The following is a 288,358-nucleotide window of genomic DNA, read 5'->3' on the forward strand; positions in this document are numbered from 1 at the left end:
AGGTTACACAGTAGTTACAGTCACCAGAAATTGAAGCTTACAACAGAATGACATTCATCAACCTCATTACATCTTGTTTTTTAGTATATATAGAATTTGTTTACAAAACTTGCTCTACTAGGCTATGTGTGGAGGTGTATTAATTGACTACTGACCACATTTACAGTTAGATATGTGTCCTCTGCTACAAATCTGAATGTTTTAAAGGATAGAATGACATTTACTAGTACTTGGTGTCCTTCCTGAATGGATGAAGTATGATTTGCATGCATTTCAATAACTGCTACAGTCATTTATCTGCTCAAGGTGGTCCTTCTTATCCTTTAGAGGTACATTGTGTTGAATGCAGTAGCTGAGGGTTTAATGCTCGGGTCGCTGGATCGTCTCTTGCTTCTTCACGCGCATAAAATAGGCCAAAAAAAAAGCAAAATACATCAAAATGGATGAAGAGCTGAGGAAGAACGTTGGCTGTTGGATGGGGAAAATGGACGACCTATATCTAATGGTGGGAGGTGATGGAAGACATAGAGGCATAGGGATCAATAACAACTGTCGTATCGCATAAACGAACGGTGTAGATTGGGTTGGAGGGCACTATCGGGGAAGACAGGCGAAGAAAAATATGGGCTGTTAGATCGCAGCGGGAAAGATCGGACGACTATCGGGAGCGGGAGCTACGCACAGTTTAACGGGCGGGGAGCTGGGTACGGTGGCGGGAAGCGGTCTCCCCGCATCGCTTATGGGCAATGGCGGTAAATGTACAGGGAGGGTACGATACGAGTCAGCAAGCGCTGCGTGTCTGATTTTACAAGCGCGAAACCCCTTTCCTCGCGAGTTATCGCATGCGCAGGTTCATGGAGCGGGTGAAGCGTCTATTGTTGGATCCTGGCGAGGTGAGATCAGACGGCGCTGAATGAATGCACAATTTTATTGTTTGATATGACAGGGGAGGGCCCCACCAAGAACAATTTTTATTGTATGCACGCGTTATAGAAGGTTAGGGATTTAACGCCGGGGTCAAAAATAAAAATAGGTTAACATAGTTTTATAAAGGTCATTGGGGGTTTATAAAGGTTTTAAACAAAAAGAATCCTGGGAGCCAAGGGAAATAGAATCATAACGGGGTTTATAAGGATAATAGAGGAAAGTGGAGATAACAGGGTTAAGGGAAAGTAGGGAAAATGATAGAGAAGGAGGAAAGATCAAATAAACTACCACTTGCATGAAACAACACTGCCACAGTAGTAATTTGGTTCTTCAAATGCATAATTTCATAGCAGATCTAATAGGAACCAAGGTAATTACCCATGGTATTGTATGTATGAGGCCTATATAGAGGCTAGAGACTCCCCATTAATATATGTCAAGGAATATTGTATGAACAGGCATATGGTTTGTGGTGTGTTCTCCTTCCTTAAGGAGTGAATGTATGGTGTTGCCCTACCTTAAGGGTTTGATATTAATAAAGAAACATTTCTATCTATTCAAACCTTGTTATTTCTTGGGTTTATTTCTATTTCTCATATATTTTCAAGTCAGATCATAACAAGTGGTATCAAAGCACTTTCTTGGGAAAAAGTGGAGAATTTTTTTTTTAATTTTTTGCAAGAACTTTCTGGGGCGGCGAGTTTGCAGATCATATATGTATGTTTTGGGGAAAAATATAAAAAAATTAATTATAGATCTGGATTCTTTGTGAAAAAATACCCAATTTAAAAAAAAAATCAACCAAATCGGAGTTCGGATGAAGGAGATATCACTGATCTAAAAATCAGTGGTGTTGCAGACATTTTTCGAGAAACGAATTTTTAGATCAGATCTGTATGATTTGGGGAAAAATCTACAAAATATAATTGCATATTTGGATTCTTTAGGAAAAAATACCCAATTTCGCAAAAAAAATCGGCCGAATTGGAGTCCGAATGAGGGAGATATTGAGGATTTAAAACTCAGTTGGCTTCAAACATTTTTTCGGGTCGGCGGGTTTGTGGTGCAGATCTATACGTTCTGGTGCAAAATCTACAAAATATAATTGTAGATCTGGATTTCTTGTGAAAAAATACCCAAATTCAAAAAAAATTAGTCGAATCGGAGTCCAGATGAGGGAGATATCGCTGATTCAAAATCAGCTCTTTTTTCAGAATTTTTGGTCACAGCGGCAGAGTTGCAGCGCAGATCTAAAATTCCAGTGCCTAGATCGGGATTTCTACCACATGAGAAGATGCAGAATGGTTGTTCCATTTCTGAAAACATGTCATAATATGGATTCTGTGGTGGCCATTTCAAATTTTCACCAAGTAAGTGATTTTTTTTTCAAAACACTCTTCATGGCGGATCTTAATTTTACAGGGAAAGATGATAGCCCTACTATTTGAATTCATACAGAAACAGAAGTTCACATATGGGACACTTTGGAATGGTTTAGTGTCGCTTAGTATGAAATATGAGGCTTCCAAATGGTGGTTCTCACTTGACCACCAGCAGTTGTCCAAACTTTTAGGTGAAGAATTTGAAAGAGTCCTTTTAGACAAATGGTCTCATACTAAAAAACAGGAGAATGGGACATATAAGGGGTTATTTTCTATTGGTATTTCCTTATTGCAGGTTCATGGATTCATTCAGAAGGTGAAAATCGTTGTGTCTATAAATCCTAGTTGTCAGAATAATTTTATCAATGTTAATTTGGAAAAAAATTTGCAGGTTCCAGCAAAACAGATTGAAAACCTACAAGTTGATAATGAGGATGTTCAAGTTTATAAAGATTTGAATATTTCCATGGACAAGTATGTATTGCATTCTGATTTTTATGTTTCAGATATGGCTAATGAGGATGTTGTTTTGGGATACCCTTGGATGGAATCGGTGGGTACGATAAATATTAATGTGCAGAAGAAATTCATAAAGCTCTGGTATAAAAAGAAGAAAATTATATTACAAGATATTTCCATCAATAAACAGGTTCCAAGGAGGCAAAAGTAGAAGATCTTCCAGGGACTGACATATCAGATGATGAGCCATTGATGGTCAACAACCAAACACAGACATCAAACCAGGTACCAAAAAAATAGGTAGAGTCCAAGGAGGCTGAAGCAGAAAATGTTACATCGAATGAGGACTCAGTGGTGGAAGTAATATTAGAAGATAAGAAACAACAATAGGCACCACAACATGTACCAGATACCAATCAGGCTCCATTAGGTGGTGAACTAAAGAAAGATACACTGTTGGTTAAAACTTCAGCATATCACCACCTACATCACCCCGCAAGAAAACAACCAACAAGATGGCAACGAATTAGCCACAAGGACAACAACCCCCGCATGATAGATAGAGAGGAGCGACGATCCACCTACTACACATCAACATAGAAGAGCAGCTAAGGTCGACTTTCATCTCAAGCGAGCAAGGCACCAGCTAGATCGAGGGTTCACCTATCTCTGGGATGGCTAGATGGACGTGCATGGTACTAGTGGACTACTGTATTGAGTAGATCTTATTATTTTTGTTCTTCCCATGTTTCGGAGATGAAACATGTTAAGAGGGGTGGAATGTAGTATACCTAGGGGGGATAATATGGGGTACAAAGGGAGGTACCCAAGGGAATAATGTAATAATGGAATGGGCCATAGTAATAAATAAGGTGGTTAACCTGTATCATGTAAGGGACCACAAGTAGTTAGCAATAATGTAATAAGCCCATGGTATTAGAGAGATGGTATTAAGGGAACCATAGTAATGACCCATGGTATTGTATGTATGAGACCTATTTAGAGTCTAGAGACTCCCCATTGAGAGATGTCAAGGAATATTGTATGAACAGGCATATGGCTTGTGGAGTGTTATCCTTCCTTAAGGAGTGAATGTAAGGTGTTGCCCTACCTTAAGGGTTTGATATTAATAAAGAAACATTTTTACATATTCAAATCTTGTTATTTCTTGGGTTTATTTCTATTTCTCATATATTTTAGGTCATATCATAACAGTCTCATCAAGCTTCCCATCAATCGATCCAATCAATGGTCAAACTATTTGACCCAACACAGATCAAACGTCTAATCCAAGTATGCTGCCCAATCACTGTGGAAATTGTCACTTGTTTAGGGCATCTGACCATCAGGTTTTCCCCTCCTCTTTGACTTCCATAGGCTACCCTATAAAAATCCAATATTGATCCTCAAACTAGGATCCAACTTATGCAAACATTCACTAAAATACATACCTATGTCCACTGTTTGAAGGTTGCTCCGTCATTGAAAACTAGGACATCATGACAGTCCATTTTCCAACCCTTATTCCTGCCCATAATTTCCCCTAAGGACTATGGATGTCCTTTAGTGAAAGTATCTCCCTCCACGCTGCAATGTATGGGCAAATTTTATCCCTTAACAAGGACTGTCTTCCCTGTTATGACAGCAGTTATCCTTCACTCCTTCAAATAGTCTACGGCAGCCTATTTTGAGGATTGTCACACCTCAAACCAACCCTCGAATAGAACCCTCCTCTTGTGGCACTCCAGCATGGCATTGTGGCCTTCACTTTAGCATCTTAGTGCACCTGAAATGGCATCAAAATACCCCTCTAACCCATGCTAGTCTAGTCCTCCTTATTGTAGCCTAGAACAAAAATACCTCTCTCCACCAATCTCTTGTGAGGAAAGTGTTGCACACATGGATGAGTCTAAAGTGACTCCATCACCTCTCTTTTATACATAAAATAAATGGCTCCATGAATTAGTGAAGAGACACATCTATTGGCCAAATTTTACTTCACGCCTACATGACTTGAAAACGAACAATTACTTGTTAGCTTCAAAAATTCATTTCTCCACTTCTACAACTCGGAATTCAATGATTTTCAAAGTTTTGGATTCTCCTTTCCACCCTCTATCGTCTCATGCCATCACATGTAGAAATGTGCTTCTGTAATTACCCCAAACACGATTAGGTACAAAACCCCAGGCTCGGGTTCCAAGCCCATAAGCCTACTTGTGGCGCTTTGACCTCCAAGCTTCAAACACTAGGGCTTGGAGTACCTCCCAAGCTACACAAAAATCAACATACATATGGTATTGTGTAGACGTTGTACAGGTGGCGCAATGTACATGTGGAATTGTGTACACATTGTGCAGGTGGTTTCATGTACATGTGATGTTGTGCACATGTTTTTCATGTGGTGTTGTGTACAAGTGGTACTATGTACATGTTCTACATATGGTATTGGTGTACATGTGGTATTGTGTGCATGTTGTACATGTTGTGTTGCGGGCATGCGGTATTATGTATGTGCATTTTGTAGTTGTCATATCAAGACATGTGTACTCGTTATGTTGTACTCTATGTAGTACATGTATTCTGTGGTGTTGTACATAAGGTATATATGTATTATTTTTTGTTGCACGCCAGGTGTAGGTACATGTATTGTGTGGTGTTTTACACCATGTGTGGATTGAAGAGAAGCAAAGGAACTGGGTTCTTGCTAGGTGTGGCAATTGATCCAGTGTGTGTAAAAAAGGAAAAAAGGCAGAAACAAGGACCAATTAAAGGATAAGTATCAATATTTTATTTCATTTTTATTTTATTTGAACTATGATTCTAGTTTATGATGATTACATGTGATCTATGACTCTGATTTATGATAGTTACTTGTGGTCTATTATTTTGATAATGATGGTTGTTTTTTGAGCTAACCAAATGTGATATGTGTATACATGATGATTTGGTCAAGAGTTGGTTTGGCTTGTTATGACGAGAAGTGAAAAAAATTGCAAGTGTACCTTATTGATGGGCCACCAATGAGGTACGATTTGAATTTATTTCAATTCATTTTTTGTAACAACCTTGGTGAAAATTCCATGTAACGAAAGTTAAAAACAATAACCACGGTTGATGGGACACTTATCCCAAGTTGAATGTTGAGCAAGACATCCTAGGGGGTGTTCATTTGGTTGTTTACGACTAAGGAAATTAGCAAAGGCAATGGTTAAGTCTTTGGAAAGGAAAAATGGAATTTTTGGCACATTTATTTATGAAAATAATGGAAATTAGGAGAAAAGGGAGGTGAAATGTCACATGTTGCATGTGAGGAGGAAAATGAAGGAAAATAATGGAAAATGAAGAAAATAGAAGCCTTGATCGTAAAAAGGCTTATGGTGATCAGTTGGTAACCTTTTGTCAGTTTCATTTTCAAGCTCTCTAATTATTCTTTCTCTCTCTCACTCTTGGAAACTTATAGTTTCTTGGAGAACTTTGGCATTGGAGTAAGAAAGAAAAAAAAGGCAAGAGGAAGTAAAGATCAAGCAAGGAAAGGCAAGATCAAGTAGCTACAACATGCTTTATTGAAGGTATCAGCTTCCATGTGTATTTTCCTTGTTAGATTTGGCATGCATGGGATTGCATGTGGTTCTTTTCTAACATGGCATTGTTTTTTCTAGGTGTGACATTATTTTTAGCCTAGCCTTGCCATTTCCTGATAGCTTTGATGAGATGGGTTCTCTCATATGGTTTATGTGGGATGGACAGATTAGATTCGAAGCGGATTGGGGTGGATCTCTGAATTGACAAACACATGGTCTAAGTGGTTCCTGAACCAGACTGAGGATCACGAATCCATTGGTGTAGTAGCCCTGAACTAGACTATGGGTTATAGTAAAAGCATATTGTTTGCCTTGGTGGGCCTAGGAATCATTGACAGTGAATGACAGGATATACGGTAAAGCCAAGGGGTGGATCTTCTCTAAGTTGGGCCTAGTGGTCTTGGGATGGGATGCACAGTAAAGCCTGGAGAGTATGTTTTGGTGTAGGGCCTACTGATACCTAGATTGGACTGTGGATGCATGGTAAAGCTTGAGAGACTAGGAGGCACTCAAATTCCTCACGATGTAGGTGGAGAACTTCAGTGGCACCCATGTTGATTAGTTTTTTTGATGTGTTCTATGAGACTCGCATTCATGCTTGGAATATGGCACGAGGGTGATTGGCTGAAGAGAGACTTGGTTCAACCAATCTATGGTCGGGTGGAACATAGTAGTCCCATCTCCAATTGGTTCATTGCATTCATTAATGAGAAATTCATTCCCTTGATTTTCATGTGTAAATTCATTGATGTATATATGGATTTTGATGGCTGATATGTTTATGGTATTTTTGTCCCTATTTTTCTGGTTATATGTACATTTTATGACATCAACTATGTATGGATCTGAACATGTTTTTACTTTTATATGAATGGATAATGTGTCTACTACCTAATAGAGAATAATGTAAAAAATGACATCGGGGAACAATGGTTCATAGTGATTCTCATATAAGTGGTGAGTACCAGTGTTGCAGAAATAATGTTGCAACTCCTGGGCTTCCTACTATACTTTTATCAACCCTGTAGTTCGTAACAGACTTGGAAGTGACAGTGTTGTATGCACAAGTACTAGTTCTTACCACATGCTAACACTTGGTCAGTTGGCACAAGATCTCTAGGAGCTCGAGCCAACTTCAATGGATTCCAGAAGAAGCTCTATATGTGATGAAAGAAAGGAAAGCTTGCTCTACAGAGGCTACTCTACTTGCAGAAATGAAAAGAAGACTGAAATGTGAAGTAACCTAGCAAACCCTAATTAACCAATTAATCTTACTTTTGCAGAAAGAGAGATGAAAAACCATAAAATGAATGCCATTACCTACTTAGGAAGTAAACGAAATCTACACAAGCTATTTCTAGAAGGAAATGAGAAAAAAACATCTTTCTGGATTTTTATGTATTTTCAGGTGAAATTGTCATGCATGTAATTTATTTGTTTGTGAATGTGGCAGTGATTAGGTGGCGATGGAGGGTGACTTTGGAGTTTTCAGAGGTGTAGGATAGGTCCTAGGAGGTCCCAAGTGGCCTTCTGGAGGCTTTTCCTACAATCAGACTTCAAAAAGACACCTACAGGAAAATAAACAAGAAGTTGCAGGAGGTTTACAGGAGCTGTACAAGAGGATGCCAAAAGCAGTTTTGGAGGTTTTGAAGGTGGGAAAGCAGGTGGAAAGGGTAGCTGAAGGCTAGGGTGATGTGTTAAGGTGTCTAGGGTTCGTCAAGAAGGATCAAGAAAGAGAAAGGTGGTTAGACTTGTTCAAGGAAAGAGAGGAAAGTTTATGAGAAAAGTGCAAAAAGCTAAGGCAGATTTGTGAGGGACTTTGGGTGACCTGTGGAACATAGATCAAAGAGAAATGGTGATGGATGGTTGGCTGACTTGTTGTGAGAAGAGGATTAATGCAAGAGAACTGAAACTCACATCATGAGATTAGGCAAGCAAGGAAACTAGCTACATCAAAAAACAGAACTTTTCATCAAGATAGTCTAAATTCTGATCTAGGAAAGTAAACGCTGAAAAATGTTATATGGAAAGAAAGAATGGAGGGAAATTTATTGCAAAGACAGAAATGAGCATGGTGAAATAGATCTACTGTTGGGTTGTGTTATATTCTTTACACATAGTTAACAGGGGGTTTGAGGGGCACCCGTAACCCCACTTTATGGGGTCCGGGGCAGCGCCCCAGAAAATTTTGGTTTTGGACCCTATGTTAGGTTGGGCAGACCCACCTATGGTTTTGTGCATGATTTTCGTACATGTTTTTTTGGACGCGATGGTTTTTCAGTCCATGGTATTGGATGCGATGGTTTTCGGTCCATGGTATTAGACGCGATGGTTTCCGGTCCATGGTATTGGATGCTTCGACATGTATAAATATGTATTGTAACATTGAAAGGAACATAATGAAAAATCAAGTTGGTAGTCCCGATTTTGGGATCCAGGGGAAAATATCTGTGTATATGTGTTATGCTCTCACATTGTTTATTTTCTGTGTTTTAGAATTCGTATGCAGGTAATTTATGTGCAGGGTTAAAACCTACATTTGGTATCAGAGCAGATTTGGCTTCAAGGGGACGCCTTTGTTGCTGAGGGGTTTCGCTCGGGCCTGTGGTAGACCCTATTCAGAAGGGAGATCTGCAAGATCGATTCTGGTGGTGGAAGAAGATGGGGAGCAGTGGAAAGATAGAGATCAAGAAATTTAATGGTTAGAGTTTTGAGCTATGGAAACTCAAGATGGAGGATCTATTTCTGGATAAAGATCAATGGATCGTGGTAGATCCGGGTACTAAACCAATGGGAGTGTCCAATGAAGAATGGAAGAAGTTGGATCGGAAGGCAAAGAGCACAATACGATTTTGTGTCTCAAATTTAGTATTGTTGAATGTATCAGGGGTAGCTACAACAAAGACTTTGTGGGACAAGTTAGGGACTTTGTACCAATCTAAGTCTCTAGTGAATAAATTGTTCCTACGGAAAAAGCTACATAACCTGAGGATGAAAGATGGAGACTCAGTGACAGAGCATCTGAACACATTTAATAATGTGGTAAGTCAGTTAGCATCTATTGATATTAAAATTTCAGATGAAGATAAGTGCATCAGTTTGTTGTGTTCCCTACCAGATTCGTGGGATAGTCTAGTTATTACAATAGGTAGCAATGCAACTGCCTTGCAGTTTGATGAAATAGTCTCAGCCTTGTTGACGGAGGAGATGAGACGGAAAAAATGGAGAGCCAAAATGGTGATGCATTGTCTATACGAGGACGGTCCCAGAACAGAAACAAAAATAAGTCATTGAATGGGAGATCTAAATCTATAGGGAGATCTAAATCTCCAGGAAAACCTGTAAAGGTGGTGTGCTGGAAATGCAGAAAGGAAGGCCACTTTAAAAGGGACTGTAAATCTAAAGCTCCTAACAAAGGAAAGGGATCTGATGAGGCTCCTTCTATAGAGGCTAAAACCACCTCAGATGAAGCTGAGGATGTGTACTTGGCTTCTTCAAGTACACATGTAGATCATGAGGCATGTTTGATTGACTCAGGTGCATCCTTTCACTTCACTCCCCATAGAGAGTGGTTCTGTGAATATGAGAAATATGATGGTGGTGATGTCTTCTTAGGGGATGATAGGAAGGCTAAAATCATTGGTCATGGAAATGTAAAGTTGAAGCTGCAAGGTGGAAGAGTTAGAACACTTCCGGGTGTTTTGCATATTACTCTATTAGCCAGAAATCTAATTTCTGTTAGTAAGCTGGATGATGCAGGTGTAAAAATAGTGTTCAAGAAGGATACCTGCAAGATGGTTCGGGGAGCAGTGGTATTGATGCAGGGAGTTCGGATTGGAACTCTATACAAGATGCAAGGTAGCACTGTTGTTGATAGGTGCAACAGTTTCATGGTTCCTGAAAGTGGAGCAGAAAATCTAGTGGTCTCTGGAGAAAAGACCATGTTGTGGCATCAAAGGCTTGGACATATTGGAGAGAAGGGCCTTCGAATACTTCATGGTAAAGGTATGGTAGAAGGTATGAGTAATAGCTCTCTGGATTTTGATTTCTGTGAAAATTGTGTATACGGGAAGCGGAATCGGGTGAGTTTCCCCTCTGGTAGTAAGAGGACGAAACATATATTAGAGCTTGTGCACAGTGATGTGTTTGTACCTGTGAAGGTTCCATCACTGGGTAAGTCTGTGTACTATGTATCATTTATATATGACTTCTCAAGGAATACATGGATATATTTCCTTAAGAAGAAATCTGGAGTCTTTGATAGGTTTAAAGAATTTAAAGCTCTAGTGGAAAACCAGACAGAGAAGAAGATAAAGGTGTTGAGGACAGATAATGGTGGAGAGTTTTGCAGTAAGGAATTTGAAGAATTCTACAAGAAGTGTGGTATAGTATGGCAAAAGACTACTCCATATACACCTCAGCAAAATGGAGCTGGAGAAAGAATGAACAAGACGTTGATGGAAATGGCAAGAAGTATGCTCAGTGGTGCCAGGTTAGGACAGGAATTTTGGGCAGAGGCGATGGATACTGCATGTTACCTGGTCAACAGGTCACCTTCATCATCGTTGGAGGATAAGACTCCACAAGAGGTATGGACTAGTAAGAAACCCTCTCTTTCACATATGAGGGTATTTGGATGTGATGCATATGTACATGTTCCAAAGGAGAAACGAACCAAGTTGGATAGAAAATCTAAAAAATGAATCTTTATTGGGTATAAGGATGGTTTAAAGGGTTATAAGCTTTGGAACCCAGTAACAAGGAAGGTTGTGTACAGCCGAGATGTGGTGTTAAGAGAGGTGAAAGATGTTATTAAACATGAAGTCCAATGAAAGGAACCTGAGAAGATAGAGTTTGAGCTAAAGGAGGAAGAATAAGACTCTACAGCAGAGGACGAATCAGAAGATGAAGAGCCACAAACTCCGGCTGTGGGAAGATCAGTTCAAGAAAGAAAGCAGCCTGAAAGGTATAGTCCATCTGCTTTCTGTTCAAATTTTTCTTTATCTATTACTGATGATGATCCCAAAACTGTTAAGGAAGCAGTAGATTCAGAGGATGGAAAACTCTGGAAAGAGCCCATGGTTGATGAAATGGCATCGTTGAACAAACATGAGGCTTGGGTTCTGGTGGAGTTGCCCACTGGAAGGAAACCCATTGGCAGCAAATGGGTGTTCAAAAACCAGACAAATGCAGAAGGAAAAGTGGAGAAATACAAAGCTCGGTTGGTAGCAAAAGGTTATTCCCAGGTGTTGGGAATTGATTTGGTGATATTTTTTCTCCTGTTGCCAAGGTAACTTCTATTAGATTACTTTTATCTGTTGTTGCTGCTTTTGATTTTGAGATAGAACAGATGGATGTGAAGACATCATTTCTTCACGGGGATCTGGAAGAGGAAATATACATGAAGCAACCTGCAGGCTTTGCGGTGAAGGGTAAGAAAGAATTGGTATGCAAGTTAAAGAAGTCTCTGTATGGCTTAAAACAATCACCAAGGATGTGGTATCAGAAATTTGATACATTTATACGGGGACTTGGCTTCACCAGAAGCAAAGCAGATCATTGTGTGTATTTTAAACTAATTGGTGACCGTGTTATTTATTTGGTCTTGTATGTGGATGATATGTTACTGGTTGGAAATGACAAAGAAATTATCCAAGATTTGAAGACCCAATTGTCCTCCAAATTCGACATGAAAGATCTTGGTGCTACATACTATATTTTTGGCATGGAAATCAAAAGAGATCGGGAAAAGAGGAAGCTATGGTTAAACCAGAGGAAGTATGTCAAGACAATACTGCAGAGGTTTAATATGCAGGATAGTAAACCGGTGAAGGTTCCTATTCCTGTAGGTGTAAAGTTATCTACTGAACAGTGTCCCAAGACACAAGAAGAGGAAGAGGATATGTCCCGTGTTCCATATGCAAGTGCAGTTAGTAGCCTGATGTATGCAATGGTCTGTACTAGACCAAACATTGCACATGCAGTGGGAGTATTGAGCAGGTTTATGTCAAAACCAGGAAAGGAGCATTGGACAGCAGTGAAGTGGGTTTTCAGGTATTTGCGTAGCACTAGTGATTATGGTTTGTGCTATCAAGGAAGACTAGGATTGGACAGGGTGTTGGATATTTGTGGCTTTGTTGATGCAGACTGGGCTGGAGATCTGGATCAAAGAAGATCTACAAGTAGGTATGTGTTTAAACTATTTGGAGGTGTAGTCAGTTGGATGAGTAAGAAACAATATGTAGTGGCACTATCAACTACAGAGGTACAATACATGGCATCCACTCATGCAAGCAAGGAAGTAGTTTGGTTGCAAAGATTGTGTTCAAGTATGGGGTTAGTACAGGGAGCTATAAGGATATACTGTGACAGCCAAAGTGTAATTGTCTTGGCAAAGAACCTCGCATATCATTCAAAGACAAAGCACATTGATGTTCATTATCACTTTGTGAGGGATATGATAGAAGACAAAAAGGTGTTGCTAGTAAAGGTGGACACTTTGAAGAATATTGCAGATGCATTGACAAAATTTGTGAGCTCTGAGAAGTTCTCTTGGTGTAGAGAGACAATGGGAATTTCAGGGCTTAAAAATGAATAAGCTCTCCTATGGCCCCCTGTGGAAAGAAAAACAACAAGTGGGAGAATTTTGGGTTGTGTTATATTCTTTCCACGTAGTTAACAGGGGATTTGAGGGGCACTCGTAACCCCACTTTATATGTTAGGTTGGGCGGACCCACCTATGGTTTTGTGCATGATTTTCTCACATGTTTTTTTGGACGCGATGGTTTTCAGTCCATGGTATTGGACACGATGGTTTTCAGTCCATGGTATTGGATGCTTCAGCATGTATAAATATGTATTGTAACATTAAAAGGAACATAATGAAAAATCAAGCTGGTAGTCTCGATTTTGGGATCCAGGGGAAAATATCTGTGTATATGTTTTTTATGTGCTATGCTCTCCCATTGTTTATTTTCTATGTTTTAGAATTCGTATGCAGGTAATTTCTATACAGGGTTAAAACCTACATCTACAACAAAGCATTAACCTTCTAACAAACTGCAACACCAGAAATCCTATGGAAAAGGAAAATCTGTGTTTTCGTGGAAGCGAGGGTCTTGGCCTCAATTCATGGTCCCAGAGGGAGGAAAGGAGGACAAAGATCTATTGATGGCCTTTTTGTATCTTTTTCCTATCACTTTTTAACCTGCTACAGCAAACTGAAATGGAATCATCATTCTAAATCACCAAAAGCAACCTATTCTTAACCAAGAAATAAATCTATCTAACTGCAACTAATTCATAAACTGAAACAAATCATATAAATACAAAACAAGAGGAGCTTGGCTACTTGGATTGGGCCCTACCCTAAGAGCTTCAGCCCTCTGATGTAACTCAGTGCTAGCTCAAACAAGATCTCATCTTCATTATCAAAATAATAATAAGATTACATGAAACTATCAACAAAAGTAAGCTCGAAGTTGAGTAGAGAAAAGCTACACCAAAAATTCAAAAATTTGACTAACTTCCAACAACCTAATGAGGCCCTAGGCCTCTCTACTTATAAAACTAAAGTTCCCAACAGCTTCCTTAAAATCAGGGAGGCTTGGCTCCCAAAACTTGAGATAAATAGAAGTTATCCTCCACTTGCTTGGCTGCCTCTTTGGTGCATTGATGTGGCTGCTTGTGCTTCGAGCTACATGATGGAGAATTCGAAGTGGGGAGTCATAAATGAGGGGGATACCCTCCTATAAATCCTCTCCCTTGTCTACTTCGAATTATTGATGCCAATTGTCCATTAAATATTTGACTTTATCTCCAAAATTGACCAAAAATCTGCATTAAATACACATTAGACTCCATGGCATAATGACCAACCCAACTCACTCTATTAGCATAAATATAATCGAAAAACATGCAATAAACTAATGAGAATGGTGGATTACACTAAGTTAGGAGGAAAAATGAGCCCATATAATTACCCATTTATGGTGCTCATCATCACCCCCTACTGAAGGTGTTACTCATCCTCTGAGCAACTCAATCCATCTCCTCATTTTTGATGGCCCTAATGGCCTCCCTGACATCCCATGCTTCTGATGTGAGGTCCTCTTATTTTTCATGGAATCCTGCCTTTCTGTCCACCTCTTCCCACTGTTGTTGTTCTTCTTCCTCTTTTCTACCTTCCAGCAAGCCTAGCAGCAGTGGGGGACTCAATTTGAGGCCAATCCAATTGACCTTCAAATTCTTCATAGAGTGCTTGTACAATGGCACTCTCCTTAATGCTTCTTTCATCCTTGTTGGGGAGTGATACTCCCTGATTTGTAGACTGTGTGGTAGAGTGTTCCACCTCCTCATACAAGCATGAATACAGTCTTCCCCAAGTAATCTTTCCATATCCTCAAAATGTGCAATGGCCTGACCCTGATCATTGATATAATTAGGGGCACTTTGGGGATTATTTGCAAGTAGCTGATGTGTGTTGATGAGAGCCATGGGGTCTGATGGCTCAGCTCTGATCATTAAGGGTTCATTTTTCTCTTTTTCCATCAACTTTTTTATTTCTGTTGCCCTTTTCTCCTCATGATTCATCCATGAGGCCATGGACATTAGCTGCAGGTCCCCTAGCCTGGCATTGGGGTCCCACACGTTCATGTCTATGAGGGTCATGTTATGCAAATAGAACTCTACTATTTTTGCCTTGTCTTCTGAAGAGCTTTGGCCACATAGGTCCATGAACTGTTTGTAATCCTAGAAAGGCATTGTGCCTCTCTATGCCAAAGTCTTGATCTGAAACTACAGCCACTGGTCCTTGGTGTATAATCCATATGATTTTTCTAGTGTTCTGCACTGTAGTGCCTCCATAGACCAGCTGGCCATGCATGCCAATTGTGTCTCCTTTTCCTGCAACTGTCTTCTTAGCAACTCATTTTCTGTTTCCAAGTGAGATCTTATGATTGCCTCTCTATGTCTTACAGCACTTAACTCTCTGCCCATTTCTCTAAGCTTGTTCTCCATGTGGCCAATATCCTCTACCCCCTTGGATTTGGAAATTTTCATCCATCTATGGCTCCTTATCCTTTCTTTCTCTAACTCAAATAAAACTGGGACTGCAAATTTTTGTGGAATGATTTTTCTCCCTCAAGAAGATTGTAGTAAGAGCCCAAACTAGGTTGGGGGTCAGGTTCTTGTGCCTCTGCTGTTTCTTCCTTCCCCTTTGGCTGTTCTTTAGCCCTTTTCTCAAGTTTTTCGGTCTCTTGTAGCTTATTTAGGGTCTCCTGTAGAACAGTCTATGCTTTCTGTAGAGCTATTTTTGAGTCCTATAGTTGCACTCTTTCCTTCCAGGTGGAAGATCTGGGACTTCCTCTTTCATATGTGATGGGGGTTTTAGAGGGATATTCTTCCCCTTTGACAGTGGGTGAATATTCAATTATAATAGGCACTGTTGAAGATGGTTATGGTTTTCCTGTTTTTATCCTTGTGCTTTTCCGAGCCCTAAAATACATTGATGTCTACCTCTTCCTCTTTTGTTTTGGTTTAATTGGGGTGCTGAGGGTAGTGAGGGTAGCTGCTATCTCTCTTTTTAGGGTCTCAGGAGACACTTCTGTCATTTCTGCCCCTTTTTCCTCTCCTTTTGTCTTCTCTATCTCTACTGGTTTTGTTTCCTCTTACTCTGTTTTGGTTTTTTCCTCCTCTAGTTTAGTTTCCTCCTTCTCCGTTTTGGTGTCTTCCTCCTCTGTTTGTTCCTCAGTTTCCTCCCCTTCTTCCCCTTGCTGCTCTTCCCCCTCACTATCAGAAGAAATATAATCATATGTGAAGGCTTTTATATCATCTTCTTCTATCATGTTTTTGAAGATTTCCCATGCTATGGGGATTGTGAAGGTATGGAAGGCTTCTTCCACTAATAGTTTAATCAACCCTTGGTGAGCCAACTGATCTGGACCTCTTGCCTTCAAATTAATGCTGGAATCTATGAGGGACTACAGGAGAAAATAGGGGATGCTGAGTTTCTGGGGTGTTGGAGTGTCCATGCCATATCTCAGCTCATGGAGAAGTCTAAAATGGTAGCCATAAACTATGTTATACCTCCCTTCATAGGAAATATACTTGATAATCTAGTAAGTGACCTCATCCCAAGGGTAAGGTATGCTTGTTCTTCTAATGCCATTTTTTTCTTCTACAGGATGTTCATTGGGTTGGAAGAAGTTTTTCTTGGCAGATTGTCCAATTGGCTTTTCATCTTTTCTCCAAGGTAATCCAAGGGGAAGGCTGGTAACCCTACTGATAAATTTTTGGTTTATTTCCATGGAGAGACCCCTCAAAGTAACAGTGGCATGGGTCCTTGAGTGAGGGACTAAAGAAAGGGCAAACTCCTGAGCCACTTCTTCATCAAACCCTCGGAATTTTTCAAAGAATGGCATCCAATTTGCTTTGGTAAAAATGGCTACTACTTCGGGATGTTCATGGATCCTAGCTGAATTTGTGGGCTCCTTCCTCATGAATCCCCCTGTCATTTTGCTTATACCCCCTTTGAACACCCAAAATAGAGATGGAGACAAGAATTTTGAAGGAACAGGAAAACAAAGGAAAAACTGTGTTTTTTAAGGAAAACAGACAGAAAATTCTTATGTAATTTCTCTCCTTCTATGGACTCGATTTCTCATTAAAATTATATCATTACTTGCACATATTGATAATCAAGGTGGGTATGCATAGAACCTACCTCCTCAAGCCATCTGTCGAGCAAAAATCTCGTGTTTTCTCCTTAAAAACTGCTTATTGCCCCTCCTGTAGAACTGGTTGTAGGTGCTCCTGTAGAACCTGTTACTGCTCCTGTAGAATGCCAATAGTAGAAGGATGGCTGAAAATGATAGAGAATGATGGTTTCGAGGCTATGGAGGTGGTATAGAGCTTGTTGCAGCTAAGTGGATGAGGATGAAATGGAAGAAAAGGTGGTGAAGGAGTTTCAAGGAGGAGTACTTATGTCTTCTTTGAGATATTTCCGGTGATGGAGTGAGCTGGAAAAAATGTACATTGCCAGATTTGGACCATTGGTCCCCACTACACTGTCATCATGGCTCTTTCCCGCAATCACTTCCCATCATTGCATCAGAATTTGCAGGCGCTCCACTACCTGTCCTTTAGATTTTTCTGTCAAGGGTGGCCAGTTAACTAACCACCTTTTCTCATTCAACCCTAACCATATCATTTTCTCATGCATATTTTCCAATTACATAGATGCAACAAAGGAGAGGTTTATACACTTACCTGCAAGTCGAATGTTCGTGTTGTGGTGCATTTTGGTTCCTTTGTTGCTGCATGCTCGTATTTCAGTTGCCGCATGCTTGTATCTTCTCTGTTATATGCTTTATGCTCCCTGATGTGTGGTTTGTGTGCTTTGTGCAGGTATCCTCTGGCTGGATCTGGCTTCAAGTGTCCCCTTCAATCCTATGGCTGCACCTATTTTGTTGTTGTGGCTTGATTTTAATGGGATCAACTGCTATAGGAATTCCTACAGGAGCTCCTATAGCTGCTTCTCCCTTTAAAAATTTTAGCTGATTTTGGTGCTGGGAGCTAGAAGGATGATGCTGGAGATGCTAATGAAGATGGAGAGGTACTTGGTAAGCTGCAGGTGAGATTTGGAGGTGTTGCTCCCTTTATTTTTGTTTTTTTCTAAAAAACTGGTTTCTGTGTTTTTTTTTACAGGAAGGAAAGAAATCGATGATGATGAGGTGGTGCAAGTGTGGGATGGATGGCCAGGAGGGTGGATAGCTATAGGAAGGCCTACATGCTCTTCATGGAACTTCCCAGCCCCTCAAACTATTTTTAAAATCCATTTCTGGCTCTATGTGATTTCTACAGGAGCCTCCTATAGAACACATAGGGCCTCCTGTAGGATACACAGTCTTTGGAAAAAACACAATGAGGTGGAAGAAAGGTCAGAAATGATGGAGAAGAGTGTGGAGGAGGTGAAATAGGTTTTGTGGCATCTTCTCTTGCTTCCTGTGGCCCACCTGTAACCTGAAATGCACATTCAAAGTTAATTTTCTCTTCCTTCTTTTCTTTGTTTTTTCTCTTCTTCTTTTTTTGAAGACAACTAGGGTGCCTCAAGAAGGTTTTCACCCTAATTGCCTACCCTGGGAACCTCCAAGGGAGGTTTTCACCCAGGGATCTTATTCTCTCTATTTTTTTTGTTTTTTTCATCACTAGGCTACCTCAAAAGAGGTTTTCAACCCAATGATGGGACTCAAGCGCCTCATGGAGGTTTTCACTTGAGTCCTTATTATTTTTTTCTTTTTCCTGCTTCTTCAGTGAGTGGGTGAAGTGGAGGCTAAGACCTGCTCCACTACCATCACTGTCTTATTCAAATCTTCAATGAACTCTCGCTTTGAGAGGGTCTTCTTGTAAATTTTCAACCTATGTCCATTGACAAGCATGGGGATGGCTTCCTCATCAATGGTTTTGATCAAAACTGAACCATTGTCATTACATTTTTCCACAGTGTAGGGTCATAGCCATCTTGTCTTTAGCTTGAATTTGAAGCATTTAAACCTTGAATCATATAGCAGTGCCCAATCTCCTTCTTAAAATTGCTTCTCCTTGATATTTTGGTCATGCCATATCTTCCTCTAAAGTTGAACTACCTCTTTGTGGAGAAGTGCCTGCAATATTTGTTCATCCAATCCAATGAGCTGGAGTAGTCTTTCCTTCTGTGCATGGCTAAGGTCTAGGTCCAACTGAGCTGCCATTCTTAGTGTATTGTATTCAAATTCTATTGACAACAAGGCCTTCTTCCCATAGACCAGTTCATAGGGTGTGAACCCTCTGGTGGTCTTCCATGTTGTGTTGTAGGCCCAGGTGGCCTCAACTAGTCTATCCGTCCAATAATTTCTGTTGTTGCTCACTACCTTGGTCAAAATTCCTTTAAAAGCTCTGTTAGTGACTTCCACCTGCCCATTGGCTTGTGGATGGTAAGGGATGGAAGTCCTCTGCTTGATTTTATGATGTGTGACCAAGTCTTCAATCAAATTGGAAGTGAACTGACTGCCTTGATCTATGACTAGTTCTCTTGGATACCCGAACTTATAGAATATGTTTTCTCTTAAAAACTCAGCTACTTTTTCCTTTGTTGTTGCCTTGATTGCTTTTGTCTCTACCCATTTTGTCAAATAATCAGTGCACAAAATGATGTATTGCCTCTGCTTTGGAGGATTGATAGGACCCACAAAGTCCATGCCCCACTTCTCAAATGGCTCAAAGGTCACTTGAGGTTGCATGGGCATTTCATCCTTTGGAGTAGCTTTCCCCATCCTTTGACACCGATCGCACTGGTTGGTATATCTCCTCACATCTTGATGAAGAGTGGGCCTATAGTAACCTGCCTGCAATATTTTGAAGGCAGACATATTTGCTGCAAAATGACTGTTATGAAACCAGCTCACAAAAAGATAGAAAAGAGAGATCCACGCCTTAGAATTCAGCCTCTTCGAGGGGGCAACCTCCTTTACATTACATAAATGAACAATTCTTGGATGATACAAATGAAAATACCTCCTTTCTATATATAGGAGTCTAAGTGGTCCCAATACAATCAAAGCCTACATAACAATAATATTGTAGGGCACAACAATAACAATGGTGGGTTTCTATGTGGCATAATAGTAACAATATGGGCACTACATGGGTACATCAATATAATAAGTCAGTTATACTAATAACAATAAGGGGTTACACTAGTAGTATAGGGGCCTAACATGCCCCTCTCCTTCAAAAAGCGTTGTCCTCAACGCTTGAGTAGTTCTTGATGCTTCTATATAAAATTCTTGTCCTCCCATGTGGAATATTTAGCGGGTAAGTTCTTCCACTTGATGAGATACTCTGAAATTGATCGATTTCGTAGCTGTCGGGTTCTTGTTTCTGTGACTGCTCCAGGTTCCAATATGATTTTTCCTTCCTCTTCAATTTCTGGCAATATTGCTTGAATTGGGATCTTTTGCAACTTTTGAATAAGTGGCCATACTTCTTCGTTATTCTTCCATTCATCCGTTGCTTCGTTTATCCAATTTGGTTGGATAATATAAATAGCACAAAACAATGCTTCCACATCCTCATCCTTGAAGCGTCTTCCCATTCGGTAAGGTCGCCATTTTTTAAGTGCATGTAGTATTGCCAACATTTCTTTCTCATAAATAGATTGCTTGAGATGTAGCAGTAAAAATACCCAATCACTCACATCAAAACATTTTTCACTACGATGTTGATCTACCTGTTGTTTCATTTGATTTTTCACCGAAGTGGCGTTATCCTTTAAAAGTTGGAGAACTTGCTGTTGATGCTCGATATGATCTTTCTCTACTTGAACCTTTTTCTTCTTGATATGTCCTTCTATCTTTTGAGGAGTGGTAATTTCTTCCAGTCCTTTACAAGATATGGTCGGATTCATTTCTTGATGCTTGATGTGATCTTTCACTTCTTGAACATTTTTCTTCTTGATGTGTCCTTCTATCTTGATAGTTTGAGGAGTGGTAATTTCATCCATTGAATTACAAGATATGGTTGGATTTATTTCTTCTTTCTCGGTGTGATCTTTCACTTCTTGCACCTTTTTCTTCTTGATATGTCCTTCTATCTTGAGAGTTTGAGGAGTGGTAATTCTTGCCAATGCTTTACAAGATATGGTCTGATTCATTTCTTCTTTCTCTAGGGTGGTGTCCTGACGTATATCCTCTTCTTTTGATGTTTCTTGTTCCTTTTCTTCCTCCTCTTCATATTCTATGTAAAATAATTTCTTCTCAGCACACCTATGACCTTTAGTGCATTTGCTATCACAATTGTAACAAAGCCCTTTCTCTCTTTTTTCTTCCAATTGTTGTGGTGTAACCCTTGTAGGTTGTGGAAGGCTGGGAGAAACAACACTTCCATCTTTATAGTTGTGAGGGGTATGCTTCCTGGTTTCCATAATTTTTCTTTCCATTATGTCACAAAGCCCTTCTACTCTTTCCAATTGCTGTGGTGTTGCTCTTTATTTCCTCATAATGTGCTATCATTTCCTCCGTGAAAATTGACCACGTAACAAGTTTTTTACGAGAACAAAGCCCTTTGTACCATAAAAATTGATCTGGTTCTAAATATGAAGATGCAATACATACCTTTTGTAACAGTTGTACACCATGTATATCAAAATATTGCTCCATCTGAAGTATCCAATTTACCGGATCCTTGCCATCAAACTTCCTCATCTTGCTTTTTCTTGATTTTAGGAGCTCTACCTTGAAACGACTGTAACTCTGTACTTTCGGATCTTTAAGTTCTAAACTTGTGACCTGTAGTAGCCCTCTGTGTCCTCTTTCCAATGCCACAAGTCTGATCCAAATTGGATTCTCCAAGAAAAAGTTATGCACAATCTCCCGCAGTGACCTGATTATAGACTAGTTCAGTAGAGCGAACTTGTATAAAGTGCCACGTGTCACTGTTTCAACCTTTGACTCTGAAAAATATATAACCAGATACTACAGTCCGTCCTCTTTCTGTACCTTGTTACGAAATTTCAATCCGATGCTCAGAAAGAAAGTTATGACGATTTTCCCCAGGTCACCTGTTTTGCGTGTAATTCAGGAGTCTGCAAAAAGACCAACTTCCGCAGATCATATCTCCGAAAATATCACGCAACAAGATCTGAAATTCAGACCCAAGGTTCAGCGCCAATTCTTCTCAAATGGGTTTTTTTTGCGACTTCTGAAACATCACAGAAAAAAAGTTATAGCGAAAAGTCCACAATGACCTGTTTGGAGCAGTGAAACCCTAGAATCCAAAGCTCTGATACCAAATGTTATGAAACCAGCTCACAAAAAGATAGAAAAGAGAGATCCACGCCTTAGAATTCAGCCTCTTGGAGGGGGAAACCTCCTTTACATTACATAAATGAACAATTCTTGGATGATACAAATGAAAATACCTCCTTTCTATACATAGGAGTCTAAGTGGTCCCAATACAATCAAAGCCTACATAACAATAATATTGTAGGGCACAACAATAACAATGGTGGGTTTCTATGTGGCATAATAGTAACAATATGGGCACTACATGGGTACATCAATATAATAAGTGGGTTATACTAATAACAATAAGGGGTTACACTAGTAGTATAGGGGCCTAACAATGACCTCCATAAGGCCCGCCATGACAGGTCAGGAGAATGTCAAAAACTTCCTCCTCCCTGACACATCTTCTCAAGATCTAATGTGGGCCAAGTTTGAAGAGATTTCCCCCAATCCAGGTGAAAGAAGCACTTTTCCTCACGATCTTGCTCTTCTCTTTTGAGGATATGTGTGGTGGGAACTATGTTGAAACCAAGTAATTTGCTATATCAAAAAACCATGGAGAGAGTACTGAGATAGCAAATAGGTGTTCATCTCGCATTTGATCATCCACCATTCCTTCTTCACCTGTAGGAAAATTTACTCTAGACAAAAAGTCAACAACAACATTTTCTTTACCAGGCTTATTAACAATGGTTGAATCAAACTGCTGCAGTAAAAGAAACCATCTAATAATGTGATCATTTACATCTGGTTTATTCATGAAATACCTCATTGCATCATGATCAGTGTGTACAAAGGCTTGATAGCCTGTGATGCAATGTCTGAATTTATTTAAGGAATGCACTACAGCTAGGAGTTCCTTCTCGGTTACCGTGTAGTTTAACTTTGCCTTTAACAAATTTTTACTTATAAAGTATATGGCATAAGGTAGCTTTTCATCAATTTGTCCCAAGGCTGCTCCTATTTCTTTTTTCAAGGCATCTGTGTGAATGTGGAAAGGTAGGGCCCAGTTTGGGCCTCTCAAAATTGGAGCAGTCACAAGTTTTCTTTTCAAGGTATGTAGGGCTTCTTGACAATTTTCAGTCCATATGAACTCAACATCTTTTCCAAAAATACAAAACAACGGAGAGGCTAACTTACTGAAATCTTTAATGAATCTTCTATAATATACAGCTAAGCCTAAGAAACTTCATACATCTCTCACCTTTTGAGGAGGTGGGACCCTTTGGATGATGGCAACTTTGTTGGGGTCGACCTGCAATCCTTGTTGAGATATTGCATGACCTAGCACAGTCCCTTCAGTCATAAAAAATTCACATTTTTCCAGACTGAGGGACAGGTTCATTTCAATACACTTGTCCAAAACTTTTCCTAGGTTAGATAAATCTTCCTAAAGTTAGAACCATAAGGATTAAAATCATCAATTTATATTTCCACTGCATCATGAACCATTTCAGAAAATATACTCAATACTGCTCTCTGGAAAGTGGCTGTAGAGTTGCACAAACCAAAAGGAAGGACCCGATATGCAAAGGTACGCCAAGGATAAGTGAAAGTGGTCTTATTTTGGTCTTCGAGGCTTATTTGAATCTGATTGTACCCGCTAAACCCATCTAGGAAGGAGAAAAAAAATTTCCCCGCTAGACCATCTAACACTTGATCTATGAAAGGCAAAGGAAAATGATGCTTTTTAGTGGCCTTGTTCAATTCCTGATAATCAACACAAATTCTCCACTTACCATTTTTCTTTGGCATTAGCACCAAAGGAGAGACCCATTCACTGTCAAAGATGGGGTAGATGAATCCTGCATCAAGTAATATTTGCAATTATTCCTTAACAATGTTTTTAAGGGCTGGATTCATCCTCCTTTGAGGCTTTCTGACTGGTTTGCAATCTTCCTTAATATATATATATGATGAGTAAATACTGAAGGATGCACTCCCTTCATCTCCTTATAACTCCAAGTGAAGGCATCTAAATGTTTTCTCAATAAGCTGCACAGTTCCTTCTCCTGGGAAGTGGATAGGGATGAGTTGATTTTCAAGGTTCTTTCTGGGCCAAACTCTATATTCTTAACACGAAGAGAGGTCAGGTCAGCCACACAGAGATCAGTTAAGGGATTGTCTTGGGTTTCTTTCACTAGATATTCTAATGGAAAAATACTGGGGGGTGGATTCTGAATTAAATTTTCAATGATATCATCCTCATTTTGCGGTTTCCCCCCATGACAGTTTCTACTACACACAGTGGTGCAGAATAGACTTCATCCTCATCCTCCTCCTCCAACCAGAGAGGTAGATCATGTTCTAGCAAGGGTTGGGCAGGAGGGTATAGGATTAGCTGCTTGGACATATGCCCGTTCTTGATGGTCATGTTCCCAGCCCAACAACTAATGCAAGCAATGGCAGTGGCCAACCAGGGTCTTCTTAAGATGAGAGGATACCCAGTGAGTTTTGTCTACATCTGGAGAACTAATAAATAAGTAGGGTACTCCCAAGAATCAATGGAGACCATCACATCCTCCACAATCCCTTCAGGGGTCACGGTGGAGCGGTCTGCTAGCTGCAGTACTGTCGTGGTCTTCCTCAAGGAGCCCGGGAGGTTGATTCTGAGCATGGTGTCCCTTTTCATCACATTAATGGTAGCTCCTAGATCAATCAAGGTATGTGGGATCATGGTGCCATTGATGTGGACATCAACTATTGGGCTTCTAGGGTCTAGATATTTAGGACAGATTACTTGCCCCAACATCAGGTCAGACAGTTGTCCTATGACATTGATGGTTGGGGCATCTCTCTTGTGCCTACCTAGATGCCTGAAGCTCTTCTCTTTGATCATCTTATTGTATATGGGCACATCCTTTATGGCTTGGAGAAATGTTATCTTTACACATAATTGTTTCAATTCTCCCAGAAGTTCAGTTTCTTCTGGCGTGGGCTATGTTGTCTCGGATAATCTCTCAGGAAAGGGTGGAATTGCTTTCGGTTCACTTTCCTCTTTATCTTCTCAACCTCCTGAGGGGGAGGCTAGCTATCTAGGAGAACCTTCCTAGATCATAGGTTAATCTCCAGAATCTCCACAACATAAGTTGGGCATGATGGTCCCCCACTATATACTTGTTGGGCCTGTCTGTTGTGCGGGTTCGGGTTCGGCTGGGCAGGCATTTAGGGTTGCCTTGGTGGAGTAGGGGGCAATGGTTGTGGTTGAGCAGGTGGTGGAGGCAAAATAGTGGGAGGTGAGTTGTACTAGGGCCTCCACCATTGATGAGATGCATTCCACTGAGGTTGGGGCTAAGCATAGGATTGAAATGCATGAGCAGCTAGTTGGGCATGATATTGAGGTGGATAGGACCAAGGACGAGGTGTGAACTAGGAAGGATGAGCAAGAGGGCCCCAAGGAGGTATGGAAGTGGCTTGGTTGGGGTTGTAGTATGCCTAATATGTCCCTTGCATCCCCTACTGGTATGGTCTAGGTCGATGCGCTCTCCATTGGTTCATGAAATAGAGTGTTTCAGTGGCTCCTTCGGCCCCTTGGTATACAGATTTAAGTCCGGGAAAGGAAGGGCACTTATCTGTAGAATGATCTTCTTCACAGGCTAAACAAACCTCTATAGAGTTCAATGGACATTCGTTCCTAGGATGCCTCCTAGTGCACCTAGGACAAAAAATGGCCAAAGCCCTCTTTGCTTCCTCATGTTTCCTTTTGATATGCAAGGTATCCATTTGCATGGCAAGAGTCTGCAGCATCTCACTCTTGGAGTCTTCCAGCATGTTTCCAAGTTCACCTTTGATGGATGAACTGGATGAGGAGGTACTGTTATGGGTTGACTCCCCCTACCTCTCTTTCTAGCTGCCCTAGAATGGTTTCTAAAAACAGTCTTTATGTCTTCATAAGGTAGTTGGTAGATGTCTCCCCTAGCCAGTAGATGGAGGGTGTCTAATAGGTCTTCTAGAATTCCCCTAAGCAGGACCAACTTCAGAGATTTGGGGTCAAGTGTGCACCTGGCCCTTTTATAACTGAGCTGGAACCTCTCTTCATAATCTTCCAAAGATTCATCACTTCCCATGGTCATTCGGAAGATTTCTTCCTTGGTGTCTTTTGACCTACAGTAGTCTCGATATTTTTTATTAAAGGCCTATTGCATCTAAGCCCAAGTTGTGATGTTATTTCCAGGTAACCCCATGAACCAACGCAATGCTGCATCCTTGGGAGTAGAAGGAAATAGTTTCAACTTTTGCTCATCTTTTGCATAATCATAGGTTCAACAGATAACAGCAAACTCAAACAAAAAGGTGTCAAGATCTTCTGTAGTCAATCCACGGAAGTGGGGTAGGGCTGAAGGGCTTATGTTCTTCATTTTAGTGTCTCCATTGGTCTTTTAGATGGGAAAGGTACCCTCTACTCTTTCTCCATTCCCCCTTACATTTATGTTTTCAGCCATTTTCTCAGGAGGAATGTTTTCTTCTTCTTCTTCCCGTATAGGTTCTTCAAATATCTTTGGTTGTTCACCTAAAGGTTCTTCCTAATCACTGCCACCGAAGAAGAGAGAAGGGTGGCTATGTGATGTGGTGGGGGTGTTGGGTAAGAATTTTCCTGAATTATATATGTTCCCACGAGGCATGAAAAGATATATTTTGGTTGATTTTTGCTTTTTTTTCTTGTACTTGCAAAACTGAAACTGGTTGAACAAACAAATTGCAACTAACTGAAATGAACTTGCTGAAATGAAATTGCAGAACTGAAAAGAAAAGAAAATGAGATGCAGAAAGAAAAGTAAGGAAATGACTAATCTACTTCTGCTAAAATGGAAATTGCATAATTGAAAGGAAAGCAGGGAAATGACTAATCTACTTTTGCTGAAATGGAAATTGCAGAAATTGAAAAGGAAATGCCGAAACGGAAAGGAACAACTACTCTACTTATGCGAAAATAAACTACTTAGCAGAATGTTGCAGTAGAAAATAGAAGAAAAGTATTAATCACAAAATAATCTGAAACTTCCCCGGCAACGGTGCCAAAAAGTGGTGAGCACCAGTATTGCAGCAATAATGCTACAACTCATGGGCTTCCTACTTTACTTTTATCAACCTGGTAGTTCGTAACAAACTTGGAAGCAACGGTGTTGTATGCACAAGTACTAGTTCTTACTACAGGCTATCACTTGGTCAGCTAGTGCAAGATCGCTAGGAGCTCGAGCCAACTTCTATGGAATCCAGAAGAAGCTCTATATGTAATGAAAGAAAGGAAAGCTTACTCTACATAGGCTACTCTACTTGTAGAAATGAAAAGAAGACTGAAATGTGAAGTAAACCTAGCAAACCCTAGTTAACAAACTAATCTTACTTTTGCAGAAAGAGAAATGAAAAACCATAAAATGAATTCCATTACCTACTTAGGAATTAAACAACATCTACTCAAGTTATTTCTAGAAGGAAATGAGAAAAAAAACATCTTTTTGGATTTTTATGTATTTTCAGGTGAAATTGTCATGCATGTAATTTATTTGTTTGTGAATGTGGCAGTGATTAGGTGGCGATGGAGAGCGACTTTGGAGTTTGCGGAGGTGTAGGAAGGTGAGGATGGGTCCTAGGAGGTCCCAGGTGACTTTCTGGAGGCTTTTCATGCAATCGGACTTCAAAAAGACACCTATAGGAAAATCTATAAGAGGTTGTAGGGGATCTATAGGAGGTCTACAAGAAGTCTACAGGAGGATGCCAAGAGCAGTTTTGGAGTTTCTGAAGGTGGGAAAGTGGGTGGAAATGGTAGCTGAAGGCTAGGGTGATGTGTTAAGGTGTCTAGGGTTCATCAAGAAGGATCAGGAAAGAGAAAGTTGGTTGGACTTGTTCAAGGAAAGAGAGGAAATTTTATGAGAAAAGTGCAGAAAGCTAACGTAGATTTGTGAGGGACTTTGGGTGACCTGTGGAACATAGATCAAAGAGAAATGGTGATGGCTAGTTGGATGACTTATTGTGAGAAGAGGATTGCTGCAAGAGAACTGAAACTCACATCATGAGATTAAGCAAGCAAGGAAACTAGCTACATCAAAAAATAGAACTTTGCATCAAGCTAGTCTAAATTCTAATCTAGGAAAGTAAATGTTGAAAAATGTTATATGGAAAGAAAGCATGGAAGGAAATTTATTGCAAAGACAAAAATGAGTATGGTGAAATAGATCTACAACAAATCATTAACCTTCTAACAAACTGCAACACCAGAAATCCTATGGAAAAGGAAAATCTGTGTTTTTGTGGCAACAAGAGGGTCTTGGCCTCAGTTCATGGTCCCAGAGGGAGGAAAGGAGTCCAAGGATCTATTGATGGCCTCTTTGTATCTTTTTCCTATCACTGTTTAACTTGCTACAACAAACTGAAATGGAAACATCCTTCTAAATCACCAAAAGCAACCTATTCTTAACCAAGAAAGAAATCTATCTAACTACAACTAATTTATAAACTGAAACAAAGCATATAAATACAAAACAAGAGGATCTTGACTACTTGGATTTGGCCCTAACCCAAGAGATTCAACCCTCTGAGGTAACTCACTGATAGCTCGAACAAGATCTCATCTTCATTATCAAAATAATAATAAGATTACATGAAACTGTCAACAAAAGTAAGCTCGAAGTTGAGTAGAGCAAAGCTGTAACAAAAATTCAAAAATTTGACTAACTTCCATCAACCTAATGAGGCCCTAGGCCTCTCTACTTATACAACTAAATCTCCCAACAGCTTCCTTAAAATCAGGGAGGCTTGGCTCCCAAAACTTGAGATAAACAGAAGTTGTCCTCCACTTGCTCGACTGCCTCTTTTGTGCATTGATGTGGTTGCTTGTGATCTGAGCTACTTGATGGAGAATTCGAAGTGGGGAGTCATAAATGAGGGGGATACCCTCCTATAAATCCTCTCCCTTGTCTACTTCGAATTATTGCTGCCAATTGTCCATTAAATCTTTGACTTTATCTCCAAAATTGACCAAAAATTTGCATTAAACACACATTAGACTCCATGGCATAATGACCAACCCAACTCACTCTATTAGCATAAATATAATTGAAATACATGCAATAAACTAATGATAATGGTGGATTAAGCTAAGTTAGGAGGAAAAATAAGCCCATATAATTACCCATTTATGGGGCTCATCAATAAGTATGAAACCCCTATGTTTCTAGGAAAACTAGTGTCTTTTCGAGTGACTAGCCCTCTAGGTCTGGTAGCTACCCTAAAAACAGCAGTTTAAAGCAATTTGTGATTTATTCTATGTATAATAGATAAGAGAAAGACAAAGGAACCAACCTGGATCTTCCGCTTAACTCCTTGCTTGATCTCTTTCCCCCTTGACAGAACTTGCAACTCCTCTCCGTACTTATCCTGCTTGGAAAGTACCTGTAGAAACACAGTAACAAAGAACCGTCAAAGCATATTGATCTATTATATCATAATCATTACGGAATCATAAATATAATGAACATACAATGGCATTCACAAATCATAACATTCACCATTGCACATTTATATGGAAGAAAACTCGAAGAACTTTATTAAATAGAAGGGAGAATTACAACCCGGTTGTCTGATCCAGCATCATCCTCCCAGAATCAATTGCTCTTCACCTCATGAGATAGCAAGATCACACCTCTTTTCTCAAACTATCAGCACTTACTTGCAATTCTCCTTTGGATCTCTTAGATGGGGGTTCCATTTATAGATGTGTGCAAGGGTGTGGGTCATCTCTGGGGTTTGATTAGTGTCATTCCACTTGTTACATTTGGTTCCACAAGAGGGGAGATAACTGAAGTTTAGATCTCTTACTCATCCTTGGGTGAATTCATAGAGGCAAGTGTCAAAAGGGAAGTTCTTAGAAGATTCTATGAGCATCCACTTAGCAAACTATCCTGAACATTTGTCCATCCTCACTCATCACACCCTATAGAAGGCCCAAACAGTATGCATCACACCTAAGCAGTGTATCACTCAGTATGCATCGCACCTGGCCAGTGTAGCAATCAGTATGGTTCAGTTTAGGCCATTTCTGGATGGTTTTTTAGGTGGAACTTCTGGGGAATGATGTAATCAGTTGACCATGATCTTTTAGGGTATGAAACAACTCTTTTAGAGGTTAAATAGACCTAGTTTATTGACATATAAGACTGGGGTTGAAGTGCCCAAATATGTCTATAACAATTGCCCCCTAAAGCATGAAGTCCTAAATCTTTGATGTCAGGTGAAATGCTTTGTCATGAGGATCTGAGGTTTTGAAACTGGAAGGTGACCTGTATAAGATACAATACAATGCATCACCAAAATATAATTTTCATGATCTAGCTAAGGCGGGCATTCCCATGCTCAGCTTTATAAATTCATTTCATGTACATAGAACAGATAATCATCTGCAGTTGTAGACTGGTGATTCCTCATATGTAAAGTCATCCTCCCTGGCTTGGATGACCATCTGTGCAGCTTCTATGTACATTTGATGTCTTTATATCCCTGAATATATTGCAGCCCGAATGGATGAAACTGGATCCAGGGTCTTCAAACTCATTCAATCTTCACCCGATGTACAAGTTGATCCATGTGAAAAGATGTTCTGAATTCGAACATGGAAATACATCGCCTGATTACTAGCCAATAATGTGAGATGTTAATAGATGTGAGAGGAATCACCGATAATGATGATGACCCTCACGGTACTATAGTACAATTCACATGGTGTGAATATATGATCCGATGTCGAACACCACGCAAAATCTTTCGGTCGAAGGCCATTGATGTCAACCTGTCGCCGAAAGTGAGAAACTTGCCATTGAGGCATGCAAGCTTCAAAGCACTGAAAGGGTTGTTTCTAAGTCAACTTCTTGGATAATGAGCTGATGTCGAAAAGAAGTGACTCATCATAGGAGGGTCTTGATGTATCCCACATCTACGACACGAAACGAAGAAAATTATTTTCTCGAGGTGAAAACAATATGAGGACACAAGGTTCAGGAATGGCAATCATGAAAAATGGAGGTTGAAGCTATTGTAGTGGATGAGGCATTAACTGGATGGTGAATTCTCAACTAAATGACTTCTCTTGAACATATTAGCAACACTGAGATGGATTGGTAGCGTTAACCCCAAAATGGATGGTGTGAAAGACCAATGGTGAAGTGATCGGTGAATGGAATAACCCAACCTGACTCAATCATGGTAATGGAGTGAAAGTGTCATGTTCAAGAGCAACCTGCTACCATAAAGTTTTCAAATTTTCTTCCCTTTTTCCCCAGTCATTGCTGACCAGTACCTCTTTATTTTTTTCAAGCTTGAGGAGGATAACATATGCTTGTTCTATAATTTTCCCTTCAAGCAAACCTGTCACTATGTTTTAACGAGTCTAGCGATAGTGAAACTAGTTCTTGTCTAGGTGGACAAGTTTGTCGCTATTGTTTTAACGAGTTTAACGACAAAGATAACTCAGTCCTTTTCATGTTTAGAGAGTTTGAAAAGGGATGAAAATGAAACTCTGTCTCGTCTGGATGAGTTTTTCGCTATTCTTTTAACGAGTTTAACGACAAGGATAATTCGTCTTTTCATGTTTAGAGAGTTTGAAAAGGGACGAAAAGGAAACTCCAACAGTTCTTTTTTGTAGGATAATCCCTTAAGTCCAAAAAAGATTAAAATAATACAAAAGGGATGACTTTTCAATCACTTTAACGAGCCAAAGAAGACAAGCGCTCGAACTTTTTCGTGAGATAATCCCTCAGGTCCGAAAAAAAGATTAAAATATACAGGAGGGATGTCACTTCCAATCACTTTAACGAGCTAGAAAGGCCCATTTCTCGACAATCTTTTCATATTTAACGAGTCTGAACAGGGTTTAAAGAAGGCTCATTTTTTAGGAATGAGTGGTTTTTAGGGTAGCAACTAGTTCCAAGTAAGCTTGGAACTTCTCAAAAATGGTGATTTCTACTTGGAACTTCTCAAAAATGGTGATTTCTGGGAAGAGGTTGGCTAACAAGACCACTTGTCACAGCTGTTCCTCAAAATGGTAAACAACCAAGTGGAAGCGTATGATCTGCCAAAAGAATGGAGGTGATGGGAGGTACAAAACCAAGGCTCAAAAGGCTGATAGCATGTGCAAACACAAAGTTATTTACTCCAAGATTCATTTTTTAACGAGCTTGAATCCTGGGGGAACTATGCTTGGTGTGGGTTTCATTGTTTTACAAGCTTGAAACGAACAAACATATGCTTGGTTAAGTTGGTCAAAGATGTTCAATTCACTGTTTAGCACATGAGTTTCTTTCGACAGTCATTTAACCTACTCAATCACTCCATCAAATTGATTAGAAATACACATATATGTAGGAAAAATGAACTAAAACTAACATTTTACTTGAAGTATGTGAATAGTAAATACAAAAAGTAGTTTCACCTTTCATTTTCATCATTTCATTTCAAATTTGGGATTTTAGAGCTCTAGAGTGGTTTTCCCCCTCAAATTTCACCAGTTGATTTCGGGAAATCTAGTGGACTATTCTCCGTGCCGTCAAGACCTGGTAGGAGCTAACCCTGAGCTCTTCATTTTCATTCCATCTTTTCTTGATTCTGAGCTAGTTTTTCCACATTTTTGGGCCCCTGGGGTTCAAAGATCTCGTTCCCAAACCATCGCACCTAGCCTGTATCAAAAGGTGTCATTCATACTAAGCTGCCAATAGGCCAGTCAGTATGCATCCCACCTTGCTCAAAGGCAGGGTGCGATGGGCACAAAAAGGCAACTTTGCACAGGATTTTTCATCAAAGTTTTGCCTGTTTTTGCTCAAATTTGGATCCTAACTCATCTTTTGGCTTCATTTTAGACATTTTTTGGATCAAGATGGTCATGACTCGTCACATGGCGTGAAAGAGAACATGAAGATGAGGACATGATTGCTTTACACGACCAGGGCACAGTTGCTGCATTACAAAACTGTGGTTTTCTTAAGTTCTTGCTCATATCTAGCATGAGGCAATAGATCAGTTTGTTGCAGTATTTTCTCAATGCTTGGGATCCGATTAACCAGGTATTCCAGATCAGAGGTAAATCTATTCCATTGACAGTCAAGGACATTTACTTTTTGACGGGTTTTTCGAGGCATGGTGACCCTCTTTCACTATCAGGATTCGCCCGTGGAGGTGAATCCGTGAAAGACTATGTTCGTCAGTTCTGCAGAGATGGATCTCAGCCCAGCAAAGATGGAAAGATCAATATCTAGGATTTCAATGATCAGCCCTTGAAGACCATTTTATTTACCTTTGCTAGATTGGCTGGTAGCGCGGCTTTACACTTGGCAAATAGATCTTACATGCAATATGCCCTAGAATGCCTGGAACTGAAGATGGTGTTCAACTGGTGTGAGGCGATACTTCTTGTCATAAAAGAGAAACTCTCCAAAGTAAAGAATGGAAGAACAAATAATTTTGGCTATGGTTCCATATTGACTAATTTTTCTTTGGAGAGGATTCCACTGATGTAGCATCAAAACATTTCACTAGGATTGCCAGCACCGAGGGAACCACGGATGCAGAGATGGGTTGACCTTATGTCCAGACATGCCGGTCAATCATATATTTCCTTATCTGATGCCTTTTTTGAGTGGTTTGACCATCAAGAGATGGTATTTGCTGAGTATCCATATGTTGGGATGGATTTTCGAGGCGACTCGAATTTGGCATTACCAGCTGGCGAGCAGTGGGGTGCTATAGGTAAAATGACTCAAACACATCTTTGTTTATCAGTTTTATAATGTTTTTGTGTTTTTTTAATGTTATCAAGACTAATCAAACTCATATGTGTGTGCAGATATTGGACTAGTGCGACTAGTGGCACACCCATGGGTGGCAGATGATGCTCCAGCAGGAGAGGCTATAGGGAGGGTCATCCTTCAGGATCTAGACATATCTGAGACCCTACTAGTGTTGTAGGATCAGATCAAGGGCCTCACTCTCACTATTCAGGATGACAGGAATGATGAGTTACCTTTGAGGTTACAACACCATACTACTGGTGTGCCGAGTTGATGGACCAGGCTCTTGCGCATGATCGCACAGGCGCTAACATGTCATCACCATCATCATTAGTCTAGAATGCTTTTCTGCATTCATTTTAGAGTTTCTTGGTCAGATGACTGATTTTGTCTTGGACACAAAACATTTTGTAAAAACTATAAATAGTTATATATTTTCGATTTTTGGAGTTTTATTTTGGTTAAGTTATGCAATCCTGATGCAAATGTTGATGTAAAATGATTTCTTTACAAATGCTGCAAATGTCTATCTAACACATAGTTTTCTAATGAATCAGTCAATGTGTTTAAGTTTATGGAAATGTGTTGATATTGAATGGAATCAAAACTTCTTTCCAAAATCCTAACTCTTAAGAACATGCGATAAATAGCTGGGTTTCGAACGGAATAAACTCCAGTGAGTTGTAGAATGACGAGTTGTGAATCTAGCATGACAACAAGTCGGCGTATGCCATGTGAAATGGCATCAGATAGAAGTTCAATCAACGCGCTATACTCAGCGATGTTATTTGTCGATCGGCCAATAGATATCCCCTTGAAACTCACTAACTCACCGCTTGGAGCGAAATGGCCCAGGCTGCAGAAGATAGGTTCTACGTACTACAACTAGCTCCATCAACGTACCCAACAAATGGTTCCAAAACGTTTTACATCTGCAACAAAATGCGAAATGGATTACCTAACCAAAATGACAACTCTAAAAGAAAACACAAAAAATGCAATAAAAGCATATGTACAATGAGTTTACTACACTTAATCAAGCATAGTAACGTTTAAGATACAACCCGTTTCAGGGCTGCGACAGTGGAATCCCATCATAATCGACCAGCTCGTAGGCTCCTTTTGTCAATACCCATTTAACAATGTAGGGGCACATCCATAATGGTTTGAATTTACCCACTCCTAATTTGTCAGATTCATGATCGTAAAGAAAGACCAAGTCACATCATGATCGTAAAGAAAGACCAAGTCACATTCTGAGAATACACGAGGCTTGACATTTTTGTCAAATTGTGCCTTGACATGTTTCTTATGTGCTTCGTTAGCCAACGCGGCATCATGACGCATTTCATCCAAGTTGATTAGTTCCAAGAAACGAGCCTCTTCTTCAGAAGTTTCGGGGAGCATATCAATTGCAAGCTTGAGGGGCGAGATCGCACTAAATTGGTAAGATAGCTTCCAGACCATACACCAACTGAAAAGGTGTAAATCCGGTTGCATTTCTCACCGAAGTCCTATATGCCCACAGAGCTAAGTACAGGATTAAATTCCAATTTCGTTTGTGGAATCCAATCATTCTCTGCAACATGCGCTTAAGGACTTTGTTGATTACCTCAACTTGTCCGTTAGCCTGCGGATAATATGGAGTAGAATTGTCATGGGACAATCCTAATTTTGCAGTCAATTCAATCATCATGTGATTGCGAAAATGCGACCCATGATCTATGACTATAGCCTGTGGAACACCAAATCTAGAAACTACATGATTAAAAAAGAAAAGAGTAGTTATTTCGTCGTTGTTGTTTAATGTAGGCATCGCCTTGGCCCATTTTGTAAAATAGATGACAGCGACTATAATATACCCATGCCCCCTGGCTGAGGTGGGGTTACATGTCATGAAATCAATTCCCCATTTAGCGAATGGCCCAAAAGAAACTACTGGATATAGTGGTGCCAGTGGTAATTTGGTTTTGCAATCAAAAATCTAACAAGCATGGGAATTTCTGACTGCAGTTATGCAATATTTGAATATGGTGGGCTAGAAGTAACCTGCTCATAAGATCCTTTGTGTGATAGCGTAACCAGATAGATTCCCCCCACAAGCACATGAATGACAATCATTCAAAACTTTTTGGGCCTCCTCATGTGTGAGGCACCTTCTTAGAAATGTATCGACACCACGATGGTAAAGCGTATCGCCAATGATCAGGTAGTATTTGGCTTGGTATCAAGTACATCGCTATTCAAAGTGAGATGTGTTAGGCCTAAAAGTTTGGGTTTGGATGTAGACCAGTATATCCCCATACCACGGATCGCTTGATGATATCACAAACAAAGTCTCATCCACGATTGATGCTTTGGATGTTAAATCGTTGGATGATGAGGGAAGGTCACAAAGTAACTCCGCAAAGGTGAGAGATTTCTTTGATTTGGATTTAGTGAATTCCATATCAAACTCTTGCAAAATGGCTATCCATTTGGAATATTTTCCCCCAGCAATTGATGCGACAGAATGTAGGTCATAGGGTTTCAATCTGACACAATGGTAGCTTTTCGAAAGAGAACGTAGTGTCAAAATCTCTGTACTGCTTGAACAGCTGCTAAAGCCAATTTTTCAACATAAGAGTATTTGCTTTCTGTATCATTAATATTGTGACTTAAATAATATATTGGATTTTCAATTCCACTATCTTCTTGCACTAAAACCATGGCGATGGTCGTATCTGCAGCGTGAGATACAGGTTAAAGTCTTTTTGATAGTCAGGAGCATACATTAATGATGCTTTTATCAGGGAATCTTTTAAAGCATCAAAGGAAGCTTGCGCAACCTGATCCCAGTGGAAGGGTACTCCTTTTTTCAAAAGACGAAAATAACCTTTAGCGAGTTAACCATAATGTGGAATGAACCTCCTCAGAAAGTTAGCTTTGCCTTGGAGTCTCTGAAGATGAAGTAAATTTGAAGGTGGAGGCATGTCAAGGATTTCCTGAACCTTATATGAGTCGAGTCAAATTCCGTCCTTAGGAACTACGAAACCAAGTAATTGACCAGAACCAATGCAAAACACACACTTGTGCGGATTGAGTCGTATCTTGTAGTGTCGGCAACGTAGAAATATGGCTCTCAAATGCTGCAGATGATCAGTCCGCTTTCGCAAATGAGCCAGTAGATCATCGAGATATGGTTGAATGATGTGTTTGATGTCATGGAAGGCATAATTCATTGCCCTTTGAAAAGTTGCCCCTACGTTCTTCAAATTGAAAGGTAATTTACGATACGTGAATGTTCCCCATAGACATATATATGCAGTCTTCGACTATTCCTGTGGGCAGATATTGATTTGATTGTATCTGGAAAATCCATCCATGAATGAAAAGATTTCGCATCTGGCACATTCATCAATTATCTGGTCGATGAAGGGTATAGGATAGTTGTCCTTCGGACACGCTTGATTTACATCCCTATAATCGATGCACACTCTAATTGTTCCTTGTTTTTTCATTACAGGAACAATATTCGATACCCAATCAGTGAGAGGAATAGGGTAAATGAAACCAGCATGCAAAAGTTTTTCAACTTCTGCTTTAATGGCAATGGCTTTCTTCGAATGGACAGGTCGAAGTTGTTTTTGTACTAGTTTGACATCTGGATACATCTTAATTTCATATTCAACAATTCTTGAGTCAATGCCTGGCATTTCTTCATATGACCATGCAAAGACATCTCTGAATTCATGAAAGAGAGTGCAGAAAATTTCCAGTTCTGATGGAGAACAAGATTTGCCAATGTGAATATTCTCTACAACATTAGGTTTGGTCGAGATATTAATGGCGATAGTTTCTTCAATATTGGACATATTTCACTCGGAATCTACTGTATTTATAGTATTTGATAAAAAATCAAAAACTAAAGGATGATTAAGGTCGCTTGAATAATCTTCATTGTTATCTTGAAGGTGGGAACGATGGTGGTAATCTTCCCATGGCATCTCTCCTATCATCATTGAATGGATGATTCCTTCGTCTATAGAATGTATACGAGACCAAGGATCGGAAGAGCTACCATACTCTAAAGACCTATCTACCCAAACACTCGTTGAGTGCTGATTTGGGTTTGTCGTCTAGGCCCAGAAAATTTATTGCTACAAACATTCTATGGGGCTTGGAGGCAACACCTCGTTGTGATCCACACTATCAAAATTGTCAGAGTTCTTTCTAATTTCAGGGGATGTAGAAGATATCATATGACAGGTTTCCACTGTGGCCACTTCCGCAAGTCTAGGTGGAGGCGGGAGGGAAAAAGTACCCATTAAGGAAGGGTCTTTTAGGAGACCTACTCTGACATTTTGAAGTGATTGATGACTTCCATGGATCAATGGAATGCTTCCAGTAGCTTGTGAACTGTTGGGAAAAAAGGCTAGTTGGTCGACGATTGTAATTCCACCTTGGAAGGGAAATACAATATTTCTAAAGTATGTAGACACAACAATAGCCATAGCATAAATCCAGGGCCTTCCCTGTAGAATATTGTAATCAAGGTTTCCATCAATGACCTCAACTTCAATCTCTACTATCTTGCCCCCCAATTCAATTTGCAAGTTACTTAAAATCCCATACGGCGTGTATGTTCTTCCATCGAATGCTTTTAATGTCATTGATGATCGCGACAAGGGTGGTGAACCTAAATTTTTCTAGCAACTCATTGACATAATACAGGCAAATGCCCCCTAATCAATGATTGTTTGATGAACAGTTTTATTGAGGGCTTTTACCTGTATAAGTAAAGCGAGTTGTGCTGGTAACTGAGGTGTATATCCTTTATGATTAAAGGCCACAAGATTGGAATCCACTGGATCAATCCCACCTATTTCTGATAACAAAACCTGCTTTTGGGAGGGGAAATTCTACAGTACCTCAAGTGTTGACATAGCGGATGGCAATTGAGCCAGATCCTCCACTATATTATAATTCTGTGCAGCTTGAGCACGAGGATTAAATGTCGATTTATGTATGACTCCCTTTGGTGGCTTTATAGTTAGTTCAGGAATAATGGGTGGAACAACTTTTGGCGAAGTTGTTGTCGAACTACTAGGTTGATCTATAGCCTAGTTGTTTGACGACGATGGATTCCCATAGTATTTAATCCTTGTCGATATCAAAGCATCATTTTGTTGTTTTGAGACGCATAGCATAAGAACTTGGGATGGGGAAGCATTATCGATAGCAACCAGATTAGTTTCTGGGTTTGGAAATGGATCCATCAACACTACTGAGATATTTGAAGTCTTTAAAAATTTTGTAACCTCAGCTCGATGTGGACAATCTCTTGTCCAATGCTTGTCATTGCATATGTAACATGGATCACAAGGTTTCTTTTGCCAAGTAGGGTTCTTAGAAGAGTTTTAAGGAGTTGAATTCTCCTGTTTCTTCTTATTATTTTTCCCTTTCTTCTTGCCCCCTGGTTTCTTTGGATTCTTGGCCTTGTCAGATGACATGGCATTAATCTCCAAGGCAAGAGATTGTCATTAGCATTCTGACTATAAACTGCAAGAGCTTTACACAATGGAGCCTTTTCGATTTGTGTGCTTGAGGCACCAATCACGCTATCACCAGTGTGAGAGTCCCTATTTGATTTGGGGGGGTGGAACGGAAAATTTTGGTCTAGGAGCATCAAGAATTTTGTCGTAGAGTGTGCCAGACTAAGTATAGATCAAGTCTAAATATTGGGCACGAGCAATGACTTGCTCTTCAGTGACAACTCCTCCTTTTGCCACATCCTCAGTTATAGAAAGCAATAAGGACTTAATAAACCACTCAGCTAAACGTTGGTCAAGAACATACGTCTTTACCATTCGATGACGACATCTCCACTCATGAATATGATCAGTTATGTGAGTTTCCGTGGTCTGTTTAAAGTTTGTAAGAAGTTTTGTTCATGTTCCATACCTTATGGGTAACTGAAAGTGGGTTAGAAAAGTGGTGGCAAGGGCGTTGAAGTTATCGAACGAAGCTCTAGGCAATTCAATGTACCATTTCACTGCTGGACCAGTGAGAGTTCTCTAAGAAAGGTGAAACCTAATTGAATCATCGTTCAGGGTATAAGATGAGCACCATAAATGAAAAGTCATTACGTGATTCAATGGATCTTCACCTGGATTTCCATTGAATTTAGGAATATCGGAGGGAAGTTTATGAGGAATTGCTAGCCACCAAGGGGCGTATGCAATTGGATCATTTTTCAACTGGTTCAAATCTGGTAATTCTAGAGCTGCTACAAAAGGAAACTGTTGATTCAGGTTAGGTGAAGCATACCCAGGATAAGATGGAATCGCCTGAGAAGTAGGTCTTTGCATACTAGCATAATGTATCTAATGCTAGTAACATTGATAAGGTTGTTGGACATAACCAACATAGTTTGGTTGTTGATAATTGTTTTGAAAATGTGGTTGTCCATTACCTACAAAGCCTTGTTGCTCAGGTCCTCGCTACGTTTGATATTGACCAAGCCCGAACTGAGGTTGGGTTTGCTGGAATTGCGGTTGTTGGTATTGTACCAGCCATGGTTGTTGGACCATATTATGTTGCTCAATACTGGAAGATTGACCAAGATTCAAAGTGATAATACTCGTTTGAGCCTGAGTCATTCCAGGTAAAGAAACACTAACCTGAGGTTGCGATTGAGCCGTAGAGACAAGAGGTTGTTGTATTGCAACCTGAGAGAGAGGTTGAGATACAACAGGCAGTGTTTATACTTGCGACACAATCACAATAGCAGGTGTAGTGGAAATATTCGACATAGGTTAGATCAGTTGCATTGAATATACAACCCTTGGTTGTTGTGGCAGTATTGGTACCCAACCACTAGATGTAATTCTAGTTTGGCCTGAATTTTGTTGTGAACTCTCATATGGTTGTTCTCCTGGAGGGAACAATGAAAAAGCATATTGCCCTCCATATGGAGGCAGCCCAGTGTTCAAAGGATATATTTTTCTTTGAAGACTAGTCTGCCCAAATTGATACTGGCATGCAGGATCAATTTGCTGAGTTTCAACATAAGAAATATTAGATGGGACTCTGGATGAACAAATAGGAACAGACCATGTCGTCGAAACAACCCCTGAGTGGACTCCAACTAGTGATTGATAACTAGCCGGGACAGATGGTATACCAGCAAACATTGTAGGAATGGCAGCAAGAAGTTCTGTTGTAGATGTATCAGATGACATAGTCCTAGATGTTCATGGCTGCTCATACATGTTTAGTCTATCCAAAAGATTTCCTAGCGATTCGCAGGAACTTGCGATGAAAGATGCTTAGAAGAACCAAACTCAGGAGTAGAAGGATACAAATGAATTCCAGTTCCAGAATGTATCAGGGTACTGGATGGAGGATCCTCTACTATCTCCTCTATATCAATCAGACCAAGTGGAAGAGGCAGGCCGTCAGGTCCGTAAAATATTTCTGGAGCCGAAGAATGTATCAATTCTACAGCGACAGATACTGGAGGGGTAACACCTTCTGAATTCTGAAACTTGACTTCCAGATGTTTAGGTAAATGAACTTCAGTCTCTGGATCAACTCTAGATGGAGTTGTTTCAAGTATAGAAGTGTCTACCTTTACACTAGGATCAGTTCTAGTGTCCTTGTGTAATTGCAGAACTTCTTCTCTAAAGGCAGATGTACTAGAAATAATTGGAGTAACTGTAGTCTCTAACATTGTTGAAACAAAAGTTTCAAATAAACCAGATGAATTAGACTCAGTTAAATGAGACCGTTTTTCCAGAATGGCTTCGTTTCCAGAGTCAAAGACGGTTGACTCGCTAGTCTCCATGAACGACGGGGTTTTGATTGACTTTATTCTACGATTGCAGATTACTTGATCAACTCAAAATTAAGGGGAAAATAATGTTATTCCAAATTAATAATTTTTAATGATCCTTTGACACAACTTTTCTTTTTCAATTTTTAAGAGTCGAGAAAAAGCTAAAGATGACTCTAGTCCCCTTTGATTTTTAATGAGCCTAAAGTGACAAGTGCTCAGATGGACCTTTTCTTTTAAAGAGTCAAAAAGGAATGAAAGTGACTACTCTGGAAATCTAGACAGAGGGATTACCAAACCAATTACAAAACTGCAAAATACACCTTGGTGATAAATTAAAGAGAAATTACCAAGGACTTATGTACGGCAGTCAATCTTCTCGAATGCTATGTTTAGTGCATTGCGATCGATAGGGCGGCAGACTCGGCTTCCTATGGATAAAGGATATAAGCCTATTGTGGTCTCCCAATATATACTCGACGGTACGGGGAGCACAATTCCATGCTAGCACTTGTCGTATCAAGGAGGAGGAATCACCCAACCTTCAATGAAAACGATAGTTACTAGATTTTACGACGCTAGAACACGTCTCTAGCGTATACCTCTAGATGTGTTGCATTAAGTTCCAAAGTGTTGTTAAGTTCATTGAAATTTATTTTAGAGTTGATCTTGTTTAAAGTTTTCCTTTCAATGTTCACCGTGTGATGTTGATTGGAAATTCCTAAAAATGCAATCTACAATGATAAACAATTGTTGTTTGTTTTGAGCAATGAAAATCCTAGCTACTAGGGAAAGAAGATTACAATTTCTTTCAAACTGAGAGCAAAGAGCACACACTAGTGCATTTTCCCAAATCATATTTCACACACAAACTAAATGCAAATGAAAATTCCTGTATTTGTTTTCATTCTCTTTAATGTGAAAAATTCCAAAAAAGAAAACTAAATGCAACAAAGAACTGAAATACTTTTTTCAAAGTGACATTTTCGACAATTTGTTCTTCAAAAGAGAAAGGAAGCCTAAACGACACTTTTCAATTTTGAATAGAAAATTATTTAGAAACTTCAAATATCAACAAATCAAATCAAGTACATGACAAAAAAATTCAAATGACTATCTAGGGAAGGAAGACTTAATGGCACTTCTCTTTTTGACACAAAACGACATTTACGACACTTTTTGTGCCAAAACAACAGATCGATTTAAGCAACTTTTCTACAAAGGATTGTAAATGATTAACAAATACAAAAAATATTCACTAATCCTAATCAATGGAGGCTGATCTATGTGATGCAATGAGGCTTTAGTAAGGAGGCATTGTTCATAAGCAGCAAATCAACTAAACAGAACTGAAAACAAGGACAAAAACCCCAAATTTCAAGAATGGAAATAGGTTCAGTCAGTCATCGCACCTAGGCTTCACAGAAACAGGGATGCATCACAATTTACAGACTCGGGAGGTGTGATTCATACTGGTTCACAGTGACAGACAGTGCGATGGGCTAGGGGGCACAATTGAAATGGGTTTTGGCTCAAATTTGTAGCTGATTTTAGTTAGTTAAGTTGAGCTATGATGGAGAGTAAAGAGAAAAGTACAGAGGAAATATCTTGAGAGGTTAATGAGCTACCAAAAGGGAATCTAGAATTCTTGTAAGTCAAATGTTTAATTCATAAACTAAACTAGATATTGACTGAAGCAGCATTCATCTACTATGCAATTTCAAAGCAAGAGCAGTTCGAAGGCTACCTGGATGACTTCAGGCTCCATAATATAGTTTACAAAACAAACAATAACAACAAACAAGCATCTATTCGATCCCCAGCGGGGTCGCTAATTTGTTTCTGGAAAAACTAGTGTCTTTTCGAGTGACTAGCCCTTTAGGTCTGGCAGCTACCCTAGAAACAACAGTGTAAAGAAATTCATGATTTCTTCTATGTATAATAGATAAGAGAAAGACAAAGGAACCAACTTGGATCTTCCTCTTAACTCCTTGCTTGATCTCTCTCCCCCTTGACAGAACTTGCAACTCCTCTCTGTACTTATCCCACTTGGAGAGTACTTGTAGAAACACAGTAACAAAGAACCATCAAAGCATCTTGATCTATTATATCATAATCGTTACAGAATCAGAAATATAATGAACATACAATGGCATTCACAAATAATAACATTCACAATTGCACAATTATATGGAAGAAAACTCGAAGAACTTTATTAAATAAAGGGGAGAATTACAACCCAGTTGTCTGATCTAGCATCATCCTCCCAGCATCAAGCCCTCTTCACCTCATGAAATAGCAAGATCACACCAACAATACAATGCTCTTTCCTCAAACTATCAGCACTTACTTGCAATTCACAATATTCCAGCCTTTGGATCTCTTAGATGGAGGATCCATTTATAGAGGGGTGCAAGGGTGTGAGTCATCTCTGGGGTTTGATTAGTGTCATTCCACTTGTTACATTTGGTTCCACAAGAGGGGAGATAAATGAAGTTTAGATATCTTACTCATCCTTGGGCGAATTTAGAGAGCCAAGTGTCAGAAGGGAAGTTTCTAGAAGATTCTATGAGCATCCACTTAGCAAACTATCCTGGACATTTGTCCATCCTCACTCATCGCACCCTATAGAAGGTGCAAACATTATGCATCACACCTGAGTAGTGTATCACTCATTATGCATCGCACCTGAGTAGTGTATCACTCAGTATGCATCGCACCTCGCTAGTGTAGCAGTCAGTATGGTTCAGTTTAGGCCATTTCTGGATGGTTTTTCATGTGGAACTTTTGGGGGATGATGTAATCAGTTGACCATGATCTTTTAGGGTATGAAACAACTCTTTTAAGGGTTAAAGAGCCCTAGTTTATCAACAGATAAGATTAGGGTTGAAGTGCCCAAATATGTCTATAAAACCCTATAGTTAATTATGTTGTTCACACCTATAGGTTACATGTTGATGATATGTTTGACGAAATGCCTGTCATGGCTAGTAGGGTTTTGGTTATGGTCTTGTTCAGCTTATTTCTTTTGCATCATTTTTTCCCTATCTTTTTACTAATTATAAGTTATCACTCCATTCTGGGTAGTGGCTTGGGCTCTAGGCCTGAAAATTTGGCTTAAATCTTGGGTCGTTGGCACAAAACTAGAAATTTTGATCTCTGGTCATTGAAAGGAAAGCCTATTAGAGTGAATTTAAGTTTTTGGTTGTTACCTTTCCCATAGCATGAGAGTGACTATGGCCTAAGAGATCCAAAACAACAGTGGGACCCAGGGATAGGTTGTCTGAATGGATGACTTGTCTGTTGAGGGTTATGTTGATGATGTTGTATGACTGTGTGTGATCTTTTGTCAATTCCACTTCATTAAGGTCACATAGGAGGTTGAATCCAATCATAGTAGCCTCTCGTCTCATGTTTACTCTGGTTGGCATGGTTACTTGGGTGGATGTGGGAGGAGTGTGTTATAGAGTGGTATCAGAGCATGGTTCAACTCTTGGACTGATGGGCAGTGTGTGTTGGTCATGCATGCATGTCAATTGCATGTGTGCCTCTTACACTTGCATTTCGTGTGCTTGTTACATTTCCTTGATGATTGATTATGGTTGTAGTAATGTTGCCATGGAGAGTTTGATATTTATTTTTTGAAATGTATTTTCCATGAGTACATGATTGGTTGCATATTGATTATATGTTGCTTACATGTTGATTTTGTGTCACCTACTTACATCCTTGTATGTTAGGTTACATTCTTGAATATTTGATTACATGTATCAGTCTTGTAGGTTGACTACAAGAATTAATCACTAATGTTCGACTACATGCATTTATGTGTATGTGTAATTGATTAGGCATTTCTTATGCATGTTGTTGGTTGCATGTGGCAATGTGTATAATGGAGTAATGTTTTTTTTCATGCATGATGTCATAACATGCATTGTTGATATGGCCTTGCATTGATGACTAGACCCTAGCTAGAATTATGTTTATGCGTTGATGCACTTGTTGTATATATATATGCTATCATGTCTATGTTATACATGTATCACGCTAATTTGGTGATCTTGCAGATAAGGTATCCTCCCTGGCCTATACTGAGGTACGTTGATTTATTATGATTTGGTTTATCTGACATATTATGCATTGCAGGAAGAAAGACCAAATGGATAGCAAGATGGTTGACTACAAAGACTCTCCCTATGAATCCGAAGAGCATTACGATGTTGGAAATCCCCCTGATTTGGCAGTTACACTAAGGAGCTTAAAGGAAGAGATAAGGAGTTGTAAGGCGAATAATGATTGGGTCATACAGGCACAAGAGAAGCAAGTAGAGGTTAATGCTATACTTCTTCAAATTTTGTCATAATTTCGCGACAAGGGTTGCTTTGAATCAATCATGGACACGAGGATGGAACTAATGGGGCATATGGTAGTAGGTATCCTCATAAGCACAGGTCAGATAGATATGATACAATTAGAGATGGAAGGTTGTTGGATAGTCAGGATAGGAGGGGCAATGAGTACATGTACTATTCTATTTCTAGTTCTGATAGACATCATGATCGTCATTTCTATCATCCTTGTAGGAGGAATTGTTATAGACAATTTTGTGCCTTACAGCAACAAGCATGAATTTTCAATAATCCAAGGGATCCAAAGTTCCCTAAACATGATGTTCCTACCCCTAGAGGAACAAGGTCAACAAACCAACAGCTCTCAGATCAGTTCTCCACCTGAAAACACTCAAAAACAAGCAATCCTGAAATCAAAGCAGGTGCTCCACTAGGTTTCTGCGCTGAAACTCAGTTGCTCCATGGTGTACCTGCGTTGCAAAGCAAGTGGGACAAAGGCCACCTGCGCTGAGCGAGAAGGGACAAGTGGCACAGTGAGTCATTGCTGTGGAATCTTCCAAAAATGACACTTGGATCAGGTATTTCGCCTTGTGATGAGTCAGAGGCTCTGTTTCTCCAAGTGGAAGCAAAGTTCTCCAAGTGGACTCAAGAACTGAAGATCAACTAAAGATTAACTGAAGAGAGAGAGGACACAAGGCAGCTACACATCAGTTGCAAGCTGACTCATCCTTTCTCAATTCATCTATATATTGAGCTCTCTCCTATGAGCTCAAGGAGGCTGGAATTTTGTGCAAAGTAATGATATGCTGTTGGTTTCACTATTGAGTTATTGGGTGATTGTTTGAGAGAGGTGAAGAAGAGCAATTCTTTCTGCTGGGAGGTGTTGCTGGGTTGGAGCCTTCAATGGTTGTAATACTCTCAGAACCTTTATTTCTTCATTAATAAAAGCTATTGAGGTTCTTCTATGTGCTCTTGTTTCAATAATATATTGTGATGATTGCATGTTTGGTTTACACTAATCCATGAACCAGTTATGATTGCATGCCTCTTGTAGTTTCCTTCTTTGTTATTTTGCAGGATCTCATTGTAGTTGGGCGAGCAGAAGAACAAAGAGCTAGGAGCAAGTGGCCAAAGAGAAGAGTTTGGATTCGACATTAAGCGCAAGGCAACGGTTAGTGATTTCTCCATTCTCTTTTGCTTTCATAAAGAAGTAAACCTTAAGTAGTTTGTTTTACAGTTGTTGCTAAGGAACTGTCACCCTTAGAGGGGGATAGGGTCATCCGAGTCGGATACTTTTCCCTACAACAAACTGGCGACTCCGCTGGGGATTGTATCCGTTTGATTGTGTTTGTAGTATTTTGCTATTCATTTCCTGAACAAAAGAGTACCAAATCGAAAAGCTTTTGACTATATCAAAAGCGAAGTAGAGGGCAGCTACTCTTGCTCATTTTCTGAGCAAATTCATGATTTGAAGAGCTGATCTACAAGGATCCTTGTAAGCTCTTAGTGATAGCTTTGCACCTTCTTAATCATCCCTTTGAGTGTGCTTGACTGATTGCTTCTGATTTCAGCAAAAACCGTGCATTTTTGAGAAAATTATGACCCGGAAACTGTGAAAACGCAATTCTCGTTTTCCAAAGCAGGTAGTACACAGGCTACCTGCTTTGCAACGCAGGTCCCGAAAGGGCTACCTGCGCTGAGAGCCAGTTTGGCTGTGCAGAGCCTGCGTTGGCCCAAATTTGCCTAGTGCATTTGGGGTTTCCTCCTTTCTCTTGCCTGTTTTCACTTAGTTTTGCTGCTAGGTGTCAGTCTTGTGCCTGTTTTGAAACCAATATTACTTGCCATCATTCTGCCTCTGTTATATAACGAAATTGTGCTTGTTCTTTGTATTTCTTACTCATTTACAATTTCCCATAACAAAGAGTAAACTAGTCTTGCTTTTGGCCTCTTAGATCTAAACCTGTGTTAGGCATTTTGCTGGTCTAAAGAGTTAGCTTGTTTGCTGTCCATAGCTGATTAGTCATTTTACTTTCGTTAGTATGGTTTGATTTCATGCATTTCCAGTGATTAAACAAGTAAATCTTAAGGTGTCTTTTGATTTTGGACAAACTTGTTTGTTTTCGCTCTAAATCGAAATCAAAGTTATATAACCACTTTCTTTTTGTAATCCATCCACATTAAGAAAGGGAAAAGAAAATACATGCATTGTGCATTTTGCATTTGACTGTGTGCTTGACGATTTAGGAAAAATTTGCATTTTAGTGTGTGCTCTATGATTTGTGTGAAAAGATTTGCCTTTCTTTTCCCTCAGTAGTTAAGGTTTTCAAAGTTGAAAGATTGAAAAGTTTGCTTCTCATCTTAGACTGCATTCAGGAATTTGTTATATACATCTCATGGTGATCCTTAAAGGCAAACTGATAAGCAAGATCAACATTAAAATAAATCCAATTTACATAACAACGCTTTGTAACATAACGCAAACACATAGAGGTCTAGGTAGAGACGTGTTCCGGCGTCGTTAAACATAGTGACTGTCGATCTCTACGAAGGTGGGTGATTCCTCCTGAGAGTCGGTGGCACTAATACGGACTTGTGCTCCCACGTACCGTCGAGTATATATTGGGAGACCCCTATAGGCAATTATCCTTTATCCATAGGAAGCCGTGTCGACCGCCCTACTGATCGCGATGCAGTGAACACAGCATTCACGAAGATCGACCACCCGTACCGTAAAACGTATTCTGTGGTTTCGCGAAAAGTTTGGCACACCCTCTGCCTAGAACTCCAGAGAAGTTTCTTTTGGCCTTTTTCAAACTCTATAACTAAAAAAGTCCACCCGAGCATTTGTCACTTCGGGCTCGTTAAAACATCGAAGGTGACTAGAGTCATCTTTAGCTTTTTCTCGACTCTTAAAACATGAAAAAGCAAGTTTGTGTCTAAAAGCGTCGTTAATAAAATTTATTTTAAGCGGAACATAATGACCTGTTATTCCCACGTTGATCTTTCAGTTGAAAAAGTATGGAGCCCACCAACCAAGGAAGTAACCTTGGCGGAAGTCCAAATCCCTTCTCCTCTTGGGGAGATGTTGGTGCGCCTCATATGGCCACATTGTCACTTCCAGGATTGACAATTGGCCTACCTGTATGGCTCTTTTCAACTAATGTAGTCCAGATCGCCACTAATCCTGAGCAGTCGAATCAACAGTCAGAACAGTCTAGAGCTACCCACCAGCCTTCCACTTCTTACAATTCTTCCTCTGATCCTTCATCTTCACAAGGAAGAGCCGGCAAAAGTCAGCCTCCCATGGAGAAGAAGGAAAAGAAGAAGAGAGAAAAGAAGCAGAAGGGGCCTATGGCGAAGGCGACTGGGGGCAAGCAAAAGACAGCTGACAAAAACCCACACACTGCACCAACCGGGCCTAAATCGCCATGTGTCATTTGCAAAGGGGCCCACTTCCATCGTGATTGTCCCTGTATTCCCCGGATACTAAGGGACTGGTCCCCAAGGTTGCACAATCCGGTAGCATCAACCTCTGGTAGTCATGTTGATTGCAGTCCGTCAACTAGCGAGAGTGAAGGACGAAGAGGGAGACCAAGATCACCCTGTATATTGTGTGAAGGCGATCACGCCATCCACAAATGTCCATTCTTAGATGAGGCAAAGAGAGTTTTGGAAGATCGTCCGGTTTCACCGTTACAACTACCTCCTGGATACCAAAAACTCGCGCCTAATCCCTCGGTAGTTGAAAATCCAGCTGACCCGCTCAAGTGGTCAGCTGAAGTGTCGGTCATTGAAAATGAACCTACTGAATCCAGAACAGATGCAAGTCTAAAGGTCGAAACGGCAGTCGACCCCGTTCTTCCTTCGGAGGTTTCATCCTCCAATGACCCCGTCATTGAAGACCCATCTTCAAATGACACCCTCACTGAAGAGGATAAGGATGACACCGTCCATATTCTTTTCATCAACACAGACTCTGATGAGCATCAGGGCAATGCGCCCATTCCTTTATCGCAGGAAGGAACATCGTCAGGGTCGTATCCGGCCGTATATTCGGTCCCACCACCAAGCAACCTAGTTGTATTCTTTGATTGGAATCAACTAGGCAGACCCCGGTTACTACCCAGTATCCCATTCAGAATCATAGTCCAAATCTACAGAATGGTGATGGCTGGAACTATCATTGATGAAGGGGCATCTGTGAGTATCCTTTCCTCTGTTGCTTGGAAAGCACTGGGTTGCCCGGCGCTTTTACCTGAGATGAGAAATCTATCAGGTTTTGATAAAGGAACCAGTCACCCGTTAGGGATTCTCCCCAATGTTCCAGTTACATTGAAAGGGAAGACAGTTCATATGAACATCATGGTCGTCCAGGGACCCTTGGCATATAACTTACTCCTTGGACGAGACTATATATATTGCATGGAGGAAATAGTGTCCTCGCTCTTTAGAGTCATGTGTTTTCCGCACGAAGGAAGAATGGTCAAGCTCGTAGACCAACTTTCATTTCCAGGATCACGCATTGCAAATAGTCAAATACCATCCCTTAACGGTCTATTCACTCAAGGAATGCCACCGCCCCCGGTTCTACTTCCCGATGATTGCGAGTAATTTGGAAAGAAAAGAACTGGGACCCAGGGGGCATGCACCCTGGCCTGCCTCGGGCAGAGAAAACCTTAGGTATAAAGTTAATTTCCGCAGAAGAATGGACTAGTCCGTACCCCGTCCAAAAAAGGAAGAGAGGGTTGTTCTAGGATAAAATTCTTTTGTCAAAGTTATGTTGAAGCGGAAGAATCGCTCCCTTTGTCTAAAGAAGTGGGCTCTCCTAAGGAGGGGGTCTATTTGTGGCAGCAAGAAGGCACCATCTTTGAATGTCAAGCCTTACCCATTAAAACAATATGTTTTAAAAGAGAAGTAGGGGCAGTCTTCAAAGAAAGAGAGGAAATTGCTGCAACAAGTAGTCACCATCCTTAGCAACCTAATGATAGACATCGCCGAAAAAAGAGTTTAGTTTGCGGCAGCGAACAAAACCATTTTTCGGATAATAAGTAAGAGGACAGAATCTCGAAATTATACTTTATACCTGGGGGCATGCAAACCTTTTGGAGTGCAAGCACGGGACGACTATTTATTTTTTAAATTTTTAGGTCCTCCCTTTAAACCTGTAGGTCTAACCCGTTAAACTCGTAGGATTAGCCGTTTCCAGCTTGCATAAAGAAAGGATGAAGGGCAAAAGTTAAAACCTGCCAAATTGGAGTAATTAGTGAGGTATCGCTCCTTAAATAAGATTACCTCACCTAAAGCATTCCTTGTATTAAGACTGGTATAAATCAAGCAGTTTTAGCAATGTTCATGCTCGTTAAAAAATAAACGCAAGAATCGAGCAGTTTTGTACAGAGTTCATGCTCGTTAAAAAATAAACACAAGTTGTGAGCAATCTTTCCCTACTGTTCAAGCTCATCCAAAAAAAATGAACCGGTAAACAACCTCGAGAAATGTAACCTTTGAAAGCCATATTAAAAGGCCCTTGGTCGTGTTTATATGCCATCACCTCCATCCGTTCATTTGGCCAATCGTTCACCTCCATATGTTTGTTTACCCATTTTGAGGAACAGCTGCGAAGAGTGATTTCACTTAGCCATCCTTGTGACATTGCCGTGATTGGAGAATTCCAACCTGTACCTGGAATCTGCTGCTATCCCTGTTCATCACTCGTTCCTCAAAAGACGAGTCTTCTTTGAGCTCTTTTCACTGACTCGTAAAATATGAAAAGTTTGCCGAGTTTTGGCCTTCCAGCTCGTTAAAGGACAAGAAGAGCTATCCCTCCTCTAGATTTTAATCTTTTTGGACCTGAGGGATTATTACACAAAAAGATCGAGCGCTTGTTTTGTTCGACTCGTTAAAGAAATCGAAAATTCATCCCTTCTGTATTATTTTATACTTTTTCGGACTTAAGGGATTAGAAGACGAAAAAGGAATTTTGGAGTTAACTTTTCGTACCTTTTCAGACTCTCTAAAAATGAAAAGGACCGAGTTTTCTTTGTCGTTAGACTCGTTAAAATGATTAAATAGCGACAAACTTGTCTTTAAACGAGAACGAGTTTCCCTATCGCTAGGCTCGTTAAAACATAGCGATGGGCTTGCCCGAAGGGCAGGTTATAGAACAAGCATATGTTATCCTCCTCAAGCTTGACAAAAATAAAGAGGTACTGGTCAGCAATGACTGGGGAAAAATTGGAAGAACCTCACAGCATTAATGGTAGCAAGTCGCTCTTGAACATGACACTTTGTCCTCCGTATCACATCGGGTTGGGTTGCTTCATTCACCGGTCTCATAACCATGGTCCTCGCCACACCATCCACAATTGGGGTAATGCTACCAATCCATCACATCAGTGTCGTTATATGTTCAAGAGATGTGGTTCTGTAAAGAGTCAACCGTGTTCCACCCACTGCCATACATTATCCTTCATCCACTTCATGACCGCCACCCTGAATCATACATCACAGTTTGTTTTCACCTCATCACAATCACTAGCTCTGTTCCGTGTCACTGATGTGGGATTCATTAAGGCCCTCCTTTGACGGATCGCTCCTTGTCGACATCAGCTCATTATCCAAGGAGTTGATCTAGGAACACCCCCCTCAGTACTTTGAAGCTTGCATGCCTCAATGGCAAGTTTCTCACTTCCGGCGACAGGTATACATCAATGACCTTCGACCAGAAGATTTTGCATGGTGGTCGATGCCAAGTCCTTTATTCCCACCATGTGGATTGTACTGCCGTACCTTGAGGGTCATCATCCTTATCGGTGACTCCTCTCGCGCTTGTTAACGGTTTACATCATTGACCAGTAATCAAGCGATGTCTTTCCATGTTCGACTTCAAGAAATTCTCACATGGATCGACTTGTACATCGAGTGAAGATCGGAAGAGATTGAAGACCCCGGATCTAGTTTCATCCATCCGGGCTGCGATATATATTCAGGACATAAAGACATTTGATATGTACATCATTACAGCAGATGATCATCCTTCTCAAAGGATGATAATTTCAGCAGAGAATTATCAGTCTACAATCAGACGATCGTCTGTTCTATGTACCAAAATGTATTTATAAAGCTGAGCATGGGAATGCCCGCCTCAGCTAGATCATGAAAAATGTATGAAAAATAATGTATTGTATTGTATCTTATTACAGGACACTTCTCAGCAGATTGAATGAACTTCGGATCCTCTCAATAAAGCATTTCACCCGATAAACGACCTCATACTTTAGGGGGCATCTGTTATAGACAATTTTGTGCCTTACAGCAACAAGCATGAATTGTCAATAATCCAAGGGATCCAAAGTTCCCTAAACATGATGTTCCTACCCCTAGAGGAACAAGGTCAGCAAACCAACAGCTCTTAGATCAGTTCTCCACCTGAAAACACTCAAAAACAAGCAATCCTGAAATCAAAGCAGGTGCTCCACTAGGTTTCTGCGCTGAAACTCAGTTGCTCCATGGTGTACCTGCGTTGCAAAGCAAGTGGGACAAAGGCCACCTGCGTTGAGCGAGAAGGGACAAGTGGCACAGTGAGTCATTACTGTGGAATCTTCCAAAAATGACACTTGGATCAGGTATTTCGCCTTGTGATGAGTCGGAGGCTCTGTTTCTCCAAGTGGAAGCAAAGTTCTCCAAGTGGACTCAAGAACTGAAGATCAACTAAAGATTAACTGAAGAGAGAGAGGACACAAGGCAGCTACACATCAGTTGCAAGCTGACTCATCCTTTCTCAATTCATCTATATATTGAGCTCTCTCCTATGAGCTCAAGGAGGCTGGAATTTTGTGCAAAGTAATGATATGCTGTTGGTTTCACTATTGAGTTATTGGGTGATTGTTTGAGAGAGGTGAAGAAGAGCAATTCTTTCTGCTGGGAGGTGTTGCTGGGTTGGAGCCTTCAATGGTTTTAATACTCTCAGAACCTTTATTTCTTCATTAATAAAAGCTATTGAGGTTCTTCTATGTGCTCTTGTTTCAATAATATATTGTGATGATTGCATGTTTGGTTTACACTAATCCATGAACCAGTTATGATTGCATGCCTCTTGTAGTTTCCTTCTTTGTTATTTTGCAGGATCTCATTGTAGCTGGGTGAGCAGAAGAACAAAGAGCTAGGAGCAAGCGGCCAAAGAGAAGAGTTTGGATTCGACATTAAGCGCAAGGCAACGGTTAGTGCTTTCTCCATTCTCTTTTGCTTTCATAAAGAAGTAAACCTTAAGTAGTTTGTTTTACAGTTGTTGCTAAGGAACTGTCACCCTTAGAGTGGGATAGGGTCATCCGAGTCGGATACTTTTCCCTACAACAAACTGGCGACTCCGCTGGGGATCGTATCCATTTGATTGTGTTTGTAGTATTTTGCTATTCATTTCCTGAACAAAAGAGTACCAAATCGAAAAGCTTTTGACTATATCAAAAGCGAAGTAGAGGGCAGCTACTCTTGCTCATTTTCTGAGCAAATTCATGATTTGAAGAGCTGATCTACAAGGATCCTTGTAAGTTCTTAGTGATAGCTTTGCACCTTCTTAATCATCCCTTTGAGTGTGCTTGACTGATTGCTTCTGATTTGAGCAAAAACCGTGCATTTTTGAGAAAATTATGACCCGGAAACTGTGAAAACGCAATTCTCGTTTTCCAAAGCAGGTAGTACACAGGCTACCTGCTTTGCAACGCAGGTCCCGAAAGGGCTACCTGCGCTGAGAGCCAGTTTGGCTGTGCAGAGCCTGCGTTGGCCCAAATTTTCCTAGTGCATTTGGGGTTTCCTCCTTTCTCTTGCCTGTTTTCACTTAGTTTTGCTGCTAGGTGTCAGTCTTGTGCCTGTTTTGAAACCAATATTACTTGCCATCATTCTGCCTCTGTTATATAACGAAATTGTGCTTGTTCTTTGTATTTCTTACTCATTTACAATTTCCCATAACGAAGAGTAAACTAGTCTTGCTTTTGGCCTCTTAGATCTAAACCTGTGTATAGGCATTTTGCTGGTCTAAAGAGTTAGCTTGTTTGCTGTCCATAGCTGATTAGTCATTTTACTTTCGTTAGTATGGTTTGATTTCATGCATTTCCAGTGATTAAACAAGTAAATCTTAAGGTGTCTTTTGATTTTGGACAAACTTGTTTGTTTTCGCTCTAAATCGAAATCAAAGTTATATAACCACTTTCTTTTTGTAATCCATCCACATTAAGAAAGGGAAAAGAAAATACATGCATTGTGCATTTTGCATTTGACTGTGTGCTTGAAGATTTAGGAAAAATTTGCATTTTAGTGTGTGCTCTATGATCTGTGTGAAAAGATTTGCCTTTCTTTTCCCTCAGTAGTTAAGGTTTTCAAAGTTGAAAGATTGAAAAGTTTGCTTCTCATCTTAGACTGCATTCAGGAATTTGTTATATACATCTCGTGGTGATCCTTAAAGGCAAACTGATAAGCAAGATCAACATTAAAATAAATCCAATTTACATAACAACTCTTTGTAACATAACGCAAACACATAGAGGTCTAGGTAGAGACGTGTTCCGGCGTCGTTAAACATAGTGACTGTCGATCTCTACGAAGGTGGGTGATTCCTCCTGAGAGTCGGTGGCACTAATACGGACTTGTGCTCCCACGTACCATCGAGTATATATTGGGAGACCCCTATAGGCAATTATCCTTTATCCATAGGAAGCCGTGTCGGCCGCCCTACTGATCGCGATGCAGTGAACACAGCATTCACGAAGATCGACCACCCGTACCGTAAAACGTATTCTGTGGTTTCGCGAAAAGTTTGGCACACCCTCTGCCTAGAACTCCAGAGAAGTTTCTTTTGGCCTTTTTCAAACTCTATAACTGAAAAAGTCCACCCGAGCATTTGTCACTTCGGGCTCGTTAAAACATCGAAGGCGACTAGAGTCATCTTTAGCTTTTTCTCGACTCTTAAAACATGAAAAAGCAAGTTTGTGTCTAAAAGCGTCGTTAATAAAATTTATTTTAAGCGGAACATAATGACCTGTTATTCCCACGTTGATCTTTCAGTTGAAAAAGTATGGAGCCCATCAACCAAGGAAGTAACCTTGGCGGAAGTCCAAATCCCTTCTCCTCTTGGGGAGATGTTGGTGCGCCTCATATGGCCACATTGTCACTTCCAGGATTGACAATTGGCCTACCTGTATGGCTCTTTTCAACTAATGTAGTCCAGATCGCCACTAATCCTGAGCAGTCGAATCAACAGTCAGAACAGTCTAGAGCTACCCACCAGCCTTCCACTTCTTACAATTCTTCCTCTGATCCTTCATCTTCACAAGGAAGAGCCGGCAAAAGTCAGCCTCCCATGGAGAAGAAGGAAAAGAAGAAGAGAGAAAAGAAGCAGAAGGGGCCTATGGCGAAGGCGACTGGGGGCAAGCAAAAGACAGCTGACAAAAACCCACACACTGCACCAACCGGGCCTAAATCGCCATGTGTCATTTGAGTAAGGAATTGCATGCAGAGTCTTTGTTTGTACAGTTGGCCACATGTACAAAGAAGTGAGTTCATAATTGGGTAAGAGATTGTGCATCTGATTTGAATGGTATGCCTACTGCAACACATCTAAATTTGTTATCGTTGGATCATACTGTATGATATTGGGCATGGATTGGTTGTATCTACATTAAACCAAGGTAGAATTTTATGACAATTCATCAAGTGTGTTGATGAAAATGGGGAACCAAGAGTCTTGTAGGGTAAGAACAAAGCCACATCAGTTAGGATGATGACAACTATGCAAGCAAAGCATAGTCGCAGGAAAGGGTGCATTAAGTTATTTGTAGTATACATTTCTAGTTATAAGGTAAGGAGGTTGAGGATGCAGATGTGTTGAACATGTATCCATTTTTGCAACAGTTTAAAGATGTATTTCCTGAGGACGTTACTGATTTTCCACATCATAGAGAGGTATACTTTTCTATTGAGTTAGTGCCAAGGGCAGCTCCAACATGAAAATCACCTTACAGGATGAGCACACCTGAGTTGGTTGAGCTAAAGTTGCAGTTGAAGGAAATGTTGGACAAGGGATACATTAGGCCAAGTGTGTCACCTTGGGGTGCACCAGTCTTGTTTGTGAAAAAGAAATATGGTACTCTAAGATTATGGATTGACTACAGGTAGTTGAATAAAGTGACTATCAAGAATAGGTACCCTTTGCCGAGGATTGATGACTTGTTCGATCAACTTAAGGGAGCATTAGTGTTCTCAAATATTGACTTGAGATCTAGATACCATCAGGTACACATCAAAGAGGAGGACATTTACAAGACTGCATTTATAACAAGGTATGGGAATTATGAGTTTGTTGTTCTTCCATTTGGCTTAACTAATGCTCCAACTACATTAATGTTCTTGATGAATAGTGTGTTGCATCCATATCTGGATAAGTTTGTTATTGTGTTCATTGATGATGTATTGGTATATTCTAAAAATGAGGAAGAGCATGTCGAGCACTTAGTAGCATTGTTGAGGTTGTTGAGAGAGCATCAATTGTATGCTAAGCTCAACAAGTGTAGTTTTTTTAGAGTGAGGTACAGTACTTGGGGCACGTTGTCTCCAAGGAGGGCATTGCAGTAGATCTAGAAAATATAAGGGCCATCACGGAGTGGGTATCTCCTAAGAGTGTGGATGAGTTGACATATTTCATGGGTTTGAAAAGCTATTATAGGAGGTTCATCGGTAACTTCTCACAAATTACTTATCCCATTACATCATTGCAGAGGAAAGGTAAGAAGTTTGAATTGACAGAGGAGTGTGAGGCTAGCTTTGAGCAACTTAAGTAGTTGTTGACACATGCACTAGTGTTACAGATTGTATATTTGGACAAAGAGTTTGTAGTGTGCACAGATGCTTGCAAGAGAGGACTTGGTGGAGTACTTACGCAGGATGGATAGGTGGTATTCTATGAGTTGCGAAAATTGAATGAGCATAAGAAGAAATAACTGACACATGATTTGGATTTATTAGGGATCATACATGCATTGAAGATGTGGAGACACTATCTTCTTGGAAGGAGGTTTGTACTTATGAGTGATCACATTGGGTTGAGATATTTGTTTGACCAATTGAATCTGAATGCCAAGCAAGCTAGATGGTTGGTCATAATTAGCGAGTTTGATTTCGAGATCAGGTACATAAAAGGAAAAGAGAAGAGGGTGAAAGATGCTCTTAGCAGACGGGTATAGGTACATTACTTGGAAACTATGAGCTCCTATGGGACAGACTTACAAGATAGGATCTTGCAGGCAGGTTAGCAAGATGTTAGGTATATGGAGATTGTGCACAAGTTACAGCAGGATGCTGGTACATGTGCAGGTATAGGTGCAGGTACACAGTGTATTGATTATCATCTTATAGCAGATGGATTGGTCAGGTTCCGAGACAGGATATACGTACCAGATAGAAGCGAGCTCAAGAATGTGATCTTGAGGGAGTTTTATGCGAAACCTTATTTAGGTCACCTAGGTTATCAGAAGACACTAACAATGGTGCAGAGATTCAACTATTGGCTGAATTGAAATAAGGATGTAGAAAAAATTTTGGCTAGGTGATTTACTGTCAGCGAGTGAAATCAGAGTGTAAATATCCAGCTGGATTTCTATAGTTGATCACAATTCCAGAGTGGAAATGGGAGGTTATTTCCATGGATTTCATCGCAGGGTTACCAAAGACATTGAATCAACATGATTCCATTATGGTCATTGTGGACAGGTTAACAAAGGTTGCACATTTCATTCTGGTGTATTTTATGTTCTTAGCTAGTGATGTGGCACAAGTATTCCAAAGAAGATTGTGTCAAACAAGGATGCGAAGTTCACTTCCAAGTTTTGGAAGGAGTTATTTGCAGTATTAGGCACAGATTTGGCCTTCAACACAACTTATCATCCACATACAGATGGATAGATAGAGAGGGTGAACAAGATATTAGAGGACATGTTGAATATGTATGTGATGCATCCGCAGAGGAAGTGGGAAGAGTATCTCCCTTTGGTAGAGTTCACATACAACAACGGTTATCAGGAGTCATTGAGGATGAGTCCTTTTGAGGCATTGTATGGGTGGAGTTGTAACACTCCCATCAGTTGGAGTGATCCGGTTAGCAGGGTGTTGATTTGACTAGATATGTTGGAGGACATGGAATAAGAAATGTAGGTGATCAAAAAGAATCTAAAGGCAGCACAAGATAAGAAAAAGAGTTATGCAAATAGGAATAGGTTGTTTAAGGAGTTCCAAGTTGGGGAACAGGTGTACTTACGCATCAAACCGAATAAGATATCCTTACGGATTGAATCATGTGCTAAGATGGCACCATGGTTTTGTGGAACCTTTAGTATCATTGAGAGGAATGGGCCAATAGCCTATCGACTTGCACTACCTCCAAAAGTGAAAGTCCATGATATTTTCCATATATATTTGCTTAAGAAGTATGTTAAGGATGTTGATCATGTGATTGATTGGTCTATATTATAGTTGGAACTAGATGAAGAATTCCAACCAGAGCCTCAATGTATATTGCAGAAAAAGGTGCTCCTGCTCCAGAACCAAGCAATCAAGTAAGTTAAAGTGCAGTGGAAGCACTTTGGGCCCGATGAAGCTACAGGGGAGATGGCAGATTAGATGTGGGTTATGTACCCTTCCTTGTTTACCGGTTGAGGTAAATAAATGTTGATATGGTGGTTTGGTATAGGTTTTATGGGGGTTTGGTATATGATTTATGATGGTTTGGTATTTTTGATGGTGTTGGACCTACCAACATTCAGGGGATCTCCCTTATATGAAGCCCCAACTAGACCTCACAACGTTTGGTGTGGGAGTCCCGTCCAGTATGATGGCCTGGTTGCCATTATCTTAAAGATATACCTTAGCTCTTTCTTGTCAGCATAGGAGAGTGGTATACTTAGTCTTCAAACAGTGAGGTTCGTGTGCTTGGTGTGTGATTAGTGTAACTTGTGCCTAAGTTCTTTCACTGCAGAGGAAGAGGGTGAGAGTGAGCCTTAAGTCGAAAGGGAATAGTCCCAATTAGAGACACACAACATTGTAGGATTTTCACAGATTTCGGCGAACTATTCCACATGGATGCAGCAGTTAAAAACGCAAAGTGAACATATAGCATGTACAACACCTAGTAGAGTAGTCCACATGAGTGTGACGGTCGTTATAAAAATTTTACAAGAATGAGTATGTCTAGTCTTCGAAGGAGTAGTCCACATGGGTGAGATAGATATAACAACTGATACAACACATTTCCAACATCATATGCACTAAAACAATCAAAATCGTTCAACTATATTAGTACAAGTTAAAGCAACATGCATTACAAGCATCCAAATAATAGTCTTACAAACGAACACAATACATGCTTCGAAATGTGTTGGCTTGTTAACAGGCTTCTGAATTAAGAGAAATTTACAGGATGCATTCGTACACCGTACATCACTAACCCTGATAGTAGGGTGTTGGAGCCACTGCTTGCTCCTCAAAGAAAAGACTACAGACTCTCAAGGCTATGCGGGAGGAGCCAAGGTGTAAAAGTATTTTGCATGTACAAATGAGGGTTATATATAGCCAAGGGTGGACTTGACCTTTATGGCTCTTCGACTTCCCTCATGACTATTTGACTTACATGACTCTTCAACTTCATGTGTGGATCTCTTGGACTTCCATGTTACATTACATTGATTACAGCAGTATGGCCCATAGTAGCGATGTGGCCGAGACGACTCATGACATGACTCAACATGACACTGCTGGTATGTTCATGTTGATGGTGGTGTCCATGTTGAGTTGTTGTGCTGCTGAGTGATGAGTGTGATATTGGTGTATCATAGCTTTACCTCCGCATAACAAGCTGTGCAGAGTCTTCGATGGTCTTGGTGTTTGACTGATGTTTCATGTGCATGTATCCCCTTTTTGGTACTTGGCATGCTTCATGTGTTCATCCATTCACGAACAAGTCTCCTAGCATGCACTCCTTGTTCATCCCATTTGTTGTCGCGCCATGTCTCATCCATGTGCCTGTCTCTACAATCACTAATGACGAGATGATATAAAATCTAGAAATCACCTAGTCTACCGTGATGCATCATCTTTTGTTCATGGGTGTAGGTGACCAAGAGAGAGGATAAGGCTCTAAAACTGCACAAAGCACATTTTAGGCCAGGATGCAAGGCTTTGGGGCACTGTCAGGAAAACTGCGCAGAGGTCACAGAGAGGCTGGGTTGAGCAGTCTGAGATAATAGTGACACCTGTGGGATCTGGCTCAACTGGGAGGCATAACTACACAATTTTTTTGGGGAAGGAAATGCGGGCAACAAGAGGCACTGGCATTGAAAACTGGGAAAATTGCCATAGAAGGTCAGGATCAAGCTGCTGGAGCTTGTTGACTAGAATTATGCAAATATGGGAGGCAGTCATGCAGGACATGTCTTTGCAGTTTCCAGGCTGAGCACGGTGTCGGGCAGCAAGTGGATTGTCCATGAAAACTGCCCAATTTTAATGAGGAATGGCAAGGAGGTGAGTAGGGGGACTGACTCACAAAACTACGCAATTTTCAGAGATAGTGTAGTGATAGGCAGCATGTTCCTGTCCCTCATGTTTGTGAAATTTCTTCAGTCAGTGCAGGCAGGAAGGCTAACAAATTTACGCAATTTTGAAGATGAGTGTAGCCCTAGTCACTACCCAATTCAAATTCTTTAGTTTACCAACGAGGGGCTTGATGGATAGGCTTGTGGGAATCGCAGACTAAGATAGCTTCTTGGGAAACTTCTACGTTGTTCTGGGTAACAGTCAACCATGCTGATTCCAGAATTACACAGTACAAATTGCCTGGAAGGCAGCCTCAAGCTCTGCCCAATTCTGGGAAACAATGCTTTGTCACCGAGGGCTAAGACTGTGCAGTGCAACTTAGTAGAGATCCGGCTGATGGAGGGTGGTCCAGTCGAAAAATATTCAGAAAAATGGTTAAGTGTGTGAGCGAGTGTTAGGTCCCTATACTACTAGCGTAACCCCTTATTGTTATTAGTGAAACCCCTTTATTGTATTATTGTGCCCATATAGTCCCCATGTTTTTATTATTATGCCCCATAGAAGCACACTATTGTTATTGTTGTGCCCCTACAATATTATTGTTATGTAGGCTCTAAATGTATTGGGACCCCTTAGAGTCCTATATATAGAAAGGAGGTCTTGTCATTTGTATCATGCAAGAATTGTTCATTTTTGTAATGTAAAGGAGGTTTCCCCCTTGAAGAGTTTGATTTTGAAGTTGTTGATCTATCTTTTCTATCTTTTTGTGAGTTTGTTTCCTAACATTTGGTATGAGAGCTTTGGATTCTAGGGTTTCACTACTCCAAATAGGCCATCATGGAATTTTCACTATAATGTTTTCTCTACAAAGTTTCAAAAGCTAACAAGAAACCCCATTTGAACCAAAATCGTTTTGAACCTCAAGTCTGAATTTCAAATCTTGTCTCACTATATTTTCGGAGAGATGATCTGAGGAAGTTAGGGTTTTTGCAAGCTCCATAATTCCATCTCAAATAGGTCATCATGGAATTTTCGCTATAATTTTATTTCTACGAAGTTTCAGACTCAGAAATTAAAACCCATTTGAGTGTAAACCGTGTTGAAGCTCAAGCCCTAATTTTAGATCTTGTTTCAATATATTTGCAGAGATATGGTCCAAGACATTTAGGATTTTTGTAGGCTCCCTAATTACATCCCAAATAGGTGACCTTGGGGAAATTGTCATAACTTTTTCTATGAGCATCAGATTGAAATTTCATAAGAAGTTACAAAAAGAGGATTGATTGCAATTTTGTTTGTATCATTTTTAGGCCCGAAGGTCGAAACAGTGACATGTGGAACTTTGTACAAGTTCTATCTAGTGAAAAAGTATATAATCAAGTCATCTTGGGAGATTGGGCATAACTTTTTCTTGCAGAATCCAATTTCGATTTAATGGGTGGCATTGGAAAGGGGATGCAGAGGGCTACTGCAAGTTGCAATTTCAGACCTTCGAGATCCAAAATTTCATAGATACAACAGATTCAAGACCGAGCTCCTAAAGGAAAGAAAAAGAATGACTCAAATAAAGAAAATAGAAACACCTAGTAAGAAAAATTGCAAGGATGATTTGAAGAATGTGATCGAAGATATGATCAATAATATAAATGGTATAGAAGAAAAAATGAATGGAAACATGGAAGATTTGAAGAAATATATGGAAGGTTTGAAGGAAGGTGGGACAAAATCACTACAAGAAAGGCTTCCTAATGACGGAAAGGTAGTAGAGGAAACTCATGATGAGAACAAAAGAAATGTTAATCATGATTTCATAGGTTCTAACATTGGATTGAAGACCCGCCATATTCCAAATATAGATATGAGGAAATTTGATGGCAAGGATCTGGTAACTTGGATACTATAGATGGAGAAATATTTTGATCTACATGATGTGAACTGACACAAAAGGTACGTATTGCATATTTATATTTAGAACCGAATCAGTTTGTATGGTATAGAGGGATTTCTTCTCGTAAACAACTTATCACCTGGTCAATTTTCATGGAGGAAATGATAGCACATTATGAGGATACAAAGAGCAACACCAGTTCTTTATCCAATTCATAAATCTCAAACAAAAGGGTTCAATGGCAAAGCATATTGAGGACTTGCAAAAATTGAATATAAGGGTAAATGATATTCCAGAGAAGAATACGATTGAAATCTTCATAGGGACTTTAAATCATAACATCCAACATGAGGTTCGCCTTTGGGAACCTGATTCATTGGAGAAGGCATACATGTTGGCAAGAAAAATTGAAAGAAAAATTATGGCAACAAGGAAGCCTACCACTCATAACTATAAAGATGGAAGTGTTGTTGCTCCTAGCCTTTCACCACCTACAAGGTTCACACCACAACAATTGGAAGAAAAAGGAGCAAAATGGATTTTTTACAATTGTGATATAAAATACACTAAAGGTCATAAGTGTTCTAAAAAGAAATTAATTTACATAGATGGGGAAGAGGAGCAAGAAAAGGAACAAAAAACTGTCGAAAGAAGAGGACATACACCAGGAACTAATCCCAGAGAAAGAAGAAATGAATCTGACCATATCTTGTAATGCATTAACAGGAATTACCTATCCTCAAACCCTCAAGATAGAAGGGCATATCAAGAATAAAAAGGTAATAGTGTTGATTGATTCAGGTAGTACCCATAATTTTATTTATTGTAAGATAGCCAATGAATTGAATTGCTTCCTATATCTAGCACCAGAGTGTCAAGTAATGGTTGCAAATGGAGGAACCATGAATTTCTCTAGAAAGTGCCATAATATCAAGCTATCCATGGGAGAATATGTCTTGAATAGTCCAATGCTTTCCATTCCAACAGGTGGTGCAGATGTTTTACTAGGAGTCTAATGGCTACAATCTTTGGGTACAATAGCTTTTAATTTTCAAGAAATTTTCTTGAAATTTTTTTGGGAAGGAAAGGAAATTGAATTAAGGTGTATCGCAGGGAAACTGGGAAATATAATCAGCTTTAACAGCATGACAAAGCTTCTAAAGAAATAAAAACAGGGCATAATTTCACAATTATGTTCACTAGAGGTTCCCACGTCAAAATAATCTATTTCTCCATATCTCGAAAACATTTTGGACAATCATTCCAAGGTATTTGAGACTCCCAAAGGCCTCCCACCTATTCGTGATCATGATCATGCTATTCATTTGATTCTAGGAATTTCCCCCCCAAACATCAGGCCTTACAGATATCCATATGCCAAAAAGAGTAAAATTGAACATATGGTTGCAAAAATGCTAGAGATTGGTATAACTCAACCTAGTCAAAGTTCTTTCTCTATTCTAGTGGTATTGGTACACAACAAGGATGGATCAGGGCGAATGTGTCCAATTATATTGAGCTCAACAAGCTTAATATTAAAGATAAATTTCTCGTTCCTATCATTGATGAATTATTGGATGAATTACATGGAGCAATTTACTTTAACAAGTTGGATCTTCATTCAGGATGTCATCAAATCAGAATGAAGACTGAAGACATACCAAAAACAACATTTAGAACTCATGAGGGTCATTATGAATTTTTGGTCATGCCTTTTGGTCTTACCAATGCACTAATACAGGTGGATATTTGTGGCCACCCACCAATTCCACTTGGACCCCGACCATTATTTCTTTCATTTTTTCAACTTCCTTAATTGTAGCATAGATTACTATTTTTAGCAATTTTTCGACTCCTGAACTTCTGGAGCCGTTCTGAGGCCCTAACCGATGTTTTTTGGAAAACCTAGGAGCAACATGGGTTCATGGATCGATGTTAATCTTCCCAAAGTTATACTCCTCTGATAGATCTTTCTAACGAGCTATTGTCCGCATCAAATGGAGATCGTATGCCAAAGTTACGACACCGGGAAGTTGATGTACCTATTTACCCAAACGGGGCCCACAGTTTGGTGTTTCATCTCCTAGGGTTAGGTTTTTGGATGTTTAGGGTTTTCCATTGTTTCTCAATAATAAATAGGCCTTTGATCCTTATTGTAACATAGTTTAGAGGCATGTAGCTGCCACATCTCTTCTCAGAGATAAGCTACCATCGCCCTAGCTAGTTTATTTTCATTTCTATTTGTAAGCATATTTCAATATTTTACAGTAATGAAATGAAGTATTATTTCTTCTGCATATCTATATGTATGGTTATATCTGTAATTTGTTGCATTTCTATTTAAATATGGATCAGTGGTATCAGAGTGATCTGCTCTTTCTCTATCTTTCTTTGCATGTCCCCCACGAGGTCGGGATATAAAGAGTTAGAGCTTGAACTGATCGAACCTTTGCAATACCAGCCTCGCAAATCCCGATGGCCTCCCATGATGGATGAGAATAAAGACGAGGAGGCAGGAGATCCTATCAAAATCTTGCTCGAAGAGGCCCTTGAGTGACAAAGGAACGCAATGATGGACAACTTTGCCCAGATCCTTCGGTGACTACCCAGAGCAACACATCTACTTCCAGCAGCTACTCTGGAAATGCCACACCCTTTAAGGTACAAGTTAACTTTGAAATTCCCATATTTTAGGGTCATATAGATGCAGATGCCATAGATAAATGGTTAAATCTGCTATAAGGGTATTTTTTTGTTCATTATTTTTCCAGTCGGGAAAAGATTACTTTTGCTCTTCTCAAAGCCACCCCCCATGTCAAGGAATGGTGGGAAACCTACTACGAGTAGAAGGATGAAAGTATGGCCTCACTATTTTCAGCCGCACCCACTTGGAATTCATTCTGGGCTGCCATCAAGGAGCAGTACTACCCTTTCGGAAGCTATGAGGATCAATACATAAAGTGGACCACGCTGCAGCAAGGAAGGGACCAAGATGTGCCGGAGTTTACAAATATTTTCCATACCCTTCACACAAAGTTGGGTATCAAGGATTCAGAGCAACATTTGGTACTCAAATACCGCAATTTCCTGCATAGGTACATCTAAGACGAAATAAAATTCCTAAACATCTCCTCGCTCAGCACGACCTACCGATATGCCATCAAGATCGAGAAAAATTTTAAACAGAAGAAGTGAGACTTTGGATCTGCGAACCCGAAGCAAGGGAAAGGTTCCCTAAAACTGTAGAACAAAGGATAAATCCAAGGTGGGGTGGCCCAAGACATCCCGCCAAAGCTGCAAGCAAAGAACAACGCCACGAAGCCAAAAAGGGACACAGGAAAGTGGTGTGAGTCCCATAAGAGCTCCACTCACAACACAAGTGAGTGTCAGGCCAAGCAGTCACTGGTGGCCGAGCTAAAGGTTTCAGAATCAAATGCATGTTCCAACTCTGAGTCAGAACGCAACAAGGGGAATGACAAAGGGAAGCAGATTATCAATGTCCATAATAGGTACCTGATCCCATGGATTAATGACCTCCTGGACCAACTGAAGGGGGAAAAATATTTTAGCAAGATCGATTTGAAGTCAGGATATCACCAGGTACCAATCGAACTCTTCGATGTGTGGAAGACTGCCTTCAAAGCCAAGGAGGGCCTTTTTGAATGGTTGGTTATGCCTTTTTCATTGATGAATGCTCGTGCAACCTTCATGAGGCTAATGGATGACATCTTGCGGCCATTCACCAACTCATTTGTAGTGGTATACTTGGATGACAACCTAATATTCAGCCAGAGTTGGGAAGAGCACCTCCACCACATCTAATAGGTTCTCCAAACATTGTGGCAACACAAGTTATGTGCCAATTTGGAGAAATGCACTTTTGGCATGACCTAGGTTCCATATTTGGGATACATTATTGATGAACGGGGGGTGCATGTGGATCCAGCCAAGATCAAAGTCATTCAGGATTGGCCATCTCCAACCACTCTGACAGAGCTCTGCAGCTTTTTTGGTCTTGCCAACTTCTATCGTAGGTTCATGTTGGGATTTTCTAATATCACTTGGACCTTAAGTTAAGTCACCAAGGGAGGAGCAAAAGAAAAATTCTTTTGGTCTGAATCTCCATATAAGGTATTCATACAGTTGAAACATCGCCTCTGCTCAGCACTAGTGCTCGCATTACCAGACTTGCAAAAACCATTTGAAGTCGAGATGGATGCCTCTGACTATGCTATTGGGGAAGTCCTTACTCAAAACGGGCATCCAATGGCATATCACAGTGAGACACTTTCAGACACAGTCCAGAAGTATCCCACTTATGACAAAGAGATGTATTCCATTGTGCAGGCCTGCTGACAATGGAAGCATTACATTTTGGGGAAGGAAACGATCATCCACACAGACCATCAACCCCTGCAGTTCATACAGACCCAAGGGAAATTGCAGAATGATCGCCATCAAAAGTGGTCCACATACCTGCAAAAATTCCATTTGAATATCAAGTATAAGAAGGGCAACACCAATAATGTTACATATTGCCTTAGTCAACCATCGATCATGGCATTAACCACCGTGCTCAACTCTTGTGGGAATGAGACTTCTGATTGGCCACTTCTCTACAAAAGTCACCTAAAATTCAGCCACACATACCAGACACTCTTGGAGGGTCAGCATGTTCCAGATTTTCACCTCCAAGATGTGTTGTTATACCACCTAGGTCACCTTTGTGTTCCTTCAAGCAAGCGTGCCAAGATGATTTGGGAAGCACACTACAATCGGGTTGTTGGGCATTTCAGGGTCAAGAAAATGATGGCAATACTACAGAATTATTTCTATTGGTTGAATCTTCGATAGGATGTCGGGAAGTACATCTGATCATGCAATGCCTGCGCCATTACCAAACCCACCATCAAGAAGCAAGGCCTCTATACTCTGCCTACCCCTAGTCGACCGTGGTAATCCATCTCCGTGGATTACATGTCGGGCCTTCCTTCTACTAAGCATGGAAATGACTATGTTTTTGTGGTCATCGACGAGTTCTCGAAGATGGCCATTATGGTGGTCTGCAAGAAGAATATCACAATAGAATCCATTGCTAAACTCTTCTTTGAACAAGTGTAGGTACAATTTGGGATCCCACAGTCTATCATCTCAGATCGGGATAGCAGGTTCCTCAGTACATTTTGGTCTAGTCTTTGGTAGATGCTAGACACCAAACTCACTAAGTCCATAGCCTTTCATCCCCAAAGTGATGGCTGGATAGAGGTTGTCAACAGGATGATTGTACACATTTTGTGCCTGTACAACTCAAAGCATCCACGGACATGGGATGAGAGCCTCCCCCATGTTTAGCACAGCTATAACTGACCTCTCCACAGATAGACTAGCCATAGCCCTTTTAAGGTGGGCTTGGGATTCCAGCCACTATGTCCCATTGATGTGGCCATGCCATTTGCAACTACTCAGGAAGATTCGGCTCATGTCCAGTCTTAAATAGATAATGCAAATAACATCATTGAGCACATCCAACCTATTTTCTAGTAGGTCCACAACATTCTAGAGAAATCAAATGCCAAGTACAAGCAGCGACATGATCAACATCGGGTGCCACACAAATTTTAGGTGGGCAACAAATTCTAGTTGCATTTGCAAAAGGAACGCCTTACCGTAGCCTATCGAAAACTCATACCACTCCGATATGGTCCTTACACCATTACCAAGGCTATGGGGGACAATTCATTTGAGCTCAGCATTCCCCCATTCCTTGGCCTGCACCCACTGTTCAATGTGGACCGCCTTCAGCCATACTTTCCACCATTACTAGACACATCAGACATTGCAGAAAAGCTCACACCCACAGAGTTAAATCCAGATTGCATGGAACAAGCTGCAACTAATCGAATGATGGACACACAGATAAAGCACACTCACCAGTAGAATATCCAACTGTATCGAGTTGTCAAAGTAGGCCAACTTCTTCACCAGGGCAAGTGGTTCACCAGGGACCAAGTTCAGCAGAAGTTTCCTCATCTCATGGAGGAACTCAACACAATGGGGACCATTGCTTCCTAAGGGGGGAGGAATGATCCAAGTGAATATTGGTGGCCACTCACCAATTCCACTTGGACCCCTACCATTGTTTCTTTAATTTTTTCATTTTCCTTAATTCTAGCACAGTTTACTATTTTTAGCATTTTTTTGGGTCCTGAACTTCTGGAGCCGTTTTGAGGCCCTAAACGATGTTTTTTGGGAAACCTGGGAGCAAAATCTGGTGACCAATGTTTCTCTACCCAAATTGTACTCAAATAGATCTTTCTAATGAGCTATTGTGCACGTCAAACGGAGATTGTATGCCAAAGTTACGACCCCAGGAAGTTGATGTACCAATTTACCCAAACGGGGCCCACAGTTTGGTGCTTCATCTCCTAGGGTTAGGCTTTTGGATGTTTAGGGTTTTCCATTGTTTCTCAACAATAAATAGGCCTTTGAGCCTCATTGTAACATAGTTCAAAGGCATGTAGCTACCATCACCCTAGCTAGTTTATTTTCATTTCTGTTTGTAAGCATATTTCATTATTTTACAGTAATGAAGTGAAGTATTATTTTTGCTGCATCTCTATATGTATGGTTATATCTGTAATTTGTTACATTCCTATTTAAATCCAGATCGTGCACCTTCTACATTTCAAGGTTTGATGAATTCCATTTTCAAACCCTTCCTTAGAAAATTTGTGTTAGTATTTTTAGATGATATACTAATCTACAGCAAGTATTGGAAGGATCATGTTCAACATGTTGACAGGGTGCTCAAACTATTAGAGGAGAAACCATTATATGCAAAAAGCTCCAAATTTTTCTTTGGAGTACAAGAGGTGGAATATTTGGGTACTCACTTACTTCATAGCTCAGCTTATCATCCTTGATTTGATGGGAAAACTGAGATAGTGAACAAATGTTTGGAAGGATATATTCGTTGCTTTGTATCTTATAAACAGACACAGTGGGTCAAGTGGTTTCCTCTAGTTGAATGGTGGTATAACACTTCCTTCCATACTGCAGCAAAAATGACCCCATTTATGGCACTTTATGGATATCATCCACCATCCATCACATCATCTTTAAAAGAAAATTCTAAGTTTCAAGCAGTCGAAGATCACATCGAGCTTCAAAAACAAGTTCTCAAACTCTTAAAGGATAACCTCACTTTGGCGCAAAATAGAAGGAAACGATAGGCATATCAACATCGCAGCGAAAGAAATTTGATATAGGTGACTGGGTATTTCTACGACTGCATCCATACAAACAAATGTCCCTCAAGAAAGCTAGTAAGAAGGATAATAAATTATCACCAAAGTATTATGGTTTGTGCAAGGTGTTACAAAATATTGGTACTATGGCATACAAATTGGAGCTTCCTGCATCTTCCCGCGTGCACCCAATTTTCCATGTTTCAAACAATATTGCCAAAACTCGATGAGAAAAGAAAAATCATATTGGAACCGAAAACAATCACAGAAACAAGAAATTGACAGCTACGAAATCAATCAATTTTAGAGTATCTCATCAAGTGGAAGAACTTACCCACTGAAGATTCCACATGGGAGGATGAGAATTTTATACAGAAGCATCCATAACTACTCAAGAGTTGAGGACAACACTTTTTGAAGGAGAGGGTCATGTTAGGTACCTATACTACTAGTGTACCCCTTATTGTATTATTGTGCCCATATAGTCCCCATGTTGTTATTATTACGCCCAACAGAAGCCCACTATTGTTATTATTGTGCCCCTACAATATTATTGTTATGTAGGCTCTGATTGATTGGGACCCCTTAGAATCCTATATATAGAAAGGAGGCCTTGTCATTTGTATCATGCAAGAATTGTTCATTTGTGTAATGTAAAGGAGGTTTCCCCCTCGAAGAGGTTGCTTTTGAAGTCCTTGATATATCTTTTCTATCTTTTTGTGAGTTGGTTTCCTAACAGCGAGTGAACTTGTGTATGCATGACCTTGTGAATACACACTCAACATGGTTTGATGACAAGATACCTCAAACCAACAAGACAACATATGCTCACTGTGACTGACTAAAGAGTGAGAGTGACAAGTGTGACACTTGAGATAGATCGTTGAACGACCGTGACGACACTTGTGCAACATTTCATACAACTTCATGTGTGAGTGTGAAAGATTCTTACATAGTGAACACAACTTGTACACACAAAGATATACCTTTAACATAGCCAGAACAGGACCGCAAGCATGACAGTGCAACCAATATGCTAAACGACGACCGATAAACAGTCAAGAACAGAGGTTATAAATACTCAACACAATCTCATGGGATGAGCTCAAGTGTTTGCAATCGTTAAGGAAAAATCAAGGAAGGCTCTGAAATTAGATGCAGGCCAAACTTTTGGAGGGTGTTGCAGCCACTACAATACTTGATGACACACTGGTTGAATACCATATTCTTTGTTTCGGTTCATTGGCAGCACAGGGCCTTGGTCTATCAGGGCGTATTGAATTGTTGTGTGGGTTACTTTGGTTTCTCAACTTACCCCATGGACAAACATGGTTCACCTTTTGAAAACTCAGTCAAACACAACAACAAGATTCATCTTGATCACAGTGTTTCAAAATTGAGAAGGGTAGGTTTTCTCACGAGTTTAAAATTTTCAAAGTATAATTTTTCATCTCTGGTGTTTCTCTGCTACCAACAGACTTGGACAGTACCCGGACGGAGTCACGTAGGAATACACACATTGCTCCGCTACCAGTGAACCTGGTTAGTACCCTGGTGGAGTTGCATGATTCACCTCTTTATGTAGGAATCCTTTCTCTTCTTTTGCCTTTGTATTTTTTTGAAAGAGGACTATGCATAGGCACTTATTTATTTTTGGGTTGGAAGAGGAATCCCAATGTATTGAGAGTAGAAGAGGTTGTTCCTTTAGAGAAGAATGTAAGACCTCTTATTTACGTTTTCTCGTTTAGATTTTCCCCTTCTCCGTTTCTACTAGTTGGATGAGCTTGAACACATAGAGTAGAACAATGAGTATAGGCATGGGGTTTTCCAGTGTGGACACAGATTCATGGTTGGACCAAAGCTTCCCTTACAAACAGCTCATATTTTCCGTCAAGACTTCATCGGCTGAAGGTTATAACCAAGCACAGAGAAGATGGACACATGGCTGGCCAAGTGCTATAGTGTCACAAGACTCTTTAGATCTCATCCACATACTCATTCAAAAGCCGGAAATCAATAGAGGACATCACTTATTGGAAAAATAAAAAATAGCATGATATTAAGCAAACAAAACAAAGTGAAGAAAAAATAGAAAAGCAAAACGAAAAGACAGGCAGTAAAAATACTATGTACATAGTGCGAGGCGTGGCCCCAAATTACTAAAAATAATGCTTCAATTCTTGGCTAGTGACAGGAAGGTTGTCAATCTTCTCAGCAAGTGATTGATGATGATATGTGTGTGCACCAAGTTTTTCTTGAATAGTGTATGGACCAATCCACAGGGATTGGAACTTCATATGTTTTCCTTTGTCTTCATGGGGCTTTTCCCATTTAAGACTAAGTCACCCACATCAAAGTCATCATTCCCCGCTAGTTTTTCTTGAATAGTGTATGGACCAATCCACAAGGACTGGAACTTCATATGTTTTCCTTTGTCTTCATGGGGCTTGTCCCATTTCAATACTAAGTCGCCCACATCGAAGTTAGCATTCCCTACAAACTTCTTGTCGAACCATCTCTTGATATGGTTTTGGTGGTGTAAATTTTTCTTTTTCTTTCATTCTTTCTTCCTGCAACTTATGAAGTGTATCCATCCTACACTAAGCTAGAAGACAAAGCTTACCTTGGGATTCTTGGGACAATTGGAGAGAAAGAAAGTAGATGTTTGGCGAGAAGATGGCTTCTTTCCCATAAACCAAGAAGTATGGTGAATTGTTCAAAGAGGGTTTGGGTGTTACATGGTCAGCCCATAAATCATTCGTCAAAGAAGAGTGCCATTTACAATGTTCATAGTAAATGGTGTTCTTAATAATGCAGAAAAGGTTTTTATTTGTAGATTCAGCGAGACCATTTCTCTGCAGGTAGTAGTTAGCTAAGTGATTAAGCATGATACCATATTGCAATGTAAAATCATAAAGCTTTAAAGATGAAAAGTAAGTTGCATTGTCAAAAACAAGTGATACCAAAATTCCAAATCATGATATGATGTTTTGTTGAAGGAAGTTGATGAATTCTTGGTCATTTACTTGCTTAATCAGAACTTCTTATGTCCACCGCATGAAGTAATTTGTCATTGTCAATATGTAGTGGTGTTTTTTTGACAAATGTGAGAATATTTCCCCAATGATGTCTAAGCCCCACCATTGAAATGGTTCACTCACTGTAACAAGGTACAGCAGGGTTGTTGACCTTCATGTTCTATCGGTGCATTGATGATAGACCAGACACTTGTGGGTGTAAGAATTTGCATCCTTGAATAATGTGGGCTAGTAGAAACTGACTCGCATGATTTTGTGCGCAGTGGTGTTTTTGCCATGAAGTGGCCCTCGACTGGTCCATCATGCAGATCATGCAAGACCTTCTCTGAATCATGTGCCTCTAAGCACCTGAGCAAGACTTCGTTTTTGTGCTTTCTGTAAAGCACTCCGTGCATCAACTGAAATGGTAATGATTTGAGGTGAATGGTTATCTTTTGTCACATGGAGAAGTGAGAGTGAATGGTGCCATGCTCAAGGTATTGGTGCACATCTTCGTACTAAGAGTTTCCGTGTGAAGTGCGTGGTGCTCGCTCTACATCATACATCTCAATTTATTGCTCCCAATCAGTGAGCTCTTCTTCTTCCTCCTTTGTGTGGACTGCTTCGGCTACAAGTCTGCAAAGACCATGACCTTTGATAGTGTGAATTGGATTGATGCCAAGATCATATTATTGCAAGCCTGTCATCTAGTTCACATTTCTTTCAGCCAGCTCTTGATGTAAAAGCAGTGATCTGACTGTTGGGTGTGGCACAAAGACTATGCAATGGTTCTTCAGCAAGTAGGGTATGAATTATTTTCCCACCTTGTATACTGTGTATGCTTGTTTATTGATGGTGGGGTAGTTGATTTTGGGTCCCTGCATGGTTACACTCATGAAGGAGATGGGGCATTCTTCGTTCAGTTCATCCTTCTAAGTGAGTACTGCAGCAAGTGAATTTTCAAAGGCAAAGGTGTATAACAAGAAACCCTTGTTAAATTCTGGGTTGTAAAGTGCAGGCACACCTATTATAGCCTACTGGATATGGGTGAATGCATTATTTTCCTTATATCCCAGTTGTAGACTGCATCCTTCTTGATCATGTCTTGCATAGGTTTCACTATTTGTGCATAATTCGAGATGAACTTCTGGAGGAAGTTTATCTTTCCCAAGAGGATTGCATGGCTTTCTTGTTGGCTGGGTAAGGAATCTGTGTAATAGTCCGAACTCGGTCTGGATTGTTAGAAAATTATATATTACGAAGCAATGGAACACATAAAACATTGCAGAAATATAAACACAGAAAACGCATAAAACAAGAGCGACACAGATATACGTGGTTCACCCAGTTTGGGCTACGTCCACCCCAAACAGCTAGTCCTTCCTTTCTATTATCCAGCAAAATGAAGAGACACAACCTACAGTAGATCCGTTGTAATATCCTCTGTTTTCTCTCACAGTCTCACCTCTCTATTTCTCGCTCACCGAATACACATCTATTACACAGCCTCAAATACAATGCCCTCATACAAAGAGAGGGGTTGCCTTCTAGGGAAAAAACCCCTAAACTAAACGTAAGTTCTACCATCAGATCATCCGCCTAATGAACGGCCCAGATTGACTAGAAATTACTATACTTTTACAAGGCAATTTTACATCTATTTTTAGCTTTGGGGGCACTACCCCCGAGCCCCTGCCGGGGGACCGTTGGCCCCCGGACCCCCTAGCCGGGGGGATCACCCCCCCCCCCCCCCCGACCCCCACGGGGGGGACAAGTCCCCCTCGCACCCCCCCCCGCGTGGAGGGGTGTGCAAACTTCCTGGGGTATACATCCGGCTGAAACAAAGACCTCTGAACAATCATGCTCCACACACAACATGGATCAACCTTGATCCCACTTTTGGTAATGATGTGCCTGAAGCAGTTCCCCTCATACACTGCAAATATGTTTTCCTTGCGATTTAAAGATATCATGTAGTTTCAACATCGCTCAAATATCTTCTTTAGATGGAATATGTGATCTGACCATTTTATGGAAAAGACAGTCATGTCATCAAGGTAAACCACTACGCTATGTTCGATAAGACCACAGAAGGTGATGTCCATGGTGTTCTGAAAAGTTGTGCCTTTGTTCACAAGCCCAAATGGAATTCTTTTGTAAGAAAACATACCCCACTTGGTACGGAATGTAGTTTTCAACCTATCAAATTATGTTACCACAACCTAGTTGTATCCCAAAAACCATTGAGCAGAGAAAACATTTCTGCTCTAGATACTATTTGTAAAATATGTTCCATCGACGGCATGGGGAAGTTGTCTTTATCCAAGGTGCGATTCAAATTTTAGAAATCAACACATAAGCGGATCCCCCTGGACTTCTTACATACAAGAACTAAGTTAGAAACCCACGTAGAATGACAAACTCTGTAAATGATCTGAGCATCCAATAGCTTAGTCAATTCCTTCTATATGTGGGGTTCAAGTGACAGATGTACTTTTATCAGCTTCAGCCGAAATGGCTTAACCCCTTATTTGATAAGAATCACATGTTGGATTATTCACATGTCATATGTTTTCAGATCATCATATGTCCACACGAATACATCCTAGTACTATTTGAACAAGCGGACAAAGGCTTGTCGCTCCTGCGGTGTGCAACATGTACCGAGATTGACGAACTTCAGATCTTGTTCTATTCCCAAGTTGATATGTTCGTGCATCATGGTGGAACTATGGGTTTTGTTGTTCCTTGGCCCTTGAAAATGGTTCTGCAAGTCATAGAGATTTTCGAGAGATACCACACCCTTGGGGATGAGGTTTCCTTTCTTTTCATCAGTTGCGGCTTGCAGAGACTGCTCATGCTCATCTTCATCAATCGCTACATCCTTGAAGACATCAGTGTTGGCCATGAAGTGTAGTATATGTTGATCATCATCAAAAATGTGTAAATTAGTTATGTTATTAGGGATAGAAGGCTTGTACAAAATTTCAACATTAAACCTATCTGTAAGTAGTGTCATCCTAGTAGCTGTGTTAGCTAAGGCATTGGTAGCTACATTATGCATTCTTGGCACAACAATGATATTGAAATATTGGAAGTTAGAGATCAGTCTCCATACCTCTTGTTGATAACTTTTGAGATGACGTGAAAAACAGCGCATGGTGTTGCGTACCTTCCATACCACGATTTCTGAATCACCTACCACTTTGAACGTAGTAACATTGAGGCTAATGGCTTTGTGCAAGCCCAATATGCATGATTCATATTCAGTAGTGTTGTTCGTGCACTCAAACTCCAAGCGACTTGAGTTCAAGTGTTTCCTGTGATTTGGGTCTATCAAGACACACCTGGCTCCAGAGCCATCCTATGTCTTTGATCCATCAAAATACATGATCCACAACTCGTATGTACATGGACCGCTTAAGGCGCTACTACTACTACTTTTACTGCTACTTCTACTAATGTTACAATGTACTGTACATGTTTCATTTCCATCAGTTTGAAAATGAAGCAGACCCAACTGCATGTCTGGTGGGGTTGGAGTTGGCTGTGTGAGATAACACCCCAACTATGTTTCCAAGAGGCAGTTGTCAAACATGAGTTCTGCAAAATCCAGTGATTCATTCTCACCATTGATGGAAATGAAATTATGTTTCATGTATCTCTCGGATAGCACCTAGATATGATTTGTGTTTTCCTCATATGGAAGCCATAAGTGTGATCAGTGCATGGCAAAGTACCCATTCAACTTGTTGGACTAGTCTCTACTATGCAGTAAGCCATATGCTTCTGGTATGCCCACAATAACAATGTTGATGCATTGGTGAACAAAACCATCATGAGATAACTAGATGATCACATCTCATAGTTTACCAATGGATGGTACACATGTTCGATCTAGTTAGATGATCTATGTAGATGTCTTGCTCCATTACGCATTGATCCTCTTGGAAATGGAGAGTGGCATGATGTTCGCTGATGCACAAGAGTCAACCAAATAGTTGTGAACATTGCAGTTAAATATTTCAAATGAGAGAAAGAATGGAGGGAAAACAGAGTTTTCTTCTTCCATCTAAAGTGTGTTGAGCACAGTTTTAAGTGAACCAGGAGATGTGCTTGCTCCCATGTTGGTAGAGGTTCTGTCGTTTGCATATGTTTTCCCCAATGTGTGCAACAGAATATCCCACTGACCCTTCAGCTTAGCTAATTCAAACAAAGAGATGTTTTCATGAGTCTTCTTCATATATTCAACAATATTGTAGTCAAGAGAGGGTAAACTCACCGAGGTGTCTGAGGTTAGACACATTTTTGTACTTTCCAATGGAGTGTTCTAAAGTTTACTGCTCGTGGACATACTCTTGTTTGTAGTTGTCTTCTTGAGCTTTCTTTGTGCTTTCTACTTTGGGACGGCTAGTAGATCAACCTTCCTCATCAATTCAATCTTTTCTTTCACCTCCCCAATAGTAAGGGGAGCCCCTTGACTTCTGAGATTGTGTCGACCATTTTTCTTTGGGGCTTTCTTCTCGGTGTTCATTTTCTATGTTACGCGCATGCATTGATACATATTGATCACTTGCCCAGTATTTGGTGCCTCATCAAATGCATCATCTTATTCATAATATTTGTCTTCCAGTTGAAACTACGCATTGTTTGCCACATTTCTCATACCGTTGAATACCAAGCCCGCAATTTGGTTCCATTCCGGACTTGGACTCCAATCGTGCGCAGGTCCTTTTCCACATCGATCACCTGTTTGCAATTTTCTTGTAACATTGGTTTTTCAACTTGCTTGACTTGACGAACTGCACAATATTGGTTGGAAGTGCAGACATGTAATAGTCGATAATGATGGAGTCATGAGGTTTTGTGTCTACTACAAACTTGTTCAAGATGTGGGAGGAGCCAAGGTGAAAAATCATTTTGCCTGTACAAATGAGGGGTATATATAGCCAAGGGTGGAATTGACCCTTGTAACTCTTTAACTTCCCTTATGACCGCTTGACTTACATGACTCTTCAACTTCATATGTGGGTCTCTTGGACTTCCACGTCACATTACATTAATTACAGCAGTATGGCCCACAGTAGCGATGTGGTCGAGATGACTCATGACATGACTTGACATGACACTGCTAGTATGTTCATGTTGATGGTGGTGTCCATGTTAAGCTGAGGTGTTGTTGAGTGATGAGAGTGATCTTGGTGTATCATAGCTTCATCTCCACATGGAAAGGTGTGCAGAGTATTCGATGGTTTTGGTGTTCGCTTGATGTTTCATGTACATGTATCCCCTTCACTGGTACTTGGCATGCTTCATGTGTTCATCCGTTCGTGAACAAGTCTCCTAGAATGTGCTCCTTTTTCATCTCGTTCATTGTCAAACCATGTCTCATCCATGTACCTATCTCTGCAATCACTCATGTTGAAAACATCAAATGCAAAAATACCCTAGTCTACCATGATGCATCATCTTTATTTCTTGGGTGTAGGTGATTGGGAGAGAGGACAAGGCTCTGAAACTGCACAAAGCACACTTCAGGACGGGATGCAAGCTTCAAGGGAATTATCAGGAAAAACTACGAAGAGGTCACTGAAAGGTTGGGTTGAGTATTCTAGGATAGCAGTGACACTAGCAGGATCTGGCTCAGTTGGGACACAGAACTACATAATTTTTCTAAGGAAGGAAGTGCGGGCAGCAAGAGGTATTGGCAGTGAAAATTCCGCAGATTTCTAAAGGAGGCCGGGATTGGCCTGCAAAAGCTTGCTAGCCAGAACTGCACATATCTAGGAGGAATTCATGTAGGACATGTCTATGCAGTTTCTAGGCTAAGTGAGGTGTCGAGAAGCAAGTGGATTGTCCATAAAGACTGCACAATTTTTAGGGGGAGTGGCAAGCAGGCCAGCAGGGGGACTGACTGAAAAAAACTGCACAATTTCCAGAGATAGTGCAGTGACGAGAAGCAGGTGCCTGTCCCTCATGTCTCTGCAATTTCTTTAGTTAGTGCAAGTAGGAAGGCTGACAACTTCTACATAATTTTGGGGATGCTTGTAGCCCTATTCACTACCCAAGTCAAATGCTTCGGTTGACCAGCGAGAGGCTTGATGGATAGGCTTGTAGGAAGCGCAGACTGAAATAGCTTCTTGGGAAACATTTGCATTGTTCTGGGTAACAATCAGATAGGTTGATTCTAGGATTTCCCAATGTCGACTACCTAGAAGGCATCCTCAAGCTCTACGCAATTCTGGGCAACAGTGCTTGGTCAATGAGGGCTGAGACTGTGCAGTGTGGCTCAATAGAGGCCTAGCTGATGGAGGGTGGTCCAGTCAACAGATATTCGGTAAAATTGTTAAGTGTGTGAGTGAGTGAACATTATGTATACATGACCTTGCGAACACACACTCAACATGGTTTGATGACAAGACACCTCAAACCAAAAAGACAACATATGCTCAGTGTGACTAACTAAAGGGTGAGAGCGATAAGTGCGACACTTGATATAAATCATTGAGCGACCATGATGACACTTGTGCGACATTGCATACAACTTCGTGTGTGAGAGAGCGACAAATGCTTACATAGAGAACACAAATTGTACACACAAAAACATACCCTGAACATAGCCAGAACAAAGCCCCAAGCATGACATTGCAACGAACATGCTAAAAGATGATCGGTAAACGATCAAGAAAAGAAGGTGTAAAGACTCGACACGGCCTCATGGGATTAGCTTGAGTGTTTTCAATCATCAAGGAAAAACCAAGGAACGCTTTGAAATTGGATGCAGACCAAATTTTTTGAGGGCGTTGTAGCCGCTACAACAGGTATATTTTATATGATGTTTTGATATATACGTAGATATGGTGTTTAGTATATGTTTTAACATATGTTTGGGTATATGATTTGATATATGTTTTGGTATATAATTGTGGTAATGTTTCTATGTGTACAGATGTATATGGATGTAAATATCGTCATAAGCTATTTTATAAAGCTCCACTATGCGGTATGGGTGTCATGTTACTATGCTATCACGTGGTTATGCTATCATATTGTTATGATGTCATGTGGGTTGGAACTTAGAAGGAAAATCATTGTAAATATGTAATGAGTTGTGTTATAAAGCTCCACTGTGCGGTATGTTATCATGTTGTCATGATGTTTTATTTTGAGCAGATATTTCATTGTAAATATTGCAGTGACCTATGTTATAAAGATCCATGAGCAGTATTCCTTTTTTCTTAGCAGGTTGTTGAGGTATATGTGCGATTGAACACCGATGATAGTGTCCCCCAAGGGGGAGGGTTCTATAATAGCCCTGGTGAAAATTCCATGTAATGAAAGTTAAAAACAATAACCACAATACATCCTAGGGGATGTTTATTTGGTTGTTTATGGCTAGGGAAATTGGCAAAGGCAATGGCTAAGGATTTGGAAAGGAAAAATGGAATTTTTGGCACATTTATTTATGAAAATAATGGAAATTAAGATAAAAGGGAGGGGAAAGGTCACAGGTTGTATGTGATGAGGAAAATGAAGGAAAATAATGGAAAATAGAAGAAAATAGGAGCCTCATTCATAAAAGGGCTTCTGAGGATCAGTTGGTAACCTTTTGTCAGTTGAGTTTTGGATCTTTCTCAGTATTCACTCCCTCTCTCACTCTTGGACACTCAAAGTTTCTTGGAGCACTTTTACATTAGAGCAAGAAAGGAAAAGAAGGCAAGAGGAAGTAAATATCAAGCAGGGAAAGGCAGGATCAAGTAGATACAACAGGATTCATTGCAAGTATCAACTTCCATGTGTATTTTCCTTTCTAGATTTGACACACATGGTATTGCATGTGGTTATTTTCTACCATGGAATGGGTTTTTCCAAGTGTGATAATATTTTCAGCCTAACCTTTCCATTTCCTAATAGCTTTGATGAAATGGGTTCTGTCATATGGTTTATGTGGGATGGTCGGATTGGATTCGAAATTAAGTGGGGAGGATCTCTGAATTGACAAACACATGGTTTGAGTGGTCCCTAAACTAGACTAAGGATCACGAAGCACTGGCATAGTAGCCCCTGAACCAGACTGTGGGTTGCAGTAAAGAAATATTGTGTGCCTTGGTGGTCCTAGGAATTCTTACCGGTGAATGGCAAGATATACAGTAAAGCCAAGAAGTGGATTTTCTCTTCGTTGAGCCTAGAGGTCTCGGCATGGGATGCATGGTAAAGCCTGCAGAGTACGTCTCCGTGTAGGGCCTATTAATCCCTGGATTATACTGTGGATGCATGATAAAGCTTGAGAGACTAGGAGGCACTCAAATTCCTCACGGTGTAGGTGGAGAACTCCAATGGAATCCATGTTGACTGGTGTTTTTGATGTGTTCTATGAGTCCCACATTCATGCCCCGAATATGGCACAGGGGTGATTGGTTGAAGAGAGACTTGGCTTAACCAATCTATGGTCGGCTGGAATATAGTAGTCCCATCTCGAGTTGGTTCATTGCATTCATTAATGATAAATTAATTCCCTTGATTTTCATGTGCAAATGCACTGATGTATATATGGATTTTTATGGCTAATATGTTTATGGTATTTTTGTCCCTATTATGTTGGTTATATGTACATTTTATAACAATAAGTATGTATGGATCTCAGCATTGTTTTACTTGTATATGAATGGATAATGTGTCTATGACCTAATAGAGGAGAATGCAACAAATGACATGAGGGAAAAATGGTTCATAGCGATTCTCAGATAAGCATGAGATCCCTACACTTAATTATGTTGTTTACACCTGTAGGTTACATGTTGATGATATGTTTGACGAAATGCATGTCATGGCTAGTAGGGGTCTGGTTATGGTCTTGTTCATTTTATTTCTTTTGCATCATTGTTTCCATGTATTTTTACTGATTATAAGTTATCACTCCATTCTGGGCAGTGGCTTGGACCCTAGGCTTGAAAATGTGGCTTAAAACCAGAGGTCACTAACACAAAACTAGAAATTTTGGTCTCTGGTTGCTGGCAAGAAAGCTTGTTAGAGTGAATTTAGGTTGTTGGTTGTTCCCTTGCCCATAGCATGAGAGCGACTATGGCCTAATAGATCCAAAACAACAGCAAGACCCGGGGACAGGCTATCTAAGTGGTGGACTTGTCTCCTAAGGGTTTTGTTGATGATGTTGGATGATTGTGAGTGATGTTCCATCTATTCCACTTCCTTAAGGTCACATAGGAGGTTGAATCTGGTCATAGTAGCCTCTCATATCATGTTTACCCAGGTCGGCATGGTTACTTGGGTGGATGTAGGAGGAGGGTGCCACATTTTGAGTCTAATGGAAATTATGTTCTTGGTGCAGGAAAGCATGAAAATGCCCAGTTAGATAGTTGAAACTAATTTCAAGAATCAATGTCAGTGAAAGGAATTGGAACATGCAACAATATGTTGGTAAATTACTTCAGGAGCAGGGCCATTGTGGGACACTGGTACCCAATAGTGTCCATTGATTTCCATGAGCATGATATGACTGGTATAATGGTTTTGAGGAAGTTATATGCATTTTTGGACCTTCCGCTATGAGGAAACCTTGCCAAGGGATGGACTACCTAGGATGGGGGTGCCAGCAAAAATTCAAAGGTGTGTGACTGTACGTAAGGGAGTGACCAAATTACCTAAGGGATTGTGTAACAGAGAAGGGAAGTTTGACAATGGATTTTTTTGGTCATTAGCATTGTCAGATGGAATCAGATGCACATGGGGAGTGTGCCCTGGAATAATGAGTCGGTAATTGTTCACTAAGAGGAAATGTGGTGCAGGATTGTGGAATTGGAAATTGGATGTAGACTTTGAATTTGGCAGTGGATTCTGGACTTCCTGGGAAGGAGGTGAATCTCGGTACTACTTGGAAGGTGGAGGTGTGAACCTCTGGATTCCCTTGTTGTTGATGGAGGCATTGTATCCTTTATTTGATGGTTGAGCAAGCATACATATGTGTATATGTGTATATTATTATAAATACTATATCGAGCTAGATTTATAAAGCTCCATAGACAGTATGGTTATTTGTTGGTTGAAGCAAATGTGCATGAGTATATGTGGTTTTTCTTGTAAATACAATAATGAGTTGTGTTATAAACCTGCAATAAGTTGTATGTTGTTATGTTTTCAATAGGATGTCATTATAAGTACTACAACGAGTTGTGTTGTAAAGATCCATGGGAGCTATGTTTTTCAGCTATCTTGTTGGTTGTAGGTGTTATTGAACACCAAGGACGGTGTTCCCCAAGGGGGAGGGTTCCGTAATAGCCCTGGTTAAAAGTTCATGTAAAAACTATATAATTCCTTGGTCATGGGACACGTATTCCAAGTTGAATGGTGATAAAAAAAATCCTAGTGGGTGTTGGGTTTATTATGGCTAAGGAAATTGGCAAAGGCAATGACAAAGGATTTGGAAAGGCAAGAGGCATTTATTGCCATTTTATTTATGAAAATAATGGAAAATAAGAGAAAAGGAAGGTGAAAGGTCACAGGTAGCATGCAAGGAGGAAAATGAATGAAAATAATGAAAAATTAAGGAAATAGAGGCCTTATTAGTAAAAACAGCTTCTGAGGATCAGTTGTTAAGTTTTGGCTCAAACCTTTGTGAGTTCATATTTGGAGCTCTCTATCTATTCTCTCTCTCATACTCTTGGAACTTAGATTTTTGTTGGAACACTCTTGGAGGAGTGTGGCATACTTAGTGTTTGGAGCAATAAGGCAAAGGAAGAGTAGGAAAGTGAAACAGGACATCGGGATCAACAGCTACAGTGGGTTTGTCTTGCAGGTATCGAGTTGTATGTATGTTTTCCACACTAGTTTTGGCATAAATGGCATATGCATGTGGTTTCGTGGTTATGATCTACCATTGGAATGGAGGATTTCTTGAATTGACAGTGGATTTACCTAGCCTTTCCATTTCTTGGATAGCCTTGGTGTTGTGGATTCCTTCTTTTCTGGTTGGTTCTCATGTTCCTTTGGTTGTGGGTTGAGTTACTAGTTCCTCAAAGCCTTGGTTGGTTAAATGCTCTAGAATCCCTGTTGTTACAGGGAAAAGTGTCTATTTAGAACTACTCTATCCCACTAAGGTGTGATAGCTGCCTTAGAAACAAACAGAGAAAAACTACTTTTGTATTTCCTTTATGAATTATAGATAGAGAGGAATAGAAAGAACCAACCTGTGTCTTGCGCTAATCCTTTGATCCAATCCCTCTCTTCTTTGATAGTCTCCGACTACCTGCTCCCTTGCATGCCCAGCTTCACAAAGTACCTGTAAGATCACAAAAGGAGAACACTATACAAAGACATGGATCTATATTCATAAACAACTTAGGATCAAATTTAAGTTAACCATACAAATGTAACAAGCATCAATGGTACAAAAGCATGGAGGAAAACTCAAATAGTTTTTATTGATAAACAAGAAACGATCCAGGAGGAGTTACAACCAGTGGTTCCGACCCAACATCAACCTCCCAGCAAAAAAGCCCCTCTTCACCTCAAACAAAGCATAAATCACCCAACAATCTGATGTTTGTCTCTAGAAACCAACAGCAATTCCTTACAATATGCAAAATTCCAGCCTCTGGATCTCTGGGATGAGGAATCCATATATAGATATCTGTAAGGAGGATGAGTCAGCTTGTGATTTGATTAGTGTCTTCTCTCTATCAGTTCTTGCTTCCACTTGGAGACTGAGGGCCTCTTACTCATCCTTGGTCGAATTCAGTGAGGCAAGTGTCACAGGAGAAGATTCTGGAAGCTTCCATTGCCTCTCCACCTCGCGGAATGACACTGCCATTTGTCATTTCTCGCCCATCACACCCTACATAAGGGAGTTTTGAAATGCAACGCACCCTCATAGTGTATTTAGGTGCAATGCAATGCACTTAGCCAGTGGAGCAGCTGAAATGATCATGTTTTGACCAATTCTGAGCAATTTCTGGTGGAGAACTTCTGGGAGAAGCTGTAATCTGTTGACCTTGTTCCTTTAGGGGTTAGAACAACACTTTTAGGGACTTAGGAGCCCTTGGTTTATGGACATTTCATGCCTGGAGTTGTAAGGCACAAAAATGTCTATAACAGTTTCCCCCTAAAGTATGAGGTCGTTAACCTTTTGGTGTCGGGTGAAATGCTTTATTATGAGGATCCGAAGTTCTTTCAATGCTGGGAGGAGACCTGTAATAAGATACAATACAATACATTATCTTCATACTATTTTCATGATCTAGCTGAGGCGGGCATTCCCATGCTCAGCTTTATAAATTCATTTTCATGTACATAGGACAGACAATTGTCTGAGTGTAGATTGATGATTCTGATAGAGCCATCATCCTTTTGGTAGGATGATTATCTGTGCTGCAATGTTGTACATTTAATTTCTTTATTTCCCTGAATATATATCACAGCCCGGATGGATGAAACTAGATCCAGGGTCTTCAATCTCGTCCGATCTTCACTCGAAGTACAAGTTGATCCTGTGAGAAATGTTTTGAAGTCGAACATGGAAAGACATTGCTTGATTACCAGTCAATGATGTAAACTGTTAAAAAGCGCGAGAGGAATCACCGATAATGATAATGATCCTCAAGGTACTACAGTACAATTCACGTGGTGTGAATAAATGACTTGGCGTCGAACACCACACAAAATCTTTCGGTTGAAGGCCATTGATGTAAACCTGTTGCTGGAAGTGAGAAACTTGCCATTGAGGCATGCAAGCTTCAAAGTACTGAATGGGGTGTTCCTAGATCAACTTCTTGGATAATGAGTTGATGTCGACAAGAAGTGATCCGTCACAGGAGGGCCTTAATGAATCCCACATCAATGACACGGAATGGAGCAAATGATTTTGATGGAGGTGAAAACGATCTGATGATATAAGGTTCAGGGTGGCGATCATGAAAGAATGGAGTATAATGTATGGTAGTGGGTGAGACACAGGTGACTTCTCTGGATGACTTCTCTTGAACATATCGGTGACACTGATGTGATGGATTGGTAGCATTAACCCCAAATGTGGATGGTATGGCGTGACCATGGTGATGTGACCGGTGAATGAAACAACCCAACCCGACTCGGACACGGAGTCGAAGTGTCATGTTCAAGAGCGACTTGCTACCTACAAAGTTTCTTTGAGTTTTCTTCCCAATTTTTCCCCAGTCATTGCTGACCAGTACCTCTTTATTTTTTTCAAGCTTGAGGAGGATAACATATGCTTTTTGTATAATTTTCCCTTCGGGAAAACCCATCGCTATGTTTTAACGAGCCTAGCGATAGTGAAACTCGTTCTCGTCTAAAGACAAGTTTGTCACTATTAATCTTTTTAACGAGTTTAACAACAAAGATAACTTGGTCCTTTTCAATTTTAGAGAGTCTGAAAAGGAACATAAAGGTAACTCCAAAATTCCTTTTTCGTCATCTAATCCCTTAAGTCTGAAAAAGTATAAAACAATACAGAAGGGATGAATTTTCCATAGTTTTAACGAGCCGAACAAAACAAGCGCTCGATCTTTTTGTGTAATAATCCCTCAGGTCCAAAAAGATTAAAATCTAGAGGAGGGATAGCACTTCCTGTCCCTTTAACGAGCTGGAGAGGCCAATGGCTCGACAATCTTTTCATATTTTACGAGTCAGTTGAAAAGAGCTTAAAGGAGACTCGTCTTTTGAGGAACGAGTGATAAAACTGGTAGCAGGTGATTCCAGGTAAAGTTTGGAATTTTCCAATCACGGCAGTGTCACAAGGATGGCTAGTGAAATCACTCTTCACAGTTTTTCCTCAAAATGGGTAAACAATCAAATGGAGGTGAATGATCGGCCAAAAAAGTGGAGGTGACGGTGCAAACACGACCAAGGCTTTAACGGCTGAAGTACTACATTCACGATGGTTGTTGACCGGGGGAATAGTTCATTTTTTAACGAGCTTAAACGCGGGTGGAAACATTTGCTCATGTCTTATGTTTATTTTTTAACGAGCTTGAACTATGTGCTAAAACTGCTCGATTAGATGGTCTTGTTTTGATTTTACCATAAATAGCTTTGTCCTTTCAAAGATCGTACTGTTTTTTCAACTGCTTCATCAAACTAGTCAGAAATGAACAAAACGAGTTAGAACACTAATATTTTACTTTGAACTATGTAAAAGTAATGAAAAAGTGTTTTTACCTCTCATTTTACCATTTCATTTGAACTTGGTTTGTTGGAGCTTTGGAGGTGCTTTTCCCCCTCGATTTTCATCAGCTGATTTTGGGAGATTCTGTGGATGATTCTCGGCGCCGTCTGGACCAGGTAGGAGCTAAACCTAAGTTCTTTCATTTCACAGTTTCCATTTTGCATTTTGAGCTTGATTCCTAACTTTTCTGAGTCCCTGGGGTTTAAAGAACTCGTTCTGCCATCAACGCACCCTCAGTGTATCGAAAACTACGTTGAATGTTGGCCTGTCTAAAGGTTATCTGACATTCAACGCACCTAGAACACTGCTGCAGGTGCGTTGGGCACAAAAAGGGAATTTGATGCACATTTTTTGATGGAATTTTTACCTGTTTCTCACCAAAATCAGGACCTAACTCCTCTCTTGTTTGTTTTTCAGAGATCTTTGGAGTAAGATGACCATTACATGGTGAGAACGTGAGCATGAAGAAGAGGACATGCTTGCCCTACATGATCCAGTTACAGTGAACGCGTTGTGGAACTGTGGCTTGCTAAAGTTCTTCCGCATTTCTAGCATGAGACAGCAGATCAACTTACTGCAGTATTTGCTCGATGCTTGGGATCCTACCAATCAGGTTTTCCAGATCAGGGGTAAATCTATCCCCTTGACTATAGTAGACATCTATTTCTTGACTAGCTTGTCGAGGCGGGGTGCCCCCATCTCTTTGTCAGGTTCGGCTCGAGGAGGCGACTCTGTGAGAGATTATGTCCGACGGTACTTCAGAGAAGGATCTCAGCCGAGTAAAGATGGCAAGATCATTATCCGTGATGTCACTGACAGGTCCCTTAGTACTATTCTGTTTACTTTTGGTAGGATGGCTGGTGGTGCGGCTCTTCATGTAGCCAACCGATCTTACATGCAACATGCCTTGGAATGCCTCCAACCGAAGGTGTTCAACTGGTGCGACGTAGTACTTCTTGTGATGAAAGAACATTTGACCAAGATAAAGAGCGGGAGGTTGAAGAACTTTCGGTATGGTTCTATTTTGACCGCCTTTGCCTTGGAGAAGATACCACTGATGCAGCCGCAGTACATTGCACTCGATTTACCTTCTCCTACTGAACCACATATGTAGAGATGGGTTGACCATATGTCTAGGCATGTTGGCCAGTCTCAGATTTCATTTTCTGATACCTTCTTCAGGTGGTTTGATCATCAGGAGATGGTTTATTCTGAGTATCCATATGTTGGCATGGACTTCCGGGGTGATCCAGATTTAGTACTGTCGGATGGCGAGCAGTGGGGCGCCATTGGTAAAATCTTTGACCATATTCATGTTTATCATTTTTTGTTTATAATGTCCTTGTGCTTCATTCTATCAAGACTTTAATCAAACTCATGTGTACATGTAGATGTTGGTCCTGTTCGTCCAGTAGTTCGCCTGAGAGTACCAGCTGCTGCCCCAACAGGAGAGGCCATCGGAAGGGCTATTCTTCGTGACCTCGATGTTACCGAGACTCTCACAGCATTACAGGAGCAGGTTGAGGGCTTCACTCTCGGTATTCCAAATGTGAGGACCGACGAGCTACCTTTGCGGTTACAGTGGCATACTACTGGTGTGCCCAGACGATGGACTTGTCTCTTACGCATGATCGTACAGGCTGTGACTTGCTATCACGAGCATCATAAGACTAGGGTGCCCCCTAGTATTTTGAGTTTTTGGGTCATTTGACCGATTTTGTCTTGGTTACAAAACATTATGTGTAAACCATAAACAGTTATATATATTTTTGATTTTCGGAGTTTTATTTTGGTTGAGCTACATGATCCACATGCAAAACTTTGATGGTGTGTTTCTTTTTACAAATGTTGCAAATGTCTATCTAACACATAGTTTGCTAATGATTCAATTAATGTGTTTAAGTTTCTGGAATATGTTGATATTGAATAAGATCAAATTGTCTTTCCAAAATCTTAACCCTTAGGAACATGCGATAAATAGTTGGGTTTCGGACGGAATATATACCATTGAGTTGTAGTATTACGAGTTGTGAGTCTAGCCTGACAATTAGTCAATGTATACCATGTGTGATGGCATCAAAGAGAAGTTCTATCAACGCGCTATATTCAGTGATGTTATTCGTTGACCGACCAATACATACACCTCTGAAACTTACTAACTCGTCGCTTGGATCAAAAATGGCCCAGGCTGCAGAGGATAGGTTCTGCGAACTACGACTTGCTCCGTCGGCATATCCAACACATGACTCCAATAGGTTTGACATCTGCAACAAATGTAAAAAGTGGATTACTTGACCAAAATAAACACTTTAGCGAAAACAAATATATAACAAAAGCACACAGGTTACCATTACGCATAGTAACGCTTGAGGTAAAACCCATTACGAGGTTGTGCCAGGGGAATTCCGTCATAATCCATTAACTCGTAGGCTCCTTTTGCTAGCACTCGTTAACAATATAGGGGCCCATCCATAGAGACTTAAATTTACCTGCTCCCAATTTATCGGATTCTTGGTCGTAAAGCAAGACTAAGTCACCTTTTGAGAAGACACGGGGTTTGACATTTTTTTCAAACTGTGCCTTGACTCGTTTCTTATGGGCTTCGTTAGCCAAAGCGGCATCACGATGGGTTTCATCCAATTGGATTAATTCCAAGAAATGAGCTTCTTCTTCTGAAGTTCCGGGGAGGAGATCAATTGCGAGTTTGAGAGACGAGATTTCACACTGGATTGGTAAGACTGCTTCTAGGCCATATACCAGTTGGAAAGGTGTGAACCCGGTTGCATTCCTTACCGATGTTCGGTAAGCCCACAAAGCTGAGTACAGGATTAGGTGCCATCTTCTTTTGTGAACTCCAATCATCTTTTGCAGCATGCATTTGAGGACCTTGTTGATTGCTTCAACTTGTCCGTTGGCTTGCGGATAATATGGAGTAGAGCTGTCGTGAGACAACCCTAGTTTGGCAGCTAATTCGACCATCATGTGATTGCGAAAATGCGATCCATGATCTGTGACTATAGCCTGCGGCACGCCGAATCTGGCGACTACATGATTAAAAAAGAAGAGGGCAGTTGTTTCACCAGTATTATCTAATGTAGGCATCGCCTTGGCCCATTTGGTAAAATAGTCAACTGCGACTATGATGTACCCATTCCCCCTGGTCGAGGTCGAGTTACATGTCATGAAATCGATGCCCCATTTGGCGAATGGCCCAACAGCAACTATTGGTTGCAGAGGTGTGGGTGGTCTTCTGGTTTTTCTATCGAAAATTTGACAAGCATGGCAACTTCTGACTGCGGTTATGCAATCTTTGAACATTGTTGGCCAGAAGTATCCTGCTCGTAAGATTTTTTGTGTCGTAGCATATCCAGATTGATGTCCCCCACACGCGCTTGAATGACAATCATTCAGGACTTTTTCGGCCTCCTCATGGGTGAGGCACCTTCTCATAACTGTATCGATACCACGACGGTAGAGTGTATCACCGATGATCATGTAGTCTTTTTCTTGTTATCGAATACGTTTTTGTTCGGAGTGGGAGGTGTTTGGCCTGTATTTTTGAGTTTGGAGATAAATGATTATATCTCCATACCACTCATTGCTTGCAGATATCAGAAACAAACTTTCATCCACGATTGTTTCTTCTAATGTGTCATCGTTGGACGACGATGGGAGATCGCACAATAATTCTGCGAAAACTAGAGCTTTCTTTGACTTGGATTTTACAAATTCTAGATCAAACTCTTGTAGGATTGCTATCCATTATGAATATTTGCCCCCCAGAAACTATCGCGACAATATATAAGTCATGGGGTTACAATCTGACAGAATGGTAGTTTTCCGAAAGAGGATATAGTGTTGAAATTTGTATCGCTTGAACAGCTACGAGTGCTAGCTTTTCAACGTAAGAATATTTGCTTTCTGTATCATTTAAGTTTTTACTTAAATAATATATAAGATGTTCAATTCCATCGATTTCTTGAACTAAAACCATTGCGATGGTCGTATCTGCTGCAGCCAGATACAGGTTAAAATCTTTTTGATAATCAGGCGCGTACATTAATGATGCTTTCATTAGGGAATCTTTTAAAGCATCAAAGGAAGCTTGCGCAACCTGATCCCAGACAAAGGGTACCTCCTTTTTCAAAAGACGTGTATAACCTTTAGCAAGTTCGACGTAATTTGGAATGAACCTCCTCAGAAAGTTCGCTTTCCCTTGGAGTTTCTGAATCTGAAGCAAATTTGAAGGTGGAGGCAAATTTATCATTGCCTGGACCTTACATGGGTTGAGACGAATCCCGTCCTTCGAGACTACAAAGCCAAGTAAACGACCAGAACTGACGCAAAATACACATTTGTGTGGATTGAGTCGTATCTTGTAGTGTCGGCAACGTAGAAATATCGCTCTTAAATGCTGCGGGTGATCAGTCCGCTTTCGCGAATGAGCCGGAAGGTCATCGAGGTATGGTTGAACGATGTTTTTGATGTCATGGAAGGCATAATTCATTGCCCTCTGAAAATTCGCCCCTGCGTTCTTTAAAACAAAGGGTAATTTTCGATATGCGAATGTGCCCCATGGAAAAATAAATGCAGTCTTTGACTGGTCCTGTGGGCGGATATTTATTTGATTATACCCAAAGAATCCATCCATGAATGGAAAGATTTCGCATCCAACGCATTCATCAATTATCTGGTCAATGAAGGGTGTAGGGTAGTTGTCCTTTGGACAAGCTTGATTTACATCCCTATAATCGACGCACACTTTAATTGTTCCTTGTTTTTTCATAACAGGGACAATATTCGATACCCAATCGGTTAGAGGAACTGGGTAGATGAACCAGCATGGAGAATTTTTTCAACTTCTGCTTTAATGGCAGCGGCTTTCTTAGGGTGCACCTGCCGTAGCCGTTGTCGTACTGGTTTGACATCTGGATACATCTTAATTTCGTGTTCAACGATACTCGAGTCAATCCCTGGCATTTCATCATATGACCAAGCAAAGACATCTTTGAATTCGCGAAAAAGAGCGTTATATATCTCTAGTTCTGAAGGAGAACAACATTTGCCGACATGAATATTCTCTACAATGTATGTTTTAGTCGAGATATTTATGGCGATAGTCTCTTCAATATTGGACAAGTTTCACTTGGAATCCACCGTGTTTATAGTATTTGATAGGAATTCAAAAACTGAAGGATGATACAGGTCATCTTGATTATCTTCTCCACAATCCGGAAGAAGGGAACGATGGTGGGAATCATTCCATGGTGTCCCTTCAATTACCATAGATTGGACAATTCCTTCGTCGGTGACATGCAATCGTGACCAAGGATCTGAAGGGGTACCATATTCTCTAGACCTATCTATCCAAACGCTTGATGAGCGTTGATTTGGGTTTGCCTCCCATGCTAGGAACATTGATTGCTACAATATTTCCGTTGGGATTGGGGGAAAAACCACTGCATGATCCATGTCGATATCGTTTTCTGAGATCTTTTTAGAAGATATCATGTTGCAGGTTCCTATCGACGCTACTTCTGCCAGATTGATTGGAGGTGGAAGAGCGAAAGTTCCCATTAGTATAGGATCTTTTAGTAGGCCTACTCCGATATTCTGAAGCGAATGGGCGCTTCCATGGATCATGGGAATGCTTCCAGTAAATTGAGAACCATTGGGGAGGAATTTTTGTTGATCGACGATTGTAATCCCTCCTTGAAAGGGAAATGCAATCTTTCTAAAATAGGTTGACACAACAGCTGCCATGGCATATATCCATGGTTTTCCTAGTAGGATGTTGTAATCAAGATTCACATCGATGACTTCAACATCTATTTCTACCGATTTCCCTCCTAGTTCAACTTTCAAGTTACTTAGGATACCATATGGGGTATATGTCCTTCCGTCGAATGCTTTTAATGTCGTCGAAGATCGTGACAAGGTTGGAGATCCTAAAGTTTTCTAGCAACTCATCGACATAATGCATGTAGATGCCCCCTCATCAATAATCGTTCGATGAACAGTTTTGTTGAGGGCTTTCACTTGAACAAGGAAAGCTAGTTGAGCTGTTAATTGAGGATCATATCCTTTATGATCGAAGGATACAAGATTGGAATCCTTCGTGTCAATCCCACCAATGGCCGATAATAAAGCCTGCCTTTGGGATGGGCAATTTTGTAGCACTTCAAGAGTCGACATAATGGATGGCGATTGGGCCAAATCTTCCACTATGTTATAATGTTGTGCCACTCTAGTGCGGGGATTAAATGTCAACTTGTGTACTACTCCCTTTGGCGGTTTTATCGTCACTTCAGGAATGGTGGGTGGCACAACTTCTGTCGAAGTTATTGTCGAACTACTTGGTTGATCTTTATCCTTGTTGTTCGACAGTTGTGGATTCCCATAATCCTTGTTCCTTGTCGATATCAAAGCATCATTTTGCTATTTTGAAACCGACAACATTAGCAGTTGAGACGGGGAAGCATTTTCTCTTTCAACCAGATTTGCTCCTGGATTTGGAAACGGATCAGTTAACATTGTGGAGGTTTTTGAATTCTTGAAGAATTTCTTAAGCTCAGCCCTGTGTGGAAAATTTGCGGTCCGATGATCCCCATCGCATATAAAGCATGGATTTTTTGGTTTCCTATCTCCAGGAGGGTTTGAAGAAGATTTTTCAGGTGATGATTCCTCCTGTTTCTTCTTCTTCCCTTTGCCTTTCTTCTTTCTTCCTAGTTGTTTGGTTTCGTTGCCTTTATCTGTCGATACAACATTTACTTCCGAAGCAAGAAGTTCATCCTTTGCATTTTGACCTGAAATCTTACGGGCCTTTTTGGATGTAGCTGTCACACGGAATCAGTCAAGGGTGCGGACACAACTGACCTTCCTAGAAGTCTAAGACATTCTAATGACAAACAAAACAAACTGGAGCTATCCTTCTCTAAACATACATTATGATATGAGAAATCAAGTGTTTCGTTCTTACCTTTGTCCAAACACTGTTGTAGAAGTCCAAGCTTTGTTGATCTGGATGAGCTCCTCCTTTTCTCCAAAACCTGTAATCACCAACAGTCAAACAATTAAATAGCACCTAATTATAACATAAAACAAATCATATTCAACACATAGACCAAGGAGTACATGAAATAACCCATTAACAACAAGTTATTGAGAAGAATGGACCAATTTGCATTAAAGGTAATCAAAAGGAACCATTACAACCTGAGCCTTGGTGTTGTGCAAGCTCCTTCCAGGGTCCACAAGAGTCTTCCTCTACTTTGACAAAGCTCACCCACTTCCAAATAGAACAAGTAAAGATGACAATCTCTCCTCACAAGCTTCTAAATGGGAGTCCTAATTCCTGCAGCATTTACCCTTAGAAATCTATAGCTTTCAACCTTTTTCCTTCTGGCTCAATGCCTCTTTTTATAGTGCTCAAGAGGAAGTTAATCAGGTCCACCATCAATGGGATAGTCCCCCTCTTTGGATGGGATCACTCCCTTATTGATGGGATAAGTTCCTCTTTGATAGGAGTGCATGAACCATCTGGAGGCGCTCAATACACATCAAACAACCTTCTAGAATGCTCTAGAAATGACCACAAGTAAGTTTTTGAAGATTAAACTTGCGCATTTTAACCTTTTCATAGGGACGCACCTGCCCCTTTAGATACAGAGCGTCCTTGGACGCAGACCTTATGAACAAAAGGTGCGTACCCGCAGGCAAGGCTTGAGAGAACCTGCGTACCGAGAGATAAACATGTTTATAAAGACTTTCTCTCTTTCTTGGAGTTTGACATGAATAGTAGAGGCATAAGACTTGCTCAAGAGGGTAGTATGACTGTTGATAGAGCCATACCAACTATAAATAGCCATGGTGACATTTTTTAGTGTAACAGATTGCCCCCTAAAGTGCGAAGCCTGGAATAGATTAGGGTTTTGTATTATCTAGGAAGGGTGAAGCGCTTTATCATTTCGAGGATTATCTCATGGAGAACCTGGTTGGAACCTGCAATTTTCAACACAAAATACATGGATAAGATTATATCATCACTGAGGTAGGCATTCCCATACTCAGATAAAAACTTTAACTAACAGACTAACTACTTTGATACAGGAATGATTTTGCAGTACATCATAATCATAGACTTTTGTAGACACAGTATGGGCGCAGCCATCTGTTTATGATTAGTCTACTTAGATAATGAATACAAAACTCCTCGCAGCCTGGATGGTAAAGATTTGATCCAGGGTCTTCGTTCCTACTTCTCGAATTGGTACGATTCTAGCCATGCGAATAAATGAGTCGATGTCGAACATGGTAGAAACCACTTGATTACCAGTCAATGATGTGAACTGTTAACAAGCGTGAGAGAGACCACCAGTAATGTCAATGGTTCTCAAAGTACCCAGTACAATCCATGAGATGTGAATGAATGAGTTGATGTCGAACATTTCACGGAATCCTTCGATCGAAAGTCAATGATGTAAACTGACGTCAAAGGCGAGAAACCTGCCATTGATGCATGCAGACTTCAAGGCACTGACGATTTCTAAGTCATCTCTCTAGATAATGTGCTGATGTCGATAGAAAGTGACCCGTTGCGGGCAAGCCCACAACATGAAATCATTGTTCAAGTTGAAGAAATATTGCTGTAAGGACTGACTCAGGGATGGTCAAATGGATGACAAGTATTTTGCAGATGAAAGTTTTGTTTGCAGACCTCTTGGACACATAACGACACGACAGATGGTTTGGTGCTAAATAACTCAAAGTTAATCCCCGGAACCCAGTTGAAGACTTTCAAAAGTGGTTTGATTGACTGTGAGGTAAAGGATTTCCCAACCCAGGTGAATGAAAAGTGTCGTGTCCAAGAGTGGTAATAAAGTTTCTTTTGAGACAAAAGGTAACAAATAGGCTCATTCTTCTCTCTTTTCCCCCACCATTTCTGGCAAGTACCTCTTTATTTTTAACAAGCTTGAGGAGGATAACATATGCTTGATTATAAGCTCATCCTTCGGATGAGTCCAACCCAGTTTTGATTCGAACCCTAGGAAGGAGTGGTTCGTTCCTGTTTGTAATTGAACAGGTCCTTTACTGTGAAATGTTTAACGAGCCCAGTATAGGAGAAACTCGGCGTTTTTCAATTTTAGAGAGTCTGAAAAACTTAAGGAAAATCCAAGTTGAACTTTTTCGTAAATTTGTGTCCCTCAAGCCCGAAAAAGTATAAAATAATACCTGGGGGAACCGCTTGATCTTGCGACCAAGGAGTACTTTCATAATTAGTGTCACTGACCTGAAAAGTAAAAAGCGATCAAGGACACGTCGTTTTATTTCCGTATCGAGTTTGAAACGACAAAAACACGGCAATCTTTTCCTGATTTTACGGTCAGAAAAGAGCTATAAGGGGACCGTCTTTTAATTCCGTTTTAACGAGTGTAAAAGAAACGCTCGGCAATCTTTTCATTTTTTAGGAGTCAAAAAAGGGCTTAAAAGATGACTCTGATATTTTGTTTGTGAAAAAATTACAATTTTCCCTCTAAGTTCCTTTGTCCTGCACAAAAGCGACACATTACTCATACCTGTTTAAGATAGGCAAAAATTCATCGAAAAACATCTTTCCATGGTGAAAAATGAACAAATTCATCCAAAAAACCTATAAAAAGACTTTTTACCATGTCATTTTTACCGTTTGACTGTTGAGGTTGAAAAAGGAGCTTTTGACAAGAAACTTCCCGTGGTCGCTGCGGAAAATCCGACCGTTAGAATCGAACGCCGTCTCTTCCAGGTATTTCACAACATCCTCCTTTTCAATTTCATCCGTTTAGAATTTTGTTTTAGGTTTCATTTTTATTTTTGGGGGGTTTTGGGTTTTGGAAACCGCCCTGCGGGGGATGCAGGTTTCCTAAAGGCTGGCCTGCGTCCCCCGACTTTTTCCTACACAGGGAAAAGGTCGGGGGACGCAGGTTACCTTCAGGCCACCTGCGTCCCGGCGCACTGTGCGCCAAACGCGGGGTGCGTCCTCCGCAAAACGCGGGTTTTGAAACCCCAAACTCCCAAACTAACCATTGAAATTTCCCAAAACTAATTTTAATGCCTGTTTATTCATGTGTAGGGCACTTATCATGCTGGATTGGAGAGAAAGAGAGCATGAGGAGGTTGATGAAGCTGCAATCAATCATCAACCTTCCCTCGATGCCCTAAGAGGATGTGGATTATACAAATACTGGTCCATACCCGGTATGAGAGTTCAGGTAAGATTCTTGGAGTGGCTGGTTGAGAGATGGAATGTTCAAGAGCAATGCTTTTATATCGGCGGGCAACAACTCGAGATAGAGCCTGCTGATATTTACTTTCTTACTGGCTTGCCGAACAGAGGCGAGCAACTCAATCTGGCTGGGACTAGGCCGGGTGGCCAATCCCTTGATAGTCTCCGATCAGATTGGTGCCTACCTGATCGAGAGCATAAGAAAGGCATAGAGATCAAATATGTCTCTCAACGTGAACTCATGGTCTTAGCTTTCACTGTGACCAGGATTTGTGGCTCAGCCACTTTACATATTGCTACTGGGTCTCAATCTCGGATGGCAATTGATTGTCTCCAAGGCACCATTTTCAACTGGTGTGATGCGCTGTTGGCTAACTTGAAAGCCCAACTGACCAAGGCAAAGACCGGGAGACTAAAGACCTTTGGATATGGGCCTATAGTCGTGAGCTTTGCCTTAGAGAGGATTCCAATGCTGATCCCTCAGCATCTCACTGTTGATATTTCGGGTCCTCAGGAGCCAAAGCTGGTACGATGGGTTGCGGTGATGGCCCAGCATCCGAACGAGGGTGCGGCAGTTGTTCGATTCACTGACAGTTATTTTCACTGGTTAGAGGACCAGGTGTTCGCGATTCAGGACTTTCCGTATGCCGGAATAGATTTTCGAGGTGATCCAGACATGGTTCTTCCACAGGGAGAACAATGGGATGACAGAGGTACTTTATTTTTCACGAGTTTTCAAATTATGTATTTTTTTTGTTTTTTATATATATCGTCTCAAAACTGACAGTAAAATTTTCAAAATGCAGATGTTGGTCCACAGCGTCCAGCCAACCTCCGGCCTTTCGAGAGGAGACATCCAGTTGCACCGGTACCGGCCCCACAGGACGCGGCGGCTGCAGAGGTACTGACTGAGTTGGAGCATGATCTGCAGCGTCTAACGGCGGATATACCGGAGACTTCTATGGATGATATTCCTATCAGACTTCAGCGCTACGTAGTCGCGGTCCCTGGACCGTTGAGGAGATTTTTGCGCAAGGTAGCCCGTGCAGTGGTGTCGTATAGGGAGCACCACCAGTGATTGGCTAGTCACTTTGTAGACACATGTGACATTTTGACCTTTTGTACTTATCATTTTGCCGATCATAAGGTGTTTTTCAACCTATGATCGAAGACGATGTATATTTTTTGACACACTCCTATCTATATATATATCACTATTACCGGCTTATCTTGTTTAACATGTATGATGAAATGTTTTTTAAATTTACTTGCATGATTATCGTAAATGTCTGTCCAACACTCGAGAAGCAATTGCATCTGCTAATGTATTCAAGGACCTTGGAATATGCTGATATTCAATGTAATCAAATTCACGTTCCAAGAGACGCACTCTCAAAAACAACCTTAATAACACAGGATTTCTAATGGCATAAACTCTATTAAGCTGTAATACAACAAGTTCAGAATCTAACCTCACTATCAAACGTCGAATTCCAAATGAAATAGATTCGGATAATAATTCAACCACTGCACTGTATTCTGCAATGTTATTCGTTGTTTGACCGAGGCTTACCCCATGCATAGAAACTAACTCGTCAGAGGGTGAATAGATAACCCAAGCTGCGGAAGAGATATTCTGTGTACTACGACAAGCACCATCAGCAAATCCAATGTATGTTTGGAGGGGCGTCGACATCTACAATATCAAGAGCAAAACCAAGATAAGCCAGAATAACGACGAAAAACACACTCACTAAGCTAAGCACACTGACTAACTAACAATCATACTAGCTAGAAAGAAAACCTAACCTAACTAAAAATTCTCCATACCCACCATTTAAGCATAATACCTCTTTAGGTAAAGTCCATTTCTGGGTTTATCCAAAGAGTCCCCATCAAAATCTACTAGCTCATAAGCCCCTTTTGCTAGCTTTCTCTTTACAATATAGGGTACATGCCACATAGGAACGAATTTTCCAGCACCTAGTTTATCGTTAGCTTGATCATATAAGAGCACTAAGTCTCCCTCCGAAAAACTTCGAGGGGTCACATTTCTATCATACTGAGCTTTCATTTGCTTCGCGTGAGTCTCGATTGCTAATGCAGCGTCACGTCGAGTCTCATCTAATTTAGCTAAGTACAATAAACGTTTCTCCTCTTCGGAAGTAGCTGGGAGTAATTCGACAGCCATTTGAAGTGATGGGATTTCACATTCAATGGGTAACACTGCTTCTAAGCCATAAACTAGCTGGAAAGGAGTGAACCCTGTTGAGGTTTTCACTGAGGTTCGGTATGCCCATAGCGCCGAAAATAACATGTTGTGCCAATTTGACCAATGAATACCAATGGTTCGTCGGATCATGATAACCAGAACTTTGTTGATAGACTCAACCAAACCGTTGGCTTGTGGATAATAAGGAGTAGAGTTGTCATGGCGCAAACCAAGCTGGCTTGTAAGTTCAGTCATCATGGTGTTTCGAAAATGGCTTCCATGGTCAGTAATAATTGCTTGTGGGACACCAAACCTAGTTATTATATGATTGAATATGAAAACTGCAGCTGTTTTGCCTCTTGCGTCGAATGTAGGCATCGCCTCGGCCCATTTAGTGAAATAATCAACCGCGAGGATGATATATGCATGCCCCCCGGCCGAGTGAGGGTTACAAGTAATAAAGTCGATACCCCATTTGGCGAATGGACCAACGGAAATTATAGGGTGGAGAGGAGCAGGTGGTGCGCGCATCTTTCGATCAAACACTTGGCAGTTGTGGCACTTCCGGACTGCAATGATACAATCTTTAAACATAGATGGCCAGAAGTAACCAGCGCGCAACACCTTCTGAGCTGTGGCATACCCAGACATATGACCGCCACATGCTCCAGAGTGACAATCATTCAAAACTCTCTCAGCTTCTTCGTGAGTTAGACAACGTCGAAAAACTAAGTCTGCCCCCCGGCGATAAAGTGTATCTCCAATAATTTTGTATTGCTGGGATTGAAACCTAATTTTTCGACGTTCCACTTTTGAAGCTTCAGGCCGAAAGGTTTGGGTTTGGAGATAGATGATTATATCCCCGAACCACGGATCTAAAGTACTGATAAGAAACAAAGATTCATCCGCAATGGACTCTTCTGCCACAGTCTCTGTGTCAGTACGCGGGAAATCACACATCAATTCCGCAAAAACTAAGGATTTCTTAGACTTGGACTTCTCAAACTCCAAGTCGAACTCTTGCAGGATAACGATCCATTTAGAGTACTTGCCCCCTAGCAATTGTTTTGTCAAAATGTAAATCATAGGGTTGCAATCCGAAATAACTGTAGTTTTACGGAGAAGAATGTAGTGACGAAAACGCTGGACAGCTTGAACGGCTGCCAGGGCCAATTTCTCCACATGCGAATATTTTAACTCAGTGGGATTTAAGGTTTGACTGAGATAGTATATCACATGTTCCGCTTCGGATTCATCTTCTTGAACTAACACCATTCCAATGGTGGAATGTGAAGCTGCGAGGTATAAGAAGTAGTCCTGGTTGTAGTTGGGAGGATGCAACAACGGTGCATGGGTCAACGCGTGTTTAAGTGCATCAAAAGATTGTTGGGCAATCTCGTCCCAAAAGAATTGAACGTTCTGTTTCAACAACCGTGTAAAACCTTTAGTGACCTCGGCGTAGTTTGGGATGAATCGACGTAAAAAGTTCGCTTTCCCTTGCAAACTTTGGAGTTGGCGCAAACTCGAAGGAGGAGGCAATTTGATGATCGCCTCAACTTTCGAGGGATCGACGCGAATGCCGGCTTTTGAAACAACAAATCCCAGCAATCGACCTGTTTCTATACAGAAAACACACTTGTGGGGATTCAACCGAATTCGATAATGCCTACACCTCATAAAGATTGCTCGTAAGTGGTCAAGGTGATCAGCTCGTCGTAAAGAATGAGCAGGCAAATCATCGAGATACGGTTCCACAATGTGCTTGATGTCGTGAAATGCGTAGGACATTGCCCGTTGAAAAGTGGCCCCGGCATTCTTAAGCCCAAAAGGTAATTTGCAATAAGCAAATGTCCCCCATGGACAAATGAATGCCGTTTTTGGTTGGTCGGCAGGTAGAATATTGATTTGATTATAGCCCGAAAAACCATCCATAAAGGAAAACATTTCACTTCCGGCACAATCATCAATAATTTGATCGATATAAGGCGTAGGATAATTGTCTTTTGGACAAGCTCGATTGATATCCCTATAGTCGATACAGATTCTTATTGTTCCTTGTTTTTTATTGACCGGAACAATATTCGATACCCAATCCGTTAACGGGATCGGATAAATGAAACCTGCTTTCAACAGCTTTTCGACTTCTGCTTTAATCGCAGCCGCTTTTCGAGGGTGAATCTGACGCAACCGTTGCCGGATGGGTTTAGCATCCGGGTAGGTGTTGATTTCATGAACAACAATGGCAGGATCGATTCCCGGCATTTCCTCGTAAGACCATGCAAACACATCGCGGAATTCTTGGAATAGGGCCTTGTAAGTTTGGATTTCTTCTTCTGTACATGCGGCACCTATATGAATGTTCTCCTCAATTCCGGGCTTCACTGAAATATCAATGGGAATAGTACGAGAAATATTCCCGAAATTCAACTCTGAATCAGAATGTTTCGTTGGATCCTGAGCGTCTTTGACATATTCAGCGGTAAAGATAGATGAAAAATCATTTTCAAATGCATCATCCTTAGGTAAAAACGAAGATCTGTGATGGAGATCTTCCCATGGTGGATCATCTACACTTAGGATTTCGCGAAGTTGTTCGTCAGATGACACGACTTCGGGAAACGTTATCCGTTCTAAGGTTGAGGTGAAAAGTGATTCTTCACTGACCACATTCATTTGGTCAACCTCGGTTGAATGAAAGTCAGTAAAAGACATAAGAGCTTCATAAGAAATTTCATATGGACTCAAGGGCATAGCATTACCGAATGAGTCTATCTCAGAGTCAGATGGGACATACCAAGGATCATCATAAATAATGTTTTCTGATGTAATCATATGAATTTTTGCAAACGAAGGTTCTACGCTGAGTGGAGGGAGAGGAAAAGTTCCCAGTAAACCGGAATCCTTAACTAAACCTACACCAACGTCCCTATAAGGGATTGTCGTCTTACCGACATGCTGGATACTCTCTGAAGAGGCTGGGTCGGATGAAAAGTATGTCAGCTGATCAATAGTCACGATCTTACCGTTATGTGGAAACTTAATTACTCTGAAGACCGATGAAACGACCGCTGTCATAGCATATGACCAACTTCGACCCAAAAGAAGGTTGTAGTCTAGAGGGGCATCAACCACTTCCACATCCAGAATAACGGTTTTACCTTCTACCCCTATAGGCAATTCTTGTAGAATACCAAACGGACGGAACCCACGGCCATCAAAGGCCTTAAGGATGGTGGGGGATTGGTTCAATGAAGGAGAACCAAGGGATCTCCAACATTTAATTGACATAATACACGTAGAAGCTCCCTCATCAATCACAGTTCGATGAATAGGCCTGTTTTTGACTATCACTGGAATTTGGAAAGCCATTTGATGGGGGAGTCGTGGTGTACTATTTTCTAGATCGAAGATCATTAGATTCGGATCCTGAACGTCAACAGCTCCTATATCCGACAAAAGAAATTTTCGTTGTGCTGGACATGATTGCAGCACTTCTAACGCCGACAATGCTGAGGGTGAAACAGCTAAGTCCTCAACAATGTTGTAATTCTGGGCCGCTCTCGCATGTGGATTGAAAGCAGACCTTCGAAGTACACCCTTGGCGGGCGGTTTAATTACTAAGTCTGGGTTAGGTTTCTCGATCTGTAGTGGATCGGAACCAGGAGCTGAGGTTGATGGGTTAGAGTGAGAAGATTCTGCTTCCTTACCATCAACAGGATTCTTACTACCATAATCTTGCGATCGAGTCGCAATCCTCACATGAGACATCATCAAAATGGGTTCTTCACTGGCATTCGAGGAAGAACCTATCATCTTATTCTCCTGCTCCGGAAATGGATTTTTTAACACAGCAGGAGTGGGAGAACCTTTGACTATTTTCACTACCTCGGCCCGATGAGGGCAATCTCTCGTAAAATGATCCTCTTCACAAATAAGACAAGGATATCGAGGTTTGCGCTTTTCGTCATTGGTTTCCGACTTTTCAGTTTTCTCCTTCGGAGCTTTGTCTGCTTTAGCCTTCTTCTTTCCTTTCTTCTTTCCACCGTTTTTTGATTTGGCCGTAGATGACTCTACAGCGTGAATATCGGCGGTAAGTTCAGGAGAAGACTCTCCTGTCGGGGAATCGGGCAAAGTGATAATAGGAGTAGTTGAAGCCTTGGAAGACTTCTTCTTGCTCTTTGTATTCACGATACCAATCATACCATCAGCGGCATGAGATCCCGAAGGAGCAGCAGCGATTTGGTTCGACTTTGGAAGATCCGGAATCTTCTCGTGTAATGTACCCGACTGCGTGTAAACTAAGTCAAGGTATTGTGCCTGAGCAATGACTTGCTCCTCAGTAACTACTCCGGCCTTAGCTACATCTTCAGTAATCCTTGGTAATAATGATTTAACAAACCATTCAGCTAAGATTTGGTCCGGGATAAAAACTTTCACTAGCCTTCTTCGACGTCTCCACTCATGAATGTGATCTGAAATATACGTGGAGGTTGATTGTTTTAGTGAAGTTAATAACTCCGTACCGTTATCATATCTGACCGGTAACTGAAAGTGAGTTAAGAACGAGGTAGCTAACTGGCTAAAATTGTAAAAAGAGGCCCGTGGTAACTCAATGTACCACTTGGCCGCGAGACCAATGAGTGTACGCTGGAAAAGACGTAAGCGGATCGAATCATCCGAGATGGAATTTGAAGCACACCAGAGGTGGTAAGTCATCACGTGATTGGACGGATCCTCTCCAGACTTACCTTCGAACTTGGGTATATCGCTGGGCAACTTATTTGGCATTGGCGGCCAGAACGGAAGATATTGAATTGGATCGTTCGTTAGGCGCGTCAAGTCTGGTAAATCCAAAGTTGCGATAAACGGTAACTGCCGGTTAGGATCTCTAAAACTCTGGGTCACAATACCGGCCCCAGGAGGAGGATATCCAGGATAACTAGGAACAGGAGTCGCATTTGGGATATTATATCCTCCTGGAAAACCAGGATTAACCGGACCGTACTGGGGTTGCTGAGGTTGTTGATAAGTGTACCCAGGATACGGTTGATACTGGTAAATCGGTTGTTGGACAGCTTGCCCAGGTTGATACTGTCCCTGGTACGGAGGTTGAACAAATTGAGGTTGAGTAGTGACAACCGTACTTATACCAGGTTGGCCTACAGGCATCTGGACTGTGGTTTGAATCATAGATCCAGACAACGGTACAGATGTCTGAGGAGTGGTTACAGAGATAGTAGAAACCGGAGCCGTCGATACTCCAGAAGTAAGTATGGTAGATGTGGCGGTAGTTGCAGCAGCCGTTTGAGATGGAGTACTAGGTGCAATTGGCGGCTGAGTAACTACCGAAGTTACAGAGGTCTGAACACTTGACTGGACAGGTTGCGGTTGCTGGGGTGGACCAGGAACTACAGGTTGTCCTGCTTGAGGTACCGACTGTATACTTGGCTGCAACATCTGTTGACCCTGTGACGGATCCCACACTAACATTCCAGGGTATTGACCCATAACAGGTTGAGGGTACTGAGATCCATAGCCGGATTGAGGATAGGATTGATAGTTGTAAGGGGCAGTCCCCATACCTTGACCATATGATTGACCTTGAGGTGGTTGATAACCTTGACCTGAGTATTGACCTTGAGGTTGATAACCTTGAGGTAAATATTGGTACTGGGGTTGACCTTGACTTTGAGGTTGGTATCCTTGAGGTTGATACCCTTGGGGTTGATACCCTTGGGGTTGCCATCCTTGAGGTTGCCATCCTTGAGGTTGATATTGATACTGAGGTTGACCTTGGGGTACATATTGAGGCTGGGGTTGACCTTGAGGTATGTATTGCCCCATAGGAGCGTACTGACCTTGAGGTTGCCCCCCAGACACGAATGAAGTACCTTGAGGTTTCCCCCCAGGCATTAACGAAGGCTGCCCCCCAGGCGGTAATTGGCCACCTTGAGGTTGGGTAACGGGAATTGAACCTGACATCATGTAAATGTCTCCTACACTCAATGGTACATTACCACTGTTTCCAACTAATAACCCATGATCAACGGGTTGAGGAGATGCTCCCGCAAAGGTACCAGAAAGAGATTGATACCCAGTAGGAACAGAAGGACCACCATGTAAAAAAGATTCAGGACTTTGTGTAAACACAGATGACTGACCAGACATATTTACAGGAGTATGAATACCTCCAGGTGGAAAAGGAGTACGAGGTGTAGAAAAACCTAGCCCAAAGTTGTCTAAATAATTGGTTAACGAAAGGTACCAAGTAGTACTTCTAGGAGGACTGTAAAAGATGGATTCATGCTCCCTTAGATCAAGGGTAATTTGATCTTCAGGATCAGAGACGCCTATTTCTTCCTCTGGAACAAGTTCTTCTATAGCAATCAAACCAACAGGAAGATTTTCGGTGATAATTCTTTCTATTCTCGGTGAATCAGGAACACTAGGAGTCGGAGTAACAGGTTCGGATATTTCTGGTTCTTCACCTGTATCACTAGCAGACGAAAAACTACCAACAAGCTCAGAAACTGTAACGGCTTCGGGATTATAACCTGTCTCTAAACTTTGGTAATCTGGATGGACTACCAAGGAAGATTCTCCTTCTTCAGGTGAACCTACTCTACTGCCACTAGGAGGAGTTACAAGGACCTTTAAACCTTCTAAATGACTGGACTCGTCTTGAGGAGGTTCACCCTGAAGAGGTGCGGACACAACTGACCTTCCTAGAAGTCTAAGACATTCTAATGACAAACAAAACAAACTGGAGCTATCCTTCTCTAAACATACATTATGATATGAGAAATCAAGTGTTTCGTTCTTACCTTTGTCCAAACGCTGTTGTAGAAGTCCAAGCTTTGTTGATCTGGATGAGCTCCTCCTTTTCTCCAAAACCTGTAATCACCAACAGTCAAACAATTAAATAGCACCTGATTATAACATAAAACAAAGCATATTCAACACATAGACCAAGGAGTACATGAAATAACCCATTAACAACAAGTTATTGAGAAGAATGGACCAATTTGCATTAAAGGTAATCAAAAGGAACCATTACAACCTGAGCCTTGGTGTTGTGCAAGCTCCTTCCAGGGTCCACAAGAGTCTTCCTCTACTTTGACAAAGCTCACCCACTTCCAAATAGAACAAGTAAAGATGACAATCTCTCCTCACAAGCTTCTAAATGGGAGTCCTAATTCCTGCAGCATTTACCCTTAGAAATCTATAGCTTTCAACCTTTTTCCTTCTGGCTCAATGCCTCTTTTTATAGTGCTCAAGAGGAAGTTAATCAGGTCCACCATCAATGGGATAGTCCCCCTCTTTGGATGGGATCACTCCCTTATTGATGGGATAAGTTCCTCTTTGATAGGAGTGCATGAACCATCTGGAGGCGCTCAATACACATCAAACAACCTTCTAGAATGCTCTAGAAATGACCACAAGTAAGTTTTTGAAGATTAAACTTGCGCATTTTAACCTTTTCATAGGGACGCACCTGCCCCTTTAGATACAGAGCGTCCTTGGACGCAGACCTTATGAACAAAAGGTGCGTACCCGCAGGCAAGGCTTGAGAGAACCTGCGTACCGAGAGATAAACATGTTTATAAAGACTTTCTCTCTTTCTTGGAGTTTGACATGAATAGTAGAGGCATAAGACTTGCTCAAGAGGGTAGTATGACTGTTGATAGAGCCATACCAACTGTAAATAGCCATGGTGACATTTTTTAGTGTAACAGTAGCCTTTGTCGATTTCGTGTCTGTCGTGCCAATCACGCCATCGTCGGCATGAGAGTCATTGTTTGATTTAGGAGGAGGAGGAATTGAGAATTCTGGTCTAGGGGCGTCAGGTATTTTATCGTAGAGCGTGCCAGATTGAGTGTAAATCAAGTCCAGATATTGCGCACGAGCGATAACTTGCTCTTCTGTTACGACTCCCCCCTTTGCCACATCTTCTGTGATGGAAGGCAGTAATGACTTGATAAACCATTCAGCTAATAGCTGATCGGGGACATACGTTTTTACCATTCTACGACGACGTCGCCACTCATGTATATGATCAGATATGTGAGTGGCCGTTGTCTGTTTGAAATTGGTAAGAAGTTCTGTTCCCGTTTCGTACCTTATTGGTAATTGAAAATGGGTTAAAAAGGTTGTGGCTAAGGTACTGAAGTTGTCGAACGAAGCTTTAGACAATTCGATGTACCATTTTGCCTCCGGACCCGTTAACGTCCTCTGAAAGAGACGAAGTCTTATCGAATCATCATTTAGGGTGTTTGATGAACACCATAGATGAAAGGTCATCACGTGATTCGATGGATCTTCACCCGGATTTCCATTAAATTTAGGAATATCTGATGGAAGTTTATGCGAAATCGCTAGCCACCAAGGGGCGTAAGCAATTGGATCATTTGTTAACCGATTTAAATCAGGTAACTCTAAATTTGCCACAAAGGGTAACTGTTGGTTCAGGTTAGGTGAAGCATACCCAGGGTAAGATGGGATTGCCTGAGCAGTTGGTCTTTGCATACCGGCATAATGCATTTGCTGTTGGTATGTTTGGTAAGGTTGATGGACATGACCATTGTAAAATGGTTGATCTTGACCGTTTTGAATGTACGGCTGTCCACTGTTAGCAAAGATTTGCTGCTCAGAACCTTGGTATACTTGTTGGAATTGCGGTTGTTGGTATTGCACCATCCATGGTTGTGAAGCCATGTGTTGTTGCCTGATACTAATAGTTTGACCAAGATGAGGGGTAATTGTACCCATCTGAACCTGTGTCGTTCCACTAGTCGACGATTGTGGTTGAGTCGCAGGGTCAAGGGGCTGTTGCATTACAACCCGAGAAACCTGAGGTTGGCATACAATAGGCAGCGCTTGAACTTGCGACACCATCACAATAGCTGGCGTAGTCGGGATATTCGACATAGGTACGCATGGTTGCATTGAGTATACAACTCTTGGTTGTTGAGGTAGTATAGGTACCCAACCACTTGAGGTAATTCCAGTATAACCTGAATGTTGTTGTGAACTCCCGTATGGATATCCTCCCGGAGGGGATAATGAAAGGGTATATTGCTCCCCATACGGTGGTAATCCAGAACTCAAGGGAATTGTTTGCCCTTGGGGGCTAGACTGCCCAAATTGACCTCCAAATGGATCAATTTGTTGAGACTCAACATAAGAGTTTCTGGATATTATTTTGGATGAACAAATAGGAACGGACCATATTGTCGAAATAGCCCCCGAGTGGGCTCCTTCTAGCGGCTGAGAGCTAGTCGGGACAGATGGTATACCAGCGAACATTGTCGGAGTGATAGCAGGGATTTATGTCGTCACTGTGTTAGATGACACAGTCCTAGATGTTGACGGTTGTTCAGACATTTGTAGTCTATCCAAAAGATTACCTAGCGATTCTACAGGAGCTTCCACTGGTGGTAGACTAACTTCCGAAGAAGAAGGATATAGAATGATCCCGACTCCAAATTGCATTGGAGTACTTGTTTGAGGATCTTCTACAATTTCTTCTACGGCAATCAGACCAGGTGGAAGGGGAAGACCATCAAGTCCGTAAAATATTTTTGGTGCCGAAGAAGGTGTGAAATTGGCAGTGACAGATGTTTGAAGAGTAAGACTCTCCGAACCGGTTGTAGATGGAACTGGTTCAGTAACACAAGTGTTTACTCTCAGACTAGGATCAGTATCACTGTCCTTCTGTGGCTGCTAAACTTCTTTTGTAGAGGCAGGGATTCTAGAAATGTTTGGAGTAACGGGAGTCTCTGATGTCATTGGAACACTTGTTCTAACTTTAATAGGAGATTTGGAACCATTTAAACGAGTTCGCTTTGTCCGTACTGGTTTCGATTCCGGAGACAAAGATGGTTGACTCGTAAGCCTCCGCGAACTACGGGGTTTTAATTGACTTTCTTCCACGATTGCGGATTACTCGATCAACTAAAATAAAGGGGAAGTATGTTTCTGAATTAAATGAATTTTAGACGCTTTGACACAACTCGTTTTTTCAGTTTTTAAGAGTCGAGAAAAAACAAAAGATGACTCTAGTCGCCTTCGATTTTTAATGAGCCTGAAGTGACAAGTGATCAAATGGACCTTTTTCATTAAGGAGTCTGAAAAGGAATGAAATGGACTACTCTGGAGATCTAGGTAGAGGGAGTACCAAACCAATCGCAAAACTGCAAAATACTTTTTACGGTCCCGAATGTTGTGTTCAATGCATTGCGATCGATAGGGCGGCAGACACGGCTTCCTAAGGATAAAGGATTTAAGCCTATAGGGGTCTCCCAAAATATACTTGACGGTACGTGGGAGCACAAGTCCGTACTGGCACTTATCGTCTCAAAGTGGAGGAATCACCCAACCATCAGTGAGGACAACAGTTACCAGGCTTTACGACGCTGGAATGCGTCTCTAGCCTAGACCTCTAAATGTTGCGCGTTAAGTTCCAAAGCCTTGTTAGATTCATTGAATGTATTTTAAGTTGATATTGTTTATGAAGTTTACCTTTCGGGTTCACCACGAGATGTAGATGTAATTCCTAAAATGCAATCTAAAGATGATAAACAAACTTTTATCTCTTTTGTGCAATGAAAATCCTAGCTACTAGGGGAAAAGAAAGACACAATCTTTTCACAAAGAGCAAAGAGCACACTGTAAATGCACTTTCCTAAATCAAGCCAAACAGACTGTCTATATGCAAATGCGCATGCATGTATTTGTTTTCGACTTTCTTAGTATTGATTCTAAAAAGAAAGTTGATGTACAAATCTGAATTTCGTTTCAAGCGACAAATATAAACAAGCTCTTTTTCGAAATCAAAAAACAGAGATGATTACGACACCTTATGATTTTGAAATGAACACCTGTTCTTGACACTAGAAAATCACAAATTCAGACCAAAGGCAATAGTAACAGTATAATTGACCATCAATAGCAATCAAACTTTCTCCTATGATCGAAATCGACACTTGCGACAGATTCAGATCAAAGGACGACAGTACGACTATTCTACTTTTGCAATGGAAAACTGTAAACGACTTAACAAACACACAAAAACATCTACAGTTATTTTGTACAAAGGAGGCGGAATAACAGCAAGGAAAAGAGGTTTCAAACAAACATATACTGATCATAGGCAGCAAAATTCAGGGATAGAACTAGAAAGAATGAAGCACAAGAACCACAGTTGCACAGAGCTAGTCTGATCAGCGCACCTGTAACACAGAGAATCTGAAATGCAGCGCAGGTTGCCCCTTCGGGAAGTGCGCTGAAATTCAGGATCTCTGAACAGTACCTGCGTTGGGCCAGAAACGAGACTCTGTCTGGGTTCTGGGTCACAGTTTACAGTTCAGTCCTTGGTTTTTGGCCGAGTAAAAAGCAATCAGTAATGCAACAATCAGGGGTAGATCTAAGGAGGATCTAAGAGCTATCACAAGGGCAATCAGATAGTTTGTGAATCATCAGTTTAAATCATAAACAGATCCAGTGAATGGATTGAAGCAGCAGTTATCTACTTTGCATTTGTTATGGCAAATGCAGTTCGAAAGCTACTTATAAGTTTATGAAACAAACAACAAAGAATGATACAAAAACAAACTAATTAGATCCTCCCCAGCGGAGTCGCCATTTTGTTACAGGGAAAAGTGTCTATTTAGAACTGCTCTATCCCACTAAGGTGTGACAACTGCCTTAGAAACAAACAGAGAAAAACTACTTTTGTATTTCCTTTATGAATTGTAGATAAAGAGGAATAGAAAGAACCAACCTGTGGCTTGCACTAATCCTTTGATCCAATCCCTCTCTTCTTTGATAGTCTCCGGCTACCTGCTCCCTTGCATGCCCATCTTCACAAAGTACATGTAAGATCACAGAAGGAGAACACTATACAAAGACATGGATCTATATTCATAAACAACTTAGGATCATATTTAAGTTAACCATACAAATGTAACAAGCATCAATGATACAAAAGCATGGAGGAAAACTCAAATAGTTTTTATTGATAAACAAGAAAAGATCCAGGAGGAGTTACAACCAGTGGTTCCGACCCAGCATCAACCTCCCAGCAAAAAAACCCCTCTTCACCTCAAACAAAGCATAAATCACCCAACAATCTGATGTTTGTCTCTAGAAACCAACAACAATTCCTTACAATATGCAAAATTCCAGCCTCTGAATCTCTGGGACGAGGGATCCATATATAGATATCTGTAAGGAGGATGAGTCAGCTTGTGATTTGATTAGTGTCTTCTCTCTATCAATTCTTGCTTCCACTTGGAGACTGAGGGCCTCTTACTCATCCTTGGTCGAATTCAGTGAGGCAAGTTTCACAAGAGAAGATTCTGGAAGCTTCCATTGCCTCTCCGCCTCGCGGAATGACACTGCCATTTGTCATTTCTTGCCCATCGCATCCTACAGAAGGGAGTTTTGAAATGCAACGCACCCTCACAGTGTATTTAGGTGCAATGCAACGCACTTAGCCAGTGGAGCAGCTGAAATGATCCTGTTTTGACCAATTCTAAGCAGTTTCTAGTGGAGAACTTCTGGGAGAAGCTGTAATCTATTGACCTTGTTCCTTTAGGGGTTAGAACAACACTTTTAGGGACTTAGGAGCCCTTGGTTTATGGACATTTCACGCTTGGAGTTGTAAGGCACAAAAATATCTATAACACCTGTAACAACTTGGGTTGAGTTACTATTCCTGGAAGCTCTGGTTGGAAAATCTCTCTAGAAGTCCAACAACAGTTGTGGTTTGATTTACTAGTCCTAGAAGCCCTGGTTAGAACAAATGCTCTGGAGCCCTGGACAGCTTGGTTAGAGACCAATATGGTGATGGTTAGTGATTTCTGACTGTGAGGTGGAATCGTTGGTTGAAGGTTTATGTGGTTTGGCCTCTAGAAGCCCTAGATGGTTTTGATTGATTTTTTTTATGAGATCCCACATTCATGCTTGGAATATGGCATGGGTTGACTAGCTGAAAGAAATATTTGGTTCAACCTAGTCTAAGGTCAGGTGGTTCATGGAAGTCCCATACTTGGTCAACTTATGCAATCATCAATAAGAGCTCTCTTTCTCCTTGGTATTTTATGGGTAAACATACTTGTTTATTTTTGTATTACATGGTTGTTATATCCTTGATATTTTTGTTGGTTAGATGCTTGTTATGAGTGATTTTTATGACAGTGAAAATGTATGGATCTCATCATGTTTTGGTTAATCGTTAAATGTACAATGAATATAAGGCTTAATAGATGGCAATGCAGTTATTATGATGAGGCATAAATTCATCTTAGTGATTATCAGATAAGTATGAGACCCCTATGCTCAAATCTATTGTTAAAACCTATAGAATGCATATCTGTGACATGTTTGACGAAATGCCTATCATGGCTAGTAGGGGTCTAGTCAAGTCCTTGTTTAATTAATTGCAATTGTATCATTTTTCCAATGTTATCTTTCATTTCTGTAAATTTCATGGAGTTCTGGGCAGTGACCTAAGCCCTGGCCATGAAGTGGTGGCACAGAATTTGGAGTCACGAGCACAAAAATACCTAGGAAATTCCTTAGTTGTAGGCATGCCCATGATATGGGAGTGAATATAGGGTTCTCGTTGCACTTATGACCATGTTATGCTAGCGACTATGGTTTTAATGTAGTAAAAGGTTAGTTTGTCTCAGGGGCTAGTCACCTAGAAAGTGTGGATGGCTCCTGGGGGACTTGCACTATGTCTGGAAGGTCTGTGTAGTGTGTTTTGTTAGTTCCACTTCCTTAACTAACACCTTGGGAATTGAATCATACTATAGTAACTATATGTCACATTTTTACCCTAGTTGGTCAGTTACTTCAGTAGATGTGGGAGGAGGGTGTTACAATTAGATAGTTGTGAACAAGGGAATGATAGAAAGCCATGAATTTAACCCATGGGGAAGTAATACCACATGAAACACTATTCCACTTTCCATTAAAATTCATAATTACAAACGCAAATGGGATATTCGATTTGCAAACGTGTGAGGTATGAACATAGATCGGGTCTCATATTTTCCTTATACTCATGGCATGTGAGAAGGTTGAAATAAATTCATTTTCATGGATAACAACATCAATGGGAGCTATAACACCATGTCAAATGTGCCCTCAAGTTTTCCCATAATACTAATATTTGGGTTAAATCTAAGCAAAAATTATCTAGGCCAAGGAACCCAAGATATTTAGATTTGTACCTAGGGAGGAGTCATGGGATTCTTTTCCACCCTTGTATTCCATTTATGTCTATTTGTCTCGCTTTAAGAAGGCAAGAAAGATTGGATTTTATGTCATTTTATAAATTTTGATGTTTGAGGATGTGGTCAAAGAATTTGAGAGGGAAGTATTCTAGAGCTCTTATAATTATTTGGAGAAAAAAATTGAGGTGATTCCCTTTAGGCCAAGATTCTTTGTGCAAATGTTAAATTGTAAGGAGAGAATTCCCCAAAATTTCCATATTTGATATATTCAATTATTTCGCCAATATTAGTCCTAACAGAAGGTCGCACTTCTCTACTTGATTATTTTTCCTTTGCCCCAACCTCAAGAGTATCTTATAGCTAATTTTCCATCAGGATTGTATATAACTTATCCCCCTCCCGCCACCCCTTAAATATCTTATACAATTAAATGTTGATTTGATGAGTTCAAAATTTTGAAGCATATAAATATCAACCTATTAGTGTTCACCGATCACACATTGTTTTGAATGTAATTATAATAATTAAACTCCAATCCTAATTACAATAATTAAACTCTAAATCTAATTATAATAATCAAACCATAAATTTGAGGTTTAAATGTTTTGAGAATCTAAGAAATTATCAATCTCCTATTACACTTGTTATGTTGGTAGGCATGTCTATTTTTTAGTAGCGTTTCCATAGTTTTAATTTAACTATCAATAATAATTAGGTGCATGTAGTGATTTAACCTCTATCAAATATTTTATAATATTCTTAATAATATACACAAATCAAAGGTTGATATTTATCTTCAAAGTAGTTATGCCCTTATTTCCCTTTTATTTAAATTGATTAATTAAAAAAACATCATATGAACAAGTGTCTAATGAGGTCAAGTATGGTTTTTTAGGCATGTGTATTGATAAAACAAGGGATTGTCCCATGGTATTATAAGAAAACCTCTTTACAGATTAAGAATATCCATGTGTAATGTACCCAAGCTAATTGTGTAAATTCTCTTCACAAAATCTTAAAAATTTCCTTTCGCAACTTTTTACAAACAATTGTTGTGCAAACTTTTGTCAAATGCTTAGAAGAACACCTTCAACAAACACTTCAGAGAACAGATAATTATTTTTAAACATTTAATAACATATGAGGAAAAATTAACTTTATTAGAATTGATTTTCCAAAGATTACAAGCAGATCTTCTAAATAGAACCTAGAACTGTTGGAAATACTGAGAGGGGGATGAATCAGTATTTCTCATCAATTAGTAACTTATTAAATTTTTTCATAGCATAATCAACATATAAAGCATCAACACATCAAGAGAATAGTGCACAGTGGAAACCCTTCTGGGAGAGAAACCACTAAACGATTTTCTAATAACTATGTGAGTACATAAATGCTTCAGCTCCACATGAAAAGGGAAGCCCCAACTCCCTAGTACTCTAGAAAAATGTTCAATTTTATAGCTCCAACTATAAGGATGCTCCAACTTCCTATTTTTATCAGCTAATGATGAAAGGATGCTCCAACTTTCCCTCGCACCACTCTACCACCTTGAAGTTTTTTCAAGCTCCAACCTAAAGGTGGCTTCAACCACCTTCCTAGCACTACCCAACCACCCTGAAAATGATAAAAACTTAGACCAACTATTGTGGGCTCCCATACTAGAGATAGTGACCCATTTAAAAATATTTGTGGACTCTCGTACTAGGATAATGGTCGACTTACAAGATATTCTGTAAAACCCTTACTGTCAATGACACCCTTACACAAATTATGAAACCCTATACTACGGAAATGAAAATGATAAGACCTTTACTACTGGAATATTTCATAGGATCACATTGCTACCAAAAGACAATAACTCTTTACTATTTGATTCTATTACTACTATGAAATGAGACAGTAATACTTATATGGGTTGGACTTCTTCAATTTATATTGCTATTAATAATACACTCAAACTGTTGTAAATAAAACCCTTAAGATGTTGATGACAGTACTTGTCAAAGAACTTTATACCTTCAACTTGTAAACGAACTTGGGAATGACTTGCCTCCACTTATAGATGAACAGTCCCAATGCTTTGATGCTACAGAATTCCTAATTGAGAATGTCTTCTACAACAATTACAATCTAATCCTCCAATATTTATGCACTTTCAAGTCTTCATACTCCAATGCTACAAACATTTTTATCCAATGTTTAGTTTGATGCACAACTTAATCAACAAGACAATCTTCTCATTGAACCACTACAAAGATGTTTTTCCTTACTCATCGATGGTCTGGAGATTGAAAACACAGAGTTATTCATCAATAGTCTAGGGAAGCAAGAAGTTGAGACATATATGAACAAGAAAAGACATCTATAAAAATTTCTCAAAAATCATTACCTTAAAGAGATTCAAACCAATATACAGTGTAAAATATTACTCCAATATGAATATAATAGATCAATTCCATGTAAGAATTAATGTTCAGACAACTAAGATCGAAGATATTATAGATACAGTCCTCGGTCTTCTCTAATGCTAGATAATTCTATTTAAAAATAAATGAGATTTTTCTTCTACTTTGGTCTCCAAATCCACTCAAACTTTAGATCTCTATAGTCCTAAAAACTATGGCAATGTTTAAACAAATTAACCATTGAAAATTCATGCGCTTGGAGTATCTCCCATTGATGATTAGGTCACACACTTCATGATGTATCTTGTCTCCATAATTGAATACTTCAGGTCTGCAGGAGCATTTGAATCCTCTAAGACTATACCAATCTCAAGATCTTCTCATAGCTACCACAAACCTTTACTGCAGTGCCACAAGACAATTCCACAAATGTATATTTGAAGACCGAATGATAAAAAATTAATGAAACCCTTATGCTCAGAAATGTAGACCACAAAACAATTAAGAAATCATCCTCAGGTGCAATAGAACCCTTATAATGTTTAATCGCAAATATAATTCAATAGTATCACAAGTTTCTAGGCTTTAGAATTGAATATTCGCTGCTCTTGGTGAACAAAGACAAGTGACCGCAACCCTTATACTCAATGATTTCTCCTTAAGGTAGGCTAAAGTTCATCTCTACAATTTCACATCAACTATGACCCTTATGCCCAAAGTTTAAACTTTATAATATATAAACCCTTGTGCACGAGAAAGAAATGAAACCCATATACCAAAAAGAACTTCTTATCTACCTCTCATTTGATATAACATTGTTCCATAGGACAAAAAAATTTAGAGCTTTTATCACACAAGAATATGTGTTGAGTGTATATCTTACAAGGTGAGGTCTAATGCCTTTTTATAGTTTTTGGAGAGGCTTCTAAGAGGCAGTTGAATTCCTATTTTCAAGGGAGGATATCATTTGAAATTCAAATATGTTGCAGGGAAAAACCCTTTGAGGGTTTTTGAAATTTGAAATTAAATTTACCTTTAAGACCCAAAACCCTTTTCTTAATTTTTTATTTTTAAAATAGATTTGAAAACCCTCAAAGATAAATTTTTCCTTCTATTTGTTGAAGAAGAGACACATTACTAGACCATTTTACTTTTCCAAAGAAGAGCTACCACATTATCATCCTTTGAGGTTTTTCCCACAATATGGGGGCTTCAACTTCAAATAAATATAACTCCTAAACCATGAAGGCTCTCATGGCATGTTACATACCACCGAAATCAACTTGATGAGTAGATTCAAAATAATATGATCCATACATGAAAAACTATGGTTTTACATTCCATTTTTGTCAACAAGGATAGGGAATCTTATAGTGCTACTTAGGTTGACATCAGTGACAACCACATTCCAACAATCTCCCATTTTGTCATTTATGGAAACACACGTACTCCCCTATGATCACTTCTTTTCCTGACTCCATGCCTTTGATCTTCCTAACCTGTCTTCTCTACCCTTTTGACACCAATGGAAAAGGGTGACTCCCCCTGACAATATTCCTATTTTTGTGTACCTGTAACCTACCTTTGCTCCCCCTTTTTTCTTGGTTGGATTAAAATCATGTCAATGTGAATTTTGGATAATCCCTAGTTTTTTTTTACGATACTGAAACATCTCACACGATAATGGTTTGGTGAAGATGTCAGTTATTTTCTCCTTTGTCCCAATATATTCCACCTTTATGTTCCTCTTTACAACATGCTCTAGAACAAAGTGATTCTTGATAGGAATGTGTTTTTTTTTTAGTGCATGATAGGATTCTTAATGTTTCTTATGGATTTGGTGTTGTCATAAAATATCAAAATGGGTCCAACAAACTTCACCTGAAGATCCTGCAACGTTTGTTTCATCTACAGGACCTGAGTACAACATGTTGTTGTTGTTACGTATTTTGATTCTGTTGTGGATAATGAAATTGAATATTGTTTCTTACTTAACCATGATACAAGACAATCACCTTAGTAGAAAGCTACTCCATTGGTGTTTTTATGATCATCGACGTTTCCTACCCAATATGTATTTGTAAAGTCATAATTTTTAAGTTATTCCCTTTTGGATACTATAGGCCAGTATTTTTTGTTCCCTTGAGATATCGAAAGGAGTCTCTTCACTACAACAACATGGGATTCTTTTGGTGTTTCTTGAAAACGTGCCACCTATCCAACTTCCTGCATTACATCTGGCCTATAAGTTGTCACATGCAGTAAAATGTCAAAAATAGATCTAACCATTCTTTGGTGTGCATCCTTGGATATATCATCCATGCTCAACTCGCAACCAATCACCACTGGGATGCTAATCGGTTTTCAGTGTTCCATTTGAAACATTTTAAATATTTCTTTAGTTTGAAAGATAAATATTGCCTTGTCTTCTTGATATATCTGAAGTCCCATGAAGAAATTCAACTCACCAAGCAATGACATCTCAAACTCACTCTACATATCTAATGCAAACTTCTTGCTTAACCTATCATCATCACTGCCAAAAATAATGTCATCCACATATACTTAAATCATGGTCAAACTATCATGTTCAACCTTTACATAAAGTTTGTTATCGACATTTCCTCTTTTCAACCCTTGTTTGTACAAGTACCTATCAAGATGGGCATACCAAGATTTAGGATCCTGTTTAAGACCATATAATTCCTTCTTCAACCTACAAACATAATATTTATTTTCAATAAGAAGAAATACCTAAGGTTTTTATATGTAGACTTATCCTTCCAATTCTCCATTTAAAAAGGTTGGATTTATGTCCATCTGATACACCTTTATCTTTCTTGAACATGCATAAGCCAAGAACATCATGATGGCTTCCATCATGGAATTAAGTGCAAATGTCTCTCCGAAATATATTCCTTCAACCTTTGCATTCCCTTTGGAGAATAATCTTGCTTTATTTATGGTGACATTTCCATCCTCATTCAACTTGCTTCTGAAGACCCATTTTGTACCAATGACATTTTTATCCTTCAGTCGTGGAACCAATTCCCATGTGTCATTATTTTCAATATGATCCAATTCTTCATTCATTAGTGCTATCCAATGTTCACCATGACTAAATTCTTCAAAGTTTCTAGGCTCATATGTGGCTAAGAGTGAAATATGTTCTTGCTCTGGCATATGTATTTGTCATTCACCTTTAGTCCCTATGCCTTCATTAATGTCTGCAATGATCTAGTCTAAAGGATTGTTCTTTTGATACCATTTCTTTGGAGTCTTGGAAGATGTCTGTTGTCTCCTCCTGGTTAGAAGTTGTTTCTTCATTTGATTGTTCGTCCTCTAGGGCTTCCTCTTTGACCATTTTTAGTTTTTCTTCTTATGTCTTTGGTTTTCTTGAATATGAGCTTCCTTGTCTAGTATTTGATCCACAAACCTCATCAAATGTTACATTAATGCTTTTAATTATCTGTTTGAGTCTCTTATGAAAACATTTGTAGGTTTTACTTTTACATGAGTAACTAACAAAAATTCCTTCATCTAATCAAGATTCAAATTTTCCATTCTTCTGGTCTTCCCTTCCAAAGTCTCTGAAGTGTTTGACATTTTTTGGTCTTCCCTTCAATAGTTCATATGGTATCTTATCATAATTCCTTCTAAGAAATCCATTGTTCAATATGCAATAAGTTGTATCTACTTCTTGAACCCAAAATTTGTAATCCATTTTTTAATCTTTCAACATCATTTTGGCCATATTTTTCATATTTCTATTTTTCCTTTCTATTGAAAACTACCTTTTTATGCGATGTTCCTTATAGAAGTGATGAAATTATTTGGATGTGAACTCACCTCCATTATCTGATCTAAGGAATTTGATTTTCAAATCAATTTCACTTTCAACTATTTCCTAGAAATATTTGAAACATTCACTGATGCTTTGGACTTCTTCAAAAAATTATTTGTCATTATTCTGGTGTAATCTTCAATCATCGACATGAATTAATGTTCACCATTCAGTTCCTTGGTCTTCATTGGTCCACATATATTAGTGTGTACCAACTACAACGGTTTTGACATGGAGTGTTCCTTGTTCTTGAATTCAACTCTTATTTGTTTTTCATGCTTGCAACTATTACAGAAGGCGTTGCTTGGTTTTCAATCTATGGCATTTCTCTCATAGCTTCCTTTTTATTGATTCTGACAAGGTTTTCAAAATTTATGTGTCACATTCATCTATGCCAGAGCTAACGTTCATCTTCATTTTCTAAGAAACAAACTTTGTTAACAGTTTCATCCAAATTATATATGTCATTTGGAGTCCTAGTTGTAGTAGCCACCAACTTGCCTAATTTTTCTCTCCTTATTTCACATTTCTTTCAGTCAAAGAGAAGTGTATGTCCCTAATCACACATTTGACTTACGCTAAGCAGACTATGATTCATATTTTATATGCGAAGAACATAATTTTTTGTGTCATCTTTTCATCCTAGCTTGATTGTGCATGTTCCTATGACGTTTGCAGATCTGCCATTTCCAAAATATATTATTCCATCCTTGCCTTCTTTTAGAGGTATGATTTTATTTTTTTCTATCACTAGTCATATGTGTTGAGAAACCACTATCAACATACCACACATTATTCTTTCTTTGAGATTTTTGGGCAAGTGTGCAACTTTGTTGGCTTGATGAGCCCTGACCCAAGTTCATCATTAATTAGCCAAGTAAAGACTTACACTACTGGCCCTTTCAGCATCAATTCGCGGAGCACGAACTAAAGTCTCAACCGAAGCAGTATGGGGGGATGCAGGAACTAAGTTTCCGCACCCTAAGATAGTTGTGATGTCATTTTTATACCCTAGCCCTTCCTTTGTGCAGACTGATAAGCCCTTTAGGGATTATCAATGTACTTCTCTTATACGGCTTTGAAACCTTCGTGAAGGTCTTCAATCGTCCTTTGCGGACCCTAAATAGTCAATTCAGACACTTACGCACCTCTGTAATTACTCTTACTTATGTGTCTACCCTGATTATCTTAAGTAGTGGTTAACTTCACCATGCATTATGATTATCTTCACGTAAACAGATATTCTTACTTGCGTTCATATGAAAAAGTAAAACACATAGATTCGTGCATAAATATAGCATTAAATCATAAATCCAGTATTCAACATAACATAATAGCAAACATTCATAACAGAATTAAAATAGCTCATACACAGATTTCTCTAGAATAATTCTCTTTATTTATGGTTTAGATCCCCAATATAGACTCTAACTTCCATGCACACACAGCTGGAGGGGTACAAGCACTCAGTTGTGGACTTCTACCCTAGGCCAATGTGCACTCAGCTACGGAACCTCTTCCTCCGCTAAGACTCTTCACTCTTAGCTCTCACAGACCCATTACATTTATCAATCGCCCAAAAAATTACTTAGAACTGAACTAAAAAATACCTTAGACTCTTCTAAGACTCCCTTTTTATACATTCCCATGGCCCATGGACCAAGGGTCGATCTCATCAACCCGACACAAGCTACCTAAACTAAGGGCGGAAACCCTTTTTGACTATTTACACCTTCGTGATCCGCGACCACAAAATGTGGAGACTTTACATTCTTTATACAAACTTGGGCCTTTACCCCCAAAACTTGGGCTTTTAACCCCAACATTGACCCTAGGGGACCCATTCCCAACAAACTCTCAGTTTTCTTCTTCTAGACCTTTGAAGGAGTATTTTGATTTTGTTGAGATTCCCTTAAAGAAGTGGTTAACCTACAATCATTAACCAAATGTCCAACTTTGTTTCATTTATGGAATTCCACTTCATTTCTTAAATATTCAAACATGTTATAGTTTTTCCCATAATCCCCTCAAGAATTTCTAGGATAATCATTCCTAAAATACTTTCCAAAGTTGCTTTTGTTCCGATCATAGGCCTAGCAATTTACAACTTTATGTCCAAAAGTTTCACAAGAATAACATAAACCAAGAAAGACGGTTTGATACCTGAGAGATGAAGACCTTCTTTGTGGTACTATTCTCCAATAGCCTTCTTGATGATTTTGTGTCTATCGAACCTTATGTTCTACCGGGAAGCTTTCTTTCTTCTTCATAGGCCCTTTAATAATTTTTGCATAGGTTTTCTATTCATCTATGTTTTCTGTCATTAATGATTTTGAGCCTTTTACAAATGTTTTCCTCTAGCCCAAACCTATCTTGTCATTTTATGACCGTTCACTATTGATGATCTCATCCAGTGCTCTAGATTTGTTTGCAAAGTTTTGCTAGACATTTATTATTTGTACTTCCTTTATTAGAGAGATTATCGTTGATTCTAAAGTTTCTTTGATTTGTTCCTTTTTAAATTTCTCTTCTGAGAGAGTCTTCAATTTTTTTGGCTTGTTCCAACTATTCTTTAAGACTGGTGATGATATCTTACAATTCATCATTATTCTTATTGAGACTTCTGGCATGTTCTCTTACTTATTTCAGTTCAACATGCAGTGTTTCTGTGTTTCCTCTTTCAACCTTGAGATCCTTTTTAACTATGACCATCTCATTTTGAAATTCAACCACATCCATATCTTCATCATCTTCTTCCTCTTCAGTAGCTTCCTTCCTATTGTCTTGGGCCATGAATAACACCCTTCCTGTTTCATTTTCTTCATCACTCTCGCTTCATCAGATGAGGAATTATCTTCTTTAGAGTAAAATATTTTCTTAAAGTCTTTCCTTTTACCTTGCTTGTTGAATCTATTTTTTTATTTTCTTTTCCTTTCTTGGGTGCTTCTTCTTCATCGTATTTCTTATGAGAACATTTTGCAATAAAATGACCAATCTCACCACAATTGAAAAATATTAAGGGAATCTTACCCTTGAATTTACATGTTCCTCTTTTCAATTTTCTTACAATGTTTGCAAACTTTTCATCTAAGTATTTGTTATTGCAAAAAATGGAGGTTTGCCTTGATTCCTGTTTTTTTCTCGGCCTTATTGGATGTTTTGAAGGATGCTTCTCTATTAGATGGAATTTCTTGTTTTGTACTCATTTTTTAAGTTGCAATTATTCCACGCAATTTTTCCATGATGAGATTTTCTAAATTATCTATTTCTTCTAGTACAAATACTTTAGCATCGAACCTTATTGGAAGTGATCTTAGTACCTTTTGGGAAACTACCTTGTTTTCCATTGGTTCTCCTATTCCATCTATGGAATTCACTATTTCATCAACATGGATAAAGTAAGTTGCAATGTTTTCCTCTTCGTTGATTTTCAACTGCTCAAATTGACCTCGGTAGGTCTAGAGCTTTGCATCCTTTACCTACTTCTCTCCTTCATATGTATTTTGAAGCTTGTCCTGAATTTATTTCACTAATTTGTAGTGCATCACTTTGACATATACAAAATCTAACAAATCATTGAGAAGGTCATTTTTAGGTTTACCATTTCTTTCATAAAGCCCATGACCATTTTCATCCAAAGGACAAGTCAAAGATTCTTGGTATTTGTTCAAAGAAAAATTCTAAACTTCAAATCCTTGTTCTTGAAGATATGCTTTCATCCTTCCATTTCAAAATGCATAGTTGTTCCCATTAAGTATTGGAATTCCTAACTTATTCCACTCCATGATCTTCTTCTAGTTGTTAAACTACTAGAGAAGGAACCTACTCTGATACCAATTGTTGGAAATATTAAGAGGAGGGTGAATCAATATTTCTTATCAATTATTAATGTATTAAATTTTTTCAAATCAAATCAACATATAAAGAATCAATGCATCAAGAGAACAATGCACTAGAAATTTTAGGTGGAAACCCTTCTGGGAGAAGAACCACCAAAAACTTATCTAATCATTTTTGTGGGTACATAAATTCTTTGAATCCAACTAAAAAGGGAATCCCCAACTCCCTAGTACTCCATAAAAACATGGAATTTTCCATCTCTAACTATAAGAATGCCCCAATGCCTTGGTTTTATCAGCTAATGCCGAAAGGATGCTCCAACACCCTAGCAAGCTCCAATTTTCCCTAGCACCACCCTACCACCTTCAAGTGTTTTCAAGCTCCAACTGGAAGGTTTAATTCTACTACCTTGGTATCACCACCTAACCACCATGAAAATGATAATAAATTAGAGAAATTATTGTGGTCTCCCGTTCCAAAGACAATTACCCATTTACAAAATATTTGTGGGCTCTTGTACCAAGGACAATTACCCACTTACAAGATATTCTATAAAACCCTTACTGCCAATGACACCCTTGCATAAATGAAGATACCATATACTACAAAAATGACAATGATAAGACCTTTATTGTTGGACTCTTTCTTAGGACCACATTACTGCCAAAAGAGAATAAACCTTTATTGTTAGATTTGTTTATTACTATGAAATGAAATTGTAATACTTAGAGGGTCAAACTTCTTCAATTTATGATTCCACTGTAATTCATTCTTTTAACTAATCATTTCTATTAATAAGGCACTCAAATTTCTATCAATAAAACCCTTAAGAAGTTTATGAGAATAAATCAAAGCACTTTGTACGTTTAGCTTGTAAACAAACCTAGGAATGACTTTCCTCCAACTATAGACGAACAATCTGAATGTTTTGATGGTACATAATTCCTTGATAATGTATGCTACAACAACTAAAATCTAATCATCCAATATTGACGCACTTTCAATTCGTCATACTTCAATGCTTTAGACCTTTATATCCAATTAGTTTGATGTGAATATTAATCAATGAGACAGTTTAGCTTGTTGAACCACTACAAGGATGTTTTTCCTTACTCATCGATGTTCTAAATATTTAAAACATGGAGTTATTCATCAATGGTGCAAGGCTACAAGAAGTTGAGACAAATTAAAACAAGAAAATATGTCCACAAAAATGCATCAGAAATTGTTACCTTGAAGAGAGCCAAGAGCAATATACAGTGTAAACTCTTACTTCAATATGAATGCAACAGATCAAGGCTTCATAGGAATTGATTTTCATAAAACCAATCCAGTAGATAATGTATATATGGTCCTTGGTCTTCTCCAATTCTAGATAATTATGTGCCAAAATAAGCAAGATATTTCTTCTACTTTGGTCTTCAAATCCACTAAAAATTTAGATCTCTGCAGTCCTAAAAACAATGGAAATGTTTAAAAAAATTAGCCATAGAAACTTCTTGCTCTTGGAGAATCTCCCATATATTATTAGGCTATACACTTCAGGATGTATCTTGTCTCCATAGTCAAATACTTTAGGTCTATGGATGCATTTCAACCCTCTAAGACTATACCAGTCTCAAGATCTTCTCAGAGATACCACGAACCTTTGTTGCAGTGCCTCAGGAAAGTGCCACAATTGTATATTTGAAGGTTGCATGATCATAACTTAATGAAATTCTTATGCTCAGAAATGTAGACCAAAAACTAATTCAGAAATCATCCTCAAGTGCAACAAAACCCTTAGAATGTTTAGTTGCAATGATAATTCAATAGGATCACAAGTTTCTAGGCTTCAGAATTGAATTTTCGTTGATCTTGGAGAACAAATACAAGTGACCACATCCCTTATACTCAATGATATTCCCTTAAGGAGGGTCGAAGATCATCTCTACAATTTCACCCCAACCATGACCCTTATGCCTAGAGTTTAAACTTTAGAAGACCAAAACAATATACTAAAAAAAACTTCCTACCTGCCTCTCATTTGATGTACCATTACTCCAGAGGGCCGAAATTTTTAGAGCTTAGATCAAACAAGAATATTATTTGAGTGTATCCCTTAAGAGGTGAGGTCTAATGGTTTTTTTATACTTTTTGGAGGGGCTCTTAAAAGGCAGAAAATTTCCTATTTTGGAGGGATATTATCATTTGAAATTCAAATATGTTGGAGGGAAAAATCCTTTGAGATTTTTGAATTTTGAAATTCAATTTTCCTTTAAGACCCAAAACCCTTTTCTTGATTTTTTAATTTTACAATAGATTTGAAAACCCTTAAAAATAACATTTTCCTCTTATTCTATTTGGTGTAGAAGAGCCACATTACTTGACCATTTGACTTGGCTAAAAAAGAGTTGCCACATCATCATCCTTTGGATTTTTTTTTCCATAAGATGGGGGTTGCATCTTCAAATAAGGATAACTCATCAACCATGAAGGCTCCTGTGGCGTGCTACGTACCACCAAAATCTGCCTAATGAATAGAATCCGACTAAGATGATCCGGATTTGAAAACCTATGATTTTACATGTCAATTTGGTCAACAAATGTAGGGAATATTTTGGTGCTTCTTGGGTTGACATAAATTACAACCACATTCCAAAGAGAAATTGCTCAACTTATAGAGAAGAAAATTAAATTAATTCACTAATATTACAATTCCTAGAAGTATTCATTAGAACAAATCATCCTTTTGAGATTTAAACCATTCAACCTCTATTGATATTTCTCCTAGTCTTGGTGAACTCAACTAACTAATAGAGAGTGATATGAAGTAACAATGAAAATCGTCATCCCAGTACAAATGATCATTTGCCCATTACTATGATTGAATTTAACTCTATGTTTGGAATGATTTGTGCCTTCAAGAATAAACCTGGCCTTTGTTTAAAGAAGGGAACTCAACACATAAATTATGCAGGTGAAAAAATCTTGAAAAATGTCAAATTCACACCCCTTCTAGAATAATATAAAATTCAAATTTTTTAGAAATTCATCTCACGGTAAATGGGTTTGATTGCTAGATATTTTGGCCCTCAATAGGAATGAATTCAAGCTTCAAAACTCATCCCTACTGACTTGATGAACTTAGCTTTAAGAAATACCATGAACTCTTGAGAAATCAACCCCTTCTTCTAGTGTAGACAAATATGGAATAAAATAGCAGTGATCAGATTATCCAACTGAGCGGATGGAACATGAAAACCCAACTCAACCCTTAGACATTTATATGATCTTCCTTGCACAAATTTGTCCCTGGTTTCTATAAAAAATGTGGCCTTGCAAAGGATAATGTAAGCTTCATAAATTTTCCCACAGGGTTCTGGATTGACAGTGAATGGGTGCACTATTAAGGCACTCCTTGCGATAGGTCACTGGTTCAAATCCCCCATGGGTGCTTACCTACCAAAAAAAATAAAAAAATAAAATAAGCTTCATAAATTTGGTCTACTTATGGTGTAATAATTCAGCCTCTTAGAGAAATCAACTCTGCCCCTTGGAGAAATGATGACTCCTGGAAAAACTCGGCCGATTTAGAGTGAATAGCCTCCTCCTGCAATAAAATACTTTTTCTCTGATCCACCAGCAAGAATATTAGTGACAATAAATTCCAAATATGGTGGCAAGAGAGTCTACCGAAATTGGATAGAGACTAGCTAAGTGGAAATGAAATCCACCAAAACTAATGTGTGAGGATCTCGCTTGAAACCCTTGGTCTGAAACTCACTTTAGCTCCACTCTATAGAAATGATAAATGGAAATATAGAATGATGATAAAATGAGCTCCAACGTCCTTTTATAAGATTTCATTGAGTTTTCTCTAAGATTTTAGAACTTCCTTTTAATATTATTTTATTGATGAAGTCACTTTTTCCTCTAAGTGACTTCCCTCCCCCGCCCCTTCTCTAATAAAATATTTTTTCCCCTTCTTATTAATTATAAATTACCCCTTTATCTAATTTATAATAATATGAAAATTGGGAAAATTTATTTTGGTCTCCTTGATAATTTTTCTTCTCGCTAGCCTAAAGGAGACAATTAGGCAAGCGGAATTAATGGCTCCAAGCTCAAGAAATAGGGGACATTACGCCATGGTAAATTGGGCATATATGTCCATGGTTTTTAATATCTTTTTAATTTTAGAAACTTGAGATGTATCATGGAGTAAGGGTTTTGATGTTTATTATGAATTGATGCCTATCGGAATTTACCATTCATTTAATTTATATGGTTTCACTAGTATTATATGTTGATATATTAAAGAGTAGATTTTACTAAACACTAAAATTTTGATGAGCACTCAAGGTATACAAACTATTTTGGATACAAAATTGAGAGAACATCTCAACCACACACTAATATAGAATCTATCAAGTTGGACACAATTTCACACATTCAACTAATCCTCAACAGCCTCTTACAAACTAGGTATAGACTCTCTATGAGAGCTAACCCAATCTAATAATGACTAATAATCTTAAAAATAAAATATGATCACACACATACTACAAGTGGGAGTTATATATACCAATTCTCCCCTTTAACAACTACTAGTATTAATCTCCTTTAGCTAAGGTCTTGTTGTAGCAGCTACAACCACCCTCCAAAATTTTGGCCTGCACCTAATTTCAGATCCTCCCTCGGGATTTTTTCTTGATGACTACACACCCTCAGGTTCACTCCATGAGCCCGTGGGATTCTTTTAATCTGCCTTTCTTGTTCATTTCACCCAAGTTTCTGCATGTTGGTGTCTAAGTCATGCTTGCGACCATGTTCTGGTTATGTTCAAAGTCTTCGCTTTGTGTGTACTTGTTGTGTTTTCTATGAAAGTATCTATCGCACTCACACATGAAGTCACATTCACTATCATACAAGCGTTGTCACGGTCAATCAATGATCAATCACGAGTGTCACACTTGTCTCTTGCACCGTTAGTCAGTCATGTTGAACATGTGTGTTTGGATGTTTTGAGTCATTTCGTCGTCAAGTCATGTGAGTGTGTGTTTGCATGATCACTTATGCATATTTCAATCGTTCACACACTTAGTCATTTTTCTGAAGTTCTGACAAATGGACTCCCCTCTGGTAGTCAGACCATCACCCCATCATCGACTCGATCAACTGTCACCCAAAACAGCGAAGAAGCACCAGAAAGTCTTTCCAAGTTGCGCTGATCACAAGCAATCCAATCAACTTTCACGTTGACCACCAGACAGTCAAACCCGGAAGCCACCTTGGGATGGACTCCCCGCAAAAATTGCACAGAGGCTATTGACCTTGCCCGCTCTACTGACTGAGGAAATTGCGCAAACAGGCTAGACAGACACTATGATCCCGTCCCTGTCTCCCTCAGAAAATCGCATAGTTTTCCCAGTCAGTCCTCCTGACAATCGACCAGCTGCTCATCCAGTAAATTACGCAGATTTCATGAGCATGCCTTCTGCTAGACAGTAGTTCGCTCAGCTCAGAAATTGTGCAGAGATGATCAGCAGGTCGACCAGTTAGCCTCAGTGCATTTTTCCTCACTAGCATCAAACTTCCATTTCCCTTTAGGAATTGCACAGTTTTGTTGCCAAGCTCTTAATAGCTGACTGCATGTTCCCCTTGGGAATTACGTAATTTCTGCTGCCAATGACCCAGCAACCAACTTCCAATTCCCTATGGGAATTGCATAGATTTGACTGCCAGGCTCCCAACCAGTTCCTCCCAAAAATTGCGTAATTTCTTCCTGTTGATCCTCATTGCAGCCTGGCCTGTTCCTCCATAAAATTGTGCAAATTTGGCTTTCCAGCCCCTATTGCCCACTCATTCCGGAAACTGTGCAGATTCTTCCTACCTTTCCTTCCTGCAACCTGGACTGTCCCTCCCAAAATTTGCGTAATTTTTCCTTCCAGTTGTTCCAAACCTAGCGGACAGTCACTTTTGACTTGGATTGCCCATCTTCATCACTCGATGACTCTTGCGCAGTTTTCATCAGCAGTGCCCGGAGCCATCATCCCACTTCGCAACCTTGCTGCCTCTCTCGGTCACATACATCCAAAATAATCATGTGTCATGGTATACTAGGAGTTTTTTGGATTTGATGTTGTCTCGTCATGAGTGACTGCAGGCATCGGTACACTAGCCAACATGGCACAACAACAAAAGGGATGAACGAAGGGGAGCACATGCAGAAGGACAGGTTCACCAATGGATGAAAGAATGATGTATGCGAAGGGATATGATTGCAAATGGATGATCATGCAAAGATGTGTTCGTGGATGGACAGATGATCAAACATGCAAGATGTTCTCACAAATGGACGAACGGATGAACATGCACCTTTCGCGAAAAAATGAGCCTATCAAGCCTTCCAACATGCAAGCAAGGAAAAACGTGCCAAAGCATCATCAAGCGAACCAAATACCATTGAAGACTCTGCGCACTTTGCCATGTGGAGGTGAAGCTGTGCTACACCATGAAGACATCCATCACCTAGCAGCCCTATAGCTCGACATGCACTCCAGCAGCAACACGAATGTACCAGAACGGTCATGTCGAGTCATGTCGCCCAAATCCCTACTAAGGACTATCAATGTAATGTAACGTGAAAGTCCAAGAGAACAACTTGTTATACAAAGAGTCATGCAAAGTCGAAAATTCATGGAATTCAAACAGTCATGAGGGTAGTCGAACACCCACAAGGGTTAGTTTCACCCTTGGCTATAAATACCCCCTCATTTGTACATGAAAGGACTTTTCACCTCAGCTCCTCCCACATAGCCAAGAGAGTCTATAATATTTTCTTTGAGGAGTAAGTAGTGGCTTCAATGCCCTGCTCACAGGGTTAGTCATGTATGGTGTAACAATGTGTCTTGGAACTTTTGCTTAAATCAGAAGCCTATTAATAGGCCAACACATTTTCACACATGTATTGTAACTATTGTAAGACTAATCTTGAACACTTTTACTGCATGTTTCTTTAACCTGTGTTGAACACTTGAACTATTTCATATATTATAATACATAATATATTAATGGAAATGTGTTGTATATGCTGTTAATGTTGTCTCGCCCATGGTGGCTATCTCCCCGGACACTAGACATACCTTTCACATAAATCTTGTTGTAACAACTATTGCACTCATTCAAACTCATCCATTGAGTGTTCTACGTGTTATCTTACCTTGTGTGTTGTGACTTCTGCATCCTTGTGGATTTCTCCTCCAGAAGATGTGCACGTCCTGTTGTGTTGTGTGTTCCTAGCCGAGTTGGGACTTCATCCCAACCAACTTGAGACACACTCTCACCCTCTCCCCTTATAGTGAAAGAACCATTGACACAAGTACACTAACATTCACCAAGCATGCGAACCTCACTTCTCAAAGGCAAAGTAGACCACTCTCCTATGCTAAAAAGAAAGAGTTGAGGAAAATCCTTAAGACAATAAAAATTGGGCCATGATACCGGATGGGACTCCCACACCAAACGGTGTGAGGCCTAGTTGGGACTTCATACCGGGGTGATCCCCTAAATGTTGTTGGGTCCATCACCGTTAACATTTCTGGCACTAGAAGGAGGGTAGCCAATGTATATGGTTGAATATCCCCTCACACTCATTCATCAACCATCTGGTCAAGCCAATAACTCACACTCCCTCTCACCTACACGCGACTCTGCAATTGGTTAATCCTCACCTCCTAGGATTGAACATGAGATTTTTTTTCATCAACTTCACTCTGTCTATCCCATCACTCGCCAGTTTGCGAAAGAAGTCAGACTGATCCCAGGCATACAACATCTTCCACACACATCTAGTAAGCCAAAAGCCACTCCCACTGGAGTTGTTGTATCATTGGTGAAAGAACCATTCCTTTCCACACATGAAGGTCTAGAAGAAGCTATTGAAGACAGAGAGGAACATTTGGTCTTCCGGCAAGGTGAACAAGACACTCTTGTGATCTTGGGATCAAACTCAAGTGTAGTAGGTGGAGGGGAAGGTAGTGGAGGAGATGGAGGCAGAGATGAACCAATAGACTCAGAGCCGGAACCATCAGACTCCGAAAGAGAGGAAGAGGATGAAGAAGAAGAAGATATGGCTGACCCAAATCTTGAATGGATGACTTAGGGACCATTGGCTCTCCTGGCTATTCTACACATGATGTCGAATCGATCGGAGAGAATTAACATCAAGTTCAACCCTGATAGCACATTGAAGGTGGAAGACCACTTAGACAACTTCTACTTACATTTACAGACCCTTGAGGTATGGCATGAAGATGTAGCATGTAGATTGTTCCCATGTACCTTGGATGGTCGCGCAACTGCTTGGCATCACAACTTTCCACCGAACTCTATACAGAACTAGGTTGCATTCAAACACATGTTCCTTGAGAAGTTCACTGATGACAAGACCCCAGCCATGTTACTCAAAGAGTTGGGAAGCCTTAAGAAATAGGGAAAATATAAAGTGAAATATTTCAATCATAGGTTTACATGTATATTGAACAAATTCATAGTAGACACTAAACCTCATGACTCCATCTCCATTGATTACTACACATTCGCATTGCCGACCAATGTCATGCAATTCGTCAAGCGAGTTACGAAACCAACACTTCTGGAAAACTGTGAAGAGGCTATCACTATTGAGAAAGACCTGAGTGAAATTTGAGTCACCAAGGATGACAATCAACAAAGGACTCCAAGGACATGAGCAGGAAGTCCCAAGCAATGCTGAGCAAGGGTAGAGACAAGGAAGCAACCAATATTGAGACCATCACTCATCTTTTCAATAGCTTGACCACTGAAGTGTCTGAACTCAAACAACGTAAAACGGACACATTTTCAAGCATTCACCCGCCCAGGCAGAGACAGGCAAGTAGCTCATCAAGCACCAGCCGGTTCTCTTCAAAAACTGCGCAGAAGCCTGTGTTCCAGCTCGAACAATGTGCAGATCCTAAGTTTTGTTCTTTCCACAAAGAACATCACCTTGAGAACTCTCGTTTGGACTAGAAGCGAGTCACAAGTGCTTTCTATAGTCATACACTTGATGCAGGAAGCAATATGGTAGCCGGAATACACTGACGATCATGAAGAGGTTTCACCTGATGAGCCATGAAGCTCTAGGCATGTGGTGAACATGTATTAGTGCTCGCAAACGATGTCAAAGACGAACACCGAGAAGCATCCCCAAAAGAAAATTGGCCATTACAATCTTAGGATTATAGGGGCTCCCCCTACACTTGGGGAGATGCAAGAAAAGATTAGAATATTGATAAGGAAGGTCGATCCACCAGCCACCCCAAAGAAGAAAACACAAAGCAAGTCTGGGAAGACAGTAGCAGACAAAAGCACATCCATGAGCAGCAAGTTGCAAAACACTCCATCGGACAACACAAACACCCATTCTAACTTAGACAACTCAGTAAGTCTACCACCTCTTGACTACAACATTTTTTATGACATGAAGAAAACTCGAGAAAACATCAATTTTTTCGAGTTAGCTAATCTGATCTAGAGTTAGTAACATATCTTGTTGCACACATTGGGACAGACAGCAACAAAAAGCGCAGCCTCTACCAACAAGGGAGCAAGCACACCTCTCGGATCACTTTCCACTGTGCTCAATACACTCTGGATGAAAGAAGAAAACTCAGATTTCCCTCCATTCCTACTTTCAATTGATTTTTTTAACTACAATGGTCACAACTACTTAGTTGATTCTAGCACGGAAGTCAACATCATGCCACTCCATTGCTAAGAATATCAATGTGAAATGGAGTGAGACATCTGCGTGAATCATCCAACTTGATCAAACATTAGTACCAACCATTGGTGAACTGCAAAACATGATCATCCGACTATCCCATGATAGTCGAGTCCACCAATGCATCAACATACTTGTTGTGGACATACCCGAAGCATATGGTCTATTACTCAATAGAGACTAGTCCAGCAAGCTATATGGATATTTTACTACATATTGGTCTCACATGTGGCTTCCGTACAAGGGAAAGTGCAACCAAATCTGGGTAGAATCTAAGAGGTACATGAAACATAATGTCACTCCCCTCAATGGTGAGAATGAACCATTGGCCTTTGCAAAACTCATGTTTGGCAACTACCTCCTTGAGATAACATTGGGGTGTTATCCTGCATGGCCAGCTCCAACCCCACCAGATGCACAGTTGGGACTCCTTCCTTTCCCAATTGATGGTAATGAAACTTGTACAACACATTGTACCAATAGTAGCAGTAGTAGTAGCAACAGTAGTAGCAGTAGTACTAGCACATCAAACGGTCCATGTACAAATGAGTTTTGGACCATGTACTTTGATGGATCAAAGACACAAGACAGATCAAGATATGGGTGTGTTCTAATCGCCCCTTACAATAGGAATCATTTGGTTTCAACTCGCTTGGAGTTTGAGGGCACGAACAATGTCGCAGAGTATGAAGCACTCATGTTGGACTTACAGAAAGCCATTAACCTCAACGTGGTAATGCTCAAAGTGGTAGGTGATTCAGAGATAGTGGTACAGTAGGTACGTAACACCATTCACTGTTTATCACTGCATCTAAAAAGTTACCAACAATAGGTATGGTGACTAATCTAAAACTTCCAAGCATTTAATATCATTTTTGTACCACGTATGTGTAATGTGGTTTCCAATGCACTTTAAAATGCAGCCTCAAGAATGTCACCGATTAGGGATAGATTTACTATTGAAATTTTGTACAGACCATATATCCTGGAAAATATAACTAACTTACGCGTGTTTAATTATGATCAACAGATACTGCATTTCATGGCCAACACTGATGTATTCAAAGATGCAGCAATAGATGATGACAAGCACGATGGCTCTCTGCAAGCAAAAGCTAGTAACAGGAAAGGCCACTTTATCACTAAAGGTGTGGCAACATTGGAAAAGCTTTATGACTTGCAGGAACACTTTTAGGGGCCAAGGAATAGCAAGACCCATAGTTCCACCATAAGGCATGAACTGATAAACTTGGGAATGGAACGATCCAAAGTTTTTCAATCTTGGTACGTGTTGTACAGAGCAAGAGCAACAAGACTTTGTCCGCTTGTTCAAACAGTACCAAGATGTGTTCACGTGGATGTATGATGATCTGAAAACTTATGACACACAGATCATCCAACATATCATCTCAATCAATGAAGGGGTCAACAAAAGCTGAGGAAAGTGCATCCGTCGCTTGAACCCCTCATACAAAAAGAGCTTGATAAGTTGTTGGATGCATGGATCATATACAAAGTTTCCATTCCACATGGGTCTCAAACCTTGTTCTTGTACGTAAGAAGTCCTTGGAAATCCACTTGTGTGTCAATTTTCAGAGGTAAACCACACCTCGGACAAAGACAACTACCTCGTTCCCTCTATGGAGCACATTTTGCAAACAGTATCTAGGGCACAGATGTTCTCCCTTATTGACGGTTTCTCAGGATACAATCAGGTCCTGGTAGCAAAACCTGACAGACTCAAAACTACTTTCTGTACCAAGTGGGGTACATTCGCTTATAAATGAATGTCATTTAGGCTTGTAAACACAGGCGCAACATGGACATCACCTTTCACGGGCTCATTGGACAGAGCGTGGTGGTATACCTCGAAGATGTGACTATGTTCTCAAGAAGACAAGAAGACCACATAAGCCATCTAAATAAAATCTTTGAGTGATGTTGGAGATACGGGATTTCCTTGAATCCCAAGAAGAGTGTATTCGCAATGTCGAAGGGAACCTCCTCGGACACATTATTGCCAAAAGTGGGATCAAGGTGGATCCAAACCAGGTCCAAACCATTACACAAATCCCTTACCCAGTCAACAAGAAAGCCATGCAATCCTTCTTGGGCAAGATAAACTTCCTCCGGAAGTTCATCTCAGATTATGCGCAAATAGTAAAGCCCATGTAGGACCTGATAAAGAAAGATGTAGTCTACAACTAGGGTAAGAAGGAAAAGTATCCATTCACCCAGATCAAGCAAGCCATTACAGAAGTGCCTGCACTCTATAGCTTAGATTTCAAGAAATATTTCCTTCTATACACCTTCGCTTCTGATAATTGACTAGCTGCAGTACTCACTAATAAGGACAAAGCTAATGATGAACGTCCCATCTCCTTCATGAGTGCAAGCATGCAGGGACCAGATCTCAACTACCCTGCTATTGACAAGAAAGCTTATGCAGTTTACAAGGTGGTGAAACACTTCCGACCCTACTTGCTGAATAACCACTGCATAGTCTTCGTTCCCCACCCAACAGTCTGCACTTTGCTTGTACAACAAGAATTGGGTGAACGACGTGCGAACTGGATGATAGGCTTGCAAGAGTATGATCTTGAAATCAAGCCAATGCACACAATCAAAGGACATGGGTTATGCAACTTGCAGATGAAGTAGTACATGCTCCAAAGAGAAAAGAATAGCTCGTCGGTTGGGAGAAGGAGATTGAGATGCATGATATAAGGTGAGCAACACCCACTGATGATGGAACCTCTTGGTACATAGATGTGGACAGTACCTCGATCACGGCACCATACTCTCTCACTTTTCTACCAGACAGAAGAGGCCATTGTGCCTGAAAGCCTTAGCATATCAGTCGGTCCACAGAGTGCTTTTCATAAAGCACAGTAATGGAGTTTTTCTCAGGTGCCTAGAGGCAAATGAATCAGAGAAGGTACTTCAAGATCTGCATGAAGGACCCGTCGAGGGTCACTTTGTAGGAAACGCCACTACAGACAAAGTGATTCGAGCTAGTTTCTACTGGCCTAAATTGTTCAAGGATGCACATGATTATGTTCGCAAGTGCCCGGTTTGTCAATGATATGCTGGCAAAACACGAAGATCACCAGCCCCACTACATCCTGTTGCAGTGACGAAACCATTCTAACGGTGGGGCCTCGACATCATTAGGGAAATTTTCCTTGATTCGTCAAAGCAACACCGCTACATACTAACAGCAACTTACTACTTCACACAATGGATAGAAGCAGTTATGCTCAAACAAGTGAACGACCAGGAGGTCATCAGCTTCCTCCAACGAAACATCATCTCATGCTTCAGCATTCTGGTATCACTTTTTTTTATAATGCAACTTATTTTCGTCGTTGAAACTCTATGACTTTGCATTATTGAATGGTATTGTGTTAATGCATTCATCTAACTATTACCCACAAGGAAACGTTCTAGCAAAGTCCATGAATAAAAGCCTCATCTGGATAATCAAGAAGACCATTTTCTCTGAGCAGCACAACTAGCATACCGCCCTGATGAATGCATTATGGGCTAACCGTGTAACACCCAAGCCCTCTCTGAATACCTCATCGTACTTCTTGGTTTATGGTAAAGAAGCCATCCTTCCACTAAATATCTACTTGCATGCACATCATCTTTCCCAAGAATCCCAAGGCAAGCCTTTCCAGCTAGTTTAGTGTAGGATGGATGCTCTCCCTAAGCTTCAGGAAGAAAAGATGAAAGCAAAATAAAAATTAACACTCCACTAGAACCGTATCAAGAGATGGTTCGATAAGAAGTCTGTAGGGAAAGCGAACTTTGATGTTGGTGACTTAGTTCTGAAATGGGATAAGCCCCATGAAGACAAAGGAAAACATATGAAGTTCCAGTCCTTGTGGATTATTCCATACACAGTCCACGAGAAGCTTGGCCCACACACGTATCATCTGCAATCACTTGACTGGAGGGTTGACAACCTTCATGTCAATGGCCAAGATCTCAAGCATTACTTTCAGTAGGTCAGGCCGCACCCATGCCATGTACATAGTCTGCTTTTTTCTTATTGTTTTCATCTTGCTTTGCTTATTATGTTTGTTTTTACTTTGTTTGATTCTTCTTACTAATTTTGTTTACGTTTGTTTTGTTTTCTTGGTATGTTACTATTTTTGTTTCTGGAAATAAGTGTTGCCAACTACTACATTCTGGATTTTGGAATAAGAGTATGTCACTGAAATTGAAGAGACTTGTGACACTGCAACACTTGGCCAGTCTTGTTTTGTCTTCTCTGTGCTTGGTTGTAACCTTTGGTTGATGAAGTCTTGATGGAAAATACGAACCGTCTGCAAGGGGAGTTTTGTTCCAACTATGAACCTGTGTCCACACTGGGAAGCTCCATGCATGTACTCAGCCTTTTACTCTATGTGTTCAAGCTCATCCAACTAGTAGAAACAAAAAAGGAGACAATATAAATGAGAAAACCTATGACAGAGGTCTTACATGCTTCTCTAAAGGAAAAACCTCTTCTACTCTCAATAAGTGAATCCCTCTTCCACCCCAAAAACAAATAAGTGCCTATGCACAGTCCTCTTGAAAAATACAAAGGTGAAAGAAGAGAAAGGCTTCCTGCGCAGAGAGGTGAAACATGAAACTCCACCAGGGTACTGTCGAGGCTCACTAGAAGTGGAGCAATGTGTGTGTTCCTACGTGACTCCGTCGAGGTACTATCTATGTAGGTTTTAACCCTGTACAAAAATTACCTGCATACGAATTCTAAAACACAGAAAATAAACAATGCGAGAGCATAACACATAAAACACATGTACACAGAGATTTTCCCCTGGATCCCAAAACTGGGACTACCAGCTTGATTTTTCATTATGTTCCTTTCAATGTTACAATACATATTTATACATGTTGAAGCATCCAATACCATGGACCGAAAACCATTGCGTCCAAAACCATGGACCAAAAACCATCACGTCCAAAAATATGTGCGAAAAACATGCACAAAACCATAGGTAGGTCTGCCCAACCTAATATAGGGTCCAAAAAAAAAAAATCTGAGGTGCTGCCCCGAACCCCATAGAGTGGGGTTACCTGCACCCCTCAAACCCCCTATGAATCCCCCCACTATGCAATCGGCACAACGAAGGGGGGGCTCTGCCCCCCTCTAACCCCCGGTTAACTACGTGGGCTAGTCGTGGAAAGAATATAACACAACCCAACATTCTCCCACTTGTTGTTTTCTTTCCACAGGGGGCCACAAGAGAGCTTAGTCATTTATCCAACCCTGCAATGCCCATTGTTTCTCTAAACCAAGAGAACTTCTCAGAGCTCATATATTTTGTCAATGCATCTACAGTATTCTTCAAAGTGTCCACCTTTACCAGCAACACCTTTTTGTCTTCTATCATATCCCTCACAAAGTGATACTAAACATCAATTTGCTTTTTCTTTGAATGATATGCAGGGTTCTTTGCCAGGAAAATTTCACTTTGGTTGTCACAATTTGTCCTTATAGCTTCGTGTACTAACCCTATACTTGAACACAATCTCTACAACCAAACTACTTCCTTGCTTGCATGAGTGGTTGCCATGTATTCTGCCTCTGTAGTTGATAGTGCCACTACAGATTGTTTCTTACTCATCCAACTGACTGCACCTCCAAATAGGTTAAACACATACCCACTTGTAGATCTCCTCTGATCCAGATCTCCAACCCAATCTGCATCAACAAAGCCACGAATATCCAACACTCTATCCAATCCTGGTCTTCCTTGGCAACACAAACCATAATCACTAGTGCCACGCAAATACTTGAAAACCCGCTTCACTGTTGTCCAGTGCTCCTTCCCTGGTTTTGACATAAAACTGCTCAATACTCCCACTACATGTTAAATGTTTGGTCTAGTACAAACTATCGTATACATCAAGCTACCGACTGTACTTGCATATGGAACACGGGACATGTCCTCTTCCTCTTCTTGTGTCTTGGGACACTGTTCAGCAGATAACTTTACACCTACAGGAATAGGAACCTTCACCGGTTTACTATCCCGCATATTAAACCTCTGCAATATTGTCTCGACATACTTCCTCTGATTTAACCAGAGATTCCTCTTTGTCTAATCTCTTTTAATTTCCATGCCCAAAATATAGTTTGCAGCACCAAGATCTTTCATGTCGAATTTGGAGGACAAATGGGTCTTCAAATCCTGGATAATTTATTTTTCATTTCCAACCAGCAACATATCATCCACATACAAGACCAGATAATAATACGGTCACCAATTAATTTAAAATACACATAGTGGTCTGCTTTTCTTCTAGTGAAGTCAAGTCCCCATATAAATGTATCAAATTTCTGATACCACATCCTTGGTGACTGTTTTAACCCATACAGAGACTTCTTTAACTTGCATACCAGTTATTTCTTATCCTTCACCGTAAAGCCTTCAGGTTGCTTCATGTAGATATCCTCTTCCAGATCCCATGAATAAATGTTGTCTTCACATCCAACTATTCTACCTCAAAATCAAAAGTAGTAGCAACAGATAAAAGTAATCTAATAGAAGTTACTTTGGCAACAGGAGAAAAAATATCACCAAAATAAATTCTCGACACCTGGGAATAACCTTTTTCTACCAACTGAGCTTTGTATTTCTCCACCTTTCCTTCTACATTTGTCTTCTTCTTGAACACCCATTTGTTGCCAATGGATTTCCTTCTAGCCGGCAACTCCACCAAATCCCAAGCCTCATTTTTGTGCAAAGATGCCATTTCATCAACCATGGCCTCTTTCCAAAGTTTTGTATCCTCTGAATCTGTTGCTTCCTTCACAGTTTTTAGATCATCATCAGTAATAGATAAAGAAAAGTTTGAACAAAAAGTAGATGGACTATACCTTTCTAGCTGCCTTCTTTCTCGAACTGATCTTCTCACACCCAGAGTTTGTGGCTCTTCATCTTCTGATTCCTCCTCTGCTGTAGAGTCTGATTCTTCCTTCTTTAGCTCAAACTCTATCTTCTCAATTTCCTTTGGTTGGACTTCATGTTTAATAACATCTTTCACCTCTCTTAACACCACATCGCGGTTGTACACAACCTTCGTTGTTACTGGGTTCCAAAGCTTATAGCCCTTTAAACCATCCTTATACCCAATAAAGATGCACTTTTTATTGGAAATAATACTGAGAGGGGGGGGTGAATCAATATTATCAGATCAGTAAAACCTTTCCAATTTCATACTCAGAAACATATACGCTACTTCAGTTAAGTGAACCCGCGTGTACACACTACTGTGTCTAAAGCAACTAGCGTATATCCAGAGATCTTATGATTTAGTTAGCTTATCTTCATTAAATGCATCAGAACATTATTAACCATATTAACAGTAAACAGGTGCAGTATAACAGAACAGATCATCACACAAAAGCCACACACATGAACACCATGATATAAGGTGGAAACCCAATGTGGGTGAAAACCACCTACTCCAATTCGTCTCTTTCTTCTTTAATAAGAAACTTCTTTTACAATGTACTGGTGCAGTCCTTTACCAGCATGCAGGCTACAACCTGCAGAGGGCTACAACCCTCATAGCTCTTGTACTAGCCGATCCATTTACTAGTACGTAGGTGCCTACCTACAGAATGCTCCAACCTTTACTCGTTTTCCAGCTGCTACTGGAAGGGAGCTACAACCCCCTGGCTCTTGTACTGGCTGATATGTTTACCAGTACGTAGGTGCCGGCCTACGATCTTCCCGGGACCACATTTCATACATTTTCATATTGGATCCATGGAACAATCACCATTGTAGTACAACCTGCATCATCAATCTCTGAATACAACCAATACTAAATCACTGAAACCCTGTCAAGAACACAGACAACATAACAACAACCAGATCCAACTCCATCTTCATACTTCACATTGTATATGCTACTTCGACGAACCCAACCTGTGTGTATATGCTCTTTTACCAAAACCAACCCGCGTACAGATCTGCAAATTCTAACTTATAACTCCGCAGCTATATCAGACATCAAAACATACCCAGATCATAACAATAAACATGTGTCAATAGATCTAGTCTATCCACAGTCATACCATAGGAAGATAATCATTCCAAGCCTTGAGATCTCGTTCCATCATTCATCATCCTCCACATGAGTGAAACCTTGGTTCAGATCACCAACCCATAACCTGCATTTGGATCTCACTCTTCCTCAGATCTTCATCACACACACACACTCACACCTTGCTTACATCCCTTTGCCTAATGATCTTCTCCTTATATAGCCTTAGGCCCTTCACAATACCACGGTCCAAAACCATAGTAACACAACACCATCAACTTCAAAACTAGGGATCAAAACGTCCGTCGAGACACCATGGTCCAAAACCATAGGCACAACTTCCAAGGACTAACCGCCACGGACCAAAGATAAGTTTTCCACATGTACGCGCTTTTACTGAAGCCAACCTGCGTGTATATGCCTATTTTCCCTAATGAACCTGCGTATATCTCTTTCTTGTCCTGCTGTACTGAGATCTGTCCTCTGATCAAGTTGCCATCACTTGTACCTGTCTCTGGGTGAGTTGCCATCAAGGACAACACTTGTATCATAATGCCAACAATCTCCCCCTTTGGACTTGATGGCAACCACCACACCAAGTCACTCGCCCCCTTTGACATCAAGGGCAAAGGGAGGACCAAGATATTCTCTTCTTTGGTATACCTTCTGTTGTCCATACTCCCCCTGAGTACCTGCTGAAATCTCCAAATGTGCTCCCCCTTTGTGTATGCCAAAGTGTACCAATATATCCATCCTGCTCTTGTTGAATTGTGTTGTTCATGCTCCCCTTGACTGTAGGCAAGATCTGCAAAAGATGTTCTTCAAGAAGAACAAAGACTTATACATCATAGAAGGCCTTCCTATCACCAAAAGACTCAATACATACATTCATCACCCAACCTAGTGGGGATATACCAATATTGACTCATCCACCTAACCATGTGGAGGTACATTAAGAGTTTACTCATGATAAGACATGAACATTACATCATTCATCCCAGGCATAGTGGGGAAACCAACATAGGCCGTTACATGACCTTGACATTATAAAAGAGATATCACAAAAGAGATACATGACATAGTGATGAAATATCTAGATCAAGACTTATGAAAGCCACCAGCAGCATCATGATCTGTATCATAAGCATCAGCCTGCAATACCATTCCTTTGATCAAACAGCAAGATGTATCATTTAGCTTCATAGACTTTATCAACACCTTCTAACCATAATGCCAACAATGCATTATTTGAAGTATATGCTCCCCCTGAGCCTGTGCCATAAGTATCAAGACATTTCCAGACATCCTCAGCAGACTGTAACTATTAACCAATAGAGCATATACTGGACTAGATCATATCAGACCCCTTTTCTGAGTCTGTCCCCACTGCTTTTTTACAAACTGACATATACGCGACTTTGCAGTGTGAAACTCGCGTATATACGCGACTTCCCTTCATTAAACTTGCTTATGAGAATTAGAACACTGAAGTTATATACCTTCAGCTCCCCCTGAGTCTGTTATGTCTGTGCTGTGCTGAGTACCCTGTGCTGTGCCACATCTTTCTGACTGAACTTCCTTCTTCTTCCATATCTTCAGGCATGTTGATGATTTCTTCTTATCATGAGCTTTGTTCCTGCAATCTTTTTCTCTATGTCCAAACTTGTTACATGCATAGCATCTAACATGTTTCATATTCCTCCTATAGCAATCAGCAGCTTTGTGCCCAAACATATTGCAAGAAAAGCAATATCCATTAAAGTACCTTGAATGTGATGATCTTTCTGCATGATGGTCTTGAAACCTTCTTCTTCTACATATGGCTGCAACATGTCAAAGATTATGACATACATAACATTCAACATTGTTCATGGGAGGAGTAAAAGATTTTCTTTGAGGCGTCTCTTTCCTTGATGGTTGATGGGGTTGTCCTTTCATCTCCTTGTAGAGCCTTTTAGATTTTGCATTATAGTTTCTTGTCTTACTTTGTGAACCAGATTCACCTTCAATAGACTCATGAAAACCAAGACCAGTTTTGATAGCAGGGGACCTTTGACTACTAAGAATATCATCCAAGATCTTAGTACTATCTTGAAATCGTAATAGTTTATCTTTTTCTTCTAATTTACTTTTCAAGATATTTACCTCAACTTGATGTTGTTCTTCTTTTTCCAGACATTGCTTCTTCAAGGTCTCTTCAGCTTTCCTTCCTTCATCCAGCTGATGCCTTAGTTTGAGGATCTCGTTTTCTTGCTCTTTATTCAGCGCTAGCAGAATTTGTCGAATTCTGGAGGCACATTCCAACTGATCTTATAATCTGATGATTTCTTCTTTAAGGGAATTCTCCTTTTTGCTAGGTAGATCTTGCTGATCTATGGTTTGATCTGATGCTTCATTTGTTTGTCCATCTTCATTCTGAGGTGATTCAGGATCTGAATTCTTGCTTCCACTCAACGGCAGGTTGTCACTGTTCCTTTGAGCTGACTTCTTCTTCTAACGCGCTTTCTTCACCATTGTTCTACGAATCTCCTTCAAGCGATCAAGCTTCTCTGAAGGACCCGCTCTGATACCAATTGTTGGAAATAATACTGAGGGGGGGGGGGGGGGGGGTGAATCAGTATTATCAGATCAGTAAAACCTTTCCAATTTCATACTCAAAAACATATACGCTACTTCAGTTAATTGAACCCGCGTGTACACGCTACTGTGTCTAAAGCAACTAGCGTATATCCAGAGATCTTATGATTTAGTTAGCTTATCTTCAGTAAACGCATTAGAACATTATTAACCATATTAACAGTAAACAGGTGCATTATAACAGAACAGATCATCACACAAAAGCCACACACATGTACACCATGATATAAGGTGGAAACCCAATGTGGGTGAAAACCACCTGTTGCAATTCGTCTCTTTCTTCTTTAATAAGAAACTTCTTTTACAATGTACTGGTGCAGTCCTTTACCAGCACGCAGGCTATAACCTGTAGAGGGCTACAACCCTCATAGCTCTTGTATTAGCCGATCCATTTACTAGTACGTAGGTGCCTACCTACAGAATGCTCCAACCTTTACTCGTTTTCCAGCTGCTACTGGAAGGGAGCTACAACCCCCTGGCTCTTGTACTGGCTGATATGTTTACCAGTACATAGGTGTCGACCTACAATCTTCCCGGGACCACGTTTCATACATTTTCATACTGGATCCATGGAACAATCACCATTGTAGTACAACCTACATCATCAATCTCTGAATACAACCAATACTGAATCACTGAAACCCTGTCAATAACACATACAACATAACAACAACCAGATCCAACTCCATCTTCGTACTTCACATTGTATACGCTACTTTGACGAACCCAACCTGCGTGTATACGCTCTTTTACCAAAAACAACCCGCGTACAGATCTGCAAATTCTAACTTATAACTCCACAGCTATATCAGACATCAAAGCATGCCCAGATCATAACAATAAACATGCGTCAATAGATCTAGTCTATCCACAGTCATACCATAGGAAGATAATCATTCCAAGCCTTGAGATCTCGTTCCATCATTCATCATCCTCCACATGAGTGAAACCTTGGTTCAGATCACCAACCCATAACCTGCATTTGGATCTCACACTTCCTCAGATCTTCATCACACACACACACTCACACCTTGCTTACATCACTTTGCCTAATGATCTTCTCCTTATATAGCCTTAGGCCCTTCACAATACCACGGTCCAAAACCATAGTAACACAACACCATCAACTTCAAAACTAGGGATCAACACGTCCGTCGAGACACCATGGTCCAAAACCATAGGCACAACTTCCAAGGACTAACCGCCACAGACCAAAGATAAGTTTTCCACATGTACGCGCTTTTACTGAAGCCAACCTGCGTGTATACGCCTATTTTCCCTAATGAACCTGCGTATATCTCTTTCTTGTCCTACTGTACTGAGATCTGTCCTCTGATCAAGTTGCCATCACTTGTACATGTCTCTGAGTGAGTTGCCATCAAGGACAACACTTGTATCATAATGCCAACACTTTTCATATTTACTATCCAAGTTGGTTTGTTTCTCCTTTGGAAAATGTACATATGCATCATATCCAAATACCCTCAGATGTGAAAGATAGGGTTTCTTAGCAGTCCATACCTCTTGTGGAGTCTTATCCTCCAATGCTGATGAAGGTGATCTGTTGACCAAGTAGCATGCTTTCTCCACCACCTCTACCCAGAATTCTTGTCCTAACTCGGCACCACTAAGCATGCTTCTTTCCCTTTCCATCAACGTCTTGTTCATTCTTTCTGCAACTCCATTTTTCTGAGGTGTATATGGAGTAGTCTTATGTCGTGCTATACCACACTTCTTACATAATTATTCAAATTCCTTACTGCAAAACTCTCCACCGTTATCTGTCCTCAGCACCTTTATCTTCTTCTCTGTCTGGTTTTCCACCAGAGCCTTAAATTCTTTAAACCTGTCAAAGACTTCAGATTTCTTCTTAAGGAAATATGTCCATGTATTCCTTGAGAATTCATCTATAAATGATACATATTACATAGACTTACCAGTGACAGAACCTTCACAGGTCCAAACACATCACTATGCACAAGCTCTAATATCTGTTTCACCCTCTTACCACTAGAGGGGAAACTCACCCGATTCTACTTCCCATATACACAATTTTCACAAAAATCAAAATCCAGAGAGCTATTACTCATACCTTCTACCATACCTTTACCATGAAGTATTTGAAGGGCCTTCTCTCCAATATGTCCAAGCCTTTGATACCACGACATGGTCTTCTCTCCAGAGACCACTAGATTTTTTGCTCCACTTTCAGGAACCACGGAACTGTTGCACCCATCAACAATAGTGCTACCTTGCAGCTTGTACAGAGTTCCAATTTGAACTCCCTGCATCAATAACAGTTCCCCCTAAACCATCTTGCAGGTATCCTTCTCGAACACTATTTTTACACCTGCATCATCCAGCGTGCTTACTGAAATCAGATTTCTGGCCAATGCAGCAATATGCAGAACACCCGGAAGTGTTCTAACCCTTCCACCTTGCAACTTCAACTTTACTTTTCCACAACCAATGATTCTAGCCTTCCTGTCATCCCCCAACAAGACATCACCACCATCATATTTCTCATACTCGCAGAACCACTCTCTATGGGGAGTGGAGTGAAAGGATTCACTTGAGTCAATCAACCATGCCTTATGATCTACATGTGTACTTGAAGAAGCCAAGTACACATCCCCACCTTCATATTAGGTGGTTTTCGCCTCTGCAGAAGGAGCATCATCAAATCCCTTTCCTTTTTCAGGAGTTTTAGGTTTACAGTCCTTTTTGTAGTGCCCTTCCTTTCCTCATTTCTAGCAAACCACCTTTACAGGTTTTCCTCAAGATTTATATCTCCCTCTTGTTATAGACATATTTGAGCACATCAACCCAAACTTATATGTCGATAAACTAGGGCTCATTCAACCCCTAAAATATTTGTTTCATACCCTAAAGGAACATAGTCATCTGAATACATCATTCCCCAAAAGTTCCATCTGAGAAACCATCCAGAAATTGCCTAAATTGAACCATATTAATTGCTCCACTGGCAAAGTGCGATGCATACTGAGTGGTACACTACCAGGGTGCGATTGCATACAGTTTAGTCCTTCTATAGGGTACGATGGGTGAGAATGGACAAATTTGCAAGATAGTTTGCTAAGTGGATGCTCATAGAATCTTCTAGAAACTTCTCGTATGCCACTTGCCTCTCTGAATTCGCCCAAGGATGAATAAGGGATCTAAACTTCAATTATCCCTTCTCTTATGGAAACAAATGTAACAAGTGGAATGACACTAATCAAACCCCATGGATGACTCACACCCTTGCACATATCTATAAATGGGTCCCTCATCCAAGAGATCTAGAGGCTGGAATATTTTGAATTGCAAGTAAGTGCTGATAGTTTGTAATTGAGGAGAGAGCATTGTATTGTTGGTGTGATATTGTTATTTCATGAGGTGAAGAAAGATTGAAGCTATGAGGATGATGAAGGATCAGACAACTGGGTTTTAATTCTCCCTTCTATTAATAAATCTCTTCAAGTTTTCTTCCATATGATTGTGCAATTGTGAATGTTATCATTTGTGAATGCTATCATTTGTTCATTATATATTTGATTCTTTAATGTTTATATTGTAATAGATCACAATGCTTTCACAGTTCTTTGTTGCTATACTTGTGCAGGTACTCTCCAAGCATGTTAAGTACGGGGAGGAGTTACGGATTCTGTCAAAGGAGAGAGAGAGCAAGAAAGGGATTAATCGAAAGTTCCAGGTTGGTCCCATTATCTTTCTCTTATCTGTTACACATAGAAGAAATCGTTGATTTGCTTTAAACTGTTGTTTCTAGGGTAGTTACCAAACCTAGAGGGATAACATTCCTTAGGAATACTAGTTTTCCCATAAACAAATTGGTGACTCTGTTGGGGAAGGAATAGATGTTTTTTTGTTGTTATTTTTTGTTTTATGTTCAATTTGATAACCTGTAGATAGAGCTTGAAGTCAGCCAGGTAGCCTTCGAACTACTCTTGCTTTGCAATTGCATAGTAGATGAATGTTGCTTTTGTCAATCTCTGGTTTAGTTTATGAATTAAACATCTAACTTGCAAGCACATCTAGATGCCCTTTTGGTAGCTCAGTAACCTCTCAAGACATTCCATCATACTTTGCTCATCATTGTTCATCAAAACCCACCTTAACTCATTGAAAACAGCTCCACATTTGAGCCAAAACCCATTTCAGTTGCGCTCCTTGGACCATCGCACTGTCTCCCACTGTGACTCAGTATGCATAGCACCTCTTGACTGCAGTAAGTGCAATTCATCTCATATTCTGTGAAGCCTAGGTGGGATGATTGATTTGACTCTTTTTCCATTCTAGAAATTGAGGGTTTTGACCTTGTTTTCAGTGTTGTTTGGTTGTTTTGCTGCATATGAACAGTACCTCTTTACTGAAGCTTACTTGCATCACTTATTTCAGCCTCAATTACATTAGGATTAGTGAATGTTTTTTCGTATTTGTTTTTCATTTACAATCCTTTGTTGAAAATTTGTTTAAATCGATTTTTCGCTTTGGTACAAAAAGTGTCGTAATTGTCATTTTGTGTCGAAAAGATAAGTGTTGTGAATTCTTCCTTCCCTTGATAATTGATTGAACTTTTTCTTCATGAATTTTATTTGATTTGTTTATATTCAAAGCGTTGAAAGCATTTTTATTCAAAATTTAAAAGTGTCATGGAGTATTCCTTTCTCTTTTGAAGAAGAAATTGTAAAAAATGTCATTTTGAGTGAAATATTTCAGATCTTTGCAGCATTTAGTTTTCCTTTTTTGGCATTTTTCACATTAAGAAGAATGAAAACAAATACATGCATTTGCATTTAGCATTTTTTAGGTTTGTGTGCGAAAATATGATTTATGGAAATGCACTAGTGTGTGCTCTTTGCTCTTTTCTTAAAAGCACTATTATTTTATTTCCCTAGTAGCTAGGATTTTCATTGCTCAAATAAACAAAGATTGTTTATCATTATAGATTGCATATTAGGAATTTCAGATCATCATCATGCGGTGAACCATTGAAAGGAAAACTCTAATCAAGATCAACTTTAAAATAAATTTCAATGAACCTAGCAACACTTTGGAACTTAACACAACATATCTAGAGGTCTAGGCTAGAGACGTGTTCTGGCGTCATTAAAATTAGTGGCTATCGTTTTCATTGAAGGTTGGGTGATTCCTCCTCCTTGATACAACAAGTGCTAGCACGGATTTGTGCTCCTCGTATCGTCGCGTATATATTGGGAAACCACAATAGGATTATATCCTTTATCCATAGGACACTGAGTCTGCCGCCTTATTGATCACAATGCACTAAACACAACATTCGGGAAGATTGACTGTCGTACATAAGTCCTTGGTAATTTCTCTTTAATTTATCACCAAGGTGTATATTGCAATTTTTCGATTGGTTTGGCAATCCCTCTTTCTATATTTTCCAGAGTAGTCACTTTTGTTCCTTTTTTACTCTTTAAAAGAAAAGGTCCATCTGAGCACTTGTTCTTTCAGGCTCATTAAAAATCGAATGAGGCTAGAGTCATCTTTAACTTTTCCTCGACTTTTAAAAACTGAAAAATCAAATTTGTTTCCAAGCGTCATTAAAATTAATTAAATTCGGAATAACATATTTTTCCCCTTAATTTTGAGTTGATCAAATAATCCGCAATCGTGGAAGAAAGTCAATCAAAACCCCGTCATTCACGGAGACTAGCGAGTCAACTATCTTTGACTCTAGAAGCGAAACCAATCCGGACAAAACAGTCTTATTTAACTGAGTCCAATTCATCTGGTTTATTTGAAACTTGTGTTTCAACATCATCAGAGACTACAGTTACTCCGATTATTTCTGGTACATCTTCCTTAAGAGAAGTTCCGCAGTTACAAGAGGACATTAGAACTGATCCTATTGTAAAGGTAGACACTTCTATACCTGAAACAACTCCATCTAGCGCTAATCCAGAACCCCTCTCAGTTCAAACTGAGGCTACATTTGAACCATTAGTTGTTCAAGAACCTCCCTTTGAGACTAAAGTTCACTTACCTGAACATCTGGAAGTTGAGTTTCAATATTCAGAAGGTGTCACCCCTCCAGTATCTGTCATTGAGGAAGCTATACCTTCTTTGGCTCCAGAAATATTTTATGGATCTGACGGTCTACCTCTTCCACCTGATCTGATTGCTATAGCGGAGATAGCAGAGGATCCCCCATATAGTACTTCGTTTCATTTTGGAACTAGGATTCATTTGTATCCCTCTACTCCTGAGTTTGGTTTTTTTAATCCTCTTTCATCGCAAGTTCCTGTTGAATCGCTAGGAGATCTTTTGGATACACTAAACATGTCTGAGAAACCATCAACATATAGGAATGTATCATCTGATGCAGCTACGGCGGAACCTCCTACTGCTATTCTTACAATGTTTTCTGGTACACCATCTGTTCCAGCTGCCTCAACACGATGGTCTGCTCCTATTTGTTCATCCGGAGTCCCATATGGTCTTTCTTATGTTGAAAATCAGCAATTTGATCCTACATACCAGTATCAATTTGGGCAAACCAGTTTTCAAAGACCGATATATCCTTTAAATACTAGACTGCCACCATATGGAGAGCAGTATGACTTTTCACTGTTTCCTCCTAGGTAAAAACCATATGAGAGTTTCCAACAATATTTAGGTTAAGTTGAAATTACATCTAGTGGTTGGATACCAATACTGCCAGAACAACCAAGGGTTGTATATCTAATGCAACCGATCCAACTTGTGTCAAATATTCCCACTACACTTGCTATTACGACTGTGTCGCAAACACAAGCATATCTTGTTTTGTCTCAACCTCAAGTCTCTCAGGTTGTAATACAACAACCACTTGTCTCAAAAGCTCAAACGTAACCTCAAGTTAGTGCTGCTTTATATGGAACGACTCAGGCAACGACGGGTATTGTCAATCAGCAGCTTGGTCAATCTTGTAGTATTGGGCAACAGCGAATGGTCCAACAACCGTGGCGGCCACAATACCAACAACCGCAATTCCAACAAACCCAACCTTGATTTGGACTTGGTTTACAAGCTCAAACTAGATTTGGTCAATATCAAGCCTACCGAGGACCTGGGCAACAAGGCTTTGTAGGTTATGGACAGCCGCATTTTCAAAACAGATATCAACAACCACACTATATTGGTTATGTCCAACAACCTTATCAAAGTTAGCAATAACATATGCATTATGCTGGTATGCAAATACCTACTGCTCAGGCGATTCCATCTTATCCTGGGTATGCTCAACCCAACCTGAATCAACAGTTGCCTTTTGTGGCAACTCTAGAATTACCAGATTTGAACCAACTAACGAATGATCCAATTGCATACTCCCCTTGGTGGCTAGCGATTCCTCATAAAGTCCCCTCTAATATTTCTAAGTTTAATGGAAATCCAAGTGAAGATCCATCGAATCACGTAATGACTTTTCATTTGTGGTGCTCATCGAACACCCTGAATGATGATTCGATTAGACTTCACCTTTTTCAGAGAACGTTGATGAGCCCTGGAAATGGGTAACTATATGGGCTCATTTTGCCTAATATTCTCATTTAATCCACCATTCTCCATATTTTTATGCATGCTTTTGAATATATTTATGTTAATTGTGTGAATGGGAATAACTACTTTACCATAAGGTCTAATACGTGCTTATTACAGTTTTTTGGACATTTTTGGACCAAGATCAGGCATTTATGAGTAAATTGGCAGCCAAATACGAGGAAACAAGGCTAAGGATTTATAGGAGGCACTAAATGACCCCTTCCTCGAGTTATCCACCATCAGCTCAGAGTTCTACAACCCACCAAAGATGATTTCAAGGGGCAGCCGAGCAGGTCTAGTGAAGTGGCTGATCAACTACAGTTTTGGGCAGCCAAGCTCCTAAAGTTAAGGAGGACTGTTGGGGGTCCTCGTTTGCATAAGTAGGAAGGATTCAAGCCTTGGTATTTTAGTCATTTTTTTAGTCCATTTTCGCACTTTAGTGCAGCCCTATATCAACGCATTTTCGAGCTTCTTCTTGTAGATAATATTTGGGATGTAACTATTATTTTTTTATCAATGAAGATGAATCCAACTTTGCACCAACTCTGATCTTTCTTAGGAGGTTATAGCTCTTGGGGTTGGGCCCAACCCAAGTGCCAATACCTCCTTTGTGTACTTTTATGTGTTTTTCTTGCATTCATAGAATAATTTCTGTTACTCAGGTTAAAATCTTGCTTCATTTCTTAGGTTGTTTTTTATGATTAAGATAGTTGTTCATGCTTCAGGTTGATTTGATAGTTTGGTGACAAAAATATCCACAAAAAGGCTACCAAGCAACCCTTGATCTCATTTCTCCCTCCTTGGGATCATGAATTGAGACCAAGGTACACTTGCTGCCACAAAAACATTGTTTTTTTCTTTCAATGCAATTACTAGTGTTAGATTTTGAGTTGGAAAAGTTGATATCAATTGTGTTTCCATGTTTATATATATTCTTGCTTAGTTTCCATAGCTATCTTGCATGATTTTCTGTCTATAAACTTCTGTTCATCATATTTCTGGTTTTTAAGGGCAGATTAGGTCAAAATAGATAGATCTATGTTTTTTTAGCCTTTGTTTGGATCAGTTTTGGAAAGTAGTGCGCAGAGCACCTGTAATACATTCCTACATACCCTTACTCCATCATACAACCTGCTCTAGTCCCTTACTCAAGATTTCTTCCCTTCATTCGCCACACTTTCCCAACCTGCCCTAATTTCTACATTTTTGTGCAACACTGCTTTCTCCATCCTTGAAAAACTCCAACCATCTTCATCACTCCTGAGCTTCATTTACCAGGTCCTACACCTCTTAAAATCCTTATCCATCCTTCATTTCCACTTTCCCACCGATATTCCACCCTCAAACCTCTAAAAACCACTTTCAGCCTGTTCCTGTGGAACTTCATGTAGAAGATAACACAAGCGATTTTTCGAGATCTGAGCACAGTGGAAATATCTAGAAGGGTGATAAGGACCCCTTAGGTCCTCTTTGCACCTTCCTAACCCCCTGCAAACACCCACTCCATTTCCTTTCGCCAATCAACCTCTGCACAGTCAAAAATAGCAAAAACACATGCATAATAAGTCTACATAAAATTGCTTAAAAATACAAAAAGATGATTTTTCCATATTCTTCTTCAGAAGTAGCTTAAACACGTGTATTTTACCTCTGCAATAGTCCATGGCATCCATTTCAGTAGTTTCACATCTCTTTTCTTGCACAAGTAGGGTTAGTCGGTAAAGCTAGGGTTTGCTAGGGTTTGCATTTCCTTTCAGCTTTCATCATTCTTTCTGCAAGTAGACTAGCCTCTTTTGAGTTAGCTTCCATCCATCATAGTTAAAAGCTTCTTCTAAGAACTCATAGAAGTTGGCTTAAGCTCCTAGCGAACTTTTGCCAGTTGATCAAGTGACAGCCTGCAGTAAGAGCTAGTACTTGTGCATATAGCACCGTCGCTTCCAAGTTTGTTACAAACCACCGGGTTGATAAAAGTAAAGTAAGGAGTCCCAGGAGTTGCAGAATCATTGCTGCAATATTGGAGCTCACCATCTTTTTGGCATCATTGCCGAGGAAGCATCAGAGTATTTTTTGATTACTGCTTTTCTTCTATTTTCTACTGCAAACATTCTGCTAAGTTGTTTATTTCAGCAAGAGTAGAGTAGTTGTTTCCTTTCAATTCTGCAATTTCAATTCAGCAAGCATAGGTTAGACATTTCCTTCTTTCATTTCAATTCTACAATTTCATTTCAGCAAGCGTAGATTAGCATTTCCTGCTTTCATTTCATTTCTGCAATTTCATTTCAGCAAAATAGATTAGTCATTTCCTGCTTTCATTTGAGTTCTACATTTTCATTTCAGCAAGATAGATTTTAGTTAGTTGCAGTTCATTTCAGTTTTTGCAGGTACAAGCATAAAAAATAACAAAAATCACCCAAAAAATAGATTTCATTTCATGCCTCGTAAGAACAGAGACAATTTAGGAAAATTCCAACCCAACACCCCCACCACATCACTAAGTCACCCTTCTCTCTTCTTTGGTGGCAGTGATCCTGAAGAACCTATAGGTGAACCTCCAGAGATATACGAAGATCCTATAACAAAAGAAGAGCAAGAAACCATTCCTCTTAAGACCATGGATGAAAACAGAAACAGTAGAGGAAATGGGGAGAGAGTAGAAGGTACCTTTCCCATCCGAGAGACCAATGGGGACACAAAAATGAAAAACATCTGTCCCTCATCCTTACCTCACTACCATGGATTGACTACTGAAGACCCTAATACCTTCTTGTTTGAGTTTATTGTCCTTTGTTGAACTTATGACTATGCAGAAGACGAGCAAAAGTTGAAACTCTTTCCTTCTACCCTCAAGGATGCAGCACTCCGCTGATTCATGGGCCTACCTGGAAACAGTATCACAACTTGGGCTCAAATGCAGCAAGCCTTTAACAAAAAATATCGGGACTACTGTAGGTCAAAGGATACAAAGAAAGAAATCTTTTGAATGACCATGGGAAGTGATGAATCTTTAGAAGACTATGAAGAGAGATTTCAACTTAGTTATCAAAGGGCTAGGTGCACACTTGACCCAGAATCTCTGAAGTTGGTTCTACTCAGAGGAGTCCCTAAAGACCTTCTAGATACCCTCCATTTGCTGACCGGGGGAGACGTCTACCAGCTACCTTATGATGACATAAAGACTGTATTTAGAAACCATTCTAGGGCAGCCAGAAAGAGAGGTAAGGGAAGTCAACTCTTAGCCAGTACCACTTTATCTAGTTCATTCCTTAAAAACGAGTTTGCAAATCAAATGGAAGATTTCAAAAGCAAGATGAGACAGACCATTTCCATGAAAATGGATACCTTGCGAATCCAAAAGAAGCAGGAGGAAGCCGAGAGGGCTTTAGCCATCTTCTATCCCAGGTGCACCAGAAAGCATCCTAGGAACGAATGTCCATTGCACTCTGTAGAAGTTTGTTTTGTCTATGAAAAAGACCATCCTACAAATTAGTGCCCTTCCTTGCCTGGATTTAAAGCTATGTACCAAGGGGCTGAAGGAGCCACTGAACCACTCTACTTCATGAACCAAAGGAGACCACATGGACCTAGACCTTACCAGCAGGGAATGCAAGGGACATCCTAGAATTATTACAACCCCAATCAAGCCACTTCCATGACTTCTTTGGGTTCCCCTGCTCATCCTTCCTGGTCCACACCCCCTCCTTTGTCATATCCTCCTCAATACCATACTCAACCATCTGCTCACTCATTTCATTCTCACACTCAGCCACAACCTCGGTGGAATGCATGTCATCAAGGGTGGAGGCCCCAATACAACTCTCCTCCCGCTATTTTTCATCCACCACCTTCTCAACCACAACCATTACCTCCTGCTCCTCCAAGACAACCCCAGATACCTGCTCAACCGAACCCGAACCCCAACAACAGATAGGCCCAGCAGGTGTATACTGGAAAAACTACATGCCCTACCTATGTTGTAGAGATTCAAGAGATCAACCTACGATCTGCGAAGGTCCTCCCAGATAGCCAACCTCCTCTTAAGGAGGATGAGGATGAGAAACAGGAAAGTGAACCCAAAGCCATTCCACCCTTTCCTGGGAGACTAATTGGAACCACGCAACCAAACCCAGAAGAAACTGAACTTCTGGGAGAACTTAAACAGTTATGTGTGAAAATGCCACTTCTCTAAGCCATAAAAGATGTACCAATCTACAACAAATTGATCAAAGAGAAGTGTTTCAGGCACCTAAGCAGGCACAAGAGAGATGCCACAACTATCAATGTCATAGGACAACTGTTTGACCTGATGTTGGGACAAATAATCTCTCCAAAATATCTGGACCCTCGGAATCCTGTAGTCGATGTCCACATAAATGGCACCGTAATCCCCCACACTTTGATTGATCTAGGGGTTGTCGTTAACGTAATGACCAGGGACACTATGCTCAAACTCAACCTTCAGAGTTCCCTAAGAAAGACCTCAACAGTACTGCAGTTGGCAGACCACTCCACTGTGACTCCTGAGGGGATTGTGGAAGATGTCATGGTCTTCATTGATTCTTGGGAGTACCCTACTGGCTTCTTTGTCCTTCAGCCAAAGGCAAAACTCACTGGATATCCCCTCATCTTTGGAAGGTCTTGGTTAGCTACTGCAGATGCTTACATCAGTTGTTGAGTTGGGAGCATGACCATCAAGAATGGGCATATGTCCAAACAGCTAGTCCTATATCCTCCTGCCCAACCTCTGCTAGAACATGACTTACTCCTCTGGTTGGAGGAGGAAGATGAGGATGAAATCTACTCTACACCATTGTGCACAGTGGAAGCCACCAGGGGAGGTCCTCAAACCGAGGATGATCTTATTGAGGATTTGATTCAAAATCCACCCCCCAGTGTGTTGCCATTAGAAGAGTTGGTGGAAGAAACCCAAGCCAGTGATTTAGTTGATCTCTGTGTGGCTGATCCGACCTCTCTCCGAGTTAAAATTGTGGAATTTGGCCCTAAAAGAACCTTGAAGATCAACTCATCCGTATCCACCTCTCAGGAGAAAGAGCTGTGTAGATTATTAAACAACCATTTGGATGCTTTTTCTTGGAGCTATAAGGAGATGAAAGGAGTCCATCCTTTAGTCTATACCCATCACATCTACATTAAAGAGGATTGTAAACTAGTCAGGTAGCCTCAAAGGAGGATGAATCCAGCCCTTAAGGAAATTGTCAAAGAAGAACTGCAAAATTTGTTGGATGCAGGATTCATCTACCCCATCTCTGACAGCGAGTGGGTTTCTCCTTTGGTGCTTGTGCCCAAGAAAAATGGGAAGTGGAGAATCTGTGTAGATTATCGAGAACTTAACAAAGCCACCAAGAAGGACCATTTCCCTTTGCCTTTCATAGATCAAGTGTTAGATGGCCTGGCAAGGAAGAAGTTATTTTCCTTCCTATATGGGTTTAGTGGGTACAATCAGTTCCAAATAAACCTGGAAGACCAAGATAAGCCCACTTTCACTTGCCCATGGGGTACCTTTGCCTACCAGGTCCTTCCCTTTGGGTTATGCAACGCTCCTGCCATTTTCCAGAAAGCAGTACTGAGTATATTCGTTGAGCTAGTTCATGATTCAGTGGAGATCTATATGGATGACTTTACCCCTTATGGTTCTAACTTCCAAGAAGCTTTGACTAACTTGAGGAAAGTTTTATCCAAGTATATTGAGATGAACCTGTCCCTTAGTCCTGATAAATGTGAATTCCTAATGACTAAAGGGACCGTGCTAGGTCATACAATTTCTCAGCAAGGTTTACAAGTGGATCCCAACAATATTGATATCATCCAAAGGGTCCCGCCTCCTCAGAAAGTAAGAGATGTTCGGAGTTTTCTAGGCTTAGCAGGATATTACAGAAGATTCATTAAAGATTTCAGTAAGCTAGCCTCTCCATTGTTTGGTCTTTTGGGAAAAGATGCTAAGTTCATATGGACTGACAACTGTCAAAAGGCTCTAGATGATTTGAAAGGTAAGCTGATAACTACCCCAATCTTAACTAGGCCCTACCATTCCACATTCACACAGATGCCTCGAACAAATCCATAGGAGTAGCCTTAGGACAAGTTGAGGAGAAGCTACCATATGCTATATATTTTATTAGTAAAAACCTGTCCAAGGCAGAGTTAAACTGTACTGTAACTGAGAAAGAGCTCCTGGCTATAGTTTATTCCCTAAGCAAGTTCAGACACTACATCACTGGCTATTAAACAGTCATGCATACTGATCATGCTGTAATTAGGTCTTTGATGAACAAACCTGATGTAAACGCTCGTATCATTAGATGGTTACTTTTATTGCAGCAATTTTATTTGACCATTGTTGATAAGCGAGGTAAGGAAAATGTTGTTGCTGATTTTCTGTCTAGACTAAATTTTCCTGCAGGTGAAGAAGGGATGGTGGATGATCAAATGCCAAATGAACACCTGTTTGTTATTTTAGTACTCTCTCCATGGTTTACTGATATAGCAAATTATTTGGTTTCAACATAGTTTCCGCCATACCTATCCTCAAAAGAGAAGACCAAGATCGTGAGGAAAAGTGTCGCATTCACTTGGATTGGGAGCAATATTTTTAAGCTTGGCCCAGATTAGATTTTGAGGCGATGTGTCAGGGAAGATGAAGTTTTTTACATCCTCCTAACCTGTCATGATGGGTCCTGTGGAGGCCACTTTGCAGCAAAGAGAACCACCTTCAAAATTCTACGGGCAGGATACTATTGGCCCACTCTTCATCAAGATGTCAGGAGATACATCAGCCAATGTGATAGATGTCAAAGGATGGGGAAACCTACTCCAAAGGATGAGATGCCCTTGCAACCTCAAGTGACTTTCAAGCCATTTGAGAAGTGGGTCATGGAATTTGTGGGTCCTATCAACCCTCCTTCAAAACAGAAGTACTATATCATTGTGTGCTCAGATTACCTGACAAAGTGGGTGGAAACAAAGGCAATCAAAGCAGCAACAAAAGAAAAAGTAGCTAAGTTTTTGAGGGAAAATATCTTCTACAAGTTTGGCTACCTAAGAGAATTAGTCACAGATCAAGGAAGTCAGTTTACCTCTAACCTAATTGAAGACCTTCTCACTCATCACAAGATTAAGCACAGAACTTCCACCCCTTATCATCCGCAAGCAAATGGATAGGTGGAAGTTACTAACAGAGGTTTGGAAGGGATTTCGACTAAGGTAGTGAGCAGCAACAGAAAATATTGGGCAGATAGCTTGGTTGAGGCCACCTTGGCCTATAACACTACTTGGAAAACTACAACAAGTTTCACACCCTATGAGTTGGTCTATGGGAAGAAGGTTTTGCTGTCCATATAATTTGAATATAACACATTGAGTTTGGTAGCTCAACTGGACCTAGATCTCGGCCATGCACAACAGGAAAGATTGCTTCACCTGAATGAATTAGATGAACAAAGAATGTAGGCCCTTCTCCACTCAAAGGTAATCCAACTTCAAAGAAAGATATGGCATGACTGGCACCTCAAATAAAAGCAATTTCAGCCAAGATATTGGGCGTTGTTATATGATTCAAGGTACAGGGATTTCAAGGGCAAGTTGAGGACAAGATGGCTGGGACCATATATAGTGGAAACATGTAATGACAATGGTTCAGTCCTTATTTGGACCATTGATGAAGAAGCCATCCCCATGCTCATCAATGGGCATAGATTGAAAATCTACAAGAAGCCCCTTTCCAAGCAGGAGTTCATTGAGACTCTTGGCAAATCAGTATTGGTAATGGAGCAGGTTCTTGTCTCCACTCCACCTACATCATGAAAAAAAGAGAGAGAGAGAAAGAAAAAAGAAAAAACACAAAAAAGAGAAAAAAGAATAAAAGATCCTTAGGTGAAAACCTCTTGGAGGCACCCCAGGCAGACAGTGAGGGTGAAAACCTCCTGGAGGTGCCCCAGCTATCTTAGAAGAAAAAAAAAAGCCTAGTTTATGTTGAATAAATTGCAGGTTGCAGGAAGGTCATTGCAGGTTTTGGGAGGATCGCGCAAGACAAAAATAGAGGACATGACCAGGATGCATCCATCCCTCACAACCCATTCCTCCATCATTGCTACCCTTTCCCAAGATCTCGTCTCATTTGTTCTGAAATTCCACATCCTACAGGAAGCTCTGTATCTTCTACAGGAGGATCATGTAGAAACTTCAGACAGACCAAAATCGATCTCAGAAGAGGACTTGGGAGTTTGAAATCTATCTATGAGGCCTATAAACCTCCCTACCTCCATCCCTTGCCAAATGTCACCCTTTTCCATCCCTGTACACCTCCATTCCACTTGTTTTCATGTCCTTGCACAGTCACACACAAAAATCTTGTTTTTCATGCTGGAAACAAAATTTTAATGACAAATCCAAATAGCAGTTTTTTCACTCACCATAACTGGTATCCTCCATCTGAAATTCCTTGTCAGCTGAGATCCTCATCAGCAGTTGTAGCCCTACTCATTTTAGCTTGAATCTCAGAAGGAGAAGCGACTACAAGAAATCCTACAAGATTCCTGTAGTAGCTGATCCCTCTGAAAAACATACCACAAAACCAGGGAAAGCAAGGTACAACATATGAAACATGCATGGAGCTCTGTTTGAATGAGTAAGCATCAGAAACAGTTTGAGTTCGAGCATGTAGAATGCAAGCAGCAACAGCAATGAAGAAATGGGTTCCAAAATCTGAAATGTGCATAACATGGTCGCGACTGCACACGTAAGTTCCTAAACCTATTCCGCAATTACATGAATCATAATTCAAGGCTGCGTGATTATGGGAATGGTTTGGAAATGGCCAGATAACTAGCCACCCTTAGTCAATTACACATCCTTGTGGAATCCAAACAAGCCCTATCAAAATTCAAACTCCTGATCGGTACGCAGCCAGCACGTGTGGAATGTCCATTCAAGAATAAATATTCGGGACTGGTAGTGGAGGCGGTGGATAATGGGAGTAAGTGAGGTGATGGTAGTCAGACGGCATGCAAAATCATTATGGTCGTGACATAGGATCAATGGTCCGATCCGTCCACCTCATCACCTCACCATGAATCACGCTCGTAGATAAAAAACAACTCAGTTACGACATTCACCACCCTTTGTTCATTCTACGCTCACGATGTTCTCCACTGGAGTACGCATCTACCACTTCCAGAGTAGCTAACCAATTGTCCTCCACTAGATTTCTGCCCATTTTCGAAAATCTCCCACCTATCGAACCCTACAGGAAACACAGTTTCATTCTACAAGAGCCGGGTGACTTCTACAAGAAGGGTTCTACAGGAAAGGCAGAGAACAGCTCTACAGAAAGAAAACCCAGAATTTTCATCGAATTTCAAGCTCAAAACGAGGCAAGCTCTGGAAAAATTCTCTATGCATGATTTTTTTGTGCAAGGTGTTGAATTGAACATGGCATTAGGTTGAAAAACGAGAGTAAAAGTCTGCCTGTGCATTGAGAAAAAAGTGAAAGTTTGCCTGCATATTTCACTAAGTTTACCAAGTTTTTTTTTCTCTGCATCTGAAATCTCCTCATCATTCTTTTAAATTCTCCTATAAGGAAGATACATGCAGTAGTATAGGCCAGCTTGTGTGTGTGAAAAAAACCCGAATTTACATATCTATCTATGTGCTGAGAAAAGACCCTGTGTCCTTATGCTTTGTTCTGTAAAAAAAATTCTTTTCATAAAAAAATAGTCAAATTCTAGGTGACAGCAGTTTTCGAACAGTGGAATTATTACCATTTGATATTGTAAGGAGCACATGAAAAATTCCTTCTTTGATCTCAGAAAAAAACAAAGTTCAGCTATCCTTTATTTCAGTGATTGACTGTGTTTTTTTTCCCACCTGAGCATTTCCTTTTCTGGTTGAAAGCACAAACTCAACACCATGCCAGGAGGATTCATGAGGAAAGAACCCTTAAACTCTAGCAAATTGTATGAGCACCCTGAGGTGGTGGACCTTTTCACCAGGGTAAATTGGATATCCTTCTTTAACAAAATTCAGGGTTATGATGAGGAGGTGACTAAAGAGTTTTTGATGTCCTTGAGACCACATTTGAACACACATGCCATAGTTAGTTTTAGGGGTTTGACCCTAGAACTTACCCCTGATTTCATCAGTAGAATTTCTGGTTTACCATTGGGGCTCCCTTTGAGCAAAGAGGAGAAGTCATTGGGACAAGTGGCTAAGAAAACATTTTTTCTGCCTGAGGAGCATCCTGTAGAAGACAAAAACGGGTTCAGAGGGACAAGATTGCCTCCTCTCTGGAGTGAAGTCAGTTATCAAATAATGAAGTATATCACATGTGAAGGGAGCTTTAACATCATTTATGGTTACCATTTCAAGTTGCTACATGAATTGAGGTATGGGATGGACTTGCCTCCAGCTAAGAAACTGAGCATCCCATATTTCCTCCTTCAGTCCTTAATTGAATGTGGTACAAAGCTAAATGTAGGAGTTCCAGATCAGTTAGCCCACCATGGACTCATCAAACTGTTGGTGGAAGATTCTTTACACACCTATACTATCGCCAAAGCTTGGGAAATCTTCAGAAATATGTCTAGGGATGATGACATCAGAACTTTGACTGAGAACATCAGCCCATCCAGCAATGATGAGGGGGAGAAAACTAAATAAATTTAGAAGAATATTGATGAGGGAGCACAGGACATTCAAGAAGAGGGTAAAATAGAGGAAGAATAGAAGGAAAAAGAGGATTTGAAAAGACTGCTGAAACTAAGACAGAAAAGGAGAAAACAACAAAAATAGAGAAAGGAAAAAGGACAAAAATTGGAAAGAAAAAGGCCAAGAAAGCCCAAAAGAAGGCTTCCATAGCCAAGGTAGGTATCCAGCAAGAGAAAGAAGAGACACACCCTAAGATATCAGGGACACAAGCAGAAATAGGGGGCATAGATATTTCTATAGGAAGTGAAGAAAAAGAACAGCAGAAAGAGAAATCCCCTGAAATGTTGGCAAGGGAGGCAGCAGTTGTGCTTGCTGCATTAAGCACACCTACAAAACAAAAAGGAAAAAGAAAAAGGCAGGCCTCCATGTACTTTAAAACCAAAAAAAGCACAAGGATCAAAGTGGGAAAACCTCAGCCACCGTCAAAGGAACCAATTTTCATTGAGGACTCACCCACTAAAAAGAAGGAAGAGTCTCCTTCCAAGATATCCATCACCTATGAAAGAGGAAGCCCAAAAACCTCTACATGGAAAGAGAAAATTAAGTTGATGGACTCAAAGGCAGTTCTACAAGAAGCTGAAACATCTCTACAGGAAACTCTAGCCAAGTTAAAAGAGACTGAGGAATTGGAGGAGAAGGCAGGCAAATAGTCACAGGGGAAGATCAAGGCCAAAGAAATACCTGAACCTACCCCTCAGCCTAATTTGGGCTCATATTACAATCTTTTGGAGGGTGGGAAAATAATCCCACAGAAATTTATTGCACCATTATTTTTCAATTTAGAGAAGAAAAGGATCAGAACACACACATGGATGAAAATCACCAAATCTAAGGGAGTTGAGGACGTAGGCCACATGGAGGATAAGTTAAAAGAATTAAGGGGAGAAGTGGCAATGGTGAGGCACATAGAAAGCTGCAAAAGAGCCCAGCTATAGGAGGAGAAGGAGTTGTTGAAAAAGCAGTTACAGGAAGTTCATAAGGGAGATAGGTTGTCCATTTTAGGAGAGCAGCAGCAGCAAGAAGGACCTCCAACAGGCAAGGAAACAACTGAGAAACAGCAGAAAGAGGGAGAGCTACAATCTAATGTGGAGATGCTAACAAAACTGCTACAAGAACAGGAGTCACAGGCAGCAAAAGAAATACAAGTTTTAAAACAGCAGTTGCAAGAAAAGAAGCCCAAATAGCCTGCATGGCCAGTTGGGCAATGGAAGCCTTACAGTGTAGGAAACTTGCTAAATCCTATGCATTATATCTTAAAGACCAATGGTTGGAATTTCAAATTAACACATTGGCCTAAAGGGGCACCACTCCATTTCAGAATTACAATCAATTTCTGCAATTGTGTAACAGTAGCTCAGCTGAAGACAAGGCCAAGTTAGCAGAATTCTATTTACACAACTTGGCGCTTCCTAACTTGAATCTATGGGACCCAAACACTGTATTAGGAGATCTACAACTCATGGCCATGGCTTCTTGGTTAAGCCATGAGGAAAAGAGGGTAGTAGAGATTCAGAATATTATGGCCAGGGAACTAAATGAGCCACTTATGATCAGGGAAAAACCAGAAAATCCCTCAACTCTTATATATTCCCATTGATACCTTGCAAACATCCATCACATCACACCTGACTATGTTGAAAGGCAAGCTCAAGCCATTGCTTACTTTGAAGACATGGAAAGACCATTTGGTGATAATTGCATCTATGCTTGCAAAAGGAGATGGAACACACTGTCCCATAGTCTAAAAATAAGAGAATACTACTCCCCAACCAGAATGAGGGAGGCCATGAGAAGAGTACCCCTATACAAAAAATCAATGCAGAACTTGAAAGCCAATTGGATTGGCCTTAAGTTCAGCCCTCCACTACTGCTACGGCTGTTAGAAGGGGTCAAGGAAGAAGAGGAGCAAAGACAATGGGAGAAGGTAGATAGAAAGGCAGGATTCCATGATAAGGAAGAGACATCACCTCAGAGGCCTGGGATGTCAGAGAGGTAGTCAAAGCAATCAAAGATGATGAACTGGATTAGTTGCTCAGAGGATGAACAACACATTCAGCAGGGGGTGATGATGAGCCCCGGAAATGGGTAACTATATGGGCTCATTTTGCCTAATATTCTCATTTAATCCACCATTCTCCATAGTTTTATGCATGCTTTTGAATAATTTTATGTTAATTGTGTGAATGGGAATAGCCACTTTACCACAAGGTCTAATACATGCTTATTGCAGATTTTTGGACATTTTTGGACCAAGATCAAGCATTTATGAGTAGATTGGCAGCCAAATACGAGGAAACAAGGCTGAGGATTTGTAGGGGGGATTTCTATTACACTAAATGACCCCTTCCTCGAGTTCTCCACCATCAGCTTGGAGTTCTACAACCCACCAAAGATGATTTCAAGGGGTAGCCGAGCAGATCTAGTGAAGTGGCTGATTAACTGCAGTTTTGGGCAGCCAAGCTCCTAAAGTTAAGGAGGACTGTTGGGGGTCCTCGTTTACATAAGTAGGAAGGCTTCAAGCCTTGGTACTTTAGTAATTTTTTTAGTCCATTTTCGCACTTTAGTGCAGCCCTGTATCATCACATTTTTGAGCTTCTTCTTGTAGACAGACTTTGGGATGTAGCTATTTTTTTTTATCAATGAAGATGAATCCAGCTTTGCACCAACTCTGATATTTCTTAGGAGGTTGTAGCTCTTGGGGTCGGGCCCAACCCAAGTTCCAGTACCTCCTTTGTGTACTTTTATGTGTTTTTCTTACATTCATAGAATAATTTCTGTTACTTAGGTTAAAATCTTGCTTCATTACTTAGGTTGTTTTTTATGATTAAGATAGTTTTTCATGCTTCAGGTTGATTTGACAGTTTGGTGACCGAAAATATCCACAAAAAGGCTACCAAGTAGTCCTTGATCTCATTTCTCCCTCCTTGGGATCATGAATTGAGACCAAAGTACGCTTGTTGCCACAAAAACACTGTTTTTGCCTTCCAATGCAATTGCTAGTGTTAGATTTTGAGTTGGAAAAGTTGATATCAATTGTGTTTCCATGTTTAAATCTGTTCTTTTTTAGTTTCCATAGCTCTCTTGCGTGATTTTCTATCTATAAACTTTTGTTCATCATATTTCTAGTTTTTAAGGGCAGATTAGGTCAAAATAGATAGATCTCTGTTTTTTTAGCCTTTGTTTGGATCAGTTTTGGAAAGTAGTATGCAGAGCACCTGTAATAGATTCCTACCTACCCTTACTCCATCATACAACGTGCTCTAGTCCCTTACTCAAGATTTCTTCCCTTTATTCACCACACTTTCCCAACTTGCCCTAATTTCTACATTTTTGTGCAACATTGCTTTCTCCATCCTTAAACAAATCCAACCATCCTCATCACTCCTGAGCTTCATTTACCAGGTCCTACACCTCTTAACATCCTTATATACCCTTCATTTCCACTTTCCCACCATTTTTCCACCCTCAAACCTCTAAAAAAAACTTTCAGCCTGTTCTTGTAGAACTTCCTGTAGAATTTCCTGTAGATCCCCTGCAGCCTCCTGTAGAAGATAATGCGAGCGATTTTTCGAGATATGAGCGCAGTGGAAATCTCCAGAAGGGTGCTAGGGACCCCTTAGGTCCTCTCTGCACCTTCCTAACCCCATGAAAACACCCACTCCATTTCCTTTCACCAATCAACCTCTGCATAGTCAAAAATAGTGAAAACACATGCATAATAAGTATGCATAAAATTGCTTAAAAATACAAAAAGATGATTTTTCCATATTCTTCTTCAGAAGTAGCTTAAACACATGTATTTTACCTCTGCAATAGTCCATGGCATCCATTTCAGTATTTTTACATCTCTTTTCTTGCACAAGTAGGGTTAGTCGGTAAAGCTAGGATTTGCTAGGGTTTGCATTTCCTTTCAGCGTTCATCATTCTTTCTATAAGTAGACTAGCAACTTTCGAGTTAGCTTCCATCCATCACAGTTAAAAGCTTCTTCTAAGAACTCATATAAGTTGGCTTAAGCTCCTATCAAACGTGTGCCAGCTGATCAAGTGACAACCTGTAGTAAGAGCTAGTACTTGAGCATATAGCATCGTCGCTTCCAAGTTTGTTACGAACTACCGGTTGATAAAAGTACAGTAGGGAGTCCCAAGAGTTGCAGCATCATTGCTGCAATACTGCAGCTCACCAAATTCTCACTGGTCTAGCAGCGAAATGGTATATTGAATTGCCTAGAGCTTCATTTGATAACTTCACCTTCCTTGCCACTACTTTTCTAACCCACTTTCAGTTGCCCATCAGGTACAAAACTGGAACAGAACTTCTCACCAATTATAAATAGACCACGTCCACTCCCATGTCTAATCATATTCATGACTGGTAGCATCGTCGACGAATGGTAAGGATGTATGTTCTTGATCATCTGTTAGCTGAGTGGTTTATTAAGTCCTTATTGCCATCTATCACTGAGGGCATGGCGAAAGGAGGAGTTGTCACTGAAGAGCAAGTCATTTCTCGTGCCCGATATTTAGATTTGATCTATACTCAGCCTGGCACACTCTAAGACAAAATTCTTGATGCTCCTAGACCAACTTTTTCTGTTCCACCTCCTCCTAAATTGAATAGGGACTGTTACAGGGAAAAGTGTCTATTCAGAACTGTTAATCCCACTAAGGTGTGGTAGCTACCTTAGAAACAAACAAAGTAAAACTACTCTCGTTTTCCTTTATGAAAGATATATGAGAGAAGAATAAAGGAGACCAACCTCTGTCTTGCACTTAGTTCCTTGCTCGATTCCTCTCTCTTCTGATAGTCTTTTGCTACTTGCTTCCTTGTACACCCAGCTTCATAGAGTACCTGTAGAATCAAAGCAGCATAACACTATACGAGAACATGGATCTATTATCATAAACAATCTAGGATCAGATGTAAATTGACCATACAAATGCATGAAACATAAATGACACAAGAGTATGGAGGAAAACTTGAATAGATTTATTGATAATCAAGAAAGAGCCAAGAGAGTTACAACCAGTTGTTCTGACCCAACATCATCCTCTCAGCAAGTAAGCCCTTCTTCCCCTCATGAAAAGTTTAGATCACCCAACACTATGATGTTGCCTCAAGAAACCAACAGCAATTCCTTACAAGATGCAAAATTCCAGCCTCTAGATCTCTGGGATGAGGGATCCATATATAGATATCTGTAAGTGAGATGAGTCAGCTTGTGATGTGATTAGTGTCTTCCCTCTGATAGTTCTTGCTTCCACTTGGAGATTGATGATCTCTTACTCATCCTTGGTCGAATTCAGAATGGCAAGTGTCACAGGAAAAGTTTCTGGAAGATTCCATGCCTCTCCACCTTGCGGATTGACACTGCCATTTGTCTCTTCTCACCCATCGCACCCCATAGAAGGGATTTTTGAAATGCAACTCACCCACAGAGTGTACATAGGTGAGATGCAACGCACTTTGCCTATGGTGCAGGTGAAATGATCCTGTTTTGACCAGTTCTGAGTAGTTTTTCATGGAGAACTTCTGGGAGAAGCTGTAATCAGTTGACCTTGTTCCTCTAGGGGTTGGAACAACACTTTTAGGGACTTAGGAGCCCTTGGTTTATGGACATTTTATGCTTGGGGTTGCAGTGCCCAAAAATGTCTATAACAGGGACTCTCATGCCGGTAACGGTGTGATCGGTGCCTCAAGCACACAAACTGCAAGAGGTCCATCTGTTCAAGGTCTTGCTATTTCTAGTCAAAATGAAAATGAAAATTCTCTTGCCTACGAGAATAATGTCGTGTCATCCGAAAAAGGAAAAAATCCAAAGCAACCAGGGGGCAAGAAGAAAGGGAAAAATAATAAGAAGAAACAGGAGAATTCCACTCCTGAAAAATCATCTAAAAACCCTACTGTGGCAACGAAACCTCCTAAGTATCCATGTTTAATCTGTAATGGGGAGCATTTTACAAGAGAGTGTCCACATTGATCTGAGGTTTCAAAATTTTTGAAGGCTTTGAATACCTTAGCAGTGTTGACTGATTCGTTTCCAAACCTAGAAACTAATATGGTTGCTACCGATAATGCTTCCACATCCCAAGTATTAATGTTATCCATTGCAAAAAAGCAAAATGATGCTTTGGTATCGACGAGGAGCAAAGATTATGGGAATCCATCATCGTCAAACAATTAGGCTACTGATCAACCCAATGCTTCGAAAACGATTTCGCCAGAAGTTGTTCCACCCATTATTCCTGAAGTAACCATTAAGCCGCCAAAGGGAGTCGTACATAAATCGACATTTAATCCTCATACTCGAGCTGCTTAGAATTATAATATAGTGGAGGATCTATCTCAATCACCATCCGCTATGTTGACACTTGAGGTATTGCAAAATTGTCCCTCCCAAAATCAGGCTTTGTTATCAGCAATAGGTGGGGTCGATCCAACGGATTCCAATCTTGTGGCCTTTGATCACAAAGGATATACACCACAGTTACCGGCCCAACTCACTTTCCTTATACAGGTAAAATCCCTCAATAAAAATTTTCATCGAACCATCATTGATGAGGGGGCATCTACCTATATTATGTCGATGAGTTGCTTGAAAACTCTTGGTTCGGCACCCTTGTCATGATCACCAACAACATTAAAAGCATTCGATGGAAGAACGTACACTCCATATGGGATTTTAATTAGCTTGCAAGTTGAACTGGGGGGCAAGACAGTAGAGATTGAAGTCGAGGTCATTGATGGAATCCTTGACTACAATATTTTACTAGGAAGGCCCTGGGTTTATGCTATGGTTGCCATTGTGTCTACATATTTTAGAAATATTGCATTTCCCTTTCAAGGTGGAATCACAATCATTGACCAACTAGCCTATTTTGCTAATAGTTCGCAAGCTACTGGAAGCATTCCATTGATCTATGGAAGTTTACAATCGCTTCAAACTGTTGGAGTAGGTCTCCTAAAAGACCCTTCCTTAATGGGTACTTTTGCCCTCCCGTCCCCATCTAGTTTCGCAGAAGTAGCCACAATGGAAACCTGTCATATGATCTATTCTACATCATCTGAGTTTAAGAAGAGTTCTGACTATTTTGATAGTGAGGATCATTGCAAGGAGTTGCTGCCAAGCCCCATTGAAGATTTGTAGCAATCAATCCTTTGGGCTTGTGCGAAAAATCCAATTCTGCACTCAACAAGTATTTGGGTAGATAGGTCTTTAGAATATGGTACCTCTTCTAATCCTTGGTCTCGTATACATTCTATAGACGAAGGAATCATCCAATCACTAATGATAGGAGAGAATCCATGGGAAAATTATCATCATCATTCCCACCTTCGACATGACAAATAATATTATTCAAATGACCTCAGTCACCCTTAAATTGTTGATTTTTTATTAAATTCTGTAAATACAGTAGATTCCGAGCGAAATCTATCCAACATTGAATAAACTATAGCCATTAATATTTCGACCAAAACTAATATTGCAGAGAATATTCACGTTGGCAAATCTTGTTCTCCATCAAAACTAGATAACTACTGTGCTCTTTTTCATGAATTCAGATATGTCTTTGCATGGTCATATGAAGAAATGCCAAGCATTGACTCAAGAATTGTTGAACATGAAATCAAGATGTATCCAGATGTCAAACTAGTACGACAACGACTTCGGCCTGTTCATCTAAAGAAAGCCGTTGCCATTAAAGCATAAGTTGAAAAAATTTTGCGTGTTGGCTTCATTTACCCTGTACCTCTCACTGATTGGGTATCGAATATTGTTCCTGTGATGAAAAAACAAGGAACTATAAGAGTGTGTGTTGATTATAGGGATGTAAATCAAGCATATCCGAAGGACAACTATTCTACACCCTTTATCGACCAGATTATTGATGAATGTGTTGGATGCGAAATATTTTTGTTCATGGATGGATTTTTCGGATACAATCAAATCAATATTCGCCCACAAAACGAGTCAAAAACTACATTTATATGTCTGTGGGGCACATTCGCATATCGTAAATTACCTTTCAGTTTGAAGAACTCAGGGGAAACTTTTCAAAGGGAAATGAATTACGCCTTCCATGACATCAAACACATCATTCAACTGTATCTCAACGATCTACCTGCTCATTCGCGAAAACGGACTGATCATCCATAGAATTTGAGAGCCATATTTTTATGTTGCCGACACTACAAGATACAACTCAATCTGCACAAATGTGTGTTTTGTGTTGGTTCTGGTCGGCAGCTTGGTTTTTTAGTTTCTAAGGATAGAATTCAACTCGACCCATTTAAGGTTTAGGAAATCCTTGACATGCTTCCACCTTCAAATTTGCTTCAGATTCAAAGACTCCAAGGGAAATCTAACTTTCTAAGGAGGTTCATTCCACATTATGCTAAGCTCGCTAAAGGTTATACACGTCTTTTGAAAAAAGAGGTACCCTTCCAATGGGATCAGGTTGCGCAAGCTTCCTTTGATGCTTTAAAAGATTCCCTGATAAAATCATCATTAATGTACGCTCCTGACTATCAAAAAGACTTCAACCTGTATCTTGCCCCTGCAGATACAACCATCGCTATGGTTTTAGTGCAAGAACATGATGGAATTGAACATCCTATATACTATTTAAGTCGTAATCTTAATGATACAGAAAGCAAGTACTCTTATGTTGAAAATTTGACTTTAGCAGCCGTTCAAGCAGTACAGAGATTTTGACACTATGTACTCTTTCGCGAAACTACCATTGTGTCAGATTGCAACCCTATGACATACATTTTGTCATGTCAATTGCTGGGGGGAAAATATTAAAAATGGATAGCCATTTTGCAAGAGTTTGATCTGCAATTCACCAAATCTAAATCAAAGAAGTCTCTCGTCTTTGTAGAGTTACTTTACGACTTTTCCTCGTCCTCCAATGATTTAACATCAAAAGCATCAATCGTGGATGAGACTCTATTTCTGATATCGTCAAGTGATCCATGGTACGGGGATATACTAGTCTATCTCCAGACCCAAACTTTTAGGCCTAGCACCTCTCGCTCTGAACAGCGGCGTACTCAATACCAAGCCAAAGACTATGTTATCATTGGTGATACACTTTACCGTCATGGTGTTGATACGGTTTTACGAAGGTGCCTCACGCATGAGGAGGCCTAAAAAGTTTTGAATGATTGTCATTCAGGTGCTTGCGGGGGGCATCTATTTGTTATGCTATTGCACAAAAAATCTTACAAGCTGGTTACTTCTGGCCCACCATATTCAGAGATTTCATAACTGCAGTCAGAAGTTTCCATGCCTGTCAGATTTTTTATCGCAAAGCCAAATTACCACCTGTACCACTACATCTAGTCATTGCTATTGGACCATTCAATAAATGGGGCATTGATTTCATGACATGTAATTCCACCTCGGCCGGGGGGCATGGGTATATTATAGTCACTATTGACTATTTTATAAAATGGGTCGAGGCGATGCCTACATTAAACAACAGCGGCGAAATGGCTGCTCTTTTCTTTTTCAATCATGTAGTTTCTAGATTTGGTGTACCGCAGGCTATAGTCACAGAACATGGTTCGCATTTTCGCAATCACGTGATGATTGAATTAACTGCCAAATTAGGACTGTACCATGATAGTTCTACTCCATATTATCTGCAGGCTAACAGACAAGTTGAGGCAAACAACAAATTCCTTAAGCGCATGCTCCAGAGAATGATTGGAGTCCATAAACGGAATTGGCATTTAATCTTGTACTCAGCTCTATGGGAATATAGGACTTCATTGAGAAATGCGACCGGATTTACACCCTTTCAGTTGGTGTATGGTATAGAAGCAGTCTTACCAATTCAGTGCAAAATCTCGTCCCTCAAGCTTGCAATCGATATGCTTCCTAAAACTTCTAATGAAGAGGCTCATTTCTTGGAATTAATCCATCTGGATGAAATCCATCGTGATGCTGCATTGGCTAACGAAGCACATAAGAAATGTGTCAAAGCACAATATGACCAAAATGTTAAGCCTCGTGTCTTCTCAAAAGGTGACATGGTCTTGCTTTACAATCAGGATTCTAACAAATTAGGAGCAGGTAAATTTGAACCATTATGGATGGGCCCTTACATTGTAAAACGTGTATTGACAAAAGGAGCCTACGAGCTAGTCGATTATGATGGGATTCCACTGTCGCAGCCCCGAAACGGGTTGTATCTTAAATGTTACTATGCTTGATTAAGTGTAGTAAACTCATTGTACATATCATTTTGTTTCATTTTGAGCGTTTTCTTTTAGAGTTGTCATTTTAGTTAGGTAATCCACTTCGCATTTGTTGCAGATGTCAGAATTTTTGGAACCATTTGTTGGGTATGCCGATGGATCTAGTTGTAGTACGCAGAACTTATATTCTGCAGCGTGGGCCATTTTCGCTCCAAGTGGCGAGTTAGTGAGTTTCAGGGGGATATGTATTGGTTGATCAACGAACAACATTGTTGAGTATAGTGCGTTGATTAAACTTCTCTCCAATGCCGTTTCACATGGCATATGCCGACTCATTGTCAAACTAGATTCACAACTCGTCATTCTATAGTTTACTGGCATTTATTCCATTCGGAAACCAGCTATTTACAGCATGTTCCTAAGAGTTAGGATTTTGGAAAGACATTTTGATTCCATTCAATATCAACATATTTCGAGAAACTTGAACACATTGACTGATTCATTAGCAAACTATGTTTTAAATAGACATTTGCAGCATTTGTAAAGAAAGCATTTCACATCAACATTTGCATTAAGATTTCATCACCTAGCCAAAATAAAACTCCAAAAATCAAAAATAGATAGCTGTTTATAGTTTTCACAAAATGTTTTGTGTCCAAGACAAAATTGGTCATCTAACCAAGAGACTCAAAATGAATGCAGAAAAGCATCCTAGACTAGTGAAGTTGGTGATAACATCTCACTGCCTGTGCTATCATGCACAGGAGCCTAGTCCAACGACTCGGTACACCAGTAGTATGGCGTTGTAACCTCAAAGGTAACTCGTCGGTCCTAAAATCCTGAATGCCGAGAATTAGGCCCTCAATCTGATCCTGCAACACTGCCAGGGTCTTTGATATGTCCAAATCCCGAAGGACAGCCCTCCCTACAACCTCTCCTACTGGAGCATCATCTTCCTACCGTGGGCATGTCGTTGGTTGCACTGGTCCAATATCTACACACACATATGAGTTTGTTTAGTCTTGGTAACATCAAAAACACAAAAACATTATAAAACTGAAAAACAAAGATGTGGTCGAATCATTTTACCTATAGCACTCCACTGCTCACTAGCTAGTAAAGCCAAATATGGATCGCCTCAGAAATCCATCCTGACATATGGATACTCCGCAAATACCATCTCCTAGTGGTCAAACCACTCGAAAAAGGCATCTGAGAAGGAGATATGTGACTGGTCAGCATGTCTAGCCATCAGGTCCACCTATCTCTGCATATGTGGTTCCCTCGGTGCAAGAAATCCCAGTGAAATGTTCTGAGGTTGCATCAATGGAATTCTTTCCAAAGAAAAAGCAGTCAAAATGGATCCATAGCCAAAGTTCTTGGTTGTTCCATTCTTTACTTTGGACAGTTGTTCTTTTATGACAGGAAGTATCACCTCAAACCAATTGAACACCTTTGGTTCCAGGCATTCCAGGGCATACGACATGTAAGATCTATTCGCTAAGTGTAAGGCCGCGTTGCCAGCCAATCTAGCAAAGGTAAATAGAATGGTCCTTAAAGGTCGGTCAGTAACATCCCGGATATTAATCTTACCATATCTACTGGGTTGAGATCCATCCCTGTAGAACTGACGAATGTAATCTTTCACAGATTCGCCCCCACGAGCAAATCCTGATAGTGAAAGAGGGGCACCATGCCTCGACAACCCATCAAAAAATAAATATCCTCGACTGTGAAAGGAATAGATTTACCTTTGATTTGGAATACCTGGTCAATAGGATCCAAAGCATTGAGAAGATACTGCAACAAACTGATCTATTGTCTCATGTTGGATATGCGGAAAAACTTCAGTAAACCACAGTTTCTTAATGCAACCATTGTGCCCTGGTCATGTAAGGTTGTTATGAAACTAGCTAAAGAAAAGATAGAAAAGATAGATCAATGCCTTAGAATTCAGCCTCTTTTAGGGGGCAACCTCCTTTACATTACATAAATGAACAATTCTTGGATGATACAAATGAAAAGACCCCCTTTCTATATATAGGAGTCTAAGGGTCATAACATAATCAGAGCAGACATAACAATAATAATGTAAGGGCACAATAATAAAAATAGTGGGCTTCTATGGGGCACATTAGTAACAATATGGGCACTACATGGGTACATCAATATGATAAGTGGGTTGTACTAATAACAATAAGGGGTTACACTAGTAGTATAGGGGCCTAACATGCCCCTCTCCTTCAAAAAGCTTTGTCCTCAACGCTTGAGTAGTTCTTGATGCTTCTGTATAAAATTCGTGTCCTCCCATGTGGAATCTTCAGCGGGTAAGTTCTTCCACTTGATGAGATACTATGAAATTGATCGATTTTATAGCTGTTGGGTTCTTGTTTTTGTGACTTCTCTAGGTTCCAATATGATTTTTCCTTCTTCTTCAATTTCTGGCAATATTGTTTGAATTGGGATCTTTTGCAACTTTTGAATAAGTGGCCATACTTCTTCGTCCTTCTTCCATTCATCCCTTGCTTCGTTTATCCAATCTGGTTGGATAATAGAAATAGCACAAAACAATGCTTCCACATCCTCATCCTTGAAGAGTCTTCCCATTCGGTAAGGTCACCATTTTTTAAGTGCATGTAGTATTGCCAACATTTCCTTCTCATAACTAGCTTGCTTGAGATGTAGCAGTAAAAATACCCAATCACCTACATCAAAAAAAAATTCACTACGATGTTGATCTACCTGTTGTTTCATTTGATTTTGCACCGAAGTGGCGTTATCCTTTAAAATTTGGAGAACTTGTTGTTGATGCTCGATGTGATCTTTCACTGCTTGAACCTTTTTCTTCTTGATATGTCCTTCTATCTCTAGAGTTTGAGGAGTGGTAATTTCTTCCAATCCTTTACAAGATATGGTTAGATTTATTTCTTGATGCTCGATGTGATTTCTTCCTCCTCTTCATATTCTATGTAAAATAATTTCTTCTCGGCACACTTATGACCTTTAGTGCATTTTCTATCACAATTGTAACAAAGCCCTTTTTCTCTTTTTTCTTCCAATTGTTGTGGTGTAACCCTTGTAGGTTGTGGAAGTCTAGGAGAAACAACACTTCCATCTTTATATTTGTGAGGGATATGCTTCCTGGTTTTCATAATTTTTCTTTCCACTATGTCACAAAGCCCTTTTACTCTTTCCAATTGTTGTGGTGTTGCTCTAAAGAAGGTGTTGCTCTTTGTATCCTCATAATGTGCTATCATTTCCTCCGTGAAAATTGACCACGTAACAAGTTGTTTACGAGAACAAAGCCCTTCATACCATAAAAATTGATCTTGTTCTAAATATGAAGATGCAATACATACCTTTTGTAACAATGGTACACCATGTAGATCAAAATATTGCTCCATCTGAAGTATCCAATTTACCAGATCCTTGCCATCAAACTTCCTCATCTTGCTTTTTCTTGATTTTAGGAGCTCGATCTTGAAATGACTGTAAATCTGTAATTTCGGATCTTTAAGTTCTGAAATTGTGACCTGTGGTAGCCCTCTATGTCCTCTTTCCAATGCCACCAGTCTGATCCAAATTGGATTCTCCAAGAAAGAGTTATGCACAATCTCCCAAGATGACCTGATTATAGACCTTTCTAGAAGAGAGAACTTGTATGAACTGCCACATGTCACTATTTCAACCTTTGGCTCTGAAAAATATCTACAAGAAACTAAAATCCATTATCTTTTTTTACCTTCTTACGAAACTTCAATCTGATGCTCAAAGAGAAAGTTATGATGATTTTCCCCAGGTCACCTGTTTGGAATGTAATTCAGGAGTCTGCAAAAATACCAACTTCCTCAGATCATATATCTGCAAATATAGCGCAAAAAGCTCTGAAATTTGGATCCAAGCTTCATTGTGATCTCGTCTCAAATGGTTTTTTTTTTATCTTTTGAAATGTTGTAAAAAAAAAATTATAGCGAAAATGCCATGATGACCTGTTTGGAACAGCAAAACCCTAGAATCCAAAGCTCTGATACCAAATGTTATGAAACTAGCTGAAGAAAATATAGAAAAGATAGATCAACGCCTTAGAATTTAGCCTCTTCGAGGGGCAACCTCCTTTACATTACATAAATGAACAATTCTTGGATGATACAAATGAAAAGACCTCCTTTCTATATATAGGAGTCTAAGGGGTCATAACATAATCAGAGCCGACATAACAATAATAATGTAAGGGCACAATAATAACAATAGTGGGCTTCTATGGGGCACATTAGTAACAATATGGGCACTACATGGGTACATCAATATAATAAGTGGGTTGTACTAATAACAATAAGGGGTTACACTAGTAGTATAGGGGCCTAACAAAGGCAATCATATCCTCCTCTTCATGTTCTTTTTCACACCATGTGACAACCATCTTGATCCAACAAATATCTGAAATGCAAACATTAAATGAATTAGGATCCAATTTTGAGCAAAAACAGGTGAAATTTTGATGAAAAACACAATAAAGTATCCTTTCTGCACCCATCGCACCCTGCCTTTGAGCAAGGTGAGATGCATACTGACTGGCCTATTGGCAGATCAATATGCATCGCACCTTTCGATATAAGCTAGGTGCGATTATTGGGGGACGAAATATTTAAACACCAGGGGCCCAGAAAAGTGAAAAAAAAATTGCTCAAAATCAAGAAAAGATGGAATGAAAATGAAGAACTTAAGGATAGCTCCTACCTAGTCCTGACGGTGTGGAGAATGGTCCATAGAATCTCCTGAAATCGGTTGGTGAAATTTGAGGGGGGAAACTGCTTCAGAGCTCCAAAATCCCAAATTTGAAGTAAAATGATGAAAGTGAAAGGTAAAACTTCTTTTTATGTTTACTATTCATGTACTTCAAAATGAAATGTTAGTTTTAGTTCATTTTTCATCCACATATATGTATTCTAATCAATTTGATGGAGTTTTGAGCAGGTTGAACGACTGATGAAAGAATATGATGTGCTAAACAATGAATTGAACATATTCGACCATCAAGCATAGTTTTTCCATTTCAAGCTTGTGTAAAAATGAAACTGAATTCAAGCATAGTTTTGTCGTTTCAAGCTTGTGTAAAAATGAAATTGAATCCAAGCATAGTTTGTCGTTTCGAGCTTGTGTAAACATGAAACCGAATCCAAGCACAGTTCCCCATGGTTCAAGCTTATCTAATAATGAACCCACTTTCAAATTTTTAAACCCTTGTGAACACCATTTTATCAGCTTTTGGAGTCTTGGTTGTGTACATCCCATCACCACCATCTCTTTCGCCGATCATACGCTCTCACTTGGTAGATTTTCAAATTTTAACCTTTGTGATTGCCATTCTATCGGCCTTTTGATCCTTGGTTATGTACATCCCATCACCACCATCCCTTTGGCCGATCATACGCTCTCACTTGGTTGTTTTACCCTTTTTGAGGAACAGTTGCAATGAGTGGTCTTATTAGCCAGCCTCTTCACTGAATTCAACATGCTTTGAGAAGTCCCAACATCACCGAAACCAGTTGCTACCTGAAACACCACTCGTTCCTCAAAATCAAATCTTCTTTAAACCCTTTTCAGACTCGTTAAACATGAAAATATTGTCGAGCAGTTGTCTTTTTCAGCTCGTTAAAGTGATTGGAAAAGTCATCCCTTTTGTATTATTTTATCCTTTTTCGAACCTGAGGGATTATTTTATGAAAAATAACTTATGGAGTTTTCTTTTCGTCCCTTTTCAAACTCTCTAAACATGAAAAGGACTGAGTTATCCTTTTCATTAAACTTGTTAAAACAATAGCGACAAACTTGTCTATTCTAGACGAGACCGATTTTCACTATCGCTAGACTCGTTAAAACATAGCGACAAGTTTTCCCGAAGGGCAAATTATAGAACAAGCATATGTTATCCTCCTCAATCTTGAAAAAAATAAAGAGGTACTGGTCAGTAATGACTGGGGAAAAAAGGAAAAAACTAGAAGAATTTATGGTAGCAGGTCGCTCTTGAACATGACACTTTCACTTCATCTCCATTATTGAGTTGGGTTGGGTTATTCCGTTCATCGGTCATCTCACCATTAGTCTTTCATATCATCCATCTTTTGGGGTTAACGCTACCAATTCATCTCAATGTCGCTGACATGTTCAAGAGAAGTCGTTCAATTGAGAAATCACCATCCAGTTAATGTCTCATCCACTGCAATACCTCCAACCCTCATTTTTTCATGATCGCCATTCCTAAACCTTGTGTCATCAGTTCGTTTTCACCTCCAGAAAATAATTTGCTTCATTTCATGTCGTAGATGTGGGATACATCAAGGCCCTCCTACAATGAGTCACTTCTTGTCGACATCAGCTCATTATCCAAGAAGTTGACTTAGAAACAACCCTTTCAGTGCTTTGAAGCTTGCATACATCAATGGCAAGTTTCTCACTTCCGGCGATAGGTTGACATCAATGGCCTTCGACTGAAAGATTTTGCATGGTGTTCGACATCAGATCATATATTCACACCACGTGAATTGTATTGTAGTACCTTGAAGGTCATTATCATTATCAGTGATTCCTCTCACGTCTGTTAACAGCTTACATCATTGGCTGGTAATCAGACGATGTCTTTCCATGTTCAACTTTAGAACATCTTTTCACATGGATCGACTTGTACATCGAGCGAAGATTGAACAAGTTTGAAGACCCTAGATCTAGTTTCATCCATCTGGACTGCGATATATTCAGGAATATAAATCAAATGTACAAAGCCTCTGCACAGATGATCATCCTAACCATGGATGATGACTCTATATCAGAAGAATCACTAGTCTGTATCTGCAGACGACTATTTGATCTGTGTACATGAAATGAAATTTATAAAGCTGAGCATGGGAATGCCTCCCTTAGCTAGATCATGAAATTATATTATGATGATGTATTGTATTTTAACTTATGCAGGTCACCTTCCAATTCGAAACTTCGAATCCTCATGATAAAGCATTTCACCCGACATGAATATTTACGACCTCATGCTTTAGGGGGCAACTATTATAGACATATTTGGGCACATCAACCCCAAAATTATATGTCAATAAAATAGGGCTCATTCGACCCCTAAAAGGGTTGTTTCATACCCTAAAGTAACATAGTCATCTGAATACATCATTCCCCAAAAGTTCCATCTGATGAATCATCCAGAAATTGCGTAAATTGAACCATACTGACTACTCCATTGGCAAAGTGTGATGCATACTAAGTGGTACACTACCAGGGTGCAATGCATATTATTTAGGCCTTATATAGGGTGCAATGGGTGAGGATGGACAAATGTCTAAGATAGTTTTCTAAGTGGATGCTCATAGAATCTTCTATAAACTTCTCCTATGCGACTTGCCTCTCTGAATTTGCCCAAGGATGAATAAGGGATCTAAACTTCAGTTATCCCTTCTCTTATGGAACCAAATGTAATAAGTGGAATGACACTAATCAAACCCCATGGATGACTCACACCCTTGCACATATCTATAAATGTATCCCTCATCCAAGAGATCTAGAGGCTAGAATACTGTGAATTGCAAGTAAGCGTTGATAGTTTGTAATTGAGGAGAGAGCATTGTATTGTTGGTGTGATCTTACTATTTCATGAGGTGAAGAAGGATTGAAGCTGGGAGGATGATGTTGGATCAGGCAACTGGGTTGTAATTCTCCATTCTATTAATAAAGCTCTTCAAGTTTTCTTCCATATGATTATGCAATTGTGAATGCTATCATTTGTTCATTATATATCTGATTCTGTAATGTTTATGTTGTAATAGATCATGATGCTTTGACATTTCTTTGTTGTTGTACTTGTGTAGGTACTCTCCAAGCGTGTTAAGTACGGGGAGGAGTTACGAGTTCTTTCAAAAGAGAGATTGAGCAAGCAAGGGGTTAAGCGGAAGTTCCAGGTTGGTCCCATTATCTTTTTCTTATTTGTTACACATAGAAGAAATCGTTGATTTGATTTAAACTATTTTTTCTAGGGTAGCTGCAAAACCTAGAGGGCTAGCATTCCTTAGGAATACTAGTTTTCCCAGAAACACCTCTACATTTAGATCTCCCACTCGATGACTTATTTTTGTTTCTATTCTAGGACCATCCTCATACAAACGAGGCATCACCATTCTAGCTCTCCATATTTTTCCGCCTCATATCCTCCGTCAACAAGGATGAGACTATTTCATCAAACTACAAGGAAATTGCATTGCTACCTATCACAATAACCAAACTATCCCACGAATCTAGTAGAGAAAAAAACAAACTGATGCACTTATCTTCATCTGAAATTTTAATATCAATAGATAATAATTGACTTACCACAGTATTAAATGCATTAATATTCTTTGTCACAAAGCATCCATCTTTCATCCTCAGGTTATACATATTTTTCCATAGGAACAGTTTATTCACCGGAGACTTAGATTGGTAAAAAGTCCCTGGCTTGTCCCACAAAGCCTTAGCCATAGCTTCCCCTGATACATTCAGCAATATTGAATCTGAGACACACAATCGTATTGTGCTCTTTGCCTTCCGATCCAACCTCTTCCATTCTTCATCAAAGACTCCCATTGGTTTAGTACCTAGATCTACCGCAATCCATTGATCTTTATCCACCAACAGATCCTCCATCTTGAGTTTCCATAACTCAAAACTCTGAGCGTTAAATTTCTCGATCTCTATCTTTCCATTGTTCGCCATCTTCTTTTACCACTAGAATCGATCTCGCGGATCTCCCACTAAACAGGGTCTACCACAGGCCCAAGCGAAACCCCTCAGCAGCAAAGGCATTCCCTTGAAGCCAAAACAGCTCTGATACCAAATGTAGGTTTTAACCCCATACAAAAATTACCTGCATAAGAATTCTAAAACACAAAAAATAAACAATTCGAGATCATAACACATAAAACACATGTACATAGAGATTTCCCCTGGATCCCAAAACTGGTACTACCAGCTTGATTTTTCATTATGTTCCTTTCAATGTTACAATACATATTTATACATGCCAAAGCATCCAATACCATGGACCGAAAACCATCGCGTCCAAAACCATGTGCGAAAAACATGCACAAAACCATAGGTAGGTCCACCCAACCTAATATAGGGTCCAAAAACAAAATTTTCCAGGGCGTTGCCCTAGACCCCATAGAGTGGGGTTACCTGCACCCCTCAAACCCCCTGTGACTCCCCCTGCTATGCAATCGGTGCAACGAAGGGGGGGCTCCGCCCCCCTTCTAACCCTCTAGTTAACTACATGGGCTAGTCATGGAAAGAATATAACACAACACAACAGTCTAGACCTGCTGGAAGTGGAGCAACACAAGAGATAAAAACTTATACTCTAAAAATCTTCAACTCGCAAGCTAAACTACCCTTACCAGTTTCAAAACACTGAGATCTAAGCTGAACTTTTTATTTTGTTTGACTGAGTTTGAATAGGGTGAACCATGTATGTCCATGGGGTAAGTGGGGAAGCCGAAGAAACCCGCACAGTGATTCAATACTCCCCGAAAGACCAAGGCCATATGCTAGCAATGAACCAAAACAGAGAAGTTGGAGTTCTACCAGTTTGTCGCCAAGTGTTGTAGCGGCTACAACCACCCTCCAAAATTTTGGCCTGCACCTAATTTCAGAGCCTCCCTTGGGAGTTTTTCTTGATGACTACGCACCCTCAGGTTCACTCCATCAGCCCGTGGGAGTCTTTGCATTTTCCTTGCTTATTCATTTCACCCAAGTTTCTACGTGTTGGTGTTTAAGTCATGCTTGTGACCATGTTTTGGTTATGTTCAAAGTCTTTGCTTTGTGTGTACTTGTTGTGTTCGCTATGAAAGCATTTGTCGCACTCACACATGAAGTCACATCCATTGTCACACAAGCGTCGTTACAGTCGATCAACGGTCAATCACGAGTGTCACACTTGTCACTTGCATTGTCAGTTAGTCAATTTGAACATGTTTCTCTGGATGTTTTGAGTCATTTCGTCATCAAATCATGTGAGTGTGTGTTTGCATGATCATTTATGCATCTTTCGATCATTCACTCACTTGGTCATTTTGTTTAAGTTCTGATGACCAGACTCCCCTCTGAAAGCTGAACCATCACCCCATCATCGACTTGATCTACTGTCACCCAGAATATTGCAGAAGCACCGAGAAAGTATTTCCAAGTTGCACTAATTACAAGCAATCCAATCAACTTTCATGTTGACCACTCGACAGTCGGACCGGTAGCCACCCCACGACTGACTCCCCTCAAAAACTGCACAAAGGCTATTGACCTTTCCCGCTCTGCTGACTAAGGAAATTGTGCAAACATGTCGGACAGACACTAAGCACCCATCCCTATCTCCCTCAGAAAATTGCACAGTTTTCCCAGTTTGTCCTCCCGACATTCAACCGGATACTCATCCAAGAAATTGCACAATTTTCATGAGTAGGCCTTCTGTTGGACAACAATTCGCTCAGCTTAGAAATTGTGCAGAGATGATTAACAGGTTGGCCCACCATCCTCAGTGCATTTTTCCTCACCAGAAGCTCCTAGCAGCAGATTGCCAGTTCCCTCCAGGAATTGAACAGTTTCTTCTGCCAAGCTCCCAGTAGCTGACTGCTTGATCCCCTTGGGAATTGTGTAGTTTCTGCTGCTAGTGACCCAACAGCCAACTGCCAATTCCCTCTAGGAATTATACAGATTTTACTGTCAGGCTCCCGTCCAAATCCTCCCAAAAACTATGCAATTTTTGCTTGTTGATCCTCCTTGCAGCCCGGCCTATTCCTCCAGAAAATTGTGAAATTTGGCCTTCCAACCCTTGTTGCCCGCTCATTCTAGAAACTATGCAGATTCTTCCTACCTTACCTTCCTAGATCCTGGCATATCCCTCCCAAAATTTTCATAATTTTTCTTTCCATCCAAGCCAGACCTCGCAGACAGTCACTGTTGACTTAAATTTCCCAACTTCATCACTCAGTGAATCTTGCGCAGTTTTCATTGGCAGTGCCCAGATCCATCATCCCCCTTCGCGACCTTGCTACCTCTCCCAGTCACCTGCATCTGAAATGATCATGTGTCATGGTAGACTAGGAGGTTTTTGGATTTGATGTCGTCTTGTCATGAGTGACTGCAGGCACAGGTATACTAGCAAACATGGCTCAACAACGAAAGGGATGAACAAAGTGGAGCACATGCAGAAGGATAGGTTCACCAACAGACAAACGAACGATGCATGTGAAGAGATATGCTCGCGAATGGATTATCATACAAAGATGTGTTCATGGATGGACAGATGATAAAACATGCAATATGTGCTCACGGATGGATGAATGGACAAACTTGTACCTTTCGTGAACAGATGAGCCTGTCAGGCCTTCCAACATGCAAGCAAGGAACAACGTGCCAAAGCATCATCAAGCAAAACAAATACCATCGAAGACTCTATGCACTTTTCCATGCAGAGGTGAAGTTGTGCTACACCATGAAGACATCCATCACCTAGCGTCAATATATCTCGACATGCACTCCAACAGCAACACGAATGTACCAGCACTGTCATGTCGAGTCATGTCATGAGTCATGTCGCGCACATCTCTACTATGGGCTATGTTTTCAATCAATGTAATGTAACATGGAAGTCCAAGAGACCCAATTGTTGTAAAAATAGTCATGCAAAGTCGAAAAGTCATGGAAATCAAACAGTCATGAGGGTAGTCGAACACCCACAAGGGTCAGTTTCACCCTTGGCTATAAATACCCCCTCATTTGTAAATGAAAGGACTTTTCACCTTAGCTCCTCCCACATAGCTAAGAGACTCAGTAATATTTTCTTTGAGGAGTAAGTAGTGGCTCCAACGCCCCACTCACGGGTTTAGTGATGTATGGTGTAATGATGTGTCTTGGAACTTTCTCTTAATTTAGAAGCATGCTAACAAGCCAGCACATTTTCACACATGTATTGTAACTGTTGTAAGACTAATATTCAACACTTTGCATGTTGCTTTAACCTATGTTGAACACTTGAACTATTTCATTTGTTGTAATACATAATCTGTTAATGGAAATGTGTTGTATATGTTGTTAATGTTGTCTCGCCCATGGTGGCTATCTCCCCGGACATTAGATAGACCTTTCACATAAAGCTTGTTGTAACAATTGTTCCACTTGTTTGGACTCATTCATTGAGTGTTGTACTTGTTATCTTACCTTGTATGTTGTGACTGCCACATATGTGTGGACTTCTCCTCTGAAAGTTGAGCACGTCATGTTGTTTTGTGTGTTGCTAGCCAAGTTGGGACTTCATCCCAACCAACTAGGGACTTGCTTTCACCCTCTCCCCTTACAGTGAAAGAACCATTGACAAAAGTACAGTAACATTCTCCAGACATGTGAACCTCACTTCTCGAAGGCAAAGAAGACTACTCTCATGTGCTAACAAGCAAGAGTTGAGGCAAATCCTTCAGACAATGGCAACCAGGCCATCATACTATTGGGTTGTGTTATATTCTTTCCACGTAGTTAACATGGGGTTTGAGGGGCACCCGTAACCCCTCTTTATGGGGTCCGGGGCAGCACCCCGGAAAATTTTGGTTTTGGACTCTATGTTAGGTTGGGTGGACCCACCTATGGTTTTGTGCATGATTTTCGCACATGTTTTTTGTGGACGCGGTGGTTTTGGTCCATGGTATTGGATGCGATGGTTTTCAGTCCATGGTATTCGACGCGATGGTTTTTCGGTCCATGGTATTGGATGCTTCGGCATGTATAAATATGTATTGTAAAATTGAAAGGAACATAATGAAAAATCAAGCTGGTAGTCCCAGTTTTGGGATCTAGGGGAAAATCTCTGTGTATATGTGTTTTATGTGTTATGCTCTCGCATTGTTTATTTTCTGTGTTTTAGAATTCGTATGCAGGTAATTTCTGTACAGGGTTAAAACCTACATTTGGTATTAGAGTAGATTTGGCGTCAAGGGGACGCCTTTGTTGCTGAGGGGTTTCGCTCGGGCCTGTGGTAGACCCTGTTCAGTGGGAGATCTGCGAGATCGATTCTAGTGTAGAAAGAAGATGGCGAGCAGTGAAAAGATGGAGATCAAGAAATTTAATGGTCAGAGTTTTGAGTTGTGGAAACTCAAGATGGAGGATCTGTTGGTGAATAAAGATCATTGGATCGTGGTAAATCTGGGTACTAAACCAACGGGAGTGTCCGATGAAGAATGGAAGAAGTTGGATCGGAAGGCAAAGAGCACAATATGATTGTGTGTCTCAGATTCAGTATTGCTGAATGTATCAGGGGAAGCTACAGCAAAGGCTTTGTGGGACAAGTTAGGGACTTTGTACCAATCTAAGTCTCTGGTGAATAAACTGTTCCTGCGGAAAAAGCCGTATAACCTAAGGATGAAAGATGGAGACTCAGTGACAAAGCATCTGAACGCATTTAGTATTGTGGTAAGTCAATTAGCATCTATTGATATTAAAATTTCAGATGAAGATAAGTGCATCATTTTGTTGTGCTCTCTACCAGATTCATGGGATAGTCTGGTTATTGCAATAGGTAGCAATGCAACTACCTTGCAGTTTGATGAAATAGTCTCAGCCTTACTGACAGAGGAGATGAGACGGAAAAATATGGAGAGCCAAAATGGTGATGCCTTGTCTGTATGAGGACAGTCTCAGAACAGAAACAAAAATAAGTCATCGAGTGGGAGATCTAAATCTAGAGGGAGATCTAAATCTCTAGGAAAACCTGTAAAGGTGGTGTGCTGGAAATGCGGAAAGGAAGGCCACTTCAAAAGGGACTGTAAATCTAAATCTCCTGACAAAGGAAAGGGATTTGATGAGGCTCCTTCTGCAGAGGCGCAAACCACCTCAGATGAAGGTGGAGATGTGTACTTAGCTTCTTCAAGTACACATGTAGATCATGAGGCATGGTTGATTGACTCAGGTGCATATTTTCACTTCACTCCCCATAGAGAGTGGTTCTGTGAGTATGAGAAATATGATGGTGGTGATGTCTTCTTGCGGGATGACACGAAGGCTAGAATCATTGATCGTGTAAAAGTAAAGTTGAAGCTGCAAGGTGGAAGGGTTAGAACACTTCGAGGTGTTTTGCATATTCCTGCATTAGCCAGAAATCTGATTCTATTATTAAGTTGGATGATGCAGGTGTAAAATTAGTGTTCGAGAAGGATACCTGCAAGATGGTTCGAGGAGCACTGGTATTGATGCGGGGAGTTCGGATTGGAACTCTGTACAAGCTTCAAGGTAGCACTGTTGTTAATGGGTGCAATAGTTTCGTGGTTCCTGAAAATGGAGCAGAAAATCTAGTGGTCTCTGGAGAAAAGACCATGTTGTGGGATCAAATGCTTGGACATATTGGAGAGAAGGGCCTTCGAATACTTCATGGTAAAGGTATGGTAGAAGGTATGAGTAATAGCTCTCTGGATTTTGATTTCTGTGAAAATTGTGTATACAGGAAGTAGAATCGGGTGAGTTTCCCCTCTGGTGGTAAGAGGGCGAAACAGATATTAGAGCTTGTGCACAGTGATGTGTTTGGACCTGTGAAGGTTCCATCATTGGGTAAGTCTATGTACTATGTATCATTTATAGATGACTTCTCAAGGAATACATGGATATATTTCCTTAAGAAGAAATCTGAAGTCTTTGACAGGTTTAAAGAATTTAATGCTCTGGTCAAAAACTAGACAGAGAAGAAGATAAAGGTGTTGAGGACAAATAAGGGTGGAGAGTTTTGCAGTAAGGAATTTGAAGAATTTTGTAAGAAGTTTGGTATATCACGACAGAATACTACTCCATATACACCTTAGCAAAATGGAGTTGCAGAAAGAATGAATGAGACGTTGATGGAAAGGGAAAGAAGCATGCTCAATGGTGCCGGGTTAGGACGGGAATTCTATGCAGAAGCAGTGGATACTGCATGTTACCTGGTCAATAGGTCACCTTCATCAGCGTTAGAAGATAAGACTCCTCAAGAGGTATGGACTGGTAAGAAACCCTCTCTTTCACATCTGAGAGTATTTGGATGTGATGCATATGTACATGTTCCAAAGGAGAAACGAACCAAGTTGGATAGCAAATCTAAAAAATGCATCTTTATTGGGTATAAGATGGTTTAAAGAGTTATAAGCTTTGGAAACCAGTAACAAAGAAGGTTGTGTATAGCCAAGATGTGGTGTTCAGAGAGGTGAAATATGTTATTAAACATGAAGTCCAACGAAAGGAACCTGAGAAGATAGAGTTTGAGCTAAAGGAGGAAGAATCAGACTCTACAGTAGAGGAGGAATCAGAAGATGAAGAGCCACAAACTCTAACTGTGAGAAGATCAATTCGAGAAAGAAGGCAACCTGAAAGGTATAGTCCATCTGCTTTTTGTTCAAATTTTTCTTTATTTATTACTGACGATGATCCCAGAACTATTAAGGAAGCAGTAGATTCAGAGGATGGAAAACTCTGGAAAGAGGCCATGGTTGATGACATGGCATCTTTTCACAAAAATGAGGCTTGGGATCTGGTGGAGTTTCTCGCTGGAAGGAAACCCATTGGCAGAAAATGGGTGTTCAAAAAGAAGACAAATGCAGAAGAAAAAGTGGAGAAATACAAAGCTCGGTTGGTAGCAAAAGGTTATTCCCAAGTGCTGGGAATTGATTTTGGTGATATTTTTTCTCCTGTTGCCAAGGTAACTTATATTAGATTACTTTTATCTGTTGTTGCTGCTTTTGATTTTGAGGTAGAACAAATGGATGTGAAGACAGCATTTCTTCACGGGGATCTGGAAGAGGAAATCTACATGAAGCAACCTGAAGGCTTTGCAGTGAATGGTAAGAAAGAATTGGTATGCAAGTTAAAGAAGTCTCTGTATGGGTTAAAACAGTCACCAAGGATGTGGTATCAGAAATTTGATACATTTATATGGGGACTTGGCTTCACCAAAAGCAAAGTAGATCATTGTGTGTATCTTATATTAATTGGTGACTGTGTTATTTATTTGGTCTTGTATGTGGATGATATGTTGTTGGTTGGAAATGACAAACAAATTATCCAAGATTTGAAGACCCAATTGTCCTCCAAATTCGACATGAAAGATCTTGGTGCTGCAAACTATATTTTGGGAATGGAAATTAAAAGAGATCGGGAAAAGAGGAAGATCTAGTTAAACAGAGGAAGTATGTCGAGACAATTCTATAGAGGTTTAATATGTAGGATAGTAAACTGGTGAAGGTTTCTATCCCTGTAGGTGTAAAGTTATCTGCTGAACAATGTCCCAAGGCACAAGAAGAGGAAGAGGATATGTCCCGTGTTCCATATGCAAGTGCAGTCGGTAGCCTAATGTATGAAATGGTTTGTACTAGACCAGACATTGCACATGCAGTGGGAGTATTAAGCAGGTTTATGTCAAAACCAGGAAAGGAGCATTAGACAGCAGTGAAGCGGGTTTTCAAGTATTTGTGTGGCACTAGTGATTATGGTTTTTGCTACCAAGGAAGACCAGGATTGGACAGAGTGTTGGATATTCGTGGCTTTGTTGATGCAGACTGGGCTGGAGATCTAGATCAGAGAAGATCTACAAGTGGGTATGTGTTTAACCTATTTGGAGGTGCAGTCAGTTGGATGAGTAAGAAACAATATGTAGTGGCACTATCAACTACAGAGGCAGAATACATGGCAGCCACTCATGCAAGCAAGGAAGCAGTCTGGTTGCAAATATTGTGTTCAAGTATGGGGTTAGTACAGGGAGCTATAAGTATAGACTATGACAGCCAAAGTGCAATTTTCTTGGAAAAGAACCCCGCATATCATTCAAAGACAAATCACATTGATGTTCAGTATCACTTTTTGAGGGATATGATAGAAGACAAAAATGTGTTGCTAGTAAAGGTGGACACTTTGAAGAATATTACAGATGCATTGACAAAATATGTGAGCTCTGAGAAGTTCCGTTGGTGTAGAGAGACAATGGGCATTTTAGAGCTGAAAAAATGACTAAGCTCTCCTGTGGCCCCTTGTGGAAAGAAAAACAACAAGTGGGAGAATGTTGGGTTGTGTTATATTCTTTCCACATAGTTAACACGGGGTTTGAGGGGCACCTGTAACCCCACTTTATGGGGTCCGAGGTAGCGCCCCAGAAAATTTTGGTTTTGGACCCTATGTTAGGTTGGGCGGACCCACCTATGGTTTTGTGCATGATTTTCGCACATGTTTTTTTTGGACGCAATGGTTTTCGGTCCATGATATTGGATGTGATGGTTTTTGGTCCATGGTATTGGACGCGATGGTTTTCAGTCCATGGTATTGGATGCTTCAGCATGTATAAATATGTATTGTAACATTGAAAGGAACATAATGAAAAATCAAGCTGGTAGTCCTGATTTTGGGATCCAGGGCAAATCTTTGTGTATATGTGTTTTATGTGTTATGCTCTCACATTGTTTATTTTTTGTGTTTTAGAATTCATATGCAGGTAATTTTTGTACAGGTTTAAAACCTACACATACCGAATGGGACTCCCACACCAAATGGTGTGAGGTATAGTTGGGACTTCATATCGAGGTGATCCCTTGAATGTTGGCGAGTCCAGCACTGTCAATAGGTCTTCAACAACATCTTCTCTTTGACACATGCTCTAGTACAAACGAAAGAACCTCCGGATCAACATGTCATACCTTTGGTCCAACCTAGCACTTTTATTACATACCTTTATCTTACATACATCATCAAATTAGCGATGTCCATATAAAGAAACAACCATCCACCAAAATACATATATGTTTTTAGCACAAAATCTAGCAAGCCTTGGAAATAGAAACCTTACAAGACAAGAGCTAGAAAAAGTGCTAACAATGGGGTAGAGGCCCAATGTCACCTTAGTCAATGATCTGAGAATGGGGCACTAAAGGCTTCTTGTCAAGCTTACAAGAACCTCTCCCACTCCCAAAGCTTAAATATTCCCAATACCCAAATGATCAACCAATTGTGGAATTAACAATGTGCTTGAAAATAAGGTGTATGCTGGTGTTTATTCTTGACTGTTTATGTGCTTTAAAATTTAATTTCTTATGTTGATATAAAATACATATAACATTGAATATAACATCAAGTAAGTAGCAAATGCAATGCAGCAACAAGCAATAACACATAACAACAAGCTTAATATGGAGTTCACCCAAAACTCTTGGGCTACGTCTCCTTGAGCTCTAGTCAACTCTACTAGGCTCTTTGGGATTATGGTATAAGTCCTTTTACAAGCTCCACACTCAACTCCACTGGTTTACACAGAACGCAATGGGTTTAGAACACCATCTTATCCCTAGCTCTGAAGCTCTCAAGCTTTCTGGCTCTGGCTCTTGCTCTAGCTCTCGGCTTTGGCTCTGGCTCTGGCTCTTGGCTCTTGGCTCTGGCTTCTCTAAGCTCTCTCTCTCATCCTCTATGTGCCTCTATAATTCTCTTGACCTCCAAGTGATTCTTTAGCAACCTTCCAACGACCTTTTTCTCAGTCCTCCAGCTCCCTCAGTAACCTTCAGCTACCTTCAGCTCTTGTGCTCTATGTGTTTTTATCATGCATCAGTTACAGTCCTCCATCATTGAAGAACCTAACTATTTCCTCACAAGAATCCATTTACAAATGGAAAAGAATAGGCGGGCAGGGAAACCCGGTTGTTTTGGCTTCCTCTGGCCATGTCAGCCAAATAACGGAAATATATAGGAAACGCACGCAAAACACATCATGGGCCTTTAGCCCGAACTTCAAATATTATAGAATCAGCCCTATAAACCTATCAGGTCCATCCAAATATCACTTATCTCTATTGCTTAGGCGGGAGGTCTAAAAACCTCAATACACAGGAATACACAGAAATCTCAAATTCTCGGATTTCAAAATCTATGAAATCGGGTCTATAATCCCTTTTGGGTCTACTATCCATCCTAATATCGCAATCGCATCATCACATGGCCAAATGGATAAAAACCAATTTACATGGGAAATACATTGAAAATCTGAATTTTCAGATTTCAAATATTATGGAATCGCTCTTATAAACTCCATCAGGTCCACCCTTTATCGCAAGTCACATATCGGCATGTCACAATGCGTTGGCCCTTTGTATCGGGGGTTCGCTGATTTCCGATCACCAATATCACCGATCGCTATCGACCCCATCACTATATCGCATTGGTAAATGCCCGGGTGTTCTTTCCTTTGGTCACACCGATTAGATCCTAACCGTTGATCCGTGCCCTTTAATCTGACGGCTGATAGTCCGTTTCGAGTGCGCAACTTGCACAGGGATTAACCACTCGAAAAATCGATTTCATCTCTCCTCCACCGTGCCACGTGTCAACCAATGTATGGATTCGAGCAGAGCCTGTCCTACACTGCTTACCACCTGAGGCCCACCCGAAATACTGCTTACAGCCTTCCTTTCAGAATTCAAAAGGTTCACCTATTTGGTTTATAAATCCGTCGAGTCCACCGAAGGCCTTTGCGCATGTTTAAAGTCCTTTCCCTTTGTTTATTACGATGCGATAAAGAAATGAGATGTGATGGGTTTTAAGGGTTTTTATGTTAAAAACACATTTTCCCTTAACTCCTCTTTATATAAGAATTTGCCTCCTTTTCAAAGGAAAAAGGAAAAATTCTTTTTGTGATAACTTCTTCATCCGAAGTCCATTTTAGCTCATTCAAGTTGCAATAGCTTCAGAATGAAAAGATCTACGCAATGGGGCTATTTCCAAGAGCATCCTTGGAATTTCATTTTCCTTTGTGAGGAACACTTTAGACTTAGAAGTCTATCTTAGATCCATTTTGGATCACACCTTCCCACTAAAAGAACTTTTGGTCTCCAAAAGACTGACATACTGATCTAAATAGTAAATGAGAGTAACAGTACCCTCTTTTTTCAGCCTTGCATAGTGCCTCTGAACCAAAGCCTTTGACCAATCTCCTTCCTAGATGTGTTGATCCTCATGGGAAGAACTGTTTTCCTCCTTGACTTCATGTAGAACTCCTACTGAGATGGTCACAGAAGGCAGTTTGAACTTCTCTACCTTGATCATAGATCTTAGGTGGCTCAAACAAATGTGAAGTTACATCTGCTTCACAAAATTTTCATTTGTACCTATTTGACAAGCTGTCAACAACAACAGAAATACAGACAACAACTGGATGGCCTAAACTCCTGCTTCAACAAAAGAAACAAATTTTCACATCTTGTGAACACTTCCATGTCTTACATCTGCATACAAATGATGGACTAGATAACAATCCCACAAAACATGCCCTTAAATCAAATGACCCTTCATGTCAAGCATGTAAAAAAAGACCTCTAGAACTCTTTTTCAAAGATGAAACACTTCATCATTATCTCCATCTTGGAGACCAAATCAACTTTTCTCAAGTCAATATTGCATGCATGTTACAACAAAGCAATCAACCCTTCAACTTAATTACACATACATGTTCAAATACAAGGAAATCATCAGCATCCTTGTGTTCATGCACATTAATCTCATGCATGCATTTCATCCTTCAACTTTCACTTAAGCACACTGTACTTTCAAAGATGAAATGAAATATAATATTGCAGCAATAAAGTGAGTCTCCTACTCAAATTTTCCATTCACCTTCTTGGTAAAGTCCTGCAACTTGCATTCTTAGTAACAAAGAAATACAAATAGATGCAACAATAGACATGCAATATTAATTGGATAAGAACTCTAGCCATTTCTTACCAATCCCTTTCAAAGGTCCTTCCTTTGTCTGCACCTCAGCATCAACATGTGAATCATCCTGAAACGCATCATCCATGGAAACTTCCTTCCCATTCCTGCGATTTTATCTTTCCACTTTCTTCAGCTTTTGTGGAAGCATTGTTGGATTCAGAGTCCAACATTTTGCAGCAAGATGTCCTTGCTTATGGCAGTGAGTGCACTGCATGTGCATCCTCTTGACAACATGACTTGCCTTGTCCAATGGACCTTTGGCTTCTTGCTTCCTTTTCTTCAAAAGTTTCCTGTATGTGGCCATTCTCTTCCAACATCTAGAAACATTATGGTTATCCAAACCACAAAATGAGCATGCAATTATTTTCCCATATCTATGTGGAAATTTATCATGCTTTGCAAAATCAAAAGGAAGATGATTAGAACCATATTTATACCTTTCTCTTTCACCTTTATTTCCTTCATGAGGAGGTGAATCAAATGAAGAAGTGGCTCCCTTTGGAACACCATCAATCTCTTCAAGGATGTCAGAGTTTCCACAATTCTCTGATTCAAGTGTGTGCTTCGGAACACCTGCATCCTGAAAATGATGTTTCAAGCTATTGCATTCTCCTGAATACAATCTTCACACTTCTGAGGTAGAGGACCTTAAATGAAACTCCTTCTTGGAACTGTTTCAATGGCCTTCATGGCAGCTTTAGAACTTCCTCCATAAGTCTGTCCATAGCCAAGACCCAAGTACTTAGGCCTTTCCTCAACCATTATTGGCTCAACAATACCTTGTGCATGCTTACCCAAGCCTTTTCCTTCATAGCCCATCTTGGACATTAGCTTGGAACCTATGCCTCAGGTATGTTTTTCAGAAGAACCAATATAAGCATTCTTAGAAGAATTTGAAGATAAACTGGAATGGTTTACCTCTTCTTCAAGTTGATACTTGACTAAGGCTTCTTTGGCAACAAAGATTTGTGTCTCCAACTCATGCATCCTTTTCATGTTCATATTTGCAATATGAAGTTGCCTCTCCATTTCCTGCAATTTGTTAGAAAGCAACTACTTCTCTTCCTCCACGGAATTCAACCACTCTCTAAGTATGCCACTCTTCCTTCCATCCTCATACATTTCTCTCACCATATCCATCATGATGAACAAGTCTTGCTTCATGTCTTCATCAAAGAATATTTTGATGAAGGGGGAATTAGAGGACTCACTTATAGAAGTTGTCATTATACCAATGGACAAAAGAACTTCGAATAAGATTAACAAAGAGCTTATCTAAGCAACCTTTTGCAACAAACCTCTTGTGCTTTAAGGATTGCCTTGAGGTCCTTTGGGATAGAAGAATGTCTTCAACCCTTATTCCTTCTTGTCCTTCCTAGACTAAGCTATTAATAGCTTTCCCTTCACCTCTGCATACTCAAACAATAGTCAGTCTGCACACAAGCATACAATCAATCAAACAATCAATCCTTGACTGCCCAAACACCTTTCAGACAAGCAATCTTTGCTTTGTCAATCAAGCATTCTGAGCTGATACCACTTGCTCTGTTATAACAAGCTTTGATATCACCTTCTTGAAGGTGAGGTTAACCAGAATTAGGCTCTGATACCACCTGATCTGAAAATGGGGCACTAAAGGCTTCTTCTCAAGCTTACAAGAACCTCTCCCACTCCCAAATCTTAAATATTCCCAAGACCCAAATGATTAACCAATTGCGGAATTAATAATGTGCTTGAAATAAGGTGTATGTTGGTGCTTATTCTTGATTATTTATGTGCTTTAAAATTCACTTACTTATGCTGATATAAAATACATATAATAGTTAATAGAACAGCAAATAAGCAGCAAATGCAATGCAACAACAAGCAATAACACATAACAACAATATTAATATGGAGTTCACCCAAAACTCTTGGGCTACGTCTCCTTCAGCTCTAGCCAACTCTACTAGGCTCTCTGGGATTATGGTATAAGTCCTTTTACAAGCTCCACACTCAACTCCACTAATTTACATAGAACACAATGGGCTTAGAACACCATCTTATCCCTGGCTCTGAAGCTCTCAGGCTTTCTGGCTTTGGCTCTCACTCTCACTCTTGGCTTTGGCTCTGGCTCTGGCTCTTGGCTCTCGGCTCTAGCTTCTCTGAGCTCTCTCTCGACCTCCTCTGCAATTCGCTTGACCTCCAAGCGATTCTTTAGCAACCTTCCAGCGACCTTTTTCTCAGTCCTCCAGCTCCCTCGACAACCTTCAGCTACCTTCATCTCTTATGCTCTCTGTGTTTTTATCATGCATCAGTTACAGTCCTCCATCATCAAAGAACCTGACTGTTTCCTCACAAGAATCCGTTTACAAATGGAAAAGAACAAGTAGGCAGGGAAACCCAGTCGTTTTGCCTTCCTCTGGCCGTGTCAGCCAAATAACGGAAATACACAGGAAATGCACGCAAAACACATCATGGGCCTTTAGCTCAGACTTAAAATATTATGGAATTAGACCTATAAAACTATAGGGTCCGTCCAAATATCGCTTATCGTTATCGCTTAGGCAAGAGGTCTAAAAACCTCAATACATGGGAATACACAGAAATCCTGAATTCCCGGATTTCAAAATCTATGAAATTGGGTCTATAATCCCTTTTTGGTTCGCCATCCATCGTAATATCACAACCGCATCGTCGCATGGCCAAATGGCCAAAAACCCATTTACACAGGAAATACATTGAAAATCCGAATTTCCAAATTTCAAATATTATGGAATCGCACTTATAAACTCCATCAGGTTTGCCCTTTATCGCAAGTCACATATCGGCATATCATGGTGCGTTGGCCCTTTGTATCGGGGCTTCACCGATTACCAATCACTGATATCGCCGTTCTCTATTTGTTTCGTCGCTATATTGCAATCGGCATATCGCATTGGTAACGGCCTGGGTTTCTTTGCTTTGGTCATGCCAATCGTCAATTCGCTGATCATATCCTGACTTTTGATCCGCACCCTTTAATCCGATGGCTGACAATCCATTTCGGGCACGTAACATGCATGGGTATTAACCACCCAAAAAAGCGGTTTCCTCTCTCCTTCGTCATGCCACGCGTCAGCCAATGTATGGATATGGGCGGAGCCTGTCCTATACCGCTTACCGCCTAAGACCCGCCTGAAATACTGCTTACGGCCTTCCTTTCGAAATTCAAAAGGTTCACCTGTTTGGTTTATAAATCCTTCGGGTCCGCTGAAGGCCTATGCGTCTGTTTAAAGTCCTTTCCCTTTATTTATTGTGATTCGATGGGTTTTAAGGGTTTTTATGTTAAAAACACATTTTCCCTTAAGTCCCTTTTATATAAGAATTTGCCTTCTTTTCAAAGGACAAAGGCAAACTTCTTTTTGCGATAACTTCTTCATCCGAAGTCCATTTTATCCCATTCAAGTTGCAGTAGATTCAGAATGAAAAGATCTACGCAATGGGGCTATTTCCAAGAGCATCCTTGGACTTTAATTTTCCTATGTGAGTAACACTTTAGACTTAGAAGTCTATCTTAGATCCATTTTGGATCAGTCAAAACCCCTTGCTCTTTACGAACTTTCACTGATGGGAGGAGTTCCTATAGGAAGGAAATAACTTAAAATGGATATGCTAGGTATAAGGCACAAATTTAACTAGCTAGAGCTCATTGAAGAGAGAGAGACTTAATAATGATTCAAGGCTCCAAAGAAGCAAAATTCTCTCAAATAAAATCCCAAGAAAAGAAGACACAAGACCTAGGTTTTTGAGACTTTTCGATGGTGATAGGTATTCACAAGGCCAAGGCCCAAAGGAAAGGGTTTATTACAATGATATTCAACTAAGCCAAGTGGTGAGCCTTGGTATTTCACCAAGAGTGTTGCAACTCCCAAGGGCTACTCAACTCTTTTTATCAACCCGGTGTTCATACAAACGTGAGGTGACAGTGCTATATCCACAGTAGATGGGATTCTACTCATGCCACCCTTAACTAGTACAGTTGATTAATAGTGCTCCAAGACCATTATTTCTACTGGAATAGAATGAAATTAACTATGAAAAGTGTAATTCAAAAGCTAGTTGTAATGAAAAAAAGGAAAAAAAAAAAAATTAAACCTTAACTTGTAGATGTTATTAACTTGTAAATTCTAATGAATAAATTCATGAAAGAAAACAAGAGCTACACTACTTGAAAAAAGGGAACTACACTATTTTGCAATCAACCATCTAGATACCAAATCCACTTGTAAATAGGAAACTGCCCTACCAAATCATAAATCAAAATTTCATGCATCACCTATCTAGTTCACACTTGCATATAAATCAATGTTCTATTTGTGCTAAATTTATGATATAGAAACTAATTCTAATCTATCTTGCAGTGAAGGAAAAAGGATGGTTGCAATGGCCTAGGTTCTGCCCTTGATCATGGAGTCCAATATGGGAGTCAGCCTACTCCTAAACTAAGCCAAACTTTCATCGCGGGTCAAAACAGGGGGTAAAACAAGCTGCTACAGGCATGCTACAGGAAGCTTCTATAGTTGCCCTGTACTGCTACAGAAAGGCATGTAATGCTACAGGAAGGTTGTCGAGAAGGTTTGGGAGGTAGGAATGATGAGATCAAGAGATGGAAAGGTGGATGGAGGTTGTGATATATGGATTAAAGGTGGCCAACTCCCCTAGCCAATCTCAACACCTAAGGAAGGCATGATTTGGACTAAGAGGGCTTCTCATGGTGACCTAAGGAAATTAGTTCAAGAATAAAATTTTGGGATTCATAAAAGAGGATGAAGAAGTCCTGGATAGAGATGGTGAAAGGCCCCTTGCCTGCAGATCCAAAAAACCCTGCAAAATCACATGCACATACTCTTTTATCATTGACAAAATAAAATAACCAATGGTGGAAAAGATGAGTTGAATTTAAACACCGTCTAATTTATGCCAAAAACTATGATGTAGTGAATAAATCAACTTCTAAGCTACAACAAACATATGCAAAACAAGATGAATAACATAGACCTTCTTCCAAGAAATCATAAACATAGCATTTTTGGGTTGTGATTGTAGATTCCTCCATTCATGCTCCCCATGAAAGAGATGAGATAGAGGTTGCAATCACAGGATTTTCGAGGGGTTATGTTCTAATGAAATGTAGAGAACTAATAAAAATTCTAAGCTAAAAAGAAATACTAATACATAAGAGGCACTTAAGCCACTCGGGTGGAGCCCAAACCCAAGAGCCTTAGCCCTCTAGAACTACTTGGATGTATCAATAAGAAACTTCTCATTATCATTGCATCAATGTCAAATACATTACATAACTAGTCAAAAATAATAGTATCAAGTGTTTGAGCTCAATATTCCTTATCTGAAAACAAATTTTGAATCCTAATGAGCTCTTTGGCATGTTTATTTATAAAATAGGGTAGCTACTAATAGCTCCCTAGAAAATAGGAATGTTTGTGTTCCAAAACTCGAGAAGGGTGCACCTAGATCTTCTTTAACTGCACTTGCTTGGCTGTCAATGATCTCGTTTTGCTTGGCTATCAATGACCTCGAGATGATGAGAGAGAGTGTGGTGATTTTGGCTGATTGAGGGAGTTAAGGAGGTTTACAACCTCCTAGAATATCTCCCTGTTGTCTACTCTGAGCTCCCGCATTGAAATCATCTCAAAATTGCACCATTTCATTAAAACCATATTAGGCCACATGACATAGCAAAACATCTTTTACCCCTCTCACTAAGAATAATATAACAAAAATTGTAAATAAATGTGAGAAAGAGATAGTTATAAAGATGGAGGATGGCATTATGACCCTTATGATGTACCTATTGATGAGCCTCATCACCAAGGCTCATGAAACCCTCAATAAAGTCCTCAAGTTAAGGGGAAAGAAGACTAGGTTTCCCTCTTGGAGAAACACCTATGGAAAGACATTTTATGGATAAAATTTGAGTGGATTCCCACCAAACTTGAACATTAGGTAGCCTAGGCCCTAATCTTGATGTTTAGGCTCTCAAATCACCAAAAATATTCCTCCATAAAATTTCACTACAAGCCCTATATTTTCACACTAGCCTTAAAAGGACTGAATTTGAAAGAAGAAAAATATGGAGAAAGTTTTTGGTGATCACCAAAAACTTGGACTAGTGCTTTGTCCTTTAGGCATATGGATTCAAGGATGAAATATATAAGCTAGATCCTTTCCAAGGAGGCTAAAAATGGATTCCCTAGGTATCAACTTTAAGCATTTACATGCTTCAAAAGAAAATGGAGTTTGATGGAGAGATTTAAGATTTCCTCCACTATGAACATTAATTATATGTTGTACAATGAATAACATATGAAATACTCAACTAGATAGCCTTTCAAAATTAATTTTCAAAAATAAGGGCACAAAATAGCATAACTTAGAAGTGGAAATGCCATACATCAAATATTTCAAGATAGAAAATCTTCAACAATAAGAATTTACTAGACAACATGTATTATATACATCTATTATCCATAGCAGTATATCCAAAGACAATACAAAATAGCTTCCAAATATCGAAATGCATCCAATAGAACTCCAATAGCCAAGAAGGAAAAATTACAAAATCCTCTAAGAGGTCAAATTCCAAGGGTGATGATGATGAGAGACTAAATGAGGTCTATCACAATTATACATGTTCAATAAAGTCTAATATTAGCCTAAATTTCCTCTTAGTTTTCAAATGATGGGAAAAAACTAAGTGTGATTACCATCCAACCACATAGCCAACGTAAAATCACAAAGCTAAACCCACAAGAGGGTTGAAATGTTGATGTCATCACTGTGTGGGCCTCTTAGAGGCATGCACTGAGATCCCTTGGTGCCAATCTGAGTCAAGAGGGCTCTAAAAGTCATCTACTAAGGGTTATCCCTTATATATTCATGCAAATCATCATGTGTACCCCACTTTGTGTTTGGGGCACAAAATGGGTCCCATGGGTCTCCTAGTGATAAAATATCTTATATCTACTCCAAATTTTATGTATCAGAGGATGGTGTCAGCCCTACCATGTCTCAATAGGGATACAAACCTCATATAGACCCTAGATCAGCTATCGAAACCTACATATACTGGTAATTCGGTTTGGGGCACACTGGTCCAAGTGCATCATCTCATTAATAAAGTGGGGAAAAGTGTAGACAACTAGGGGTGTTAAAGGTTCCCATGGAGTAAAATGATTCTCTACAAGTGATAGGAGTCCCATGGCTCTCAATTCTTTGCTTGTAGGGTGTCATATGCTCCTCTGGTGGACTCAGGCCCCAGTTAAGTTTCCCATCCCATGATGAAACCACCTAGAAATCACACATAATTTCGAGTGTTGCATCTTCACCATTAGGTAAAATTAAGCATTAATGCATTGAATTGAACCAAGCTTGTTATTTAAGGAAAAACTGGGACTTCACATAGGGCTTCTCTTCCAAATTTGGAGCTTTGATCTCAAATTAGTGTTACCTCCCTAGGTAGCAATGGGTAATAAATGATCATGTTAGGTGTTCCTAGCCCCAAAGGGGAAAGACATGTCCTTCGTACATCCTTCAATTAATAGGTGGCATATGAATGATGATGGAATTGGATGGGGATAAAGGGGTCTCAAGGCTAGATTCCATGGGTAAAAGGATAAAAATAATGATGGAGGCCCACATATTGGGTGTAAAAATGTGAGGAGGCAGAAATTGTGGTCACATGAGTTACCCCCGCTTTTGTTTGTCCACCTCTATTTATTTTCATTTAGTTTTTTATTGATTTTTATTTGTATTCATGCTCGAAGCTCCAGGAAATGAGAGCATGTTGTGATTGATGTAAATAATTTATTATTCCCTTAAGTTGGGGCAAATCATCACCCACCAGGGGTTGGGACGTGCATGTGTTCCTTTAATAATGTGAGGGGAACTCATGGGCCCTAGGAACCAATATGATGGCCATGATGATAAGGGGTAGAGCTCATGTTTGGATTTTTCTCACGTACCATATTAAATGTCCCAAACATCTTCTACATTTTATGATTTTCTTTCTTTTGTTTTTTGCTTGTGGCCATGAAATGATTTTAACTTTCTTTTAGATGCATCAACCCTGGGAGGAAACGTTTCAAGGCCTGACCTAGATATGTGGACAAGGGGAAGGGGTGTGCTAGTTTCCTGTGGACCCAAAGAGGGGAAATTGTGAGATAGGACTTGTAATGTGTGGAGGGGAGTGGAAAATGTGGAATGCAAAAATGGGACCACGCTACCAAAATTGGGTTTTTCCAAGTAGTTTCCTTTCTTAATCCATAGGCCAACAGGGGAGATCTCATGGGACTAGGATTGAAGATTAATGAAGGGTCCCATTAATAAGTATATTTTGAGGTTTATTATGCTATCCTCCAGCCCTTAGATTTGACCTTTTCTCACATTTATTCACATTTTTAGTCTTAATATGCTTATCAAGAAGAGTAAACTGTGTTTTTCATAGTATGTGGCCTAATGTGATTAAATTTCAAGAAAAAGAAGCATTTTTTAGGCATTTACTACGCAAGGGCTTGATGGAGACAACTAGGAGGGAATCTAGGGAGGCTTGTCCACCTCCTTAACTCTCTAACTTTCCGTTAGATCATAAAATCCTCGCTTACAAGCTCAAATTCACTAACAACCGAGTAACTCCAAGTGAAAGTGAAGCTCAAGGAGAACCAAATCCAAAATTTTCGAGCTATTGGAGGGAACCACTCCTATTTTCAAGGGATTTTCCATCAGCTAACTTTTTGTATAAATAAACCAGCTGAAAAGATCATTAAAATTTGAATTTTTGATTTAGCTAAGAGTAGCTGTTGAGCCCAAGGCTTGACCTTGTTATTGTTAACTATCATATGATGTATCAGACTACTATTTTCTGTTAATGAGATGTTTGTTATTGATTTGCGTCTAAGCTAGTTCTCGAGGGTTGAAACCCTTGGGTTTGAGCCCAACCCAGAGGCTTTAGTCCATCTTCTATATTTTTGTCTTGTTCTTGTTTCCAAGCATTTCATGTCTTTCTTTTGTTGTAGTAGATGTTAAGCTATAAAAACTTGTGATTGCAAGCTTCCCATCATCTCTCTTGTGGGAAGAGTGATTGGAAGGATTTACAAACTTAGTCCAAAAAAAAAAATTATGATTTATTGGAAATAGATATATGTTATTTATCCTTTTGCATGATTAGTTTCTGCAAATTAGGAGTTAGGTTCATTATTAAAGTAGTGTTGTGAAGTGGAATAGATTTTAGTCAAATTCAACTCATCTTTTCCATGACAGTTTATCTCACTATGTTATTGAGCATTTGTTGCATGAATTTGGCCAGTTGAAGGGTTTTGTTGATCTACAAGGGTGGGTACATCTTTTCATCTCCACTTGAAATACTCCATCTTCTCCATTTACCCTTCACATTGCTCTCAAATTATGTTTCCATAGTCATTATGTTTAGGTAACTAAGGACACCGTGGGCATCCACCTTGGTACAAGACAGACCTCTAAGAGGTCCTGGTCTTGGCTAGGAGGCTTACCCAACCTTAATTCACTCCCTCCTACCTTCATCCATCTTTTCCTACCCTCAAGGCACCATCTCCACCCTCAAAAGGCTCTCAAAACCCCTCTTGTAGTAATGCAGGGCCTCCTGTAGCAATACATGACCTCCTGTAGCACCATTTTCCTCCACCTGATTTTCTCCTCACTCTGACCTTAACTTGGTTAAGATGAATAATGACCCCCAACTTGTGATTTGATTATTAAGAGAAGCTCTTAGACCACTCCAATCTCGTCTTTTCCTCACTACAAAATAGAGTATAATTAGTGTTTTTTATTCACAAGCATGTTACAAGTTAGATTTTTGATTTTCAAGAAAATTTAAAGTAGATAAATGATACATGCAAGTAGGTTATTGATTTTATGAAATGTGAAAAATAGAGTAGCTTCACTTCTACAAGTAGACTAGCCCTTTCCCTCTCATGCAATGTTAATTAGCATCTACAAGTTGAATGAATGGCATTTTCACTTTCATAGTTAAAATCAGTTTCATCAAGAGTTTTCACTATAGTTAAGTTGGAGGAATGGTCTCTGAACACCTTGATATAATGTCATGACTGAGGGTGGCATGAGTGTATCCTTACCTACTGTGTATACAACACTATCACCTCTAATTTTGTACGAACCCTAGGTTGATAATTTAAGTTTAGGATCCCTTGGGAGTTGCAACAGTTTTGGTGCAACAACCAGGGCTCACCAGTTTTTGGCATCGTTGTCATGGAGGTGTCTAAGTAGGTGTTGTTTATTCTCAAGCATTTTTTTTTTGTTTTACATTAGTCTTATTTCTTTAGAAAAAGTGAAAATTTTAAAAAAACATTATTATTTCATGCCTCGTAAGAGTATGGATAACCAAGGAAAATTCTTACCAAAAACCACCACACCCTCAAGCAACCAACCTTCATCCTTGTTCGGTGGATGTGAAATTCCCTCTCTAACTATAGGGGACTGAGAAGACCCTCTAGGTGAGAAAATTGAAATTCCTGAAGACCCTAGTGTGGAAGAAGAAGAACCCACCTCACCTACCCAAATTATGGTTCAAAGCTAGAACAATGAGCTTTTCCCTATTAGAGAAACCAATGGAGAGGATAAGATGAAAAATATAAGCCCTGCTTCCCTTCCATACTTCCATGGCCTAACCTTTGAAGATCCTGACATCTTCATGTTTGAGTTTGTTATTGTATGTAGGACCTATGACTATGCCTCTCATCAGGAGAAGATGAAGTTGTTTCCTTATACCCTCAAAGATGCAACCTTGTGCTAGTTTATGAGTCTACCTGGAGACAGCATCACTACCTGAGCCCAAATGCAATAAAAATTCAATGATAAATATTGGGATTATTGTAGGTCCAAAGAAACAAAGGAGGAAATCTTTAGAATGACCTTTGGACCTGATGAATCTTTGGAGGACTATGAGGAGAGGTTTCAACTCAATTATAGGAGCGGAAATTTTACCCTTGATACTGAGTCACTCAAGCTAGTTCTTCTTTGAGGGATCAAGGAAGATGTAGTGGAAACCCTCAACATGTTATGTAGAGAATATATCTACCAATTTTCTTGTGATTACATCAAAATTGTATTTAAGAATTACTCTAGGGTTGTTAGGAATAAGGGTAGGTCTAGCCAAAGGTTCGTCAGTTCCTCTCCCTCCATAACATCCGTCAAGAATTAAATAGGGAATATGTTGGAGGATTGCAAGAGTGAAATGATTCATAAATTTTCCCTTAAAATGGATACTATGCAAATCAAAAGGACACAAGAGAAAAAGGAAAGGGAACTAGCTATTTTCTACCCTAGATGTACTAAAATACATCCTAGGAATGAATGCCCACTAAATGGCACAGAAGTATTCCCAGTATATGAAGAGAATCATGCAACAGAAAAATGTCCCTCTCTTCTAGCCTAAAGGTTGTATACCAGGAAGGAGTAGAGAGTGGGTCAGAATAGTTTTGCTTCATTAACCAAAGGATAACCCCAAGACCTCGGCCATATCAACAAAGCATGCAACATGCACATTATCCTCACTAAAATCCAAATCAAAATACACCTTTCTAGCCTTGGTACCCTTCCATCCATCCATAATGGTCCACACCTCCTCCTTGGCGTTATGCTCCTCCGTATCCTCCTTAGTCAGTCAACCATTTTTTTCAGCCATGTCCACCCCAATCTTCCCAATGGGGCAATCCCTCACAAGGGTGGAGGTCTCAAAAAAACCAACCTCCTTCTTTACTGCCTCCACCCTAACCTCAACTACAGCTAGCTCATCATACCCCAGCTACGCAACCTCAATTCCTGCTCAACCCAATCTAAACCTAAAAAATAAGTAGGCACAATAGGTATATAGTGGGGAAACATCCTGTCTTGATTATGTTGTGGAAATCTAGGAGATCAACCTTCGGTCTGGGAGGGTGGTCCCAGATAATCACCCATATTATCCACCTAAAGAGCTTGAAGAAGAGAAGGAAGAGAGTGTCACTCAAGTCAATAAACCGCCCTATCCTGAACGTTTGGTCTACCCTAACCAACACACCCCATAAGAAGTTGAACTTCTGGGAGAATTGAATAATTTGTGTGTCAAGATACCCCTTCTCCAAGCCATTAAATATGTTCCCATCTACAACAATCTTATTAAGGAAAAATGTTTCAAAAGGTATGGGAGAAAAATAAGAGATACCCCCACCATCAATCTTGTTGGAAAACTATCTAATCTTATGCTTGGGAGGGTGATCTCCCCAAAATACCTAGACCTTGGTAGCCCAGTAGTGGATGTGAAAATCGATGGAATTATGCTCCCTAATACCCTTATTTATCTTAGGTCTGAAATCAATGTGATGACTAGGGAAACCATGATGAAGCTCAATCTCCAAGGGGATTTGAGATAGACCACCATAGTGTTGCATCTTGTAGATAGATACACAGTAGTTTTCGAGGGAATTATTGAGGATTTCATAGTCTCCATTGACTCCTAGGAGTACCCTACTGATTTCCTGGTCCTTCATCTTAAAACAAAGTTTAATGGTTATCCACTTATCTTAGGAAGACCTTGGTTGGCCACTACTGAAGCCTACATTAGTTGTAGGGTTGGGAACATGACTATCAAGAAGGGACATTTATCAAAACAACTTGTGTTGTATCCTCCTGCTCAACATTTTATTGACCATGATTTACCCATATTGTTAGAGGATGAGGATGAGGATGAATTGTGTCACACAACCCATTACCTAGTCCAAACTCTAGATATTATTATAGGAGGGGGAAAACTTGGTGAAGATGATCTTATTGAACATATCTTACAGAACTATCCTCCCAATTCCATACTAGTTGATGAATTTCTGAAAGAATCCGAGAGTAGTCCCTAGACTAACTTCTACTATGTCGACTCTAACCTAGGACATGTCAAGATTGTAGAGTTTGGCCCATCCAGCACTCTAAGGATCAACACCTCTCTCTTGGCCAAATAAGAAGAACAATTATGCAATGTACCGAGGCAACACCTAGATTATTTTTCTTAGGATTATAAGGAAATTAAAGGTGTGCATCCCTCATTTTGTACTCATCATATTTACATCAAAGAGGGATGCAAGCATGTGCACCAACCCTAGAGAAGGATGAACCAAACTCTTAAGGACATTGTGAAAGAATAATTATAAAATCTACTGGATGTAGGGTTCATATACCCCATTTCAGATAGTGAGTGGGTGTCACATCTTGTTTTAGTTCCCAAGAAGAATGGGAAGTGGATAATCTGTGCTGATTACTAGGAAATTAACAAGGCTACAAAGAAGGACCATTTTCATTTTCCATTCATTGACCAAGTCCTAGATGGCCTTGCTGGAAATAAATTCTTCTCCTTCCGAGATGGATTTAGTAGGTACAACCAAATATAGATCAGCCCTGAAGACCAAGATAAGACCACATTTACATGTCCTTGGGGTACCTTTGCCTATAGATTTATTTCATTCATTCTGTGCAATGCCCCTACTACTTTTCAAAGGGCAGTTCTGAGTATTTTTGTTGAAATTGTTCATGACCCTGTTGAGATATACATGGATGAGTTCACTCCTTATGGATTTGACTTCCAGGAAGCTCTCTCCAATCTATGCAAAGTCTTGAAGAAATGTATTGAAATGAATCTCTCATTGACCCTTGAGAAATGTGAGTTTTTGATGAATGTAGGGACTATCCTTGGCCATTCTATATCTAAGGAAGGGATACAAGTTGACCCAAACAAGATTTCCATAATCAAAAGGGTCTGTACCCCTACAAAACAAAGTTATTTCAAGAGTTTCCTTAGATTAGCTGGGTATTATAGAAGGTTCATTAAATATTTTAGCAAATTGGTTTCACCCTTGTTTGGACTCCTGGATAAAGATTCACATTTTTGTTGGAAAAAAAAAATTGTCAAGAAACCTTTGAAATAGTAAAATAAAAGTTGACCACTGCACCCATCCTTAGGGGTCCCAACTAGGCATTACCTTTCCATATACACGCATATGCCTCAGACAAAGCTATAGGAATTTCCTTAGGACAGGTGGAAGACAAATTGTATAATGTTATCTATTTCATCAGTAAGAACCTTTGTAAAGCTGAGTTAAATTATACTGTCATTAAAAAGGAACTCTTGGTTGTGGTGCATTTTTTGAACAAGTTTAGGCATTATATCACTAGTTATCAAACTTTGGTTCACACTGATCATGCAGCCATTAGATATTTAATGAATAAACCTAATGTAAATGTTAGGATAATTATATGGATTTTACTATTGCAACAATTTGATTTGACTATTGTTGATAAACCAAGGAAAGAGAATGTGATTGTATATTTCTTGTCAAGACTAACCTGCCTGTAGGAAAGTGTTGTGGCCACCAACAACCCCCCTCTTTGTTTGGTATTAGTGATAACACCAAGCAAATGCGGACCCTTAATAAAAAATCCAAAAAAACATTTTATCAAAATTTTTGTATTTCAACTCCCTAAAACTGTATCGCATCGCGAGAAGAGAGTGAAACGTTTTCCTATGCGCATAATAAGCTGCGAAGAAGCGACACGAAATTCATCGCATCGCATACATTATGAAGCACTCTTAAATGAAAAAACTTAAGGAATCTCCGACGGCCGATATGCGACGTCGCATATCGCAACATCGCGTAAGCAGCACACAATGATTGGATGACTAAGCGCGATCTGCGATTTGCGATCTGCGATGTTGCGATCTGCGATGAATGCGATTTGCGATAAATGCGATCATCAATTTCTGCGATGACACATCTTGACGACGCGATCCTCGATGCTGCGATGCGAGTCGCAGAAATCACCCATCGCAAAATTTCCTCGGCGCAGTATTCAAGGAAAGCTGTCTGTAGACCAAAATTGGGCGCGCGCCTTAAAAGAAATTAATGATTGTACGCCAAAGTATTCAAGAAGGATAGTGTTGTGTTTTTCGAAGAGTCAGTTCGTTATGGGTGTCATGATTATGCATTCATTAGAGCTTAAAGCTTTCATGTCAATCTTTATCATCATTACTCTTTTCCTTGCGTAAACTGTAAGACAAGAAATAACATAGAGCAATGTGCAGGAAACATCTAAGGAAAAGGGGAAAGCGTCAATGCTCGGAGAATAGAGAAGAGATGCCTTCACAAACGGATGTCGCATGCAACAGGACCACAGATTCCAGAGTATCACTCAACAGATGTTGATGTCAATAGGCCATCCAAAACTCAGAATCAAAGGCGCACAAAAGCAGCATGTTTTCAAAAGATCCTGAAGCTTATGCCTGGTAAAGCAAAAAGAAAAAGGCGCTAAAGAAGGAAAACGCACCAGAAAAGCCTGGAACAAAGAACGGAGGCAGTTTTCGATACAGAAAATTGTTCAGAGAGCAAAGTCCCTAACTTATTCAGTCATTCGCAAGGCTAGAAACCGAAATAGCAAAAGCAGAATCAGTTTGAGAGGAATTTGGGTTATTACCAAGTATACACGCAGTGAATACACCCAGCCAGAGGAAGATTCTCGAAAATATCTTCTAGTTTACCAAAAAGTGGTGCCAGCGCTTGTTATTTCTATTTTCGTAGCTCAAACGAAAGGAGAAGACGACCAGCCGACTCTTCCCAGGCAAATGTTGCATGCTTGCAGCACTAAGGAGCAAATACAGAAACGGTTAGGAATTAGATTCAATTTTTAGAAATAATTTTGCTTTAGCAGAAGGGCGGTAATTTAAAAACCGTATCCTAAATTTATGTAATTAAGTTAATTAGTTAGCAATATTTAAAACCTTCTCAGGCATTTGGAGAAGGGTCCAGAAATTTGTCAAAAAACTTGTCCTCAGAACATGCACTTTTGCACCCTCGGAGGGGGTTTTTGATGAATGGTTGGATCGAGATTTATTAATGTTTGCATTTGATGTCTGCTACTGATGTTGCACTTTTGTACTCTTACTAGATGTTAGAACAAGTAGAGATAAATCGTTTTTTGCTTGAAGCTTATGAGTGGAACCAGTCATAAATGGTACTTTTATCTCTTAACCATTTCTGCTCAAATTCTTAAAGTGATATACAGTTTTCAGTTGTTTATATGTTACTATATGAATGTGTGAGTTACCATTTGGCACTTTTGTACGATGGAGTCATTCATTTATGTTTGATATATGAATAACTTATTATGCGATATGTTGTTCACAACTGTTTTGCTTAAATTTTTATGCAAAGTGGTTTATCTTAGTTGATTTCTATTCTTATGATAGTTGAATGACCTTTATTACCAGTGATTGTTTGAAATCTCTTTAGATCGCATAATAGAAGAAATGCATCCCGGGTTAGCGTAGATTAGATGTGTTGTTTCTCATTAGATTACAATAGCATAGAGTTAGTTTAGAAGTTTGAATTAAATTAGCTTTAAGTACTCTTAGATCAGCATCATCCAACTCTACACACACACACACCCTTAAATTGGGAAACTGGTCCCATTATCCCCAGTCGGACCCGCTATACCAAACGGATAAGGAGTTTCCAACCAAGGTCCGGACCGGGTGGGTATCCCCCTTGATGTCGACCCGATTTTCGGGGCTTCAACATATTTGGCGCTAGAAGGAGGGCCCGAACTATGAATGGCACCTAAATCAAAATATAAATACCATTCTGAGAGTAAATCACCCTCATCAACTCCCCCGACTTCCCCAGTACGTTTAAATCCAGAGTCAGAAGTCGCTCGAGTATTAACCGCTGCTACATACCCTAATATTTCAGACCAATCTACCATTGAACCCCCTGAAGTTCAAACTCTAATTCGCAAACTCCAGGGATTTTCTATTTTTACACAGAGGTCTGATAAATCTCAAAGCAGCGTGACTTCGCAGTACAATCCTGCTCATCCCCTGACCAGATTAAAGAGTGAAAAATTTGGCATCCAGCCAACTGAATTCCCTCTCCCCACCAGGAAAAGAGCAAGGAAAACACCACCAGAGTCTGACACTGAGACTCTTTCATCTACATCGTCCATTTCAACTCCCTCACCGCGAAGTCAGCCACCCACATCTTCATTCCAAACCACTCATCCATCTTCCACAACCCCTCCTCTTCAATCATCTAAGATCATAATATCTTCATCTTCCCAGCCTCAGGGATCATCCTCTGCACTTTCATTTACTAGCAGTTCAACGATGGCCCAGTCTCCATGGAACAATCCTGGGGCAGTTTTAATGCCTCCACCCCTGAGCCAAATACCGGCCCATCCTGAGAAATGGCTACCCAAATTCAATCCAGAAGCAGGCATGCTAGCTGAAGAGCACATTAATAATTTCATGCTTTCTGTCAATCTCAACGGAGTTACCAACGAGGATGTTGTTGTCCAGCTTTTTCCCTATACAATGCAAGGAACAGCCGGGTCATGGTACTTTTCATTACCTTCCGGCTCTATCACAAGTTGGGACATTTTTCAAAGTCAATTCCTTACCAAGTTTGGTGATGACAGATCAACGGCAACGTTAATCAATGACCTATCCAATCTTAAAGCCGAGGCTAGAGAACCCATCAAAGATTTCAATTTACGGTTCAATAAAATCCTCAAAAAAATTCCCACTGCTTCCCAACCCAGCGAAGAAGTACAATGTGAATGGTATATTACGTCCTTACCATCAAACTTAGTGATCTTCGTGGATAGGGAAAATAAAACAACCTTAGTTGAAAACCTGACAGAGGCGATAGCAGTAGAGAAACGCGTAGTAGCCCTGGAAAGAAGATCTATGATTGAGGAACGCAAATCTAAGAAAGTCATCTTCAAGGAAGACTCCAAGAAGAAACAAACGAAAGACCCTTTCGATTTGGAAGGATTACAAAAAGTATAAAAACCATGTCCAATGAGATGATTGACATAAAAAAACAAGTAGCAGAAACTTCTTCAAAAAAGCCCTACAGAGCTTTTAAAAGAGGCCCTTCAATGGATGTGAAACCACCCAATGCTATCTCAAATGTCGAATCCGAAGAAGAGGAAGAAGAAGAGAGTACTATTGAAGGGTAGACCGATGACGAAGAAGTTGTGGAACTACAAGGAATGTGGGATTTCATCCTCCCACAAGAAGAAGATCAAGAAGCATTTCCAGTTAGCACACGAAGCAAAAATCAACTTGATCCTCCACAAACTACCCCTAAGCAGAAAGGTGCAAGCCCTGCAGCAAAAGATAAAGTCGCAACAAAGAAAACGACCGCTAAAGCGACTCAATCTAGCCCAGTCCAATCAGATCAAACACCTTCATCAAGAACACTGATAGTGTCGGATGAAATGGAGTACAATATTATTGATGACATGAAAAAGACTAGGGCTAATATCACTCTTTATGAATTGAGCAAATTGAAACATCAATAGAAGATAATGATGAAAGAATTACATGTCGTGCCTACTACATCTTTGCCTACAGATGTAGCTTCCCACAACATGGGAAGACCTCCAACCAACATGATCAATAAGGTTGATCCAAATGACATCGCCTTGATTGGAGGAAGATCAAGGTCTCACACTCCCCCTTTTCTTCTCACTTATGAAATTTTCAATAAAAATGTGCACAATTGTTTGGTAGATTCTGGTGCTTCAACGAATATTTTACCCAGATCAATATGTGCCAAGTTGAATGTTCAACCACAAAAATCCGCAGTGCGCATAGTTCAGCTTGATCGATCTCAAGTCGAAGTGATTGGTGAACTTAATCAAGTGACCATAATATTGTCGTCTAACCTGAAGGTATGTCAGGTTATCGACATTCTAGTAGCTGATATCCAGAATTCTATGGCTTGATTCTTAGCAGGGATTGGTCTGAAAAACTCCATGGATACTTCTCAACCGACTGGTCGCACATGTGGTTACCCTACAATGGTAAACCGAATCAAATAAAGGTTGAACGAGAGTTACATCAGAAGTACATAGTAACGGAATTGGAGGGAGAAAATGAAGCAATAGCATACAACAACAGTATCATAGGCAATTACTTGGTAGATTCTTTCCTCGGCAATTTCAATGCTCATACATCACCTTACTTAGAAAATTCAGTTTTATCCCAAGTCGAAAATTTTTCCCAAACTGATAATTCAAAGTGTGTTAATTTTTTAGAGAAACCTGTAAATACATCTTTGTTTTGGAAATTATATTTTGATGGCTCTAAATCTAACGAAGGAGCAGGAGCAGGATGCGTTCTGATTAGCCCAGAAGGAAATAAGACCATGTTTACGTGCAGACTTGAATTCGATTGCACAAACAATACAGCGGAATATGAGGCCTTGGTGTAAGGCCTATACAAAGAAATCGGGTTGAACGTCAAGTACCTTCAAGTCTTCTGAGACTCTGAGATTTTCGTCAAACAGGTACGTAACACCATACATTGCCTATTAGGTCATTTTAAACACTATCAATCTTTAGTACAAGATCTGACTGAGCATTTCATAGCATTTAATTTTTCGTCAATCCCAAGACTCCAAAACGCGAGCGCAGACCTTTTAGCTAACGTAGCCTCTAGACTTATTCCCTCCGAAGATTTTAGTCCAAACAAATTCTCAATAGAATTAATCTTTAGACCGTCCATCCCTGACAACATTACAAACTGGAGAGTATTCAATGACGATCCTGATATTGTAAATTTCCTCACTTCTGAAGGATCCTACTCCAATCAAATAATTGACGAAGACCATCATGATCAACAAATACAACAAGATAGCACTGATAATGCTATACCTAAATCGGTGGTTAAGTTAGAAGACTTATACGATTTGAAAAGTCGGTTTAAAAGGTCTACCAATTCTAAGCTCTATAGTTCAACTCTGAACTACGAATTAGTAAACCTAGGAACCGATGATAAACCACAAAACGTTAATCTAGGCCACGGCCTAGCCCCTGAAGAAAAACTAGCGTATATCCGTCTTTTGAGACAATACAAAAATATTTTTTCCTGGAATTACGATGAGCTGAAGACATATGACACTTCTATCATTCAACATACTATCCCTATGATTGACAATGAAAAACTTGTCCAACAGAAACTCAGAAAAATCCACCCCAATTTAGAAAATCAGATAAAAACTGAGCTAAATAAGTTACTAAGAGCCAGAATAATTTTCCCCGTCAGACATTCCAAATGGGTCTCCAATATGGTACCCGTTAGAAATAAAAACAGAGATATTAGAATCTGTATCGATTTTCGGAATCTCAACAAAGCCTGTCAAAAAGACAATTTTCCCCTCCCACCTATGGAGCAGATATTATAGGCAGTAGCAGGCTCAGAATTAATGTCTTTTTTGGATGGATTTTTAGGATATAATCAAGTGCTGGTACATCCCGATGATCAGTTAAAAACCACATTCTGAACTAAATGGGGCACATACGCATATCGGAAGATGCCATTTGGTTTGATCAACGTCAGCGCTACATTCCGAAGAGACATGGACATCGCATTCAAGGGTTTAGTCAATAAATCTGTAGTAATTTATCTGGATGATATAACAGTGTAATCCAAGAAGCGAAGCGACCATCTCAAAGACTTGAAACAAATCTTTCAACGATGTTTAAGGTATGGGATTTCGCTTAACCCAAAGAAATCTTTTTTCACATTAAGTGAAGGAAAACTTCTAGGATTCATAGTGTCAAAATCTGGTATTCACATTGAGCCTGACAGAATCAAAGAAATTTCTGAAATATCCCTACCTCATAACAAAAAATCCATGCAATATTTCCTTGGTCAAATCAATTTTGTGAAGAGATTTGTCCTAGATTTTTCACGGATTGTTTCTCCTTTGCAAACCATGATTAAAAAGAATTCAAATTTTAAATGGGGTCAAGATGAGCATGAAGCATTCAACCTGATCAAACAAGATATCATTAACGCTCCATCTTTAGCAACCCCGAATTTTTCAGAATCTTTTATCTTATACACATTTTCCTTAGAGAAATCATATGTCGCGATTCTAACTCAAGCAAATCAAGAGAAAGTGGAAGCTCCAATCGCATTTTTTAGCTCAAATTTACAAGGTGTTGAACTCAACTATTCAGACGTGGAGAAACAAGCATATGTTGTTTTCAAAGCGATCAAATATTTCAGACCTTTCTTACTTAAAGCCCATACTAAGGTCATAGTACCGTTTCCAGCGGTAAGAAATCTTCTAATACAGAAGGATGTGGGTGAAAAAAGAGAAAATTGGATCACCGCTTTACAAGAGTACGACCTTATGATCAAACCAGCAAGCATTGTAAGAGGTCAAGGCTTCTGCAAAATGTTGGCTGGAGCATCGCAAATTCCTGAGAATTCATCTGAAGAGGTACAAACGTATGAGGTAAGCCTAAACGATGCAGAATCATTATATGCTGACACTATTTATTATATTAAGAACGGGTATGCTCCATCACACCTGGATCACACCAAGAAAAGAGCTCTGAGATTGAAAGCTAAACAATATCAGCTCATAAATGATGTTCTGTTTAAAAGGAATTACGATTTTGTGCTTCTTAGGTGTCTTGAGAAAACTGAAGCCGAAAAGGTTTTGCAGGAACTCCACGATGGACCAGCAGGCGAACACTATGCTGGAGATGCTACTGCACATAAAATCTTACGTGCAGGATATTATTGTCCCACGCTATTCAAAGACTCACACAATTACGTGAGGAAATGCCAAGTCTGCCAAACTATTGCAGGGAGACAAAAGAAACCGTCCATGCCACTACAGCCGGTAAACATCGAGCAACCATTCAGTCAGTGGGGCTTTGACATAATAGGTGAGATCGTTCCTCACTCTTCTAAGCAGCATAGATACATCCTCACGGCAACAGATTATTTTACTAAATGGGTAGAAGCAGTTCCTCTCAAGATAGCTAATTCTGAAAACATCATTGAATTCATAGATCAATTTATAATCACTAGGTTTGGATTGCCAACGGATTTAATGTTTGATAATGCCTCATACTTTTCTGGGAATGCAATGACTGATTTTGCACTTAAAAGAGGATTCAAACTGAAATATTCGGCCAACTACTATCCGCAAGGTAATGGATTGGCTGAATCAACAAATAAAAACATGATCAGGATTATTAAAAGAACAGTTGACCAGAACCAAAAGAATTGGCACAAAGCTTTGGTAAATGCTTTATGGGCAGATAGAATAATGAAGAAAGCTTCAATCGGCACTTCTCCCTTTAATTTAGTTTATGGGAAAGAAGTGGTTCTTCCAACTCACTTAGTCATCCCCTCTTTGTCTTTAATACAATACATCGATGAGGAATCTACTTCCTCCATACAACTAAGACAAATGGAAATAATTAAATTAGAAGAACGACGAGAACAAACTAAGAAAACCCATGCTCATCACCAAGCGCTAATAAAATCCTCTTTTGACTCGAGCATAATGACCAGAAAAAATTTTCAGATGGGAGATTTAGTTTTGAAATGGGATAAGGTTCATGAAGAAAAGGGCAAACATACAAAATTTCAGAAGATGTGGCTTGGTCCTTTTCAGATTGTAGAAGTCATAGGCCCATCAACATTTGTGTTGCAGGATTTAGCAGGTAGAAGGGATTCTTTGCCTATTAATGGACAGATCCTTAAAATATATTTTCCATAGAAGATTACTCTTCTATTTTGTAGGATAGTTTTAGTTTTTTTTTCTTTTTTCTTTCTTATAAATAAAAACCAATTGTAGATGGTTTCTAAAGGGGTTCACGAAAAAGACACCAATTCTCTATCAGATTTTGAGCTTTTTCGCTTGTACAAGTAGCAAAAATTTTCGAAAAATCTGATCTTTGTTATTGACAGGTAGAGTTAACTTTAGCCTAGATATGATACTAGTTTCAACTTCAAAAAATTTGATGAAAGCAACCTTTGGTAAAAAATTGTTTTATATCAGCACAATGAAAGGCATCAATAATAAAATAAATATTCTCTGTAAAACTGCAGTTTTCAAACTCTATTATTGTCGTCCAGAGCTTTCTTAAGGAAAAACAATGACTTCCTCCCTGCTAAAGGAAATCGCAGCATTCAGAGGAACAATCCGAGAAAACACTATATCTCAAAGAATAAGAGGTCTCATTACGAGCCGGCTTATCATGATCACAGATATTATAACTTGCTGACTTTGCCAATACTGTCCACCAAAACAAGGCAACGACTCAAGATTGTTGCAATCAAAAGACAAGGGGTCTCATCACGAGCCAGCTTGTTCAACAAAAGTGTAAATCAAGTGAATGACTGTGTCATAATTTGGCCACCAAACCAAGACATTGTTCTTTAGAGAATAAAAAAGGAAAAAGTGTCAAAATGGGTTTTTCTCTAAAAAGTTGTAAATAGCCTTAAGCAAGATAAAGGATCATTGCTGGGTAACAGGTAACCCTGTCGAGGCTATGGATGCCTGCTGGCAGCAGAGGCTCTACCTACGACAAATGAGCATATTTTAAAAGCCAGCACGCAGAGAAGACCTTATTTTATCTTTAAAAGACCAAGTAATGTCTGATGTAAATACAAGGACTAAGCCTGAGGAAGAAAACAATTGGAATAGGAAAAGGTTGAGACAAAATATCATTGATAGGATAAGGCATAATGTACTCTATCTGTCCATAACAAAATTTAGACGTATGAAAATTTTTCTGCTTTGGAAGTTAAAATTCAATAGAAAAGTAGAGATAACTGGTTCTTCACAATGAATCGCCATTGTTGTGGCCACCAACAACCCCCCTCTTTGTTTGGTATTAGCGATAACACCAAGAAAATGGGGACCCTTAATAAAAAATCCAAAAAAACATTTTATCAAAACTTTTGTATTTCAACTCCCTAAAACTGTATCGCATCGCGAGAAGAGAGTGAAACGTTTTCCTATGCGCATAATAAGCTGCGAAGAAGCGACGCGAAATTCATCGCATCACATACATTATGAAGCACTCTTAAATGAAAAAACTTAAGGAATCTCCCACGGCCGATATGCGATGTCGCATATTGCAACATCGCGTAAGCAGCACACAATGATTGGATTACTAAGCGCGATCTGCGATTTGCGATCTGCGATTTGCGATCTGCGATGTTGCGATCTGCGATGAATGCGATTTGCGATAAATTTGATCATCAATTTCTGCGATGACACATCTTGACGACGCGATCCTCGATGCTGCGATGCGAGTCGCAGAAATCACCCATCGCAAAATTTCCTCGATGCAACATTCAAGGAAAGTTGTCTATAGACCAAAATTGGGCGCGCACCTTAAAAGAAATTAATGATTGTACGCCAAAGTATTAAGAAGGATAGTGTTGTGTTTTTCGAAGAGTCAGTTCGTTATGGGTGTCATGATTATGCATTCATTAGAGCTTAAAGCTTTCATGTCAATCTTTATCATCATTACTCTTTTCCTTGCATAAACTGTAAGACAGAAATAACATAAAGCAATGTGCAGGAAACATCTAAGGAAAAGGGGAAGCGTCAATGCTCGGAGAACAGAGAAGAGATGCCTTCACAAACAGATGCCGCATGCAACAGGACCACAGATTCCAGAGTATCACTCAACAGATGCTGATGTCAATAGGCCATCCAAAACTCAGAATCAAAGGCGCACAAAAGCAGCATGTGTTGCAAAAGATCGTGAAGCTTATGCCCGGTAAAGCAAAAAGAAAAAAGGCGCTAAAGAAGGAAAACGCACCAGAAAAGCCCGGAACAAATAATGGAGGCAGTTTTTAATACAGAAAATTGTTCAGAGAGAAAAGTCCCTAACTTATTCAGTCATTCGCAAGGCCGGAAACCGAAATAGCAAAAGCAGAATCAGTTTGAGAGGAATTTGGGTTATTACCAAGTATACACGCAGTGAATACACCCAGCCAGAGGAAGATTCTCGAAAATATCTTCTAGTTTACCATAAAGTGGTTCTAGCGCTTGTTATTTCTATTTTCGTAGCTCAAACGAAAGGAGAAGACGACCAGCCGACTCTTCCCAGGCAAATGTTGCATGCTTGCAGCACTAAGGAGCAAATACAGAAACGGTTAGGAATTAGATTCAATTTTTAGAAATAATTTTGCTTTAGCAGAAGGGCGGTCATTTAAAAACCGTATCCTAAATTTATGTAATTAAGTTAATTAGTTAGCAGTATTTAAACCCTTCTCAGGCATTTGGAGAAGGGTCCATAAATTTGTCAAAAAACTTGTCCTCAGAACATGCACTTTTGCACCCTCGGAGGGGGTTTTTGATGAATGGTTGGATCGAGATTTATTAATGTTTGCATTTGATGTCTGCTACTGATGTTGCACTTTTGTACTCTTAGTATATGTTAGAACAAGTAGAGTTAAATCATTTTTTTCTTGAAGCTTATGAGTGGAACCAGTCATAAATGGTACTTTTATCTCTTGACCATTTCTGCTCATATTCTTAAAGTGATATACAGTTTTCAGTTGTTTATATGTTATTGTATGAATGTGTGAGTTACCATTTGGCACTTTTGTACGGTGGAGTCATTCATTTATGTTTGATATATGAATAACTTATTATGCGATATGTTTTTCACAACTGTTTTGCTTAACTTTTTATGCAAAGTGGTTTATCTTAGTTGATTTCTATTCTTATGATAGCTTAATGATCTTTATTACCAGTTATTGTTTGAAATCTCTTTAGATCGCATAATACAAGAAATGCATCCCGGGTTAGCGTAGATTAGATGTGGTATTTCTCATTAGATTACAATAGCATAGAGTTAGTTTAGAAGTTTGAATTAAATTAGCTTTAAGTACTCTTAGATCAGCATCATCCAACTCTACACACACACACCCTTAAATTGGGAAACTTGTCCCATTATCCCCAGTCGGACCCTCTATACCAAACGGATAAGGAGCTGCCAACCAAGATCTGGACCGGGTGGGTATCCCCCTCGTTTTCAACCCGATTTTCGGGGCTTCAACAGAAAGGAAGAAATGATAGATGATTCAATTCTAGATGAACATATATTTTCCATCTCAATGCTTTCTCCTTGGTTTTCTGATATATCCAACTATTTGGTTACTGGGAGGTTCCCTCCTAACCTATCCTCTAGGGAGAGAAGCAAAATCATCAGGAAGAGTGCCGCATTCACTTGGATTGGAGAAAACCTTTTTAGATTTGGGATAGATCAGATCCTGAGAGGATGTGTGAGGGAAGAATAGGTCTTTGACATTTTCTCAGCATGCCATGATGGAACCTGCGGGGGTCACTTTTCTTCCAAGAGGAAAACTTTTAAAGTTCTAAATCAAGTTATTATTGGCCCACTTTACATCAGGATTCAAGGAGGTACACCACTAGGTGTGATTAGTGTCAAAGAATGGGAAAGCCAACATCCAAGGATGAAATTCCCTTACAACCTCAAGTGACTCTAGAGCCATTTGAAAAGCAGGGCATGGACTTCATTGGACCTATTGATCCCCCATTAGGACAAAAAAGTTATATCATTATATGCATTGATTACTTGACCAAATGGGTTGAAACAAAAGCAATAAAGGAAGCAACTGAGAATAAGGTGGTTAAATTTATGATGGAAAACATCTTCTACAAATTTGGTTTTCCAAGGGAACTAATCATTGATCAAGGAGCAAAATTTACATCAATTTTGATTGAATATCTTATGAAGCAACACCACATGTTGGGCGTGGGATCCCCCCAATTTTTGGCGCTTAAAACCCAAGTTTTGACTAAGTCCGATGTAAAGACTTCGCGATTTGTGGGCGCAGAGCGCGAAGATGGTAAATGAGTCAGAGGATTGTCCGCTCTCATTTTTGTATTGTAATTTCGGTTTGAGAGATCTACCCATGGTTTGCGGACCATGGGATTGTATAAATAGAGCGAGGCTCTAAGTGTAAAGAAAAGAAGATGGATAATCAATAAATGGAAGATCTAATAAGGAAGCATTGAGTCTAAGGGTAGTGTCATGTCTTTGGGTCGTAGAGTAGGATAAGGCTCTATAGCTGAGTGAGCAGAGGCCTAGTAGTCTGTAGCTGAGTGCGCGACCCCTGCAGCTTAGTGCGGAGGGTAGGTTGGGTCTATAACCGATTGAAGCATAAAGAAAGAGAAGTTCTACAATATTTATGTGTATATTTTCATGTTTTATGCATTGAAGTATATTGGGTATGAATTGCAAGTTTGTTGTTTATTTGTTGTGCTAACTTATATGAATGTGCTTAATAAGTGAATATAATATAAGGTATATTTTTACGCGAAGATAACTAACTCTTATAACAAGATAAGTAATATCCGTGTTGTGACTTGGGGAAATAGTGTGGATCGTTGCTCTAGCAGCTCAAAAACCCCACAGTCCCTAGTTAGGGTTGTGCGAAGATGAATATAACAAGGCCATGGAGGCCTCGTAGGCCAGGAAAGCACACGAATTAACCTGCACAAAAGTATTCACATTTGGACTAAATCAACCCCTCAGACATCTCAAGGGTGCAGAAACCTGGTTCTAGCATCCTTTCATACTCTTTGGTTGAGACCTCAGTCTGCGCTCTACGAATTTTTACCAAAAGGGCCAGTAGTACATGGATTTGTTTGGCTAATTAACTCTGAGCCTAGGTCAAGCCCCAACAAGCCAAAAAATGGTTCTGTTGTCGAGACCGAAATCGATGTCTGATGTCGTATCATTGGAATCCAACTAAGAAAGAAATTTAAGATTGGTTGGATAATAGAATTCACAAGTTCACAACGTAGGAGAACAGGAATGTGCGACTATCAAAAGAAGAGTGGTTAGACTAATACCTGTACACAGAGATCCATGAAATTTTCTTTGCATCTTTCGCTACTGAGCTATATGAGTGGAATGTGAAGCTAGCAGATAGCCAAGGAAAGAGCAAGCTCGACAGTTCTATTGTGTGGACCCCAAAGTTGGTGCACATATTAGAAGCATCGAAGGATAAGATCACACGTGTTGTTGATCACTGGCTCGATAGGATTATAGGAGGATTCATTACTGAGTTCGCAGTAGACACTACCGTAAGCTATAGCCAGGCCGAGCGACACTTTCTCAAAGGACCGCGAGGTAAGTACATTAAGTCTCTGAACACTTGGGTTAAAATGCTATTGTGTGAAAAGAATATTATGTGAATACATTGATGTTCGGGGCTACGCGAAGTGGGAGAATTTACAGAAATGAAGGTAGTGCAGAACTAGAAACTAGCCCCTTGATTTCACCTCTGCGAGGGTACAAGGAAGAGCTCGCGAAGGTCTCACCAAGAAGTGCGATCAATTTTATCAGGAAGAGGATTCGGTGCATACCACCCCCACCCACACCACCACCAGCTTCACCGCCTTCACCCCCATCTTTGACCATACCACCTCTGCCACCACCGCGAGTCAATGTGGCAAGCGCGATAAAGTTGTTGGTGTTCAAGGGAGTAGGAAATGAAGACCTGGACCAGTTTTGGTTTGTGATAAGGGTTGTATGGGAAGGGCAGGGAGTTAATGATGACAATATAAAGAAAGTGACTTTGGTCATCACTCTGTGGGATCGTGCACTGACCTGGTATATTAAGCATTCTAATGACAATCTGAATGCGAGGAACGCGGATATCCAAATTGCGCTGAACAAAGAATTTAGGAGGCTGAAGTCAGAGGCGCAGTTGATCATTGGATTCAGAGAGATCACAATGCTACGAGGTGAGAACCCTTGGGAATTGAATCAAATACTGAAGTGCATAATTAGTGAAGCTAATATGACTTTGACGGATGGACAACACCACAAATGGTTTGTAGCATTGCTAATGCCGCATTTAAGGAACGTGTTGTCACAACATAGGTTAACGACTCAAGTAGAAGCCTTGGATATCGCGATGATGCTACATGAGACCTCGATATAGGATCCTAACTTGGGAGTTCAACAGATCCACACGTATGCCTTGAGATGCAGAGTCTGAAACAGGATAGGACAGCTCCCCCGAAAGTGCGGGAAGAGGTATGGTGTGTTAAATGTAAGGGCCAGGGTCATGACAAGGACCACTACCCAGTGTTCATGAATTACCTCGAGGGAGGAGGACCAATTCTGTTAAGACCGGAGGCCCAAGCAAGACCTAGCGCGATGCCTGCTTTGTGGTGCATGATTTGTCAAATAGGAGGAAAGCATGCTACGGAAAACTGCCATTTGTTACAGAAGTAGACACAGATTTCGCAACAGTTGTTCTGTAATTTTTGTAGATCGGTTGGACACGATGAGTGCACATGTAGAAGCTTTGAGTTGATGATGGATAGGACTCCCACCTACAGAGTGCAAGCTGAAACGCAACCCCTTGACCAGAATGCAGGAGTGGCGCGAACCGGATTTCAGGGGCACGAACGAGGTCGAGGTGGAGGAGGACCTAGAAGAGGTCGCGGACAGCTGATATGTTACAATTGCAGGGGGTAGGACATTATGCCTGTGATTGTACAAATCCAACATGTCCATCATGTCTATATTGTACCTTGTTTTATCATGAGACGGAGGATTGTCCCACACTGATAGTGAGGCTGCGCGACAAGGGAGAGCTCCAACCTCCCCCGACTTAGAACCTGCAGATGATGAGGTTTTAGCCGTGCGAGGAAGGCCACAATGTGAACATTGTGCTCCGAAGTGGAATTACGATAGGAGATGATAAATGCAAACAACCTGAAGATAGTACTTGGGTTTGCAAGGCTCTAACAAAAGAACCAAAGTTTGATTTGGAGCGCACTAAGGAAACCTTCATGGAAGCTAGGAAGAGCTTCGCTAATGCCTCCACTTCAAGAAGAAAAGATAGACCGGAGCCAAAAATGGACCCATCGATGCTCATGACGTTCCTAGAAACATGCATGAAGCTACTGTGTGACAGCAAGGTTGTAAAGGGATTGCAAGAACTTATTAATAGATGTGTTGGGACCACGCCAGGAGGACTGCATGTAGTCCAGAAGATTGTAAAGCATGCGACGAGGACGGGAAGAGAAATGACGTTGATCGGGTAGATTGGAGAATACGAGATGGACCAAGTAATTCTAGACCTAGGGTCGGATGTGAACGTTCTGCCGAAGCAAACATGGGAGTGCATGGGAAGTCCTACGCTACAATGGTCTCCTATCTAGTTGCAAATGGTGAACCAGCAAAAGATCATACTTATGGGAAGATTGCAGGGAATCATCGTGGATATAGAGATTTTTGATGACAGTAATCCCTACCCCGCGCTATTAGGAATCAATTAGGCCACTGACATGAACGAGGTGATAAATCTGAAGAAGCGCAATATGATTTTTGAGAAAAAGTCTCTATGTGTAGTCGTACCTGTAGACCCTGCTGAGAGATCGCGCTACACTGAGCCAATGCATGACTATGAAAGCGACGACAACTTAGACTGCATCTACAAGATAACCGGGTGAGAGCAAGACTGGGTAAATCCCACCGCGGATGGACGAATCTCATCGGAGCGCGAAAGCTCCTGTACATCAGATTCAGATGAAGACATAGAGCGATGACAGAACCGGTTACATGAGGTAACCACGCTGAATTGCAACATGATGACAAGATCGTTGCGTTACGTATCGACGAAAGTAAGGTATCTACCTACTTATGATGGGTTAAGTGAGGTAGATTCTTTCCTAAACATATTTGAAAGCAAGGTGTCGAAACAGCAATATTTCAAGGCTCTGAAATGGGTACTATGCGCTACACCCATGAGGTGGTGGGGTACGCACCAAGGAAGCTTTGAGGATTGGCACGAATGGAGGAGAATGATGCGCATGCATTTTTGGAAGCCTCAGATGCGACTAATAGATAAATATAATTACGGGATGGTCCACGTGCGCATATGTGCAGGTGCATACAGGCATATGGTAAACAACCTACGTGGATGCACATGGACTTCGCGTTCAGGAACACATTCAATAAGCATGTGTTGGTGAGGCAATTGTGCAAATGGTCCCCCTAGTTGGGATGATGAAGTGTGGAAAGAACGAGTGTACAGAAGGTTACCCATGCAAAAGCCTTTAACAAAGTGTGTGAAGCACTAAACAGGGTATATAATGCATAGTGGAGTGATTGGGACCTATGCGTACCTGCAGTTCTGTAGGCTTATAGGAAAACGTGAAAGAAACTGATGGTACAGATGCCTTCTAGGCTGGCCTATGGAGCAAAAGATGTAGTCCCAATAGGGTATAATATGCCTAGTCCGCGCATAGCAACACCGGTAGATATGACTATTTGCGGAGCCTTGGAAGAAGGGATAGCACAGCTGAACAAAGAAGAACACTTGGGACCTGAGGAAGAAATCCAACAGGGTGATCTCAGGCTCCAAGAACTCATGAAATAAAGAGTTTGGTTAAGGGAGAAAAGTGCTCTGGTGGAAACGGGAGTCAAGAAGCTTGAGGAAGAAATAAAGAAGGATTTTCTCAATAAGAAAATTGGGGTGATAACAAATTTTAGGACTACCGCCGAGAATTTATGAGCTTGATGCCTTGGATTGGACCATATATTACTAAAGGGATCACCCATGATAGTGCGATGCTGATGGTAAAGTGTGCGACGCAGACAGTAAAAATAAAAGGCGGATTTTTTCCAGGAAAAGTGAGGGATGACGGGTTGAAACCCTATACAGGTGGTGCGACCACTTGAATAGTTGTGGGAAGTACAGTCTTAGCACTCCAAGTAGTTGAAAGGAGGCGTGGTACTATAAACTACTCTTCCTGAGAGCTGTGCAATGTCGAGGTTGCGCGCAGGAGAAAAGTGTCACAAGTTCCGCGACCACGCAAGGGTGGCTGCGTTGTTGCGCGGGTTGGCTAGAAAGTGACTGTTGTAGTCACTATTCATGATGTGATGCTTGACTTGAGACCAAATGGAGTGGGCGGTAGGCATTTAAGATGAGCTTTATTGGAAAGATTTGGGAAAATCTCCCGCCAACGGAGCATTAATGGACCAGATTTGGGGGGAATGGTTGGATTCAAAATCAAATTCAAAAGGCGCTATAAATTTCAAAGGGCTACCCAGCAAACAACACTTGGTCATTTGTGAATTGAGTGGTTGTGTGCCCAAAGTATTCTGAACCGAGACCTATTTGTCCTTCGGAGAGAATTTTTTGAGAACCTGATTGAACAGTTGAAATATTTTTGGAAGAACAAGATGGCAGCGATTGAAGAAGCTAGGGAATTCACAGAAATGACTGCCAAAGAAACTGCACAAGCCATGACCATAGAAGATGCCCCTGAGAGCATCGGGATTTTTGTGGAAATACCTAAATCAACGTGCACACTGAGACTAAAGAAAGATAAAAAAACCAATGATTCTGGTGCGTGTATCCCCTTGAAACCCGATGCGAACTAGATTAACAATAGAGGAGAAAGGGAAAGTGGTTAACCTGGAAACCGATGAGGAGGAGGAAGACATTGAGGATATCATAATAAAAAAGGACGAGGATGAAGGTATGGAGGAAGAAACTGAGGCTGCAGTCCCTCTATCCAAGTTGCATGTGTATGTCCCTCCACGGAAGGGGAAGGCAAAGGTACCCAAGGACCTCGATGAGAGAAAGAGCTCTTTGAAGACTCCTCTCCTCCCGGACGATATCATTTTTGAAGGAACGTATTTGGGAAGGGTGCCGATATTAAAGTTAGAATACTGGGATCTCGTTGACCACGAGAAATTTCCTCACTTGGTGACCGCACACCTCTTGAAGCCAAAGAAACACACCGTGGCGGGAGTTATAGAGTTGGAGCCGCACAAATGATTGTGTGGAGTCGAAAAGGCAGGGTTGGTGAACCTTCTCTGGGTTCCGCATTACCATCACACCCTAGTAACTATCTTCGTCATCAAGCAGCTGCTCTACCTAGTGCATGGTGGGCGTTTGTGGCTGGAGGAGCACATCCCCTGTTGGCATTATGTTTTCTGGTATGACTGTATGTTACAAATGTTGTACTTGATGGCAACTCCAGTGGTAAGGCTCTCAGTTTGATGAAAATTAAGAAGGACGCAGGCAATCGGTTCAGAAAGTGCGCCCCCGCAGGTATACCATGCAGAAACCGCGTCCAGGGACGCCGGCCGGCCGTTCAGGGGGTGCGTCCACCCAGTGCACACATTTCAAGGCAGAGAAAAGCACGTGGGGGTTTCTTGTGTGGTATCTAGCCGACGGTTTTGTGTTTCTATGGTGTCGGCTCGTGGTATTGTTCCATGTTTTGGGGAGAAGCTTGCCTATATAAAGCAAAGGAGTTCATTTGGATTGAGCAATTGTCTTGGGTTGAATATCTTATTTGGTGAGATCTAGTCCAGATCTAAAAAGGCGAATCTTCTAATGGACTGTGATCTCTATGGCGCATGAACAGATCGGTAGATCTGACTGTTTGGGTTTGTTCTGAAGTCTTCATATCATTTATATCTGAAGGGTCGCAGGTTCAGTGAAGGGAAAGTGCGCCGGGACGCAGGTACTGTAAAGGGCAAGTGCGCCGAGACACAGTACAGTAGAGAGAGACCTGCGTGGGGACGCAGGGCGATCAAGGTTCAGGTGCGTCTCTGAAGCAGAAGGACGCGGCGCGATAGTGTTTTCAGGTGCGTCTCTGTAGCGAAAGACGCGGCACGATAGTATTCTTGGGTGCGTCCCTGAAGCAACAGAACACAGAGCAGTCAAAGGAATAGTGCGTGGGCACGCAGCGAAGCAGAAGGATATCTGCGGGTGGACGCAGAGTAGCAGAAGGTTAACAGCGTCTGGTCGCATGCCACAGAAAGGAAAACTGCGTCTCTGTTTTAAGATGTTCTGTTGATTGAATTTCTCTATTGATAAGGTGTTCTGGGTTAGTTCTGTTATTGCTGATCTGATATCTGTAGTGGTCTATATCTGTTATGTACTTATTGATCATCTGATGCTTTATGAAAAGAAGTAAGGGGTTGTAGCTCCCTTCCAGAAGTAGACTGGAAAAATGAGAAAGAGAGAGAGTTGTAGCTCTCCGCAGGTTGCAGCCTGCGTACTGGTAAAGGACTGCACCAGTACAAAATCATTGTAAAAGAAGTTTCTAAATTGAAAGAAGATAGAGACATATTGCAGCAGGTGGTTTTCACCCACATTGGGTTTCCACCTTACATCTTGTGTTCTTTGGTGTGACTATCTGTTTTTCATGCTCATTATTTTATGGTACTGATATGCAAAAATAATTCAAAGATCAAATAAGGAAGATTTATTAAATTGCTTGATAATACTGATTCACCCCCCCCTCTCAGTATTATTTTCAACAATTGGTATCAGAGCAGGTCCTTCAGAGAAGCTTGAAGGTAGATCATTCATCATGAGCAACTACGAGAAAGAAGCATCAATCAGGCCACCGATTTTTGATGGGACAAATTTCAATTATTGGAAGGTAAGAGTTACTGCATATCTTCAATCTCTTGGTACAGAAGTTTGGAACATTGTAGAAACAGGCTATGCTTTTCCTTCAGCTACTCCTACAGATCCAGCTGAGAAAAAGCAGTATGAAACAAATGCAAAAGCAGTCAGTACTCTATTAGGAAGTATATCTCAAACAGAATTCATGAAGGTAATGCACTTCAAATCAGCAAAAGAGATATGGGACAAAATGATCACTAGCTATGAAGGAGATGAACAGGTAAAACAAGCTAAACTTCAAACTCTCAGGATTCAATATGAGACTCTCAAAATGTATAATGATGAAAGTGTGGCTAATTATTTTCTTCGGGTAGATGAGATTGTTAATTGTATGAAAAATTTGGGTGAAGAAATAAAAGAGACTATAGTAGTTCAAAAGATTCTAAGATCATTATCCCCCAAGTTTGAATCTAAAGTATCTGCAATAGAAGAAAAGGAAAATCTCCGTGTTCTCACTATGTCTCAGCTACATGGAATTCTAACTGCTTATGAAATGAGAAAGGGAGGTCCATCAGACAGAAGGGAAGCTGCTTTTAAGGCATCCGGCAAAGAAGATTACTATGAAGCAAGCCATGTTCCAGAAGAAGAGGAAGAAGAATCAAATTTTGTCAGAAATCTTCAAAGGGGTTCTGGAAGGTTCAGAGGTAAGCTACCTTTCAAATGTTTTGCTTGTGGAAGAGTAGGTCATTATGCTGCAAAATGTCCTTATAAGGATAAAGGAAAGGAACCTGCTAGATGGAACAAGAAACAAAGTGCAAATAAGAAAAGCTACTACACCCATGAAGATAGTGATGGCTTATCAAACAGTGATGAAGATGAACAAGGTAATAAATATAAGTTGTTAATGGCATTTGAAGATGATGATTATGAGGATGTTGTAGATGTGGATAATCTCTATGATGAAATTACTAGACTCAAGAGATGCATAGAAGAAAAGAATGTGATCATTGATACTTTGCAATTTCAAATTGATGAAAAGGAAAAACATCTTGAAAAACTAGAAGGTGAAATTGTTGGTCTCAGAAAAGAAATTGAGAAAACAAAAGCTATTAATCTTAAGTTTGTCAAAGGATCTGAAACTTTGGATGAGATTATCAATGTGCAGCGGTCTCCTCTAAACAAGACAGGTTTGGGCTATAATGGAGAAACCTCTCAAGCATCCACCTCAAAAAGTTATCTTGATGCAGCAAGAAGAAATGAGCAAAAGAACAATGAAGATAATCAGGTAAAGCAGGGACGAATTACAAACAGAAACTATCAGGGACAATCCATCTTAAGGGTGAACAAAAGCTACAACCAGCCACAGGTAAAATCTTCTCAGTTTGGTTCAAGAATAGATGAAAATAGAAATTACAATCAGTTGGCTGGTAGATTCAATAACCGCAGAAGCTTCTTCAATGGACAATGCTTTTCTTGCCATAACTTTGGTCACAAAGCAGCTCAATGTGTTGCATATAAAACAATCATGACTAGGGAAGCTCAAAAACAAAGAAGTATGACAGGGATTACAAAAAGGACCTATAACAACTTTTCGGTTCTTGAAAATGAAGTTGAATGTTCTATTTGCAATAATTTTGGTCATGAAGACTCTGAATGCAGGAGCAGGTTTCAGGAGAAAAAGGAACAAGCCACAAGCACCAAAACATGGAGAATAAAGGAACCTCAAACAGAAAAATGTGGGATAGCATTTTATGCAGAAGGACAGGAAAATCTATGGTACATTGACAGTGGATGTTCGAAACATATGACAGGTGATAAAGAAAAACTTGAATCTTATTCTACTTTAGAAAAGGGAAAGAAAGTTTCTTTTGGAAATGATACTCCTGCAACTATAAAAGGAAAAGGTATTGCTCCTTTGAAAGAAAAGGTCAAGGCTGGAAATGTCTTGTATGTTGATGGATTGAAGCATAATCTACTAAGTGTCAGCCAGATGTGTGATCAAAAAACCGAGGTTATTTTCAGATCGAATGGATGTCTTGTTCGTGATCTTGATACAGGTAAAACAGTACTCAAGGGCAAAAGAACTCCAAATAATCTGTACATATTTGAAGAAGGACAACAACAATGCTATCTTAGCAAGGATGAAGAGCACTGGTTATGGCATCGAAGGTTGGGACATCTAAGCTTCTCACAAATAAGGAAAGCATGCAAATATCAGGCAGTTCGCGATCTTCCAGATATCAAAATTCCTGACAACACCATATGCAGATCATGTCAGTTTGGAAAACAAACCAGGACTAACTTTCCAGAGAAAGAGGGATCAGCTAGCATGCCTCTTGAGCTAGTACATACAGATACATGTGGCCCATTCAGGAAAAGAACACCTAGAGGAGAGGAATACTTGATATTATTTATTGACGATTTATCCAGGTTTGTCTGGTTAGGACTTATGAAACACAAAGATGAAGCATTCGAAAAATTCAAGTCCTTCAAAGCCTTGGTTGAAAATGAATCAGGTCACAAAATTAAGTGCCTCAGATCCGACAGAGGTGGGGAATTTACTTCAAATGAATTTTTCGATTTCTGTGATGAACATGGGATAAGAAGAGAATTCTCTACAGCTAGAACTCCTCAGCAAAATGGAGTTGTTGAAAGAATGAACAGAACAATCCAACAAATGGCTCGTGCTATGCTTGATGAATCAGGAACTCCCGCAACTTTCTGGGGTGAAGCTGCACATGCTGCGGTTATTATTCTCAACAAGACAAATGTCCGGGTGAACAGCACTCAAACTCCTCATGAGCTCTGGAGTGGTAAAACTCCTTCGGTAAAGCACTTCAAAATCTTTGGGAGCAAATGCTATATCAAGAATACTGATGAGCAGCTTGGCAAACTTGAACCTAGAGCAGATGAAGGCATTCTTCTTGGCTATTCTCCACATAGCAAAGCATACAAATGCTACAATAAAAGACTTGGCAGAATTGTTGACAGCATTGATGTAGTGGTTGATGAGAAGGGATATATTCCTAGGCAAGTACATGAAGATATAGAAGAAGATGAAGGCTACCCTCAAAGACAGAATAATGAAGAAGAAGAACCCCAAGGAGAACTTCAAGAAGAACCAGAGGAGCAGACAAGAATAGAAGAGAAAACTCCATCCAGATATGTTCAGAAGAATCATCCAGAATCTCAGATTGTGGGGCAGAAAGAAGCAGGTGTACAAACAAGAAGAACAGCTGCAGAAGCCTCAAGTTATTTGGCATTACTCTCCTCTACTGAACCACAAAATGTGAAAGAAGCTTGCAAAGATGAATGTTGGGTGAAAGCAATGGATGAAGAACTTGAGCAAATCGAAAAGAACAACACTTGGGAGCTGGTTCCTAGACCAAAGGACAAGAATGTTATCGGAACAAAATGGGTCTTCAAAAATAAATTGAATGAAAATGGAGAAGTAATCAGAAACAAAGCCAGACTTGTTTGTAAAGGGTATGCGCAGCAAGAAGGAATAGACTTTGAAGAAACTTTTGCTCCTGTTGCAAGACTTGAGGCCATCCGAATGTTCCTTGCTCTCTCAAGTTTTCAAAACTTCAAAGTATTTCAAATGGACGTGAAATCAGCCTTTCTGAATGGAGACTTGGAAGAAGAAGTGTACATTGAACAGCCAGATGGGTTCATTCTTGGAAATGATCCAAATCTTGTATGCCGATTGAAAAAGGCTCTCTATGGTCTCAAACAAGCTCCAAGGGCTTGGTACTACCGGTTGGACAAATATCTTCATCAACAAGGTTTCTCAAAAGGTTCAGCAGATAGCAATCTGTATATAAAAGTTGAAAATGACAAATTGCTAATACTTGTTGTGTATGTAGATGACATTATTTTTGGCAGCAATGAAGAAGCTATGAGTCAAAGCTTTGCCTCGGTCATGCAGAAAGAATTTGAAATGTCCTTGCTAGGAGAACTGACATATTTCCTTGGTTTGCAAATCCAACAAAAGGAAGGAGGCATCTTTTTATCTCAAACCAAGTATCTCAAGCAGATTTTGAAGAAATATGGCATGGAAGATGCCAAACCAGTATGTACACCCATGGTCACAGGATGTAGTCTCAGTGCAAATGATGAATCTGCAGCAGTACATCAACCAACCTACAGATCTATGATTGGAAGTTTACTATATTTGACAGGTACCCGACCAGACATCATGCATGCAGTTGGAATAGTTGGAAGATTTCAGGCAAATCCGAAGGAGACACATCTTCAGGCAGTAAAGAGAATTTTCAAATATCTTCAAGGGACTCAAAATTATGGCTTATGGTATCCTAGAGATACAGATCTTACTCTTCATGCTTATACAGATGCAGATTGGGCTGGAAGCGTGGATGACAGGAAAAGCACAAGTGGTGGTGCGTTCTTTATGGGTTCCAGACTGGTATCTTGGTTCAGCAAGAAACAGAGTTCGATTGCCTTGTCTACAGCTGAAGCGGAATATGTTGCTGCTGCATCTTGTTGCACTCAACTCCTTTGGATGATGCAGACTTTGCAGGATTTTCAAATCACTTGTACACCACCTATCCCCATCTTATGTGATAACACAAGTGCAATCAGCATCTCAAAGAATCCAATCATGCATTCAAAAACCAAGCACATACCAATCAAGTACCATTTTCTCCGGGAACAAATGCTTGAACAGAAAGTCAAGTTGGAGTATGTTCCTTCCAAGGAACAAGTTGCTGATATTCTTACCAAACCATTGCCCAGGGACACGTTTGAATACCTCAAGCAAAAGCTGGGGGTTGTTGATGCATCCTCTTGTTGAACCTCTTCTTATTGGTGGTACAGGCTCAGGGGGAGCACATAATGCATTGTTGGCATTATGGAGAAGGAGATCTTGGAAATAGCTGCAATATGTCTCTATCTCTTTCATGGTGGTGCGTTGCTGCAGATCTGGTTCATATTCAGGGGGAGCATGCACTTAGGGGGAGCATACCCTTTGCTCTTGATGTCAAAGGGGGAGAATGAAGCTGAAGTTTGTGAGGTTGCCATCAAGTCCAAAGGGGGAGATTGTTGGCATTATGTTTTTTGGTATGACTGTATGTTACAGATGTTGTACTTGATGGCAACTCCAGTGGTAAGGCTCTCAGTTTGATGAAAATTAAGAAGGACGCAGGCAATCGGTTCAGAAAGTGCGCCCCCGCAGGTATACCATGCAGAAACCGCGTCCAGGGACGCCGGCCGGCCGTTCAGGGGGTGCGTCCACCCAGTGCACACATTTCAAGGCAGAGAAAAGCACGTGGGGGTTTCTTGTGTGGTATCTAGCCGACGGTTTTGTGTTTCTATGGTGTCGGCTCGTGGTATTGTTCCATGTTTTGGGGAGAAGCTTGCCTATATAAAGCAAAGGAGTTCATTTGGATTGAGCAATTGTCTTGGGTTGAATATCTTATTTGGTGAGATCTAGTCCAGATCTAAAAAGGCGAATCTTCTAATGGACTGTGATCTCTATGGCGCATGAACAGATCGGTAGATCTGACTGTTTGGGTTTGTTCTGAAGTCTTCATATCATTTATATCTGAAGGGTCGCAGGTTCAGTGAAGGGAAAGTGCGCCGGGACGCAGGTACTGTAAAGGGCAAGTGCGCCGAGACGCAGTACAGTAGAGAGAGACCTGCGTGGGGACGCAGGGCGATCAAGGTTCAGGTGCGTCTCTGAAGCAGAAGGACGCGGCGCGATAGTGTTTTCAGGTGCGTCTCTGTAGCGAAAGACGCGGCGCGATAGTATCCTTGGGTGCGTCCCTGAAGCAACAGAACGCAGAGCAGTCAAAGGAACAGTGCGTGGGCACGCAGCGAAGCAGAAGGATATCTGCGGGTGGACGCAGAGTAGCAGAAGGTTAACAGCGTCTGGTCGCAGGCCACAGAAAGGAAAACTGCGTCTCTGTTTTAAGATGTTCTGTTGATTGAATTTCTCTATTGATAAGGTGTTCTGGGTTAGTTCTGTTATTGCTGATCTGATATCTGTAGTGGTCTATATCTGTTATGTACTTATTGATCATCTGATGCTTTATGAAAAGAAGTAAGGGGTTGTAGCTCCCTTCCAGAAGTAGACTGGAAAAACGAGAAAGAGAGAGAGTTGTAGCTCTCCGCAGGTTGCAGCCTGCGTACTGGTAAAGGACTGCACCAGTACAAAATCATTGTAAAAGAAGTTTCTAAATTGAAAGAAGATAGAGACATATTGCAGCAGGTGGTTTTCACCCACATTGGGTTTCCACCTTACATCTTGTGTTCTTTGGTGTGACTATCTGTTTTTCATGCTCATTATTTTATGGTACTGATATGCAAAAATAATTCAAAGATCAAATAAGGAAGATTTATTAAATTGCTTGATAATACTGATTCACCCCCCCTCTCAGTATTATTTTCAACATCCCCATCACGGACCACCTAATCCATCGAATTACCTGACTCCCGTGTAAAGAAGAAGAGCACGCGGACATTTCAGAGGGTAAAAGAAGTGATTTTTCCATCGCAGAGGCCATGAAAAAGAAATACAAGATGGAGAAGAAAAAGAGGGGCTACACAATCTCCAGTATCAACAACAAGGTAGTCAGAGTTGGGACTCAGATACTGGCAGGTAAGGTCATGCGGAAGTGTTGCGCAGATGAGGTGCCCGCATTGGTGGTTGCACTTGCCGAATAGTGCACAGAGGGGGTCCAGTTTAACTGGTCTGAACTCTTGGAGAGGAGTTCCTGGAGAATTGCCACGAGGAACAGGAACAAGGGAAAATCTTCCACTATGCATGGCTTCTACTATCCATAATGCTGGTGGCTGGGGAATTTCCTGAGGACAACCAGTTCCTTACAATTGCAAGGGATCTCTTGGAGACCGCAAAGTACGCCTCACTGTGGGCCACTAAAGGCGTGCACCAGATCCGCGATAGCAAAATATTCTGGGTGTTCATGGAGATGAACATCAGAATGGGGATTAACTGCAAGCCGCAGTTATCATCCACTGTCCACAAAAGCCTACAAAGTTTCATAGAGTTTAAAGCAGACTTTCATCACATCTACCTCAGGGCGTGCAAGGACCCTACAAATAAGTGGAACGAACTACTCTATATAGCCACAGATGATGTGATCTTCGACGTACTTGAGACGTGGCCATCGGAATGGCGCGCTCCAGACATCTATGTGGTGGAAAATTATGTTGCGTAGAAAAAGAAGGAGGAGGAAAAACTGTGTGTGGCACAGTGGGCAGAAAAGAGGAGAAAAGAAGCAGCAACAACAAAGATGCAGGAGGCGCGGGGACGCTGCGCAAACAGTAGCAGAACAGCAAAAGGTTGTAGCAGAAGCAAAGAAGGCAGTAGCAACAGAGCGTGAGGGTCAGAAGTGGCCTTCGACTAAGTAGGAGCAAGACATAGAGGAGGGCGGCGTGGACCCACAGACAACATCAACACAATGGAAGCACCAGCGCCCGAGAGAGCAGATGGGGTTGCACAAGAAGGTAAAATCATATAAGATGTCTATCAACCCGATCACCCTTACCGAGGGGGATCTGCATGATATAGGAGAGATGGTGCGTGACGTCACCACAGAGGCCCTCTAGAACTTTTCAGAGGAGAATCGAATTGTGTTGGGGGCCCTCTGAGCATAGAGTCAGGAGTTGCAGGTGCGCACTCCTCACGCTGGTACTCTCTCGACCAGCCTTGCAGTAGGAACAACTGCAGCCGAGGAAATGTTGCACGCTCATACGACCAACACAATAGTGCTACCAAAAGGGGCACTGGTTACAACGAATGAGACCTGCAGGCCTACGGTTAGTACATTGAAATGAATAGGGATCAACATGGCTGCGCTCCCTCAAGAGATTCTCTATGTTCTGCAGGATGGGATTACTTCATAACTACGGGCTAGGGAGAGTCACGTGTTGTAGGTGTTGAGTGAACAGAGGATCAACATAGAGCAATTTAGCTTGCAGTGCAATGAGGTCATGTCTCAGAAAAAGCAGATGGTACAGGTAATTGAAGAAACTTGCCAGATGGTCCTTGAACTGGCCATCCCAGCAGAAGCACTAACAGAGGCACGCATCCAGAGATTAGCAGCAGGGGTGTGCGAGGCACGAGAAGAAATGGCTAAGGCTCAGTTGGAGTTAAACCTTCAGATAACAGAGCTGCAGTTGAAGGCACAGCCTTCAACTCCTCTAGAGGTAAGGGAACAGCGCGCCAATGCCATTACCTCGAGGATGGAGGAGATCAGCGATGCAGTGAGGGACTGCACCAAAATGTTGGAAGAATCATTCAAGGTCCTCACCAATCTGCAAGAGGACCCAAACATATATCATTTAGAAATAGAGGTGTGTGAGCTACAGCAACAGTATGACAATGTCAAAGGGACTACGCAGATGGTGGCCCTCACATGGAGGCTCGCACGAATGCAACAAGCCAAAGCGCTTAAGGAGCAAATAGACGCAGCGCGACATAGAGAAGTGGTTTTGAAGGTGTGTGTTCAGCCTTGGATCGACGAGGCCTTCGTCATCACTGCAACAATTGAAGGCAAGCTCGCGCAGATGTAGGGGACACAGGAATAGATATAGGGGAGCAGTTTCAACACCGCGGTCTTAGAACTACGCGTACAAGAGATACAGCAGGCAGTCGCTCAGTGCATTACCGACCTTGCAACAGTCCAAGCAGAGTTGGGAGGTCTCCGCGCGAAGATATTCGCACTGACAGAGTGACTCAAGGGCAAGTCACGATGTTTGTGTTGGGGGGCTATTGGGTGTGGGATCCCCCTATGGCAAGTTTTGGGCTTAAAGCCCAATTTTTGACTAAGTCCGATGTAAATACTCCGCGATTTGTGGGCATGGAGTGTGAAGATGGTAAATGAGTCAGATGATTGTTCGCCCTCACTTTTGTAATGTAATGTCGGTTTGAGAGATCTATCTATGGTCTGTGGACCATGGGATTGTATAAATAGAGCGAGGCTCTAAGTGTAAAGAAAAGAAGATAGAGAATTAATAAATGGAAGATCTAATAAGGAAGCATTGAGTCTAAGGGTAGAGTCGTGTCTTTGGGTCGTAGAGTAGGAGAAGGCTCTGCAGCTGAGTGCAGAGAGGCCTAGTATTCCGCAGCTAAGTACGCGGACCCCTGCATCTGAGTGTGGAGGGCAGGTTGGGTCTGTAACCGATTGAATCATTAATAAAGAGAAGTTTTACAATATTTTTGTGTATCTTTTTCTGTTTTATGCTTTGAAGTATATTGGGTATGAATTGAAATTTTATTGTTTATTTGTTGCGTGAACTTATATGAATGTGTTGAATAAGTGAATATAATATAAGGTATCTATTTACGTGAAGATAACTAACTGTTATAAAATGATAAGTAAGATTTTCGGTGTGACTTGAGGAAATAGCGCGGATCGCTGCTCTAGCAGCGCGAAAACCCCACAGCCCCTAGTTAGGGCTGTGCAAAGATGAATATAACAAGGACATGAAGGCCTCGTAGGCTAGAAAAGCACGTGAAGTAACCTACACGAAAGTATTCACAGTTGTACTAAATCAACCCCTTAGACATCTCAAGGGTGCGGAAACCTGGTTCCAGTATCCCCCCATACTGCTTCGGGTGAGACCTCAATCTGTGCTCCGAAAACCGTTGCCAAAAGGGCCAGTAGTACAGGGATTTATTTGGCTAATTAACTCCAAACTTGGGTCAAGCCCCAACAAGCCAACACCACATTAAACACGGGACATCTACTAACTATCACCCTCAAGCAAATGGGCAGGTAAAAATCACAAATAGAGCATTGGAGAAAAATATTACCAAGGTTTTTAGAAATAAAAGAAAATATTGGGCAGATAGACTTTTGGAAGCCACTCGGGCCTACAACACCACTTGGAAGATCACCACTAGATTCACTCCATTTGATCTAGTCTATGCGAAGAAGGCCCTGTTGTCTACTAAATTTGAGTACAACATCTTGAGGATGGAAACTCGACTATAATTGGATCTCACTATAGCACAATAGGAAAGGCTACTCCAACGGAATGGTCTAGATGAATTCAGAATGCAAGCTCTCCTACGCACTTAGGTAATTTAGCTACAAAGTAAGGTTTGGCATGATAATCACATGAGGGAAAGTAATTTTCAAGAAGGATATTGGGCCCTGACATTTGATTCCAAATTCAAGTATTTCAAGTGGAAATTGATGACAAGATGGCTGGGTCCCTATCTGGTAGAGAAGTGCCATGAGAATGGGTCTATCCAAATTAGAGCAATCGATGAGGAAGGGATTCCCTTACTTGCCAATGCTCATAGGTTGAAGTTGTAAAATAAATCATTGTCCAAGGAAGAATTTGTCAGTTCAATCAGTAGAGAGTTAAATTTGATTAGGAGGCTCATAGTCCACAATCCACCAAATTTCTAAAAAAAAAAAAAATAAGAGGGCCTAGATGAAAACCTCCATCAGGCATCTGAGGCCAACTCCTAAGTTGAAAACCTATCTGTGGCAACCCAAGAGAAAAAAAGGAAAAAATAAAAATACAAGATCCCCATGTGAAAAACTCCTCTAAGGTGCCTAGAGAAGTCATGCAGGTTGAAAACCTTTGGAGAGGCAGCCTGATTGTCTCAAAAAACAAAAGAGAAAAAGAGAAATACAAGGAAGGAGCTCTTACACCACCTCTGCTAACATTTTATTTTTGCAGGAATCCAAGCAATGGCATAATCATCGTTACAGAGAATAATCTAGAAGTGTATTCCTCCATTATTCCACCTATACTTTCCATTTCCATACTCTCCACTCACATACCCACTTATCTCCATCATCCAATCAACAAAAGACTCCAATTTTGTCTCCTCATTGTGATGCTACACGAGGAACCAGTAATGCTACTAGAGGTCCTGTAATGCTACAGGAGGAGCTTGTAAGACTACAGGAGGAGGATCCAATGGGAAAAAAAGACTAAAAGGCCATGATGTCTCTAGGAAATTCTAAGAGGGGTGCTCCCATGTCAACCCCATCACCCATCTACTCCATCTAGCCAAAAGTTCTCAAAATTCCACTTTATCAGGCATCTAAAAAAACATAATAAATAAATAAAATAGTATATATATATATATATTCCATGTTTTATATTCTTCTATTACCTACACCGCTTCCTTATGATCCTAATCCTATCCTCATGCCTTCCATAAATTTCTCTCAACTTGGCATGAAAAATGAAGAATTAAAGGGAGTATTCAAGGACTGCTACAAGAAGGAGACTCCTCTTGTAGCAACATATACAGTCAAAAGAGAACTCCCTAAGAAAAAAAAATATTCACCCGCAAAGAGCATCATGCAACCATTTATGCAACAGAGAGGAGACACATCATACCTAGGAAGAAACCCATTTACTCCACCACCAGCTGCTTGGACATAGGAGAGGCAATTGCACACACAAAAAGGTTATCAGTCAAAAGATCATCAAGATATGAAGACCTGAACAGAAACAAGCCAAGGAAATCAACTCCCTCAAGATCATGATGTTATGAGGCCTGATGAGGCTCATTAATAGGTAAATTATATGGGCCTTAATGCCACTCTCCAGCTTATTAAAATAAACTTTTCTCACATTTCTTTACATATTTTATTATATTTTTCTTAGTGAGAAGGGTAAAGGTGAGATGTTATGTCATGTGGCCTAATGTGCAGTAATTGCAAGAATTGGAGTAGCCTTTGGCTAATTTAAGAGCAGGAACTCGAAGTAGAAAAGCAAGAGGGATTTTAGGAGATTGGGTCTCCCACCTTAACTCCTCAAGCACTCGAAGATTCCTCCAACAGATCTCATCAACTCGGAGTTACAAGTAGCCAAGCCCACCAAGTTCATTAGCAGCCAAGCCAGTGATAGTTGAAGACAAGTTAATATCGTGTTTGGGAGCCAAGCCTCCATAATTTTAAGGAAGTTGTTGGTATCTTTAGTTGTATAAATAAGAAGGCCTAGGGCCTCATTAGGATTGGAATTTTTATTATAGCCAAGAGGCAATTTTGAGCTTAAGATATTGTGACTATTATTCTCATGTTATTTTTGACATTTTGGTGATAATGAAAAGTGTTTCTTTGATCCAGCATTGAATTTAATCAAAGGGATGAAGCTATTGGGTTAGGTCCCAACCCTAGTAGTAGAGGTTCCTCTTCTTTTTGTACATGTAGACTTAGATTTGAATCACATATTAGCTGTTGAAATTATTTCTTTGTTGTGTAATTTGAAAACCTTTGAATGATTGGTTAGTTTTGCTTCCATTAGTTGGAGAAGTAGATCAATGTTACAGTAGTGAAAGAAAAGACTTCATAAAATCTTGTGACAGTGGCCTCATCCTTGTCTCCCTCATGGGATCATGGTTTGAGGGCCCCACTCTCACAGCCCTAAAAACAGAGTTATCTTTTGGTTATTACATAGCTTAGGTTTCTTGCTGAGTAGTTCATTGTTCATGATTTCTTAGAAGCACTTGAAATTTTCATTTTGGTTTTTTAATTCTGTTGTAAATTAGAAAGCATTCCATTCCATAGATTTGACCCAATAGTCATCAATAAATCAGTTTCCCAAATTTAACTCATCTTTTCCACATTTACATAAAGTTGTGCATAAATGAAGAAATGAATATGTTTTGTTGCAAGAGTTTCTGATCTACAGGGAAAAATCATTCCACCAACCTCATCTAAGTCTTCTCCGCCTCTCGCCAAACACTACTCACCCTCAATTCATATTTCTATTTTGTAGCCACTGTGGACAACCACCTTGACAAAATCCAACCATCCTGAAGAGTTGGGTTGATACTTGGGTAGTGTGCACCTTCCGCATACCTTATTCCACCATCATACACCTTCCCAATACTTCCTTTCACCTTCCCTACCTTCCTATAGCTTTCAACTAAGTGTCTTGTAGTAAACCAGGACATCATGTAGTAACTACATGAAATTCTATAGCAACTACAGGAAACCCTGTAGCAATCTATTTTAGACTGTTTTGGGAAGAAAAAATGATCAGAACCTATGATAGGCCTTCAGCTTGACCTCCCTACCCCTCAATGCCATTTTTTACCAGTTTTCCCATACCTTCCTCCCCTCCAAAAGATCAAGTTGATTAGTTTACCATTTACATTTCTAAATCGAAAAACCAAAACACTCATTTCTACAATATTTAGCTAATTCATGCATACATCAGTCTTAATAATATTAGGATCATTTCCATACCTTCTTATTCCATATAACTAGATGATAGAATGCAAGGTTAAATTAGGTCTCCTTTGCAAGTAATGTGTGTTAATTCCTAGCTAGGTGATTTCTTGTCATTTCCTTAGCACTTTCTATTCAACACTTTCATTTCCTTAACATAGGCAAGCATTTACTTTCTGCATTAAAGATAGCTTTACATTCACTATCAATAGTCAACCTCTTTCTAGTCAATAGAAGACTGGTTTGAAAAACCCTAGTGGTCTATCACCCAGTTGAGAAGTGACAAGAGTAGATTGTTGCATCTGTTGTGCATATAGCATTGTCACCTCCAAGTTTGTATGAACCCCAGGTTGATAAAGTAAAGTTGGTTGCCCTAGGATTTGCAGCATCCTTGCTACAATACTGGGGCTCATCAATTTTTGATGCCATTGTTGGGGAGGTGTCTAGGTAGATGTGATTTATGCTTTCCTTTCATTTGACATTCAATAAATAGATACAATTCTTGCTTTCGTTTTGTTTTGCATTTAATATATAGTTTCAATTTCTACTTTCCTTCCATTCTACATAGTTTCATTCATAAAATAGTTGCAATTTATGCTTTCTTTCCATTCTACAAAGTAGTTTCATTCAGAAAATATTTGCAATTTATACTTTATTTCCATTCTACAAAGTAGTTTCATTCAGAAAATAGTTGTAATTTCTTCTTTCTTTCCATTCTACAAGTAGTTATAAAAAAAAACCCCTAAAAAACAAAAGGACAAAAAAACAAAACAAAACAAAACAAATTTCTTTCATGCCTCAAAGGAGTAGAGACAATTTAGAAAAAAAAATTCCAAATACCCCCACACCATCAAACAAACAACCTTCCCTCTTCTTCAATGGATGTGAGCTAGAGGACCCATTAGGTGAACAACCAGAGATCTTTGAAAAGCCTATTGGGGAAGAAGAAGAAGAAACCGTTCCACCAACCTACACCATGGCTGAAAATAGAAATGGGATTGAAAACAGAAATGGAGTTGAAAATAGAACTAAGGGTGCTTTTCCCATCAGAGAAACTAATGGAGATGCTGGGATGAAAAACATAAGTCGCTTTTCCATTCCTCATTTCCATGGCTTAACCTCAGAGGACCCTCATACCTTTTTGTTTGATTTTTCTATCATATGTAGAACTTATGATTATACCTCTAATGACCAGAAGTTGAAGTTGTTCCCATCCACCCTTAAGGATGCAGCCTTGTGCTAGTTCATGGGTTTACCTGGGACAACATCACTACCTGGGCTCTAATGCAACAAGCCTTCAACAACAGGTACAGGGACTATTGTAGGTCCAAAGACACCAGAGAGGAAATATTTAGAATGACCTTGGGACATGATGAATCTTTGGAAGATTATGAGGAAAGGTTCCAACTCAGCTACAAAAGGGCCAAGTGCACCCTCGATCCTGAATCACTCAAGCTATTCCTTCTTAGAGGGATTGGTGAAGATCTCCTAGAAACCCTAAACATGTTGCCAGTAGGGGACATCTACCACTTATCTTATGATGATATTAAGACAAATTTCAAAAATAATTCTAGGGAAACCATACAGAATGGTAGGGTTATTCAAGCTTTGGCCAATTCATTCTCCTCCAACACATCCATCAAAAGTGAAATCGGGAACATGTTAGAAGACTTTAAGCATGAAATTTTTCATACCCTTGCTCTGCAAATGGACACCATGCAGATCAAGAGGAAGCGGGAGGAAGAAGAAAGAGCCTTAAATGTATTTTTCCCTAGGTGCACCAGGAGGCACCCTAGAAATGAATGAACATTGAATCTTATAGAGATTTTCTCAATCTGTGAGGAGAAACACTCCATAGACAAGTGCCCTTCTCTTCCTAGATTGAAAGTTGTGTATCAAGGAACTGAAGGTATGAATGAAAAACTCTGCTATATCAACCAAAGGAGGCCTCAAGGACCTCGAGCATACCGACAAGGCATACAAGGGACATCCTATTCATATTACAACCCTAACTAGAATGCAGCCATTCCCCCTTGGTGTCCTCCTTCTCATCCTTCATGGTCCACACCTTCTCCCTGGTCTTTTACACCTCAATACCATTCCCAACATGCCAATCAAACATTTCAGCCATATGCTCCCCCACAACCTCAGTGGAATACATTATTACATGGGTGGAGGCCCCCACACAACCAATCTCCAATCTTATTGCCTCCACCTCCATCTCAACGACAGCTCCTTCACCCTGCTCCACCTAAGTAACCTTAGATGCCTACTCAACTAAATCCAAACTCGAACAACAAACAGGCACAACAGGTCTATAGTGGAGAGACATCTTACCCTACCTATGTGGAAATTCAAGAAATCAACCTCATGTCTAGATGAGTGCTTCCAGATAATCAACCTCTATCTCCACCTGAGGAGCTTAAAGAGGAAAAGGAAGAGAGTGTTCATCAAGCCAATACACCTCATTTTCTTGAGACATTAATCCATCCTAGCTAGCACACCCCAGAAGAAACTGAACTTCTGGGTGAATTAAAAAAATTGTGTTAAAATCCCACTCCTCCAAGCTATCAAGGATGTCCCCATCTATAAAAATTTAATCAAAGAGAAATGCTTCAAACATCCTGGGAGGAGAAAGAAAGACACCCCTACCATTAATTTCATTGGACAGTTGTCTGACTTAATGTTGGGGAGAGTGATTTTCTCGAAGTATATAGACCCTAGAAGTACTGTGGTAGATGTGCACATCGATGGTATCATTGTCCCCTGTAACTTTATTGATATTGGGGCAGCCATAAATGTGATGACTAAGGAGACTATTCTTAAACTAAATCTCCAAGGATCACTAAGGAAGACCACAACAGTCTTGCAGCTTGCAGACAGATCCACAGTAGCTCTTGAGGGAGTTGTTGAGGATATGATGCTCTCCATTGATTCCTGGGAATATCCTGTTAACTTCTTAGTTCTCCAACCTAAGACCAAGTTCAATGGTTATCCTCTCATCCTTGGAAGGCCATGGTTAGCCACTGCTAATGCTCACATAAGTTTCAAGGCTGGGAATATGACCATTAGAAATGGGCATTTTTCCAAACAATTGGTCTTGTACCCTCCTTCTCAACCATCTCTAGACCATGAATTAACTTTATTGTTGGAAGAGGAGAAGGAAGATGAAGTCTACGCTGCCGCACCTTACTCCATTTTTACCCTAGATGCTACTATAGGAGGGGAAAATCCTGATGAAGATGACCTGATTGATCAAATCCTCCAGAATCTTCCCCCCAACACCATGTCTCTTGATAAGTTAGTAAAGAAAGTTGAAGATAACCCTTGAAGTGATTTGTGCCTATCTGACTCAAGTCCTACTCATGTCAAGATGATATAATTTTGTCCAAATAGAACATTGAAAATCAACCCCTCTCTCTCTCTACACATCAAGAAAAGGAGTTATGTGACATGCTAAGAGAGAATCTGGATGCCTTTGCCTAGAGTTATAAGGAAATGAAGGGAGTGCACCCTTCAGTGTGTACTCACCACATTTACATCAAGGAAGGTTGCAAGCCAGTGCGCCAACCTTAGAGGAGAATGAACCCAACCCTCAAAGACATAGTTAAAGAATAACTGCAGAAGTTGTTGGATGCAGGGTTCATTTACCCCATCTCATATAGTGAGTGGGTGTCTCCTTTGGTTCTAGTCCCAAAGAAGAATGGAAAATGGAGGATCTGTGTGGACTACAAAGATTTAAACAAAGCCACCAAAAAATACCATTTCCCTCTACCTTTCATTGATCAAGTCTTGGATGGTCTTGCAGGAAAGAAGTTCTTCTCTTTCCTGGATGGATTCAGTGGTTACAATCATATCCATATCAGCCTAGAGGACCAAGAAAAAACCACCTTCATTTGTCCTTGGGTTACCTTTTCTTATAGGGTCATTCCTTTTGAATTATGTAATGCCCCTACCAGTTTTCAAGGGGCAACCTTAAGCATCTTTGCAGAGCTAGTCCATGAATTGGATGATTTCGCTCCCTATGGGTGTCATTTCCCAGAGGCTCTCTCTAACTTGGGGAAATTATTAAATAAATGCATTGAAATGAACATATCCCTTAGTCCTAAGAAGTGTGAGTTCTTGATGAATGCAGGGACTTTTCTAGGTCACTCAATATCCCAAAAAGGATTGCAAGTAGACCCAAATAAAATTTCTATCATAAAGAGGGTCCCTACTCCTCAAAAGCAGAGGGATGTCATAAGTTTCTTGGGATTAGCTAGATAGTATAGGAGATTTATGAAGGAATTCAGCAAAGTAGCCTCACATTTGTTTGGACTATTGGCCAAGGACTCTGAAGTTTTCTGGTCAGAAAGCTGCCAAAAGTCCCTAGAAACTCTAAAGGACAAGTTGACTATTGCACTTATACTCTGAGGCCCAAATTGATCTCTTCCTTTCCAAATCCATGTCGATGCCTCTGAAAAATTTATAGGAGCATCTCTAGGCCAAATAGATGACAAGTTGCCTTATGCCATTTATTTCATCAGCAAAAATGTATCCAAGGTTAAATTTAATTATATTGTGAGTAAAAAAGAGTTCCTAGTTGTTGTCCATTCCTTGAATAAATTTAGACATTACATCATTAGTTACCAAACCTTTGTACATACTGATCATGTTGCTATTAAATATTTGATGAACAAGCCTAATGTGAATGCTAGAATTATTAGATGGTTTCTTTTATTATAACAGTTTGATCTAACTATCATTGATAAGCCTGGTAGAGAAAATGTAGTTACGGATTTTTTGTTTAGACTTTTTTTGCCTACAAGTGAGGAAGGAATGGTTGATGATTAGCTACCATGTGAGCATTTATTTTTTATTTAAGTTCTCTCTCCATGTTTTGCTGAAATATCCAACTACTTAGTGGCTACACAGTTCCCTCCAAATCTGACCTCCAAGTAAAAGAGCAGAATTATAAGAAAGAGTGCCCCATTCACTTGGATTGGGGGAAATATCTTCAAGCTATTCCTAGATAAAATTATGAGGAGATTTTCTAGGGAGGAGGAAGTCTTTGACATCCTTCTAGCCTGTCATGATGGGCCTTGTGTAGGTCACTTTGCATCCAAGAGGACAACCTTCAAGGTACTATAAGTTGGCTACTATTGGCCCACTCTCCACCAAGATGCAAGAAGCTACACCAGTCAATGTGACTAGTTCCAAAAAATGGGGAAACCTACTCCCATGGATGAAATGAATTTGCAACCACAAGTGACCCTTGAGAAATTTAACAAGTGTGGCATGGATTTCATTGGGCCCATTGATCCGCCATCAGGGCACAAAAAATACATAATTGTGTGCACTGATTATTTAACAAAGTGGGTTGAAACCAAGGCTGTAAAGGTAGCAACAGAAGAGAAAGTGGTTGATATCTTAAGGGATAATGTGTTTTACAAGTTTTGGTACCCTAGAAAGCTAGTCCCTGATCAAGGTGCTCAATTCACCTCACACCTGATTGAAAATTTGTTGAGTCAACATAAGATCAAGCACATGAAGTCAACTACTTATCATCCTCATGCCAATGGACAAGTAGAGATTACCAACAGAGAATTGGAGGGAATTCTCACAAAGGTTGTGAGAAACAGCGGAAAATATTGGGTTTACAAACTAGTGGAGGCCACTTGGGCCTATAACACAACTTGGAAGACAACCATTAGCTTCACCCCTTATGATTTGGTCTATGGGAAGAAGGCTCTGCTCTCCATTGAGTTTGAGTACGACACTTTGAGAATGGCAACAAATTTGGATTTCGATGTTAAAAATGCACAACAAGAGAGGATGCTCCAGCTCAATGGTTTAGATGAATTCAAGATGCAGACCCTCCTACACACAGAAGTGGCTCAAGTACAGAGAAAGGTTTGGCATGACAAAAACATCAAAGACAATTTTTCAAGAAGGTGATTAGGCTCTGTTATATGAATCCAGGTTCAAGGACTTCAAAGGAAAATTGATGACCAGCTGGTTGGGCCCATATCTGATAGAGAAGTTCCATGAAAATGGGGTTGTGCAAATAAGTACCATTGATGAAGAAGGTATCCCCTTGTTGGTCAATGGATACATATTAAAAGCCTATAAAAGACCTTTGTCAAGGGAATAGTTCATGAGTATCATTAGTAAGGAAGTGAGTGTGCTTGGAAGTATATCAAATTCCATCTCACCAAATTCTTGAATACTGTTTTATTTTTGAAAAAATGAAAAGTGGAAACAATAAAGGACCTAGGTGAAAACCTCTATGAGGCACCTAAGGCCAGCTTTGTTGAAAACCTCCTTGAGGTAGACCAAGAGTGAAAAAAGGAAAATAAAAATATCCCTGGGTGAAAACCTCCCTTGAGGCACCTAGGGCAGGCAGACAGGTTGAAAACCTCCTTTGCATGTTTTTAAAGAAAACAGAGGACTCAGAGTTCAAAGGATAGTAAGCCAAGCATCACCCCATTCTCCCTCCATTCACTTAATGTCTCCCATCTCTACCATATCTCCATCATCCATCTTCACTTCCAGGCATCAAAAACTAGTGTTTTTACAGTTTTCTAACTTCCATAGGGTTTCCTGTAGTTACTATAGGAGTTTCATGTAGTACTACAGGATGTCCTGAAACTCTATAGGAATGAAATTCTGATTGGGAAGTGATGATGTAGTCATGTTCTAGGTTGAAAGAGGGGACCATACACCTCACCGGCTCTCATCCACCACAGTCTCATGACCATACTACTCGTTGTGTCCAACCAAAACCACTCAAAAAAAAAAAAACAAAAAAAGGAGCTACAAGATTTCCTGTAGTAACTACAGGAAACCCTATAGCAGCCTGTTCTCTCACAGCAGCAGTTCTCCATGCATTCTCCTTCAATACCAAGGAAAGAAAAGAGATACAGCACCCTGGAAAACACTATGACTCCCATCCAGATCTCAGCAGTAGCAGCAATACAAAGCACCTGCACACAACAACAAAGAGGACAACCACCTCAACAGGAAGAAATATATAGAAAAATGACCAAGGAAAAGCATTTACATGAACAAAAAAGAAGCACAACATAGCCATCCTCCAGCATGCAAGAACCAAGTGAAGGAAGGCATAGGTATGGCACCTCATCCGAATTCTTCCCTAAGTATGATATAGTAAAAGTGTAGGAATATGAAAAAGTCGATTTTATAAGCTAGAGGTGGTCAGTTAACTTGGCCACCCTCAAATCGAAAACAAAAAGTGAACTCCTAGGCAGCCTGGCACGTAGCAACATCACATCAAGAAGAATGAGTTGAAAATGTGGTCGATTTAAGTTTTGTGAGAGTGGGTGATGATTACAAGGAGAGGTTGCATGATAACTAACGATGGGCCAACAGTCCCAAACAGGAAATCACGTACACTGCCAGCCAATACAACACTCTAAGGAATCGACCATAAAAAGAAAATATCCCAAACTCTCATCCACCATGTGTTCATTTCAAGATTAGAGAGTATTGGGACCACCTTGGAGAGCAATTAAAGAGGAAAACCTATTTTAGCCACCCTACAGGAAACAACAACTATAGGAAACGCAGTGAGCTATAAGAAATAGTGGAAATTCAAAAAGAACACTAAAAGGAGGTGCATAGGGTCCAGCTGCTCAAAAATTCTCCTCATCCAAAGCATCATAATGAAATTTAGGTGGTTCATATCTCCTTCGCTTTGAATTGATATCTAAGAACAGAGAAATTTGAGTTTTTAAGTGATTACAGTGAGCCTGGGATTTTTAAAAGAATTGTAAACAGTTTGAAAGTTGTGCGGAGATAGGGAGAGATTGAAGCCATCCACCACCCTCAGTCACCCTAGAAACTAACGCTAGACTACAAAACTCCCTACATTCATCCAACCAGAAAAGGAACATGACAGAAGGATTTAACAAAATCAAACCCACAGAGACATCCAAGATACACCTCCATCCTCCTATGGTAGAAATATTTAGAAGACATAACTATTTGGGATTATTTGAGATGCTCAGAGGGTATGGTGATGATGTAGCTCAAGAATTTTCCATGGAACTTAACCCTCAAGCTAGGATCGGTGCTACCATTGTGGTAAGAGGACTGTCAATTATAATTACTCCTGAAGTAATTAGCAGAATCACTACACTTCCTCAAGGGATGCCATCAAGAAAGGAGTATAAGGTTGCAAGCACTTTTGCAAAGAAAAACTTCTTCTTAAGGGATAAAGAGCCAATTAAGGACATAAATGGGATAAGAAGGGAAATCCTTCCCTACCCTTAGAATGAGGTGAGCTATCATATTTGCATATATATCTCTTGTGAAGGGAGGCTCAGTATAGTCTATGGCTATAAATTTAGAATCCTCCATGAGTTGATATTTGGGGAGGCTATACCCATTGAAAAAATAATTAGTATACCCTGCGTCTTTCTGCAATAAATAATAGACATGAGCCTAAAAGTCTAAGTGGGAAAAAATCAACAATTGGCACACCATGGACTTATTAAGCTAATACTATAGGATGCCCTTAGCCAACTAAGAATCCCCATTCAATGGTCCACATTCAGAGACATGGACAGAGAGGTTATGATTGAAATACAAGCCCTTGAATATGATAGGGACAATACCTCTAGTGTTGAAGAGGAGGTAGAAGAAGAACCTGAAGAGGAAGAAGAGGAGAAAGGTGAAGAGAAAGAATAGAAGGAAGAAGCAAGCCTTGAGGAACACACCAAGGAAAGGGAGGAATCTCCAAGGTTGTCTCTTGAACCAACTGAGAGGGAGGCAGTTGCTGCCTTGACTACCCTAAGCACACCTGTCAAGTCAAAAGGGAAGAGACAGAGGCAGACTCCCCTCTATTTCAAAACAAGGAGGAGCACTAGGATCAAACAAGGGAAACCACAAACACCCACCAGAACTCCAATCATTATTGAGGACTCACCAAAAGAGCAAGAAAATCTAGTTTCCCTGGAAATAAAAGGTGAAGAGGGCACATCAAAACAAGCTTCCCCACAGTCTCCCATCACCTATGTTAGGAGGCTTGTCACCAGGTCAGAATCAGCAAAGCAACACAAGGCACCTTTGACCCCATTTCAGAAAGGAAAAATCCTTCTACAGGAAACTCAAACAGTCCTACAAGAAACTCTATCAGCACTACAGGAAACACAAAAAAATTAGCAAGAAGGACAACAAGGACATAGGGAAGGAAAGGAAGCAACACCACAAGTACAGGAGGGGGCATGGTCTCCAAGACATCTAAGGGATAGTCCCAAGAGATGTAGGAACCTGTCCCATAGCCCAATCTGAGATCTTATTACAAATTCATTGAGGGAGGCAGAGTAATACCACAAAAATTTCCATCTATCTCTTCTTTGAGATTGAGAAGGAGAGAGGAAGGACACATCGTTGGATGTAAATTTCCAAATCAAATAAGGTAGAGGATGTGGTCCATATGGAAGAGAAGATACTAGATATGGGTAGAGAGTTGAGTAGGATAAGTGACAAGGAATGAATTACGAAATCTCAACTAGAGGCAGAAAACACATGGCTAAGGAGGCAGTTACTGGAAAAAGGAACCTAATTGGCCACCATGGCAAGCCTCTCCAAGAGGCACTCTAGTGCAGGATGCCACCAAAATCACATGCCTTGTACCTCAAAGATCAATGGCTGCAATTTTAGATAAAGACACTAGCACAACGGGGAACTATGCTTTTCCAAGACTATAGTAAGTTCATTGAACTATGTAACAAAAACACCCTAGAGGATAAGGCCAAGGTATCTTAATTCTACTTGCACAACTTGGCCTTAACAGACTTGAATGTGTGGGACCCCAAAGTAATGTTGGGGGACTTACAACTAATGGCCATTGCATCATGGATGATTCATGAGGAGGCCAGGGCTAAGGAGGTGAAGAGGGTGTTGGAAAGAGAAGAAAAATATCCCCTTTACATCATAGAAGAACAAATCAATTCTATGGCTGTCATTAGCACCCACAACATAGCCGCCAATTATCCCAAGCTTGCACCAAGATACCTAGCTACACAAGAGCAAGCAATCACACATTTTGAGAACACATTGAGATTTCTAGGGGATGAAATCCAACAAGCATGCCAAAGGATATGGGGAACCCTACCATAAAGCCTAAGGGTCAGGGAGTATCATTCCCCTAAAAGGATGAGAGATGCACTAGAAAGGACCCCATTATATAAGATTGCACGGAAAATACTCAAAATCAATTGGATTAGTTTGAAACTCAGCCCACCTTTGCTATTGGGTATGCTATAAGGTAGAAAGGAGGAAGAGGAAAGAAAGCAGTGGGAGGAAATAGAGAAGCATGCACAGTTTTATCCATAAGAGGAAACTCCATTAATAGAGGCCTAGGATGTCAGAGAGGCCACAAGAGCTATGAAATACATGGACATAGACTAAGTTGCTCAGAGGATGAGAAACACTTTTAGTGGGGGGGTGATGATGATGTTAATCAATAGGTAAATTATATGGGCCTTAATGCCACTCTGCAGCTTATTAAAATCAACTTTTCTCACATTTATTTACATATTTTATTATATTTTTCTTAGTGAGAAGGATAAACGTGAGATTTTATGTCATGTGGCCTAATGTGCATTAATTGTAGGATTTGGAGCAGGTTTTGGCTAATTTAAGTGCAGGAACTCAAAATAGACAAGTAAGAGGGATTTTAGGAGATTGGGTCTCCCTCCTTAACTCCTCAATCACTCGAAGATTAGTCCACCAGATCTCATCAACTCGGAGTTACAAGCAGTCAAGCCCACCGAGTTGATTGGCATCCAAGCCAGTGATAGTTGAAGACAAGTTAATCTTGAGTTTTAGAGCCAAGCCTCCTTAATTTTAAGGAAGTTGTAGGTAGCTTTAGTTGTATAAATAAGAAGGCCTATAGCATCAATAGGTTTGGACTTTTTATTGTAGGCAAGAGGAAATTTTGAGCTTAAGATATTGTGACTATTATTCTCATGTTATTTTTGACATTTTGGTGATAATAAAAAAGGTTTCTTTGTTCCAACCCCAATAGTAGAGGTTCCTCTTCTTTTTGTACATGTATCCTTCGATTAGAATCATAGATTAGTTGCTGAAATTATTTCTTTATTTTTTAATTTGAAAGCCTTTGAATCTCTGGTTAGTTTTGCTTCCATTAGTTGGAGAAGTTGTTGGGTCCCTATAATACTAGTGATTACCCCATTACTATTGTAGTTATACCCCTTATTTATATTGTTGTGCCCCTATTACCCACATATTATTATTTTTGTGCCCCATAGAATCCCTCTATTATTATTTTTGTGGCTTTATATTATTATTGTTAGGTCGGCTGGATTATATTGTGACTCCTTAGACTCCTATATATAGAAAGGAGGTTTTGTCATTTGTATCATCCAAGAATTGTTCATTTATGTAATGTAAAGGAGGTTGCCCCCTCGAAGAGGCTGGATTCTAAGGCATTGATCTTTCTTTTCTATCTTTTCTTGAGCTGGTTTCATAACATTTGGTATCAGAACTTTGGATTCTAGGGTTTCGCTGCTCCAAACAGGTCATCGTGGCATTTTCGCTATAACTTTTTTTCTGTGACGTTTCAGAAGTCTCAGAAAAACCCATTTGATAAGAAATCTCGCTGAACCTTGGCTCCGAATTTCAGAGTTTTTTGCGTGATATTTTCGGAGATATGATCTGAGGAAGTTGGTCTTTTTGCAGACTCCTGAATTACACTCAAAACAGGTGACCTGGGGAAAATCATCATAACTTTCTTTCTGAGCATCGGATTGAAATTTCGTAAGAAGGTACAGAAAGAGGATAGACTGTAGTTTTCTTTTATATATTTTTTAGAGTCAAAGGTTGAAACAGTGACACGTGGCACGTCGTAAAAGTTCACTCTACTGAACTAGTCTATAATCAAGTCACTGTGAGAGAATTCGCATAACTCTTCCTTGGAGAATCCAATTTGGGTCAGACTTGTGGCATTGGAAAGAGGACACAGAGCGAACTCATGATTTTTAAAAACTTACCACACGGTTAAGAAGGAATTTTTTTGGGATGGCCTTAAATCAGATATTCAAAAGTTTGTAGCGGAATGTTTGGTTTGCCAACAAAATAAAGTTGAAACAATTAAGACACCGGGTCTATTACAACCTTTATCCATTCCAAGCCAACGTTGGGAGGAGGTTTCAATGGATTTTATCACAGGTTTACCCAAGTCTGAGGGAAAGAGTGTCATCATGGTGGTAGTTGACAGACTTACCAAGTATGCACACTTTTGTGCATTATCACATCCATTTAAAGCCAGTACAGTTTCTACTGCATTTATGGAAACAGTTCAAAAGCTACATGGAAACCCAAAGATTATTGTAAGTGACAGAGATCCCATTTTCACTGGAAATTTTTGGACAGAATTATTTTCTTGTCTTGGTACTCAGTTAGCTCATAGCTCATCTTATCATCCTCAATCTGATGGGCAAACTGAGATAGTAAACAAATGTTTGGAAGGATATCTTCGTTGCTTTGTATCTGATAAACAGACACTATGGGTCAAATGGTTGCCTCTGGCTGAATGGTGGTATAACACTTCCTTCCATACAGCAACAAAAATGACCCCATTTATGGCACTTTATGGGTACCAACCACCATCAATCACATCATATTTAAGAGAAAATTCTAAGGTTCAAGCAGTGGAACATCACATCGAACATCAACAACAAGTCCTCCAACTCTTAAAGGATAACCTCGTGTTGGCACAAAATAGAATGAAACAACAGGAAGATCAACATCGCAGTGAAAGAAGTTTTGATGTAGGTGATTGGGTATTCCTACGGCTACAACCATATAAGCAAATGTCCCTAAAGCAAGCTAAGAAGGATAATAAATTATCACCAAAGTATTATGGTCCGTACAAGGTGTTGGAAAATATTGGTACTATGGCATACAAATTGGAGCTTCCTGCAGCTTCTCGATTGCACCCAGTTTTCCATGTTTCATGTTTAAAGAAGGTTATAGGCGACAAGCTCCCAGTTCAAACAATATTGCCAGAACTTGACGAGGAAGGAAAAATTATATTGGAACCGGAAGCAGTCACAGAAACAAGAACTCGACAGCTACGAAATCGATCAATTTCAGAGTATCTTATCAAGTGGAAGAACTTATCCGCTGAAGATTCCACATGGGAGGATGAGAATTTTATGCAGAAGTATCCAGAACTGCTCAAGCATTGAGGACAACACTTTTTTGAAGGAGAGGGGAATGTTGGGTCCCTATAATACTAGTGATTACCCCATTACTATTGTAGTTATACCCCTTATTTATATTGTTGTGCCCCTATTACCCACATATTGTTATTTCTGTGCCCCATAGAATCCCTCTATTATTATTTTTGTGGCTTTATATTATTATTGTTAGGTCGGCCGGATTATATTGTGACTCCTTAGACCCCTATATAGAAAGGAGGTTTTTTCATTTGTATCATCCAAGAATTTTTCATTTATGTAATGTAAAGGAGGTTTCCCCCTCGAAGAGGCTGAATTCTAAGGCGTTGATCTTTCTTTTCTATCTTTTCTTGAGTTGGTTTCATAACAGAAGTAGATCAATGTTATAGTAATGAAAGAAAATACTTAAGAAAATCTTGTGACAGTGGCCTCATCCCCATATCCCTCATGGGATCATGGTTTGAGGGCCCCACTCTCACAGCCCAAAAAACAAATTTATCTTTTGGTTATTACATAGCTTAGGGTTTCTTGTTGAGTAGGTCATTATTCATGATTTCTTAGAAGCACTTGCAATTTCCATTTCGGTTTCTTAAGTTTTCTGTAGATTAGAAAGTATTCCATTCCATAGATTTGACCCACTAGCCATCAATAAATCAGTTTCCCAAATTCAACTCATCTTTTCCACATTTACATCAAGTTGTGCATAAATGAAGAAATGAATATGTGTTGTTGCAGGAGTTACTATTCTGTAGGGAGAAATCATTCCACCAGCTTCATCTAATTCTTCTCCACCTCTCACTGAACCCTACCGACCATCAGTTTGGATTTCTATTTTGTAGCCACCATGGACAACGACCTTGAGAAAATCCAACCATCCTGAAGAGTTTGGCTAACCATTGGGTAGTGTTTTATCTCTTCAGGTCACAGTGCAGACAGTTTTTCATCTGGAGGAGCTCGAGCTACACATAACTAACTTCCCCTCCTTCTCATTTCCCAAGTCACTTACTAATTTCCCAAAGAGATCAAGATCTGCTTGATTCCTCTTAGTTCATCATTTTCCATATCATTTTCCTTAGTGGAGATCTGCTTCGCTCAAGGATTTCATTTCTTTACAAGTTCTTTTCCCAAAATTAGCCTAAGGTCTCTTACCTTAGCGCCTGCTTATCATCACCATATTAACCACTAACTCTACTATATAACTCCCTGTCAGTTTTCCCCCTTCCCCTACTAAAAGAATGTATATAAAACTCCCCTATGTAAATATCCCCTCCCTGGCAATATAGCCATATTTTCTAAGTCAGGGAAAGAACAGTCCATCTGGGGCTGCCATTAGCCCATCCGTGTCTTGGAATTGGTCTAACACCTGGTTAGACTAACAGCCATTCCCCTAATTCTACAATGCCCCTGTTGCCACCCTCCCCCTAAAGTTGGGCTTGTAAATATTCAAATCCCGCCCACACAAACCTCCAAAAAAAAAAACCATATTTTCCCCTTTTCCCAAAGTTTCACCCCTGAAAATATTAATCCACGCGCATTAACCCACATAACCCACAAACTCCGCCATTCCCTAAGTTTTAAACCCACCGCCGCGCCATATTAAAATTGGAATATTCCCTGAATATTCCCGCCCCTTATCCCTCCGTTGCCTCGTCCCAGCCGCCAACCGTTAGATCGCCCGCCCCACAGATCTACGGTGGGCGGGCCTTCCTGTCCCCCGACGCGCCCGAAGGTTAGCGTCCGGGAGATGGGCGGTATTGCCGCCGTACTCCCGCCACGCGTCACCTCCTGGGCTGTGGCGGAGCCCCCTCTGACAAAACCACTCATGCCTAAAGGCGGTGCGCCACAAAACCGGAAATCGCCTCCTGCCTAGTGACGTCACCCACTTGCATCACCCCCCTACCCAGTCAACATGACACATCATCTGCCTGCCGCCTCCTGCCACTGTACCGCCGAGTCACCCTGCCGTACTGCCACGTCACCTCCGTACGTGATGACGTCATCATGCTGACGTCATCCCACCACGTCATCATGCTGACGTCATCGCTGACGTCATCCGCCGTACGAGGTCCCACCTGCTGACGTCATGCTGACATCATCATCAGTTTTTGGCGCGAAGGGCGAAAATCGCACTCTGGAGCCCCGGAATCAGTTTCTGAGGCAGTTTTTGATGCGCGCTGGATAAAATAGGCCGAAGTGGGGAATCTTTAGGGAATCTTTTCATTACGCAGCCCCCAGCAAGCCCGAAAGGCGCCGAATGACCCGTTTTTCTTCGCGAAGCATTCAGGAAGGAGCCGAAGACAGTTTTAAGGAAGACAGAGCTGAACAGCGGCCATTAAATGTTGATTTAACGCATAGCACATCAAAACAGCATGCAAATTTATTGTCAAAGAGTATCAAAGGAAGAACAAGAGCTACAGAGTATCAGCCGAAGATTTTTTAGGGGCTCGAAGCACCTGTACATTGATGAGCCCCCCAGAAAGTCAAATCAAGAGGCGTAAGCCCATCCTTGCCCTCAAATCACAATTAAAGCTTTAAATGCAAACAGACAGCAAAGAAGCAGAAACCCATACACATTTATTTCAGAAAACACTGCACCAAGCCACCGAGGACAAGCACATTCACTTCATTTGATACGGCAGTCCTCAGCGCAGCCAAAGATAATTTTATGTATTTATTGCAGATAGGATTAGGTCAAATTAATTATTCTTTAGGACCTGATTAGGTCAAGTTGTAATAAAATCAGTTGTAGAGAGCTTTTCCCTATATATATCGCTCTCTACATTGTTTCAAGGGTTGGTCAATTGAGAATTTTCACTAGAGACTCGCATTGTATACCTGAGTTTTTTCTATAACCAAAGATTGTTGAAAGCTTGGAGAGCAAACTGCCTGTTGTTAATGAATGTTTTGAAGAAATGAAGATGGAATTCTTGTGCTACAGCCTGAAACAATAAGTGCATCTTACCTCTGTTTTATTGTTTACCACTATCTAAATAGCAGAAAGAAAGAATAGCTTAGAATTTGTTTAAATACACTCTATGCTCATTTTCTGTTATTTCCTTATGTTTTCCTCTGAATGAATTGGTTATGAATATGAATTCCTCCTGGCTCATATTTACCCCTATTCACCTGTGTTTGCCAATTATCTAGGGATTCTTAAATGCCCCTAGGTAGAGCTTTGTTACCTACATCTGTTAAGTTGATTGAGAGATTCTTAACTGCCTCTCATTACTCAGCATTCTTTCCATCATTTAAACCTGAAACGTTGTTTCATGCGCAGCTATCTTGCTCCATTTTCCCTTATTGTGACCAAGGAAATGCACCAGCAGTCCTCCTCCTCGACTCCATGCCCAATGGTTTGAAACACTCGGACTGTGTTATGCCTCTCTACCTGAAACATCAATTTTCCCACCAAAACAGAAAAAAAAACCCATGAACTCAATAGCTAGCCTAAGATCATTTTCAACAAAGCTAAATCCCAAAGAGAGAGCCCTCTCTGATTGCAGGTGGGCTAGAACCTGCAATCCAAAGTTGGTTTGTGGTTACCTCGGTCGTATCCCTTACTCCAACCTGGGGACAACCTGAGTGATAACATAATGGCGACTCCACTGGGGAACATCCTCAGTTAATTTCACGAAGAAGGTTGGAAAGATCCCCTAAAAAGGTCAATTTTCTAATTGTTGTATATTTCTTAAAACTATAGATGAAGCCTGAATGTCAGCCAGGAAGCCTTTGAAATTGTTTCTGTTTTACATTAGCAGAAGTAAATAAAAGCTGCTTTAGTCAATCTTCATGCTAGTTTTAAGATATACACAGCCATTCCAAAATCTGATCTGTCCCTTGTTAATTACAAAAATATTCCCACAAAAATACCCAAAAAACAATTCGGAAGCTGGCTCCCAAGAAGAATCCACGATATACAAGGTCAAATCCCGATCCAAACCCTCCAGCTATTTTTGAAAACCCTAACATAATCCCGAAAATCCTTAGGAAGCAAGAAAGACAGGAAAATTTCGCTGATTTAAGTCCTGAAATAGCTTACCCTAGCTGTATTCCGACTCCTGTCAAGGTTTTGTTTCGTTCGACCCCTGTTTCCCCTAGTTCATCATCTACATCACGAAGTACCCCTTCCACACCTTCATTCACTACACATACTACCACTACTGTTGTTTCCAGCGTTCCAGTTGCTCCTATTATCCCAGCTATCCCTGTTATCCCTGTTGTTCCATTAATCCCCGTTGTTCCACTTATCCCTGCCAATATGGCTAATAGATATGCACCCCTGCAATTACCTGCTAATGCTGGGGCTTTACCTCAAGAGTACCAATCGAAAATTACATATTTTGATTCCACTGGTCCTTTTACTGCCATTCAGCATACTAAAAAGATGCAAGACTATTTTGAAAACTACGAAATAGATGATGATAGCGTGAGAATGATAATTTTTGTTCAGAGTCTGACAGGTGATGTAAGAACTTGGTTCAGATCACTTGCCGCAAATTCAATAACCACCCCAGATGAGCTTTACCAATCCTTTACCAACAGATGGGAGAAAAAGAAAGACCCCTTGCACATACTAGCCGAATATGATACAATTAAAAGAGGTCCTCAAGAGACTATTTTGGAGTACTGTGCAAGATTCAATAATGTTTACAATGCAATACCATAGAACCTAAGGCCTCCCCCTGATCTGGCCTTGTACAAATTTCCGGATGGTTTTGACCCTGATATGGCATATCAGTTAAAAGAAAGAGCTCCTCAGACCCTTGCAGACATGCAAAACGTTGCTGTCAGTGTTGAGGCTAACCTAATTGCCAAGAGAAATAGAGCTAGAATGGAAAGAAGAACCACCTTTAAGGAAGAACCCTCAGCCTTTGGTCAAAAGCTTGATGCTATTATCAATGGCCTACAAAGGCTAGGAGAAAGAGTAGAAAATGTTGAGAGAAAAGCATCATGGGAAGGACAACAGTCCAATACCATAAGGAATCCAAATTTTAGGAAAACGCAGAACACAAATGCTGGTAGGTCCAACCAAGACCATGACATAAGACCCCCTTTTCAAGATAACTATGTTGAAGGATCTACTTCTAGTGAACCCATAGAGGACACTCACATGAACCTGATGGATCTAAAGGGTGAGCACCAAACTATCATGTCCCAAGAATACCAAAATGAACTCGATTACAATAAGTTTCAAACTAAATCTGGTGAGTCTTTTGATTTTAAACAAGGATATGATACTGCTGTGTATGAAGTACACAAACAATATAAGCTGAGAACTAGGACCATTGACATTTCCGAACCTAATAAAACAAAGGATGACAAACAGCCCAACAAGACCAAAGGCAAGGCTGTCATAACAGAACCCGCTGATACAAATGTTCCAAACCCGCATCAAGTGACTGTAGAAGACATAACAGAAATACAGCCTTCCAAAGATCAGCCTTTGCCACCTTCTTCCTCAAAAGAAAGCTCGAACAGTGTTCCAAAAAACTTTCCTGAAACTAAAAAACCGCAAGCTATCAATCCTCATAACGCTGATAAACAAGAGAAAATCGCAGATAATTTAAATGAAAAGGAAAAAACTGCCTTTATCAACAACAAGACATCATTGGAAAAGCCATTTAATTTAGAGGCAGAGATAGCTAAGTTGAAAATATCCATCCCCCTCTCAGAACTTGCCAAACACGATGTATATAGGCAACAAATTCAAAGGTCACTTCAAATTCCAGAAAACAAGGACGATGTAAATGTTTTGGATGATTCCCCTGAACTGTTGTTTGGTCCAGAAATTAATGGAAAGTCAACACATGGACCTGTCCCACCCTTTTATGTCAGTTTGCATATACATGACAAAGTTTTTCACAATGCTATGTTCGACTCAGGGGCATCACACAATCTAATGCCCAAAGCAGTTATGGAAAAACTGAACCTTGACGTTACAAGACCTTACAAAGACTTGTACTCATTTGACTCAATTCAAGTGAAATGTCTAGGCCTCATCAAAGACTTGTGTGTCTCCTTAGTTCAATATCCGAATAAGACCATCCTCATGGATGTAGTGGTCGCTGACATTCCACCAAAGTACGGTATTCTCCTATCAAGATCATGGGGAGCAAAGCTCCAAGGATCCCTTCAATTAGACCTTTCCTACGCTACCATTTCAGTATTTGGGCAACCAAAGAGACTGTACAGAGAAACATTGATGAAATATGTGGTAAGTAGTGAGAGCAAGCCAAAAAAAATTCCCATTTACTCAATCCATTCCGATATGTATTCCTTTATTTTGTTTAATGACGACACAAATTCTCCAACCAAGAATGAGCCCTTGGCCCAAGAACAACAAGCACAAATCAATGAAGAACCAGTTGCACACACTGATGAAATTGTCACAACAGTTATTTTAACCAGCATGCAAGAAGAACTTCCCCAAACAGAAATTTCAAATCTGCCCAATCCTAAGTTGATTGACACTTTAGGCATCAACCACAAGCAGGAAATCACTTGGTATTTAGAGTTTGATGGCTCTGTTAACAAGTTAGGAGCAGGGGCAGGCGTCTGGATTCACAACACATATAACAACCATGCAGAAGGTCATGCCTACAGACTGAATTTTAAATGCACAAATAACATGGCAGAGTATGAGGCTCTGCTTCTAGGCCTTAAACTGCTCAAAGCTCTGGGAGCTGCTAAAGTGTCTATTTTAGGAGACTCTGATTTAATCATACAACAAATGAAAGGTAATTTTGTTACCAATGACAACAGAATGAGAGCCTATAGGACTACTGCCACTAATATACTCAATGAATTCACTGAATTTAAGCTTGACAAGATTTCCAGAAATCACAATATTCATGCACACAGCCTAGCCACCTTTGCTAGCACATGCAAGCTTCCTTTTGACCCAAACCATCACTTCACGGCTGAAATAAAACATAGGCCCGCTGTCCCAAATAACGTTAAAGATTGGCAAGTATTCGAAAATGATGCCCAGATTAATAAATTCCTTACCCTCGAGCATGAGTTTTCAAATGTTAACATCGACTTGGATGCTATGACAGATTCGGAACAACAAACAAATGAAGATCAGCAAGCTATAATAGCTGCAACAGCCAAGCAAATCCTGAACCCGACTGTTTTTGACAAAGAAAACATAGAACAGCTGAAACAAATGCATTTGGAAGACATTGCCAAAGCAGAGGCAGAGATCATTGACTTAAAGGATAACTTTCTGCCTGCTGGTCTAACCCCATTAGAAGACATGTTTGACGCCAATGACGTTCCTAGAAAGCCAAAATTGCAACCCATAAACACTGATATAGAGGAACACAACATAGGGACGAAGGAGGATCCAAAAATGATTAAACTGTCCAAAAATCTACCACCTGATCAAAAGCCCAAATACATTGATTTGTTCAAAGAGTTCCAAGATGTATTTGTTTGGAGCTATGAGGATTTGAAATCCTATGACACCTCGGTGATCCAACACACAATCCCCTTAAACCGAACCAGAAACCCTTCAAGCAGAAACTTAGAAGAATCAACCCTATGCTTCTTCCCCCAATTGAGAAGGAAGTAAAAAGGATGTTTGAAGCGGGCATCATAGCACCCATCAGATTTTCTGAATGGGTATCCAATATTGTTCCTACAAGAAAAAGGACAGGTGAAATCAGACTTTGTGTATATCTCAGAAATTTAAACCAAGTCTCCCTAAAAGACCATTACCCTTTGCCTAAAATGGATCACATCTTGCAGAGAGTAGTGGGGTCATCTAGAATTTCTTTGCTAGATGGTTTTTGAGGTTTCAACCAAATACTTGTTCACCTGGACGACCAAGACAAGACAGCTTTTACCACACCATGGGGAACATTCAAGTATGTAAAGATGCCATTTGGACTTAAAAACGCTGGTGCAACTTTTCAACGAGCAATGGACATTGCATTTGCCAAAGAAATACATGACTTCCTAGTTGTTTATCTTGATGACTTGACCCCATTTTCCAAATCTGATGAAGAACACCTCAAGCATCTTAGGCAAATTTTTATGACATGTAGGAAATATGGCATTTCCTTGAACCCCAAAAAGTCTCTCTTTGGCCTTGAAGAAGGCAAGTTACTTGGCCATATCATATCAAAAGATGGGATCAGAATTGACCCTGAAAGAATCCAGGCCATCCTCCAAATCCCATATCCAAGAAACATAAAAGAGCTGCAAGCATTCCTTGGGAAAATCAACTTCCTAAGAAGATTTATCCCAAATCTAGCTGAATTAATAAGACTATTAAGCAACATGTTAAAAAAGGATGCCAAGGTAAGATGGTCCCTGGAAACCAAACAAGCATTTGAAAGTATCAAAGTTGCATTAACACAAACCCCTGTACTCACCAGCCCGCAGTTTGACAAAGATTTTATCATATTTTCGTTTGCATCTGATCACACAATAGCCGCTGTCCTCTTGCAAAAGGATGAACAGGGAGTTGAAAAGCCAATTGCTTTTTTCAGCCGAGCCTTAAGAGATGCCCCTTTGAAGTAACCAATCATGGAAAAACAAGCCTATGCACTTGTTAAGGCCATCAAGGATTTCAGAGTGTACATTTTGTATTCACACGTGATTGCCTATGTCCCACACGCTGCTGTAAAAGACATATTGACCCAAGAAGGATTAGAAGGCAAAAGAGGGAAGTGGATCACAAGCATCCTTGAGTATGACATAGAAATAAAACCAACCAAGCTGATAAAGGGACAAGGTTTAGCTAAACTGATGTCCGAAACGAATTTTCAAGCCTTAGACATTAACCAACTGGACAAGGAATCGGAGCTGGCGACTCCACATATCAGTGAAATATTTCTGCAATGCCCTTGGTACACTGATATTTGCTTTGTATTGTTAAACCTGTGTGCTCCCCCAAGATTATCCAGGACCAAGAAAAGATTTTTGAAAATGAAGGCTTTAAAGTTTTGTGTTATAGATGGTGCATTATTTTGGAGAAATCATGAAGGTATATTGCTTAATTGTTTAACCATAAATGAAACTAACAATGTCATGAAAGAATTCCATGCAGGTGACTGTGGAGGACATCTATACTGGAAGTCCACTGCTGATAAAATTCTAAGGGCTGGTTTCTATTGGCCCTCTCTTTTTGCAGATGTAAAGAAGTTTTCCATGTCATGTCACAAATTCCAAATCTTTGAGGGCAAGAGAAAGTTGTTACCCTTGCCCCTCAAACCCATCTCAACCGAACAACCTTTTCAACAATGGGGTCTTGACTTCATTGGAGAAATCCATCCCTCTTCCTCAAGCCAGCACAAATGGATCCTAACAGCCACTAACTATTTCACCAAGTGGGTTGAAGCCATTCCCTGCAAACAAGCCAATGACACCATCATTATCCAATTCCTTGAGGGCAATATCCTGTCTAGATTTGGCTGCCCTGAGAAAATCATCACTGACAATGCCGCTGCCTTTAAGTCCAAAAAGATGGTAAATTTTTGCCACAGATTTCATATTACCTTGGGCCACTCTACAGCCTATTACCCTCATGGTAATGGCTTGGCCGAATCATCTAACAAAAGCCTCATCAACATCATAAAGAAAGTGCTAGAAGAAAACAAGAAGAACTAGCACAAAAAGCTGGTAAATGCCCTATGGGCAGACAGACTCTCGAGCAAGAGATCCATTGGGATGAGCCCTTATGAGCTAGTATATGGCATGGAGGCTAGATTTCCTTCATCCTTGGGAATTCCTACTATCAAATTGTTACAAGAAATTCAGGCTGAACCAAATGACATTCAAAGAAGAATCAATCAGACCATTCATCTTCAGCAAACCAGAGAACAAGTTTATGACAGAGCTCAAATTTTGCAAGAAAAGCTCAAAAAGATGTTTGATAAGAGAGCTAAGGCTGAGGATTTCAATATTGGTGACAAAGTTCTGAGATGGGACTCAAGAAGGGAAGACAAGGGCAAACATGCCAAGTTTGATTTTTTATGGAAAGGACCATTGGTTATTTCTGCTGTTCAGGGAAATAACACATATTTTCTCAGATCTATAGAGGACAGCACTGCTGAAGAAGGCCCTGTCAATGGTCGTATGCTGAAACATTACCATGACCCCTTTTAAGGGACACAATGCAGTTTTGTATATATCTTTGAACAATCTTTTTGTATATATCAGCACTCTGTTTTTATTTTTGTATAAGCAGGCCAATTTTTTAAGGAAAAGCAATAAATTTGTGAAAGACACAGTTTTTAAAGCTATGTTTCTACACTTGTTTTCAGCAAAGTATCAAGAGAAAAAACTGTCACATTACAAGCAATTCATGGTAGAAAAGAAATATTTGCAGTCATTGTGCATAATTATCAAGCACGTAGAAGAAAGCAGGCGATGCTGCACAGTTCACAGTAATTCAGTTGAGGAGGAGGTTGTTCATAGTTCAAAGTTTTACATTTTTAGCAGCTAGAACAAATGTTTCCAGTCTACAGCAACAAACAGAAGATCAAGGCAGTCTGACCTGCTGTTCTTGGCTTTTCACAAGGAAAATCCATCCCCAAGTGGAGCCACTATTAGCCTCCTGTTGCAACAGGGTTTCATTTTTCATGATTGACATTTTTACATGCCAAATATGTCATACTTTTCAGGCTGCAGTGTTCCATATTTCCACAGGATGCCATGAAGTGTGCTAGTTCAAAGGCACTGTTGTATTCCAATTTTGATGAGTTGTTCCAGTTTTGAAGAGTTTTCATTTAAGGGAGGTCCAAACAGTGTAATCTTGGTCTCCCTAGGTTTCAATTTCCTGTTTTAGAATATAGAGAATGCATCTGACCAAACAGTTTAATCTTGGCAGAACTGTAGATAGGTAGAGAATCAAAGGGACCCAACTGCTTAATCTGGGCCCTGGCAGAAATAAGTGTAGATTTAGATAGGAAACGTTCAAAAAGAAAAAATTGTAAAGTTGGGTCTGCAAGTCTAAGTGCACCCAAATCAAAAGAAGAAAAAATGTTAGGTGAGTAGGCTGGGTAGGTAGCTGTGAGGTTGCAGAATGATGATTTATGATCAATTTTGTGTCACAAAGTGTTTTATCTCTTCAGGTCACAATGCAGACAGTTTTTCATCTGGAGGAGCTCGAGCTACACATAACTAACTTCCCCTTCTTCTCATTTCCCAAGTCACTTACTAATTTCCCAAAGAGGTCAAGATCTGCTTGATTCCTCTTAGTTCATCATTTTCCATATCATTTGCCTTAGTGGAGATCTGCTTCGCTCAGGGATTTCATTTCTTTACAAGTTCTTTTTCCCAAAATTATCCTAAGGTCTCTTACCTTAGCGCCTGCTTATCATCACCATATTAACCACTAACTCTACTATATAACTCCTTGTCAGTTTTCCCACTTCCCCTACTAAAAGAATGTATATAAAACTCCCCTATGTAAATATCCCCTCCCTGGCAATATAGCCATATTTTCTAAGTCAGGGAAAGAACAATCCATCTGGGGCTGCCATTAGCCCATCCGTGTCTTGGAATTGGTCTAACACCTAGTTAGACTAACAGCCATTCCCCTAATTCTACAATGCCCCTGTTGCCACCCTCCCCCTAAAGTTGGGCTTGTAAATATTCAAATCCCACCCACACAAACCTCCAAAAAAAAAAAAAACCATATTTTCCCCTTTTCCCAAAGTTTCACCCCTGAAAATATTAATCCACACGCATTAACCCACATAACCCACAAACTCCGCCATTCCCTAAGTTTTAAACCCACCGCCGCGCCATATTAAAATTGGAATATTCCTGCCCCTTATCCCTCCGTTGCCTCGTCCCAGCCGCCAACCGTTAGATCGCCCGCCCCACAGATCTACAGTGGGCGGGCCTTCCTGTCCCCCGACGTGCCCGAAGGTTAGCGTCCAGGAGATGGGCGGTATTGCCGCCGTACTCCCTCCACGCGTCACCTCCTGGGCTGTGGCGGAGCCCCCTCTGACAAAACCACTCATGCCTAAAGGCGGTGTGCCACAAAACCCGAAACCGCCTCCTGCCCAGTGACGTCACCTGCTTGCGTCACCCCCCTACCCAGTCACCATGACACGTCATCTGCCTGCCGCCTCCTGCCACTGTACCGCCGAGTCACCCTGCCGTACTGCCACGTCACCTCCGTACGTGATGACATCATCATGCTGACATCATCCTGCCACATCATCATGCTGACATCATCGCTGACGTCATCCGCCGTACGAGGTCCTACCTGCTGATGTCATCATCAGTTTTTGGCGTGAAGGGCGAAAATCGCACTCTGGAGCCCTGGAATCAGTTTTTGAGGTAGTTTTTGATGCGCACTGAATAAAATAGGCCGAAGTGGGGAATCTTTAGGGAATCTTTTCATTACGCAGCCCCCAGCAAGCCCGAAAGGCGCCGAATGACCCGTTTTTCTTCGTGAAGCATTCAGGAAGGAGCCGAAGACAGTTTTAAGGAAGACAGAGCCGAACAGCGGCCATTAAATGCTGATTTAACGCATAGCACATCAGAACAGCATCCCAATTTATTGTCAAAGAGTATCAGAGGAAGAACAAGAGCCAAAGAGTATCAGCCGAAGATTTTTTAGGGGCTCGAAGCACCTGTACATTGATGAGCCCCCCAGAAAGTCAAATCAAGAGGCGTAAGCCCATCCTTGCCCTCAAATCACAGTTAAAGCTTTAAATGCAGACAGACAGCAAAGAAGCAGAAACCCATACACATTTATTTCAGAAAACACTGCACCAAGCCACCGAGGACAAGCACATTCACTTCATTTGATACGGCAGTCCTCAGCGCAGCCAAAGATATTTTTATGTATTTATTGCAGATAGGATTAGGTCAAATTAATTATTCTTTAGGACCTGATTAGGTCAAGTTGTAATAAAAGCAGTTGTAGAGAGTTTTTCCCTATATATATCGCTCTCTACATTGTTTCAAGGGTTGGTCAATTGAGAATTTTCACTAGAGACTCGCATTGTATACCTGAGTTTTTTCTATAACCAAAGATTGCTGAAAGCTTGGAGAGCAAACTGCCTGTTGTTAATGAATGTTTTGAAGAAATGAAGATGGAATTCTTGTGCTGCAACCTGAAACAATAAGTGCATCTTACCTCTGTTTTATTGTTTACCACTATCTAAATAGCAGAAAGAAAGAATAGCTTAGAATTTGTTTAAATACACTCTATGCTCATTTTCTGCTATTTCCTTATGTTTTCCTCTGAATGAATTGGTTATGAATATGAATTCCTCCTGGCTAATATTTACCCCTATTCACTTGTGTTTGCCAATTATCTAGGGATTCTTAAATGCCCCTACGTAGAGCTCTGTTACCTACATCTGTTAAGCTGATTGAGAGATTCTTAATTGCCTCTCGTTACTTAGCATTCTTTCCATAATTTAAACCTGAAACATTGTTTCATGCGTAGCTATCTTGCTCCATTTTCCCTTATTGTGACCAAGGAAATGCACCAGTAGTCCTCCTCCTCGACTCCACGCCCAATGGTTTGAAACACTCAAACTGTGCTATGCCTCTAAACCTGAAACATCAATTTTCCCACCAAAACAGAACAAAAAACCCCTGAACTCAATAGCTAGCCTAAGATCATTTTCAACAAAGCTAAATCCCAAAGAGAGAGCCCTCTCTGATTGCAGGTGGGCTAGAACCTGCAATCCAAAGTTGGTTTGTGGTTACCTCGGCCGTATCCCTTACTCCAACCTGGGGACAACCTGAGTGATAACAATTTCCATAGCACTTTCTATTCAACACTTGCATTTCCTTAACATAGGCAAGCATTTACTTTATGCATTAAAGATATCTTTACATTCACTACCAGTAGTCATCCTCTTTCTAGTCAATAGAAGACTGGTTTGGAAAACCCTAGTGGTCTATCACCCTAGTTGAGAATTGATGAGAGTAGATTGTTGCATCTATTGTGCATATAGCATTGTCACCTCCAAGTTTGTACAAACCCCGGGTTGATAAAGTAAAGTTGGTCGCCCTAGGAGTTACAGCATCCTTACTACAATACTCAGGCTCATTAAGGCCTATCTCTAGAATGCAACCATCTCCAACAATTTCAACCACAGGTAGGCTCAGGTATGACAAACTTCACCTCTTCTCTATGCAGAGAATGCTAAAATGTGATAATAGTCAAGAAAGGTATTTTAATGGGCTAGGGGTGGGTAGTGAACTTTGCCACCTTCGAATAGTAAACTAAAAGTTCACTTCAATTAGACATGCATGTGGAAAATTCAACTCAAGTGAGGTGGTGATTACAAGGAGTGGGGTGATAATCATGAGGAGCAGGGAAATGATTGCAAGGAGTGGGGACAACAATTCAAAAAATGAAACTCGTGTATGTGCCATGTAACCAAGGTTCTTTGAGCCTTTACCACAAAGGGAATAGTATGTGATGGGCTTGACTCCATTTGCACCATTACTTATTTTAAAAGACGAAGTTAGAGGAAGGTCGAGATATTGCTATCAGATTGCCTAGGGTACCACTGAGTTGTTTCAAACTCTGTTTGTAGGTGCTACGGGAGGAGGCTATAGGAGGGTATGAACTGCTATAGGAGGGTCGAGAAGGAGCTACAGCTGTGAATTGAATGGTGAAATATAGCGAAAATGACCTAAAATTATCTTCAACCCTCATGCACATATAGAGTTATTTGGAAAACAAGTAAGTGGCTTCCTCCCTCCTTGATTTCCATACAATTACATGAGAAATTATGCCTGAAGTTGGTAACCTGTAATATACGATTGAGTAGTATGTCTTTTTGAAATTTTTGTGTGTAAAGGAAAGATAGGGGCAGAGGAAAAGAATTATTTTTGATATAAATTTTAGCATCCTTTTCCCTTAATAATAAAAAGGAGGTTTAACATTGTTTCTAATACTGATATTTCTTTGAAGAAAATTGAATTTCATACCTTAGTAATACCAAGAATGGGCATTAGAAGAAATGAGGGGAGGATTTAATAGAAGATAACCCACAGACACTAAGAGAATTCACCAACACCCTCCCTTAGTGAACATTTTTAGAAGGCATCAATGTTTGGGTTTCTTTGAACTATTAAAAGGGTATGATGATGATATCACTCATGAATTGTCCATGGCATTGGATTTTGATGCAGGAGCATTCAACCCAAGAGAAAATCATTGTATTTTAGTAGACATAGGGGGGTCATGTGTTTTAAGGAAGTTGGATTCCTAAGTGTTAAGTTAATGTAATATTTAGGATTTTGAGTGGCTAAAATAGTAATTAATTAGATAATGTGAGGATGTTGTAAATGCTCTCGAATTAAGGAGAACATGAGTGGTTAATAATGACAAAAAAGTTAGAAGTCAATTATAACTCTTAAGGCAGTTCATGATTCGAGGAACTAGAGAGAGTTCTTAGGGATTAATTAGAGTTAGAAGTGGATTTAGAGGACATTTAGGAGTCAGTTTAGTAGATTAAAGGTTGAACCAGAATTAGTTCAATAGAACCTTTCTGGCATAAATGTAAGCCTACGGGCAGAGTAAAAATGGAGAGGCCATTGATATTGAAGATCAGGCTTGTGTGAGAGATAGAGAGTCTCGAATGTAATCATTTGTTTATACTTATATATGCAAATTTTTATTCCCTAACTATGTAATTGTTTGAAACGAGTATTTATGAATCAATTATATGTGAATTCGTAGGTTCTGTAACAGGGGTTGCAGGCAGAATTCTGAAGGAAATGCAGAGGAGTATAATGATTCAGAGGAATCATAAAGGGGTCTTTGAATCAAGTTGAATATCAAAGTGGAGCTCTGGAGAAGTAGCGGAGTGAGAATTCGCAAAGGTTAAGCTTAGAGAAAAGGTTGAGCATCGAAAGAGCGGAAGCCGAAACCCTGAAGGAAAACCCAAAACCACAAGGAAAAACATTGAATGACAAATTAAAGTTAAAGAAATGGAACGAGTGGAGAGGTGAAGATGTATTGCATAGGAACCATTAGATCTCAAAGATCAACGGTCATCGCATGAAAGAGCGCGTGGAAGATAACTCGCGAAGAAGAAATTTTTATATAGGAAAGTGGATTTCAGGCGGAAGAAGGATCGTAAGCAGTATTCTTCCATTTGACTCTGATTCCATTCATAACACGACATGTAGCATAGTAGTGGAGAGGAGAAACTGCTTTATCAGGCAGTTAAACCCCATGCTTGTTATCTACCCGAAATCAGGGTGAACCGTCGAATCTATTAAGGATAGATCAATGGAGGAGGTTATAACGTAAGTTGTTTGATCGATGATCAGAGTTTGAATGGAGAGCACAATGGAAAGGCAATGGGTGAGTGTGGACCCGATGACAATTATGAACATGGGTTTATAATGTTTGAAGTCTGGTTCATGTGTTTCGTTTAGGTTATTCCTTTGAATTCCAACAGAATTGAAGTTCTGCGTTAAAGGTAAGTTATGTGTTAAAATATATGTAACCAAGGTTTAAAGAGGGAAAGGTTATATATATGTGGTTAAGGGGTAACAAATATTTAGAAGGGTGAATAAAGTATCGATATTAACGTTAATGAAGGTTATGAGGGGTTTTAAAGTCTCGATAGGAAGGACTTAGCGAAAGGCTTTAATAAAGTCTTATGTGAAGGCTTGAGCATTGATTAAAATCCTGATAAGTGGATATTGCCTAAGGGCTAGGCTATGTTGGGTTTTAATAAATTATTCCACAGAGATTAAGAAAGGGGTCCTTAACCATTGAGAGTTGAAGGTTTGACTCCTTAGAGAGTTAAATTCATGGGACAAATGTATTTATGCATTATGATGATGCATATTGTGGGTGTAAGCAGCGGTTTCCTGTCATCATTTGGTATCAGAGCATAATTGTAATCAGAGTGGGGAAATATTTCCTATGAAAAGGAGTCTGCACATAGAAGAATATAATGTGCATAAGTTAAGTGAATGAATGGTAGAGACTATAGAAGAAGATTGTAAGGGAAACTTTTGAAGTTCCTGGGAGATTGTAGTAGTTCCAGTAGAGGCTTGGAGTAGACAGGAACAAAGGATTCCTTGAAGAAAAGTGAGAGCAAGATTGCTTAGTACAAGTTCTGAAGGAAAGAGGACTTGGAGACCAAACATAGGACAATCCATTCAAAGTGCAGAAGAATGGGAGAATAAGATCATACATAGATCTTGGAGGTAAGATAGTGTGTTTTGTTTCAAATTGAAATTGAAGATTGTGGTTGTAGATGAAGCATCTCAACAAAGGACAACAAGAGAAGCTATGAGAGGAGAACCAGATGTGTTCTTGAAGGCAGAGTAAAGAAAACACTCTGAAGGAGAAGTGGCAGTGAACTTGAAGAATCCAACAAGAGGTTGGACAGAGAGGACAGCTGAAGTGTTCTCAAGAGAGAGTGAGAGGTTGCAGAAGCCTAGAAGGAGCAAAGGTGTTGCTCAAGAGGAGGTTCCAGACAGAGGACCCATGCTTACCAAAATACTTAGTGAGGAGAGATTAGTGAGGTAAGATTGCAGCGAGGAGGACTAGATGTTGCAGAGGCTTATTGCAGATGAGTGAGGAGCTCATGAAGGAAGATGAGAATAAGATGACTACTAATAGTCATAGTAGAGGTTCAGATAGAAGCCACAACAGAAGAAAGATGAAGAAAGAGGATGCCAAGGCAAATGGCAAGAGGATGAGTCAAGAGGAAATTGACAAAGAGATTGCAGAGTTAAAAGAACAACTCAATGCATTAAGGAGAATACTTGAGGAAAGCCAGAGACTAGGTTGGATCTTGAGGAAGAAGCCAGTGAAGTGGCATAATTTGCAAAGAAGGCTACAGCAAAGGCAAGTAATATGGCTGATGGAAAAACTCAAAGAAGCTGAGTTGGAAATGGAAATGGAAGTGTCCATTTGTGAAGCAAAACAGGGTGTAGTTCTAAGAGAAGATGAATACTTGAAGACTGAAATTTCAAGTGAGGCCAAAGGGTCAAATGGTTTCAAATCTGACAATTTGTTTATGTTTGCAGGTGAAACATGTAAAGAAGGACAATTCGTTGATATTGTCATAAAGGAGGAAGAAGACAAGAAGAATCTAAATTATGTTCTAGAAGAAGATGAGATAGATAGGTCTCATATACAACTGGGGAAATATATCAAGCAACCAAGTGAAGGGCTTGAGGAGATTGAAGAGGAGACCATCGAAGAATTTCTTAATCATATGAAGGATTTAGAATAGCAAAGAGATATGATGGCTGAAACATCAAGTGAGACCACAGGGTCTTATGTTTTTAAGACTAATAGTTTGTCTGTGGATGCAGAACAAATGAAGGAGAATATTAATGCAGATGGTGAGACAAGGATAACTCTTGGAGAAGGTAAACAATAAGGGATTAAAGACAAACTTTAAGAAGAGACTATGTTAGCTGAAAACATAGTAAAGGATCTTCAGTTCACTATGATGATAGGCACAGTGGAAATAGCCATGGAAACTATTGAGAAATTCAGTAAGAAAGAAGGACATCTACTAAAATATGTTAAGAAGGAAGAAACCTATGCAAAGGATTTAACCTTGGGAGAAAGGACATTTGATGATTGGTGACTAACAAAGGAGAATTTTGCAGAGGATGAGCAATCTTTTGAAGTTTTCAGAAGTATGGAAGAGTATCTTTCAGAAGATAAAAACTCTGAAGTAAAGAAGGATGGAGAATGTCTCTTAAATGAAAGAAGCAGTGATTTATTGCAGCAAAAAGAACTTAAAAATGCATTGATATTGAAACTATGACAACACCGGAAGAATTTCTTGTGAAAGAAGGAGATGAAATTCAGTTTGAAGAGCTGATATGTGAAGTAATAGTTGAGACTGTGAACCTTGTGATTTTCAAATTGATAATTTGTTTATAAATGTGGGTATTATAAGTGATGATGAAGTACTTATGAAGTGTCACAGAGAAATTGCATTGCTGGAATATTTGCTAGAAAATTCAGAGTATGACAGTGTGATTGCAGAAGAAGGAGTTCACTACAGTGGACAAGAACAAGAAGACATCATTAGATCAGATGATGTGGAGGAGAGACTAGTTGACAGTCTCATGAATTCTTTTGAGAATTCAAAACAACATACTGATGTGCTGACAGAGGACAAAGAAACAAAGCAGCAAACTGAATTGTTGCCAAAGGAAGATAAGGCACAGAAGCTTTATGTTTTTTATTTTAAAAAGTGTTTGTGAGTGCAAGGTTTGTTGCAGATGCTTAAGGAAATTTGGCACAGATAAGAAGCCAAATAAAGATGAAGGAAGAATATTATGTATAAGAGTTCAATCCATGGAATAGAGATGCTCAATTTCTGGAGAGAATGCTGGAAAGTCATGATTCAGTGCAGACATAAATAATCATGAAAGAGGGTAAGGATGAAAGGGAGGTAGCAAGAATAACAGAACAAGTAAGAATGAGAGTAAGAGTAAGAGTAAGTGATAGGATTCGACAACTCCAAGAAGAAGAATAGCAGATTGAAGAATTGGTGGCCAGAAACAACAACCTGAAATAAAGAGAAAGAGGCAGAAGTAAGTGGAAAAGTATAGATCAGTCCAAGGATATGCTAGAGATGGAGATTGAAGAATTATGGCAGTTAATGATGAAGCAGTCCATATGGAGGAAAATGATAGCAGCAGGAAGGATGATCAATCAAAACTTGAACTAGAATGACAAGGAGAGGAAGATGAAACAGAAGACAGCAGAAATACAGCAACAACAAAGGTGCAAGATGTTTGTACAGCTACAAACTAAATTCTGGGACCCTGGAGGTTTTGTATCAACACATGAAGACACATGATCAGGAGATCATGAATATTTTCTACTTTGGGAGTCTGATGCAGGAGCATTCAACCCAAGAGAAAATCATTGTATTTTAGAAGACATAGGGGGTTGATGTGTTTTAAGGAATTTGGATTCCTAAGTGTTAAGTTAATGTAATATTTAGGCTTTTGAGTGGTTAAAATAGGAATTAATTAGATAATGTGAGGATGTTGTAAATGCTCTCGAATTAAGGAGAACATGAGTGGTTAATAATGACAAAAGAGTTAGAATTCAATTATAAATCTTAAGGTAGTTCATGATTCGAGAAACTAGAGAGAGTTCTTAGGGATTAATTAGAGTTAGAAGTGGATTTAGAGGACATTTAGGAGTCAGTTCAGTAGATTAAGGGTTAAACCAGAATTAGTTCAATAGAACCTTTCTGGTATAAATATAAGCCTACGGGCATAGTAAAAAGGGAGAGGCCACTGATATTGAAGATCAGGCATGTGTGAGAGATAGAGAGTCTCGAATGTAATCATTTGTTTATACTTATATATAAAGAGGTTTATTTCCTAACTATGTAATTGTGTGAAATGAGTATTTATGAATGAATTATATGTGAATTCGTAGGTTCTGTAACAGGGGTTGCAGGCATAATTCTGAAGGACACGCAGAGGAGTATAATGGTTTAGAGGAATCATAAAGGGGTCTTTGAATCCAGTTGAAGATTAGAGTGGAGCTCTGGAGAAGTAGCAGAGTGAGAATTCGCAAAGGTTAAGCTCATAGAAAAGGTTAAGCAGCGGAAGAGCGGAAGCTGAAACCCTGAAGGAAAACCCAAAACCACAAGGAAAAACACTGAATGACAAATTAAAGTTAATGAAATGGAACAAGAAAAAAAGTGAAGAGGTAGTTCATAGGAACCGTTAGATCTCAAAGATCAACGGTCATCGCATGAAAGAGCGTGCGGAAGATAACTCGCGAAGAAGCGATTTTTATATAGGAAAGTGGATTTTGGGCGGAAGAAGGACCGTAAGCGGTATTCTTCCATTTGGATATGATTCCATTCATAATGCGACACATAGCAAAGTAATGGAGAGGGGAAACTGCTTTATCAGGCGGTTAAACCCCATGCTTGTTATCTACCCGAAATCGGGGTGAACCATCAGATCTATTAAGGATAGATCAACGGCGAAGGTTATAACGCAAGTTGTTTGATCACTGATCAGAGTTTGAATGGAGAGCACAATGGAAAGGTGATGGATAAGTGTGGACCCGACAATAATTATGAACGTGGGTTTATAATGTTTGAAGTCCATTCTATGTGTTTCGGTCGGGTTATTCCTTTGCATTCTAACAGAATTGAAGTTCCGTGTTAAAGGTAAGTTATACATTAAAATATATGTAACCAAGGTTTAAAGAGGGATAGGTTATATATATGTGGTTAAGGGGTAACAAAGGTTTATAAGGGTGAATAAAGTCCCGATATTAACATTAATGAAGGTTATGAGGGGTTTTAAAGTCCCGATAGGAAGGACTTAGTGAAAGGCTTTAATATAGTCTTATGTGAAGGCTTAAGCGTTGATTAAAATCCCGATAAGTGGATATTGCCTAAGGGTTAGGCTATGTTGGGTTTTAATAAATTATTCTGCAGAGATTAAGAAAGGGGTCCTTAACCATTGAGAGTTGAAGATTTGACTCCTCGGAGAGTTAAATTCCTAGGACAAATGTATTTATGCATTGTGATGATGCATACTATGGGTGTAAGCAGGGGTTTCCCGTCATCATATTCTCAAGGAGAAGATAGTTCCACCACTTTTTTTATAGGATTGACCATCCCTCTAAGCCTTGAAATTATAATCAGAGTGACCACCTTACCCTTGGGGACTCAATGCAGCAAATAAGACAAAGTAGTGAGTGTCACAACTAAGAAAAACTTCCTCATTATGAAAGAAAAACCTTTAGAAGATAAGAATGGAGTGAGAAGATATATCCTACCTTAACCCTGGGATGAGGTGGCTTATCACATCCTCAAATATATATCTTGTGAGGGGAGATTGAGTATGGTATATGCCTACCATTTCAGGCTACTCCATGAGTTAAGATTAAAGGTAGAATTGCCTCTCCCTCAAAGGCTTAGTGTTCCCCATTTCCTCCTGTAATCAATCATTGAAATGAGATAGAAGGTGAGGGAAGGAAAGCATCAACACATAGCCCACCATGGCCTCACCAAGTTAATTACGATGGATGCTTTGAGACACTTAAGAAACCTTGTCCTATTGACTAATTTTGTGGACATAGACAGGAAGATCTTCATTGAAACCCAAGCCATCACATCTCAAGAAACACCAGCCTCTATCACTGAACATAGGGCAGGAAAAATAGAGGAAGAAGAGGCAGAAAAAACATAGGAAGAAGAGGTAGTAAAAACAAAGGAAGAATAAGCAGAGGCTAAGGAAGCAGGAGGAGAGAAAAAATTAGCATAAAAAAAATCCCTGAGGAGACTTCTAAACCCAAGAAACAGAGAATCAAGGACATCACACAAGTCTCTCTCCAAGAAATACTGAGCAAGAAGTGGCTCCAACATTGTATACATTAAGCACACCTGTCAAGACCAAAAGGAGGCAAGGTACCCTATATTTCAAAACAAGGAAGAGCACAAGGATCATGCATAGGAAACCACAACCTCCTTCAAAGGTCTCTATCATTGTTGAGGAGTCACCTAGTAAAAAGGAAGAAGTGGGGCCTAGTGAAAGAAAAATTGAGCTTACCTCTCCTAAGGGAAAAACCAAACCACTTGTGACATATGTCAGAAGGCCCACCACCAGGGAAGTGACCTTCAAGAAACCTAAGACATAAACTTCCCTTGAGCAAGCAGAAAAGGAATATATACAGGATAAATAAGGGTTGCTATAGGAGAAACAAGGGTTGTTACAAGACTAGAAAAAGGAGCTACAAGAAGGAGCAGCCACCTCAAAAACAGATGAAAAATGCCTCCAAGAGCCCCAAGAGCCTAATCCACAACCCTATCTAAAATCCTACTACAATTTTTTTGAGGGAGGTACTATTATACCCCAGAAGTTCACCATCCCACTCTTCTTTGAATTAGAAAAGGAAAGAGGAAGGACACATAGATGGATGTAGATTGCCAAATCCAAAAATTTAGAAGATGTGGAATTAATGGAGGAAAAGATGAATGAAATGGGCAAGGAATTAAGTGACCTAAAACTAAGGGAGTCAACCATGAGGGAGTATCTACAGGAAGAAAATACAAGACTAAAAGAACAACTACAAGAGAAGGAAACACAACTTGCCACTATGGAAAGTCTCTCTATGGAAGTCATACAATGCAGGAAGCCATCCAAATCCTATGCTCTTTTCCTCAAGGAGAAGTGGCTACAATTTCAAATTAAGATACTAGCACAGTATGGGTCTTTTCCTTTCCAAGACTACATGAAATTTATTGAGTTTTACAAAAAGCTAAGTATGGAGGAGAGGGTAAAACTAGCCTTTATATGCATAATCTGATCCTAATATATCTGAATTTTTGGGACCCAAATTCAAGATTGGGATACATGCAACTCATGGAATTAGCATCTTGTTTAACACATGAGGAGATAAGGTTTGAAGAGGTAAAGAAGGTGATGACAAAGGAAGAGAAAGAACCCTTATACATCAAAGCACAATTGGTAAGCCTTGTAGTTGTCATCAGCAATCACAACCTCATCTCCTCTGATTTTGATTTAGCACCTAAGTACATAGAAAGCCAAGAGAAATCCATTCTACATTTTGAGGACACTTTTAGGATTTTAGGAACAGAGATTCTACAAGCTTGTCAGAGAAGGTGGCATGCCTTACCCTGCAGTTTGCAAATCAGATAATATCACTCTCCTAAAAGGATAAGGAATTCCTTGGAAAGAACCCCATTGTACAAAAGAATCATGTAAATACTGAATATCAAACTTTTTTGTTGGGCTTACAAGAAGAAACAAACTAGGCAAAGGAACAAAAGGTATGGACAGAGATAGAGGAAAATGCAGGTTTTTATCCATAGGAGCGCACACCATCAAGAGGTGCCTTGGGATGTCAGAGAGGCCACCAAGGCCATGAATAAGCTTCATATGGATGAATAAGTTTCTCAAAGGATGAGAAACACCTTCAGCAGGGGGTGATGGTGGGTCCCATTAATAGGTATATTTTGAGGTTCATTATGTTATCCTCCAACCCTTAGAATTTTCCTTTTCTCACATTTATTCGCATTTTTAGTATTAATATGCTTAGAAAGAAGACTAAAAGTTGTTTTTCATTGTATGTGACCTAATGTGATTAAATTGCAAGAAAAATAAGTAGTTTTTAGGCATTTACTATGTAGGGGCTTGATGGAGGCAACCACGAGAGAGTCTAGGGATGCTTTTCCACCTCCTTAACTCTCTAACTCAACTTGATATCACCAACTGCTCACTCACAAGCTCGAATTCATTGATAGCCAAGTAACTCCAATTGAAAGTGAAGCTCAAGGAGGACCAACTCCACAATTTTCGAGCTATTGGAGGGAACTACTCCTATTTTCAGTGGAACTTCCATCAACTACCTTTTTCTATAAATAAACTAGTTGAAAGGCTCATTAGGAATCAAATTTTGGATTCATCTAAGAGTATCTATTGAGCCTAGGGTTTGACCTTTCTATTGCTAAATGTCATGTGATGTATGCGACTATTATTTTCTGCTAGTGAGAAGTTTGTTATTGAGTTGCATCTAAGCTAGTTCTAAAGGGTTAAAACCCTTGGGTTTGGGCCCAACCTAGAGGCTTTAGTCCCTCTTCTGTATTTCTGTCTTGTTTTTGTTTCTAAACATTTCATGCCTTTCTTTTGTTGAGACATATGTTAATCTATAAAAACTTATGATTGCAAGCTTCCCTATCACCTCTCTTGTGGGAATATTCATTTAAAGGATTTACAATCTCAGTCCAAAAACATTTGTTTATTATTTCGTAGAAATAAGTATATGTTATTATCCCTTTGCATGATTAATTTTTGGAACATAGGAGTTAAATTAGTGATTATAGTAGTGTTATCCAGTAGAATAGATATTAGTCAAATTCAACTCATATTTTCCATCACAGTTTATCTCATTGTGTTATTAATCATTTGATGCATGCATTTGGCCAGTTGCAGAGTTGTGTTGATCTGCAAGGGTGGGAACATATTTTCATCTCCACTTGGACTTCTCCATATTCTCCTTTTACCCTTCACACTGCTCTAAAAAACATTTTCCACAGTAATTATGTTTAGGCAATTAAGGACATTGTGGACATCCACCTCAATGCAATACAAACCTCTAAGAAGTCTTGGGCTTAGCTAGGAGGCTTCCCCAATGTTCATTCACTCCCTCCTACCTTCATCCATATTTTCCTACCCTCAAGGCACCATCTCCACCCTCAAAAGGCTCTCTAAACCCCTCCTATAGAAATACAAGGCCTCCTGTAGCAATACATGGCCTCCTGTGGCAATACATGGCCTCATGTAGCAATACATGACCTCAAGTAGTAGCACTTGTAGCAGGCCTGTAGCACCATTTTCCTCAACCTATTTTTCTCCCCACTTCAACCTTAGCTTGGTTAAGATGAATAATTACCCACAACTTGTGATTTGATGATTAAGAGAATTTCTTAGACCACTCCAACCTCCTCTTTTCCTCATTGCAAAACATAGTAGAATTAGTGTTTTTATTCACAAGCATGTTACAAGTTAGATTTCTGATTTTCAAGAAAATGTAAAGTAGATCAATGATACATGCAACCAAGTTATTGATTTGATGAAATGTGCAAAATAGAGTAACTTCATTTCTGCAATTAGACTATCCCTTTCCCTCTCATGCAATTGATGAGCCCTAGAAATGGGTAACTATATGGGCTCATTCTGCCTATTATTTTCATTTAATCCACCATTCCCCATAGTTTTATGCATGTTTTTGAATATATTTATGTCAATAGAGTGAATGGGGATAGTCACTTTGCCACATAGTCTAATGCATGTTTATTGCAAATTTTTGGACATTTTTGGACAAAGAACAGGCATTTATGAGCAGATTGGCAGCCAAACTCGAGGAAAAAAGGCTACGGACTTATAGGAGGTGTGTCTCCTTCATTAATTACCCCTTCCTTGAATTCTCCATCAACAGCTCGGAGTACAAAAGCCCACAAATGATGATTCCAAAGGGCAGCCAAGTTCCTAAAGTTTAGGAGGACTTTTGGGAGTCCTCACTTGTATAAATAACAAGGCTTAAAGCCTCATTAGGTTAGCCATTTGATAGTCTATTTTCACACTTTAGTGCAGTCTTGTACTCAACTCATTTTCGAGCTCTTTTTGCAAACAGTTTTGTGATGTAACTATTATTTTTTTGATCAATGAAGATGAATCCAACTTTGAACCAGCACTGATCTTTCCTAGGGGGCTATAGCTCTTGGGTTTGGGCCCAACCCAAGTTCCCAGCACCTCCTTTGTGTATTTATATGCTTTTTCTTGCATTCATGAGATAATTTCTGTTGTGTAGGTTAAATCTTGCTTTGTTACTTAAGTTGCTTTTGATGGTTAGAATATTTTTTCTTGCTTCAGGTTGATTAGATAGTTTGTTGAAATAACAAAAAAAAAGATCTGAAAAGGCTACCAAGCAGGCCCTGATCTCCTTTCTCCCTCCGTGGGACCGTGATTTGAGATCAAGGCACTATTGTTGCCACCAAAAACACTATTTTTGCTTTCCAATGCAATTGCCAGTGTGAGATTTCGAGTTGGAGAAGTTGATATCAGTTGGACTCACATGCTTAGATCCTTTCTTGTTTAGTTTCCATGGCTTTCTTGCATAAATTCTTGTCCATAAAGTTTTGTTCATCACTTTTCTGGTTTTTAGGTCAGAATTAGGTTAAAATAGGCAAAACTCTATTTTTGTAGTTCTTGCTTGGGTCAGTCTTGAAAAGTAAGTGTGCAGCTCACTTGTAGAACACCCCAGCTTATCATTCTTCCATCACATAACATGATCCAGTCCATCTCTCAAGATTCCCCCACTCATTAGCCATACTTTCCCAAACTACCCTAATTTCTGCGTTTTTGTGCAAAATTGCTTTCTTGACCTTTGAACAAATCCAACCATCTCCTTCATTCCTGATCTTCATTTACAAAGTCCTACACCCCTTAACATCTCCATCCAACCTTCATCTCCCTTCTCCCACCGATTTTCCACCTTCAAACCTCCAAAAACCACTTTCGGCCTCCTCCTGTAGATCCTCTTGTAGAACATCTTGTAGATCCCCTGCAGCCTCCTGTAGAAGTTCATGCAAGTGATTTTTCAAATTCTGATTGCAATGGAAGTCTCCAGAAGGGTACTAGGGACCTCTTAGGACCTCTCCACACCTCCCTCACCTCCTTCAAACGCCAACTCCATCTCCCTTTGCCACCAAACCTCTGCACAGTCAAAACTAGTTAAAACACAAGAATAATAATTCTGCATAAAATTGCTCAAAAGTACAAAAAGATGATTTCTTCTCATTTTCCTTCAGAAGTAGCTTGAACACCTTCATTTTACCTTTTCAGTAGTTAGTGGCATCCGTTTCAGTAGTTTCCATCTCTTTTCTTGCAAAAGTAGGGTTAGTGGGTGAAACTAGGGTTTGTGTTTCCTTTCAGTTTTCATTATCTTTCTGCAAGTAGAATAGCCTCTTTTGAGTTAGCTTTCTTCCATCACAGTTAAAATTTTCTTCTAAGAACTCATAGAAGTTGGCTTAAGCTCCTAGCGAACTTGTGCCAGCTGATCAAGTGACAGTCTGCAGTAAGAGCTAGTACTTGTGCATATAGCACCGTCACTTCCAAGTTTGTTATGAACTATCGGGTTGATAAAAGTAAAGTAGGGAGTCCCAAGAGTTGTAGTATCATTGCTACAATACTGGAGCTCACCATCTTTTTGGCACTGTTACCAGGGAAGTGTCTGAGTATTTTGTGATTAGTACTTTTCTTCTATTTTTTTTCCACTGCAACATTCTGCTAAGTAGTTCATTTTAGCAAGAGTAGAGTAGTTGTTTCATTTCAATTCTGCAACTTCATTTCAGCAAGTGTAAATTATACATTTCCTGCTTTCATTTCCATTCTAGAATTTCATTTCAACAAGCGTAAATTAGATATTTCCTGCTTTCATTTCAATTCTGCAATTTCATTTCAGCAAAATAGCTTAGTCATTTCCTTCTTTCATTTCAATTCTGCAATTTCATTTCAGCAAAATAGATTAGTCCTTTCCTTCTTTCATTTCAATTCTGCAATTTTCATTTCAGCAAGGTTTATTTTAGTTAGTTGCAATTTGTTGTTCAATCCATTTCAGTTTTTGCAAGTACAAGCAGAAAAAGAAACACAAAAATTTCCCAAAAAGAGATTTCCTTTCATGCCTCGTAGGAATACAGACAATTCAGGAAAATTCCTACCCAACACCCCTACCACATCACTAAGTCACCCTTCTCTCTTCTTTGGTGGCAGTGATCCAGAAGAACCTATAAGTGAACCTCCAGAGATATACAAAGATCCTATAACAGAAGAAGAGCAAGAAACAATTCCTCCTGAGACCATGGCTGAAAACAGAAACGTTAGAGGAAATGGAGAAAGAATAGAAGGTGCCTTTCCTATCCGAGGGACCAATGGGGACAAAGATGAAAAACATAAGTCCCTCAGCCTTACCTCACTTCCATGGATTGACTACTAAAGACCCTGATACCTTCTTGTTTGAGTTTTTTGTTCTTTGTCGAACTTATGACTATGCAGAAGACGAGCAGAAGTTGAAACTCTTTCCATTTACCCTCAAGGATGCAGCATTATGCTGGTTCATGGGGTTACCTGGAAACAGTGTCGCAACTTGGGCTCAGATGCAGTAAGCCTTTAACAAGAACTACGGGGACTACTGTAGGTCAAAGGACACCAAGGAAGAAATCTTCCGAATGACCATGGGAAGTGATGAATCTTTAGAAGACTATGAAGAGAGGTTTCAACTCAGTTATAAAAGGGCTAGGTGCACACTTGACCCCGAATCTCTGAAGTTGGTTCTGCTCAAAGGAGTCCTTGAAGACCTTCTAGATACCCTCCATTTTTTGGTTGGGGATACATCTACCAGCTACCTTATGATGACATAAATACTGTGTTTAGAAACCATTCTAGGGAAACCAGAAAGAGAGGCAAGGGAAGTCAACCTTTAGCCAGTACCCCCTTATCCAATTCATTTCTTAAAAATGAATTTGCAAATCAGATGGAAGATTTTAAAAGTGAGATGAGACAGACTATTGCCATGCAAATGGATACCTTTCAAATCCAAAAGAAGCAAGAGGAATTCGAGAGGGCTTTGCCCATATTTTGTCCCAGGTGCACTAGAAAGCATCCTAGGAATGAATGTCCATTGCACTCTGTATAAGTGTGTTTTGCCTGTGAGGAATACCATCCTACGAATCAGTGCCCTTCTTTTCTCGGATTCAAAGCTATGTACCAAGGGGTTGAAAGAGCCACTGAACCACTCTATTTTATGAACCAAAGGAGGCCACATGGACCCAGAGCTTACTAGCAGGGTATGAAAGGGACATCCCAAACTCATTACAACCCCAATCAAGCCACTTCCATGCCTTCCTGGGGTTCCACTACTCATCCTTCCTGGTCCACACCCCCTCCTTGGTCGTATCCATCTCAATATCATACTCAACTAGCTACTCATTCATTTCACTCTTATGCTCAGCCACAACCTCAGTGGAATGCACCTCGTCAGGGGTGGAGGCCCCAATACAACTCTCCTCCCGCTCTTTTGCCTCCACCACCTACTCAACTACAACCATTACCTCCTTCTCCTCCAAGACAACCCCAAATACCTGCTCAACCGAACCCCAACCCCAATAACAGATAGGCCTAGTAGGTATATACTAGAGAAACAACATGCCCTACCTATGTTGTGGAGATTCAGGAGATCAACCTATGATCTGGTAAGGTCCTCCCAGATAGCCAACCTCCTCCTAAGGAGGATGAAGAAGAGAAATAGGAAAGTGAACCAAAAACCATTCCACCCTTTCCTCAGAGACTAACCGAAACCACTCAACCGACCCCATAAGAAACTAAACTTCTGGGAGAACTAAAATAGTTATGTGTAAAAATACCACTTCTCCAGGCCATAAAAGATGTACCAATTTACAACCAGTTGATCAAAGAGAAGTGCTCCAGGCACTCAGGCAGGCGCAAGAGGGATGCCCCAACTATCAATGTCATAGGACAACTATCCGACCTGATGTTGGGGCAGGTAATCTGTCTGAAATATCTGGACCCTGGGAGTCCTGTAGTCGATGTCCACATCAATGGCACCATAGTCCCCCACACCTTGATTCATCTAGGGGCTGCCATTAACGTAATGACCAGGGACACTATGCTCAAACTCAACCTTCAAGGTTCCATAAGAAAGACCTCAACAGTACTGCAGTTGGCAGACCGCTCCACCGTGACCCCTGAGGGGATTGTGGAAGATGTCATGGTCTCCATTGATTCCTGGGAGTACCCTGCTGACTTCTTGGTTCTTCAGCCAAAGGCAAAGCTCATTGGGTATACTCTCATCCTAGGAAGACCTTGGTTAGCTACTGCAGATGCTTACATCAGTTGTCGAGCTGGGATTGTGACCATCAAGAATGGGCATATGTCCAAACAGCTAGTCATATATCCTCCTGCCCAACCTCTGCTAGAACATGACTTACCTCTTTGGTTGGAGGAGGAAGATGAGGATGAAGTCTACTGTGCACCATTGTGCACAGTGGAAGCTACGAAGGGGGCTTCTCAAACTGAGGATGATCTTATTGAGAACTTGATTCAAAATCCACCCCCCAGTGTGTTACCATTAGAAGAGTTGGTGGAAGAAACCCAAGCCAATGCTTTAGTTGATCTCTGTATGGTTGATCCGACCTCTCTCCCAGTTAAGAATGTGGAATTTGGCCCAGAAAGAACCTTGAAGATCAACTCATCCCTATCCACCTCTTAGGAGAAAGAACTATGTAGCTTATTGAACAACAATTTGGATGCTTTTGCTTGGAGCTATAAGGAGATGAAGGGAGTCCACCCTTTAGTATGTACTCATCACATTTATATTAAAGAAGATTGTAAACCAGTCGGGCAACCTCAAAGGAGGATGAATCCAGCCCTTAAGGACATTGTCAATGAAGAAGTGAAAAAGTTGTTGGATGCAAGATTCATCTACCCCATCTCTAACAGCAAATGGGTTTCTCCTTTAGTGCTAGTTCCAAAGTAAAATGGGAAGTGGAGAATCTATGTAGATTATCGAGAATTCAACAAGGCCACCAAGAAGGACCATTTCCCTTTGCCTTTCATAGATCAAGTGTTAGATGGCCTGGCAGGGAAGAAGTTCTTTTCCTTCCTAGATGGGTTTAGCGGGTACAACCAGATCCAAATCAGCCTGGAAGACCAAGATAAGACCACTTTCACTTGTCCATGGGGTACCTTTGCCTACCGGGTCCTTCCCTTTGGGTTGTGCAATGCTCCTGCCACTTTCCAGAGAGCAGTACTGAGCATATTTGCTGAACTGGTTCATGATTCAATGGAAATCTATATGGATGACTTTACCCCTTATGGTTCTAACTTCCAGGAAGCTTTGACTAACCTGAGGAAAGTTTTAGCCAAGTGTATTGAAATGAACCTGTCCCTCAGTCCTGATAAATGTGAATTCCTGATGACTGAAGGGACCGTGCTAGGTCATACAATTTCTCAGCAAGGATTGCAGGTGGATCCCAACAAGATTGCTATCATCCAAAGGGTTCCACCTCCCCAAAAGGTAAGAGATGTTCGGAGTTTTCTAGGCTTAGCAGGGTATTATAGAAGATTCATTAAGGATTTTAGTAAGCTAGCCTCTCCATTGTTTGCTATTTTGGGAAAAGATGTTGAGTTCATATGGACTGACAATTGTCAAGAGGCTCTAGATGCCTTGAAAGGTAAGCTGATAATTGCCTCAATCTTGAGAGGTCCAAACTGGGCCCCACCTTTCCACATTCACACAGATGCCTCGAACAAAGCTATAGGAGTAGCCTTAGGGCAAGTTGAAGAAAAGCTACCGTATGCCATATATTTTGTCAGTAAAAACTTGTCCAAGGCAGAATTAAACTACATTGTAACCAAAAAAGAGCTCCTGGCCATAGTCCATTCCCTAAATAAGTTCAGACACTACATCACTGGCTATCAAACATTCATACACATTGATCATGCGGAAATTAGGTATTTGATGAATAAACCTTATGTAAATGCTCGTATCATTAGATGGTTACTTTTATTGCAGCAATTTGATTTGACCATTGTTGATAAGCCAGGTAAGGAAAATGTTGTTGCTAATTTTTTGTCTAGACTAGATTTGCCTGCAGGTGAAGAAGGAGTGGTGGATGATCAAATGTCATATAAACACCTATTTTCTATTTCAGTACTCTCTCCATGGTTTGCTGATATAGCAAATTATTTGGTTTCAACACAGTTTCCGCCACATCTGTCCTCAAAAGAGAAGAGCAAGATTGTGAGGAAAAGTGTCCCATTCACTTGGATTGGGGGCAATCTTTTTAAACTTGGCCCAAACCAAATTTTGAGGCAATGTGTCAGGGAGGAAAAAAATTTTGACATCCTCCTAACCTGTCATGATGGGCCCTATGGGGGCCACTTTGCAGCAAAGAGAATTGCCTTCAAAATTCTGCAGGCAAGTTACTATTGGCCCACTCTTCATCAAGGTGTCAGGAGATATATCAGCTAATGTGATCGATGTCAAAGGATGGGGAAACCTACTCCAAGGGAAGAGATGCCCCTACAGCCTCAAATGACTTTCGAGCAATTTGAGAAGTGGGGCATGGACTTTGTGGGTCCTATCAACCCTCCTTCAAAATAGAAGTCTTACATCATTGTGTGCACGGATTACCTGACAAAATCGGTAGAAACAAAGGCAATCAAAATAGTAATAGAGAAAAAAAAAGTAGTTGAGTTTTTTAGGGAAAATATCTTCTACAAGTTTGGCTATCCAAGAGAATTAGTCACAGATCAAGGAAGTCAGTTTACCTCCAATCTAATTGAATACCTACTCACCCATCACAAGATTAAGCACAGAACTTCCACCCCTTATCATCCACAAGCAAATGGACAGGTGGAAGTCACTAATAGAGCTTTGGAAGGGATTTTGACTAACGTGTTGAGCAGCAACAAAAAATATTGGGCAGATCGATTGGTTGAGGCCACCTGGGCCTATAACACTACTT

Source organism: Pinus tabuliformis, chromosome 8, assembly GCF_031772625.1.
Source record: "Pinus tabuliformis cultivar Carrire ecotype Pingquan chromosome 8, CPIR1, whole genome shotgun sequence".
In the NCBI taxonomy this organism is placed as follows: domain Eukaryota; kingdom Viridiplantae; phylum Streptophyta; class Pinopsida; order Pinales; family Pinaceae; genus Pinus; species Pinus tabuliformis.